General features: G+C 48.5%; 3 protein-coding genes across 4 annotated transcripts; 1 reads left to right on the top strand and 2 right to left on the bottom strand.

Moving 5' to 3' along the window:
* Positions 1-14,272: 14,272 nt before the first annotated feature.
* On the bottom strand, positions 14,273-16,909 carry LOC134949464 (heat shock 70 kDa protein). Its single transcript, XM_063938041.1, has one exon. It carries the CDS (start codon positions 16,488-16,490, stop codon positions 14,556-14,558), a length of 1,935 nt encoding a protein of 644 aa, XP_063794111.1. The 5' UTR covers positions 16,491-16,909; the 3' UTR covers positions 14,273-14,555.
* Positions 16,910-73,018: 56,109 nt separating this feature from the next.
* On the bottom strand, positions 73,019-75,773 carry LOC134949461 (heat shock 70 kDa protein-like). The gene has a single exon (XM_063938038.1). It carries the CDS (start codon positions 75,283-75,285, stop codon positions 73,351-73,353), a length of 1,935 nt encoding a protein of 644 aa, XP_063794108.1. The 5' UTR covers positions 75,286-75,773; the 3' UTR covers positions 73,019-73,350.
* A 12,161-nt stretch (positions 75,774-87,934) lies between these two features.
* LOC134949462 (neural proliferation differentiation and control protein 1-like) lies at positions 87,935-261,919 on the top strand. Of its 2 annotated transcripts, XM_063938039.1 has the most exons (11): positions 87,935-89,590; positions 90,455-90,529; positions 90,603-90,815; positions 210,510-210,641; positions 212,612-212,707; positions 213,321-213,506; positions 256,234-256,300; positions 260,792-260,870; positions 260,997-261,070; positions 261,615-261,702; positions 261,798-261,919. In XM_063938039.1, the coding sequence occupies exons 1-11, from the start codon at positions 89,038-89,040 to the stop codon at positions 261,852-261,854; spliced, it is 1,620 nt and encodes a 539-aa protein (XP_063794109.1). In that variant the 5' UTR covers positions 87,935-89,037; the 3' UTR covers positions 261,855-261,919. The 2 variants fall into 2 exon arrangements, with proteins under 2 accessions (XP_063794109.1, XP_063794110.1); XM_063938040.1 differs by lacking the exons at positions 87,935-89,590; positions 90,455-90,529; positions 90,603-90,815 and adding an exon at positions 157,166-157,973.
* The last annotated feature ends 26,439 nt before the right edge of the window (positions 261,920-288,358 follow it).

Here is a 288,358-nt window from a genome sequence, read left to right as displayed (position 1 = left end):
GTGGTGGCTACACAGTTCTCACCTATTAGAGGGACGCAGGTTCGGGATTCAGGACTGGGTCCTGGTAACCACGGAAGCAAGTCTCCGAGGCTGGGGAGAAGTCACACAGGGGGAAAGCTTCCAAGGAAATCGGTCAAGTCAGGAAACCAGCCTTCACATAAACATGCCATTTACAAAGGCCTTCTACAAGCGGTACATCTTCTTAAAGATTAACCCGTGCAGATCCAGTCGGACAATGTAACAGCAGTCGCGTCCATAAACCGTGAAGGCGGAACGAAAAGCAGAGCGGCAATGGCAGAGGTGTCAAAGATCCTCCTCTGGGCAGAAAGACATGTAAGAGCTCTGTCAGCAATTTTCATTCCGGGAGTGGACAACTGGGAAGCAGACTTCCACAGCAGACACGATCTCCATCCAGGAGAGAGGGGCCTCCACCAAGAAGTCTTCGCAGAGGTAACAAGTCTTTGGGGAGTTCCTCAAATAGACATGATGACATCTCGTCTTAACAAGAAGCTTCAGAGATATTGTCCCAGGTCGAGAGACCCTCAAGCAATGGCAGTGGATGCACTGGTGACCCAGTGGGTGTTTTGGTCAGTATATGTCTTCCCTCCACTTCCACTGATACCAAAAGTTCACAAAATCATACGGAGAACAAGGGTTCGAGCGATCCTCATTGCCCCAGACTGGCCAAGCAGGGCTTGGTATCCAGATCTTCAGGAGTTGCTTATAGAAGATCCTCGGCCTCTTCCTCATCGCGAGGACCTGCTACAGCAGGGGCCGTGCGTGTATCAAGACTTATCTTGGCTACATTTGACGGCATGGCTGTTGAGCGCCGGATACAACCCCGAAAGGGTATTCCCAAGGAAGTCATCCCCACTCTTATTCAAGCCAGGAAAGGAGTAACGTCTCAACATTACCACCGTATTTGGAGAAAATATGTGTCTTGGTGTGAATCCAAAAAGGCTCCTACGAAAGAGTTTGAGTAAGGACGTTTTCTCCATTTTCTGCAGGCTGGTGTGGATGCGGGCCTTAGACTCGGTTCAATCAATGTCCAGATTTCGGCCTTATCAGTTTTCTTTCAAAAACAATTGGCCTCCCTTCCAGAATTTCAGACATTCGTGAAAGGGGTTCTGCACATCCAGCCTCCATTTGTGCCTCCTGTGGCACCATGGGACCTTAATGTGGTGTTGCAGTTCCTTCAATCGAGTTGGTTTGATTTGAACCTCTACAGGAAATAGAGATGAAGTTTCTCACTTGGAAAGTGGTGATGCTTTTGGCCTTGGCATCCGCAAGGCGGGTGTCTGAGTTGGGTGCTTTGTCTCACAAGAGCCCGTACCTGATCTTCCATGAAGATAGGGCAGAGTTAAGAACTCGTCAACAATTTCTTCCAAAGGTGGTTTCGTCTTTCCACATAAACCAACCTATTGTGGTGCCAGTAGCTACTGACACTTTCACTGAGTCAAAGTCTCTTGATGTGGCTAGAGCTTTGAAGATTTATGTTGCAAGAACAGCTCGGATAAGGAAAACGGAAGCTCTGTTTGTCCTGTATGCTCCCAACAAGATTGGGTGTCCTGCTTTTAAGCAGACTATTGCATGCTGGATCAGTGGAATGATTCAGCACGCTCATTCCACGGCAGGATTGCCGGTACTGAAGTCGGTAAATGCCCATTCTACTAGAAAGGTGGGCTCATCCTGGGCGGCTGCCCGGGGCGTCTCGGCTTTACAACTTTGCCGAGCAGCTACTTGGTCAGGGTCAAACACGTTTGCTAAGTTTTACAAGTTTGACACCTTGGCCCCTGAGGACCTCAAATTTGGTCAGTCGGTGCTGCAGGGTCATCCGCACTCTCCCGCCCGTACTGGAGCTTTGGTATAACCCCATGGTACTGAAGTGGACCCTAGCATCCTCTAGGACATATGAGAAAATAGGATTTTAATACCTACCGGTAAATCCTTTTCTCCTAGTCCGTAGAGGATGCTGGGCACCCGACCCAGTGCGTACTTTACCTGCAGTTTTGTTCATTATAGTCACACAAGTTGTGTTACATTTGGTTTCAGCATGTTGCTGCAAATGATTCATGAATGTTGGCGTGTGTTATGTTGAATGCCATGTTGTTCGGCATGGTTGAGATGTGAGCTGGTATGAATCTCACCATTAGTAAATCCTTTCCTCGAAATGTCCGTCTCCCTGGGCACAGTTCCTATAACTGAGGTCTAGAGGAGGGGCATAGAGGGAGGAGCCAGTTCACACCCTTGAAAAGTCTTAAAGTGCCCATGGCTCCTGCGGAACCGTCTATACCCCATGATACTGAAGTGGACCCCAGTATCCTCTACGCACTAGGAGAAAAGGATTTACCGGTAGGTATTAAAATCCTATTTTTTCTGTATCCCTTCCCTTGACACTTGTCATAAAACATCAATAAAAATTCAATATTGAAAAAAAAAATGGTTTTGTCTATTACATTGATCGTAAATAATTTGAGTTGGTCCTGGGCCACCAACCCAGGATAACCCTGCAAGTGCCCTGAGACACCCTAGGGTGCCTAGGCACACAGTTTGAAAACTACTGTGATAGGGTGTAGCTGCATGTGTTAAAAAAAATTCCATGAAACTCCCCCCTAAATTCTTAGCTGAAGCACACAAGGCGATAAGTCATTTCATTTGGGGCGGACGGAAACCTAGGTTCAAGCATAGTCATTTGTCTAGACTGAAATCTCAAGGAGGACAACAACTGCCTATGGTTTCGGCATACTACCATGCCACAATACTGCATAGGATTGTAGATTGGTCCCGCCCCAGTTCGGATAGGAAACAGTGGGTTGATCTGGAGGCTTCTTCCACCAATCTTAACTTACAGGCAGTGCCCTGGTCCCCTAGATTCAGCCGCTCATTCCATCCCACTGTGGGGCCCACATTAGCTTTATGGCGGACGCTTCGCTACAAGATGGGAGTCTCGTCTAGACGAACATCCCTTATACCTATTTTCGATAACCCACTGTTCTCCCCGGGAAGGTCCAACAAGATTGCTTCTAGATGGGAGAAGGCGGGTGTGACTAGGGTGACTCACTTGCTTGCACATGGCAAACTCAAACCATTCTCTGAGATACAGGCAGCGGGCGATATACCTGCTAAAGACTACTGGTTCTATCTCCAGGTACGCCATTTCATTACCTCGCAGAAAGGAGCGATAGACCTTTATAAGGCTCTTACTCCCTTTGAATCCATGTGCAATCAGGAGATGGCCCCATCACATGTAGTGTCGGGTATTTACAAAATCCTTCTGCGGAGCTGCTTCCCTGCTGTCCCTTCTTTCTGTGATGCTTGGGATAAAGACTTACTACATCGGGGAATTAAGATCCACTGGGATACACATTGCAAGGTCATGGCACAATGCTCCACTAGCTTGGAAGTTGTGGAAACACAATACAAATTGCTGACGAGATGGTACAGGTGCCCGTCTCTTCTACATAAATTCTACCCCTCAGTTTCTCCCCTGTGCTGGCGGTGTGGTAAGGGTACTGGTAAGTTGATCCATATTTGGTGGGACTGTACGTCTATTGCCCCCTTCTGGAGCACAATTATTAAACTGTCAATAGAAATTCTGGGGGGCCCAGTGCCAACGGGTCCGGATTTTTGGCCTCTATCACACTCCAGTATTTCCCTATCTCACTACAAGAAGTCCCTCCTTAAACATTTAAATAACGCAGCAAGAGCTGTACTCCCAGTACACTGGCGGTCTGTTAACCCGCCAACAATATGGGAGTGGTTCCAACGCATTGATTTCTATATGCATATGGAAGATGTTTACTCTGCCGCCTTAGACAATATTCAGACTATATAGCTATTTGGCTTCGCTGGATAGAATTTAAGACCACCAAGACATACACCGACTACGCACCCCTGAGTACACACTGAGGATGGAACTTGCTGATACCTCCTCTCTGGTTTCTGAATTATTTATATATGTGACCTTTTCCACCCCCCCCCCCCCCTTTTTTTCCCCTTTTTCCCCCTTGTCCTCCCCCTTTTAATTTTTGATTGTTTCTAAATGTTTGCTACCTCAAATATTGTGTGATTACTATATTACTGAGTGGTATTGTTATGAGGTGCTCTTTATTCCAAGTATTCTGCTTTATGTTGAATGATATACAGCGTAGGATGACATATATATGTACCTGATAACCCCTTTTTCTTTGTTGCCATTTTTGTAACTACAGTCACTATGCTATGCGACTACTGTCTAAGTTCTATTTTTTGACATATATGCTGAAGTATGTGGAAATTGTTTCAATTTGTAAAATGAAAAATAAAGTATTAAAAAAAATTAAAAAATTCCATACATCTAATTTTGTCCTGTTTGTTGCAAATAACGTTACTTAAATTAGTCTAGTTGCGCCAATTGGTACAGTATCTCAAAGGATATCTTATGGTCTAAGTCGCAGCCAAGGAAAGAACCCTCAACTAAGTTATGGGATAGTTAGAAAACAGAGTTTGTTCTCCAGCGCTGATACAATGGACCTAATAACAGATACACCACTAAGTAGATGGTGACAGGTGGCAGCTGTGTCAACCATTGGAGTGTGGATGACCTAGAAACTGGCATGTCAGAGTATTGGCTTTGGTCTGGGTTGATGGCTGAGAGATGAGTTCAACGTACACTCACTATATGTGACATAAACCAATTATCAATCAAAATCATGTCTTACCCAAATGTATTTCATTATTTAATCAAATAGACCTGCTGGGTGTTCAACCTTTCACACCAGGGGCAGAATAGAAATAGACTGAGGGGCAACAAAAGGCAGGAGAGAAAGAAACCGAGGGGCAACAAGGGGCAGGAGATAAAAAGATTGAAGATAACAATAGGCAGGGGAGAAAAACTGAGGATAATAAGGGGCAGGGGAGAAAGAGACTGAGGATAACAAGGGGCGGGATAGACAGATACTGAGGGGCAACAAAGGGTAGGAGAGAAAGAAACTAAGGAGCAGCAAGGGGCAGGAGAGAAAGAGACTGAGGGGCAACAAGGGAAAGAGAGAAAGTGATGGATGGGCAACAAAGGGCAGAAGAGAAAGACTGAGGACAACAAATGGCAGAGAGAAAGATAATGAGGATAATAGGAGACAAGAGAGAAAGAGACTGAGGATAACAAAGGACATGAGAGAAAGAGACTGAGGATAACAAGAGGCAGGAGAGAAAGAGACTGAGAATAACAAGGGAGAGGAGAGGAAGAGACGGGGGTGGGTGGGAGTAACAGTGTGCAGGAGAAAAAGAGACTAAGGATATCAAGGAGCAGAATAGAAAGAGACTGAGGATAACTAGGTCATGGAGCCAGGAAGGATGCATGACAGCCATCTTGTGGCTGTGTTTCAGAGGCGGAGCACACGCAAATTGTGCCTCCAAATAGCAAGTGTCAAACTTAGGAGTGTGCCTGCTTGTCACCTAAGCAGGTAGAAGTAGGTGTGCAAAATGTAGATAGGGCATCAGGGGGGGACTGGCAAGCAGGCAGGTAGGCCGCTGATGCTTTTGGCTAAGATAAAGTGTAGTATCTGTTCTTATAAGTTTAAATAAGAATTTACTTACCGATAATTCTATTTCTCGGAGTCCGTAGTGGATGCTGGGGTTCCTGAAAGGACCATGGGGAATAGCGGCTCCGCAGGAGACAGGGCACAAAAAGTAAAGCTTTAGGATCAGGTGGTGTGCACTGGCTCCTCCCCCTATGACCCTCCTCCAAGCCTCAGTTAGGATACTGTGCCCGGACGAGCGTACACAATAAGGAAGGATTTATGAATCCCGGGTAAGACTCATACCAGCCACACCAATCACACTGTACAACCTGTGATCTGAACCCAGTTAACAGTATGATAACAGCGGAGCCTCTGAAAGATGGCTCACAACAATAATAACCCGATTTTTGTAACTATGTACAAGTATTGCAGATAATCCGCACTTGGGATGGGCGCCCAGCATCCACTACGGACTCCGAGAAATAGAATTATCGGTAAGTAAATTCTTATTTTCTCTATCGTCCTAGTGGATGCTGGGGTTCCTGAAAGGACCATGGGGATTATACCAAAGCTCCCAAACGGGCGGGAGAGTGCGGATGACTCTGCAGCACCGAATGAGAGAACTCCAGGTCCTCCTTAGCCAGGTTATCAAATTTGTAGGATTTTACAAACGTGTTTGCCCCTGACTAAATAGCCGCTCGGCAAAGTTGTAAAGCCGAGACCCCTCGGGCAGCCGCCCAAGATGAGCCCACCTTCCTTGTGGAATGGGCATTTACATATTTTGGCTGTGGCAGGCCTGCCACAGAATGTGCAAGCTGAATTGTATTACACATCCAACTAGCAAAAGTCTGCTTAGAAGCAAGAGCACCCAGTTTGTTGGGTGCATACAGGATAACAGCAAGTCAGTTTTCCTGACTCCAGCCGTCCTGGAACCTATATTTTCAGGGCCCTGACCACATCTAGCAACTTGGAGTCCTCCAAGTCCCTAGTAGGCGCAAGACACCACAATAAGCTGGTTCAGGTGAAACACTGACACCACCTTAGGGAGAGAACTGGGGACGAGTCCGCAGCTCTGCCCTGTCCGAATGGACAAACAGATATGGGCTTTTTTGAGAAAAAAACCACCAATTTGACACTCGCCTGGTCCAGGCCAGGTCCAAGAGCATGTTCACTTTTCATGTGAGATGCTTCAAATCCACAGATTTGACTGGTTTTAAACCAATGTGTTTTGAGGAATCCCAGAACTACGTTGAGATCCCACAGTGCCACTGGAGGCACAAAAGGGGGTTGTATATGCAATACTCCCTTGACAAACTTCTGGACTTCAGGAACTGAAGCCAATTCTTTCTGGAAGAGAAATCGACAGGGCCGAAATTTGAACCTTAATGGACCCCAATTTGAGGCCCATAGACACTCCTGTTTGCAGGAAATGCAGGAATCGACCGAGTTGAAATTTCTTCGTGGGGCCTTCCTGGCCTCACACCACGCAACATATTTTCGCCACATGTGGTGATAATGTTGTGCGGTCACCTCCTTTCTGGCTTTGACCAGGGTAGGAATGACCTCTTCCTGAATGCCTTTTCCCTTAGGATCCGGCGTTCCACCGCCATGCCGTCAAACGCAGCTGCGGTAAGTCTTGGAACAGACATGGTACTTGCTGAAACAAGTCCCTTCTTAGCGGCAGAGGCCATAAGTCCTCTGTGAGCATCTCTTGAAGTTCCGGGTACCAAGTCCTTCTTGGCCAATCCGGAGCCATGAGTATAGTTCTTACTCCTCTACGTCTTATAATTCTCAGTACCTTAGGTATGAAAAGCAGAGGATGGAACACATACACCGACTGGTACACCCACGGTGTTACCAGAACGTCCACAGCTATTGCCTGAGGGTCTCTTAACCTGACGCAATACCTGTCCCGTTTTTTGTTCAGACGGGACGCCATCATGTCCACCTTTGGTAATTCCCAACGGTTTACAATCATGTGGAAAACTTCCCCATGAAGTTCCCACTCTGCCGGGTGGAGGTCGTGCCTACTGAGGAAGTCTGCTTCCCAGTTTCCATTCCCGGAATGAAACACTGCTGACAGTGCTATCACATGATTTTCCGCCCAGCGAAAAGTCCTTGCAGTTTTTGCCACTGCCCTCCTGCTTCTTGTGCCGCCCTGTCTATTTACGTGGGCGACTGCCGTGATGTTTTATCCCACTGGATCAATACCGGCTGACCTTGAAGCAGAGGTCTTGCTAAGCTTAGAGCATTATAAATTTACCCTTAGCTATATTTATGTGGAGAAAAGTCTCCAGACTTGATCACACTCCCTGGAAATTTTTTCCTTGTGTGACTGCTCCCCAGCCTCTCGGGCTGGCCTCCGTGGTCACCAACATCCAAAACTGAATGTCGAATCTGCGGCCCTCTAGAAGATGAGCACTCTGTAACCACCACAGGAGAGACACCCTTGTCCTTGGATATAGGGTTATCCGCTGATGCATCTGAAGATGCGATCCGGACCATTTTTCCAGCAGATCCCACTGAAAAGTTCTTGCATGAAATCTGCCGACTGGAATTGCTTCGAAGGAAGTCACCATTTTTTTACCATGGCCCTTGTGCAATGATGCACTGATTTTAGGAGGTTCCTGACTAGCTCGGATAACTCCCTGGCTTTCTCTTCCGGGAGAAACACCTTTTTCTGGACTGTGTCCAGAATCATCCCTAAGCACAGGAGACTTGTTGTCGGGATCAGCTGCGATTTTGGAATATTTAGAATCCACCCCTGCTGTTGTAACAGTATCCGAGATAGTGCTACTCCGACCTCCAACTGTTCCCTGGACTTTGCCCTTATCAGGAGATCGTCCAAGTAAGGGATAATTAAGACGCCTTTTCTTCGAAGAAGAACCATCATTTCGGCCATTACCTTGGTAAAGACCCGGGGTGCCGTGGACAATCCAAACGGCAGCGTCTGAAACTGATAGTGACAGTTCTGTACCACGAACCTGAGGTACCCTTAGTGATAAGGGCAAATTTGGGACATGGAGGTAAGCATCCCTGATGTCTCGGGACACCATATAGTCCCCTTCTTCCCGGTTCGTTATCACTGTTCTGAGTGACTCCATCTTGATTTGAACCTTTGTAAGTGTTCAAATTTTTTTAGATTTAGAATAGGTCTCACCTAGCCTTCTGGCTTCAGTACCACAATATAGTGTGGAATAATACCCCTTTTCTTGTTGTAGGAGGGGTAATTTAATTATCACCTGCTGGGAATACAGCTCGTGAATTTTTTCCCATACTGCCTCCTTGTCGGAGGGAGACCTTGGTAAAGCAGACTTCAGGAGCCTGCGCAGGGGAAACGTCTCGACATTCCAATCTGTACCCCTGGGATACTACTTGTAGGATCCAGGGGTCCTGTACGGTCTCAGCGTCATGCTGAGAGCTTGTCAGAAGCGGTGGAACGCTTCTGTTCCTGGGAATGGGCTGCCTGCTGCAGTCTTCTTCCCTTTCCTCTATCCCTGGGGAGATATGACTCTTATAGGGACGAAAGGACTGAAGCTGAAAAGACGGTGTCTTTTTCTGCAGAGATGTGACTTAGGGTAAAAAACGGTGGATTTTCCAGCAGTTGCCGTGGCCACCAGGTCCGATGGACCGACCCCAAATAACTCCTCTTCCTTTATACGGCAATACACCTTTGTGCCGTTTGGAATCTGCATCACCTGACCACTGTCGTGTCCATAAACATCTTCTGGCAGATATGGACATCGCACTTACTCTTGATGCCAGAGTGCAAATATCTCTCTGTGCATCTCGCATATATAGAAATGCATCCTTTAAATGCTCTATAGTCAATAAAATACTGTCCCTGTCAAGGGTATCAATATTTTTAGTCAGGGAATCCGACCAAGCCACCCCAGCTCTGCACATCCAGGCTGAGGCGATCGCTGGTCGCAGTATAACACCAGTATGTGTGTATATACTTTTTATGATATTTTTCCAGCCTCCTGTCAGCTGGCTCCTTGAGGACGGCCCTATCTATAGACGGTACCGCCACTTGTTCTGATAAGCGTGTGAGCGCCTTATCCACCCTAAGGGGTGTTTCCCAACGCGCCCTAACTTCTGGCGGGAAAGGGTATACCGCCCATATTTTCTATCGGGGGGAACCCACGCATCATCACACACTTCATTTAATTTATCTGATTCAGGAAAAACTACGGTAGTTTTTTCACATCCCACATAATACCCTCTTTTGTGGTACTTGTAGTATCAGAAATATGTAACACCTCCTTCATTGCCCTTAACGTGTGGCCCTAATAAGGAATACGTTTGTTTATTCACCGTCGACACTGGATTCAGTGTCCCTGTCTGTGTCTGTGTCGACCGACTAAAGTAAACGGGCGTTTTAAAACCCCTGACGGTGTTTTTGAGACGTCTGGACCGGTACTAATTGTTTGTCGGCCGTCTCATGTCGTCAACCGACCTTGCCGCGTGTTGACATTATCACGTAATTCCCTAAATAAGCCATCCATTCCGGTGTCGACTCCCTAGAGAGTGACATCACCATTACAGGCAATTGCTCCGCCTCCTCACCAACATCGTCCTCATACATGTCGACACACACGTACCGACACACAGCACACACACAGGGAATGCTCTGATAGAGGACAGGACCTACTAGCCCTTTGGAGAGACAGAGGGAGAGTTTGCCAGCACACACCAAAAACGCTATAATTATATAGGGACAACCTTATATAAGTGTTTTCCCTTATAGCATCTTTTTTATATATTTCTAACGCCAAATTAGTGCCCCCCCTCTCTGTTTTAACCCTGTTTCTGTAGTGCAGTGCAGGGGAGAGCCTGGGAGCCTTCCCTCCAGCCTTTCTGTGAGGGAAAATGGCGCTGTGTGCTGAGGAGATAGGCCCCGCCCCTTTTTCGGCGGCCTCGTCTCCCGCTCTTAACGGATTCTGGCAGGGGTTAAATATCTCCATATAGCCCCCGGAGGCTATATGTGAGGTATTTTTAGCCAAATTAGGTTTTCATTTGCCTCCCAGGGCGCCCCCCTCCCAGCGCCCTGCACCCTCAGTGACTGCCGTGTGAAGTGTGCTGAGAGGAAAATGGCGCACAGCTGCAGTGCTGTGCGCTACCTTTAGAAGACTGAGGAGTCTTCTGCCGCCGATTCTGGACCTCTTCTCGTTTCAGCATCTGCAAGGGGGCCGGCGGCGAGGCTCCGGTGACCATCCAGGCTGTACCTGTGATCGTCCCTCTGGAGCTAATGTCCAGTAGCCAAGAAGCCAATCCATCCTGCACGCAGGTGAGTTCACTTCTTCTCCCCTAAGTCCCTCGTTGCAGTGATCCTGTTGCCAGCAGGACTCACTGTAAAATAAAAAACCTAAGCTAAACTTTTCTAAGCAGCTCTTTAGGAGAGCCACCTAGATTGCACCCTTCTCGGCCGGGCACAAAAATCTAACTGAGGCTTGGAGGAGGGTCATAGGGGGAGGAGCCAGTGCACACCACCTGATCCTAAAGCTTTACTTTTTGTGCCCTGTCTCCTGCGGAGCCGCTATTCCCCATGGTCCTTTCAGGAACCCCAGCATCCACTAGGACGATAGAGAAATATCCTTTGACCAAGTATTGCAGGACTTCCAGTACCGGTGCACCTTTCCTATTCTGTCATCCAAAAATAGACAATTGCTGCTTTTCATCTTTAAGTGTGTTTGCGTAGATTTGGGTGTGGTGTGTTCAAAGTGAAATCTAAATTGCAGTGTAAAAATAAAGCAGCCAGTATTTACCCTGCACAGAAACAATATAACCCACCCAAATCTAACTCTCTCTGCACATGTTATATCTCCCCCCCCCCCCCCCCCCCCTGCAGTGCACATGGTTTGCCCATTAGCTAACAAATTTGCTGTTGCAATCAGCTCTGAATTAGGCCCCCTATCGGCTGTTAAGACCTAAATGAGGACATGGGCAGTCCTGGGGGCCTGGTGATGGGATGTGATAGAGGGAGAGCAAGGGCTGCCTGTAACCATGTGGGAACTCTGCTTCCTCCTGATATCCTTCCTATGAGACCCTCCTGTCCCTACACCCTCTGCCCTGCACTAATCCGCTATCTGTGTGCTATGGATTATTTTACACCTAAATGCACTCCTGGGAAATGAGCCTCATTCTGAGTGACCTGGTACACGGTGCCATTTTTATGACAGTATCGTGTATTGCCAGACATTCCTAATCCCATGTAATAATGGGGGTAATTCAGACCTGATCGTAGCAGCAAATTTGTTAGCAGTTGGGCAAAACCATGTGCACTGCAGGGGGTGCAGATTTAACATGTGCAGAGGGAGTTAGATGTGGGTGGGTTATAGTGTTTCTGTGCGGGGTAAATACTGGCTGCTTTATTTTTACACTGCAATTTAGATTTCGGTTTGAACTCCCCCCACCCAAATCTAACTCTCTCTGCACATGTTACATCTGCCTCCCCTGCAGTGCACATGGGGGGTCATTCCAACCTGATCGCACGCCAGGATTTTTCGCTGCTCTGCGATCAGGTCACAACTGCGCATGCGCATCATACGGGTACAAAGCGGATCGTTGCTGAGCGATGGATTTAACAACGTATCCATTCGCACATCCGATCACAAGGAAATTAACGGGAAGAGGGCATTTGTGGATGGCAACTGACCGTTTTCTGGGAGTGTTTGGAAAAACGCAGGCGTGTCCAAGTGTTTGCAGGGCGGGTGTCTGACATCAATTCTGGACAAGAACAGGCTGAAGTGATCGCAGCGGCTGAGTAAGTTCTGAGCTACTCAGAAACTGCACAAAACTTTTTTGTATCGCTCGGCTGCACATGCGATCGCAGACTTGCAGAGCAAACATACATTCCCCTATAGGCGGCGACAATCTGTTCGAAGCGCTGCAAAAAATAGCTAGCGAGCGATCAACTCGGAATGACCCCCAAGGTTTTGCAACTGCTAACAAATTTGCTTCTAAGATCAGGTCTGAATTACCACCAGTGACTGCATTAATCCTATACTTCCCCCATGTACACTGCACAGACCCAGTTATTTCATACGTTGTCAAATAGAACCTGTATGCAGTAGTCTGTGACTTAATATGTTATCTATAGCACAGGTTCTCAAACTCGGTCCTCAGGACCCCACACGGTTCATGTTTTGCAGGTCACCTGTAGATTTTTAAAATGTGACCGTTGGTGATACACAGTGCAGCTGCTGGGTGACATGGAAAACGTTAACCGTGTGGGGTCCTGAGGACCGAGTTTAACTGATCTATAGCATAGCACGTGTGACTGCATGAAATATCTACTACCTGTATCATCACAGTATGGGTGTAGTGTTCATTCTAGCACCCTGCACCTTTCAAATCCTGTGCAGTTCCTCTTTCCTGCCTGGGGTGTCGCTCTCTGCTCTGGTGCTTCTCAGCACACACAGGTCTGTATCACAGCACTGAGTAACAGATCAGAGTGTGCTGAGAAGCACCACAGCAGAGAGCGACACCCCAGGCAGGAAAGAGGAACTGCACGGATTTTGAAAGGTGCAGGGTGCTAGAATGAACACTATGGGTGCATGGGACTGGATGTAGTTATGCGATACCAACCCCATGGGACAATATAACTAGTGAGAAGTCAGTTGTCCTGGTTCATAATAATGTTTTTTTGTTACCAAATAATACTCCTTTCAGACTGACAAGAGCCGGGTCGCACCCGAGAATGTGTACACGGGTGCTTCCCAGGTGCGACACGTCAGACTTGCGGCCCGACACGGCATATTGCCGGGTTAGTGACGTCACCGCTGACGCTACCGGAGGCTGTGCTTGGAGATAATCTCCAAGCACCACCTCCTCCTACGCAGAGAACGGGTGCCGGGTCGCCTTGACCCGGCATACCCGTTCACACTACACCGCATCCCGGGACAATCCCGGATTCAACCCTGGTCGAGACCTGGGATGAAATACCGGGACGCTCGTCCCGGGATATTGTTCCTGTACCCTTTCACACTGAGCAATTTCCAGGGTTGATGCGCGTTCGTGTGCAATAACCCGGGAAATTTTTGTCAGTCTGAAAGGGGTGTAAGTGTTTTGTCATAAATATAACAAGAACTAATTGTACAGGGAATGTATATTTTCTGAGCACTGTGGGGGAGATGAATCAAATCTTGGAGAGCGATAATGTGAAGATGTTGCCATAGCGACCAATCCACTCCATACTTGCCTACCTGACCCTCTCCATGAGGGAGAAAATTCTCTGTTCCTGGACTTTCCTGGTAATGTATGATTGCCATCACCTGTGGTGAAACACCTTTCTTATCAATTAACTAGCTCACCACAGGTGATGGCAATCATACATTACCAGGAAAGTCCAGGAACAGAGCATTTTCTCCCTCATGGAGAGGGTCAGGTAGGCAAGTATGATACACTCTGGTCATTTTAAAGGCTCTGCTAGAAAAATTACAGAAGCTCCAATATTTGAGAAATATCCCTTTAAGTCACGGTCGCTGTTTCACAAAGATTCTTAAAAAATACCTGATAACGCCATCTAGTGGTTAATTGATAAAAGTGTTTTCTTGATTTTATAATATTCTCAGTGTCCACATTGTTTATGACATTTGAACTTTATGATTACCGTACATTTCCTTGAATGAATTTAAAGTACATGAAATTCAGCTTATGGAGCCACTGTAAAGCAACTCCGAGAGTAAAGAAAACAATGCTTATAATAATACTAATTTCTAATAATCTACTATAGACCAATTAAAAAATAATTATTTTTATTAATGTCAAAATCATTGCAAAATACAGTATAAAACATTTCAGGATTCACTCATTTCAAAACATTTTTAGAATGTAACAGTTTAACCAACAATCACAATGAGGTAGGAAACTACAGAATAAATAACATTTCTAATGTTTCCTTGCAAACACTTCTAGTGATAAACCTAATTATCAAGCATTTAGCGTTGCAGTCCATGTGTGATGGAATCAGTCAGTAAATACCCAGCACAGGGAAACAGCTCTGCAGCAGATCCGTGTCCATCAGAGCTGCACCTTCACTGTAAATCAGAGGTATTAATCTACCTCCTCAATGGTGGGTCCTGAGCTGTTACCTTGTCTGGCCTGTGCCCCACAGCTGGAGCCGGGCATTCCACCACTGGGCATTCCTCCCTGGTACAGCTTGGTTATAATGGGCTGGCACACCTTCTCCAGCTCCTTCTGCTGATGGGCATACTCCTCTTTCTCAGCAAGTTGGTTGTTTTCCAGCCAGGAAATGGTCTCCTTACACTTCTCGGATATGATCCTCTTCTCCTCCTCACTGATCTTCCCTTTCATGGCTTCATCTTCCACCATGCTCTTTATGTTGAAGGCATAAGACTCCAATGAGTTTTTGGCAGCAATTTTCTCTCTCTGTGCATCATCGTCAGCTTTGTATCTCTCTGCCTCCTGCACCATCTTCTCAATGTCCTCTTTGCTCAGCCGACCTTTGTCATTAGTAATTGTAATCTTATTCTGTTTGCCAGAGCTCTTGTCCACAGCTGACACATTGAGTATGCCATTAGCATCTATGTCAAAGGTCACCTCTATCTGGGGCACACCTCTGGGAGCAGGGGGGATTCCGCTCAGCTCAAATTTACCCAGTAAGTTGTTGTCTTTGGTCATGGCTCTCTCCCCCTCATACACCTGAATGAGGACACCCGGCTGGTTGTCAGAGTAGGTGGTGAAAATCTGAGTCTGCTTGGTAGGGATGGTTGTGTTACGTTTGATGAGGACAGTCATGACCCCTCCAGCTGTCTCCAAGCCCAGGGAGAGAGGAGCCACATCTAAAAGGAGCAGGTCCTGCACATTCTCTGATTTGTCTCCCATTAGGATAGCAGCCTGGACAGCGGCACCATAGGCCACAGCTTCATCTGGATTGATGCTCTTGTTCAGCTCTCGACCATTAAAGAAGTCCTGTAGCAGCTTTTGCACTTTGGGGATACGGGTGGAACCTCCCACTAGGACAATTTCGTGTATTTGTGATTTGTCTAGCTTGGCGTCTCTCAGAGCCTTCTCAACAGGCTCCAGTGTACCACGGAAGAGGTCAGAGCACAGTTCCTCAAAGCGGGCTCTGGTGATGGAGGTGTAGAAGTCAATGCCCTCATAAAGGGAGTCAATCTCAATGCTTGCCTGGGTGCTAGAGGACAGGGTACGCTTAGCTCTCTCACAGGCTGTCCTCAACCTCCTCAGGGCCCTTTTATTTTGGATGATGTCCTTCTTATGCTTGCGTTTGAATTCCTCCATAAAATGGCTGACCATACGGTTATCAAAGTCCTCACCGCCCAGATGAGTGTCACCTGCAGTAGCTTTTACTTCAAAAATACCATCATCGATAGTGAGGATGGAGACATCGAAAGTACCTCCTCCCAGGTCAAAGATGAGGATGTTACGTTCCCCACGAGATCCCTTGTCCAGGCCATAAGCAATGGCTGCTGCTGTGGGCTCATTGATGATTCTCAGTACATTGAGTCCAGCAATTACACCAGCATCCTTGGTGGCCTGTCGCTGAGAGTCATTGAAGTAGGCTGGCACGGTGATGACGGCATTGGTAACTGGATAGCCCAGGTATGCCTCAGCAGTCTCCTTCATCTTCACCAACACCATAGAGGAGATCTCCTCGGGGAAGAAAGTCTTCTCCTCTCCTTTATATTCCACTTTCACCTTGGGCTTCCCCCCATCACTCACCACCTGGAAGGGCCAGTGTTTCATGTCAGACTGCACTACAGCATCACTGAACTTCCTTCCAATCAGCCGCTTGGCATCAAACACTGTGTTCTGGGGGTTGAGCGCCACCTGGTTCTTGGCGGCATCCCCGATCAGTCTCTCGGTGTCAGTGAAGGCCACGTAGCTGGGGGTGGTGCGGTTTCCCTGGTCATTTGCAATGATCTCCACCTTGCCATGCTGGAAAATACCCACACAGGAGTAGGTGGTGCCCAGGTCAATGCCAATAGCTGCCCCTTTAGGTGCCATTATATGATGTCCAGGAAGTGTGTGCTTGTCAGGGGAGTCTTGTGGTGCAGTAGCCTGGCTGGATTTTCCCTCTGCTGGCTCAGGCAGGTGCTGTTGCCGGTGATCTGCTGCTCAGTGGTGAGGAGCTGGGCTGTAGGTCAGGCAGGTGCTGTAGCCGGTGATCCGCTGCTCAGTGGTGAGGAGCTGGGCTGTAGGTCAGGCAGGTGCTGTAGCCGGTGATCTGCTGCTCAGTGGTGAGGAGCTGGGCTGTAGTGGCTGTAGGTCACGCAGGTGCTGGATGCCTGGTATGTAGCCGCTATGCTGCGCTGAGTATGTGAGATCTCAGCTGTAACTGCCTAACCGGAGCTCACAGCCAACATATATACATGACAGGCGCTGTCACACGTCACTCACAGCCAATCACAACGCGGTCCTCACTATGCTCGCTGCGTCGCTTAGCAACTTTCTCGAACTTTCCCGAGTGTTCCCAGCTAATTAGCCAATCACCGAGCAGCATTAGTGATGAACATTCGCGAGGATTCCAGCGTGTTAGAACTTTAGTCCAATCAGCGGTGGCCGATGTCAGTGATGTCAGAGCTCTTGGGGAAGTTTCCCGATGCTTCTCCACGGACACACCTATCAGTCAGAATCATCTAACCAATCATCGCGGGTGGTGGGCGTGGTGTGCAAAATCACTAGAACGTTGTAGAATAAGAAAGCGCTTTTGAGAGGCAAGAGCCACGCCCCACCCGCTCTTTGACTGATTGTCGGTCGGATTACAGCTCTGCGTGGAGAAACATCGCGAACATTCCGTCAGAGCCGGCGGGCAATCGGGGCGGCCTGTACAGAACATTCACGGGCTTTGCTGCATGTTAGATGGGGTCAGTGATGGCTAATCGTCTGCCCCGCATAGTCTGTTGCTGCACGATATGGATGCTGCACGAGGATATTGAGATGCCTGTATGTTAGTAGTATTGGTGCATTATGATGTCGATGGTGTCTTATTCTATGTCTGGATCTCATGTTGACCATCGACTGGTCCACCATCGATTGCTGATGCAATCAAAACATGTGTCACAAACAATCGGTGGGAGTAATCGATTGCTTGTTTTTTCACATGCACAGGCGATTGTGCAAAACGCAGCTGTGATCTTCATCGAGGTCAGTCATCGATATTCTATCATCCGTGGCTTGTCAACAATGCTGAAATACCATTGACAGACCATTACCGGTTGCTAGATTGATATTCGATGGACAACACTATTTTCTCTTATGTCCTAGAGGATGCTGGGGTCCACATTAGTACCATGGGGTATAGACGGGTCAATGGCGTGCGGTGAGGTCAGTGGCTGGTGAGGCACTACCATAATGTCCGCCTAATCCTGGCGATGACCCCTACCGCTGCCGAGCCAATGCCCGCTACTGCCTCTGAGCCGCTGCCCACTGCCACCGCCAATAGCTTACAAACTCGGCCACCATCAACTGACCCAGCCCTCCACCACTAATTTGCATCTCAGTCCGATGCCGCCAATGCCCGCTGCCTGCCTGCTCATCATAAAAATTAGTGTTTGGGACTGGGAAGGGAGTGGGAGGAGGACATGAATGCAATTTTGTTGTCCAGGGCTTCCAGTAACTTGATGTAAAAAAAAAAATGTGTGAGGTCCCCCCTCCTAAGTATAACCAGCCTCGGGCTCTTTTAGCCAGTCCTGGTTGTTTAAATACTGGGGGAAAAATTGGACAGGGGTTCCCCGTATTTAGACAACCAGCACCGGGCTCTTAGTCCGGTCCTGGTTCCAAAAATATGGGGGACAAAAGATGTAGGGGTCCACTGTATTTTTAAAACCAGCACCGGGCTCCACTAGCCAGGGACATAATGCCACAGCCGGGGGACACATTTATGTAGGTCCCTGCGGCCGTGGCATTACCCCCCCAACTAGTCACTCCTAGCCGGGGTTCCCTGGAGGAGTGGGGACCCCTTAAATCAAGGGGTCCCCCCCATCCAGACACCCAAGGGCCAGGGGTGAAGCCCGAGGCTGTCCCCAGCACCCCTGGGCGGTGGGTGCCGGGTTGATAGCCATGTGTGTAAAAAAAAGAATATTGTTTTTTGTTGTGGAACTACAAGGGCCAGCAAGCCTCCCCGCTTGCTGGTACTTGGAGAACCTCGAGTACCAGCATGCGGGGAAATAATGGGTCCGCTGGTACCTGTAGTTCTACAACAACAAAAATACCCAAATAAAAACACAACACATACACCGTGAAAGTAAAATTTTATTATAACACACTTACTCACACATACTTACCTAAATCCCACGCCGGTCACGTCCACTTGTCCAGTAGAATCCAATACCTGGAAAATAAGTAAGTTACACATAAATGCTTCAATCCACAGGAGGGGGGGAAAGGGGAGAGAGAGGGAGGGAGAGAGAGAGGGGGGGAGAGAGGGAGAGAGAGAGAGAGGGGGGGGGGAGAGAGAAAGAGGGGGAGAGAGAGACCGACCCAAAAAAAAAAAAAACCCTGCCTGCTGTTGTGTGCGGACGGAGCAGCCAGAGAGAGCCGCACAGAGGACAAGTGGCTGTCAGCGGGAGGGGAGGACGGAGCCGCCGGACACTGGCAGGTGTCAGCTGCCCACAGGAGAGACGTCTGGTGCCTGTGTGCGGGAGGAGGGGACGCAGCTGCCGGAGAAGGACTTGGAGAGCCGCACAGCCACAGAGGACAAGTGGCAGTCAGCGGGAGGGGAGGACGGAGCCGCCGGACTCTGGCAGGTGTCAGCCGCCCACAGGAGAGACGTCTGGTGCTTGTGTGCAGGAGGAGGGGACGGAGCCGGCGGAGCATGACAGGGAGAGCAGCAGTCACTGCAGACCCACCGCTGCTGCTGCTCCCGTCCCAACTTCTGCCTCCCGCCGCGTCTTGGTGATTGGACAGCGGATCCAGTGCTGGATCCGCAGTCCAATCACAGCTGCCTCGCTGACATGGGGGTGGTGTCCCTGTCAACGAGGCACTTTTTTCAGTGCCGCTTTGCCACTGTTTTTCAATGGGCTTTTACAGCCCAGTGCTAGGCTCCGCCCCCCGCTCTCTCCCCGTTCCTATTCTGTATGGCAGGCACTGCTAACAGTGCCTCCCAAAGTAATTTCACACAAAAAAAAAAAATATGGCATTACATAAGGAAGATACTTATGACATAGAATGTGTCATAAGTATCTTCTATGTATTCTTTTACTAATTAATCACAGGGGAGGCACTGCCTCCCCTGACTGCACGTCCCTGAGACGGGTCTACCAGGAGCCATTGGCACTTTATGAGTCTGAGAGTGTGGGCTGGCTCCTCCCTCTATGCCCCTCCCACTAGACTCAGTCTAGAACATGTGCCCGGAAGAGCCGGTCACAGCTAGGGGAGCTCTACAGCTTCTTTAGAAAAAGTTTAATTTAGAGTTTATTATTTTACAGGGAGGCTGCTGGCAACAGCCTCCCGGCATCGTGGGATTAAGGGGGGGGGGGAGTAGTGTCCGCCCTGCGGGGTCTGAGCCACTATCTCCGCTGACAGGACACTGAGCTCCTGAGGGGATTGATCGTTCCCCGCCACAGGGGATCGCCCACCCCGGCAGCATGCCGCCACCCCCTTACAGAGCCAGAAGATTGGTGACGAGTAAGTCACCGACCCCCTAGCAAGCGGGGTGGGGGGGGGGGTGGCGGTGTGAAGATGGCGGCAACAGGGTATGGAGCGCAGCACTAACTGCATTCCGGGGCTCAGCGGTACATAGTGCGGCGCTGTGAGGGGCGCCCTGAGCCAGTGCCTACACCCTACACTGGTCACACAGCCTGTCGGGGGGCCCGGGATCTCAGCTAGCATAATTCCTCAGTCCAGTATAATCCTATGAAGAAAACAAATAAATGAAAGCGCTATACTTATGTGTGTGTCGGATATTCCTGCTTCCAAAATTATTATAGAATATCCTTAATTGTGGACTGCTGCCTTCAAATTATTGGGTTGTTGACTCCCAATATAATTAGAAAACCAGAAACAAAAGATTGAAAGCGCTGTCCACAATAAAGAGTATTTATTTATTAAAAATTAAAAGAATATGATCATCAGATTGTATAAAAAAAATGCATAAAATATCATCTATTAATATCAAATCTTACAACTTCTCTATTATAAGAGATTCTACTGCTCAGTAAATGCTATCTATAACAAAAGGACATTAAGGCATTCCTCAATTGTAACACACCATGGCTACACTTTCGAATGAATAGACACATATTATTCTATTTGAAACATTGTATAAATTTCTCCACCAAAAGCATTCCTAAGGCCCTCACTGCCTCTCACTGATAGAAACAGCCTTCTAGGATGTGCACAATCACTTATATTCACAGCCCAAATATTACTAATGGAAATGAAAGTTCCACATTTGATAATGGCCCTCATTCCGAATTGATCGCTCGCTAGCTGCTTTTAGCAGCCGTGCAAACGCTAAGCCGCCGCCCTCTGGGAGTGTATCTTAGCTTAGCAGAAGTGCGACCGAAAGGTTAGCAGAATAGTGTTGACATTTTTTCAAGCAGTTTCAGAGCAGCTGCAGACCTACTCCTTCCTTGCGAGCACTTCAGTCTGTTTGGTTCCTGCTTTGACGTCACAAACACGCCCTGCGTTCGGCCAACCACTCCCCCGTTTGCCCAGGCACGCCTGCGTTTTTACCTGACACGCCTGTGTTTTTTTAGCACACTCCCGTAAAACGGGCAGTTACCACCCAGAGGCATCCACTTCCTGTCAATCATTCAACGATCATCAGTGCGACTGAAAAACGTCGCTAGACCTTGTGTGAAACTGCGTAGTTTTGTGTGAAAGTACATTGCGCGTGTGCACTGCGGCCCATACGCATGCGCAGAAATGCCGATTTTTAGCCTGATTGATGCGCTGCGAACAACGGCAGCTAGCAATCAACTCGGAATGACCCCCAATGTCCGAAGGTGACTATATCCTCCAACTGGGACAGTGATATATTGGTATCAAAGTCACTGATATAAACCGTGCTGTTTTAGATTAGGAGCATTGCATTATCTGTCTTTCTTAATCTCCTGTCCACAGACCGGCCCTGATGGAAAGAGTTCTAACGGGCGTACCCGTTTAGTATGCAATTTAGCTCCTTAGTGCATATTTCTCTTACGTCCTAGAGGATGCTGGGGACTCCGTAAGGACCAATGGGGTATAGATGGGCTCCGCAGGAGACATGGGCACTATAAAGAACTTTAGATGGGTGTGCACTGGCTCCTCCCTCTATGCCCCTCCTCCAGACCTCAGTTAGATCCTGTGCCCAGAGGAGACTGGGTGCACTACAGGGGAGCTCTCCTGAGTTTCTCTGAAAAAGAATTTTGTTAGGTTTTTTATTTTCAGGGAGCACTGCTGGCAACAGGCTCCCTGCATCGTGGGACTGAGGAGAGAGAAGCAGACCTACTTAAATGATAGGCTCTGCTTCTTAGGCTACTGGACACCATTAGCTCCAGAGGGTCGGAACGCAGGTCACACCCTCGCCGTTCGTCCCGGAGCCGCGCCGCCGTCCTCCTCACAGAGCCGGAAGATAGAAGCCGGGTGAATATAAGAAGAAAGAAGACTTCAAAGGAGGCTGAAGACTTCAGATCTTCTCTGAGGTAACCGCTGCGCGCCATTGCTCCCACACACAGCGGGCACTGAAGGGTGCAGGGCGCACGGGGGGGGGGGGGGGAGGGGGGGGGGTGCCCTGGGCAGCAGTTATAAACCTCTTGGGACTGGCTAATAATATATATAGAGGCTGTGGAGGCACTATATTATAGAATCCCCCGCCAGTATAGAAAATTTGAGCAGGACCGAAGCCCGCCGCTGAGGAGGCGGAGCTTGATCCTCCAGCACTAACCAGCCCATTTTCTCCACAGCACACTGCAGAGAAGCTGGCTCCCCGTACTCTCCCCTGCTGAACACGGTGACAGAGGGCAAAAAAGAGGGTGGGGGGCACTTTTTATTGGCGCAGTGAGTGTATGTCTATATATTTATATAAAAGCGCTGTTTGTCTGCGAATTTGGTTCCCAGTGTCAGTTGGCGCTGGGTGTGTTCTGGCATACTCTCTCTTTGTCTCTCCAAAGGGCCTTATTGGGGAACTGTCTCCATATAGATATATCCCTGAGCAGAGGCGTAACTAGGGTTTTTGGAGCCCAGGGCAAGATCAATAATGGCGCCCCCCCCCCCCGAATTTTTTTTTAAATAAAAATAATAAATAAATAAAATGATAATAATAAAAAAAAAATACAAAAGGAAAGTATGTGCAGACGCCACCGGTGTCACTGCATATAAAGATGTCAGGGTGTGTATGTACAGATGTAGGTGCAGTGGTCGAAGTTGAATATTTGAAGGCGGAATGAAAGAGTGCAGATAGAAAAGGGGCGAGGTCACTCAAAAGGGGCGTATCCTTCTGTGTAGTAGGACCCCTTATACTATCTAGTACTGGTGCCCCTTTCACATTATAGCACACGGTATGAGCCGAAATTCACATTATAGCACACAGTATGAGCCGAAATTCACATTACCCCACACGGCATGAGCCGAAATTCACATTATAGCACACAGTATGAGCCGAAATTCACATTACCCCACATGGTATGAGCCGAAATTCACATTATAGCACACGGTATGAGCCAAAATTCACATTATAGCACACGGTATGAGCCGAAATTCACATTATAGCACACGGTATGAGCCAAAATTCACATTATAGCACACGGTTTAAGCCAAAATTCACATTACTCCGCATGGTATGAGCCAAAATTCACATTACCCCACATGGTATGAGCCGAAATTCACATTACAGCACACGGTATGAGCCGAAATTCACATTACCCCACATGGTATGAGCCAAAATTCACATTACAGCACACGGTATGAGCCGAAATTCACATTACAGCACACGGAATGAGCCAACATTCACATTACCCCACATAGTATGAGCCGAAATTCACATTATAGCACACGGTATGAGCCAAAATTCACGTTACAGCACATGATATGAGCCTAAATTCCCATTATAGAGTTAGGGGATCCTACCCCCAGAATTAACATGGCCTGTGGGGCACTATGATGAGGGGAGCCCACCCCCTTAATAGACTAATTGCAGTTTAGCAGCGGAAGGGCTGCAGCGGTTTCTCACCCCAAGCTGCGGCGCTTCTGTCACCTCCGACACTCCACATCTTTGGCACCACCCGGGATGCAGAGCACCGCACCGGGTATGCACCCTTTTCAGTGTGGTCTGCTGCGCTCCGAAGGGATTTTTGTTTCATGCTGCAGGATCCCGATGTACGCCTTCCTCCCCGCTGTTACTGTCACGGTAAGCATTAGTATCGTTTACCACAGAGGCCATTTTCTGAGGCATATGTGTTAAACCTCAGGAACTGAGATGCCCTTCTCACCATACAGCTGTGTGGCCGAGCCGGGCGGGGGGACAGCCAGCAGGAGCATGCCGGATATCAGCAGCAGAGGGTGTGGGCTGTACATACTTGAGGCAGCTGGATATTCAACAGTGCTGAAAGCCTCCGGAGCCCGCACCCCCGGAGCTGCAGTACACCGGCAGAGGACACCCATCCCCCGAACCCTGCGTAGCCCAAAGCCGGAGATCAGCAGCATGTTGAACGCGGAAGCAGAAGCTGCTTATTGCCGGTCAACATGCTGCTGATCTCCGGCTTTGGGCTCCGCACGTGCCTTACAGCCCCCACCCTCGGCTGCTGATATCCAGCATGCTGCCCCTGCTGCTGGCTTTCCACCCGCCCGGCTCGGCCACCCAGCTGGATGGTGAGTGAGAAGGGCATCTCAGTGCCCGTGGTTTAATACATATCTCTCTTCGGTAAATGGCCATTAGTACATCCCACACACACTGATTACACACACACAGACTGGCCACCCCCAAATCCTACACACACCCACTCAGACTACACACACATTCTCATACTTTCCTCTCCCCCACACACACACTGGACTGCAAAAATTTACACACACTGACACTGTTCCACACACACACAATTAACACACACTCACACTGTCCCACACACACACAATTAACACACACGCACACTGTCTCACACACCAGTGGCGTGCGGTGAGGTCAGTGGCGTGCGGTGAGGCACTACAGCCATAATGTCTGCCGAATCCTGACGATGACCCCTACCGCCACCGAGCCAATGCCCGCCACTGCCTCTGAGCAGATGCCCGCTGCCACCACCAATGGCTTACAAACTCGCCCACCATCAACTGACCCAGCCCTCCGCCACTAATTTGCAACTCAGTCCAAAGCCGCCAATGCCCGCTGCATGCCTGCTCATCATACTTGTGATATATTGTACATTTTTATAGAAAAAAATAATAATTTGTGTTTGGGACTGGGAAGGGAGTGGGAGGAGGACATGAATGCAATTTTGTTGTCCAGGGCTTCCATTAACTTAATGGAGAAGGGTCTGAATGGGTTAAAAATGTAAAAAAAAACTGTGTGAGGTCCCCCCTCCTAAGTATAACCAGCCTCGGGCTCTTTGAGCCGGTCCTGGTTGTTTAAATACTGGGAAAAAATTGGACAGGGGTTCCCCGTATTTAGACAACCAGCATCGGGCTCTTAGTCCGGTCCTGGTTCCAAAAATACGGGGGATAAAAGATGTAGGGGTCCCCCCGTATTTTTAAAACCAGCACCGGGCTCCACTAGCCAGGGACATAATGCAACAGCCGGGGGACACATTTATGTAGGTCCCTGCGGCCGTGGCATTACCCCCCCCCCCCAACTAGTCACCACTGGCCGGGGTTCCCTGGAGGAGTGGGGACCCCTTAAATCAAGGGGTCACCCCCCCTCCAGGCACCCAAGGACAGGGGTGAAGCCCGAGGCTGTCCCCCCCATCGTGGGCTGTGGATGGGAGGCTGATAGCCATGTAAGTAAAAAAAGAATATTGTTTTTTGTTGTGGAACTACAAGGCCCAGAAAGCCTCCCCCGCTTGCTGGTACTTGGAGAACCTCAAGTACCAACACGCAGGGAAATAACGGGCCCGCCGGTACCTGTAGTTCTACAACAGAAAAAATACCCAAATAAAAACACAGCTCACACACCGTGACAGTAAAAATTTATTAAAACACACTGACACACTCACACATACTTACCTATATCCCACGCCCAGTGGCAAACGCAGGATTTGCATGGGGGGGTTTCCAGAACTGGGCGGAGCCAATCACGGGGGTGGGGACTGAGGTGACCCAGTATATGCTGGGTCCGTAAAACTAGTGTGTCTGTGTGTGTGTGTTTGTATATATATATATATATCTACACATATATATATATATACATATATCTATATATATATGTATATATATATATATCTACACATATATATATATATACATACACACACACATACATATACACGGGTGGTCTTCAGTATGCCGGCGGTCGGGCTCCCGGCGACCAGCATACCGGTGTCGGGAGCCTGACCGCCGGCATACCGACACTTATTCTCCCTCGTGGGGGTCCACGACCCCCCTGGAGGGAGAATATAATAGTGTGGCGCGCGTAGCGTGGCGAGCGCAGCGAGCCCGCAAGGGGCTCATTTGCGCTTGCCACACTGTTGGTAAGCTGGCGGCCGGCCTCCCGGCGCCGGTATGCTGGTCGCCGGGAGGCCGGCCGCCGGGAGATCGTAGTGAACCCATATACACATATACATAGCATATTAAACATGCATACATATATATATATATATATATACACACATACAGTACACATATATACACACATGTATATATATATATCATATGTGTGTGTGTGTGTGTGTGTGTGTGTGTGTGTGTGTGTGTTTATATGTAAGTATGTATGTATATACATGTGTATATATGTAGGCACATGGATATATATGTACTATAATTAAAATAAAGTAAACTTTTATTGCACTTGCAAGTGCCACCAGGAAGACAGCAGGCTGCAGAGGACGCTAGACAGTCATTAATAATACTCATGCAGCTAAAAAAAAAAAAAAAATTTTTTTTTTTTTTTTTTTTTTTAGTGGAGGGGGGTTTCTGGGTACTCGGAAACCCCCCCTGGGTGCGCCACTGACGCCGGTCACGTCCACTTGTCCAGTAGAATCCAAAAGGGGTAGCTGTAAAAATGAGAGACACATTACTTACCTACATCCCACGCCGGTCACGTCCACTTGTCCAGTAGAATCCAATAGGGGAATCTGTAAAAATGAGAGACAGATTACTTACCTACATCCCACGCCGGTCACGTCCACTTGTCCAGTAGAATCCAATAGGGGTACCTGTAAAAATGAGAGACAGATTACTTACCTACATCCCACGCCGATCACGTCCACTTGTCCAGTAGAATTCAATAGGGGTACCTGTAAAAATGAGAGACAGATTACTTACCTACATCCCACGCCGATCACGTCCACTTGTCCAGTAGAATCCAGTAGGGGAATTTGTAAAAATGAGAGACAGATTACTTACCTACATCCCACGCCGGTCACGTCCACTTGTCCAGTAGAATGTAATAGGGGTACCTGTAAAAATGAGAGACAGATTACTTACCTACATCCCACGCCGGTCACGTCCACTTGTCCAGTAGAATCCAATAGGGGTACCTGTAAAAATGAGAGACAGATTACTTACCTACATCCCACGCCGGTCACGTCCACTTGTCCAGTAAAATCCAATAGGGGTACCTGTAAAAATGAGAGACAGATTACTTACCTACATCCCACGCCGGTCACGTCCACTTGTCCAGTAGAATCCAATAGGGGTACCTGTAAAAATAAAAATGATACTTACAAACTTCAATCCACAGGAGGAGAGAGAGAGAGAGAGAGGGAGAGAGAGGGGGGGGGGGGAGGAGGGGGGGGGGAGAGAGAGACTAACCTGCTGCTGCTGGGGAGACCGGCACAAACTGCAGGGCCACGACGGGAGGACGGAGCCGGCAGGGGAGGGGGAGAGCCGCACACCGCCGCTCCTGTCAGCGGCAGCGGAGGAGGACGGGGCGCACACTACAGACGCCAATAACCGCCGGCACAATTAACACACACACAATTAACACACACGCACACTGTCCCACACAATTAACACACAAGCACACTGTCCCGCACACACACACACAATTAACACACGCACACTGTCCCACACACACAAATAACACACACGCACACTGTCCCACACACACACAATTAACACACACTCACGCTGTCCCACACACACACACAATTAACACACCCACACAATTAACACTGTCACACACACAATTAACACACCTAAACAATTAACACACATTCACACTGTCCCACACACACACAATTAACACACATTCACACTGTCCCACACACACACAATTAACACACTCACACTGTCACACACTCACACAATTAACACACACTCACACACAATTAACACACACACACTGTCCCGCTCCCCCCTCTCCCGACAGAAAAAAATATAAACATAATTTGAAAGCCCGCTCACCTGTTAAGGCCCGCGCACCTCTGAGGTCGCGGTCGCGCGCACCTCCGAGGTCGCGGTCGTGCGCACCTCCGAGGTCACGGTCGCGCGGTGCCCCCTCTCTGTTGGGGCTTCCACGGCGCCCAGGGCACGTGCCCTGCTCGCCCCGTGCTAGATACGCCTCTGTCCCTGAGTGTGTGGGGGTGTCGGTACGCGTGTGTCGGCATGTCTGAAGCGGAAGGCTCATCTAAGGAGGAGGTGGAGCAGATGATTGTGGTGTCTCCGTCGGCAATGTCGACACATGATTGGATGGATATGCTGAATGTTTTAAATGCAAATGTGTCTTTATTACATCAGAGGTTGGACAAAGCAGAGTCCAGGGATAGAACAGGGAGTCAATCCATGGCTTTGGCTGTCACAGGGCCCTTCAGGGTCTCAGAAACGTCCCCTGTCCCAAGTAGCAGACACTGATACCGACACGGATTCTGATTCCAGTGTCGACTACGATGATGTGAGGTTACACCCAAGGGTGGCCAAAAGTATTCATTATATGATTATTGCAATAAAGGATGTTTTACATATCACTGATGACCCCTCTGTCCCTGACAAGAGGGTACACATGTTTAAGGAAAAGAAACCTAAGGTAACCTTTCCCCCATCTCATGAGCTGAACAAGTTATTTGAAAAGGCTTGGGAAACTCCAGACAAGAAACTGTAGATTCCCAAAAGAATTCTTATGGCGTATCCTTTCCCTGCGCAGGACAGGTTACGGTGGGAATCCTCACCCAGGGTGGACAAGGCGTTAACGCGCTTGTCCAAAAAGGTGGCGCTGCCATCTCCAGACACGGCCGCCCTCAAGGATCCTGCTGATCGCAGGCAGGAAACTTCCTTAAAATTTATATATACACATACGGGGGCCTTGCTCAGACCGGCAATAGCGTCGGCTTGGGTTTGTAGCGCTGTTGCGGCTTGGACGGATACCTTGTCAGGTGACATTGATACCCTGGATAGGGATACCATTTTATTGACCTTAGGTCACATTAAAGACGCAGTCTTATATATGAGAGACGCTCAGAGAGACGTTGGTCTGCTAGGTTCGAGAGCCAACGCCATGGCGATTTCTGCTAGGCGAGCCCTGTGGACCCGCCAATGGTCGGGTGATGCCGACTCAAAGAAGCATATGGAAGTTTTGCCTTACAAAGGTGAGGATTTATTTGGGGAAGGTCTCGCGGACCTGGTTTCCACAGCTACCGGGGGCAAATCAACTTTCTCTAACGTCCTAGTGGATGCTGGGGACTCCGTAAGGACCATGGGGAATAGACAGGCTCCACAGGAGACATGGGCACTTTAAGAAAGAATTTAGATTCTGGTGTGCTCTGTCTCCTCCCTCTATGTCCCTCCTCCAGACCTCAGTTTGAATCTGTGCCCGGACGAGCTGGGTGCTGTTTAGTGAGCTCTCGTGAGCTTGCTATAAGAAAGTATTTTGTTAGGTTTTTTTATTTTCAGGGAGCTCTGCTGGCAACAGACTCCCTGCATCGTGGGACTGAGGGGTTGAGAAGCAGCCCTACTCTCTGCAGATAGGTCCTGCTTCTTAGGCTACTGGACACCATTAGCTCCAGAGGGATCGTACACAGGATCTCACCCTCGTCGTCCGATCCCGGAGCCGCGCCGCCATCCCCCTCGCAGAGCCGGAAGACAGAAGCCGGGTGAAAGAAGCAAGAAGACTTCGAAATCGGCAGCAGAAGACTCCAGTCTTCACTGAGGTAGCGCACAGCACTGCAGCTGTGCGCCATTGCTCCCACACTACACCCACATACTCCGGTCACTGTAAGGGTGCAGGGCGCAGGGGGGGGGGGGGGCGCCCTGGGCAGCAATTAGAGACCTCTTTGGCAAAAGTTTGCATATATACAGTTGGGCACTGTATATATGTATGAGCCCCTGCCAAAAATTGTACATGAAAGCGGGACAGAAGCCCGCCATCGAGGGGGCGGGGCTTCTTCCTCAGCACTCACCAGCGCCATTTTTTTTCTCCACAGCACCGCTGAGAGGAAGCTCCCCAGTCTCTCCCCTGCAGTTACACGGTAGAAGATGGTAAAAAGAGAAGGGGGGCACATAATTAGGCGCAAAAATCAATATAAACAGCAGCTACTGGGTTAACATTAAGTTACTGTGTTATTCCTGGGTTAATAGCGCTGGGGTGTGTGCTGGCATACTCTCTCTCTGTCTCTCCAAAGGGCCTTATGGGGGAATTGTCTTCAGATGAGCATTCCCTGAGTGTGTGGTGTGTCGGTACGTGTGTGTCGACATGTCTGAGGTAAAAGGCTCCCCTAAGGAGGAGATGGAGCAAATATGTGTGTGAGAGGGTGTCTCCGTCGACAACGCCAACACCTGTTTGGATATGTGTAATTAAGTGCTAAGGTGAATTTATTGCACAAAAGATTAGAGAACAGACAGGGAATCTACCCATGTCTGTCCCTATGTCGCAGAGACCTTCAGAGTCTCTCAATGATCACTATCCAAAATAATAGACACTGATATCGAAATGGAGTCTGACTCCAGTGTCGACTACGATAATGCAAAGTTACAGCCAAAATGGCAGAAAAGTATTCAATATATGATTATTGTAATAAAATATGATTTGCATATCACTGATGACTCATCTGTCCCTGACACAAGGGTACACATGTTTAAGGGGAAGAAAGCTGAGGTAAATTTCCCTCCTCTCATGATGAAAAAGAGCGGGAATCTCCAGACAAGAGACTGCAGTTTCCCACAAAGAATTCTCAGGGAGTATCCTTTCCCTACTAGGGCCAGGATACGATGGGAATCTTCCCCTAGGGTGTCACGTTTTCCCAAAAGGTAGCCCTGACGTAACAGCTATCCTCAGGGATCCTGCAGATAGCGTGCACATTCTGGTACACTACTCAGACCGGCGATTGTGTCGGCATGGGTTTATAGCGCTGTGGCAGCGTGGACAGGTACGTTATCAGCAGAGATTGAGACCCTAGTATGTATATATATATATATATATATATGTATATATAGAGATATATATATTAAAGATGCTGTCTTAAGAGATATATATATATAAAAAACATGCCCAAAGAGACATGAGTCTACTGGGTCCTAGAGTCAAAGCTATGTCGATTTCTGCTTGACGTGTCTTGTAGAATATGCAATGGACAGATGATGCCGACTTAAGAGGCATATGGAAGGCTGAGGATTGTGTGGAGAAGGATTCTCGGAACTGGTCTCCACAGCTATAGCTGGTAATTCTGATATTTTGCCTTATATTCCTGCACAGCCTAGGAAAGCACGACATTATCAAATGCAGCCTTTCGAACAAAGAAACAAGAAAGTCCGAGGTGCGTCCTTTCTTGCCAGAGGCAGGGGCAGAGGAAAGAAGCTGCACAACACAGCTAGTTCCCAGGAACAGAAGTCCTTCCCGGCCTCTACAAAATCCACCGCATGTCGCTGGGGCTCCACAGGCGGAGCTAGGCCCGGTGGGGGCACGCCTTCGTAAGTTCAGCCACAAGTGGGTTCACTCCCTGTTAGATCCCTGGGCAATAGATATTGTGTCTCAGGAATACAAGCTGGGCTTTGAGGAGATGCCCCCTCACCGACGGCCCTGACGGCTTCCCCCCACGAGAGGGAAACAGTGTTAACTGCAATTCACAAATTGTATCTTCAACAGGTGGTGGTCAAGGTTCCCCTCCTTCAACAAGGAGGGGGTTATTATTCGACCATGTTGTAGTCCCGAAACCGGACGGTTCGGTCAGACCCATATTGAATTTAAAATCCCTGAACATATACCTGAAAAGGTTCAAGTTCAAGATGGAATCGCTAAGAGCGGTCATTGCAAGCCTGAAAGGGGGAGATTTTATGGTGACTCTGGACATAAAGGATGCATACCTTCATGTCCCCATTTATCCACCTCATCAGGCGTACCTCAGAATTGCGGTACGGGATTGTCATTACCAATTTCAGAAGTTGCCGTTTGGTCTCTCCACGGCCCCGAGAATATTCACCAAGGTTATGGCGGAAATGATGGTGCTCCTGCGGAAGCAAGGTGTCACTATTATCCCGTACTTGGACGATCTCCTCATAAAAGCGAGATCAAGAGAGCAGTTGCTGAACAGCGTATCACTTTCTCTGGAAGTATAACGGCAACACGGCTGGATTCTATATATTCCAAAGTCGCAGTTGGTTCCTACAGCTCATCTGCCTCTCCTAGGCATGATCCTAGACACAGACCAGAAAAGGGTTTATCTCCCGATAGAGAGAGCTCAGGAGCTCGTGACACTGGTCAGGAATCTATTAAAACCAAAACAGGTGTCCGTGCATCACTGCACTCGAGTCCTGGGAAGGATGGTGGCATCATACAAAGCCATTCCCTTCGGCAGGTTCCATGCGAGGACCTTCCAATGGGACTTACTGGACAAGTGGTCCGGATCACATCTTCAGATGCATCGGTTAATCACCCTATCCCCCAGGGCCAGGATGTCTCTCCTGTGGTGGCTGCAGAGTGCTCACCTTCTCGAAGGTCGCAGATTCGGCATTCAGGGCTGGGTCCTGGTGCCCACTAATGCAAGCCTCCAAGGGTGGGGGGCAGTCACACAGGGAAGAAATTTCCAAGGGCTGTGGTCAAGTCAGGAGACTTGCCTTCACATCAACATCCTGGAACTAAGGGCCATATACAACGCCCTACGTCAAGCGGAGTCCCTGCTTCGCGACCAACCGGTTCTGATTCAGTCAGACAACATCACCGCAGTGGCTCATGTAAACCGCCAAGGCGGCACAAGGAGCAGGGTGGCGATGGTAGAAGCCACCAGAATTCTTCGCTGGGCGGAGAATCACGTAAGCGCACTGTCAGCAGTGTTCATTCCGGGAGTGGACAACTGGGAAGCAGACTTCCTCAGCAGGCACGACCTCCACCCGGGAGAGTGGGGACTTCATCAAGAAGTCTTCACGCAGATTGCAAGTCGGTGGGAACTGCCACAGGTGGACATGATGGCATCCCGCCTCAACAAAAAGCTGCAGAGATATTGCGCCAGGTCAAGAGACCCTCAGGCGATAGCTGTGGATGCACTGGTGACACCGTGGGTGTTCCAGTCGGTCTATGTATTTCCTCCTCTTCCTCTCATACCCAAGGTGCTGAGAATTATAAGAAAAAGAGGAGTGAGAACAATACTCATTGTTCCGGATTGGCCAAGAAGGACTTGGTATCCAGATCTGCAAGAAATGCTCACAGAGGACCCGTGGCCTCTGCCTCTAAGACAGGACTTGTGCAACAGGGGCCCTGTCTGTTCCAAGACTTACCGCGGCTGCGTTTGACGGCATGGCGGTTGAACGACGGATCCTAGCAGAAAAAGGCATTCCGGATGAGGTCATTCCTACGCTGATAGAGGCTAGGAAGGATGTGACGGCTCAACATTATCACCGTATATGGCGAAAATATGTGGCTTGGTGTGAGGCCAGGAATGCCCCTACGGAGGAATTCCAGCTGGGCTGTTTCCTTCACTTCCTACAGTCGGGAGTGACTTTGGGCCTTCAATTGGGTTCCATTAAGGTTCAGATTTCGGCCTTATCCATTTTCTTTCAAAAAGAACTGGCTTCTCTGCCTGAAGTTCAGACGTTTGTAAAGGGAGTGCTGCATATTCAGCCCCCTTTTGTGCCTCCAGTGGCACCTTGGGATCTTAACGTGGTGTTGAGTTTCCTGAAATCACACTGGTTTGAACCACTCAGAACGGTGGAAGTAAAATATCTCACGTGGAAGGTGGTCATGCTATTAGCCTTGGCTTTGGCTAGGCGTGTGTCAGAATTGGCGGCTTTGTCACATAAAAGCCCTTATCTGGTTTTCCATGCCGATAGAGCAGAATTGCGGACCCGCCCACAATTTCTGCCAAAAGTGGTTTCATCCTTTCATATAAACCAACCTATTGTGGTGCCTGTGGCTACTACTGACTTGGAGGATTCCGAGTCACTGGCTGTGGTCAGGGCTTTGAAGGTTTATGTAGCCAGAACGGCTAAGGTCAGGAAAACAGAATCTTTGTTTCTCTAACGTCCTAAGTGGATGCTGGGGACTCCGTAAGGACCATGGGGAATAGCGGCTCCGCAGGAGACTGGGCACATCTAAAGAAAGCTTTAGGACTATCTGGTGTGCACTGGCTCCTCCCCCTATGACCCTCCTCCAAGCCTCAGTTAGATCTTTGTGCCCGAACGAGAAGGGTGCACACTAGGGGCTCTCCTGAGCTTCTTGGTGAAAGTTTTAGTTTAGGTTTTTTATTTTCAGTGAGACCTGCTGGCAACAGGCTCACTGCATCGAGGGACTAAGGGGAGAAGAAGCGAACTCACCTGCGTGCAGAGTGGATTGGGCTTCTTAGGCTACTGGACATTAGCTCCAGAGGGACGATCACAGGCCCAGCCATGGATGGGTCCCAGAGCCGCGCCGCCGGCCCCCTTACAGAGCCAGAAGGCAGAAGAGGTCCGAAAAATCGGCGGCAGAAGACGTCCTGTCTTCAACAAGGTAGCGCACAGCACTGCAGCTGTGCGCCATTGCTCCTCAGCACACTTCACACTTCGGTCACTGAGGGTGCAGGGCGCTAGGGGGGGGCGCCCTGAGCAGCAATAAAAACACCTTGGCTGGCGAAAATACATCACATATAGCCCCCAGGGCTATATGGATGAATTTTAACCCCTGCCAGAATCCATAAAAAAGCAGGAGAAAAGTCCGCGAAAAAGGGGCGGAGCCTATCTCCTCAGCACACTGGCGCCATTTTCCCTCACAGCTCCGTTGGAGGGAAGCTCCCCTGGCTCTCCCCTGCAGTTACTACACTACAGAAAGGGTTAAAAAAGAGAGGGGGGGCACTAATTACGCGCAGTATTAAAGATACAGCAGCTATAAGGGGAAAAACACTTATATAAGGTTATCCCTGTATATATATAGCGCTCTGGTGTGTGCTGGCAAACTCTCCCTCTGTCTCCCCAAAGGGCTAGTGGGGTCCTGTCCTCTATCAGAGCATTCCCTGTGTGTGTTCTGTATGTCGGTACGTTTGTGTCGACATGTATGAGGAGAAAAATGATGTGGAGACGGAGCAGATTGCCTGTAATAGTGATGTCACCCCCTAGGGGGTCGACACCTGAGTGGATGAACTGTTGGAAGGAATTACGTGACAGTGTCAGCTCTGTATAAAAGACAGTGGTTGACATGAGACAGCCGGCTACTCAGCTTGTGCCTGTCCAGACGTCTCATAGGCCGTCAGGGGCTCTAAAGCGCCCGTTACCTCAGATGGCAGATATAGACGCCGACACGGATACTGACTCCAGTGTCGACGGTGAAGAGACAAATGTGACTTCCAGTAGGGCCACACGTTACATGATTGAGGCAATGAAAAATGTTTTACACATTTCTGATAATCCGAGTACCACCAAAAAGGGGTATTATGTTCGGTGAGGAAAAACTACCTGTAGTTTTCCTGAATCTGAGAAATTAAATGAGGTGTGTGATGATGCGTGGTTTTCCCCCGATAACAACTGATAATTTCTAAAATGTTATTGGCATTATATCCTTTCCCGCCAGAGGTTAGGGTGCGTTGGGAAACACCCCCTAGGGTGGATAAAACGCTCACACGCTTGTAAGGGCTCTACCCTCTCCTGAGATGGCCGCCCTTAAGGATCCTGCTGATAGAAAGCAGGAGGGTATCCTAAAATGTATTTACACACATACTGGTGTTATACTGCGACCAGCAATCGCCTCAGCCTGGATGTGCAGTGCTGGGTTGGCGTGGTCGGATTCCCTGACTGAAAATATTGATACCCTAGATAGGGACAGTATATTTTTGCCTATAGAGCATTTAAAAGATGCATTTCTATATATGCGTGATGCACAGCGGAATATTTGCCGACTGGCATCAAGTCTAAGTGCGTTGTCCATTTCTACCAGTAGAGGGTTATGGACACATCAGTGGTCAGGTGATGCGTATTCCAAACGGCATTTGGAAGTATTGCCTTAGTAAGGGGAGGAGTTATTTGGGGTCGGTCTTTCAGACCTGGTGGCCACGGCAACAGCTGGGAAATCCACGTTTGTACCCCAGGTCGCCTCTTAACATGAGAAGACGCCGTATTATCAGGCGCAGTCTTTTCGTGGACAAGCGGGCAAAAGGTTCCTCATTTCTGCCCCGTGACAGAGGGAGAGGAAAAAGGCTGCAGAAATCAGCCAGTTCCCAGGAACAGAAACCCTCTCCCGCCTCTGCCAAGCCCTCAGTATGACGCTGGGGCTTTACAAGCAGAATCAGGCACGGTGGGGGGCCCGTCTCAATGAATTTCAGCGCGCAGTGGGCTCACTCGCAAGTAGACCCCTGGATCCTTCAGGTGATATCTCAGGGGTACAAATTAGAATTCGAGACGTCTCCCCCTCGCCGTTTCCTAAAGTCGGCTTTACCGATGTCTCCTTCTGACAGGGAGACAGTTTTGGAAGCCATTCACAAGCTGTATTACCAGCAGGTGATAATCAAGGTACCCCTCCTGCAACAGGGAACGGGGTATTATTCCACACTGTTGTGGTACCGAAGCCGGACAGCTCGGTGAGACCGATTCTAAATCTAAAATCTTTGAACACTTACATACAGAGGTTCAAATTCAAGATTGAGTCACTCAGAGCAGTGATTGCGAACCTGGAAGAAGGGGACTACATGATGTCTCAGGACATCAAGGATGCTTACCTTCATGTCAAAATTTACCCTTCTCACCAAGGGTACCTCAGGTTTATGGTACAGAACTGTCACTATCAGTTCAGACGCTGCCGTATGGATGGTCCACGGCACCCCGGGTCTTTACCAAGGTAATGGCCGAAATGATGATATTCCTTCGAAGGAAGGGAATTTTAGTTATCCCTTACTTGGACGATTCCCTGTTAAGGGTAAGATCCAGGGAACAGTTGGAGGTCGGTGTAGCACTATCTCAGGTAGTGTTGCGGCAGCACGATTGGATTCTCAATATTCCAAAATCGCAGCTGGTTCCGACGACTTGTCTTCTGTTCTAGGGATGATCCTGGACACAGTCCAGAAAAGGTGTTTCTCCCGGAGGAGAAAGCCAGGGAGTTATCCGAGCTAGTCAGGAACCTCCTAAAACCGAGCCAAGTCTCAGTGCATCAATGCACAAGGGTTCTGGGTAAAATGGTGGCTTCCTACGAAGCAATCCCATTCGGCAGATTCCACGCAAGAACTTTCCAGTGGGACCTGCTGGACAAATGGTCCGGGTCGCATCTTCAGATGCATCAGCGGATAACCCTGTCACCAAGAACAAGGGTGTCCCTCCTGTGTTGGTTGCAGAGTGCTCATCTTCTAGAGGGCCGCAGATTCGGCATTCAGGACTGGGTCCTGGTGACCACGAATGCCAGCCTGCGAGGCTGGGGAGCAGTCACACAGGGAAGAAATATCCAGGGCTTATGGTCAAGCCTGGAGACATCACTTCACATAAATATCCTGAAGCTAAGGGCCATTTACAATGCTCTAAGCTTAGCAAGACCTCTGCTTCAAGGTCAGCCGGTGTTGATCCAGTCGGACAACATCACGGCAGTCACCCACGTAAACAGACAGGGTGGCACAAGAAGCAGGAGGGCAATGGCAGAAGCTGCAAGGATTCTTCGCTGGGCGGAAAATCATGTGATAGCACTGTCAGCAGTATTCATTCCGGGAGTGGACAACTGGGAAGCAGACTTCCTCAGCACGACCTCCACCCGGGAGAGTGGGGACTTCACCCAGAAGTCTTCCACATGATTATAAACCGTTGGGAAAAACTCGACAGGTATTGCGCCAGGTCAAGGGACCCTCAGGCAATAGCTGTAGACGCTCTGGTAACACCGTGGGTGTACCAGTCAGTGTATGTGTTCCCTCCTCTGCCTCTCATACCCAAGGTACTGAGATTGATAAGATGGAGAGGAGTAAGCACTATATTCGTGGCTCAGGATTGGCCAAGAAGGACTTGGTAACCGGAACTTCAAGAGATGCTCACGGAGGATCCGTGGCCTCTACCTCTAAGAAGGGACCTGCTCCAACAAGGACCCTGTCTGTTCCAAGACTAACCGCGGCTGCGTTTGACGGCATGGCGGTTGAACGCGCGATCCTGAAGGAAAAAAGGCATTCCGGATGAAGTCATCCCTATCCTGATCAAAGCCAGGAAGGATGTAACCGCAAAACATTATCACCGCATTTGGCGAAAATATGTTGCGTGGTGCGAGGCCAGTAAGGCCCGACGGAGGAAATTCAACTGGGTCGATTCCTACATTTCCTGCAAACAGGAGTGTCTATGGGTCTGAAATTGGGGTCCATTAAGGTTCAAATTTCGGCCCTGTCAATTTTCTTCCAAAAAGAACTAGCTTCAGTCCCTGAAGTTCAGACGTTTGTAAAAGGGGTACTGCATATACAGCCTCCTTTTGTGCCTCCAGTGGCACTTTGGGATCTCAATGTAGTTTTTGGGTTCCAAAAGTCACATTGGTTTGAACCACTTAAATCTGTGGAGTTAAAATATCTTACATGGAAAGTGGTCATGCTGTTGGCCGTGGCCTGGGTCAGGCGCGTGTCAGAATTGGCGGCTTTATCCTGTAAAAGCCCTTATCTGATTTTCCATTCGGACAGGGCGGAATTGAGGACCTCGTCCTCAGTTTCTCCCTAAGGTGGTTTCAGCGTTTCACCTGAACCAACCTATTGTGGTGCCTGCGGCTACTAGGGACTTGGAGGACTCCAAGTTGCTAGACGTTGTCAGGGCCCTGAAAATATATGTTTCCAGGACGGCTGGAGTCAGGAAATCTGACTCGCTGTTTATCCTGTATGCACCCAACAAGCTGGGTGCTCCTGCTTCTAAGCAGACTATTGCTCGTTGGATTTGTAGTACAATTCAGCTTGCACATTCTGTGGCAGGCCTGCCACAGCCAAAAATCTGTAAATGCCCACTCCACAAGGAAGGTGGGCTCATCTTGGGCGGCTGCCCGAGGGGTCTCGGCTTTACAACTTTGCCGAGCAGCTACTTGGTCAGGAGCAAATACGTTTGTAAAATTCTACAAAATTGATACCCTGGCTGAGAGGACCTGGAGTTCTCTCATTTGGTGCTGCAGAGTCATCCGCACTCTCCCGCCCGTTTGGGAGCTTTGGTATAATCCCCATGGTCCTTACGGAGTCCCCAGCATCCACTTAGGACGTTAGAGAAATAAGAATTTACTTACCGATAATTCTATTTCTCGTAGTCCGTAGTGGATGCTGGGCGCCCATCCCAAGTGCGGATTGTCTGCAATACTGGTACATAGTTATTGTTACCAAAAAAAAAAAAAAATCGGGTTATTGCTGTAGTGAGCCATCTTTTCTAGAGGCTCCTCTGTTATCATGCTGTTAACTGGGTTCAGATCACAAGTTGTACGGTGTGATTGGTGTGGCTGGTATGAGTCTTACCCGGGATTCAAAATCCTTCCTTATTGTGTACGCTCGTCCGGGCACAGTATCCTAACTGAGGCTTGGAGTAGGGTCATAGGGGGAGGAGCCAGTGCACACCAGATAGTCCTAAAGCTTTCTTTAGATGTGCCCAGTCTCCTGCGGAGCCGCTATTCCCCATGGTCCTTACGGAGTCCCCAGCATCCACTACGGACTACGAGAAATAGAATTATCGGTAAGTAAATTCTTATTTATCCTGTATGCTTCCAACAAGCTTGGGGCGCCTGCTTCAAAGCAAACTATTGCTCGCTGGATCTGTAACACGATTCAGCAGGCTCATTCTGCGGCTGGGTTGCCGCTGCCTAAATCAGTTAAGGCCCATTCCACAAGGAAGGTGGGCTCTTCTTGGGCGGCTGCCCGAGGGGTCTCGGCATTACAGCTTTGCCGAGCGGCTACTTGGTCAGGTTCAAACACCTTTGCAAAGTTCTACAAGTTTATTACCCTGGCTGAGGAGGACCTTGTGTTTGCTCATTCGGTGCTGCAGAGTCATCCGCACTCTCCCGCCCGTTTGGGAGCTTTGGTATAATCCCCATGGTCCTTACGGAGTCCCCAGCATCCACTAGGACGTTAGAGAAAATATGATTTTACTTACCGGTAAATCTATTTCTCGTAGTCCGTAGTGGATGCTGGGCGCCCGTCCCAAGTGCGGACTTCTTCTGCAATGCTTGTATATAGTTATTGCTTAAATAAGGGCTATGTTATAGTTGCATCAGGGTTTATCTGATGCTCTGTGATTGTTCATACTGTTAACTTGGTAAAGTTATCACAAGTTATACGGTGTGATTTGTGTGACTGGTATGAGTCTTACCCTGGATTCCCAAAATCCTTTCCTTGTACTGTCAGCTCTTCCGGGCACAGTTTCTCTAACTGAGGTCTGGAGGAGGGACATAGAGGAGGAGCCAGAGCACACCAGAATCTAAATTCTATCTTAAAGTGCCCATGTCTCCTGCGGAGCCCGTCTATTCCCCATGGTCCTTACGGAGTCCCCAGCATCCACTATGGACTACGAGAAATAGATTTACCGGTAAGTAAAATCTTATTTCTCTGACGTCCTAAGTGGATGCTGGGGACTCCGTCAGGACCATGGGGTATAGCGGCTCCGCAGGAGACAGGGCACAAAAATAAAGCTTTAGGATCAGGTGGTGTGCACTGGCTCCTCCCCCTATGACCCTCCTCCAAGCCTCAGTTAGGTTTTGTGCCCGTCCGAGCAGGGGTGCAATCTAGGTGGCTCTCTTAAGGAGCTGCTTAGAAAAAGTTTTTAGGTTTTTTATGTTCAGTGAGTCCTGCTGGCAACAGGCTCACTGCATCGAGGGACTTAGGGGAGAGAAGTTCAACTCACCTGCGTGCAGGATGGATTGGCTTCTTAGGCTACTGGACACCATTAGCTCCAGAGGGAGTCGGAACACAGGTCTCACCCTGGGGTTCGTCCCGGAGCCGCGCGCGCCGACCCCCCTTGCAGATGCTGAAGATTGAAGGTCCAGAAACCGGCGGCAGAAGCTTTTCAGTCTTCATGAAGGTAGCGCACAGCACTGCAGCTGTGCGCCATTGTTGTCACACACTTCACACCATAGGTCACGGAGGGTGCAGGGCGCTGCTGGGGGCGCCCTGGGCAGCAATGTATAATGCCTTTTATGGCTAAAAAATACATCACATATAGCCCTTGAGGCTATATGGATGTATTAAACCCATGCCAGATATCTCAAACTCCGGGAGAAAAGCCCGCCGGAATAGGGGGCGGGGCTTATTCTCCTCAGCACACAGCGCCATTTTCCTGCTCAGCTCCGCTGTGAGGAAGGCTCCCAGGACTCTCCCCTGCACTGCACTACAGAAACAGGGTAAAACAGAGAGGGGGGTCACTTTTTTTGGCGATATTTTATATATTTAAGCTGCTATAAGGATACAACACTTATATAAGGTTGTTCCCATATATATTATAGCGCTTGGGTGTGTGCTGGCAAACTCTCCCTCTGTCTCCCCAAAGGGCTAGTGGGGTCCTGTCTTCGATAAGAGCATTCCCTGTGTGTCTGCTGTGTGTCGGTACGTGTGTGTCGACATGTATGAGGACGATGTTGGTGTGGAGGCAGAGCAATTGCCGATAATGGTGATGTCACCCCCCAGGGAGTCGACACCGGAATGGATGGCTTTGTTTATGGAATTACGTGATAATGTCAGCACATTACAAAAATCAGTTGACGACATGAGACGGCCGGAAAACCAGTTGGTACCTGCCCAGGCGTCTCAGACACCGTCAGGGGCTGTAAAACGCCCTTTACCTCAGTCGGTCGACACAGACCCAGACACGGACACTGAATCTAGTGTCGACGGTGAAGAAACAAACGTATTTTCAAGTAGGGCCACACGTTATATGATCACGGCAATGAAGGAGGCTTTGCATATCTCTGATACTGCAAGTAGTTTTTCCTGAATCAGAGGAATTGAATGATGTATGTGATGAAGCGTGGGTTAACCCAGATAGAAAAGTGCTAATTTCAAAAAAGTTATTGGCATTATACCCTTTCCCGCCAGAGGTTAGGGCGCGCTGGGAAACACCCCCTAGGGTGGATAAGGCGCTCACACGCTTATCAAAACAAGTGGCGTTACCGTCTCCTGATACGGCCGCCCTCAAGGATCCAGCTGATAGGAGGCTGGAAACTACCCTAAAAAGTATATACACACATACTGGTGTTATACTGCGACCAGCCATCGCCTCAGCCTGGATGTGCAGTGCTGGGGTGGTCTGGTCGGATTCCCTGACTGAAAATATTGATACCCTGGATAGGGACAGTATTTTATTGACTATAGAGCAATTAAAGGATGCTTTTCTTTATATGCGAGATGCTCAGAGGGATATTTGCACTCTGGCATCGAGAGTAAATGCGATGTCCATATCTGCCAGAAGAAGTTTATGGACGCGACAGTGGTCAGGTGATGCGGATTCTAAACGACATATGGAAGTATTGCCGTATAAAGGGGAGGAATTATTTGGCGTCGGTCTATCGGATCTGGTGGCCACGGCAACTGCCGGAAAATCCACCTTTTTACCTCAGACCCCCTCCCAACAGAAAAAGACACCGTCTTTTCAGCCGCAGTCCTTTCGGTCCTATAAGAACAAGCGGGCAAAAGGACAGTCATATCTGCCCCGGGGCAGAGGAAGGGGTAAGAGAGGACAGCAAGCTGCCCCTGCCCAGGAACAGAAGCCCTCCCAGGGTTCTGCAAAGCCCTCAGCATGACGCTGGGGCTTTACAAGCGGACTCAGGAGCGGTGGGGGGTCGACTCAAGAATTTCAGCGCACAGTGGGCTTGCTCACAGGTGGACCCCTGGATCCTGCAGGTAGTATCTCAGGGTTACAGGTTGGAATTCGAGAAGTCTCCCCCTCGCCGGTTCCTAAAGTCTGCTTTGCCAACGTCTCCCTCAGACAGGGCGACGGTATTGGAAGCCATTCACAAGCTGTTTTCTCAGCAGGTGATAGTCAAGGTACCCCTCCTACAACAAGGAAAAGGGTATTACTCCACGCTATTTGTGGTACCGAAGCCGGACGGCTCGGTAAGACCTATTCTAAATCTGAAATCTTTGAACCTGTACATACAGAAATTCAAATTCAAGATGGAGTCACTCAGAGCAGTGATAGCGAATCTGGAAGAAGGGGACTTTATGGTGTCCCTGGACATAAAGGATGCTTACCTGCATGTCCCAATTTGCCCTTCACATCAAGGGTACCTCAGGTTCGTGGTGCAAAACTGTCATTATCAGTTTCAGACGCTGCCGTTTGGATTGTCCACGGCACCTCGGGTCTTTACCAAGGTAATGGCCGAAATGATGATTCTTCTTCGAAGAAGAGGCGTATTAATTATCCCTTACTTGGACGATCTCCTGATAAGGGCAAGGTCCAGAGAACAGCTGGAGGACGGAGTAGCACTAACCCAATTAGTGCTGCAACAACACGGGTGGATTCTGAATTTTCCAAAATCTCAGTTGACACCGACAACACGTCTGCTGTTCCTGGGAATGATTCTGGACACGGTTCAGAAAAAGGTGTTTCTTCCGGAGGAGAAAGCCAAGGAGTTATCCAAACTTGTGAGGAACCTCCTAAAACCAGGAAAAGTGTCTGTGCATCAATGCACAAGAGTCCTGGGAAAGATGGTGGCTTCTTACGAAGCGATTCCATTCGGCAGATTCCACGCACGAACTTTTCAGTGGGATCTGTTGGACAAATGGTCCGGATCGCATCTGCAGATGCACCAGCGGATAACCTTATCACCACGGACAAGGGTGTCTCTTCTGTGGTGGTTGCAGAGTGCTCATCTGTTAGAGGGCCGCAGATTCGGCATACAGGACTGGGTCCTGGTGACCACGGATGCCAGTCTGAGAGGCTGGGGAGCGGTCACACAGGGAAGAAACTTCCAGGGAGTATGGTCAAGCCTGGAGATGTCTTTTCACATAAATATACTGAAGCTAAGAGCGATTTACAATGCTCTAAGTCTGGCAAAACCCCTGCTTCAGGGTCAGCCGGTGTTGATCCAGTCGGACAACATCACGGCAGTCGCCCACGTAAACAGACAGGGCGGCACAAGAAGCAGGACAGCAATGGCAGAAGCTGCAAGGATTCTTCGCTGGGCGGAAGATCATGTGATAGCACTGTCAGCAGTGTTCATTCCGGGAGTGGACAACTGGGAAGCAGACTTCCTCAGCAGACACGATCTACACCCGGGAGAGTGGGGACTTCATCCAGAAGTCTTCCACATGATTGTGAAACGTTGGGAAAAACCAAAGGTGGATATGATGGCGTCCCGCCTCAACAAAAAACTGGACAGGTATTGCGCCAGGTCAAGAGACCCTCAGGCAATAGCTGTGGACGCTCTGGTAACACCGTGGGTGTTCCAGTCAGTGTATGTGTTCCCTCCTCTGCCTCTCATACCAAAAGTACTGAGAATTATACGGCAAAGGGGAGTAAGAACGATACTCGTGGCTCCGGATTGGCCAAGAAGAACTTGGTACCCGGAACTTCAAGAGATGCTCACGGAGGATCCGTGGCCTCTACCTCTAAGACGGGACCTGCTTCAGCAGGGACCGTGTCTATTCCAAGACTTACCGCGGCTGCGTTTGACGGCGTGGCGGTTGAACGCCGAATTCTAAGGGAAAAAGGCATTCCGGAAGAGGTCATTCCTACACTGGTAAAAGCCAGGAAGGAGGTGACTGCACAACATTATCACCGCATTTGGAGAAAATATGTTGCGTGGTGTGAGGCCAGGAAGGCCCCCACGGAGGAATTTCAATTGGGTCGATTCCTACATTTCCTGCAAACAGGATTGTCTATGGGCCTCAAATTGGGGTCCATTAAGGTTCAAATTTCGGCCCTGTCGATTTTCTTCCAGAAAGAATTGGCTTCAGTTCCTGAAGTCCAGACTTTTGTAAAAGGAGTACTACATATACAGCCCCCGGTTGTGCCCCCAGTGGCTCCGTGGGACCTTAATGTAGTTTTGGATTTTCTCAAATCCCATTGGTTTGAGCCACTCAAATCGGCGGATTTGAAATATCTTACATGGAAAGTAACCATGCTACTGGCCCTGGCTTCAGCCAGGAGAGTGTCAGAATTGGCGGCTTTATCCTATAAAAGCCCATATCTGATTTTCCATTCGGACAGGGCAGAACTGCGGACGCGTCCTCATTTTCTGCCTAAGGTGGTGTCAGCGTTTCACCTGAACCAGCCTATTGTGGTGCCTGCGGCTACTAACGATTTGGAGGATTCCAAGTTGTTGGACGTGGTCCGGGCATTGAAAATATATATTTCAAGAACGGCTGGAGTCAGAAAGTCTGACTCGCTGTTTATATTGTATGCACCCAACAAGCTGGGTGCTCCTGCTTCTAAGCAGACGATTGCTCGTTGGATTTGTAGCACAATTCAACTTGCACATTCTGTGGCAGGCTTGCCACAACCAAAATCTGTCAAGGCCCATTCCACAAGGAAAGTGGGCTCATCCTGGGCGGCTGCCCGGGGGGTCTCGGCATTACAACTCTGCCGAGCAGCTACGTGGTCGGGGGAGAACACGTTTGTAAAATTCTACAAATTTGATACCCTGGCTAAAGAGGACCTGGAGTTCTCTCATTCGGTGCTGCAGAGTCATCCGCACTCTCCCGCCCGTTTGGGAGCTTTGGTATAATCCCCATGGTCCTGACGGAGTCCCCAGCATCCACTTAGGACGTCAGAGAAAATAAGAATTTACTTACCGATAATTCTATTTCTCGTAGTCCGTAGTGGATGCTGGGCGCCCATCCCAAGTGCGGATTGTCTGCAATACTTGTACATAGTTATTGTTACAAAAAAATCGGGTTGTTATTGTTGTGAGCCGTCTGTTCAGAGGCTCCTACGTTTGTCATACTGTTAACTGGGTTCAGATCACAAGTTGTACGGTGTGATTGGTGTGGCTGGTATGAGTCTTACCCGGGATTCATTATCCTTCCTTATTGTGTACGCTCGTCCGGGCACAGTATCCTAACTGAGGCTTGGAGGAGGGTCATAGGGGGAGGAGCCAGTGCACACCACCTGATCCTAAAGCTTTATTTTTGTGCCCTGTCTCCTGCGGTGCCGCTATACCCCATGGTCCTGACGGAGTCCCCAGCATCCACTACGGACTACGAGAAATAGAATTATCGGTAAGTAAATTCTTATTTTTTTTACCTTATGTTTCCCCACAGCAAAAGAAAACGCCGCAACATCAGATGCAGTCCTTTCTGTCGCATAAGTCCAGAAGAGGTCGGGGCTCTTCTTTCCTCGCCAGAGGTAAGGGGAGAGGGAAAAAGCAGCATGCTATGGCTAGTTCCCAGGAGCAGAAGTCCTCCCCGGCTTCTACTAAATCCACCGCATGACGCTGGGGCTCCACTGAGGGAGCCTGTGCCGGTGGGGGCACGTCTTCGACTCTTCAGCCACGTCTGGGTTCAGTCAGACGTGGATCCTTGGTCAATGGAACCTAAACCTGTACTTGAAAAAGTTCAAATTCAAGATGGAATCGCTCCGGGCAGTGATCTCCAGCCTAGAGTGGGGGGAATTTATGGTGTCACTGGACATAAAGGACGCATACCTTCATGTCCCCATTTATCCTGCTCATCAGGCGTACCTGAGATTCGCTGTACAGGACTGTCATTACCAGTTTCAGACGTTGCCATTTGGGCTTTCCACGGCCCCGAGGATTTTCACCAAGGTAATGGCGGAAATGATGGTGCTCCTGCGCAGGCAAGGAGTCACAATTATCCCGTACTTGGACGATCTCCTGATAAAGGCGAGATCGAGAGATCAGTTGCTGAAAAGCGTGGCGCTCTCCCTGAGAGTGCTGCAGCAACATGGTTGTATTCTGAATCTACCAAAGTCACAGTTGGTTCCAACAACTCGGCTATCGTTCTTAGGCATGATTCTGGACACGGAACAAAAGAGGGTTTTTCTCCCAATGGAAAAAGCCCAGGAACTCCAGAACATGGTCAGAGACCTGTTAAAACCGAAAAGGGTGTCAGTCCATCAATGCACTCGAGTACTGGGAAAAATGGTGGCGACCTACGAGGCCATCCCCTTCGGCAGGTTTCATGCAAGGACATTTCAGTGGGACCTTCTGGACAAGTGGTCCGGGTCCCATCTTCAAATTCATCAGAAAATAAGCCTGTCCCCCAGGGCCAGGGTGTCTCTCCTATGGTGGCTGCAGAGTGCTCACCTTCTAGAGGGTTGCAGGTTTGGCATTCAAGACTGGGTTCTGGTAACCACGGACGCAAGCCTCAGAGGATGGGGAGCAGTCACACAAGGAAGAAATTTTCAGGGGATATGGTCAAGCCAGGAGGCTTGTCTACACATGAATGTACTGGAATTGAGGGCCATATACAACGGCCTACGTCAAGCGGAGAATCTTCTTCGCAACCTACCGGTTCTGATTCAGTCAGACAACGTCACAGCTGTGGCTCATGTAAACCGCCAAGGGGGAACAAGGAGCAGAGTGGCAATGGCGGAAGCCACCAGGATTCTGCGCTGGGCGGAAAATCACATAAGCGCTTTGGCAGCAGTCTTCATTCCGGGAGTGGACAACTGGGAAGCAGACTTCCTCAGCAGACACGATCTCCATCCAGGAGAGTGGGGACTTCATCAAGAAGTTTTTGCAGAGATAATAAGTCAGTGGGGACGTTCTCAAATAGACATGATGGTGTCACGCCTCAACAAGAAGCTTCGGAGGTATTGTGCCAGGTCCAGGGACCCTCAGGCAGTAGCTGTGGACGCCCTGGTGACACCGTGGGTGTTTCAGTCGGTCTATGTGTTCCCTCCTCTTCCACTCATCTTAAAGATATTGAAAATCATAAGACGGAAAAGAGTGCAGACAATACTCATTGTTCCAGATTGGCCTAGAAGGGCCTGGTATTCCGATCTTCAGGAAATGCTCACAGAAGATCCGTGGCCTCTTCCTCTCAGGGAAGACCTATTACAGCAGGAGCCCTGCGTGTTCCAAGACTTACCGCGGTTACGTTTGACGGCATGGCGGTTGAACACCAAATCCTAGCGGAGAAAGGTATTCCGGAGGAAGTCATCCCTACTCTGATTAAGGCTAGGAAGGAGGTGACAGCGAAACATTATCACCGCATCTGGAGGAAGTATGTATCTTGCTGTGAAGCCAAGAATGCTCCTACTGAAGATTTCCATCTGGGCCGTTTTCTCCACTTTCTACAGACAGGAGTGGATATGGGCCTAAAGTTAGGTTCCATTAAGGTACAGATTTCGGCCTTATCAATTTTCTTTCAGAAGGAATTGGCTTCTGTCCCAGAAGTCCAGACTTTTGTGAAGGGAGTGCTGCATATCCACCCTCCTTTTGTGCCTCCTGTGGCACCATGGGACCTTAACGTGATGTTACAGTTCCTAAAATCTCACTGGTTTGAGCCTCTTCAAACGTGGATTTAAAATTTCTCACATGGAAGGTGGTCATGTTGTTGGCCTTGGCATCTGCACGGCGGGTGTCCGAATTGCCGGCTTTGTCTCACAAGAGCCCCTATCTGATTTTCCATGTGGATAGAGCAGAATTAAGGACTCGTCCTCAATTTTTGCCTAAGGTGGTTTCATCGTTTCATATGAACCAACCTATTGTGGTACCTGTGGCTACGAAGGACTTGGAGGATTCCAAGTCCCTTGATGTAGTCAGGTCCTTAAAAATATATGTAGCCAGGACAGCTCGGGTTAGGAAAACAGAGGCACTGTTTGTCCTGTATGCAGCCAACAAGGTTGTCGCTCCTGCTTCTAAGCAGACTATTGCTCGCTGGATCTGTAACACGATTCAGCAGGCTCATTCTAGGGCTGGATTGCCGTTACCAAATTCGGGTTAAGGCCCATTCCACTAGGAAGGTGGGCTCTTCTTGGGCGGCTGCCTGAGGCGTCTCGGCATTACAGCTTTGCCGAGTGGCGACTTGGTCGGGTTCAAACACTTTTGCTAAATTCTACAAGTTTGATACCTTGGTTGAGGAGGACATTATGTTTGCTCAATCGGTGCTGCAGAGTCATCCGCACTCTCCCGCCCGGTCTGGAGCTTTGGTATAATCCCCATGGTCCTTACGGAGTCCCCAGCATCCTCTAGGACGTAAGAGAAAATAAGATTTTAAACCTACCGGTAAATCTTTTTCTCCTAGTCCGTAGAGGATGCTGGGCGCCCGTCCCAGTGCAGACATATTTCTGCAAGGCTTGTATATAGTTTTTGCTTACGTAAGGGTTATGTTACAGTTAAGATCAGTCGTGGACTGATACTGTTTTGTTCATACTGTTAACTGGTTGCGTATATTCCATGTTATACGGTGTAGATGGTGTGGGCTGGTATGAATCTTGCCCTTAGATTAACATAAATCCTTTCCTCGTATTGTCCGTCTCCTCTGGGCACAGTTTCTCTAACTGAGGTCTGGAGGAGGGGCATAGAGGGAGGAGGCAGTGCACACCCATCTAAAGTTCTTTATAGTGCCCATGTCTCCTGCGGAGCCCATCTATACCCCATGGTCCTTATGGAGTCCCCAGCATCCTTTATGGACTAGGAGAAAAAGATTTACCGGTAGGTTTAAAATCTTATTATTAGTGTGCCTCACACAAGCTGTCATGGAGAAACAATGGTGGTCATTCCGAGTTGTTCGCTCGCAAGCTGCTTTTAGCAGCTTTGCACACGCTAAGCCGCCGCCTACTGGGAGTGAATCTTAGCTTATCAAAATTGCGAACGAAAGATTCGCAATATTGCGAAAAGACTTCTCTGTGCAGTTTCTGAGTAGCTCGAGACTTACTCTTCCAGTGCGATCAGTTCAGTGCTTGTCGTTCCTGGTTTGACGTCACAAACACACCCAGCGTTCGCCCAGACACTCCTCCGTTTCTCCAGCCACTCCCGCGTTTTTCCCAGAAACGGTAGCGTTTTTTCAAACACTCCCATAAAACGGCCAGTTTCCGCCCAGAAACACCCACTTCCTGTCAATCACACTCCGATCACCAGAACGAAGAAAAAACCTCGTAATGCCGTGAGTAAAATACCAATCTTCATAGCAAATTTACTTGGCGCAGTCGCAGTGCGAACATTGCGCATGCGCAATTAGCGGAAAATCGCTGCGATGCGAAGAAAATTACAGAGCGAACAACTCGGAATGACCACCAATATACAGCTTGTCTCACCAGTGCCGTCCGCGGTTGCGCCTCCCGCCCGGCGTCCGTCCTCATCCCGGATACCCTCAGCTGCTCAGTTGTCTTGTCTAGAAAATGTGCCCGGAGGAGCCGGTCACAGCTAGGGGAGCTCTACAGTTTCTTTAGAAAAAGTTTAATTTAGAGTTTATTATTTTACAGGGAGGCTGCTGGCAACAGCCTCCCTGCATCGCGGGATTATGGGGGGGAGTAGTGTCCGCCCTGTGGGGTCTGAGCCACTATCTCCGCAGATAGGACACTGAGCTCCTGAGGGGATCGATCTTTCCCTGCCACAGGGGATCGCTCACCCCGGCAGCATGTCGACACCCCATTACAGAGACAGAAGATTGGTTGCGAGTGAGTCACCGACCCCACTAATAAGCGGGGGGCCGGTATGAAAATGGCAGCAACAGGGTGTGGAGCACAGTACTAACTGCGCTACGGGGCTCAGCGGTACATAGTGCGGCGCTGTGAGGGGTGCCCTGAGCCAGCGCCTACACCCTACACTGGTCACATAGCCTGTTGGGGGGCCTGGGATCTCAGCCAGCATAATTCCTCAGGCCAGTATAATCCTATGAAGAACGGGAAGACAGCGCCATTTGGGGCCATTTTGGGGGTGGAGCTTCTCCTCAGAGCGGACCCAGCAGCGTTCAGCGTCATTTTCCTGCCTGCACAACGCTGTCAGTGAAGAGCAAGTCCCTCCAGAACAACTCCAGCTATCTCACACGGTACCAGCGAGTTGTAGAAGGTGTGTGTGTTTGGGGGGGGGGGGGGGGGGCTGTATACAGGCTGTATAATCTTTTAAGGTGCACAGTCAGCACTGGTTGGGGTCTCCCTTTACCTAAAAAGCTCTGTGTGTGGGTTGGCTCCAATCTCTGTGTCTCTCTTGCCATTCTTGGGGGTGAAACTGTCTGCCCTCCCCTGTGTGTGTGTGTGTGGAGTGTCTGTGGTCTCCATTAAGCTATGTCCAGGGACTCTGTGTCATATGCTGCAGAGGATATGTCCTCAGGATGATCTCATTCCATGTAATCAGGATTGCACTGTTTTAGCACAGATACCAGCAAGGGAGCCTGAGTGGTTATCCTCTATCAAATCTATGATTTCTCAGATTCCCATTAGGGTTGCACAGAATGAGTCTGTAACTCAGGCTTTACAGAGCTCTATGGCAGTCAGGCCCAGTTCTGTTACCTCAGGGCCCCCCGCTGTATATTCCCAAAGACGTGCTCTTGCACAAATTATGCAAGATGAAACGGATACCGATTCTGACACTGAGTACGGTGATGGGGATGTATTGAGGGGAGTTGCATCTCTTGCAAAAGGGGTGCAGTTGATTATAGAGGCCATTAGGGATGTGTTGAATATTACTGATACAACACCTATGCAGGGTGAGGAGGCTTACTTCACTGAAAATAAGAAAGCCTCGCTAACCTTCCCTGCGTCAAAATAATTAAATGCTATTTCTGCTGCGGGGTACACTGGGCTCCACAAGGATTCACATCGGGGTGTAGAGTAGGATCTTGATCCGAGGCATCAACAGGCACAAAGCTTTTGACTGTTCCAAGATGCACAGCGCCGCCTCCTCTATAACCCCGTCTCCATGCACAGGAGCTCAGTTTGTAAGTTGGTGCCATGCAGTAGGCAGGCACTTAATAGGATGGCTGCATTAGGCAGCCAATTCAGAGTTTTAATTGAAAGAAAGAACTGAAGATTCTTATGACAGACTACAAGGGTGGCAGCAGGCAAAGTCTCATAGACTTTCCTGTCTGCAGCTCTGTCACCCCAGTGGCACTGTATACTCCCGCGCCCTGGTTGCCGGGTCACTGCAGCGGAGGCGCCAGTTCCTTCAAATTGTGAGTCACTCACATGCCGTCATCCGCCCAGATCGTGGGACCGCAGTTACGGGGGAGGTAAGGGGTCTCTGTGCCTGCACTTTACCGCGATCCAGCATGGCCGTAGGAGGCGGGCCGCGCGTGCGCTGGCGTGTACACTGATTACTGGGCAGCCGCTCCACTAGCCACCAGGGACAGTTAATGGGCATAGGTCTGGGGTCTTTTACTGTACATAAACCCCACTTTTCACTGACCGCAGCGCCCAGTGGGGATGCCAGCAGGGGGAGCAGGTCGGACCTATGGCCCCTCCCCTCAGCCCCAGGGCGCTATTTCTACAAATGTTCCCGCCCTGGAGCTGCTTTCCTCTCCTTCACTCCCGGTCAGCGGCCATCACAGATAGAGCTGAGCTGTTCCTGGGACTGCTGGGGCAAATCCTTCTCTGTAGAGCCGCCAGATTGCCAGTTCTGTGCTTCCTACAGGACACTTAAGTATTCTACCTGTCACTGGGACAGTGTTAGCTAAGAAAGAGTGCATACATTCAGGGTTGTGTGGTACAAACACCCTGTGATATACATCCAGTATTTACTGTGATTTGTTATATCGATTGTTAACACATATAGCCATACTGAGTATTACTTTGTATTGCTAGTCCAGTGCAGTTTTATGGTGCATCATTTCTGCATGGTACGCTTGTGACTTTATTTGTGTGTGTGCATGTAGCTGCTGCGTGGTTGCCTTATTAAAGGGTATTTCACTCAGTGGGCTACTCCTATATTGCTATACCTGAGGGGGCTAAGTGTATCAGGTTTCTTTTTGTATAATATAGGATCACAAGATATACTTGCTGTGTATTTTTACTTGTGATTAATAGTCACTCTATATCATGCTTGCTTACCTGACCCTACCAGGAAAGTCCAGGAACAGAGAATTTTCTCCCTCATGGAGAGGGTCAGGTAGGCAAGTATGCTCTATATATCTCTTGAACTCCCATGTTGTGCTGTCATAGTCACACTTCGCCGAGTGCTCTTGCTAGGTATATTGCTGCTACACCTTGTACCAGGTTGCCCTATATTGTGCACATTCTTATGTCTGCTACACGTGGCAACAACGCTGGGGCTTCTCCCACATTGCATGGTAGTGAGGCCACAGACGTGATGGAGGAAAATATGGCAGCTGAGAGTTCAGGTTCAGGGGGTTCCTTACCCCCCAGTGGGTTGGTAGCAATTGGGGAATCACAGCACAGGACCCACCTTGGGCTACGTTTTCCACACGCTTGTAACTAAATTGGCGCCCCCTGTGGGACCACCTGTGCCGCTGCAGCAGTTTATGGTACCTATTATTAATCCGACATGGGCAGATCAAATCTCCACTCAGGTACAGCATTTGAACCGGTCACTGACTAAATCTAAGTGTCACTCTCGCCCGCCTAAGATGAAGTTGTCTTCTAAACGGGCCATTACCTCCTCCCAATCCACTGCTATCCCAGATATGTCTTCTGAGGAGGATGGTGCATATATTGATCCCACAGACACTGACTCAGATGTTTCTGATGGGGAAGGGAAATCGATGGTGGATGTCCCAGATTTGATTGAGGCTATTAGGCTCATTCTTCAGGTGTCTGATGATCCTGAGCCTGAGGCTGTCTCTAAGAAACCTGATAGGTTTAAACGTAAGAAGGTGGTTAAACAAGTTTTACCTCACTCTGACCACCTGGTTGACATACGTCAGGAATCCTGGGAAAATCCGGGGACAAAATTCACACCGAATAAGAGACTGTTGGCTCGCTATCCTCTCCCTGCGGAGGTATGTGAAAAATTGGGAAACTCCTCCACCCGTTGATTCTCATGTGGCACGCATGGCAGTTTCCTCTGCTCTGCCAGTAACTACCGTCACCTCTCTGAAGGAACCGATGGATAGAGGTGTGGAGGGTTGTTTAAAAGCGATTAACACCCTAACGGGGGCTGTGCATAGGCTAACCATTGCAGCGACATGGGCTGCTGAAGCTGTTGAGGCGTGGGCTCAGGAGCTTGAGTTGGAACTGCCTTCCAATGCGTCTGAGCATGCTCGACAATGTCTCTCCTATATTACCACGGCTTCTCTGTACCGTAAGGAGGCGGCCTCTGATGCCAGGGTGCTGGTGGCCAAGGCTGCTACTACGTCCGTCTTGGCCAGACGTATCCTTTGGTTGAGATCCTGGTCGGTGGATATGGATTCCAAGAAAACCCTGGAGGTGCTTCCTTTCAAGGGAGACATTCTCTTTGGAGAAGACCTCAATAAGATTGTGGCTGATCTGGCTACTGCTAAAACAGCTTGCCTACTTAGTACGGCTCCTTCCGCACAGAAGGCTAAAAGTACTTTCCCTCTGCCCTTTCGTCCTCCAGGTAAAGCAAAAGGTCAGGCGTACCCAAAGCAAACTCGTGCTTCCAGACCTGCCAAGCCCAGACCTAAGTGAGCCTGGACTGCCCGTCAGCCTGCTTCCAAAACTGACAAGCCTGCCACATGACGGGGCAGGCCTCCCTCTGGGGGATCCCAGGTTGGGGGGCCGACTTCTAGGGTTTGCCCAGGAATGGTTGAAGACCACTTCGGATACCTGGGTAAGGGAAGTCATCACTCAAGGTTACGCCGTACCCTTCAAGAAATGTCCCCCTCATCGATTTTGCCTGACAGATGTTCCTCTGGACCCGGCAAAAGCAAACACTCTGCATTCTGTGGTACATTCCCTTCTGACCACAGGAGTGGTAGTACAGGTGCCTCTGGCTCAGAGAGGCAAGGGATACTATTCACCGCTGTTTCTAGTCCCAAAGCCGAACGGGTCCTCGCAGCCCATTCTCAATCTGAAGTCCTTGAACAAGTATGTGCGGGTCTCCAAGTTTCGTATGGAAACTCTGCCCTCTATTGTTCTGGCCTTGGAGCCTGGGGACTATATGGTCTCCCTGGACATACAGGATGCCTACCTGCATATTCCCATTGTAGGGTCTCATCAGCAGTACCTAAGGTTCGCGGTGGACAACCTTCAATACCAATTTTGGGGGTTACCCTTTGGTTTGGCAATGGCTCCCCGAGTTTTCACCAAAGTAATGGCGGTCATGACGGATTCACTTTGCCGTCAAGGGGTCAGGATACTGCCGTACCTAGACGATTTGTTGATCCTGGCAAATTCCCCAGAACTTCTCCTGTGTCATCTCGATCTGACGGTCCAGTGCATGAAAGCCCACGGGTGGCTGATCAACTGGGAGAAATCCTCCCTAGTTCCTGCTCGGAGCATGGTACACCTGGAAGCATATTGGACATTCGGCAATGCAAGTGCTAGGTCTCATGGTGTTGGCTTTCGACATGGTGGAGTATGCTCAGTTTCATTCTCGCCCTCTGCAGAAGTTGATTCTGTCCAAGTGGGACTGCCTGACTCACTGGATCTGATCTCACATGATCTCCTTGTCTCCGGAGATCCGCCTGTCACTGAGCTGGTGGCTTCAGGACCAATGATTGAGCAGGGGCTGTCCCTTCTGGATATCCAACTGGGTCCTGCTAACGACGTATGCCAGTCTGAGAGGTTGGGGCACGGTGTTGGAACAGCACTCTCTACAGGGTCGGTGGACCGAGGAGGAGTCTCTACTCCCGATAAACATTCTGGAACTGCGGGAAGTGTTCAATGCATTGACATCGGCCCAGCATCTCATACAGAACAGGCCTGTTCAAGTACAATCGGACAACGTCACCACAGAGGCGTACATCAATCATCAAGGCGGCACTCAAAGCCGCATGGCAATGAGGGAAGTATCAAGGATTCTTCAGTGGGCAGAACACAATCTGCCGGCCATATTAGCAGTGTTCATTCCGGGCGCTCTGAACTTGGAAGCGGACTATCTCAGTCGTCAGGACGTGCACGCCGGAGAATGGAACCTACATTCAGAGGTGTTTCAACTTCTCGTGGACAGGTGGGGCCTCCCAGATGTGGACCTGATGGCTTCTCGACACAATCACAAGGTTCTGGTCTTCGGAGCAAGGACAAGGGATTCTCAAGCAGCGTTCGTGGATGCTCTGTCAATCCAGTGGAACTTTTGGCTGCCGTATGTGTTCCCTCCGGTGTCACTCCTGCCCAGAGTTATACGGAAGTTCAAGCAAGAAGGAGGAAACCTACTTCTGGTCGCTGCAGCTCGGCCCAGGCGGCACTGGTTCTCCGATCTACAGGGACTCTTGTTGGATCGTCCCCTTCTACTTCCACAATGACCAGACCTCCTCGTTCAGGGCCTTTGTGTTTACCAGGATTTGGCCCGTCTAGCTTTGACGGCATGACTCTTGAAGCTTCCGTCCTGAGGGCCAAGGGTTTTTCCGAGGCAGTCGTTCAAACTATGTTGAAGGCCTGTAAGCCAGCTTCTGCTCGGATATACCATAGGGTCTGGAATGCTTACTTTACTTGGTGTGCGTCTCGCAATCATGATGTTTTCAAGTTTAGTACGGCCAAACTATTGGCCTTTCTACAGCAGGGCCTGGACTTAGGCCTGCGTCTGGCCTCCCTCAAGGTTTATATCTCTGCCTTATCGTTTTGGTTTCAGAGAAAGATTGCTACCCTACCTGATGTCCATACCTTCACTCAGGGTGTGTTGCGGATTCAGCCTCCTTATTTTGCCACCTGTGGCCCCTTGGGATCTGTCGGTGGTTTTGGAGGCCTTTCAAGAGTCTCCGTGTGAGCCTCTTACCTCTGCTGACCTTAAGTGGCTTTCCCTTAAGGTGTTATTCTTGCTGGCTATTCCTTCAGCTAGATGGGTGTCGGACTTGGGTGCCTTATCCTGTAAGTCTCCCTATTTGATTTTTCACCGTGACCGGGCGGTTCTTAGAACGCAGCCAGGTTATTTTCCCAAGGTGGTGTCTTCCTTCCACCTTAACCAGGAGATTGTAGTTCCGGCCTTTAATTCTCCTGAGTTGTCTGCAAAAGAGCGGTCTTTGGATGTAGTACGGGCTCTCCGTTTCTATGTGAAGAGAACTTCCTCCATTAGGAAATCCGATTCTCTTTTCGTGCTTTTTGGTTTTCACAAACGTGACTGGCCTGCTTCCAGGCAGACTCTGGACAGAGAGATTAGAATGGTGATTGCACATGCTTATGTACAGGCTGGTCAATCGGTTCCTGCTACCATCAAAGCCCATTCTACTCAGTCGGTTGGACCTTCTTGGGCGACCCAACGTGGTGCGACCCTTGAACAATTGTGCAAGGCGGCTACGTAGTCCTCAGGAAACACGTTCATTAGGTTCTATGCCTTCGATACTTCCGCCTCCCAGGATGCTTTCTTTGGACACCAGGTTCTTGTGCCCGCTACAGTGCATCCCCTCCCATAAGGAACTGCCTTAGGACATCCCTGTTGTGAATCCTTGTGGAGCCCAGTGTACCCCGCAGCAGAAAACGAGATTTATGGTAAGAACTTACCGTTGTTAAATCTCTTTCTGCGAGGTACACTGGGCTTCACAAGGCGCCCAACCTGACGCACTTAGATTCTTTGGGTTGGTATGGCATAGCTGCTGATACCCTCTCCTGTGGTGAGTGTGTAGTGTAAGTGGCTACGAGCGATTGTCGTCTCTGGTACCTGCTACTGCATTGGGCTGGTTAACGAAACTGAGCTCCTGTGCATGGAGGCGGGGTTATAGAGGAGGCGGCGCTGTGCATCTTGGGAACAGTCAAAAGCTTTGAGCCTGTTGGTGCCTCGGATCAAGATCCTACTGTACACCCCGATGTGAATCCTTGTGGAGCCCAGTGTACCTCGCAGAAAGAGATTTAACAACGGTAAGTTCTTACCATAAATCATGTTTTTTGAAAAAGCATGGGAAAACCATGAGAAAAAATTCCAGATCTCTAAAAGGGTCCTGGTGGAGTTTCCTTTCCCTGAGGAGGATAGAAAGAAAGGGGAAAACCCGCCCATTGTTAACGCGTCTGTATCCAGACTCTCAAAAAAAGGTAGTTTTACCTATTCCAGGATCCACCGCCTTGAAAGAGCCGACTGATCGTAAAATTGATAATATGCTCAAATCCATGTACACGGCTTCAGGGGCTATATTACATCCCACTATTGCCAGTGCTTGGATTGCCCAAGCTATAGTAAAGTGGTCAGGCACATAACTTGAAGATTTGGATACTATGGATAAATCTGATGTTGAATTATTTTTGCGTAACATTCAGGATTCAGCAGGATTTCTCGTAGAATCCATGAAAGACCTGGGTTCCATGGCTGCAGGAATTTCTTCCATGTCTGTCTCAGCTCGTAGGGGACTTTTGCTGCGCCAGTGGTCTGCCGACGCGGAATCCAGGAGAGGTATGGAGACCCTACCCTACACAGGTCAGGCTCTTTTTGGGGAAGCATTAGATGCGTGGATCTCCACGGCTACAGCGGGTAAGTCACCTTTTCTTCCCTCAGCTGCACCTGCTACGAAGAAACCCTTTTCTTCAGCTGCATCACAGTCCTTTCGGGTTGCTAAAACAAGAAAGGCCAAACCGTCTAATACCTTCTTTAGAGGAGGTCGACCAAAATCCAAGAAACCTGCTACTGCGTGTTCCCAGGAACAGAAGCCTGCTTCAGGTACGCCAAAGTCCTCAGCATGACGGTGGACCGCGCGGCCTGGAGATAGGGCCAGTGGGGGCGAGACTCAGACATTTCAGTCACGTCTGGATGTCGTCCGGCCTGGATCCCTGGGTACAAGATATTGTGTCCCAGGGGTACCGGCTGGAATTTCAAGATCTCCCTCCTCACCGGTTCTTCAAATCGGGTTTGCCAGCTTTGCTGGCAGACAGGGCTGTCCTGCAGTCAGCCGTCCAGAAGTTGATGGAGGCACAAGTTATTTTCGTGGTACCGAAACCGGATGGTTCGGTTAGGCCCATTCTGAACCTAAAATCAAGTTCAAAATGGAGTTTCTAAGGGCGTTGATATCAAGTCTGGAAGAGGGGGAATTCCTGGATATCAAGGATGCGTACCTCCACATTCCAATTTGGTCGCCGCATCAGGCTTATCTCCAATTCGCACTGTTGGACTGTCACTATCAGTTCCATGCTCTGCCATTTGGCCTCTCCACAGCACCGAGGGTTTTCACCAAGGTGATGACGGAAATGATGGTTCTCCGCAGACAGGGGGTGAACATAATTCCATATCTGGACGATCTGCTGATAAAGGCACCGTCCAAGGAGAAGCTGTTACAGTCCATCCTTCTCACGACCCACCTGCTCAGGGAACACGGTTGGATCCTGAATCTTCCAAAATCAAATTTGGAACCAACCAGGAGGTTGTCCTTTCTGGTAATGGTCCTCGACACGGAAGTACAGAGGGTGTTTTTTCCAGAGGAAAAGCGTTGGTGATACAAACAATGGTCTGGGATGTCCTGAAGCCAGACCGTGTGTCGGTTCATCAGTGCATTTGCCTTCTGGGAAAGATGGTGACCTCTTACGAGGCTCTACAGTATGGGGGGTTTCATGCTCGGTCCTTCCAACTGGATCTCCTGGAAAAGTGGTCGGGATCCCATCTACATATGCACCAGAGGATACGTCTGTCACCAAAGGCCAGGATTTCACTCCTCTGGTGGTTGCAACTACCTCACCTTCTGGAGGGCCGCAGGTTCAGGATTCAGGACTGGATCCTTCTAACCACGGATGCAAGTCTCTGAGGCTGGGGCGCAGTCACTCAAGGGAAGACCCTCTAAGGAAGGTGCTCAAGTCTGGAAGCTGGCCTGCCGATAAACATTCTAGAACTAAGAGCCATCTACAACGGTCTTCTCCAAGCAGCCCATCTTCTGAGAAATTGGGCCATTCAAGTGCAGTCGGACAATGTAACGACAGTGGCTTACATCAACCGACAGGGCGGAACAAAGAGCAAAGCTGCAATGTCAGAGGTAACAAGAATCATCCTCTGGGCAGAAAAACACGCATTGGCGCTGTCAGCAATCTTCATTCCGTGAGTAGACAACTGGGAAGCGGACTTCCTCAGCAGAAACGATCTCCATCCAGGAGAGTGGGGTCTCCATCCGGAAGTGTTCACGGAGGTGACAAATCTTTGGGTTATACCTCAAATAGACATGATGGCCTCTCGTCTCAACAAGAAGCTTCGGCGGTATTGTTCCAGGTCGAGGGACCTGCAAGCGGTGGACGCCCTAGTGACTCCGTGGGTGTTCCAGTTGGTGTACGTGTTTCCTCCACTTCCACTCATTCCAAGAGTGCTAAAGCTCATAAGGAGAACAAGGGTTCATGCGATCCTCATTGCTCCAGACTGGTCAAGAAGGTCTTGGTACGCTGATCTTCTGAATCTACTGCTAGAACAGCTGTAGCCTCTTCCTCTTTGGGAGGACCTGCTGCAGCAGGGGCCGTTTGCCTATCAAGACCCAACGCGGCTGCGTTTGACGGCATGGAGGTTGAACGCCTGATACTAGCGCGGAAGGGCATTCCGAACAAGGTTATTCCTGCCCTGATACAGGCTAGGAAAGGGGTAACGTCTAAACATTACCATTGTATTTGGAAGAAATATGTTTCTTGGTGTGAGTCCAAGAAGTTTCCTGCGGTGGAGTTTCAACTGGGACGTTTTCTCCTCTTCCTGCAAGCAGGTGTGGATATGGGCCTGAGATTGGGATCTGTGAAGGTCCAGATTTCGGCCCTATCCATTTTCTTCCAGAAACAATTGGCTACCCTACCTGAGGTTCAGACCTTTTTGAAAGGGAGTTCTGCACATTCAACCTCCCTTTGTGCCGCCTACGGCGCCTTGGGACCTTAACGTGGTGTTGCAGTTCTTCCAGTTGGACTGGTTTGAGCCTCTACAGGAGGTTGAGGTCAACTTTCTTATATGGAAGGCTGTCACGTTGTTGACCTTAGCTTCTGCTAGACGTGTGTCAGAATTGGGGGCTTTGTCTTGTAAAAGCCCTTACTTGATCTTCCACGAAGATAGAGCTGAGCTCCGGACATGTCATCAGTTTCTTCCAAAGGTTGTCTCGGCATTTCATATCAACCAACCTATTGTGGTGCCAGTGGCTACTGACTCCTCAATTTCATCAAAGTCCTTGGATGTTGTGAGGGCTTTGAGAATCTATGTGAAGAGGACTGCTCGTCACAGGAAATCTGACTTTTTGTTTGTCCTGTATGATCCCAAGAAAATTGTGTGTCCTGCTTCTAAGCAGACTATATCTCGTTGGATTAGATTCACTATCCAGCATGCTTATTCTACGGCAGGATTGCTGTGTCCAAAATCTGTTAAGGCCCACTCTACTCGTAAGGTGGGGACTTCCTGGGCGGCTGTCCGCGGTGTCTCTGCGTTAAAACTTTGCCGAGCGGCAACTTGGTCTGGGTCAAACATGTTTGCTAAGTTCTACCAGTTCGATACTTTGGCCTCTGATGATCTGAAGTTCAGTCAATCAGCTCTGCAGGAACCTCCACGCTCTCCCTCCTGTTCTGGGAGCTTTGGTACATCCCCATGGTACTAATGTGGATCCCAGCATCCTCTAGGATGCAAGAGAAAATAGGATTTTGGTTACCTACCGGTAAATCCTTTTCTCGTATCCGTAGAGGATGCTGGGCGCCCGCCCAGCGCTTCGTTTTCCTGCAACCGTTATCTGGTTCAGTACAACTTTGTTTAGTTATGTACTGCATTGTTGCTTGGTAAGTAATGTTTCAGCAGTTGCTGAGTATTTCAAGCTAGTTAGCTTGATGTGCCTTGTATGTGTGAGCTGGTATGAATCTCGCCACTATCTGTGTCAAATCCTTCTCTCGAAGATGTCCGTCTCCTCGGGCACAGTTTCTAGACTAAGTCTGGTAGGAGGGGCATAGAGGGAGGAGCCAGCCCACACTCTCAAACTCTTAAAGTGCCAATGGCTCCTGGTGGACCCGTCTATACCCCATGGTACTAATGTGGACCCCAGCATCCTCTACGGACTACGAAAGGTAACCAAAATCCTATTTTTAACATTTTCTTTACAGGCGGACTACGGGTGCCAGCGGGCCCTTAATGTCCGGGAATGGTGGCACTTGTTGTTCTCCAAGTGCCGGCGTGCTTGGGCAGGCTTGCTGGGACCTGTAGGCCGGCTGTAAAGAACAATATTAGTATGCCATGAATCAGGGGTTCGGGGCATAGCACTGGGGCTGGTTGTTGCTCAGTAGGGAGGACCCCATTTACATTTTCGGGGTCCGCACTTCCTGAGGAATTCCAACCCTGGGCTGACTGGTTTGGGGGGTATTTAATGCTATGGCAGGGGGGCCCCACACTGAGTGTCTCCCCTGCTATAGAATTACTCCCCCTGGCTGGCTCAGCCTAGTGCTGGTCTTTGTAAAAGAAGGGGAACCCTATGCAGGATATGTTAGGCCAAGTAGCTCTGTCAGGTGCGATCCAAGAGAGAATCCTATCAGCCAGAAATGGTGTGGGGGGCAGGGCCATAACTAGGGGGGGCTAAGGGGGCATGCGCCCCGGGTGCAGGAATTGAGGGGGTGCCGAGGAGTTACAGAGGAACAGGGTTTGTTTGTTTTTTACTAGCAGTGCTGTGCTTGCCAGGGCAATGTCTCTGACCCACCTGCCTGCCCATAGTTGGCTCCAACGCTGTGTGGATGAGCTCCACTACCTAGGATCTCTCCTATGCCGGCTACTGTCTTAAACTCTCTTCTTTGCCATGCAGTGAACTGTGCAAGCCATAGAGGTGAGCTATTGGTGCTGTGTTTTTAAGCAGGCTATGATCTCTGCTGCCTGGCCAGCACCGACCGATAACAAGCTGCTGCCTACACACCATTGAGAAGACACGCTGTAGTGTAGTGATGTAGTTCAGCATGTAGGGGATGTTGTACGAGTGATGTAATGCAGTGGATATGGGAATGTAGTGCAGTGATATAGGGCAATGTATGGAGACACACAGGGGGGCATGTAGTGGAAAACGCTGCTGGGGGTGCATGTGACGCTTAGGGCATTTGGGACACATAGGAGAATATTGTCCAATGGTATCCCCTTTTTTTTTCATATTTTTTGATAATATGATTATTTTAGTCTGACAGTGTTTGTTTGTTGTTTGCATGTTTTTTTTTTTTTTTTTGAAGGGGGGCGGCAAATTACCGCCTTGCCCCGGGTGACGAAAACCCTAGTTTCGGCCCTGGTGGGGGGAGGAGGGTATCCGGTGTCTAGGTCGACCACTATTGGTCAACAGGGTTTATAGGTCGACAGGGTCTCTAGGTCGACATGTTCTAGGTCAAAAGGTCGACATGAGTTTTTTTAAAAAAGTTTATTTTATTGAACTTTTTCATACTTAACGATCCTCGCGGACTACGATTGGGAATAGTAACCTGTGCCGAGCGCAGCAGGAGCGGAGCGAAGCACCTTCGAGGGGACACGGTGCACTAATTGGGGTTCCCGGTCACTGTACGGAGAAAACGACACTAAAAAACACATTAAAAAACTCATGTCGACCTTTTGATCTGTCGACCTAGAGACCCTGTCGACCTAGAAACCCTGTCGTCTTACTTACTGTCGACCAATAGTGGTCGACCTAGTTACTGTCCACACCCAGGGAGGAGGGGGGATTGCAATTTCTCTAGAAAATAACTTTTTTCTATGTTTTATCATACTAAAAAAAGTTATATTTTCATGTACAGTACTGACAGAGTACAGGGGGGGTGCACACAGTGCGATGTGTGCTGAGCGAGGGGGGATGTTAGCCAAATCTAGAGCCGGCGATAGCGACGCGCGGGACTGCGCATCGCTGTCGCCGGCACCCTACACACGGAGCGATGTGTGCTTGATTTCTAAGCAATCTGGTAAAATTGCTTAGAAATTAAGTAAAAATTGCTCCGTGTGTACCCCCCTTATGTCTCATCACAGAATACTTTCTTGGTTCCAATGTATACAGTATATGTTCTATTCTGGTGAGCACCACCCGCAATAAATGAGACGCAGTGTATCCGAGTGGGTTTGAATGGGAAGCAGTGTTCTAATAGACATATTGGATAATGCACCCTGTGCAGATTATCCAGCCTTCTATGTGTTGTTTTACTGCCTGGGAAAGGGATAGTCAGTGATGTGAGACCCGGGCGATGCCAAGGAGGATGCAGGTAAGGAACTTGGGGCCAGACGTGCTGGTGCTCCCCAATATGGTTATAGATTAGAGGGACCCCCCAACTCAGTAGTGTTTTGGAGGGGGCACCTGCTGCTTAGCCACGTAAGGAGAAAGCAGTATTCCAGGTATGGAGGATAATGGCTTGTGCTGTGTCACCCTGTACTGGGCTGCTGGATAGGTGAGTGCAGGAGGCGTGACTAAAGCGTGGTACACACTAGACAATATAGTGAACAATTTCCGACGGATCGGAACGACAAATCGTCCAGTGTGTACACATTAGTGCGCACTCCCGAGCATGCAGGTCAGTCTGAAGATATTGTTTGCGGTACCATGCAGTGTAATGAAGGACGGAACGAGGAATCGTTCCGGTGTTTATTACATTGGCTAGTGAGTACCGGCTATGTTGCCTGGTCCGGGTCAAGGGTAAAATCACCCCGACCCATCAGCAAGATTGCCGGGTGTCTAGTGTGTACCCAGCTTTTTCAGTGCTGCCCACATCGTTTTATATTGTTATTGTATGGCACATGGAGTGTAGCCTACAGAACCCAATGTGACATTGCAGCTGTGTGCAGCGTGTTTCTAACACAATTTACATCATTCAAACATATAGAAAACTTTGTGCATTTCTCTGACGTCCTAGTGGATGCTGGGGACTCCGTAAGGACCATGGGGAATAGCGGCTCCGCAGGAGACTGGGCACAACTAAGAAAGATTTAGGACTACCTGGTGTGCACTGGCTCCTCCCTCTATGACCCTCCTCCAGACCTCAGTTAGAATTTTGTGCCCGGCCGAGCTGGTTGCACACTAGGGGCTCTCCTGAGCTCTTAGAAAAGAAAGTATATTTAGGTTTTTTATTTTCAGTGAGATCTGCTGGCAACAGACTCACTGCTACGAGGGACTGAGGGGAGAAGAAGCGAACCTACCTGCTTGCAGCTAGCGTGGGCTTCTTAGGCTACTGGACACCATTAGCTCCAGAGGGATCGAACATAGGCCCAGCCTTGGTTGTCCGGTCCCGGAGCCGCGCCGCCGTCCCCCTTGCAGAGCCAGAAGCAAGAAGAACGTCCAGGAAATCGGCGGCTGAAGACTCCGGTCTTCATTAAGGTAGCGCACAGCACTGCAGCTGTGCGCCATTGCTCCCCATGCACACCACACACTCCGGTCACTGATGGGTGCAGGGCGCTGGGGGCGCCCTGGCTGCAATAAGAGTACCTTAGCTTGGCAAAAAAACACATAATATAGTCAGTAAGACTATATATGTGTAAAATCCCCTGCCAAAAATATCCTGAAAAAAGCGGGAGAAGTCCGCCGAGAAGGGGGCGGGGCTATCTCCCTCAGCACACTGGCGCCATTTCCTCTCACAGCTCCGCTGGAAGGACGCTCCCAAGGCTCTCCCCTGCAGTTTCCAGGCTCAATAGGGTAAAAAAGAGAGGGGGGGCACTAAATTTAGGCGCAAACTGTGTATTATAGCAGCTATAGGGGAAAAATCACTGTGTGTGTAGTGTGTATCCCTGCATTATATAGCGCTCTGGTGTGTGCTGGCATACTCTCTCTCTGTCTCCCCAAAGGACTTTGTGGGGTCCTGTCCTCAGTCAGAGCATTCCCTGTGTGTGTGCGGTGTGTCGGTACGGCTGTGTCGACATGTTTGATGAGAAGGCTTATGTGGAGGCGGAGCAGGTGCCGATAAATGTGATGTCACCCCCTGCGGGGTCGACACCTGAATGGATGGACATGTGGAAGGAATTACGCGACAGTGTCAACTCCTTACATAAAAGGTTTGACGACATAATAGATGTGGGACAGCCGGCTTCTCTGCCCATGCCTGCCCAGGTGTCTCAAAAGCCATCAGGGGCTCTAAAACGCCAACTACCTCAGATGGCAGACACAGATGTCGACACGGATACTGACTCCAGTGTCGACGACGATGAGACTAGTGTACATTCCACTCGTTATATGATTACGGCAATGAAAAATGTGTTGCACATTTCTGATATTACCCCGGGTACCACAAAAAAGGGTATTATGTTTGGGGAGAAAAAGCTACCAGTGGTTTTTCCCCCATCTGATGAATTAAATGAAAAGGAGCCTGCGGATAGAAAGCAGGAGGCTATCCTGAAGTCTGTATATACACACTCAGGAATTATACTGAGACCGGCTATTGCTTCAGCATGGATGTGCAGTGCTGCAGCTGCGTGGTCAGATTCCCTGTCGGAAAACATTGATACCCTAGACAGGGACACTATATTGCTAACCGTAGAGCATATTAAAGACGCTGTCTTATACATGAGAGATGCACAGAGGGATATTTGCCGGCTGGCATCTAAAATAAACGCAATGTCCATTTCTGCCAGGAGAGGATTGTGGACTCGGCAGTGGACAGGAGATGCAGATTCTTAAAGGCACATGGAAGTTTTGCCTTACAAGGGTGAGGAGTTGTTTGGGGATGGTCTCTCGGACCTCGTTTCCACAGCGACAGCTGGGAAGTCAGCATTTTTACCCCATGTTCCCTCACAGCCAAAGAAAGCACCGTATTATCAGGTACAGTCCTTTCGGCCCCAGAAAGGCAAGCGGGTTAGAGGCGCGTCCTTTCTGCCCAGAGGCAGAGGTAGAGGGAAAAAGCTGCAACATACAGCCAGTTCCCAGGAACAAAAGTCCTCCCCCGCTTCCTCTAAGTCCACCGCATGACGCTGGGGCTCCACAGGCGGAGCCAGGTACGGTGGGGGCCCGTCTCAAGAACTTCAGCGACCAGTGGGCTCGCTCACGGGTGGATCCCTGGATTCTACAAGTAGTATCTCAGGGGTACAAGCTGGAATTCGAGACGTCTCCCCCTCGCCGTTTCCTCAAATCTGCCTTGCCGACAGCTCCCCCGGACAGGGAGGCAGTGCTGGAGGCGATTCACAAGCTGTATTCTCAGCAGGTGATAATCAAGGTACCCCTCCTTCAACAAGGACGGGGTTACTATTCCACAATGTTTGTGGTACCGAAACCGGACGGTTCGGTGAGACCCATTTTAAATTTAAAATCCTTGAACACTTATATAAGAAGGTTCAAGTTCAAGATGGAATCGCTCAGGGCGGTGATTGCAAGCCTGGACGAGGGGGATTACATGGTATCACTGGACATCAAGGATGCTTACCTGCATGTCCCCATTTACCCTCCTCACCTGGAGTACCTCAGATTTGTGGTACAGGACTGTCATTACCAATTCCAGACATTGCCGTTTGGTCTGTCCACGGCACCGAGGGTATTTACCAAGGTAATGGCCGAAATGATGATACTCCTTCGGAAAAAGGGAGTTTTAATTATCCCGTACTTGGACGATCTCCTTATAAAGGCGAGGTCCAGGGAACAGTTGTTGATCGGAGTAGCACTAGCTCAGGAAGTGCTACAACAGCACGGCTGGATCCTGAATATTCCAAAGTCGCAGCTGGTTCCTACAACGCGTCTGCTGTTCCTGGGGATGGTTCTGGACACAGAACAGAAAAAGGTATTTCTCCCGGAGGAGAAGGCCAAGGAGTTGTCATCTCTAGTCAGAGACCTCCTAAAACCAAATCAGGTGTCGGTGCACCACTGCTCGCGAGTCCTGGGAAAGATGGTGACTTCTTACGAAGCAATTCCATTCGGAAGGTTCCATGCAAGGATCTTTCAGTGGGATCTGTTGGACAAGTGGTCCAGATCGCATCTTCAGATGCATCGGCTGATAACCCTGTCTCCAAGGGCCAGGGTGTCGCTGCTGTGGTGGCTGCAGAGTGCTCATCTTCTAGAGGGCCGCAGATTCGGCATACAGGACTGGATCCTGGTGACCACGGATGCCAGCCTTCGAGGTTGGGGGGCAGTCACACAGGGAAGAAACTTCCAGGGACAATGGTCGAGTCAGGAGACTTCCCTACACATAAATATTCTGGAACTAAGGGCCATTTACAAATGCCCTAAGTCAGGCAAGACCCCTGCTTCAACACCAGCCGGTGCTGATCCAGTCAGACAACATCACGGCAGTCGCCCATGTAAACCGACAGGGCGGCACAAGAAGCAGGATGGCGATGGCAGAAGCCACAAGGATTCTCCGATGGGCGGAAAATCATGTGTTAGCACTGTCAGCAGTGTTCATTCCCGGAGTGGACAACTGGGAAGCAGACTTTCTCAGCAGACACGACCTCCACCCGGGAGAGTGGGGACTTCATCCAGAAGTCTTCCAAATGGTTGTACACCGGTGGGAAAGGCCACAGGTGGACATGATGGCGTCCCGCCTCAACAAAAAGCTAAAAAGATATTGCGCCAGGTCAAGGGACCCTCAGGCGATAGCTGTGGACGCTCTAGTGACACTGTGGGTGTACCAGTCGGTTTATGTGTTCCCTCCTCTGCCTCTCATACCCAAGGTACTGAGAATAATAAGAAGGAGAGGAGTAAGAACTATACTTGTGGTTCCGGATTGGCCAAGAAGAGCTTGGTACCCAGAACTTCAAGAAATGATCTCAGAGGACCCATGGCCTCTGCCGCTCAGACAGGACCTGCTGCAGCAGGGGCCCTGTCTGTTTCAAGACTTACCGCGGCTGCGTTTGACGGCATGGCGGTTGAACACCGGATCCTAAAAGAAAAGGGCATTCCGGAGGAAGTCATCCCTACGCTGATTAAAGATAGGAAGGAGGTGACCGCAAACCATTATTACCGCATATGGCGAAAATATGTTGCGTGGTGTGAGGCCAGAAGGGCCCCAACTGAGGAATTTCAGCTGGGTCGATTTCTGCACTTCCTACAGTCAGGGGTGACTATGGGCCTCAAATTAGGTTCCATTAAGGTCCAGATTTCGGCTGTCGATTTTCTTCCAAAAAGAACTGGCTTCACTGCCTGAAGTTCAGACGTTTGTTAAAGGAGTGCTGCATATTCAGCCCCCTTTTGTGCCTCCAGTGGCACCTTGGGATCTCAACGTGGTGTTGGATTTCCTTAAGTCACATTGGTTTGAGCCACTTAAAACCGTGGAACTAAAATATCTCACGTGGAAAGTGGTCATGCTGTTGGCCTTGGCTTCGACCAGGCGTGTGTCAGAATTGGCGGCTTTGTCATGTAAAAGCCCTTATCTGATTTTCCACATGGATAGGGCGGAATTGAGGACTCGTCCCCAATTTCTTCCTAAGGTGGTATCAGCTTTTCATTTGAACCAACCTATTGTGGTGCCTGCGGCTACTAAGGACTTGGATGATTTCAAGTTGCTGGATGTAGTCAGGGCCCTGAAAATCTATGTTTCCAGGACGGCTGGAGTCAGGAAAACTGACTCGCTATTTATCCTGTATGCGCCCAACAAGCTGGGTGCTCCTGCTTCAAAGCAGTCTATTGCTCGCTGGATCTGTAGTACGATTCAACTTGCACATTCTGCGGCTGGACTGCCGCATCCTAAATCTGTAAAAGCCCATTCCACGAGGAAAGTGGGCTCTTCTTGGGCGGCTGCCCGAGGGGTCTCGGCTTTACAACTTTGCCGAGCTGCTACTTGGTCGGGTTCAAACACATTTGCTAAATTCTACAAGTTTGATACCCTGGCTGAGGAGGACCTTGAGTTTGCTCATTCGGTGCTGCAGAGTCATCCGCACTCTCCCGCCCGTTTGGGAGCTTTGGTATAATCCCCATGGTCCTTACGGAGTCCCCAGCATCCACTAGGACGTCAGAGAAAATAAGATTTTACTCACCGGTAATTCTATTTCTCGTAGTCCGTAGTGGATGCTGGGCGCCCATCCCAAGTGCGGATTGTCTGCAATACTTGTATATAGTTATTGCCTAACTAAAGGGTTATTGTTTGGAGCCATCTGTTTGAGAGGCTCAGTTGTTATTCATACTGTTCACTGGGTATAGTATCACGAGTTGTACGGTGTGATTGGTGTGGCTGGTATGAGTCTTACCCGGGATTCCAAATCCTTTCCTTATTGTGTCAGCTCTTCCGGGCACAGTTTCCTAACTGAGGTCTGGAGGAGGGTCATAGAGGGAGGAGCCAGTGCACACCAGGTAGTCCTAAATCTTTCTTAGTTGTGCCCAGTCTCCTGCGGAGCCGCTATTCCCCATGGTCCTTACGGAGTCCCCAGCATCCACTACGGACTACGAGAAATATAATTACCGGTGAGTAAATTCTTATTTTTCACCATACCAAAGTCTCTCCCTGTGTATTTGTTTTAGTAACCTGGGGGCAAATCCTAAATTTTGTTTACTATTTCAGTCAATATTGGGGGGATTCTCTGGGGTGCGGGGTTCCCTGGACCTGCCGTGGCTGGACACCCCCGGGGCACCGCAATCTAACATTTATTTCAATACACTATGGCACTTATAGTTTGTTTTATATATGTGTAACACTTTCACACCAATTTCTTTCACTCTTCACATTACTCACACAGGCAGCATTACCTGCTCCTACCTATTTAACTCTTTATTTGGGTTCACTAGGATCTGCCGGCGGTCGGGCTCCCGGCGACCAGCATACCGGCGCCGGGAGCCCGACCGCCGGCATACCGACAGTGTGGCGAGCGCAAATGAGCCCCTTGCGGGCTCGCTGCGCTCACCACGCTACGGGCACCACGCTATTTTATTCTCCCTCCAGGAGGGTCGTGGACCCCCACGAGGGAGAATAAGTGTCGGTATGCCGGCTGTCGGGATCCCGGCGCCGGTATACTGTGCGCCGGGATCCCATCAGTCAGCATACTGAATACCACCCCTTTATTTGTATCACTCTTGCGGTGCCCTGGGGCTGTCTGGCTGGGTGGCTTTGGGGTGTCCTGCCCCGCAGACCTGAACCCCTTTAGTTAGTGTTAGGGACTTACCCAATGAGAGGCTACCTTGGTGCGGTGGCTAAGCTCATAGCCCTGGCCAGGAATATGCTAAATGCCTCTGGGTATTACAGGTTGAGCTACTTAATACATCTGCCCCCTGGTTGGGTGATGCACAGCGGGAGGACAGACGGCATCACTCTCTGCTAATAAAGGAAACTGAAGGCTGTGAGGACCTGAAGGAGGATACAGGCTGAGCCTGGGACCCTGGTGATGGAAGGTGAGATGTGAAGGGGGGGCTGACTGTATCCATGAATGCCGGAGGGGTGGGGGGGTTGTTTGCGAGCATAACAAAGCCCCTTGCCACAGGTTCTAATCCCACTCTATGGGTGTCATGGACACCCACGAGTGGGAATAGTCCCTGTGTGTCGGAATTCTGTCTGCCAGCGTTTTGATCGAGATCCCAGCATCGGCATGGTGACCACCGGGATCCTGACCACATCTCCCCAGGTGGAACCAGGCATCTGATGTGTTATAATGGATATTTTAGGACTCATCCACCTGACTGTATACTGCGAGTATGACAATGTCAGCAGAAAGCGGATTGTCTGCCGTGGTTTTCAATGTAAATATTACACCCAGACACACTGCTAGTAAATAAGCGCAGCTTCGGAGGGACATAGGGGGTCATTCCGAGTTGTTCGCTCGTTGCCGATTTTCGCTATGCTGCGATTTGTTGCTAATTGCGCATGCGCAAGGCACGCAGGGCGCATGCGCTTAGTTATTTAACTAAAAACTTAGCAGTTTTGCTGTGGATCCTGCGGCGCTTTTCAGTCGCTCTGCTGATCGTGAGTGATTGACAGGAAAGGGGCGTTTCTGGGTGGTAACTGAGCGTTTTCCGGGAGTGTGCTAAAAAACGCAGGCATGTCAGGGAAAAACGCGGGAGTGTCTGGAGAAACGGGGGAGTGGCTGGCCGAACGCAGGGCGTGTTTGTGACGTCAAACCAGGAACTAAACGGACTGAGGTGATCGCAATCTGTGAGTAGGTCCGGAGCTACTCAGAAACTGCAAAGAATTATTTATTAGCAATTCTGCTAATCTTTCGTTCGCTATTCTGCTAAGATAAGATACACTCCCAGAGGGCGGCGGCCTAGCGTGTGCAATGCTGCTAAAAGCAGCTAGCGAGCTAACAACTCGGAATGAGGGCCGTGGTGTAAAGTGCACTCACTGGGACAGTAACATGGATTGCCAGCCATTCCTAATCCCATGTAATGCAGCGACTGCATATATCATACACTGCCCCGGGGCACAGCATGTACACAGCACAGACCCAGTTATTTCATATTTATAGGACCTGTATGTAATAGTCTGTGACCTAATATGTTATATATAGCATAGTACATAGGATTGTATGAAATATGTGTACTTGTACCTGCATCACCTCATTGTGTAGGTGCACATTACAGTATAACCAATGAGAAGATATTTGTACTTGTATTTTATCACTATTTTGCCATAGACACATTACAGATTGTAAGCTCACAAGAGCCGGGACTTCTTTCCTCATGTGCCTTTCCTTCTCTTACTTACACTGTCTTATACTCCATACTCCCTTTGATGGCACCTAACCCCGGGTTTTCTATACCTGTCCTATATTGTCTTGAACTGTAAGTGTTGTTTTCTTGTTTGCTCTTTTGATTATGTACTGTGCAATCGGCGCTGCGGATCTCTTGTGGCGCCATATAAATTAAAGAGTAGTAATAATAATAATACTATTTTACACAAAATATCTTGAGATTTGTTATTTGGAGACGCCATCTAGTGGCTGTTTGATAGAAGAGTTATTGCACACTATCACTGGGGAAGACCTGGGTTAATTAGTGAGCCAATAAGTATATTAATATTTACCATGAATGACATAGACGCCTAATTTATACTACTCTCAGTGTCCACATGGTTTATGGCATATGAATACTTTAGGACTCTAAACTGCACTTAACGTGTATAAGAATGTTAATCATAATTTCTAATAATCAACAATACACCAGTTTAAAGAAACAATATTTTTATTAAAGTAGAAAAAAAACAGTTTAAAACATTTCAGGATTTACTCTTTTCAAAACATTTGTAGACTGTAACAATCACAATGAGGTAGGAAACTACAGAATAAATATCATTTCTAATGTTTCCTTGCAAACACTTCTAGTGATAAACCTAATTATCAAGCATTAGCTTTGCAGTCTATGGGGGTAATTCCAAGTTGATCGCAGCAGGAAATGTTTTAGCAGTTGGGCAAAACCATGTGCATTGCAGGGGGGGGGGGGGGGGGGGGCAGATATAACATTTGCAGAGAGAGTTAGATTTGGGTGGGTTATTTTGTTTCTGTGCAGGGTAAATACTGGCTGCTTTATTTTTACACTGCATTTTAGATATCAGTTTGAACACATCCCACCCAAATCTATCTCTCTCTGCACATGTTATATCTGCCACCCCTGCAGTGCACATGGTTTTGCCCAACTGCTAAAAAAAACTCCTGCTGCGATCAACTTGGAATTACCCCCAATGTGTGATGGAATCAGTCAGAAAATATCCAGCACAGGCAAACAGCTTTGCAGCAAGTCCGTGTCCATCAGAGCTGAACCTTCACTGTAAATCAGAGGTATTAATCTACCTCCTCAATGGTGGGTCCTGAGCTGTTACCTTGTCTGGCCTGTGCCCCACAGCTGGAGCCGGGCATTTCACCACTGGGCATTCCTCCCTGGTACAGCTTGGTTATAATGGGCTGGCACACCTTCTCCAGCTCCTTCTGCTGATGGGCATACTCCTCTTTCTCAGCAAGTTGGTTGTTTTCCAGCCAGGACATGGTCTCCTTACACTTCTCGGATATGATCCTCTTCTCCTCCTCACTGATCTTCCCTTTCATGGCTTCATCTTCCACCATGCTCTTTATGTTGAAGGCATAAGACTCCAGTGAGTTTTTGGCAGCAATCTTCTCTCTCTGTACATCATCGTCAGCTTTGTATCTCTCTGCCTCCTGTAGCATCTTCTCAATGTCCTCTTTGCTCAGCCGACCTTTGTCATTAGTAATTGTAATCTTATTCTGTTTGCCAGAGCTCTTGTCCACAGCTGACACATTGAGTATGCCATTAGCATCTATGTCAAAGGTCACCTCTATCTGGGGCACACCTCTGGGAGCAGGGGGGATTCCGCTCAGCTCAAATTTACCCAGTAAGTTGTTGTCTTTGGTCATGGCTCTCTCCCCCTCATACACCTGAATGAGGACACCCGGCTGGTTGTCAGAGTAGGTGGTGAAAATCTGAGTCTGCTTGGTAGGGATGGTTGTGTTACGTTTGATGAGGACAGTCATGACCCCTCCAGCTGTCTCCAAGCCCAGGGAGAGAGGAGCCACATCTAACAGGAGCAGGTCCTGCACATTCTCTGACTTGTCTCCCATTAGGATAGCAGCCTGGACAGCGGCACCATAGGCCACAGCTTCATCTGGATTGATGCTCTTGTTCAGCTCTCGACCATTAAAGAAGTCCTGTAGCAGCTTTTGCACTTTGGGGATACGCGTGGAACCACCCACTAGGACAATCTCGTGTATTTGCGATTTGTCTAGCTTGGCGTCTCTCATCGCCTTCTCAACAGGCTCCAGTGTACCACGGAAGAGGTCAGAGCAAAGTTCCTCAAAGCGGGCTCTGGTGATGGAAGTGTAGAAGTCAATGCCCTCATAAAGGGAGTCAATCTCAATGCTTGCCTGGGTGCTAGAGGACAGGGTACGTTTAGCTCTCTCACAAGCTGTCCTCAACCTCCTCAGGGCCCTTTTATTTTGGCTGATGTCCTTTTTATGCTTGCGTTTGAATTCCTCCATAAAATGGTTGACCATACGGTTATCAAAGTCCTCACCGCCCAGATGAGTGTCACCTGCAGTAGCTTTTACTTCAAAAATTCCATCATCGATGGTGAGGATGGAGACATCGAAGGTGCCCCCTCCCAGGTCAAAGATGAGGATGTTACTTTCCCCACGGGCTCCCTTGTCCAGGCCATATGCAATGGCTGCTGCCGTGGGCTCATTGATGATTCTCAGTACATTGAGTCCAGCAATTACACCAGCATCCTTGGTGGCCTGTCGCTGAGAGTCATTGAAGTAGGCTGGCACGGTGATGACGGCACTGGTAACTGGATGGCCCAGGTACGCCTCAGCGGTCTCCTTCATCTTCACCAACACCATAGAGGAGATCTCCTCGGGGAAGAAAGTCTTCTCCTCTCCTTTATATTCCACTTTCAACTTGGGCTTCCCCCCATCACTCACCACCTGGAAGGGCCAGTGCTTCATGTCAGACTGCACTACAGCATCACTGAACTTCCTTCCAATCAGCCGCTTGGCATCAAACACTGTGTTCTGGGGGTTGAGCGCCACCTGGTTCTTGGCGGCATCCCCGATCAGTCTCTCGGTGTCAGTGAAGGCCACGTAGCTGGGGGTGGTGCGGTTTCCCTGGTCATTAGCAATGATCTCCACCTTGCCATGCTGGAAAATGCCCACACAGGAGTAGGTTGTGCCCAGGTCAATACCAATAGCTGCCCCTTTAGGTGCCATTATATGAGTCCAGGAAGTGTGTGCTTGTCAGGGGAGTCTTGTGGTGCAGTAGCCTGGCTGGATTTTTCCTCTGCTGGCTCAGGCAGGTGCTGTTGCCGGTGATCTGCTGCTCAGTGGTGAGGAGCTGGGCTGTAGGTCAGGCAGGTGTTGTAGCCGGTGATCTGCTGCTCAGTGGTGAGGAGCTGGGCTGTAGTAGCTGTAGGTCAGGCAGGTGCTGGATGCCTGGTATGTAGCCGCTGTGCTGCGCTCAGTATGTGAGATCTCAGCTGTAACTGCCTTACCGGAGCTCACAGCCAACATATATACATGACAGGCGCTGGCACGTCACGTCACTCACAGCCAATCACAGCGCGGTCCTCACTATGCTCCCGGCGTCGCTCAGCAACTGTCCCGAACTTTCCCGAGTGTTCCCAGCTAAACAGCCAATCACCGAGCAGCATTAGTGCTGAACATTCGCGAGGATTCCAGCGTGTTAGAACTTTAGTCCAATCAGCGGAGGCCGCTGTCAGTGATGTCAGAGCTCTTGGGGAAGTTTCCCGATGCTTCTCCACGGGCACACCTATCAGTCAGAATCATCTAACCAATCATCGCGGGCGGTGGGCGTGGTGTGCAACATTTCTGGAACGTTGTAGACTAGGAAAGCGAGTCACGAGCCACGCCCCCACCCGCTCTTTGACTGATTGTCGGTCGGATGACAGCTCTCTGTGGAGAAACATCGCGAACATTCCGTCAGACGGTCAGAGCCGGCGGCCTGTACAGAACATTCACGGGCTTTGCTGCATGTTAGATGGGGTCATTGATGGCTAATCGTCTGCCCCGCATAGTCTGTTGCTGCACGATATCGATGCTGCACGAGGATCTTGAGATGCCTGTATGCTAGTAGTATTGGTGCATTATGATGTCGATGGTGTGTTATTCTAGGTCTTGATCTCATGTTGACCATCGACTGCTCCACCATCGATTGCTGATGCATTCAAAACATGGGTCACAAACAATCGGCAGGAGTAATCGATTGCTTGTTTTTTCACATGCACAGGCGACTGTGCAAAACACAGCCGTGATCTTCGTTGAGCCCAGTCATCGATATTCTATCATCGGTGGCTTGTAAACAATGCTGAAATACCATTGACAGCCCATTACCGGTTGCTAGATTGATATTCGATGGACAACACAATTTTTTCTTGCATCCTAGAGGATGCTGGGGTCCACATTAGTACCATGGGGTATCGAAGGGTCCACCAGGAGCCATTGGCACTTTAAGAGTTTGAGAGTGTGGGCTGACTCCTCCCTCTATGCCCCTCCCACCAGACTCAGTCTAGAACATGTGCCCGGAGGCAGGGCCGGACTGGCCATCTGGCACTTCTGGCAAATGCCAGAAGGGCCGATGGCCACGTGGGCCGGTCCAGCGCTCACTGAGACACGCTGCCGCTCAGTCCGGCGGCAGCGAGTCTCAGCTGTCAGGGGAGAAGAGCGCGCCAGCGCCGCTATGTGTGGCGGCGTATAGTAGACTTCGAACCGGCGTCTGGTTTGAAGTCCGCTACACGCCGCCAGACAGGGGCGGATCCAGAAGAAAATGATAGGGGGGGCACCATGGAAGGGGCAAGTACATTTGCGTGCGGCTTCAGTGCATGTGAGGTGGCGCTTCTTATACAATGCCCACAGTTGTAGCGCTCATTATGCAATGTCCACTGTACTGGTTGTGCCCCTTATATAGACCCCATAGTAGTGGTGCCCCTTATGCAATGCTCGTATTGCCCCCAGTAGTAATGTTGCCTGTAGTAATGCCCCCAGTCATTTGGCGCTCTAGTAGCTATGCCCCCAGTGGTAATGCCCCTGCAGTTATGACCCCAGTAGTTTACCCCCCCCCCCTTTAGTTTAGCCTCCCAGTGGTAATGCCCCCAGTAGTTTGCCTGCTTGTAGTTTAGCCACTAGTAGTAATGCCCCCCTGTAGTTTGCCCCATTGTAGTTTAGCCCCTGTAGTTATGCCCCCCTTGTAGTTTAGCCCCCAGTAGTACTGCCCCCAGTAGTTTGGCCCCTGTAGTTATCCCCCAGTAGTTTGGCCCCTGTAGTTATGCCCCCCTGTAGTTTAGCCCCCAAGTAGTAATGCCCCTGTAGTTAAGCCGCCAGTAGTAATGCCCCTGTAGTTAAGCCGCCAGTAGTAATGCCCTCCTGTAGTATGCCCCCAGTAGTTAGCCCCTTTGTAGTTGGCCCCCAGTAGTTGGCCCCCAATAGATGCCCCCAGTAATAATGTCCCCCAGTAGTTTGCCCCCAGTAATAATGTCCTCCAGTAGTTTGCTCCCAGTAGTAATGCCCCCTAGGAGGTTGCCCCCAATAGATGACTCCCCAGTAGTAATGCCCCCAGTAGATGCTACCCCAGTAGTAATGCCCCCACCCCCACAGTAGTAATGTCCCTTGTTGATGCCCCCAGTAGTAATGCCCCTTGTTGATGCCCCCCAGTAGTAATGCCCCCAGTAGATGCTCCCCCAGTAATAATGCCCCCCCACCCAGTAGTAATGTCCCTTGTTGATGCCCCCAGTAGTAATGCCCCCAGTAGATGCTCCCCCAGTAATAATGACCCCAGTAGTAATGCCCCCCCCACCCAGTAGTAATGTCCCTTGTTGATGCCCCCACTAGTAATGCCCCCAGTAGATGCTCCCCCAGTAATAATGACCCCAGTAGTAATGCCCCCCCCCCCAGTAGTAATGCCCCTTGTTGATGCCCCCAGTAGGAATGTCCCCCCTGTAGTTTGCCCCAGTAGATGCCCCCGCTGCACTGAAGAAGACAAAACACAACATACTTACCAAGCCCCGTTCCCGCTTCCAGATCTCTACAGTCCTCCTCCTCTCTTGGCGTCCTCTCCTCAGCACTATGAGAGAGACGTCATGACTGACGTCTCTCCCATAGCGCACGCCGCACAGTGACAGCGTCGGAAGCCGGAGCTCAGTACTGAGCTCCGGCCTCCGGCTACCGCCGTGCAGGGAGACGGGCGCCCGCTGGTAACACAATCTCAGCGGGCGCCTGTCATTTCCCTGTGCGGCGCCGGGGGAACGACGACGGAGGGACGGGAGGCGGACGGGAGACGGAGGCCACAAACGACAGGGGGGGCACGGGCCCGAGTGCCCCCCCCTCCCTGGATCCGCCACTGCCGCCAGACATAGCCGCGCTGGCGCGCTCTCAGCTCATGACACTGCAGCCCTCAGTCACACTCACATCCCAGCCGGAGGAGCAGCAGCAGCGGTAAGCAGCTGCAGCACTGCTGTGGGGGCAATTGTTTACCTGGCACTGTGGGGGCATTTGTATAACTGGCACTGTGGGGGCAATTGGCTGGCACTGTGGGGGCATTTGTATACCTGGCACTGTGGGGGCAATTGGCTGGCACTGTGGGGGCATTTGTATACCTGGCACTGTGGGGGCAATTGGCTGGCACTGTGGGGGCATTTGTATACCTGGCACTGTGGGGGCAATTGTTTACCTGGCACTGTGGGGGCATTTGTGGATCTGGCTCTGGGGGCATTTGTGGATCTGGCACTGTGGGGGCATTTGTATACCTGGCACTGTGGGGCATTTGTATACCTGGCACTGTGGGGGCAATTGTGGATCTGGCACTGCACTATTGGGGGTATATGTTTGTGTATCACGTCCCATTTTAATTGGCCACACCAATTTCTCTTACGTCCTAGAGGATGCTGGGGACTCTGTAAGGACCATGGGGTATAGACGGGCTCCGCAGGAGATAGGGAACCTAAAAAGAACTTTGACTATGGGTGTGCACTGGCTACTCCCTCTATGCCCCTCCTCCAGACCTCAGTTAGATCTTGTGCCCAGAGGAGAATGGGTGCACTGCAGAGAGCTCTCCAGAGTTTTCTGTGGGAAAATAATTTTGTTAGGTTTTTTATTTTCAGGGAGTACTGTTGGCAACAGGCTCCCTGCATCGTGGGACCGAGGAGAGAGAAGCAGAGCTGGCTTGTCAAGTTGGGCTCTGTTTCTAAGGCTACTGGACACCATTAGCTCCAGAGGGAGTCGGAACACAGGTCTCACCTGGGGTTCGTCCCGGAACCGCGCCACCGTCCTCACAGATGCCGAAGATAGAAGCCGGGTGAGTATGAGAAGGCAGTAGACATCATAGGCGGCAGAAGACATCAGATCTTCATGAGGCATTGCTCCCGTTCACACACACAGAGCAGCACTGAAGGGTGCAGGGCGCAGGGGGGGGGGGCGCCCTGGGCAGCAATAATCCTCACATTTGGGCATTGACAAGGTAGATTAGGCTGCTGGGCAGTAATTCTACGATCCCCCGCCATTTTCTATAAAAAAATCACCGGGACCGAAGCCCGCCGTCGGGTGGGCGGGGCTTGATCCTCAGCACTAACCAGCACCATTTTCTCCACAGAAGCTGCATGAGGAAAACGCTGGCTTCCTGGTCTCTCCCCTGCTGAACTTCACAGGCTGGAAAAAAGAGGAGGGGGGCATTTTGAACGCAGTGAGTGGGAATCTGGTCATTTTATATATATATATTTCTCTATCGTCCTAAGTGGATGCTGGGGTTCCTGAAAGGACCATGGGGAATAGCGGCTCCGCAGGAGACAGGGCACAAAAAAGTAAAGCTTTACTAGGTCAGGTGGTGTGCACTGGCTCCTCCCCCCATGACCCTCCTCCAGACTCCAGTTAGATTTTGTGCCCGAACGAGAAGGGTGCAATCTAGGTGGCTCTCCTAAAGAGCTGCTTAGAGAAAGTTTAGTTTAGGTTTTTTTCTTTACAGTGAGTCCTGCTGGCAACAGGATCACTGCAACGTGGGACTTAGGGGGAAAGTAGTAAACTCACCTGCATGCAGAGTGGATTTGCTGCTTGGCTACTGGACACCATTAGCTCCAGAGGGATCGAACACAGGCCCAGCCGTGGAGTCCGGTCCCGGAGCCGCGCCGCCGACCCCCTTGCAGATGCTGAAGCGTGAAGAGGTCCGGAAACCGGCGGCTGAAGACTCCTCAGTCTTCATAAGGTAGCGCACAGCACTGCAGCTGTGCGCCATTTTCCTCTCAGCACACTTCACTGGGCAGTCACTGAGGGTGCAGAGCGCTGGGGGGGGGCGCTCTGAGAGGCAAATATAAACCTTATACAAGGCTAAAAATACCTCACATATAGCCCATAGGGGCTATATGGAGATATTTAACCCCTGCCTGACTGGAAAAATAGCGGGAGAAGAACCCGCCGAAAAAGGGGCGGGGCCTATCTCCTCAGCACACGGCGCCATTTTCTGTCACAGCTCCGCTGGTCAGAACGGCTCCCAGGTCTCTCCCCTGCACTGCACTACAGAAACAGGGTAAAACAGAGAGGGGGGGCACATTAATGGCTATATATATATATATTAAAGCAGCTATAAGGGAGCACTTAATATAAGGATATCCCTTGTATATATAGCGCTTTGTGGTGTGTGCTGGCAGACTCTCCCTCTGTCTCCCCAAAAGGGCTAGTGGGTCCTGTCTTCATTAGAGCATTCCCTGTGAGTTTGCGGTGTGTGTCGGTACGTGGTGTCGACATGTATGAGGACGATATTGGTGTGGAGGCGGAGCAATTGCCAAATATGCAGATGTCACCCCCCAGGGGGTCGACACCAGAATGGATGCCTTTATTTGTGGAATTACGTGATGGTTTATCTTCCCTTAAACAGTCAGTTGAGGACATGAGGCGGCCGGACAATCAATTAATGCCTGTCCAGGCGCCTCAAACACCGTCAGGGGCTGTAAAACGCCCTTTGCCTCAGTCGGTCGACACAGACCCAGACACGGGCACTGATTCCAGTGACGACGGTAGAAATTCAAACGTATTTTCCAGTAGGGCCACACGTTATATGATTTTGGCAATGAAGGAGACGTTACATTTAGCTGATACTACAGATACCGTAAAACAGGGTATTATGTATGGTGTGAAAAAACTACAAACAGTTTTTCCTGAATCAGAAGAATTAAATGACGTGTGTGATGAAGCGTGGGTTGCTCCTGATAAAAAGTTGATAATTTCAAAAAAGTTATTGGCATTATACCCTTTCCCGCCAGAGGTTAGGGCGCGCTGGGAAACACCCCCTAAGGTGGACAAGGCGCTCACACGCTTATCCAAACAAGTGGCGTTACCCTCTCCTGAGACGGCCGCACTTAAGGATCCATCAGATAGAAAGATGGAAGTTATTCAAAAGAATATATACACACATGCAGGTGTTATACTACGACCAGCTATAGCAACTGCCTGGATGTGCAGTGCTGGAGTAGTTTGGTCAGAATCCCTGATTGAAAATATTGATACCCTAGATAGGGACAATGTTTTACTGTCGTTAGAACAAATAAAGGATGCATTTATCTATATGCGTGATGCACAGAGGGATATTTGCACACTGGCATCTCGGGTGAGTGCTATGTCCATTTCAGCCAGAAGAGCCTTATGGACACGACAGTGGACAGGCGATGCGGATTCAAAACGTCACATGGAGGTTTTGCCGTATAAAGGGGAGGAGTTATTTGGAGTTGGTCTATCAGACTTGGTGGCCACGGCTACTGCCGGGAAATCCACTTTTTTACCTCAAGTCACTCCCCAACAGAGAAAGGCACCGACCTTTCAACCGCAGCCTTTTCGCTCCTACAAAAATAAGAGAGCAAAGGGCTTGTCGTACCTGCCACGAGGCAGAGGAAGAGGGAAGAGACACCAACAGGCAGCTCCTTCCCAGGAACAGAAGCCCTCCCCGGCTCCTGCAAAAACCTCAGCATGACGCTGGGGCCTCTCAAGCGGACTCGGGGACAGTGGGGGGCCGTCTCAAAAATTACAGCGCGCAGTGGGCTCACTCGCAGGTAGACCCCTGGATCCTGCAGATAATATCTCAGGGGTACAGGTTGGAATTAGAGACGGATCCTCCTCATCGTTTCCTGAAGTCTGCCTTACCAACCGTCTCTTCCGAAAGGGAGAGGGTGTTGGAAGCCATTCACAAGCTGTACGCTCAGCAGGTGATAGTCAAAGTACCCCTATTACAACAAGGAAAGGGGTATTATTCCACTCTATTTGTGGTACCGAAGCCGGATGGCTCGGTAAGGCCTATTCTAAATCTGAAGTCCTTGAACCTCTACATAAAAAAGTTCAAGTTCAAGATGGAGTCACTCAGAGCAGTGATAGCGAACCTGGAAGAAGGGGACTTTATGGTATCCTTGGACATCAAGGATGCGTATCTACACGTTCCGATTTACCCCGCACACCAGGGGTACCTCAGGTTCATTGTTCAAAACTGTCACTATCAGTTTCAGACGCTGCCGTTCGGATTGTCCACGGCGCCTCGGGTCTTTACCAAGGTAATGGCCGAGATGATGATTCTTCTTCGAAGAAAAGGCGTATTAGTTATCCCATACTTGGACGATCTCCTAATAAGGGCAAGGTCCAGAGAACAGCTGGAGACAGCTTTAGCACTATCTCAAGAGGTGCTAAGACAACACGGGTGGATTCTGAATATTCCAAAATCCCATTTAATCCCGACAACTCGTCTGCTGTTCCTAGGAATGATTCTGGACACGGTTCAGAAAAAGGTTTTCCTTCCAGAGGAAAAAGCCAAGGAGTTATCCGATCTGGTCAGGAACCTCCTAAAACCAGGAAAAGTGTCAGTACATCAATGCACAAGAGTCCTGGGAAAAATGGTGGCTTCTTACGAAGCAATTCCATTCGGCAGATTCCATGCAAGAATATTCCAAAGGGATCTGTTGGACAAATGGTCAGGGTCGCATCTGCAGATGCACCTGCGAATAACCCTGTCACCAAAGACAAGGGTGTCACTTCTGTGGTGGTTGCAGAAGGCTCACCTATTAGAAGGCCGCAGATTCGGCATTCAGGATTGGATCCTGGTGACCACGGACGCCAGCCTGAGAGGCTGGGGAGCAGTCACACAAGGAAGAAACTTCCAGGGAGTATGGACGAGTCTGGAAAAGTCTCTTCACATAAACATTCTGGAACTAAGAGCAATCTACAATGCTCTAAGCCAGGCGGAACTTCTCCTGCAAGGAAAGCCGGTGTTGATTCAGTCGGACAACATCACGGCGGTCGCCCATGTAAACAGGCAGGGCGGCACAAGAAGCAGGAGTGCAATGGCAGAAGCTGCCAAGATTCTTCGCTGGGCGGAGAATCACGTGATAGCACTGTCAGCAGTGTTCATCCCGGGCGTGGACAACTGGGAAGCAGACTTCCTCAGCAGACACGATCTTCATCCGGGAGAGTGGGGTCTACATCCAGAAGTCTTCAACATGTTAATAGACCGTTGGGAAAGACCAATTGTAGACATGATGGCGTCTCGCCTCAACAAGAAACTGGACAAATATTGCGCCAGGTCAAGAGATCCACAGGCAATAGCTGTGGACGCACTGGTAACTCCTTGGGTGTACCAGTCAGTGTATGTGTTTCCTCCTCTGCCGCTCATACCAAAGGTATTGAAGATCATACGGCAAAGAAGAGTAAGAACAATACTAGTGGTTCCGGATTGGCCGAGAAGGACTTGGTATCCGGAACTTCAAGAGATGCTCACGGACGAACCGTGGCCTCTACCTCTGAGAAGGGACCTGCTACAGCAGGGTCCCTGTCTTTTTCAAGACTTACCGCGGCTGCGTTTGACGGCATGGCGGTTGAACGCCAGATCCTAAAAGGGAAAGGCATTCCAGAAGAAGTCATTCCTACCTTGATTAAGGCACGGAAGGAAGTCACCGTGAAACATTATCACCGCATTTGGCGAAAATATGTAGCGTGGTGCGAGGATCGGAGGGTTCCGACGGAGGAATTCCAACTGGGTCGTTTCCTACATTTCCTGCAATCAGGATTATCTATGGGTCTCAAATTGGGATCCATTAAGGTTCAAATTTCGGCCCTGTCAATATTCTTCCAAAAAGAATTGGCCTCTGTCCCTGAGGTCCAGACTTTTGTCAAGGGAGTACTGCATATACAGCCTCCTGTGGTGCCTCCGGTGGCACCGTGGGATCTAAATGTAGTTTTAGATTTCCTCAAATCCCATTGGTTTGAACCATTGAAAAAGGTGGATTTGAAATATCTCACATTGAAAGTGACTATGTTACTAGCCCTGGCCTCTGCCAGGAGAGTATCTGAATTGGCGGCTTTATCTTATAAAAGTCCTTATCTAATCTTCCATTCGGATAGGGCAGAACTGCGGACTCGTCCGCATTTTCTCCCTAAAGTGGTATCAGCATTTCATCTGAACCAACCTATTGTGGTGCCTGCGGCCACTAGCGACTTGGAGGACTCCAAGTTGTTGGACGTTGTCAGAGCCTTAAAAATATACATTGCAAGGACGGCTGGAGTCAGAAAATCTGACTCGCTGTTTATATTGTATGCACCCAACAAGTTGGGCGCACCTGCTTCTAAGCAGTCGATTGCTCGTTGGATTTGTAACACAATTCAACTTGCACATTCTGTGGCAGGCCTGCCACAGCCTAAAACTGTAAAAGCCCACTCCACAAGGAAGGTGGGCTCATCTTGGGCGGCTGCCCGAGGGGTCTCGGCATTACAACTCTGCCGAGCAGCTACGTGGTCGGGGGAGAACACGTTTGTAAAATTTTACAAATTTGATACCCTGGCAAAGGAGGACCTGGAGTTCTCTCATTCGGTGCTGCAGAGTCATCCGCACTCTCCCGCCCGTTTGGGAGCTTTGGTATAATCCCCATGGTCCTTTCAGGAACCCCAGCATCCACTTAGGACGATAGAGAAAATAAGAATTTACTTACCGATAATTCTATTTCTCGGAGTCCGTAGTGGATGCTGGGCGCCCATCCCAAGTGCGGATTATCTGCAATACTTGTACATAGTTATTGTTAACTAATTCGGGTTATTGTTAAGGAGCCATCTTTAAGAGGCCCTTTCTGTTGTCATACTGTTAACTGGGTTTAGATCACAAGTTGTACGGTGTGATTGGTGTGGCTGGTATGAGTCTTACCCGGGATTCAAAATGCCTCCCTTATTGTGTATGCTCGTCCGGGCACAGTACCTAACTGGAGTCTGGAGGAGGGTCATGGGGGGAGGAGCCAGTGCACACCACCTGACCTAGTAAAGCTTTACTTTTTTGTGCCCTGTCTCCTGCGGAGCCGCTATTCCCCATGGTCCTTTCAGGAACCCCAGCATCCACTACGGACTCCGAGAAATAGAATTATCGGTAAGTAAATTCTTATTAAAAGCGCTATCTGGTCATATTTTTCCAGTGTTATTAAGCGCTGGGTGTGTGCTGGCATACTCTCTCTCTCTCCTAAGGGCCTGGTTGGGGTTTTGTCCCCTTATAGGTTAATCCCTGTGTGTGTGGGGTGTCGGTACGTGGTGTCGACATGTCTGAAGCGGAAGGCTTTTCCAAGGAGGAGGTGGAGCAAATGAGTGGTGTGTCCCCGTCGGTTGTGCCGACTCCAGATTGGATGGACATGTGGCATATGTTGAATGCAAGTGTGGCATCTTTACATAAAAAGCTTGATAAGGCTGATTTAGGGGGGACATCAGGGGGTCAATCCTCAGATTGGACCGACTCACAGGGCCCGTCGGGGTCTCAAAAGCGTCCCTTAACACAAGACACTACTACCGACACGGATTCTGATTCCAGCGTCGACTATGACGAAATAAAAATGGCACCCTAGGGTGACTAAAACCATTCAGTGTATGATTGTGGCAATAAGGGATGTGTTGCATATTGTGGATGAACCCTCTGTCCCCGACACAAAGGTACACATGTTTAAGGAAAAGAAACAGATTATTAACTTTCCCACATCTCATGATTAAATGAATTCTTTGGAAAAGCTTGGGAGACTCCGGATAAGAGACCGCAGATCCCCAAAAGAATTTATACGGCATACCCTTTCCCTAAGCAGGACAGGGAGATTTGGGAATCACCCCCCACTGTGGACAAAGCCCTGACGTGCTTGTCCAAGAAGGTGGCGCTACCGTCTCCTGACACAGCAGCCCTTAAGGACCCTGCAGATCGCAGGCAAGAAACTACCTTAAAGTGTATTTATTCTCATACGGGTGCTGTGCTAAGACCGACAATTGCGTCGGCATGGGTGTGTAGCGCAATTGCAGCTTGGACAGATGAGCTGACAGATCAATTTGATAATATGGATAAGGATACTATATTCCTAACTCTAGCCCATATTAAAGACACAGTCTTATTTATGAGGGATGCTCAAAGGGACATTGGATTGCTAGCTTCTAGGGCAAATGCCATGTCTGTCTCAGCGAGAAGATCCTTATGGACTCGCCAATGGACGGATGATGCGGATTCCAAGAAACATATGGAAGTACTACCCTACAAGGGTGATGTATTATTTGGGGATGGGCTGACGGACCTGGTTTCCACAGCCACAGCAGGTAAATCAAATTTGTTACCATATATTCCCCAACAGCAAAAGAAAGTAACACCCTATCAGATGCAGTCCTTTCGGTCGCACAAGTCCAAAAGAGGTCGGGGATCCTCTTTCCTCGCCAGAGGTAAGGGCAGAGGCAAGAGAGCACCTGCTTCGGCAGGTGCCCAGGAACCAAAGTCCTCCCCGGCTGCTCCAAAACCCACAGCATGGCGCTGGGGCTCCCCTGAGGGAGTCCGCACCGGTGGGGGCACGTCTTCGACTTTTCAGTCAGGCCTGGGTCAGTTCGGACCTGAATCCCTGGGTGTTGGAAATAGTTTCCCAGGGTTACAAATTGGAATTCGAGGAGGTGCCCCCGCTCCGATTTTTCAAATCGGCCCTACCAGCTTCCACATCGGAAAGGGATGTAGTGTTAGCTGCAATTCAAACGCTGTGTATACAGCAAGTGATAATCAAGGTTCCCCTGCACCAGCAGGGAAGAGGTTACTATTCAACCCTATTTGTGGTCCTGAAACCGGACGGTTCGGTCAGACCTATTTTGAATCTGAAATCCCTAAACCTGTACATAAGAAGATTCAAATTCAAAATGGAATCTCTCAGAGCGATAATAGCCAACATGGAGGAGGGGGAGATTATGGTGTCTCTGGACATAAAGGATGCGTACCTTCATGTCCCCATATATGCCCCCATCAGGAATACCTGAGATTCGCTGTACAGGTTAGTCGTTACCAATTTCAGACGTTGCCGTTTGGACTCTCCACGGCCCCGAGGATTTTCACCAAGATAATGGCGGAAATGATGGTGGTCCTGCGCAAGCATGGAGTCACAATTATCCCATACTTGGACGATCTCCTGGTAAAAGCGAGATCAAGGGAGAAATTGCTGAACAGTGTGGCGCTCTCGTTGAGAGTGCTCCAGCAACACGGTTGGATTCTAAATATACCGAGGTCACAGTTGATTCCAACAACTCGACTACCGTTCCTAGTTATGATACTGGATACGGAACAAATGAAGGTCTTCCTCCCAATTGAGAAAGCCCAAGACATACAGAACATGGTCAGAGACCTGCTAAAACCGAAAAGGGTGTCAGTTCACCAATGCACTCGAGTTCTGGGGAAAATGGTGGCGGCCTACGAGGCCATTCCCTTCGGCAGGTTCCATGCAAGGACTTTTCAATGGGACCTTCTGGACAAGTGGTCCGGGTCCCATCTGCACTTACATCGGAAAATAACTCTGTCCCCAGGGACCAGAGTGTCCCTCCTGTGGTGGTTGCAAAGTGCTCACCTCCTGGAGGGTCGCAGGTTCGGAATTCAGGATTGGATCCTGGTTACCACGGACGCGAGCCTCCGAGGATGGGGAGCGGTCACACAGGGAAAACATTTTCAGGGTCTTTGGTCAGACCAGGAGTCCTGTCTACACATCAATGTGTTGGAACTCAGGGCCTTCGACAAGCGGAGAGTTTTCTTCGAAACCTACCGGTTCTGATTCAATCAGACAATGTCACAGCAGTGGCTCATGTGAACCGCCAAAGGCGGGACAAAAAGCAGAGTCGCAATGGCGGAAGCCACAAGGATCCTTCGCTGGTTGGAAAATCATGTAAGCGCTCTGTCAGCTGTCTTCATTCCGGGAGTGGACAACTGGGAAGCAGACTTCCTCAGCAGACACGATCTCCATCCAGGGGCAATATTTACTAATATTCGTGTTTGAGTCGGTTTGTGTAGTGTTTAAACTCGTTTTGTATCGGGTGCATTTTCATGCAACTTTTTGAATCCATATACGCAAAGTTACGAAGCAGTCGACTTTATGGTTTTCGTGTTTTCCGATGTCGATGCCAGTCGGGTTTTTTTGGCACATTTACGGCCGTCATTGTCGTTTGCGTACGTGTTTTTGTGTTTTTGTTGGATTTGCTGTTTTTTTCCCTAAGTTAAACACGGCAGGGTTTATTTTTCCCGCTGCCGCATTTTCACTTTCAGTTTCGATTTTCACCCCCGTTCGTGATTGGTTGTGTTTCAGATGGTAGGAGTGTCTGCGCGCAACCATATAAATACGCCCCAAACCGTCCGCACCTAGTGGGTTTAGTTAGTGGTGAGGAGGAGGGAGGTTGTGCTGTGGAGGTAGGTGAATTTGTGGTTTGGTGAGGAGAGTTGGTAGCGATTTCTGAGTGTGGTATTGTGTTTGAAAGTCGTCTTGTCATTCTTGTTGTCTTGTATTTTGTGGTTTTGTCTCATTTTTAGTCCAAGTTATTTTTCTTTATAGTCCCTTGTCAGTGTGTGTGTGTGTGTGTGTGTGTGTGTGTGTGTGTGTGTGTGTGTGTGTGAGTTGTGTAGTGGTAGTGGAGGAGTGTGTTGTTTGTCTTTTTTTTATCCTGTGTTAACTGTTTAGACACACAATTATGTGTGACTCAGAGGTGGAGGGTGTGAGTGAGGGGGAGGAGGTCGGTCAAGTGGATGAGGTGAGTGTTAGTGAGGTTAGTGAGGTGGAGGAGGTGGGTGAGGTTGCTGCAGCAGCCTCAAGTGACCGTGACAGTCAGAGTGCTCCGCAGCCACGCACCACTACTAAGACTGGGCGGAATGTTAAGTTTAGTTTTGCTGAAAATGTGGCATTGGTGCGTGAGCTGATGAAGTATCAGAGGCAGCTATTTGGCCCTGAGTCCGCCAAGGTGCCAACACGGAGGAAGACGGTGCTGTGGTCGAAAGTAGTTGCTGCTGTCAATAGTGAGGGGGTGGTCAAGCGGACGGAGGACACATGCCGCAAACGGTACTATGACATAAAGCGACGTGTCAAGTCCAAAATGGCCAAGGAGGCCAAGTCGGCTCGGCAAACCGGTGGTGGCCAGCCCTATATTGCAAGTTATCTGGAGTATGAGGAGCCCATGCGGAGTGTAATACCTCCTGAAGTTGTCTCTGCAACCCATGTCCGGGATTCAGATAGGCCAAGGAAGAATGGTGAGCATGTGTTTTGTTTTGTTTTTTGTGTTAAAATGTTTTATTTTGTAATCTGTGTCATGTGATGTTGCATATTACTCCCATCTTCAAGTGTGTGTCTGCAAATTCATTGTTTTGGGTCATGTGTTAGCTAAAAGCCAATGTAACATCTTACTTTATTGTATGTCATGTGTTTTTTAGACAGATATTTTGCATGTGTAGTTTGGACTTGGTGTGTCTCTGATTTGTCCTGCAATAATGTTTTCCTTTTGGGCGTTTTTTTTTTTTTAGATTATGACTATGTTTTATATATGTGTTCCATGTTTTTTTTTTTGTAACAAAATTCGTTGTCATGTTAGAGGCTGGAGTACTGGAAAGTGGTTTTTAAACCACTTACATGTGTAATGTCATCTTTAGAGAATGTTATTGGTTTTTTTTTTTTTTTTGTAATGTTTGTTTTTTTGGCTTGTAGTTGTACCGTGACACCATACTGCATTTTTTAACTCCCAAAAATTAGTTTTTGTTTTTTTTTGGTCATATACTGGTAATGTGTCTTTGGAGTGGCACATCACAGACCAAATTAGATATTGCATCTGTAATATTTTTTGAAACAATACAAAATGAAGTTGTGTGTTTTTTAAAACATATAAAAACCTTTCCTTGAACTTGTGGCCTATGTCAGTGTCCTGTACATGTTTGGCTGTCTTGATGTTGCCATAGTGCATATGTGTTTTGGTTGTTTTTTGTGATACATTTTTAAATTTCTGGTCCTTATGTTTGTTTGAATTAAAAACCAAGCATTTCTAAATGTAAAACTGTTTATAAGCATAATGGGTGGATGTATACACAATAGCATGATTTATGAATATATCTCATTTTATACAGTGTCTGAAAAAAGCAGTACTACTCGTCGGCCAGTAAATCCTAACACATCTGATTATGATGACGCTGCTGAAGCAGGTAAAGTGTCCATTGTAGTATAGGGTATGCTTGTAAAGGAATGGCCATAACAAAATTGCACTTTCATTAAAAGGTCCATCAAAAGAAGTATGGCGCAGCAGAAGTGGCTCTTCTGTAAGACATCACCACAAGAAACCTGTGGCCGAAAAGAAAGCAAGGTCGTCTGTCCCGGCACAAACACAGCAGGTTACCCCGCCACGAAGATTATCGTCCGTATGTTCTGTCCCCCCACTCCAAATTTTGGACACACCTCCAAGACGTCATCCACACTCCCCTCATCTTGATTGTGAGTATCAAACTGAAAAAAAAGTGAAAAATGTCAGAACATAATCATAATCAGTCATAACCGCATTAAGTCAAAACACTTCCAAAACAAAAATACTTAACGCAGTAAGTAAAAGCTGAAATGGAATCCAAACTAAATGGCATTGTCCACATCCAGTAAAGATATGTATGTCCACTTGAGTCATACAGTATGACATTGGGTATAAGATGCTGCAACAAAAAAGCATGTTGGTTTGTTTGTAAAAAGTTTGTTTTATTTTCTGAAAATCTCATGTGTGCTTGAGGTAACATTGCAAAATACATACAAAAACATTACTATGTTTGTTGGAACAAAGCTATAAGGTAACACATTATGTATTACAAAGTTTTTTTTATGGTGGAGTATGTGTGAGTGTTATGCACACCAGTGCCTGCAGGAAAGTACTAGTGTCAGAACTGTTATGCACTCCAGTGTCTGCAGGAATGTACTGGTGTTTGAACTGTTATGCAAAACAAATGGACTCACAGACAAACTGGGGAATATGACATAACGTACACAGAAGGCGATAGGGTAACAAAATACACACACAGTGAACAGAGAAGCCCAGAGGCTAAGGAACTGGGTATCTCCCTTGTATTAGAACTGCTCAGATGTAAAAAGCAAGATGTTGTGTTTTAATACGTAGAGAACCCGAAATGCTGTTGCTAAGGGCAACAGCAAAACCCTAAAGGGTTACCAACGGGTGTGGCAGTAAACTCCTTGGTCAGAGATGGAATGATAGACACAAGGAGAGCCTCCACAATCCTGATTCTCACTTGCAGTGCACAGGTTTAAGCTTACTGCCACTAAACTGACCCCTGACACCTAGCACAGTGAGACAGGATTAGACAGGCAAGTGTTAGAATACAGCCGCAAACTTGCTAAGTTCACAGAGTAATAACAGAACCCCAGCAAGCTAAACGACTGACTCCAGTCTTACTGCTAGGTCTGGATTGGCAGAGTGTAATACCAAATCCCCAGGCCTATTTGCAGTAAGCAACAAACAAATACAAAGCTACACAGTACTGGCTAACTTTCATGAACTGACTAACCAACAGAGATTCAGCAGCATCTGCTTACCCTGAAAAGAGGCCTTATAAAGCAGGTGCTGTCCACGCCCCACTCAGACCTCACAGACTGTGAGCACAAAAACCAGCACCGGATCCCCTGCCGTGCACAGAGCCTATAACCACTGCACAGCAAAAGACCCGAACCGGAGTATCAGCTGCGCTCAGGTTACTCCACTAGCACTTGTCTCCCGGTTGCCATGACGACGTGGCAGCACAGGGCAGGAGACCCTAACAGTACCCCCCCTCTGACGAGGGGTCAAAGAACCCCTACCACCGGGTTTATCGGGGAACTGCGAGAAGAAAGAGCATATCAGTCTGGGGGCATGAAGATCACAACTGCGCACCCACGACCGCTCCTCCGGGCCATACCCCTTCCAGTGCACCAAAAATGACAGCCGACCCCGAACCACCTTGGAGTCAAGAATCCTTTCAACAACAAACTCCCTCTGGCCACGTATCAGAAGAGGGGAAGGTCTTCCACTGGAAGAAGGATTACTAATCGCCCGTTTTAAAAGGGAACAATGAAATGTTTTATTGATACCCAAAGAACGGGGCAGATCTAACTGAAATGCCACCGGATTGATAACCCTGGTGATCTTATAAGGGCCGATGAACCGGGGCCCTAACTTATGAGATGGCTGTCTCAACTTCAAATTCTTGGTAGACAACCAGACGAAGTCTCCTAATTTGAAGCTGCAGGGTCTTTTCCGCTTATCAAAAACCCTTTTGGTCACTAATGACACAGACACAAGGGCTTTCTTCACTTTCCGCCAAATACCTCTAAGGACCGAAACCACAGAGGAACCACCAGGCGTGGAGTCCAGGGGGTCAAAAGAATTGGCCTTAGGATGATGCCCATACACACAAAGGAAGGGAGAGATCCCTGTAGCAGAATGAGCCGCGTTGTTATAGGCAAACTCCGCCATGGACAGATGAGCAACCCAGTCAGTCTGACACTTGGAGACATAACACCTGAGGAACTGCTCCAAGGACTGGTTCACCCTTTCAGTCTGCCCATTAGACTGCGGATGGTAGCCTGACGACAAGCTGACAGAAATCTGGAGATCGGAACAAAATGCCCTCCAGAATTTGGCCACAAACTGGGATCCGCGGTCAGAGACCACATCAAGTGGCAACCCGTGGAGACGCACAACATGCAGCATAAATAATTCAGACAGGCGTCTGGCTGATGGCAGCCCAACCAGTGGAACGAAGTGCGCCATCTTCGAAAACCTGTCAACGACAACCCAGATGGCTGTCATCCCCGAGGATTTGGGCAAGTCCACCACAAAATCCATTGAAATGTGGGTCCATGGCTTAGATGGGATAGAGAGTGGATGTAATGGGCCAACAGGAACCCCTCTAGGAGTCTTATTTCGGGCACAGATGTCACATGCCCGAACCCACTGATCCACATCCTTAGCCACCGAGGGCCACCACACCGCCCTAGATAGCAACTCCCGAGTTCTGGCAATACCCGGGTGACCTGCCGACTTCTTGGCATGGAATTCCAGGAACACTCGCTGTCTTAACCTAGGAGGCACAAACAAAAGACCTACCGGAAGGTCTGGAGGAGCCTGCTCCTGTGCTCTAAGGACTAATGATAAGAGGTCCTGGGTAATGCCCACTTTAATACATGATGGGGAAACAATGGGCAACGGCTCCTCGGTGGTCTCCTGGATTGGAGCAAAACTCCGCGAGAGCGCATCAGCCTTGATGTTTTTTGACCCAGGGCGATATGTTATCAAAAAATTAAAGCGAGCAAAAAACAAAGCCCATCGTGCCTGCCTGGCATTGAGACGCTTCGCTGACTCTAAATATGCCAGATTCTTATGGTCAGTGAGAATTGAGACCACAAACTTAGCCCCCTCAAGCCAGTGTCTCCACTCCTCGAGTGCATCCTTAATAGCCAACAATTCCCGGTTACCCACGTCATAATTCATCTCGGCAGGCGAAAATTTACGGGAAAAGTAAGCACAGGGATGAAGGCGATAATCAGACACTCCCATCTGAGAAAGCACTGCCCCAATACCCATCTCAGAGGCATCCACCTCCACCACAAAAGGACGCTCTGGATCTGGGTGTCGCAGCACCTTGGCCGAAACAAATGCCCTTTTGAGACGGGCAAAAGCCGCTTTAGCCTCACAAGACCAGTGAGCAACATCCGCCCCTTTCTTAGTGAGTGCCACCAAGGGCGCCACTATAGACGAAAATCCAGCGATAAATCGTCTATAAAAATTCGCAAAGCCCAGGAAACGCTGAAGCGCCTTCAAACTAGTGGGCTGCACCCAATCCAGGACTGCCTGTACCTTGGAACCCTCCATTTGGAAACCTTCTGGGGAGATAATATATCCTAGAAATGCGATTTGCTGAACTTCAAATTCGCACTTCTCCAGCTTCGCCCCAAGCCGGTGGTCTCTGAGTTTCTGGAGGACTAAGCGTACATGCTTCCGATGTTCCTCCAGGGAATGGGAGAAGATTAGGATGTCATCTAAGTATACAACTAAGAATCTATCCAAATATTCCCTGAGCACATCATTCATGAAATCCTGGAAGACTGCCGGGGCATTACAGAGCCCAAAAGGCATCACCAAATATTCATAATGCCCTGAGTGGGTATTAAAGGCAGTCTTCCATTCATCCCCCTCTCTTATTCGGATTAGATTGTACGCACCGCGTAGGTCAATCTTAGAAAAAATGGTGGCAGTACGAAGCTGGTCAAACAAGACCGAAATGAGAGGCAGTGGGTATGAGTTTTTAATCGTGATACGGTTCAATTCCCTGAAGTCGATGCAGGGTCGCAACGAACCGTCCTTTTTACCCACGAAGAAGAACCCCGACCCAACTGGAGACTGTGAAGGTCTGATAAATCCCTTAGCCAAGTTCTCCTGAATGTACTCTGCCATAGCCTGAGTCTCAGGACGTGACAGGGAGTACAACCTGCTCTTGGGAAGCTTAGCATTTGGCAACAAATCAATGGCACAGTCATAGGGGCGATGGGGAGGTAGTACCTCTGCAACTTTTTTGGAGAACACGTCCGCAAAATCTGCATAACACCCTGGCAATCCTGGCAAACTTAGCTGCGAGAGCCTGACTGGAAGGCTCAAGCAACTCCTGAAACAATCAGTACCCCAACTAAGAATCTCCCCAGAGACCCAGTCAAATTGAGGATTGTGGGCCCTTAACCAGGGTAACCCCAACACCAATGGGGCAAAAGTACAGACAGTCACATAAAAGGACAATTTTTCAGAGTGTGTGGCTCCAATAAACAAAGAAATCTGGCTAGTGCAAGAGGTAATTTTACCTTGGGATAATGGTTCCCCGTTTAACCCACAAATCTCAATTTCCGATGCCAAGGGTACTAAGGGAACAGAGTGTTTTAGGGCGAATTGGCGGTCCATAAAAACCCCGTCGGCCCCACTGTCCACAAAGGCCTCAGTCTTGACAGTTTGACCGAGGATCTTCAAGGTCACCGGAATGATAAAAGTCTTCTTGGGAAATTCTGACTTCTGGCCTGACAGGATATTTCCCATCACCCTCAGGCCCTGAAGTTTTCCGGCTTTTCTGGGCATGATACTACCACATGACCTTTATTCCCACAGTACAAACACAACCCCTGCTGTCTCCTCCGCGTCTTCTCACGCGAGGAGAGGCGGGTAGCCCCAATCTGCATAGGCTCCTCAGAAAATTCCTCAGAGTCTGAGGTTCCCTTGGGAAGGAAGGAAATCTCAGTCTCCCTTTCAAGCCTACGCTCTCTCAGCCGTCTATCCACCCGGATGGATAACTGCATGAGCTGATCCAAGCTATCAGGCAAGGGATATTGTACCAGTTGGTCCTTTATCTGGTTAGAAAGACCTCTTCGGTACTGGTGTCTCAGGGCTGGGTCATTCCACTGGGTATCATGGGCCAACCTCCGAAACTCCGTACAGTAAACCTCAACTGGCCTTCGCCCTTGCTTAAGGATCGAAATCTGAGCCTCGGCTGAGGCCGTCTTGTCAGGGTCATCATACAACATGCCCAGTGCCGTAAAAAAAGCATCAACACTTTTAAGCGACGGACAGTCAGGCTGCAACCCATATGCCCAGACCTGTGGGTCTCCTTGTAGCAAGGAAATCACTATGCCCACCCGCTGAATCTCCGACCCAGAAGACTGAGGCCTAAGCCGGAAGTATAGCTTGCAGCTCTCCTTGAAACAAAAGAACTGCGAGCGATCTCCAGAAAAACGATCCGGGAGATTTACTTTCGGCTCCTTAACCCCTGCAGGTGCTGCTGCTGCGGGAGCTCCGCCAGCAGCCTGGGAGGTGTGCATTTTAATGGACAAATCATTAAATTGTCGAGTCAGGACCTGCACCTGATCGACCACCTGTTGCAACGTATTTTGAGGGGTATGCTCCATATTCCCACAAAATTTCAACAGGAGTATTAGGCTGCTGAATATGTTATGCACACCAGTGCCTGCAGGAAAGTACTAGTGTCAGAACTGTTATGCACTCCAGTGTCTGCAGGAATGTACTGGTGTTTGAACTGTTATGCAAAACAAATGGACTCACAGACAAACTGGGGAATATGACATAACGTACACAGAAGGCGATAGGGTAACAAAATACACACACAGTGAACAGAGAAGCCCAGAGGCTAAGGAACTGGGTATCTCCCTTGTATTAGAACTGCTCAGATGTAAAAAGCAAGATGTTGTGTTTTAATACGTAGAGAACCCGAAATGCTGTTGCTAAGGGCAACAGCAAAACCCTAAAGGGTTACCAACGGGTGTGGCAGTAAACTCCTTGGTCAGAGATGGAATGATAGACACAAGGAGAGCCTCCACAATCCTGATTCTCACTTGCAGTGCACAGGTTTAAGCTTACTGCCACTAAACTGACCCCTGACACCTAGCACAGTGAGACAGGATTAGACAGGCAAGTGTTAGAATACAGCCGCAAACTTGCTAAGTTCACAGAGTAATAACAGAACCCCAGCAAGCTAAACGACTGACTCCAGTCTTACTGCTAGGTCTGGATTGGCAGAGTGTAATACCAAATCCCCAGGCCTATTTGCAGTAAGCAACAAACAAATACAAAGCTACACAGTACTGGCTAACTTTCATGAACTGACTAACCAACAGAGATTCAGCAGCATCTGCTTACCCTGAAAAGAGGCCTTATAAAGCAGGTGCTGTCCACGCCCCACTCAGACCTCACAGACTGTGAGCACAAAAACCAGCACCGGATCCCCTGCCGTGCACAGAGCCTATAACCACTGCACAGCAAAAGACCCGAACCGGAGTATCAGCTGCGCTCAGGTTACTCCACTAGCACTTGTCTCCCGGTTGCCATGACGACGTGGCAGCACAGGGCAGGAGACCCTAACAGTACCCCCCCTCTGACGAGGGGTCAAAGAACCCCTACCACCGGGTTTATCGGGGAACTGCGAGAAGAAAGAGCGTATCAGTCTGGGGGCATGAAGATCACAACTGCGCACCCACGACCGCTCCTCCGGGCCATACCCCTTCCAGTGCACCAAAAATGACAGCCGACCCCGAACCACCTTGGAGTCAAGAATCCTTTCAACAACAAACTCCCTCTGGCCACGTATCAGAAGAGGGGAAGGTCTTCCACTGGAAGAAGGATTACTAATCGCCCGTTTTAAAAGGGAACAATGAAATGTTTTATTGATACCCAAAGAACGGGGCAGATCTAACTGAAATGCCACCGGATTGATAACCCTGGTGATCTTATAAGGGCCGATGAACCGGGGCCCTAACTTATGAGATGGCTGTCTCAACTTCAAATTCTTGGTAGACAACCAGACGAAGTCTCCTAATTTGAAGCTGCAGGGTCTTTTCCGCTTATCAAAAACCCTTTTGGTCACTAATGACACAGACACAAGGGCTTTCTTCACTTTCCGCCAAATACCTCTAAGGACCGAAACCACAGAGGAACCACCAGGCGTGGAGTCCAGGGGGTCAAAAGAATTGGCCTTAGGATGATGCCCATACACACAAAGGAAGGGAGAGATCCCTGTAGCAGAATGAGCCGCGTTGTTATAGGCAAACTCCGCCATGGACAGATGAGCAACCCAGTCAGTCTGACACTTGGAGACATAACACCTGAGGAACTGCTCCAAGGACTGGTTCACCCTTTCAGTCTGCCCATTAGACTGCGGATGGTAGCCTGACGACAAGCTGACAGAAATCTGGAGATCGGAACAAAATGCCCTCCAGAATTTGGCCACAAACTGGGATCCGCGGTCAGAGACCACATCAAGTGGCAACCCGTGGAGACGCACAACATGCAGCATAAATAATTCAGACAGGCGTCTGGCTGATGGCAGCCCAACCAGTGGAACGAAGTGCGCCATCTTCGAAAACCTGTCAACGACAACCCAGATGGCTGTCATCCCCGAGGATTTGGGCAAGTCCACCACAAAATCCATTGAAATGTGGGTCCATGGCTTAGATGGGATAGAGAGTGGATGTAATGGGCCAACAGGAACCCCTCTAGGAGTCTTATTTCGGGCACAGATGTCACATGCCCGAACCCACTGATCCACATCCTTAGCCACCGAGGGCCACCACACCGCCCTAGATAGCAACTCCCGAGTTCTGGCAATACCCGGGTGACCTGCCGACTTCTTGGCATGGAATTCCAGGAACACTCGCTGTCTTAACCTAGGAGGCACAAACAAAAGACCTACCGGAAGGTCTGGAGGAGCCTGCTCCTGTGCTCTAAGGACTAATGATAAGAGGTCCTGGGTAATGCCCACTTTAATACATGATGGGGAAACAATGGGCAACGGCTCCTCGGTGGTCTCCTGGATTGGAGCAAAACTCCGCGAGAGCGCATCAGCCTTGATGTTTTTTGACCCAGGGCGATATGTTATCAAAAAATTAAAGCGAGCAAAAAACAAAGCCCATCGTGCCTGCCTGGCATTGAGACGCTTCGCTGACTCTAAATATGCCAGATTCTTATGGTCAGTGAGAATTGAGACCACAAACTTAGCCCCCTCAAGCCAGTGTCTCCACTCCTCGAGTGCATCCTTAATAGCCAACAATTCCCGGTTACCCACGTCATAATTCATCTCGGCAGGCGAAAATTTACGGGAAAAGTAAGCACAGGGATGAAGGCGATAATCAGACACTCCCATCTGAGAAAGCACTGCCCCAATACCCATCTCAGAGGCATCCACCTCCACCACAAAAGGACGCTCTGGATCTGGGTGTCGCAGCACCTTGGCCGAAACAAATGCCCTTTTGAGACGGGCAAAAGCCGCTTTAGCCTCACAAGACCAGTGAGCAACATCCGCCCCTTTCTTAGTGAGTGCCACCAAGGGCGCCACTATAGACGAAAATCCAGCGATAAATCGTCTATAAAAATTCGCAAAGCCCAGGAAACGCTGAAGCGCCTTCAAACTAGTGGGCTGCACCCAATCCAGGACTGCCTGTACCTTGGAACCCTCCATTTGGAAACCTTCTGGGGAGATAATATATCCTAGAAATGCGATTTGCTGAACTTCAAATTCGCACTTCTCCAGCTTCGCCCCAAGCCGGTGGTCTCTGAGTTTCTGGAGGACTAAGCGTACATGCTTCCGATGTTCCTCCAGGGAATGGGAGAAGATTAGGATGTCATCTAAGTATACAACTAAGAATCTATCCAAATATTCCCTGAGCACATCATTCATGAAATCCTGGAAGACTGCCGGGGCATTACAGAGCCCAAAAGGCATCACCAAATATTCATAATGCCCTGAGTGGGTATTAAAGGCAGTCTTCCATTCATCCCCCTCTCTTATTCGGATTAGATTGTACGCACCGCGTAGGTCAATCTTAGAAAAAATGGTGGCAGTACGAAGCTGGTCAAACAAGACCGAAATGAGAGGCAGTGGGTATGAGTTTTTAATCGTGATACGGTTCAATTCCCTGAAGTCGATGCAGGGTCGCAACGAACCGTCCTTTTTACCCACGAAGAAGAACCCCGACCCAACTGGAGACTGTGAAGGTCTGATAAATCCCTTAGCCAAGTTCTCCTGAATGTACTCTGCCATAGCCTGAGTCTCAGGACGTGACAGGGAGTACAACCTGCTCTTGGGAAGCTTAGCATTTGGCAACAAATCAATGGCACAGTCATAGGGGCGATGGGGAGGTAGTACCTCTGCAACTTTTTTGGAGAACACGTCCGCAAAATCTGCATAACACCCTGGCAATCCTGGCAAACTTAGCTGCGAGAGCCTGACTGGAAGGCTCAAGCAACTCCTGAAACAATCAGTACCCCAACTAAGAATCTCCCCAGAGACCCAGTCAAATTGAGGATTGTGGGCCCTTAACCAGGGTAACCCCAACACCAATGGGGCAAAAGTACAGACAGTCACATAAAAGGACAATTTTTCAGAGTGTGTGGCTCCAATAAACAAAGAAATCTGGCTAGTGCAAGAGGTAATTTTACCTTGGGATAATGGTTCCCCGTTTAACCCACAAATCTCAATTTCCGATGCCAAGGGTACTAAGGGAACAGAGTGTTTTAGGGCGAATTGGCGGTCCATAAAAACCCCGTCGGCCCCACTGTCCACAAAGGCCTCAGTCTTGACAGTTTGACCGAGGATCTTCAAGGTCACCGGAATGATAAAAGTCTTCTTGGGAAATTCTGACTTCTGGCCTGACAGGATATTTCCCATCACCCTCAGGCCCTGAAGTTTTCCGGCTTTTCTGGGCATGATACTACCACATGACCTTTATTCCCACAGTACAAACACAACCCCTGCTGTCTCCTCCGCGTCTTCTCACGCGAGGAGAGGCGGGTAGCCCCAATCTGCATAGGCTCCTCAGAAAATTCCTCAGAGTCTGAGGTTCCCTTGGGAAGGAAGGAAATCTCAGTCTCCCTTTCAAGCCTACGCTCTCTCAGCCGTCTATCCACCCGGATGGATAACTGCATGAGCTGATCCAAGCTATCAGGCAAGGGATATTGTACCAGTTGGTCCTTTATCTGGTTAGAAAGACCTCTTCGGTACTGGTGTCTCAGGGCTGGGTCATTCCACTGGGTATCATGGGCCAACCTCCGAAACTCCGTACAGTAAACCTCAACTGGCCTTCGCCCTTGCTTAAGGATCGAAATCTGAGCCTCGGCTGAGGCCGTCTTGTCAGGGTCATCATACAACATGCCCAGTGCCGTAAAAAAAGCATCAACACTTTTAAGCGACGGACAGTCAGGCTGCAACCCATATGCCCAGACCTGTGGGTCTCCTTGTAGCAAGGAAATCACTATGCCCACCCGCTGAATCTCCGACCCAGAAGACTGAGGCCTAAGCCGGAAGTATAGCTTGCAGCTCTCCTTGAAACAAAAGAACTGCGAGCGATCTCCAGAAAAACGATCCGGGAGATTTACTTTCGGCTCCTTAACCCCTGCAGGTGCTGCTGCTGCGGGAGCTCCGCCAGCAGCCTGGGAGGTGTGCATTTTAATGGACAAATCATTAAATTGTCGAGTCAGGACCTGCACCTGATCGACCACCTGTTGCAACGTATTTTGAGGGGTATGCTCCATATTCCCACAAAATTTCAACAGGAGTATTAGGCTGCTGAATATGTTATGCACACCAGTGCCTGCAGGAAAGTACTAGTGTCAGAACTGTTATGCACTCCAGTGTCTGCAGGAATGTACTGGTGTTTGAACTGTTATGCAAAACAAATGGACTCACAGACAAACTGGGGAATATGACATAACGTACACAGAAGGTGATAGGGTAACAAAATACACACACAGTGAACAGAGAAGCCCAGAGGCTAAGGAACTGGGTATCTCCCTTGTATTAGAACTGCTCAGATGTAAAAAGCAAGATGTTGTGTTTTAATACGTAGAGAACCCGAAATGCTGTTGCTAAGGGCAACAGCAAAACCCTAAAGGGTTACCAACGGGTGTGGCAGTAAACTCCTTGGTCAGAGATGGAATGATAGACACAAGGAGAGCCTCCACAATCCTGATTCTCACTTGCAGTGCACAGGTTTAAGCTTACTGCCACTAAACTGACCCCTGACACCTAGCACAGTGAGACAGGATTAGACAGGCAAGTGTTAGAATACAGCCGCAAACTTGCTAAGTTCACAGAGTAATAACAGAACCCCAGCAAGCTAAACGACTGACTCCAGTCTTACTGCTAGGTCTGGATTGGCAGAGTGTAATACCAAATCCCCAGGCCTATTTGCAGTAAGCAACAAACAAATACAAAGCTACACAGTACTGGCTAACTTTCATGAACTGACTAACCAACAGAGATTCAGCAGCATCTGCTTACCCTGAAAAGAGGCCTTATAAAGCAGGTGCTGTCCACGCCCCACTCAGACCTCACAGACTGTGAGCACAAAAACCAGCACCGGATCCCCTGCCGTGCACAGAGCCTATAACCACTGCACAGCAAAAGACCCGAACCGGAGTATCAGCTGCGCTCAGGTTACTCCACTAGCACTTGTCTCCCGGTTGCCATGACGACGTGGCAGCACAGGGCAGGAGACCCTAACAGTGAGCTACAATAAAACTAAAGTGTTTGCTTTCACAATTAAGTAACCAGACACATTTGCCACAAACAGGCATATGTATGCATTTAAGCTATGAGTGATGATGTTGCTAGGCAGAATAGTTGAAAGCAACAGTGAATGACATGTGTTCCATGTGTAGTGATTTTTTATCATTTCACAAACATATGGATAGCTAACGTAGATATGTTTAACATTTCAGCTTCGAGTCCTGGGAACAGCATCCCTCCGCAACAACACCAACACAGTGACATGGAGGAGACAAACATCTTAGAAATGCAGCCATTAATGCAAGGAATGAGCCCCCCAGCACCTGTGAGTACACCACCACAGCAAAGCACACCACCACCACAACACAGCCCAACAACACCAGGAACACAAGGCCCTGATCAGGTGTTTTGGACTATTTGGGCTAGACAGCAGGCCACTAATGAAGATTGCCTGCGTAAGCAGACACAAATGTCACCTCAGAAGAATCTCAAGAAATCTGAGTCGACAAAATGAGCAAACAACCAGAATAGGATGCTGCTACATGTGAACTCAATGCCACCCTCACTAACCTGAATGAAACTCTCAGATGCATGCACCAACAGCAGACAACCAGCAGTTCTGGTACGACTACTCCAAATATCACGCCAGTCTCATCACCACCAAGACGGTCCACCAGAGCACGCCAACATGACAGTGCTAAAGGCAAAGGCCAGGACAAGCAGCCACCCAAAAAAACGTAAAAAAACAAGTTAGACATTTGTGATAATTAACTCAAAATAGTTAGCAAGTGTTTTTGATGGTTTACAAAATATCACACTTAGCTCCTTGACCCTTTTTTAACATCATTAATTATAAGTGGCCCAAAATAATAGAAATAAATAGTATGCACATTTATTCCTTTTCATTTTTTTTGGGGTATTGGAGGAGGAAAATGTTTATGTAGCCACACATACATGTTAGCAGGAAGTAAACTGACCACTTGATTTTTTTCTAATCCTTACTCTTTCTAGATTCCAATCATTCTCTTTGCCTGCAGATACAATAATTGCCAGCCAGGGAGAATGTCTTTAGCAGGAAGTAAACTGACCACTTGATTTTTTTCTAATCATTACTCCTTCTAGATTCCAATCATTCTCTTTGCCTGCAGAAAATGTTTATGTAGCCACACATACATGTTAGCAGGAAGTAAACTGACCACTTGATTTTTTTCTAATCCTTACTCTTTCTAGATTCCAATCATTCTCTTTGCCTGCAGATACAATAATTGCCAGCCAGGGAGAATGTCTTTAGCAGGAAGTAAACTGACCACTTGATTTTTTTCTAATCATTACTCCTTCTAGATTCCAATCATTCTCTTTGCCTGCAGATACAATAATTGCCAGCCAGGCAGAATGTCTTTAGCAGGAAGTAAACTGACCACTTGATTTTTTTTCTAATCATTACTCTTTCTAGATTCCAATCATTCTCTTTGCCTGCAGATACAATAATTGCCAGCCAGGCAGAATGTCTTTAGCAGGAAGTAAACTGACCACTTGATTTTTTTCTAATCATTACTCTTTCTAGATTCCAATCATTCTCTTTGCCTGCAGATACAATAATTGCCAGCCAGGGAGAATGTCTTTAGCAGGAAGTAAACTGACCACTTGATTTTTTTCTAATCCTTACTCTTTCTAGATTCCAATCATTCTCTTTGCCTGCAGATACAATAATTGCCAGCCAGGGAGAATGTCTTTAGCAGGAAGTAAACTGAGCACTTGATTTTTTTCTAATCATTACTCTTTCTAGATTCCAATCATTCTCTTTGCCTGCAGATACAATAATTGCCAGCCAGGCAGAATGTCTTTAGCAGGAAGTAAACTGACCACTTGATTTTTTTCTAATCTTTACTCTTTCTAGATTCCAATCATTCTCTTTGCCTGCAGATACAATAATTGCCAGCCAGGGAGAATGTCTTTAGCAGGAAGTAAACTGACCACTTGATTTTTTTCTAATCATTACTCTTTCTAGATTCCAATCATTCTCTTTGCCTGCAGATACAATAATTGCCAGCCAGGCAGAATGTCTTTAGCAGGAAGTAAACTGACCACTTGATTTTTTTCTAATCATTACTCTTTCTAGATTCCAATCATTCTCTTTACCTGCAGACAATCCAAATTACAATGTTAGTGATACATATCTTAGCTATCTTATCTATACAACATTACAAGATGAACTCAATTGAGTGGCGTAAAAAGCTTGTAATATGTTGCCTTTGTTTTGTTTGTAAAACATTGTCCAAATGAATGTCAGTATTGTTGGGACATGTTTGTGTGTGTTAAAAATTAGTAAGCATGTTTTTACACATGATGCAGAAACAAACAAATATGTACTTTTACGGAAAAAAAAATGTGTACAATAATGTATATGTGTGGCAAACTGTGTATTTACTTACACATCATCAAGTTTACAGCATCAAACATTAGGAAATAAATTATTCCTGATTACAGTAAGTTTGTGAGTCTTAAATATGATGGTGCATCACACATAGGGACACATGTATTCCTCAAGGCTAACATATTATATGTTGAGGAGTGTTTTTTGGGAACACAGGTTCTCAAACTCGGACATCAGGAACCCACACAGTGCATGTTTTGCAGGTCTACTCACAGAATCACAAGTGACATAATTAGCTCCACTTGTGAACCTTTTAACATATGTCTGTGAGTAATTCATACACCTGTGCTTCTACTGTGTTACTTGAAAAACATGCACTGTGTGTGGTCCTGAGGGCCGAGTTTGTAAACCTGTGCATTAGGACATTACACACAATGATAAAGTGTAATACTAAATGGATGATGTGGGCTTGTAAGAAATTAGCACTGCAAGATTTCGAACACTAATCCAGACTTAATGCATGCCACTCATAATCTGTTGTTTTGATATTAAAAAGACACACAATACATGGTGTAAAGGAAACAGTGTGATTCCTGATTAGTAAAAAAAATATTGATATATATATATATATATATATATATATATCAAACACTGAGTAACATCCCCAAACAGGTAATTTCAACTTTAAACTTGTCATTTATTTTTTACAGTCTGAGCATGGCTACTAATAACAAATGCACAGACAAAATTCTTAAAGCTATGTGTGCAAATGCTAGGAGCTTAGGAGACAAGATTCTAGAGCTAATTGCGATAATGACAAGGGATAACCTGGATTTTGTGGCAATTACAGAGTCATGGTGCAATTAAAATCATGACTGGGACATAGCTATACCAGGATACAATTTATTTAGGAAGGATAGAATAGGAAGAATAGGAGGAGGGGTAGCAATGTATGTAAAAAAAAGCATAAATGCTACTTTAATACAAAATATTGAATACAAAACTGAGGCCCTTTGGGTCACCATAGAAACCGGGGAGAAGGATGTTATTCGCATTGGGGTGATCTATAGACCACCAGGCCAGGGGCAGGATTTGGACAGAAACCTATTGTTGGACATCACTAAAATGGCTTTAAAGGGAGAAGTCATAATCATGGGAGACTTTAATTTACCTGATGTAAATTGGGAGGGGTCTTTTGCAAATTCAGCTACAAGTGGCAAATTTCTACATTCCTTACAGGGAGCATCTCTAAAGCAATTGGTGATGGAGCCCACTCGCAAAGATTCAATATTAGATTTAATTACTTACAAATGGTGATAGGATATCCGACGTATATGTGGGTGAGCACCTGGGATCCAGTGATCATCAAGCAGTATGGTTTAGTATAAAGACAGGATCCAACTCCTGTCACCAATAAACAAAGGTGTTGGATTTTAGAAATGCTGATTTTGCAAAAATGGGGAGATGTTTAAGTGATTCATTGGCGGACTGGTGGAACTTGGAAGGAGTGCAGGAGAGGTGGGAAAAACTGAAAAGTGCAATACTAAGTGCAACTGATCTTTGTATCAAAAGGGTTAGGAAAAGCACCAGGAAAAGGAAGCCAGTGTGGTTCACAAAAGAAGTATCAACTAGTGTGAAAACAAAAAAGATGGCTTTTAGGAAATACATACAGACTCAAAATAATAATGACAAAGAGGTGTATCTTGACAGACGGAAGGATGCTAAGAAAGTGATCAGACGTGCAAAGGCAGAAGCTGAGGAAAAAATGGCCCAGTCAGTAGATAAAGGGGGCAAAACTTTTTTTAAGTATATAAGTGAAAGGAGAAAATCAAATGGAGGAATAATAAGACTTAAGACAGAGAGTGAGAATTTGGTGGAGGGAGACAAGGCAATAGCAGATCACCTAAATAATTATTTTTGCTCAGTATTTACTACAGAAGAAGGGATGGGGCCACAGTTAAGTTGCAAGGACATTCATAAAAATAAGGTAGATGAAAGTACATTTACAGAGGAGAAGGTCCTAACAGAACTTTCACAACTAAATGTGGATAAATCAATGGGACCAGATGGGATACACCCAAGGATACTCAAAGAGCTAAAAGATGTGCTGGTTACACCGTTAACAGAATTATTTAACCAGTCACTAAATACAGGTGCCATTCCAGAGGACTGGAAAAGAGCAAATGTAGTTCCACTGCACAAAAGTGGAAGCAAGGAAGAAGCAAGTAACTACAGACCAGTAAGCCTTACATCAGTAGTGGGGAAAGTAATGGAAAAACTATTAAAAGAAAGAGTTGTGGAATATCTTAAATCAAACCACTTACAGGATCCAAAACAGCATGGATTTACTGGTGGTAGATCATGCCAAACAAATCTTATTGACTTTTTTGACTCTGTGATGAAAATAATAGATCAAGGGGGAGCTGTAGATGTAGCATACCTAGACTTTAGTAAGGCATTTGACACTGTCCCACATCGCAGACTGCTAAATAAACTTGAAAGCGTGGGGGTGGATAATAAAACAGTTAAATGGATAAGAACCTGGTTGCAGGATAGGAAACAGACAGTTGTAGTTAATGGAGTGCAATCTATGGAGGGAAATGTTACCAGTAGAGTACCCCAGGGATCTGTACTTGGTCCAGTTCTCTTTAATATCTTTGTTGGTGACATTGCAGATGGTATTGAAGGGAAGGTATGCCTTTTTGCAGATGATACAAAGATATGCAACAGGGTAGACACACCGGGAGGGGTAAAACAAATGATTGATGACCTAGCTAGGCTTGAGAAATGGTCAAGAACGTGGCAACTACAGTTTAATGCTAAAAAATGCAAAATCATGCACTTGGGTCTCAAAAACCCAAAGGCTAAATATAGTATCAATGGTACTATAATGGAAACTACTGAGGAGGAAAGGGATTTAGGAGTCACTATTTCAAGTGACTTGAAGGCAGGAAAGCAATGCAACAAAGCAATGAGAAAGGCAAGTCAGATGCTTGGTTGCATAGGGAGAGTAATCAGTAGCAGGAAAAAAGAAGTGATAATGCCACTGTATAGGTCATTGGTGCGGCCCCATCTGGAATACTGTGTCCAGTTCTGGAGACCATATCTCCAGAAGGATATAAATACATTAGATGGTGTACAAAGAAAGGCAACTAAAATGGTGCATGGCCTACATCACAAAACGTACCCGGAAAGGCTAAAAGATCTTAACATGTATAGTTTGGAGGAGAGAAGGGAAAGGGGAGACATGATAGAAACTTTCAAATATATCAAGGGTCTTAACAAAGTTCAGGAGGGAAACGTTCTTCAAAGGAAGAGAAGTATTAGAACTCGAGGACATACACTGTGACTGGAGGGGGGGAGGTTCAGGGGAAATTTAAGGAAAAATTACTTCACAGAAAGGGTAGTGGATAAGTGGAATAGTCTCCCATCAGAGGTGGTAGAGGCTAAGACTGTAGAGCAATTTAAACATGCTTGGGATAGGCATATGAATATCCTTACAAAGAATTAAGGTTCAAAAAGGGTTGAGATTACCTAAAGGATAAAAAAAAAGGGGCAGACTAGATGGGCCAAGTGGTTCTTATCTGCCGTCAAATTCTATGTTTCTATGTTACACATGCAACATTTTTTTTTCTTATAGCGAGGGTATGTTTGTATGTGTCAAGGAGACAGACACATTCAGAGTAATGGATTTTGTCAAAAAACACAAAACATCTATTTATGAAGACACAACAAATGAAATAAGCAAACCAAGCTTACCTTAGAAATAGCGATTTATGATCTGTTGCCTAACCTGCCTCCCTACATCAGTACTCCAAGTATCACCAGATGTCTCTAATTCCTCGGCTTGCTGGCTGCTTTCTTCCTCCTCCTCCTCAACATGTGCCAGATGTTGTTGCAAACACATGTTATGAAGAAAGCAGCAGCAGAACACAATTTGAGTCACCTTGGAGGGACTATACAACAAAAGGCCACCAGACTTATCCAGACACCGAAACCTAGATTTCAGCACACCAAAACATCTTTCTATCACATTCCGCGTGGACTTATGTGCATTATTGTAATTGTGTTCAGCAGGGGTATCAGGTCGGGACAATGGAGTTAGAAGCCAAGAGTAACAGCCATATCCTCCATCACCTAAAAGACAGATATAGTAACGTGATTCATGTTAAGATACAGCAACACATAAGTAACACACTGTGGGGCAGATGTATTAACCTGTAGAAGGCATAGGGAAGTGAAAAACCAGTGATATGTGCATGGTAAAAAAGGCAGCAGACAATCTGTTCCTAAATGTTAATTTACATATTGGAGCAGATTGGCAGGTGCCTTTATCACCTTGCACAGATCACTGGTTTCTCACTTCCTTATGCCTTCTACAGGTTAATACATCTGCCCCTGTATTTGGACAAAGTATACGCAGGCCTACACATATCAAATTACATACCTAGCAGCCATCCATCTGGCATTTGTCCGTCCTCAAACTTATCAAAGAGGGATGACTGACTGAGGATGAAGGAGTCATGATAGCCCCCAGGGTAACCAGCAACAACACTCATTATTTTGAGATTTGCATCACAAACCACCTGCACATTTGTGGAGTGTTGAAAATGGCGGTTAGTATATATGTGCTGCCTGCCCCTATGTGGTCTCAGCTGAATGTGTGTGCAATCTATGGCTCCAAGCACATTGGGCATGCCAGCCAGCTCATAGAAATCTACCCTGATGGCATGCCACTGAGACTCCTGGGTAGGGAAGCAGATTGAGGCCTCGATGTGGGGCTGCAAAACAGCCAAAACCTGTGTGAACATTTTAAAGAACAATAAACTTGAGATTTTAGGACAGAACTGGCTACCGAGAAATTAACACAAACACAAAACAGAAGAGGTTGTTAGGTATACATCACCTGTGTTAAGATTCTTGAAAATGAGGGCTGTGAGATTCCTATGACATCCCCAGACACAGCCTGAAAGCTACCAGTAGCCATAAGGTGTAACACAGCCAGGAGTTTGTGCAGGCCTGAAACAGGGCGAGAGCGTGCTGTCTCAGGGTCTAGGCCCAGTTTGACAAGGTCATACAGACGGAAAATGTTGTTACGATTTAGACGGAACATCTGTATGACCTTATCATCGGACAATGCGTTCAAGTTTAAACGCCCCCTAACAAAACGAGGCCTGCGCAGCCTCCGCGGAACCTGTACAACCTGCTGACCATGTTCAGTTTCTTGGCCCTGGGTACTTACAGGCTGATGTCTGAGTCTGAGGAATCCCACAGCACACAAAAGATCACTGGCCCACAGTCCTGCTGCCATTTCTGAGTGTAGGTGTATTTAAATGGGCCTAACATCCTTTTATAGGCATCCTAATTCAGGTGTGAGTGATTTTTTTACTGGCAACACATGTAAACACGACTGAAAAAAGCAGGTCTATTTTTTTGCCGCTTTTTTTAACGAATCGCAAAAAAATATGACCGCATTTGAGCCCTCAGAGACTAACACCCAAATACGAATCAATAGTGAATTCCCGTATTCTATGAAATATCAGCCGCGTTTGACCGATGGTCTATTCATTCGTATTTCGGGACGTTGTCATTCAAACCATTACGAATAGACCAGACACTGCCGAGATTGGTGCTTAGTGAATTCCCGGATTGGGACTTAGAAAAAAAAACACAAATCGACCAAACTCGGATTTTTAGTAAATACTGGCCCAGGAGAGTGGGGACTTCATCAAGAAGTCTTTGCAGACGTAACACGTCTTTGGGGAACTCCTCAAATAGACATGATGGCGTCACGCCTCAACAAAAAACTTCAGAGGTACTGCGCCAGGTCTCTGGACCCTCAGGCAATAGCAGTGGACCCTCTGGTAACACCGTGGGTGGTCAAATCGGTCTACGTGTTTCCTCCTCTTCCTCTCATCACAAAAGTGTTGAGGATCATAAGACGAAGAAGAGTACGAACGATACTCGTCCCAGACTGGCCTCCAAGGGCCTGGTACTCGGATCTACAAGAGATGCTCACAGGAGATCCCTGGCCTCTTCCTCTGAGGGAAGACCTGTTGCAGCAGGGGCCCTGTGCATTTCAAGACTTACCGCGGTTACGTTTGACGGCATGACGGTTGAACGCCGAATCCTAGCGAAAAAGGGGATTCCGGAAGAGGTCATCCCTACGTTAATAAAGGCTAGGAAGGAGGTGACGATAAAACATTATCACCGTATCTGGCGAAAGTATGTATCTTGGTGTGAGACCAAGAATGCACCTACGGAAGATTTTCATCTGGGTGGTCTTCTCCACTTCCTACAGACAGGAGTGGATATGGGCCTGAAATTAGGCTCTGTTAAGGTACAGATTTCGGCCCTCTCGATTTTCTTTCAGAAGGAATTAGCTTCTCTTCCAGAAGTCCAGACGTTTGTAAAGGGAGTGCTGCACATCCAGCCCCCTTTTGTGCCTCCAGTGGCACCATGGGACCTGAACGTGGTGTTGCAGTTCCTAAAATCACACTGGTTTGAACCGCTTAACAAGGTTGAGTTGAAATTTCTTACCTGGAAGGTGGTCATGTTGTTGGCCTTAGCATCAGCAAGGCGAGTGTCAGAATTGGCGGCTTTGTCACACAAGAGCCCCTACTTGATTTTTCATGTGGATCGAGCTGAATTGAGGACACGTCCGCAATTTTTGCCTAAAGTGGTTTCTTCGTTCCATATGAATCAACCTATTGTGGTGCCTGTGGCTACAAGTGACCTGGAGGATTCCAGATCCCTGGACGTAGTCAGGGCCTTAAAAATTTATGTAGCCAGGACGGCTAGAATTAGGAAAACAGAGGCTCTGTTTATCCTGTATGCGGCCAATAAGATTGGCGCTCCTGCTTCGAAGCAGACTATTGCTCGCTGGATCTGTAATACGATTCAGCAGGCTCACTCTACGGCTGGATTGCCGGTACCAAATTCGATTAAGGCCCATTCCACTAGGAAGGTGGGCTCTTCTTGGGCGGCTGCCCGAGGCGTCTCGGCTTTACAACTTTGCCGAGCGGCGACTTGGTCGGGGTCAAACACTTTTGCTAAATTCTACAAGTTTGATACCCTGGCTGATGAGGACCTAGCGTTTGCTCAGTCGGTGCTGCAGAGTCATACGCACTCTCCTGCCCGATTGGATGCTTTGGTATAAACCCCATGGTCCTTACGGAGTCCCCAGCATCCTCTAGGACGTAAGAGAAAATAAGATTTTAAACCTACCGGTAAATCTATTTCTCCTAGTCCGTAGAGGATGCTGGGCGCCAGTCCCAGTGCGGAAACTCTGCAAGACTTGTATATAGTTGTTGCTTACATAAGGGTTATGTTACAGTTGACATCGGTCTTGGACCGTTACTGTAGTTTGTTCATATTGTTAACTGGTTATGTATGTTCCAGGTTACATGGTATGATTGGTGTGGGATGGTATGAATCTTGCCCTTGGATTGCTAAATCCTGCCTTGTATTGTCCATCTCCTCTGGGCACAGTTCTCTAACTGAGGTCTGGAGGAGGGGCATAGAGGGAGGAGCCAGTGCACACCCATAGTCAAAGTTCTTTTTAGGTGCCCTATCTCCTGCGGAGCCCGTCTATACCCCATGGTCCTTACGGAGTCCCCAGCATCCTCTACGGACTAGGAGTAATAGATTTACCGGTAGGTTTAAAATATTATTAATTTTGGCGCACATAGTACCTCTATGGGACACTCTGTCTGATTGGTCGCCGCTTAGCCCCACCGGGAGTGCACACAGACGCTCTCATTCTAGTGAATGGGGCGCGTGCGTGTCCATGCCCCTTTTCTGGAGCGCGCACGCTTAGTTACAACCTTTATTTCTCTAACGTCCTAGTGGATGCTGGGGACTCCGTAAGGACCATGGGGAATAGACGGGCCAGCAGGAGACAGGGCACTTTAAGAAAGAATTTGGATTCTGGTGTGTTCTGGCTCCTCCCTCTATGTCCCTCCTCCAGACCTCAGTTTGAATCTGTGCCCGGACGAGCTGGGTGCTACTTAGTGAGCTCTCCTGAGCTTGCTATAAGAAAGTATTTTGTTAGTTTTTTTATTTTTAGAGAGATCTGCTGGCAACAGACTCTCTGCTACGTGGGACTGAGGGGAGAGAAGCAGCCCTACTCACTGAAGATAGGTCCTGCTTCTTAGGCTACTGGACACCATTAGCTCTAGAGGGATCGTACACAGGATCGCACCCTTGGTCGTCCGATCCCGGAGCCGCGCCGCCGCCCCCCTCGCAGAGCCGGAAGACAGAAGCCGGTGACAGAAACAAGAAGACTTCGAAATCGGCGGCAGAAGACTCCAGTCTTCATATGAGGTAGCGCACAGCACTGCAGCTGTGCGCCATTGCTCCCACACTAAACCCACATACTCCGGTCACTGTAGGGTGCAGGGCGCAGGGGGGGGGGGAGGGGGGCGCCCTGGGCAGCAATTAGAGACCTCTTTGGCAAAAGTTTGCATAATATACAGTTGGGCACTGTATATATGTATGAGCCCCCGCCAAAATTGTACATGAAAGCGGGACAGAAGCCCGCCGTCGAGGGGGCGGGGCTTCTTCCTCAGCCCTCACCAGCGCCATGTTTTTTCTCCACAGCACCGCTGAGAGGAAGCTCCCCAGTTTCTCCCCTGCAGTTACACGGTAGAAGAGGGTAAAAAGAGATGGGGGGCACATAATTAGGCGCAAAAATCAATATAAACAGCAGCTACTGGGTTAACATTAAGTTACTGTGTTATTCCTGGGTTAATAGCGCTGGGGTGTGTGCTGGCATACTCTCTCTCTGTCTCTCCAAAGGGCCTTATGGAGGAATTGTCTTCAGATGAGCATTCCCTGAGTGTGTGGTGTGTCGACATGTCTGAGGTAAAAGGCTCCCCTAAGGAGGAGATGGAGCAAATATGTGTGTGAGAGGGTGTCTCCGTCGACAACGCCGACACCTGTTTGGATATGTGTAATTAAGTGCTAAGGTGAATTTATTGCACAAAAGATTAGAGAACAGACAGGAAATCTACCCATGTCTGTCCCTATGTCGCAGAGACCAGGGCTGTTTCTAGCCAATTTGGCTCCCAGTGCGAGATTTAAAAATGCGCTCCCCCATGACATAAAAAAATGTGCCCCCCCCCCCCCCCACACACACACACACACAGATAAAAAAAACTTGTGCGCGCACCCGACAAGGGGGCGTGGCCTCATCTAAATGGGTGTGGCCTCATTTAAATGGGCATGGCCTCGTCTGAAAAGACTACCTCACAATCCAGTTTTTGACCCTGCTCCAACAGATCACGACCACCACAGGAAAAAAAAAGTCTACCATATTAAGCCCTACACAGTAATGCCCCCTGCACCATATTATGCCACACACCGCAATGCCCTTGATAAAATTAAATCCCCACACTACGGCAGGCAAGAGTCCCCATTTCACACATTACGGCAGGTGTCCCCATTTTACACATTGAGAGAGAGAGAGATAGAGAATACTTACAGAGGCGATTACCGCTCTTCGGCCCGCCTCACCAGTCGCTCCTCGCGCCGGCCTTTCCCTCTTCCTAACTTGGATCCCCCTCTGTGCTCCGCTCGGGGAAGGGGGGGGGGGGAGGAGTTTCGCGGAGTGACGGGGCTGCGTTGTGACGTAACGATGCAACTGCGTCATTCCGTGTAACTCCGCCCCCCGAGCGGGTTACTCTGGGAGAAATAGGAGGGGGAAGCAGGAGCCACAGTTAGTGAGCGGCGGGCGCCCACTGCTCGCCTGCCCCAAGAAACGGCCCTGGCAGAGACCTTTAGAGTCAATGCTCACTATCCAAAATAATAGACACTGATATCGACACGGAGTCTGACTCCAGTGTCGACTACGATAATGCAAAGTTACAGCCAAAATGGCAGAAAAGTATTCAATATATGATTATTGTAATAAAAGATGATTTGCATATCACTGATGACTCATCTGTCCCTGACACAAGGATACACATGTTTAAGGGGAAGAAAGCTGAGGTAAATTTCCCTCCTCTCATGATGAAAAAGAGTGGGAATCTCCAGACAAGAGACTGCAGTTTCCCACAAAGAATTCTCAGGAGGTATCCTTTCCACACTAGGGCCAGGATATGATGGAAATCTTCCCCTAGGGTGTCACGTTTGCCCAAAAGGTAGCCCTGACGTAACAGCTATTCTCAGGGATCCTGCAGATAGCGTGCACATTTCTGGTACACTACTCAGACTGGCGATTGTGTCGGCATGGGTTTATAGCGCTGTGGCAGCGTGGACAGGTACCTTATCAGCAGAGATTGAGACCCTAGTATGCATATAGATATATATATGTATATATAGAGATATATATATATTAAAGATGCTGTCTTAAGAGATATGTATATATAAAACATGCCCATATATATATAAAACGTTAGAGTCAAAGCTATGTCGATTTCTGCTTGACGTGTCCGGTAGAATATGCAGTGGACAGATGATGCCGACTTAAGAGGCATATGGAAGGCTGAGGAATGTGTGGAGAAGGGTTCTCGGACCTGGTCTCCACAGCTATAGCTGGTAATTCTGATATTTTGCCTTATATTCCTGCACAGCCTAGGAAAGCACAACATTATTAAATGCAGCCTTTCGAATAAAGAGACAAGAAAGTCCGAGGTGCGTCCTTTCTTGCCAGAGGCGGGGGTAGAGGAAAGAAGCTGCACAACACAGCTAGTTCCCAGGAACAGAAGTCCACCCCGGCCTCTACAAAAATCCACCGCATGTCGCTGGGGCTCCACAGGCGGAGCTAGGCCCGGTGGGGGCACGCCTTCGTAAGTTCAGCCACAAGTGGGTTCACTCCCTGTTAGATCCCTGGGCAATAGATATGGTGTCTCAGGGATACAAGCTGGACTTTGAGAAGATGCCCCCTCACCGACGGCCCTGCCGGCTTCCCCCCACGAGAGGGAAACAGTGTTAACTGCAATTCACAAATTATATCTTCAACAGGTGGTGGTCAAGGTTCCCCTCCTTCAACAAGGAGGGGGGTATTATTCGACCATGTTGTAGTCCCGAAACCAGACGGTTCGGTCAGACCCATATTGAATTTAGAATCCCTGAACATATACCTGAAAAGGTTCAAGTTCAAGATGGAATCGCTAAGAGCGGTCATGGCAAGCCTGAAAGGGGGAGATTTTATGGTGACTCGGGACATAAAGGATGCATACCTTCATGTCCCCATTTATCCACCTCATCAGGCGTACCTCAGAATTGCGGTACGGGATTGTCATTACCAATTTCAGACGTTGCCGTTTGGTCTCTCCACGGCCTTGAGAATATTTACCAAGGTAATGGCGGAAATGATGGTGCTCCTGCGGAAGCAAGGTGTCACTATTATCACGTACTTGGGCGATCTCCTCATAAAAGCGAGATCAAGAGAGCAGTTGCTGAACAGCGTATCACTTTCTCTGGAAGTGTAACGGCAACACGGCTGGATTCTATATATTCCAAAGTCGCAGTTGGTTCTTACAGCTCATCTGCCTCTCCTAGGCATGATCCTAGACACAGACCAGAAAAGGGTTTATCTCCTGATAGAGAGAGCTCAGGAGCTCGTGACACTGGTCAGGAATCTATTAAAACCAAAACAGGTGTCAGTGCATCACTGCACTCGAGTCCTGGGAAGGAGGGTGGCATCATACGAGGCCATTCCCTTCGGCAGGTTCCATGCGAGGACCTTCCAATGGGACTTACTGGACAAGTGGTCCGGATCACATCTTCAGATGCATCGGTTACTCACCCTATCCCCCAGGGCCAGGGTGTCTCTCCTGTGGTGGCTGCAGAGTGCTCACCTTCTCAAAGGTCGCAGATTCGGCATTCAGGACTGGGTCCTGGTGACCACGGATGCAAGCCTCCGAGGGTGGGGGGCAGTCACACAGGGAAGAAATTTCCAAGGGCTGTGGTCAAGGCAGGAGACTTGCCTTCACATCAATATCCTGGAACTAAGGGCCATATACAACGCCCTAAGTCAAGCGGAGACCCTGCTTCGCGACCAACCGGTTCTGATTCAGTCAGACAATATCACCGCAGTGGCTCATGTAACCGCCAAGGCGGCACAAGGAGCAGGGTGGCGATGGTAGAAGCCACCAGAATTCTTCGCTGGGCGGAGAATCACGTAAGCGCACTGTCAGCAGTGTTCATTCCGGGAGTGGACAACTGGGAAGCAGACTTCCTCAGCAGGCACGACCTCCACCCGGGAGAGTGGGGACTTCATCAAGAAGTCTTCATGCAGATTGCAAGTCGGTGGGAACTGCCACAGGTGGACATGATGGCATCTCGCCTCAACAAAAAGCTGCAGAGATATTGCGCCAGGTCAAGAGACCCTCAGGCGATAGCTGTGGACGCACTGGTGACACCGTGGGTGTTCCCGTCGGTCTATGTATTTCCTCCTCTTCCTCTCATACCCAAGGTGCTGAGAATCATAAGAAAAGAGGAGTGAGAACAATACTCTTTGTTCCGGATTGGCCAAGAAGGACTTGGTTTCCAGATCTGCAAGAAATGCTCACAGAGGACCCGTGGCCTCTGCCTCTAAGACAGGACTTGTGCAACAGGGGCCCTGTCTGTTCCAAGACTTACCGCAGCTGCGTTTGACGGCATGGCGGTTGAACGCCGGATCCTAGCAGAAAAAGGCATTCCGGATGAGGTCATTCCTACGCTGATAGAGGCTAGGAAGGATGGCTCAACATTATCACCGTATATGGCGAAAATATGTTGCTTGGTGTGAGGCCAGGAATGCCCCTACGGAGGAATTCCAGCTGGGCCGTTTCATTCACTTCCTACAGTCGGGAGTGACTTTGGGCCTGAAATTGGGTTCCATTAAGGTCCAGATTTCGGCTCTATCCATTTTCTTTCAAAAAGAACTGGCTTCTCTTCCTGAAGTCCAGACGTTTGTAAAGGGAGTGCTGCATATTCAGCCCCCTTTTGTGCCTCCAGTGGCACCTTGGGATCTTAACGTGGTGTTGAGTTTCCTGAAGTCACACTGGTTTGAGCCACTCAAAACCGTGGAGTTAAAATTTCTCACGTGGAAGGTGGTCATGCTATTAGCCTTGGCGTCAGCTAGGCGTGTGTCACAATTAGCGGCTTTGTCACATAAAAGCCCTATCTGGTTTTCCATATGGACAGGGCAGAATTGCGGACTCGTCCACAATTTCTGCCAAAGGTGGTGTCATCCTTTCATATGAACCAACCTATTGTGGTGCCTGTGGCTACTCGTGATTTGGAGGATTCCGAGTTACTAGATGTGGTCAGGGCTTTGAAGGTTTATGTAGCCAGAACGGCTAGAGTCAGGAAAACTGAGTCGCTGTTTATCCTGTATGCATCCAACAAGCTGGGTGCTCCTGCTTCAAAGCAAACTATTGCTCGCTGGATCTGTAACACGATTTAGCAGGCTCATTCTGCGGCTGGATTGCCGCTTCCAAAATCAGTAAAAGCCCACTCCACAAGGAAGGTGGGCTCTTCTTGGGCGGCTGCCCGAGGGGTCTCGGCATTACAGCTTTGCCGAGCAGCTACTTGGTCAGGTTCGAACACTTTTGCAAAGTTTTACAAGTTTGATACCCTGGCTGAGGAGGACCTTGTGTTTGCTCATTCGGTGCAGCAGAGTCATCTGCACTTTCCCGCCCGTTTGGGAGCTTTCGTATAATCCCCGTGGTCCTTACGGAGTCCCCAGCATCCACTAGGACGTTAGAGAAAATAAGATTTTACTTACCGGTAAATCTATTTCTCGTAGTCCGTAGTGGATGCTGGGCGCCCGTCCCAAGTGCGGACTTCTTCTGCAATACTTGTATATAGTTATTGCTTAAATAAGGGTTATGTTATGGTTGCATCAGGGTTGATCTGATGCTCCGTTGTTGTTCATACTGTTAACTGGGTATGTTTATCACAAGTTATACGGTGTGATTGGTGTGACTGGTATGAGTCTTGCCCTGGATTCCAAAATCCTTTCCTTGTACTGTCAGCTCTTCCGGGCACAGTTTCTCTAACGGAGGTCTGGAGGAGGGACATAGAGGGAGGAGCCAGAACACACCAGAATCCAAATTCTTTCTTAAAGTGCCCTGTCTCCTGCGGAGCCCGTCTATTCCCCATGGTCCTTACGGAGTCCCCAGCATCCACTACGGACTACGAGAAATAGATTTACCGGTAAGTAAAATCTTATTTTTTCCATACCACCCACTTCAACATTTCCACTTCAACCAATGGTTGTGTGTATTTTAATACATAATGATGTACACTTGTATGTTGTTATAATATTAATTTATATTTGTAAGAGCATAGACTAAGAAGTAGGAGGAGTCGGGAATAGTAAGGGGAGGAGTCAGATGCTGACACCGAAGTGGGCCTGTGTGCTTCAAAAATGCCAGGGCCTATTTTTGGTCCCAGTCCGGCCCTGCCCGGAGGAGCCGGTCACAGCTAGGGGAGCTCTACAGCTTCTTTAGAAAAAGTTTAATTTAGAGTTTATTATTTTACAGGGAGGCTGCTGGCAACAGCCTCCCTGCATCGTGGGACTAAGGGGGGGAGTAGTGTCCGCCATGCGGGGTCTGAGCCACTATCTACGCTGACAACACTGAGCTCCTGAGGGGATCGTTCGTTCTCCGCCACAAGGGATCGCTCACCCCGGCACCATGCCGCTACCCCCTTACAGAGCCAGAAGATTGGTAGCGAGTGAGTCACCGACCCCCCTAGCAAGTGGGGGGCCGGTGTGAAGATGGCGGCAACAGGGTATGGAGCGCAGCACTAACTGCGCTCCAGGGCTCAGCGGTACATAGTACGGCACTGTGAGCGGCGCCCTGAGCCAGCGCCCACACCCTACACTGGTCACACAGCCTGTCGGGGGGCCCGGGATCTCAGCCAGCATAATTCCTCAGGCCAGTATAATCCTATGTAGAGCGGAAAGACAGCACCATTTTGGGGGTGGGGCTTCTCCTCAGAGCAGACCCAGCAGCGTTCAGCGCCATTTTCCTGCCTGCACAACGCTGTCAGTGAAGAGCAAGTCCCTCCAGAACAACTCCAGCTATCTCTAACGGTACCAGCGAGTTGTAGAAGGTGGGGGGGGGGGGGGGGGGCTGTATACAGGCTGTGTAATCTATTAAGGTGCACAGTCAGCGCTGGTTGGGGTCTCCCTTTACCTAAAAAGCGCTGTGTGTGGGTTGGCTCCAATCTCTGTGTCTCTCTTGCCATTCTTGGGGGTGAAACTCTGTCTGCCCTCCCCTGTGTGTATGTGGAGTGTCTGTGGTCTCCATTAAGCTATGTCCAGGGACTCTGTGTCATATGCTGCAGAGGATATGTCCTCTCAGGATGATCCCATTCCATGTAATCAGGATTGTACTGTTCTAGCACAGATACCAGCAAGGGAGCCTGAGTGGTTATTCTATTTCTCTTACGTCCTAGAGGATGCTGGGGACTCCAAAAGGACCATGGGGTATAGATGGGATCCGCAGGAGACATGGGCACACTAAAAGACTTTGACTGGGTGTGAACTGGCTCCTCCCTCTTTGCCCCTCCTCCAGACCTTAGTTAGATTCTGTGCCCAGGAGAGACTGGACACACACTAGGAGAGCTCTACTGAGTTTCTCTGGAAAAGACTTTATGTTAGGTTTTTTATTTTCAGAGAGACCTGCTGGCTACAGGCTCTCTGCTTCGTGGGACAGAGGGGAGAGAAGTCAGACCTACTTCTGCTGAGTTAAAGGCTCTGCTTCTTAGGCTACTGGACACCATTAGCTCCAGAGAGTTCGATCACTTGGTGCGCCTAGCTGCTTGCTCCCGGAGCCGCGCCGTCAACCCCCTCACAGAAGACAGAAGCCGAGTGAGTATGCAGAAGGCAGAAGACTTCAGTGACGGCAGAAGACTTCAGTAACGGAGGTACTGCGCTCCATGCTCCCACACACCAACGGCACTCACAGGGTGCAGGGCGCTGGGGGGGGGGGAGCACCGTGGGAAGCAAGTTACTGAGGTGGTTAAAACTGGCAAAATCGGCATATTTGGGTGCCGGGACACTAAGTATGAATCCCCCGCCAGTATAAAGATTTAAATTTAAGCGGGACTACAGCGCGCCGGGAACGGGCAGTGTGGCCGGAGAGACTAACCTGCCACACGTGTAATGGCGGCTGCGGCACTGAAGGGGTTAACCTTCATGCCCGGCGCCATATTAAGGGACAATGGGCACTTGGCGTCACTGTTAAACGTGCTTATGGCGCTGGGCGTGGACTGTTTAAAAGTATGTTTAATGAGGTGTCTTAACATGTCATATGTAGTGCTCTGTGCACAATTGCAGGAATGCATGTTTAAATGTATTTATATTTAAGATGTGGTCACCTGTATATTTAAAGGAAAAATGCACTTACTATAGATGTCTGAATAATCATCTCCTGTCAGTAGGAAGTGGCATGCTAATGGCCCTGTCCTAGCAGAGAGGTGTGAATGACAATACCTTTTGATGTGTAAGTTCCTTAGAGAAAGATGTTACTCACGGGGATCTCCTTATCCCATATGTAAAGTAGTTCTGGGCTTGGAACCTGTTTCATGTAATGATTTAATTGATATACAAACCCTGGATGGCAGATGCAGGAAGGAAGACTGATTGTTGTGTTGCAGCCTTTCCTGTTGTAATCCCAAACACTGGGATTGCATGGAGATGTGAATGAGACAGAAACATTTGTATTTTGAAGCTATGTGATAAATTTATCAATAGTGAATGTTAATCTGATACCAAACGGAGTCTGTGTCACAGGAAGGAGGATATTGTTTTATTGCACTTATCTCCTTTTGAAATGTAATTTATTTATTGGTATTTTGTAAGATATCCTGATTGACTAGAAAGGGCTCAGGGAGGACATGACCCCCTGTTGTACTGTGTGGAAAATGTACATAAAAAGGAGGCCTGCGTGCCTCCAGAGTGTAATTGTACCATCTTCATTCTGCTGGAACATCTTGCTGTGTGCTGTTGCCCTTAGCAATAGGGAAGAGTCTTTTTTAAGACTATTATTGAGCAAATAAACATTATCTGCCTCAAGAAGATTGCTTCATCTTATGACCTACAGGGTTATGCCAAACATAGCCCCGTCCTCCGGATGTCCAGGGAAGCACCTAACGTCTCCAAGTTCCGCCTTCCGCCAGCTACCGGTAGCGGCCTAGTCAGGTGACTAGTGGGGATTCGTCAATACCACACAGGTGTGGTAAGGCAGTGTGTCGGCACATACAGAGCAGAACCGTGGTTCCAAACGCCACGGCAAGTTAGGAGTTTGGTGGTGGCAGCATAAACCCGCCCACAGCGCAGTGGGTGGAGTCAGTAACAGGCGGTTACTGACGGTAAGCGGGAATCCCCTATGTGGCCAGGTCCCGTGTGACCTAACCTTCCATTCTGTGCACTGGGGACGGGAAGCGAAAGCGTTGAGTGCTTTCGTACGAAAGGCGTCCGGTCACAGCTTACCAGCGCCATTTTATCTCTTCACAGTGCATGCAGAGACACTGGCCTGGACCTCCACTCTCCTTTCAAGTACTGGGAGCAAAACGGGGGGAGGGGGGGGCACAGTCGAATCGGTGCTATATGATACAGCGCAATTTAGCATATATTATTGTTTTAGTAGTATATGGGCGCTGGGGTGTGAGCTGGCATACTCCCTCTGTGTTCTCTCTACAGGCTTCCCTGTGGGTCTGTCCCCTTTGGCCAGTGTGAGAGTGTGTGTGTGTGTGTCGGTACCGTGTGTCGACATGTCTGAGGCTGAGTGCTCCTCCCTGGAGAAAGTTACTGGGGGTGCAGAGAAGGAGTTGGGAGTGGTTCTGTTGGCACAGCAGACTGCTGATTGGGTGAATATGTTGAGTACACTGAATGCAAATGTGGCGTTATTATCTAAGAGGCTAGATAAATCTGATTCTCAGACACAAACGTGGAGAAAATCCATGGAGGATGCCTTGTCTCAGGTACAGGCCCTCTCAGGGGACAGAAACGGTCCTTTACCCAGATGGCAGATACGGATACTGACACGGACTCTGATTCCAGTGTCGACTTTAGTGAAGCCACTTTACATCCAAAATTGGGAAAGAGTATTCAGTACATGATTGTGGCTATTAAAGATGTTTTACATATTTCTGAGGAACCTCCTGTTCCAGATACAAGGGTTTGTTTATTTAAAGGGAAAAAGCCTGAGGTGAAGTTTCCCCCCTCTCATGAACTGAACGCTCTTTGTGAAAAGGCTTGGGAGTCGCCTGACAAAAGGTGGCAGATTCCCAAGAGAATTTTTATGGCATATCCTTTCCCCTCTGACGACAGGAAGAAATGGGAGTCGTCTCCCAATGTGGACAAGGCTCTGTTCCGACTGTCCAAAAAGGTGGCGCTTCCGTCTCCTGACACGCTGCCCTCAAGGATCCTGCGGATCGCAAGCAGGAAACGACATTAAAAGCCATTTATGTCACTACGGGTGCACTCCTCAGACCTGCTGTGGTGTCGGGGTGGGTGAGTAGTGCTATTGCTAAGTGGGCTGATAATTTGGCATCTGACATGGATACTGTTAGGCGCCGAGGGTCCGCTCGTCAGTGCGGCCGGCGCCTAGCAACGGGGACGCCACTGTCGGATCGTGTTCCCCGTTGCTGGGTCTAAGTTTATATCATCACTGGTTTCCTGGCTGTGTAGCATGCAGCTGCACGGCATGTTGTAATTATCACTCATCTGTTTCCCTGGCCATGCAGCTTGTCAGCTGCATGGCATTTAATCCAATCAGCCTCCAAACAGCTGATTGGAAGACTCTCTGTTAAAAGCACTCCCAGGACTCCTCACAGACGCCGGTGATAGCTTCCTGTTTGCCTGATTCTGCTGCAGAGAGAGTTCCCAGTCCCGGTCTGTTCGTTTGTTCCTGTTCTCAGTGATCCAGTACTCGGAAGTTACCATCTGTTCCTGGAGTCTGACCGAGCACCTTTAACATCTGGTGGTGTTCGTGAGTCGCGGCGCAGCCGTGTGTTGCGGCTTGTCCGCTACTATTTATTATTGTGTTTATTTTGAGTTCTGGAGCTTTGCGGAGGATTCCGCTTCCACAAGATCCACTCTGGTGTCCAGCGGTGCCGGATAGGAGTGTCGGATCCGTGGATCCTTGGTTGTCCTTTTCCCTGGCGGCTAGTCCGCACATACCTTTTGATTTAGTTAAGTTAGCTTGTAACCCCTGGCTTGGTTGCTTAGTCAGAGGGCCCCTTGTTATCTCCCTGTCTCGGACTTCCCCTTGTCTCCCATTAAGACCTGCGGGGGCATCGGGGTTGGGCAGACATAATCCGCCCTTCGAACGCGGCTGCCATGGGCTCAAGCAACCATAGTCTCGCAGGGGATTTCTGATAACACGGGCGAGACAACGGAGTTAGGGCGCCAGGGGTTACTAGGCTCTCCAGCTCCCACAACCTGTATTTCATTCCTGTACTCAGATCTCTGCCATAAGATCTTCTCCAGTCTGGAGTACAGGAATCGTAACATTATCACCGGCCAGACAAAAGAAAAAATTTCAACAGGAGTTAATTTTTTCACTTATCCAGTAGGGAGAATTTTGTCGGCCTCATGAATCCCACCGGTGTTGGGCCAAATCCTGGCCAGTTTTTGGTTAGTCAGATTCAGGAACTTACCCAGATGGTTCAGGATCTGTCCCTCCGGGTGAGCTCACAGGAAGATCTGTTACGGACTTCCCCGAGGGTCATCCCTGAACCAAAAATGCATCTGCCTGACCGTTTTTCTGGGGATAGAAAACAGTTTTTTAATTTTAAAGAGTCTTGTAAACTGTATTTTCGTTTAAGACCAGTTTCCTCAGGTACGGAGGCTCAGCGGGTTGGAATTATAATTTCTCTGCTTCAGGGGGATCCTCAGACCTGGGCTTTTGGTTTAAAGACAGACGATCCGGCCTTATCGTCTGTAGACGCTTTTTTGAAATCTTTAGGGCTATTGTATGACGACCCTGATAGAGAGGCATCCGCAGAAAGTCAGTTGCGTGCTCTAAGACAGGGTAGGAATCCTGCAGAGAATTATTGTACGGAGTTTCGCCGTTGGTCGAACGACTGTGGCTGGAATGATCCTGCCCTGCGCAGTCAGTTTCGCCTCGGCTTATCTGAATCTATAAAAGACAGCCTCCTTCAGTATCCCGCTCCTGAGAACCTTGATAAACTCATGGAGCTCTCTATTAAAATAGATCGTCGGCTCAGAGAGCGGAGGACTGAGAAAGGGGCATCTGTAGTTTCTTTTCCCTGTGTTTCTTCCGTTCCGATAGACATGGAGGAGCCTATGCAGATTGGTCTCTCCAAATTGTCTCCGGAAGAAAGAACCAGGAGGCAAAATTCTGGTCTGTGTTTGTACTGCGGAGGTAAGGGACATTTTGCCCGTAGTTGCCCAAACAAGTCGGGAAACTTCCTGACCAAGTGAATAGTGAGGGGGTTCACTTTGGTCTACAGCTCATCTCCTCAAATAATTCACTATTGGTTCCTGCTAAAGTTTCTTATGACAGCCTCTGTTCCTCGGTCTCTGCTTTTGTGGACAGTGGAGCTGCAGGAAACTTTATGGACTTAACATGGGCCAAGGCCTTAGGTATTCCTCAGTTAACCTTAAGTAGGTGTATCACCATGCATGGTTTAGATGGGAGTCCCTTATCCAATGGGGTTATTTCTCTATGTACACCTCCTGTTTTGCTCTCGGTGGGAGCTCTACATTCTGAAAAGATTGAGTTTTTTCTTACCCATTGTCCAGCAGTTCCTGTGGTTCTGGGTCACCCTTGGCTGGCCTTTCATAATCCCATCATAGATTGGCAGTCTGGGGAGATTCTACAATGGAGTACCATCTGTGATAAAGAATGTATTACACTTCCTATCCGAGTAGCTGCTGCCAGGTCCGCACATATTCCTGGAGAGTACCAAGATTTTTTGGATGTGTTTTCCAAGGGCAATGCGGATATTTTGCCTCCCCATAGGCCTTATGATTGTACCATTGAGTTAATTCCTGGTGCCACGTTGCCTAAAGGAAGGTTATATGCATTGTCTGGTCCTGAAACTGTGGCCATGAATGAGTATGTGAAAGAAAGTCTTGAGAAAGGGTTTATCAGGCCATCTAAATCCCCTTTAAGTGCAGGTTTTTTCTTCGTAGAGAAGAAGGATGGTTCCCTCAGACCCTGCATTGACTTTCGAGCCCTGAATAAAATCTCAGTAAAGAATACTTACCCTCTGCCTCTGATCTCTGTCCTCTTTGATCAGCTACGTTCGGCTGTTATTTTTTCCAAGATTGACCTGAGAGGAGCATATAATCTCATTAGAATCAGATCGGGGGATGAGTGGAAAACGGCATTCAGTACTCAATCAGGTCACTATGAGTATCTGGTCATGCCTTTTGGCCTATCTAACGCTCCGGCAGTCTTTCAGGATCTCATAAATGATGTGCTCCGTGAGTTTCTGGGAAGATTCGTTGTGGTCTATTTAGACGACATTTTGGTTTATTCTGACTCTATGGAACAACATGTTGCCCAGGTGCGTCAGGTACTTAAGAAATTACGTGAAAATCACTTGTATGCCAAACCGGAGAAGTGTGAATTTCACGTCACGGAGGTATCCTTTTTAGGGTACATTATTTCCCCTCGGGGATTCCGAATGGAACCTAAGAAGATCCAAGCCATCCTGAGTTGGGCGCAACCCACCAACTTAAAAGCAATTCAGCGCTTTTTAGGGTTTGCGAACTACTACAGAAGGTTTATTCACTCTTTCTCTGACATAGTTGCTCCCATTGTGGCACTCACTAAGAAGGGAGCAGATCCTACCAATTGGTCATGTGAAGCTAAAGTATCTTTTCAGGCCTTGAAACAAGCCTTTGTCTCAGCCCCTGTCCTTAGACATCCCAACCCAGAATTGCCTTTCATCGTTGAGGTAGATGCCTCGGAGGTTGGTGTAGGGGCTATACTTTCTCAGAAGGATCCAGATTCCCTTGAGTTACATCCTTGTGCCTTTATGTCCAGGAAATTCTCATCTGCTGAATCCAACTACGATGTTGGTAATCGGGAGTTGCTGGCTATTAAATGGGCTTTTGAGGAGTGGAGACATTGGCTTGAAGGAGCGACCCATACCATTTCTGTTTTGACAGATCACAAAAATCTTCAATACATTGAATCAGCTAAGCGACTGAATGCCCGACAGGCTCGTTGGGCTTTATTTTTCACTCGTTTCAAATTCATTATCACCTTCAGACCTGGTTCCAAGAATACCAAGGCAGATGCCCTCTCACGCAGTTTTCTTCCCGCTCAAGACAACAGTCCTGTTACTCTCATACTTCCGCCTTCAGTCATTCAGGCAGGTCTCACACAGGATGTTTTTTCTCAATTGAAGCTGCTTCAACATCAAGCTCCGGGAAATACTCCTGCTGGTCGTCTTTTTGTTCCTGAGTTTTTGAGAGCAACTGTTTTGGAGGAATTTCATGATAGCAAAGTTGCAGGGCATCTGGGAGTCGCTAAAACTTTTGAATTGGTATCCCGCTCAGTGTGGTGGCCTGGTCTTTCTAAAGACATTAAAGAGTTTGTTTTTTCGTGTCAGGTCTGTGCACAGCATAAAGTTCCCCGTTCTTTGCCTATTGGTCAACTTATGCCATTGAATGTTCCTCTTAGACCATGGTCGCATATCTCCATGGATTTTGTGGTGGATCTCCCTCTGTCAGCTGGATGCACAGTCATATGGGTGGTAGTGGACCGTTTTAGTAAGATGGCTCATTTTATTGGTCTTCCCCGATTGCCATCTGCCCAGGGATTGGCAGTCTTGTTCCTCCGTCATGTTTTCAGACTCCATGGGTTACCCACTGATATTGTTTCTGACAGGGGTCCACAATTCATTGCACAGTTTTGGAAGTCTTTTTGTGCTTCGTTAAAAATGAAATTATCATTAACCTCCGGTTATCATCCACAATCAAATGGACAGACTGAGCGAGTGAACCAATCCTTAAAACAATATTTGCGTTTGTACTCGGCCAAACTCCAAAATGACTGGTCTGAGTTTCTTCCATTGGCAGAGTTTGCTTATAATAATGCCTGTCATTCCTCCACCAATGTGTCTCCATTTTTTGCAGTTTTTGGTTTCCACCCCAGAGCTAATTCATTTTTCCAACATTCCTCTGTCTCCTCTCTGGCCCTGACCTCTCATCTTAAACTTATTTGGAAAAAAGTGCACATAGCTCTCAGAAAAGCAGCTTTCAAGGAAAAAGATTTTTCGGACAGGTTCCGGCGGCCGTGCACTTTTAGAGTAGGAGACAGGGTGTGGCTGTCGACTCGCAATATCAAACTTCGACAAACCTCAGCCAGATTGGGTCCTAGATTTATTGGACCATTTCTCATTATCAAAAAAGTCAATCCAGTTGCTTTCCGGTTACAGCTACCAAAAACGTTACGAATCGGAAATACCTTCCATTGCTCTTTGCTCAAACCATATGTTTCATCTAGCAGATTTCCTCGTAAAAAACCTCAGGGGAGATCACCAGTTAATGTACAGGGTCAGCAGGAGTTCGTGGTTGAGAAGGTTCTCGATTCCAAGCTGTCCCGGGGTCGGCTTTATTTTTTGGTGCATTGGAAAGGTTATGGTCCTGAGGAAAGGTCGTGGGTCCTAGATGAGGACCTTCATGCCCCAAGGCTCAAAAGGGCATTTTTTCAAGAATTTCCTCAGAAACCCGGATTTAGGGGTTCCTTGACCCCTCCTCAAGGGGGGGGTACTGTTAGGCGCCGAGGGTCCGCTCGTCAGTGCGGCCGGCGCCTAGCAACGGGGACGCCACTGTCGGATCGTGTTCCCCGTTGCTGGGTCTAAGTTTATATCATCACTGGTTTCCTGGCTGTGTAGCATGCAGCTGCACAGCATGTTGTAATTATCACTCATCTGTTTCCCTGGCCATGCAGCTTGTCAGCTGCATGGCATTTAATCCAATCAGCCTCCAAACAGCTGATTGGAAGACTCTCTGTTAAAAGCACTCCCAGGACTCCTCACAGACGCCGGTGATAGCTTCCTGTTTGCCTGATTCTGCTGCAGAGAGAGTTCCCAGTCCCGGTCTGTTCGTTTGTTCCTGTTCTCAGTGATCCAGTACTCGGAAGTTACCATCTGTTCCTGGAGTCTGACCGAGCACCTTTAACATCTGGTGGTGTTCGTGAGTCGCGGCGCAGCCGTGTGTTGCGGCTTGTCCGCTACTATTTATTATTGTGTTTATTTTGAGTTCTGGAGCTTTGCGGAGGATTCCGCTTCCACAAGATCCACTCTGGTGTCCAGCGGTGCCGGATAGGAGTGTCGGATCCGTGGATCCTTGGTTGTCCTTTTCCCTGGCGGCTAGTCCGCACATACCTTTTGATTTAGTTAAGTTAGCTTGTAACCCCTGGCTTGGTTGCTTAGTCAGAGGGCCCCTTGTTATCTCCCTGTCTCGGACTTCCCCTTGTCTCCCATTAAGACCTGCGGGGGCATCGGGGTTGGGCAGACATAATCCGCCCTTCGAACGCGGCTGCCATGGGCTCAAGCAACCATAGTCTCGCAGGGGATTTCTGATAACACGGGCGAGACAACGGAGTTAGGGCGCCAGGGGTTACTAGGCTCTCCAGCTCCCACAACCTGTATTTCATTCCTGTACTCAGATCTCTGCCATAAGATCTTCTCCAGTCTGGAGTACAGGAATCGTAACAGATACCCTTGATAAGGATAATATTCTTTTGACTCTTGGTTATATCAGGGACGCTGCAGCTTACCTAGAGGATGCGGCGAGGGATATTGGCCTCTTGGGATCAAGGGCCAATGCCATGCAGGTCTCGGCCAGGAGAGCGCTGTGGATTCATCAATGGAATGCTGACTCCAAGAAAGCTATGGAAGCTCTCCCTTTTAAAGGTAGTGTCTTGTTTGGTGACGGCCTTGCTGACCTGGTGTCTCCGCTACTGCGGTTAAGTCTTCTTTTCTTCCTTATGTTCCCGCACAACAGAAAAAGGCACCCCATTATCAGATGCAGTCCTTTCGGCCTAATTAATACAAAAAAGGAAGGGGCTCGTCCTTCCTCGCTTCAAAAGGTAGAGGAAGGGGAAAAAGGTCGCCTGCTGTGTCTGGCGCCCAGGACCAAAAGTCCTCCCCCGCCTCTGCCAAGTCCACCGCATGACGCTGGGGCTCCACTGCGGGAGTCCGTGCCGGTGGGGGGCCGTCTCCAAATCTTCAGTCAGGTCTGGTTTCAATCGGCCCTGGATCCTTCAGTCAGGTCTGGTTTCAATCGGCCCTTCAATCGCCCCCCCCCCCCCCCCGTCGCTTTTTTGAATCGGCCTTGCCAGTTTCTCTTCCAGAAAGAGAAGTGGTAAATGCTGCGATACAAAAGCTGTGTCAACAGAGGGTCATTGTCCCGGTTCCCCCGTCCCAACGGGGGGAAGGGTTCTGTTCGAGCCTCTTTGTCGTGCCGAAGCCGGACGGCTCGGTCAGACCGATTCTGAACCTAAAATCCCTCAATCCATACTTGAAAAATTTCAAGTTCAAGATGGAATCTCTTCGAGCTGTGATCTCCAGCCTAGAAGGGGGGGATTTTATGGTGTCAGTCGACATAAAGGATGCCTACTTACACGTCCCGATATATCCTCCTCATCAGGCCTTCCTAAGATTTGCGGTGCAGGATTGTCGTTACCAATTTCAGACGTTGCCGTTTGGGCATTCCACGGCCCCGAGGGTCTTCACCAAGGTGATGGCGGAAATGATGGTACTCCTACGCAAGCAGGGTGTCACAATTATCCCGTACTTGGACGATCTCCTGATAAAGGCGAGATCAAAAGAGCAGTTGCTAAGAAATGTGGAACTCTCCCTGATAGTTCTGCAACATCATGGTTGGATTCTAAATTTGCCAAAGTCTCACTTGATTCCGACAAATCGGCTGCCCTTCTTGGGCATGATCCTAGACACGGAACTAAGGAGAGTGTTTCTTCCGGCGGAAAAAGCTCTGGAAATCCAGACCATGGTCAAGGAGATTCTGAAACCGGCAAGAGTGTCGATTCATCAATGCACTCGAGTGCTAGGGAAGATGGTTGCGGCTTACGAAGCCATTCCGTTTGGCAGGTTTCATGCCCGGGTGTTTCAGTGGGATCTGCTGAACAAATGGTCTGGGTCTCACCTGCACATGCACCGGAAAATTAGTCTATCTTCCAGGACCAGAATTTCTCTCCTGTGGTGGCTGCAAAGTTCTCACCTTCTAGAGGGATGCCGATTCGGAATCCAGGATTGGTCCTGCTGACCACAGATGCAAGTCTCCGAGGCTGGGGTGCAGTCACACAAGGAAGAAGTTTCCAGGGAAAATGGTCAAGCCAGGAATCTTGTCTCCACATAAATGTTCTGGAGTTAAGAGCCATTTACAACGGCCTTCTGCAAGCGAAGAACCTTCTTCAAGGTCTACCTGTCCTGATCCAGTCGGACAGCATAACAGCGGTGGCATACGTAAACCACCAGGGCGGAACAAAGAGCAGGGCGGCAATGGCGGAGGCCACAAGAGTTCTCCGCTGGGCGGAACAGCACGTGTGCACTCTGTCAGCAGTTTTCCTCCCGGGCGTGGACAACTGGGAAGCAGACTTTCTCAGCAGACACGATCTCCATCCAGGAGAGTGGGCCCTTCATCCAGAGGTGTTTACAGAAGTGACAAGGCGTTGGGGAATTCCTCAAATAGACATGATGGCATCTCGCCTCAACAAGAAGCTTCCGAGGTATTGTTCCAGGTCAAGGGACCCTCAAGCCAGTGCAGTGGACGCCCTGGTAACTCTGTGGGTGTTTCAGGCGGTGTATGTGTTCCCCCCGTTTCCTCTCATTCCAAGGGTGCTGAGGATCATAAGACGAACAAGGGTTCAGGCAATACTCGTCGTTCCAGATTGGCCACGGAGGGCCTGGTATCCGGATCTTCAGGAATTACTCTTAGAAGATCTTGGCCGCTTCCTCTAAGAGAGGACCTGTTACTGCAGGGGCCATGCGTGTTTCCGGACTTACCGCGGCTGCGTTTGACGGCGTGGAGGTTGAACGCCAGATTCTAGCTCGTAAAGGTATTCCCGGGGAAGTCATCCCCACTCTCTTTAAGGCTAGAAAGGAGGTCACAGCAAAACATTATCACCGTATTTGGAGAAAATATGTGTCGTGGTGTGAAACCAAAACAGCTCCTGCAGAGGAATTTCACTTGGGTCGTTTCCTCCATTTTTTGCAGGCAGGCGTGGATGCAGGCCTGAAATTGGGTTCCATCAAAGTATAGATTTCGGCTTTATCTGTTTTCTTTCAAAAAGAATTGGCAGCCCTTCCTGAGGTTCAGACTTTCGTGAAGGGAGTGCTGCATATCCATCCTCCATTTGTGCCACCCGTGGCACCGTGGGATCTTGAAGTGGTGTTACAGTTTCTTATGTCTCACTGGTTTAAACCTTTGCGAAAGGTTGAGTTAAAGTTTCTCACTTGGAAAGTGGTCATGCTTTTGGCCTTGGCGTCTGCCAGACGAGTGTCAGAATTGGTGGCTTTGTCTCACAAGAGCCCATATTTGATTTTTCATGTGGATAGAGCGGAATTGAGGACTCATCAACAATTTCTGCCGAAGGTGGTTTCTTCGTTTCACATAAATCAACCTATTGTGGTACCTGTGGCTACGGATGCTGTGGCAGTCCCAAAATCTCTTGATGTCGTAAGAGCTTTGAAAATTTATGTCGCCAGAACGGCTCTTGTTAGGAAAACGGAAGCTCTGTTTGTCCTGTATGCTTCCAACAAGTTTGGAAATCCTGCTTCCATGCAAACTATTGCACGCTGGATTTGTAATACGATTCAGCACGCTAATTTTTCAGCTGGGTTGCCGTTGCCGAAGTTAGTAAAGGCCCATTCTACTAGGAAGGTGGGCTCATCTTGGGCGGCTGCCCGAGGGGTCTCGGCACTTCAACTTTGCCCAGCAGCTACGTGGTCGGGTTCAAACACTTTTGCTAAGTTCTATAAGTTTGATACCCTGGCTGAGGAGGACCTCATGTTTGCTCAATCGGTGATGCAGAGTCGTCCGCACTCTCCCGCCCGGTCTGGAGCTTTGGTATAGACCCCATGGTCCTTTTGGAGTCCCCAGCATCCTCTAGGACGTAAGAAAAAATAGGATTTTAATACCTACCGGTAAATCCTTTTCTCCTAGTCCGTAGAGGATGCTGGGCGCCCATCCCAGTGCGTACTGTTACTTGCAGTTGTATTGTTGGTTGTTGTTTTCGGTTACACGATGGTTGTGTATCGGTTATGTTCAGCTTGTTGCTGTTTTTTCGTTCATACTGTTATCTGGTATTCCTGCTAATCCAGTTGTACGGTGTGTTTGTGGTGTGAGCTGGTATGTATCTCACCCTTAGTTTAACAAAAATCCTTTTCCTCAAAATGTCCATCTCCCCTGGGCACAGTTCCTATAACTGAGGTCTGGAGGAGGGGCATAGAGGGATGAGCCAGTTCACACCCAAAGTCTTTTAGTGTACCCATGTCTCCTGCGGATCCCGTCTATACCCCATGGTCCTTTTGGAGTCCCCAGCATCCTCTACGGACTAGGAGAAAAGGATTTACCGGTAGGTATTAAAATCCTATTATCAAATCTAGGATTTCTCGGATTTCTACTAGGGTTGCACAGAATGAGTTTGCAACTAAGGCTTTACAGAGCTCTATGGCAGTCTGGCCCAGTTCTGTTACCTCAGGGCCCCCCGCTGTATGTTCCCAAAAAAACGTGCACTTGCACAAATTATGCGAGATGACACAGATACCGATTCTGACACTAAGGACGGTGATGGGGATGTATTGAGCGGGGCTGCATCTCTTGCAAAAGGGGAGCAGTTGATAATGGCCATAAGGGATGTGTTGAATATTACTGATACAACACCTGTGCAAGTTGAGGAGGCTTACTTCACTGATAATAAGAAAGCCTCACTAACCTTCCCAGCGTCAAAAGAATTAAATTCTATTTTTGAAAAAGCATGGGAAAACCCTGAGAAAAAAATTCCAGATCCCTAAAAGGCTCCTGGTGGAGTTTCCTTTCCCTGAGGAGGATAGAGAGGGGAAAACCCGCCCATTATTAACGCGTCTGTATCCAGACTCTCAAAAGAGGTGGTTTTACCTGTTCCAGGATCCACCGCCTTGAAAGAGCCGGCTGATCGTAAAATTGATAATACGCTCAAATCCATGTACACGGCTTCAGGGGCTATATTACGTCCCACTATTGGCAGTGCTTGGATTGCCAAAGCTATAGTAAAGTGGTCAGGCACATGACTTGAAGATTTGGATACTATGGATAAATCTGATGTTGAATTGTTTTTGCGTAACATTCAGGATTCGGCAGGATTTCTCGTAGAATCCATGAAAGACCTGGGTTCCATGGCTGCAGGAATTTCTTCCATGTCTATCTCAGCTCGTAGGGGACTTTGGCTGCGCCAGTGGTCTGCCGACGCGGAATCCAGGAGAGGTGTGGAGACCCTACCTACACAGGTCAGTCTCTCTTTGGGGAAGTTTTATATGAGTGGTTCTCCACGGCTACAACGGGTAAGTCACCTTTTCTTCCCTCAGCTGCACCTGCTACGAAGAAACCGTTTTCTTCAGCTGCATCACAGTCCTTTCGGGTTGCTAAAACAAGAAAGGCCAAACTGTCTAACACCTTCTTTAGAAGAGGTTGGCCAAAATCCAAGAAACCTGCTGCTGCGGGTACCCAGGAACAGAAGCCTGCTTCAGGTACGCCAAAGTCCACAGCATGACGATGGACCGCGCGGCCTGGAAGTAGGGCCGGTGGGGGCGAGACTCAGACATTTCAGTCACGTCTGGGTGTCATCCGGCCTGGATCCCTGGGTACAAGATATTGTGTTCCCGGGGTTACTGGTTGGAATTTCAAGATCTCCCTCCTCACCGGTTCTTCAAATCAGGTTTGCCAGCTTTGCTGGCAGACAGGGCTGTCCTGCAGGCAGCCATCCAGAAGTTGGTGGAGGCACAAGTTATTGTACCGGTCCCTCCTCATCTGCAAAACAAAGGTTACTATTCAAACCTTTTCATGGTACCGAAACCGGATGGTTCGGTCAGGCCCATTCTGAACTAAAATCAAGTTCAAAATGGATATCAAGAATGTGTACCTCCACATTCCGATTTGGCTGCCGCATCAGGCTTATCTCCGATTTGCACTTGTTGGACTGTAACTATCAGTTCCAGGCTCTGCCATTTGGCCTCTCCACAGCACCGAGGGTTTTCACCAAGGTGATGGCGGAAATGATGGTTCTCCTCCGCAGACAGGGGTGAACAAAATTCCTTATCTGGACGATCTGCTGATAAAGGCACCATCCAAGGAGAAGCTGTTACAGTCCATCCTTCTCACGACCCACCTGCTCAGGGAACACGGTTGGATCCTGAATCTTCCAAAATCAAATTTGGATCCAACCAGGAGGTTGTCCTCTCTGGGAATGGTCCTCGACACGGAAGTGCAGAGGGTGTTGCTTCCAGAGGAAAAAGCCTTGGTGATACAAACAATGGTCCGGGATGTCCCGAAGCCAGCCCGGGTGTCGGTTCATCAGTGCATTCGCCTTCTGGGAAAGATGGTGGCCTCTTACTAGGCTCTACAGTATGGGAGGTTTCATGCTCGGTCCTTCCAACTGGATCTCCTGGACAAGTGGTCGGTATCCCATCTACATATGCACCAGAGGATACGTCTGTCACCAAAGGCCAGGATTTCACTCCTCTGTTGGTTGCAACTATCTCACCTTCTGGAGGGCCACAGGTTCGGGATTCAGGACTGGATCCTTCTAGCCACGGATGCAAGTCTCCGAGGCTGGGGCGCAGTCACTCAAGGGGAGACCTTCCAAGGAAGGTGGTCAAGTCTGGAAGCTGGCCTACCAATAAACATTCTAGAACTAAGAGCCGTCTACAACGGTCTTCTCCAAGCAGCCATCTTCTGAGAAATTGAGCCATTCAAGTGCAGTCGGACAATGTAACGACAGTGGCTTACATCAACCGACAGGGCGGAATGAAGAGCAGAGCTGCAATGTCAGAGGTAACAAGAATCATCCTCTGGGCAGAAAAACACGCATTGGCGCTGTCAGCAATCTTAATTCCGGGAGTAGACAACTGGGAAGCTGACTTCCTCAGCAGAAACGATCTCCATCCAGGAGAGTGGGGACTCCATCCGGAAGTGTTCACAGAGGTGACAAATCTTTGGGGTATACCTCAAATAGACATGATGGCCTCTCGTCTCAACAAGAAGCTTCGGCTGTGTTGTTCCAGGTCGAAAGATCCACAAGCCATGGCGGAGGACGCCCTAATGACTCTGTGGGTGTTCCAGTCGGTGTACGTGTTTCCTCCACTTCCACTCATTCCAAGAGTGCTAAAGCTCATAAGGAGAACAAGGGTTCATGCGATCCTCATTGCTCCAGACTGGCCAATAAGGTCTTGGTACGCTGATCTTCTGGATCTACTGCTAGAAGAGCCGAGGCCTCTTCCTCTTTGGGAGGACCTGCTGCAGCAGGGGCCGTTCGCCTATCAAGACCTACCGCGGCTGCGTTTGACGGCATGGAGGTTGAACGCCTGATACTAGCTCGGAACGGCATTCCGAACAAGGTTATTCCTGCCCTGATACAGGCTAGGAAAGGAGTTGCATCTTAATATTACCATTGTATTTGGAAAAAATATGTATCTTGGTGTGAGTCCAAGAAGTTTCCTATGGTGGAGTTTCAACTGGGACGTTTTCTCCTCTTCCTGCAAGCAGGTGTGGATATGGGCCTGAGGTTGGGTTCCGTAAAGGTCCAAATTTCGTCCCTATCCATTTTCTTCCAGAAACAGTTGGCTGCCCTCCCTGAGGTTCAGACTTTTTTTAAAGGAAGTTCTGCACATCCAACCTCCCTTTGTGCCGCCTACGGCGCCCTGGGATCTTAACGTGGTGTTGCAGTTCCTACAGTCGGACTGGTTTGAGCCTCTACAGGAGGTTGAGGTCAAGTATCTCACGTGGAAGGCTGTCACTTTGTTGGCCTTAGCTTCTGCTAGACGTGTGTCGGAGTTGGGTACTTTGTCCTGTGGAAGCCCATACTTGATCTTCCATGAAGATAGGGCTGAGCTTCGAACACGTCGGCAGTTTCTTCCGAAGGTTGTGTCGGCATTTCATATCAACCAACCTATTGTGGTGCCAGTTACTACTGACTCCTCAATTTCATCAAAGTCCTTGGATGTTGTAAGGGCTCTGAAAATCTATGTGAACAGTACTGCTCGTCACAGAAAATCAGACTCTCTGTTTGTCCTGTATGATCCCAAGAAACGTAGATATCCTGCTTCTAAGCAGACAATCTCTTGCTGGATCAGGTTCATTATCCAGCATGCGTATTCTACGGCAGGATTGCCGTGTCCTATGTCTATTAAGGCCAACTCTACTCGTAAGGTGGGTTCTTCCTGGGTGGCTGCCCGGGGTGTCTCGGCTTTACAGCTTTGCCGAGCGGCTACTTGGTCTGGGTCGAACACGTTTGCAAAGTTCTACAAGTTCGATACTTTGACCAAACTTCAGGTCCTCAGCGGCCAATCAGTTCTGCAGGAGCCTCCGCGCTCTCCCTGCCGTTCTGGGAGCTTTGGTACATCCCCATTGTACTAATGTGGACCCCAGCATCCTCTAGGACATAAGAGAAAATTGGATTTTGGTTACCTACCGGTAAATCCTTTTCTTGTAGTCCGTAGAGGATGCTGAGCGCCCGCCCAGCGTTCGTTTTCCTGCTATCATTTGGTTCAGTACAACTTCGTTTTATTAGAGTACTGCATTGTTACTTGGTAAGTAATGTTTCAGCAGTTGCTGAGTCGTTCAAGCTAGTTAGCTTGGTTTGCCTTGTATGTGTGAGCTGGTGTGAATCTCTCCACTATCTGTGTAAAATCCTTCTCTCGAATATGTCCGTCTCCTCAGGCACAGTTTCTAGACTGAGTCTGGTGGGAGGGGCATAGAGGGAGGAGCCAGCCCACACTCTCAAACTCTTAAAGTGCCAATGGCTCCTGGTGGACCCGTCTATACCCCATGGTACTAATGTGGACGCCAGCATCCTCTACGGACTACGAGAAAAGGATTTACCGGTAAGTAACCAACATCCTATTTAAGGCTGAGGGCCTGGTTCAGAGGTGGACACAATGCAATGTTTTATCACTTTTTACGGCTTAGTACATCTGGCCCTAAAGGTGCCTATACACTAGAACACCTGTTAAATATGCATTCCCCGGCAGTCCTGGGCATACGATATAGGGGATAAATCAGACCTGATCGCTAGGGTGCATTTTTTGCATCCCTGCGATCAGGTAGTCGCATTTGTAGCAGAACTGATCCCTGCTGCTGCGGTCCATCACGTCTGCGCATTGTGCATGCGCAGTTTAGATCTGATCGCAGGCTGTGAGAAAACAGCCTAGCGATCAGGTCTGAATTACCCACATAGTACATTACACAAAAGATATATCTTAAGATCTGGGAGTGGCTACATCCAGGAGATCTTCCCTGCAGCAGGGAAGATCAGCAGCTCTGACCAAAGACCAGCGGGACCGTGCATCGTCCCTTAACGATCTGCACTATTATGGTTGATTTGTAGTTCCGATCCGTCGGAAATGGCCAAATCGCTCATATCGTCTAGTGCATAGGTTTTCGAAAACGGTCCTCAGGACCCCACACGGTGCATGTTTTGCAGGTCTCCTCACAGAATCATAAGTGAAATAATTAGCTCCACCTGTGGACCTTTTACAATGTGTCAGTGAGTAATTAATACACCTGTACACTTGCTGGGTTACCTATAAAACATGCACTGTATGGGGTCCTGAGGACCGAGTTTGAGAACCTGTGGTCTAGTGTATGGGCACTTTAAGACTTTTCTTAGGCTGCAAAAGTTCTCTGGAAACTCGTCTCTTCAGGCAAACTTATTAAATACCTGAATTTTCCTAGATTATTCCACCCAATTACTGTTACACACAGAACTCAGAGTCCTGATGTGGTCTGTCTGGTGAAGGTTTAGGGCTTCCTCCCAGTGGCTGCTGCTCTTTTTACAGGCTGTGTTTAAAAAATGACAGAGCTGATTGGTTAGTACTTTCTCTCTTCAAGCTTTGATAAATCTAACCCATAGTCTTGTAATCACTACTACTGATGTCACATTGTCATCAGGCATTAACCTTTGCAGGCCCTCCCTATCTAAGCAGTGTCTGGTTTTTGCTATGCTGCCAAACTGACTCCTGTCTACCAAACCTCGCTAACCTCAAGTGATCACATTCTATGCCTAAGTTCTGGTCTACTTTGCTACCAAACTTACACTTGTGTATCAAACTGCCCTAACAGGAATGTGGGCAGAACTTTGTGGGCACCATAGCAACAATGCTTCTAGAGAGACGTCTGTCTCCACAGTGGTTGATCATTTTATCCCACAATTTCTTAGCAGACAAATTCGGGAACCTTATTCAGACAACTATAAGAGCTGTGTCTGTCCACCCTAAACTTTGGGTCCAATAACAATGACACTTTTTGCACCCACTATAGCTACGTCCATGCTTGCTAACCTTACGTGACCATGGGCCTAATTCAGCATGGACCGCAAAAGCAAAATCTTTCTCTAATGTGCAAAACCAGGGGCCTAATTCAGACCTGATCGCTGCTGCAAATTTGTTAGCAGTTGGGCAAAACCATGTGCACTGCAGTGGAGTCAGATACAACATGTGCAGAGAGAGTTAGATTTGGGTGGGGTGTGTTCAATCTGCAATCTAAATTGCAGTGTAAAAATAAAGCAGCCAGTATTTACCCTGCAGAGAAACAATATAACCCACCCAAATCTAACTCTCTCTGCACATGTTATATATGCTCCTCCTGCAGTGTACATGGGCCCTCATTCCGAGTTGTTCGCTCGTTAGTGGTTTTCGCAACGGAGCGATTTGTCGCAAACTGCGCATGCGCAATGTTCGCAGTGCGTCTGCGCCAAGTAAATTTGCCAAAAAGTTAGGTATTTTACTCACGGCTTAACAAAGAAATTTCTTCGTTCTGGTGATCGGAGTGTGATTGACAGGAAGTGGGTGTTTATGGGCGGAAACTTGCCGTTTTATGGGTGTGTGTGGAAAAACGCTGCCGTTTCTGGGAAAAACGCGGGAGTGGCTGGAGAAACGGGAGAGTGTCTGGGCGAACGCTGGGCGTGTGTGTGACGTCAAACCAGGAACGAAACTGACTGAACTGATCGCAGATGCCGAGTAAGTGTGGAGCTACTCAGAAACTGCAAAGAAATTTGTATTCGCAATTATGCAAATCTTTCGTTCGCAATTCTGCACAGCTAAGATTCACTCCCAGTAGGCGGCGGCTTAGCGTCTGCAAAGCTGCTAAAAGCAGCTAGCGAGCGAACAACTCGGAATGAGGGCCATGGGGCCTAATTCTGAGTTGATCACAGCAGCAAATTTGTTAGCAGTTGGGCAAAACCATGTGCACTGCAAGGGGGACAGATATAACATGTGCAGAGAGAGTTAGATTTGGGTGTGGTGTGTTCAAACTGAAATCTAAATTGCAGTGTAAAAATAAAGCAGCCAGTATTTACCCTGCACAGAAACGAAATACCCCACCCAAATCTCTCTCTGCAAATGTTATATCTGCCCCCCCTGCAGTGCACATGGGGGGTCATTCCGAGTTGTTCGCTCGTTATATTTTTTTCGCAACGGAGCGATTAGTCGCTAATGCGCATGCGCAATATCCGCAGTGCGACTGCGCCAAGTAAATTTGCTATGCAGTTAGGTATTTTACTCACGGCATTACGAGGTTTTTTCTTCGTTCTGGTGATCGTAGTGTGATTGACAGGAAGTGGGTGTTTCTGGGCGGAAACTGGCCGTTTTATGGGAGTGTGTGAAAAAACGCTACCGTTTCTGGGAAAAACGCGGGAGTGGCTGGAGAAACGGTGGAGTGTCTGGGCGAACGCTGGGTGTGTTTGTGACGTCAAACCAGGAACGAAACTGACTGAACTGATCGCAGTTGCCGAGTAAGTGTGGAGCTACTCAGAAACTGCTAAGAAATTTCTATTCGCAATTCTGCAAATCTTTCGTTCACAATTTTGATAAGCTAAGATTCACTCCCAGTAGGCAGCGGCTTAGCGTGTGCAAAGCTGCTAAAAGCAGCTAGCGAGCGAACAACTCGGAATGACCCCCATGGTTTTGCCCAATTGCTAACAAAATTGCTGCTGCAATCAACTCAGAATTAGGCCCATGGTTCCAACTGATAACAAATTTGCTGCTACGATCAGATCTGAATTATCCTCCATGGGGGTCATTCCGAGTTGTTCGCTCGTTGCCGATTTTCGCAACGGAGCGATTAAGGCACAAATGCGCATGGTACGCAGTGCGCATGCGCTAAGTATTTTAGCACAAAACTTAGTAGATTTACTCACGTGCGAACGAAGAATTTTCATCGTTGAAGTGATCGGAGTGTGATTGACAGGAAGTGGGTGTTTATGGGCGGAAACTTGCCGTTTTATGGGTGTGTGTGGAAAAACGCTGCCGTTTCTGGGAAAAACGCGGGAGTGGCTGGAGAAACGGGGGAGTGTCTGGGCGAACGCTGGGCGTGTGTGTGACGTCAAACCAGGAACGAAACTGACTGAACTGATCGCAGATGCCGAGTAAGTGTGGAGCTACTCAGAAACTGCAAAGAAATTTGTATTCGCAATTATGCAAATCTTTCGTTCGCAATTCTGCACAGCTAAGATTCACTCCCAGTAGGCGGCGGCTTAGCGTCTGCAAAGCTGCTAAAAGCAGCTAGCGAGCGAACAACTCGGAATGAGGGCCATGGGGCCTAATTCTGAGTTGATCACAGCAGCAAATTTGTTAGCAGTTGGGCAAAACCATGTGCACTGCAAGGGGGACAGATATAACATGTGCAGAGAGAGTTAGATTTGGGTGTGGTGTGTTCAAACTGAAATCTAAATTGCAGTGTAAAAATAAAGCAGCCAGTATTTACCCTGCACAGAAACGAAATACCCCACCCAAATCTCTCTCTGCAAATGTTATATCTGCCCCCCCTGCAGTGCACATGGGGGGTCATTCCGAGTTGTTCGCTCGTTATATTTTTTTCGCAACGGAGCGATTAGTCGCTAATGCGCATGCGCAATATCCGCAGTGCGACTGCGCCAAGTAAATTTGCTATGCAGTTAGGTATTTTACTCACGGCATTACGAGGTTTTTTCTTCGTTCTGGTGATCGTAGTGTGATTGACAGGAAGTGGGTGTTTCTGGGCGGAAACTGACCGTTCTGGGAGTGTGCGAAAAAACGCAGGCGTGCCAGAATAAAACGTGGGAGTGTCTGGAGAAACGGGGAAGTGGCTGGCCGAACGCAGGGCGTGTTTGTGACGTCAAACCAGGAACGAAACGGGCTGAGCTGATCGCAGTGTAGGAGTAAGTATCGAGCTACTCAGAAACTGCTAAGAATTTTCTATTCGCAATTCTGCTAATCTTTTGTTCGCAATTCTGCTATGCTAAGATACACTCCCAGAGGGCGGCGGCCTAGCGTGTGCAATGCTGCTAAAAGCAGCTAGCGAGCGAACAACTCGGAATGAGGGCCCATGTGCACTGCAGGTGGGGCAAATGTACGATGTGCGGAGAGAGATTTGGGTGGGTTATATTGTTTCTGTGCAGGGTAAATACTGGCTGCTTTATTTTTACACTGCAATTTACATTTCAGTTTAAACAGACCCCACCCAAATATCTCTCTGCACATGTTACATCTGCCCCACCAGCACTGCACATGGGACCTTATTCCGAGTTGATCGCTCGCTAGCTACTTTTAGCAGCCATACAAAAGCATAGTCGCCGCCCATGGGCGAGTGTATTTTCGCTTTGCAAGTGTCCGAACAGATTTGCAGCCGAGCTCTGCAAAAACATTTTGTGCAGTTTCTGAGTAGGTCTGGACTTACTCAGCCCTTGCGATCACTTCAGCCTGTTCGTGTCTGGAATTGACGTCAGACATCCGCCCTGCAAACGCTTGGACACGCCTGGATTTTTCCAACCACTCCCAGAAAACGGTCAGTTGACACCCATAAACACCTTCTTCCTGTCAATCTGTGACATACTGGAATGTTAACAGATATTGGAAAGTTCCAAAAGCCATTTAATTCTTATCAGTGAGTGGGGGAGTTTATGGCCCCAAAACCAGTTCACAAATCTCCTTGCGATCGCCTGTGCGAATGGACTCTTCGTTAAATCCATCGCTCAGCAACGAACCGTTTTGTACCCGTACGACGCGCGTGCGCATTTGCGGTGCATGAGCAGTTTTGCCATTTTTTACCTGATCACTGGGCTGCAAAAATCGGCAGCTAGCGATCAACTCGGAATGACCCCCATGGTTTTGCCCATTAGAGAAAGATTTTGCTTTTGCGATCCATGCTGAATTAGGCCCCATATTCTCTAAGTACTGTTTTATAGTGCTACTAAACTGACACCTGGGTAACAAACCTCGCTAACCTAAGTGACCACGTTCTATGCCCGAGTCTTTGTCTACAGTGCTGTAAAACTGATTCCCGCATACAGAACTGTGCAAACTAGCAGCGCCAATGTTTTCTGTTCAAGCCATTGGCACAGTGGAGGGGGACGGGTGCAGCAGTATGGGCTGGTGGTGCAGGGCATGATTGTTTCATTATAACCCCACTCCCTGGCTATACAATGCCAAGATTACTGGCATTATACATTGGTGGGTGAGGCTACACTGTCGTGATTCAGTGCAAAAAAAATCATTGGCCACATGGAGAACGCCCACTTCACATCGGAAGTGGGCATACATTGGCAGCACCAGGAGACTTTAATACGCTTCCGGGAGGCTGGGATGACCACCCGATATTCTGGAGCCTCCCGGACGTTCTGAGAGAGTGGGTAACTCAGCTGTACTTTGTAAACGTCGGTTTACTTACAGGACTAAAAGCACTACTTTAAAAAGACATTTAATACACTCTAAATGGAGCAGCTGCGGCCGCTGTACTCAATCCTTAGCCTACTTACTTTTTACACCATTAGCGTACAAGCCCTGTACTGTGTACGTACTTTGCGTACAAACGCCGTGCTGGCCGTACAAAGTACACTCAGTGCGTACACACCCAAAGATACACCGTGAGCACTTAGCAGCTGCACGTGTGACTGAAATACACTTATAACCTTAGCAAGGAAAGGAGACGCGACACCAGATTGTATTTAAAATGCCGGGTTCTGACACACCAACATCTAATTACTGAAAGGGGGTTACAATAACAATACAGTACAATACAATAGAATAATGGCTACAGTCAATGGTACATACGTGTTTGGTTTCGCCTGCGCTTCCCAGTCTGTTCCTCAGTCATCAAGGTAGATGACCTTCAGAGTCTGTGTGTGAACGGGCATGCAACTGGCTCTTTTATACAATAGTCCAAAACCTAACACAATGGATACTGTAATCTCTTTGTCCATTGGACACAGGGATGGTCATTTACAGTACAGGAGAGGTCATAGGTCGGTTTGAGTAGGTGGGCGATGTCTGTTCCAGGTGCACTTGCAGGTGGTCTCCTCTGGGTTCCCGCCGCATAACAAATGTACAGTAAATACAGTTAATATTTATATTCTGCTCCTGCGCATAACTATTCGCAGGAGCGTGCGCTCTTCAGCAAACCAACACCGGAATATTTCCCTTAAAATACCCTACAGCTAGATACCAAACACCACCTTATAACCTTGTTCTGTCCCCTCCTATCCTGTAAAGGTGAATCGCTTTGTTCTGATACCATTTAAACTATTGTAACTTGCTGGTGTGATGCAGGGAGACTATGTGTAGATTGTGCACTATTTGGATTACATATGTAATGTGTTTTTATGGCTTTCCCATGCGATCACAAACTCTACCGTAATTACCCATACCACGCGCTAATACGCAGGACCGCGGGAGCGACCATACGCAAATTGTGAATATGTGCACGCACGGCAGAATAAGTATGCGCACGGAGGCCATCTGTGTGTAGTTTGTACGTGATGTGTGTACTGCAATATTTTTCGACTTCGACAGTCCACCCTTTGGCAGTCACCAATAACTGCCACGAACTAATCAATAAACAGAAAAATATCTATACAATATATACAGATGCTTGGATGATCGGAGGAGAGTTGTAGGTGGGAAATGTATGACCTAGTGGGATAGTAAAAAAAAGCATGTATGTATGAATCCATGTCTGAGGGGCATGTATCATCGTGCCATATATGTTCTAAATAAGCTTCGAGGTATTGCGAAGTATACATTAAATCCTTCTTATTCCGTATTAAGGGTCTGTAAATGGGCCAACAAACACTACCGAGCTCTTTTCGGCTTCTTGTTCCAACAAATGGGGTGCACATTTAGTTGATGATACATGGAGGGGGAACATATGTGAGTGCTAGTATATGTGGGTATCACCTGTCGACTATGTGTGCCATTAACTGGAGGTTGCAGAGTTGAAAATAAGACACATATATAAAAATTCATTCACATAAACATTTTGGGTAGGGCTGACGTCTTTTCCGGTTGGATGTATCTGGGTAGAGGGGGAGACAAAGAAAAACGGGTGAAAGAAACAGGCCATGAAATTCATTTGCAATCCTTATCATAACGCTGTCTCTATGGATGGATCATAAATGAAATCTGCTGCTGTAACAGCGCCCTCGCTCCTTAGACTCATCAAATTTGTGCCGTGCTTGCGCTGCGTTAGAATTTGAACACACCTAAATATCAAACCAATAATTATGATGACTCCCAGGATACAAAGGAGAAACTTCCCCACACTCATAATGACATTTTGAGCCCACTCTCCTGAACCTGAGAACCATTTGCGTGGGTTCAACCATGAGACCCAGCCGGTCAGTTCATTACCCACAGATGCTAAGGTAAGGTCGTGCTTCCTCCTGAACTCCCACTTCAACTGCAAGATCTCGTCCATCTTCTGATCGATGATCTCCGTGGGGTCGTCAGTGCTGTTCGTAATATATGTACAGCACTTCACACCATATTGAGTTGCCAGAGTAACACAGTACCCACCTGTCACGGCTGTGACGTAATTAAGGACCATCCTGTGCTGGATCAGTTCCTTCTTGTAGGCTTGTAACTCCCTTCCCGTATACCTGAAGTTGTCATACATCTCAGTGATATTATCTATCAAGTTCGCTAGCGCATAGATATACCTATAATTTATAGGTCCTCTGGCAGTACGGGTGATGTCTAATGCGAGAATTAACTGAATCCCGGTGGATTCGGGGATCAGATCAGAGGCTGCGTGCTCTGCCCTATCTATTAGGTGTCTCTTGATGATGTGTTCATAGTGAGTATGAGTATAAGGAGTCTGAGCACTACGGTGAACGTCTTTCATTTTATCATGGGTTATGGTCATGACCTCCGGTAGTACTCTCCCAATATAACACAATCCCTCTGAGCTCGGGGCAAGCCACTTGTACGCTTTCCTCCCACATATGAAATAGGCATCATCTGGGAGAACATAGGGAGAAACCAATCCTTAGTTCTCCCATTTGCTCAGTACAAGTATCGGGCTGGATGATATGGGCACAATACCCTGACGATACTTTTCCAACCCGCATGGTCTTGCTTCCACGGGTATACTTATACTGAAAATACCTCCCACTGTTGGCTATTTGGCGTACAAGTTTAGAGTCTATGGGTATCCTATCAGCTCTGTGTGAAAAGGTCATTGGTTATTCCACATCACTTCCCAATATCCTGGTTTTCGGTAATTGGAAATATTAAAACTCAATAAGGACCTGTCTACATGATACTGGGGGAGCTTCAAGCTAGGGGGCCTAGAGATATTGAATTTCTTGTCCACCGGTCTCCCACCCCATAATTCGAGTACCTCATCTATTGCTAAAGGTTATGGTACTAATCCTGACTTACTCTGACCTTGAGGTACTTGTGAGCACACCCAGCATTCTGTCTGGTTTAAGACCTTACCCACTAGTGAGTGGTAATCACTCAACGGATGGCGGCCCATGTCGATATTAAGGTTGGACTGACATCTCTGGATGCACCCATCCTCGACTATATTCTCACAATTCCTACAAATACAATATTCACCAGACAATAACCCTTCACAGTGCCTCCGAGCTCCATGACTACCAGAGCGCTTACTGATACCAGCCTTTACTAGAGTGATGTGCTGCTTCTGAGATCCTACAAATTCGTACTCGCCATCAGAACCCATTCCAGATCCCTGCTCGACCTCTCTGGGATCCTCACCAAAGCAAATTGTCCTGATCAAAAACAGAATTACTAGAAGAACCCGAAACGCAGTCTCTTGTGATAGATCCATTTCGTTAGGGAAAAGAAGGAAAATAAGAAGGAGGAAAGAAAGGAAAATGCAGGGGGAGGTGAAAAAAGAAAATGGTGCGACAACCGTTCTAGATCTTGTTGCTCTCTGTGCTCAGGTGCCTTTCAACAGTCCTGCCTCTCAACTTTCCCGGAACAAACACTCTAGTGATACGAGGTTCTCTACACACGAGTTCTCTCCAGGTCAGCGACCTTCTTGCAGTGGGACGAGTGGACCCAAGTCTCTCTTTCGGCGACCTTCAATGCTGTCGTGCTGGTTAACAAGACTTGGTATGGTCCTTCCCACCTGTCTATGAAGCAACCTGAGCGTAAGAAATTTCGAATCATCACATAATCCCCAGGTTCAATGTCATGACAATTACTGTTCGGCAGGTCAGGAATCACCAGCTTTAAATTTCTTTGTTGATTTCTCAGCTGCTGGCTTATCCCAACCAGTCACTTAATTATTACATTTCAAATCATCCTGGGGGTCTATCATTACATGAGGTTGTCAACCAAAAAGAATTTCAAAGGGTGATAAGTTAAGTGGAGACCTGGGAGTGGTTCTGATGCTGTACAACACTGGTGGCAAAGCTCTGGCCACAACAATCCAGTTTCAGCCATTATTTTGCTAAGCTTGTTCTTAATAGTGCTGTTCACTCTCTCTACCTTTGCACTCGCCTGTGGTCGGTACGGAGTATGCAGCTTGCTATTAATTCCCATCAGTTTACAAATTACCTGAAAGACTTCACCTGTAAAATGGGTACCCCTATCACTTTCAATTATTCTAGGGATACCATATCTACACACAAATTCCTGCACAATTTTCTTTTCAGTGAACGTAGCAGTATTTGTGTCAGCAGGGAACGCTTCTACCCAGTTGGAAAATACATCAATACAAACTAACACATATTTCAAATTCCTACAGGGTGGTAACTGTATGAAATCGATTTGTATTACCTGAAAAGGTCCGTCTGTAGGAGGGATATGGGATGGCTCTGTTGGTATTGTCTTTCCAATATTCTTCCTCAAGCAAGTAAAACATGTCATTGCTCTCTTACCTGCATGAGAAGAGAATCCTAGCGCACACCAGTAGGCTCTTACCAACTTGCACATACCCTCTTTGCCCAGATGAATCAGACCGTGTGCCACCTCAGCCAGGCTTGGAAGATATGCTCTGGGGGCCACCGGCTTACCGTGTCCACCTGTCCAAAGTCCTGAGGACTGCTGACCATACCCCTTCGACTTCCAGACTGCCTTTTCCTGTAGGGAACACAAATTTTGCATTTCAATTAGCTGTTGTGTGTTGACCGTGTTAAATGTCATCAGTGGTGTGATGTTCGTTTGTATGGGGGTGCTTGCTGCTGATTTAGCAGCTTCGTCTGCCGGCTGTTACCAAGTGAAATTGGGTCTTGGTTGTAAGTGTGTGCTTTGCACTTGATAACAGCCACTCTGTCTGGTTCCTGTATTGCTGTCAAAAGCATTTTGATGTGGGACGCATTCGCTACAGGTGTGCCAGCTGCCGGCATGAAATTTCTGAGGCGCCATAGGGCCCCAATATCATGCACCACTCCAAAGGCGTACCTAGAATCTGTGTATATATTAGCTGATTTACCCTTGGCCAATTCACACGCTCTGGTTAGGGCGACCAACTCAGCAACTTGTGCTGAGTGCGGTGGGCCAAGGGGTTCAGCTTCTATGATACCTTCGTCATCTACAACTGCATATCCAGTGCACAAATCTCCCGATTCTGTCTGTCTGTGGCAACTACCGTCAGTGTAGAAGGTAAAGTCTACTCCTTCCAGTGGGTTGTCACTGATGTCAGGTCTCGCAGTGAAAGTCTGATTCAGGTATTCCAAACAATCATGCGTATCAGTGTCTGCACTAATTCCTCCTTCACCGTCATTCTCATCCTCCACCCTTTGTGCCTGTCCAGGCACACTTGGCAAGTAGGTTGCAGGATTTAGTGAGCTGCATCTCTTAATGGTGATGTTTACCGGGGCCACCAGTGATAATTCCCACTTTGTAAACCGAACAGATGAGACATGTCTGGTTTGGGCGGAGTTCAGTAAGGCTGATACTGCATGAGGTGTATGGATGATCAGGTCATGTCCTAACACTACGTCCTCGCTTTTACTTACCAGCAAAGCTATCGCTGCAACACTTTGCAAGCAAGTGGGGAGAGTCCGCGCTACAGTGTCCAACTGTGCACTGTAATAAGCTACCGGTCTGCTGGCATCACCGTGTCTCTGTGTTAAGACACCTGCCGCGCACCCAGCACTTTCAGTACCGTACAATTCAAAGGGCTTCTCATAATCTGGCATACCTAATGCAGGTGCCTGTGATAGACACTGTTTGAGTCTCTCAAAACGCCGATTCGGACTCATCTGTGTGAGAGATCCGTTCTGCTTTGCTTGAAGAGACCATTTCTTGTAATAGTAAAGCCAGTATAGAGTACCCTGGAATCCAGTTTCGACGGTACCCACACATTCCAAGGAAAGTGCGGATCTGTTGCTGAGTTTGTGGCAGAGTCATGTCGCGAATCGCCTGTATTCTATCAGCGGTGAGGTGTCTAAGTCTTTGAGTCAAGCAGTGTCCCAAATATTTGACACTGGTCCGGCACAACTGCAACTTATCCTTTGAAACCTTGTGTCCTGTATGGGAAAGATGAAACAGAAGCTGTTTCGTGTCTTTCAAGGACAATTTGAGTGAGTCAGAACACAGCAATAAGTCATCGACATACTGTATTACTACTGATCCACTCTCAGGTTGAAAGGATTGTAAACAGTCATGCAAGGCCTGGGAGAAAATACTCGGGCTGTCAATGAAACCTTGGGGGAGACGAGTCCAGGTGTACTGTACTCCCCTGTATGTAAAGGCAAAAAGGTATTGGCTGTCAGGGTGAAGAGGGACAGAAAAGAAAGCAGAACAGAGGTCAATGACAGTGAAGAATTTTGCAGTAGAGGGAATTTGCATGAGGATGACAGCTGGATTGGGCATTACGGGGAATTGGCTCTCAACTATCTTGTTTATCCCCCTTAGATCCTGCACTAGCCTGTAACCCCTCCCCCCACTCTTTTTCACAGGGAAGATGGGACTATTGGCGGTGCTGGACATCCTAACTAGGATGCCCTGCTGTAACAGCCGCTCTATGACAGGTACACTCCTAACTCTACCTCTGGCTTCAGAGGATACTGAGGGATTTTTGGAGCTATCCTACCATCTTTTACTTGTACTACTACTGGAGCTACATTCGCCATCCAGTGTCCTGTCCATCTTTGGTCCAAAGGGAACCCGGTATTTGCTCTACCTTTGATGGACACTTGTCTATAACAGTAGAATGCGACATTAGCCGGGTGTCTAGTATATCTTGTACTTCTTGAGCATGGTTCTCAGGTATATCTAAAAAGACACCCTCAGGAGTACAGTATATGACACACCGCATTTTACACAATAAGTCTCTGCCGAGTAGATTAGTCAGAGCCGATGCAGCCAGCAGAAAATAATGTTTGGTTTGCAAGGGCCCTATCGTAATCTCTGCAGGTCTACTCAAAGAGTATTGTTGCACCGTTCCTGTTACTCCCATTGCCGAAATCATTTTTCCCGTGGTCTTTACACCTGATGTGGAATTCAACACTGACCTGGCCGCCCCTGTATCTACAAGAAAAGGTAATGGTACACCAGCTACATCCCCCGTGACCTCAAGTTCACTACCAAGGCTAGCAATCAACTTCACTGGCTGCAGACTACAGGTGTGGCCCAACCCCTATTGTGTAGTGGGACCATCCCGCAGCACATTTGCAGCTATGATATGTTCGGGGGGTAGCTGAGAATTTTCGGAGGTCTGCCAGTCTCTCCTTGGTGGGTACCTCCTTGTTTCCCCTGTATGTGGCTCGTAATTTCTCCTATGTGGTCCCTGATCCCAATTATGTGAATTGTAGTGTGGTTCGTATCCTGGTCTAGGGGGTCAGTATACATTATGTGTACCTTTATTCATTCATTCCCTTGCGTTATGTCCTTCCTTTCGACAAATATAGCATATTACTACACGTGACTTACCATCAGGGGTCTGGGGTCTTGGCTGATGTGGTTTTGTTGTAAGAGTATGTATACTTACTGTCATCAGCTTATCCCCCTGAGACTCCCTGTGCTTACTGATGTTCCGATCGTGCTCGATAGCGGACTCTCTCAGCCACGGAGATACCTCTCCAGTTAGGTAGAGAGGTCTGTACTCTTGTTCTCAGTACCTCCTTTAACCCGTCCATTAATACGGAAACAGCTACCTCCCTATGGTGTGCATTATCTTTAATGTCCTCTATCCCAGTGTATCTAGCTATTTCCTGCAGTGCCCGATGGAAATATTCGGATGCCATTTCACCTTCCTGTTGTTTTATGGGGATGATTTTATTCCATTTGACAGCAGTAGGGAAATACACTCCTAATTGCAGATTGATTTGCCGTACATTCTCCTGATTGTATTCATCAGTGAGAGGTACCTCTGCGTCTAACTTACAATCTGTTATGAATTTCGTGGTGTCAATATTTGAGGGTAAACACACCCGTAGCACTGTTCACCAATCCTTATTTGTGGGCTCATGGGTGTTACCTAACTCTTTAACAAATTTCTGGCATCCGACTAGATCTTTTCTGGGATCAGGAAATTCAGACATAATTGACCTTAATTCTGCTCGGGACCAAGGACAATGCATGGCAATGTTCCTGATGGGAGTTACTCCCTGAGCGTCAGTCTTCCCATTGGAGACTGCAATCACCCTGACAGGATTTAATTCAATTACATCATTCTGGTTTGACTCTATAATGTGAGGAGCTATTGTTTCTGCATAGTGTATGGTACCGTACTTACCTGTGGACACGACCTCACTTATCCCTCCGCTAGGGGGCCTTGCTACAACTCTTGGTGGTTGGGCCGTGCCCACCTGGGTGTCCTGTATGGTGGCTGCTAGAGAGAGTGCCGATATCGTGCTGGGCTCATCTTCCTGCTCACAATCCTGGGGAAGATTTAAAATGGGATACAGCTGGCAAGGGTTAGCGTTAGTACATTTATCAATCACATTCCTATCCTGTACCAATGCACCGTTACTTGTAGCCACTTTCTCCCCATCAATATATGGTGGTGGTGGTGCGGTCGCCATTGTTTTCCAGCTAGGTTTGGATCTTGCTGTGCGAGCTAATTCCCTTTGCACATCCCCCTCTTGCTGCCATAGATTTAAGCAATCTGTATGTCTGATCCTTTGTTTTCTGGATTTTATCAGACATATCCTTATACTTAAGTTCTGTAATACCTCTGGTTCAAAGCTGCCCACCCTAGGGAATGATACCCTATCGTTGTCAGTCATACGTACCCATTCGTCACAATAAACTTCAGCGTGTGGACCATATTTCTCACACATTATAAACCTTGCGGACCCCTTGGGCCGCAACTCTTCTGCCTGAACCCTGGCTACTATACGTCCCTTAGTTGAGCAACTGGCTCCCATAATTGTGGTCCTTTTCCCACAAACACCAAAATACTCAATACAAGCCAACGGTGAAAGTTCTCCGAGCGCTTTCACCCACTATCGCCCACGTTGGCCGGTACTACCATACACTGTCGATAGCGAAGGCGATGTACCCAACTTAGGGCCCCTAATTGACCTATATTTACTGGAAGTTTTTTAGGAGTAACTTACCTTTTCCAGTAAATATCTGCCGTTGGAGTTTTTCCTGAGAGAGACCAGCGAAAACTCCCTTTATGCACTTGTACACAAATCACGCTTGCGTATGCTCTATACAGCGATAATGATACCGTGACTTTACGCAAAAGCTCGTAAAAGGGGTATCAAGTTGCGCTATGTATCGCACCCACAAACATGCGGTCCAATCGCACAGCGTATAGGTACTTGTTATCTATCCACCCTACGACCACTGGAATCTAATCACAAGCTGCAAAACCTCTGCCATATAATATCAACAAAACTATATGGGTCACCAAGTTCACAATTCACAATTTCCTACCATGCTCCTGTGTAAGTCTCCTCATTACTTACGTATTCCAAATCTAAACTAACGTGAGTCAGCCGCCTCACGCCGCCAAGCCTCCACTCACTTGGTGTACCAACGACGGGATCCCGAATTCCCGGGGTTCAATACGTTCACTCCTACTTTCACTCACTCAAATATGCTTTGTTTTTCTGTACAGAAATTTTTTCACTCGTTCTGATCGGCAGCTTTACCCCCAGGGGCAATACAATTTAAACAAAAGTCTTATACTAATCTGCTTTTGAAACCGGATAGTTATGTGCTATTGTAGCATGGCTACTGTCCCACCTTTTAACTGAACGAAACTATTGTGTAATTTGTACTTAGCGTCCGCACTCTTACACACTTTGCGTAAACACGCAACTGTGCGTGTCTTTTACGCCGCGTGCGCGGTCCTGTACTTTGTCCGAGACACGTGTACAAAACCGTGCGTCCGTAATAGAACAAATCCCACAACCTCTATAAATGTGAGCAATGCTAACTATAATCGCTCACAAGCACAACCGCTTGTTCTGTGTAACCCTTTACGACAGGGCCAGACCTGCGTGTTGTGCTTTATATTTACTTCCTTAAACACTGTTATTTCAAATTTAACTATATAGCAACAAATCTATCCGATTTCACACAGATCTAAGCAAATCTAGCAATCTAAATCTTGCCGCAACAATGTGAGAGAGTATGCAAAGTATCGATGCCCTTTGTGTACACTTTTGGCGCCCCAAAAAAATTCACAGATTTTTAAAATGCTTTTTTCCTGTTTTATGGGTTCTATCAGCACCTCTGCAGACCAGACAGAGCAGACGCAATCTAACAGCACACAAATAGGGTTTTCAGAACATCCACCGACCAGGAAAAGGTTACGTAGGATAACTTTCCACCCTTTGCTGCTAGATTAAGTCTGCTATGACCTGTTAGGCTGTGAGCATGTGAAAACCGGATCGAGGCCCCAATTGTAAACGTCGATTTACTTACAGGACTAAAAGCACTACTTTAAAAAGACATTTAATACACTTTAAATGGAGCCGCTGCTGCCGTTGTACTCAATCCTTAGCCTACGTACTTTTTACACCATTAGCGTACAAGCCCCGTACTGTGTACGTACTTTGCGTACAAACGCCGCGTTGGCCGTACAAAGTACACTCAGTGCGTACACACCCAAAGATACACCGTGAGCACTTAGCAGCTGCACGTGTGACTGAAATACACTTATAACCTTAGCAAGGAAAGGAGACACGACACCAGATTGTACTTAAAATGCCGGGTTCCGACACACCAACATATAGGGGGTAATTCCAAGTTGATCGCAGCAGGAAATTTTTTAGCAGTTGGGCAAAACCATGTGCAGTGCAGGGGGGCAGATATAACATGTGCAGAAAGAGTTAGATTTGGTTGGGTTATATTGTTTCTGTGCAGGGTAAATACTGGCTGCTTTATATTTACACTGCAATTTAGATTGCAGATTGAACTCACCACACCCAAATCTATTTCTCTCTGCACATGTAATATCTGCCTCCCCTGCAGTGCACATGGTTTTGCCCAATGCTAAAATAATTCCTGCTGCGATCAACTTGGAATTACCCCCATAATTACTGAAAGGGGGTTACAATAACAATACAATACAATAGAATAATGGCTACAATCAATGGTACATACGTGTTTGGTTTCGCCTGCGCTTCCCAGTCTGGTCCTCAGTCATCAAGGTAGATGACCTTCGGAGTCTGTGTGTGACCGGGCATGCAGCTGGCTCTTTTATACAATAGTCCAAAACCTAATACAATGGATATTGTAATCTCTTTGTCCATTGGACACAGGGATGGTCATTTACAGTACAGGAGAGGTCATAGGTCGTTTGAATAGGTGGGCAATGTCTGTTCCAGGTGCACTTGCAGGAGGTCTCCTCTGGGTTCCCGCCGTATAACAAATGTACAGTAAATACAGTTAATAGTAATATTCTGCTCCTGCGCATAACTATGCGCAGGAGCATGCGATCTTCAGCAAACCAACACCGGAATATTTCCCTTAAAATACCCTACAGCTAGATACCAAACACCACCTTATAACCTTGTTCTGTCCCCTCCTATCCTGTAAAGGTGAATCCCTTTGTTCTGTTACCATTTAAACTATTGCAACTTGCTGGTGTGGTGCAGGGAGACTATGTGTACATTGTGCACTATTTGGATTAAATATGTAATGTGTTTTTATGGCTTTCCCATGCGATCACAAACTCTACCGTAATTACCCATACCACGCGCTAATACGCAGGACCGCGGGAGCGACCATACGCAAATTGTGAATATGTGCACGCACGGCAGAATAAGTACGCGCACGGAGGCCATCTGTGTGTAGTTTGTACGTGATGTGTGTACTGCAATATTTTTCGACTTCGACAACTTGCATACTAAGGAGCCCATTTATCAAGGATCGCATATTGCATGCTATCTGGGCGGGATCTTACTGTCCAGGATCGCATTGCAATATGTGATCGTATCAGTGGTATGTATCACCCTGCACATGCACTGGCAAAGGTCCCTGCGATGTGCTGACGGGGTGATCTCTGCGCATGTACGGTCATTGGGCCTAATTCAGACCTGATCACTAGCAGCGATTTTTGCACTGCTGCGATCAGATAGTCGCCGCCTACAGGGGGAGGGTATTTTAGATGTGCAAGTGTGCGAGCGCATGTGTAGTAGAGCTGTACAAACAGATCTTGTGCAGTCTCTGCGCAGCCCAGGACTTACTCAGCCGCTGCGATCACATCAGCCTGTCTGGGACCGGAAATTACATCAGACACCCGCCCTGCAAACGTATGGACACGCCTGCATTTTTCCAGACACTCCCAGAAAATGGTCAGTTGACACCCACAAACGCCTTTTTCCTGTCAATCTCCTTCCTTGCGATCGCCCGTGTGAACGGATCCATCGCACAAACCCATCGCTGAGCGGCAATCTTTGTACCCGTGCGACGCACCTGCGCATTGCGGTGCAAACGCATGCGCAGTTTGGAACTGATCGCCCGCTGTGCGAAAACGCACAGCAGCGATCAGCTCTGAATTACCCCCATAGTGAGAACCATGCACCTGTGGAACCCTGCCGGAACTACATCCTGCTTTACATTCCCGATATTGATACTTTGGGGAGATTGGAGGGCAGGCTGCGGGCAGAAATGGAGGGATAGCGGCAGGTATCATTTCTCATCAGGGGTGTGGCTGATACAATACCTGCTGCTATCCCTCTTTCATACATTCAGGGGATTCCTAGTATTTGCGGCTAGCCCCTGAAAACACATAACCACAAATCTGATAATTGGGCACCAAACTCCTGTATACCTAATCCTGCTAACCTGTCCAGACTGCGCCTGCTAAATCCTTATATGTTGTGCCACAGTGTGCCACACTATTCTCCTGTGTACTGTACTGGGCATGATGATGTGATTCTCACTACTGCAGCCACACCCCTGATGAGAAATGATACAAGTCACACTCTCTGTTGTGTAGGGCAGGGCTATGATAACACAATTCACTTCATCCGGTCCTGCCCACCGATGCCACAAATAACCTACTACTTACACCGCACGGAAACTCTTCCAATCACTGATATCCAAGAAAAGGACAAATATAAAACCCTTTTGTAGATCTGTAGATGATAGGCGATTAGATAGATAGATAGATTAGATCAGGGGTTCTCAAACTCGGTCCTCAGGATCCCACACAGTGCATGTTTTGCAGGTAACCCAGCAGGTGCACAGGTGTATTAATTACTCACTGACACATTATAAAAGGTCCACAGGTGGAGCTAATTATTACACTTGCGATTCTGTGAGGAGACCTTGAAAACATGCACTGTGTGGGGTCCTGAGGACCGAGTTTGAGAACCTGTGGATTAGATAGATAGATAGATAGATAGATAGATAGATAGATAGATAGATAGATAGATAGATAAATAGATAGATAATATTGTGCCCTGAACAGAAGCATTTCTAGCTAGAGGTCTGTATATACGTTCATTGATATCACTGCCTTACTGTCCTGTTTTCTGGTAGACACAGCCCACAGCCTGTAGGCTGCACACAGACACACAGCCCCCTCCCACGCACTTCTCCATTCATAAAGAAATAGCATTGCGCAGTCTGTGATACACACACACACACACACATACAGCTCACCAGGACTCCAGAGAGAGAGCAACATCAACACACACAGAGGGGGAACATAGGATGGAACAGAGGAGAGATCAACAGGATTAGACAGATCAGTGTATATTCAGGAAAGATAAGTGACACAAAGACAACAGAATAGGGAAAAGAGACAACAGTCACTTAGTGAAAGTGTTATGTTTGTGCAATGATTGTTTGCGCTCAGTTGTTTGGTTTTGTGCTTGCTAGTGAGCCTCAGTGTATATAATCTGTGCATACATCACCTCAGCCTGTACTTATTGTACAAACATCTGTATTACAGCCAACAGATATATCTGCCTGAGTTTGTGCAATTAACTTTACAGAAATGCAGCTTTAGTGCGTGCAAACACAGAACTATACCCAGTGCAGCTGCATCGTATGCAAGTGGATTTGTTTGCCATTTGCTTGCGGGTGAACGGGAATATCTGTTGCATGTTACTAAAAATATAGATCATATAATTATGGAAATTTTTATGGACATACAGATTTAAAAAAAAAAAAACTGAAGTAGGAGTTTTGTTGCCTAGTTATGATATATTAATATCAACGTGAGTGTCTTGGTGTGTCACTAAGTGTGCACATAGCTGTATCGGTGACGGTGGAAAGGACTGGACCAGTACAGTACAGTGACTGCTGGACTGTGTCACAGTGTTATAATCCAGAGGTCATCTTAATGTGTCAGGATGATGGTCACTGGACTTCACATAATTCTACTTGTGGTCCTAACAGGTAAGCCTATGTTCTCTATTGTGTTGGGTGGGGATATTTTCAGTACCTGGTTGTTGTTTGTCTCCTTCAAACCCACCAACTCCCCCCCCCCCCCCCAATCCTCTGACCTCACTTTCAATTTCCTGTATGCAGACTTTGATGCTGTTGTCATGGAGACACGAAGATCTAATTTTCAGTCCATTTCTGTCTTGCACATGCATGATTATATTATTTTCAGGAATGATGTTGTATTAACATGGTATGGGGCTGTGGCTGTATAGTGGTGAGCGAACCAGGAATGTTTCACACTCTGCCAGTTGTCTCTAAACTACATCTCCCAAGATGCCGGATAGGGGAGGACGGCGGCAGATTGATAAAAGATTGGAAGAGTATCTTGCTCTACTTTAACCACTCCTGGCCTGACTTTATGCAATAGTGCATATCTTATAGCCAAGCACAAAGTTTGTATCAATTGTGGGTGTCTGTGTGGGGTTGTCAGCCAACCAGGGAATGAGTAATCTGGCATAGTAATTGGTCTTGTGTGAAGCCTGAAGCACACGCTGCAGTATCCGACTCAAGACTATTGATAGCACCTGGAACTGGACAGATAACATTGTCAATAGTCAATCACATAAATGTATTAGAGTACAGAAGAGGGGATTTGAATAGCAAATAAAACCACGATCTGGAATCATATACCGTATTTAAAAAAATTGTATCTTAGCGAGTTGAGTAATATACACTGCTGCTGTGTGTACTGTACCTGTGCTGTGTGTACATGTCATGGTGTAGTAGTGTGTGAGAGGAGACTGGTACTGCTGCTGTCTGTACTGTACCTGTGCTGTGTGTACATGTCATGGTGTAGTAGTGTGTGAGGAGAGACTGGCACTGCTGCTGTCTGTACTGTACCTGTGCTGTGTATACATGTCATGGTGTAGTAGTGTGTGAGGGGAGACTGGCACTGCTGCTGTCTGTACTGTACCTGTGCTGTGTATACATGTCATGGTATAGTAGTGTGTGAGGGGAGACTGGCACTGCTGCTGTCTGTACTGTACCTGTGCTGTGTATACATGTCATGGTGTAGTAGTGTGTGAGGGGAGACTGGCACTGCTGCTGTCTGTACTGTACCTGTGCTGTGTATACATGTCATGCTGTAGTAGTGTGTGAGGGGGAGACTGGCACTGCTGCTGTCTGTACTGTACCTGTGCTGTGTGTACATGTCATGCTGTAGTAGTGTGTGAGGGGAGACTGGCACTGCTGCTGTCTGTACTGTACCTGTGCTGTGTGTACATGTCATGGTGTAGTAGTGTGTGAGAGGAGTCTGGCACTACTGATGTCTGTACTGTACCTGTGCTGTGTGTACATGACATGGTGCAGTAGTGTGTGAGGGGAGACTGGCACTGCTGCTGTCTGTACTGTACCTGTGCTGTGTGTACATGTCATGGTGTAGTAGTGTGTGAGAGGAGTCTGGCACTACTGATGTCTGTACTGTACCTGTGCTGTGTGTACATGACATGGTGCAGTAGTGTGTGAGGGGAGACTGGCACTGCTGCTGTCTGTACTGTACCTGTGCTGTGTGTACATGTCATGGTGTAGTAGTGTGTGAGAGGAGTCTGGCACTACTGATGTCTGTACTGTACCTGTGCTGTGTGTACATGACATGGTGCAGTAGTGTGTGAGAGGAGACTGGCACTGCTGCTGTGTGTACTGTACCTGTGCTGTGTATACATGTCATGGTGTAGTAGTGTGTGAGAGGAGACTGGCACTGCTGCTGTGTGTACTGTACCTGTGCTGTGTATACATGTCATGGTGTAGTAGTGTGTGAGGAGGAGACTGGTACTGCTGCTGTGTGTACTGTACCTGTGCTGTGTGTACATGTCATGGTGTAGTAGTGTGTGAGGAGGAGGAGACTGGCACTGCTGCTGTGTGTACTGTACCTGTGCTGTGTGTACATGTCATGGTGTAGTAGTGTGTGAGGGGAGACTGGCACTGCTGCTGTCTGTACTGTACCTGTGCTGTGTGTACATGTCATGGTGTAGTAGTGTGTGAGAGGAGACTGGCACTGCTGCTGTCTGTACTGTACCTGTGCTGTGTATACGTGTCATGGTATAGTAGTGTGTGAGGAGACTGGCACTGCTGCTGTCTGTACTGTACCTGTGCTGTGTATACGTGTCATGGTATAGTAGTGTGTGAGGAGACTGGCACTGCTGCTGTCTGTACTGTACCTGTGCTGTGTATACATGTCATGGTGTAGCAGTGTGTGAGGAGGAGACTGGCACTGCTGCTGTCTGTACTGTACCTGTGCTGTGTATACATGTCATGGTGTAGTAGTGTGTGAGGGGAGACTGGCACTGCTGCTGTCTGTACTGTACCTGTGCTGTGTATACATGTCATAATGTAGTAGTGTGTGAGGAGGAGACTGGCACTGCTGCTGTGTGTACTGTACCTGTGCTGTGTGTACATGTCATGGTGTAGTAGTGTGTGAGAGGAGACTGGCGCTGCTGCTGTCTGTACTGTACCTGTGCTGTGTATACATGTCATGGTGTAGTAGTGTGTGAGAGGAGACTGGCACTGCTGCTGTCTGTACTGTACCTGTGCTGTGTATACATGTCATGGTGTAGTAGTGTGTGAGAGGAGACTGGCACTGCTGCTGTCTGTACTGTACCTGTGCTGTGTATACATGTCATGGTGTAGTAGTGTGTGAGGAGGAGACTGGCACTGCTGCTGTCTGTACTGTACCTGTGCTGTGTATACATGTCATGGTGTAGTGGTGTGTGAGGAGGAGACTGGCACTGCTGCTGTCTGTACTGTACCTGTGCTGTGTGTACATGTCATGGTGTAGTAGTGTGTGAGAGGAGACTGGCGCTGCTGCTGTCTGTACTGTACCTGTGCTGTGTATACATGTCATGGTGTAGTACTGTGTGAGAGGAGACTAGCACTGCTGCTGTCTGTACTGTACCTGTGCTGTGTATACATGTCATGGTGTAGTAGTGTGTGAGAGGAGACTGGCACTGCTGCTGTCTGTACTGTACCTGTGCTGTGTATACATGACATGGTGTAGTAGTGTGTGAGAGGAGACTGGCACTGCTGCTGTGTGTACTGTACCTGTGCTGTGTGTACATGTCATGGTGTAGTAGTGTGTGAGAGGAGACTGGTACTGCTGCTGTCTGTACTGTACCTGTGCTGTGTATACATGACATGGTGTAGTAGTGTGTGAGAGGAGACTGGCACTGCTGCTGTCTGTACTGTACCTGTGCTGTGTATACATGACATGGTGTAGTAGTGTGTGAGAGGAGACTGGCACTGCTGCTGTCTGTACTGTACCTGTGCTGTGTATACATGTCATGGTGTAGTAGTGTGTGAGGGGAGACTGGCACTGCTGCTGTCTGTACTGTACCTGTGCTGTGTGTACATGTCATGGTGTAGTAGTGTGTGAGGAGGAGACTGGCACTGCTGCTGTGTGTACTGTACCTGTGCTGTGTATACATGTCATGGTGTAGTAGTGTGTGAGGAGGAGACTGGCACTGCTGCTGTGTGTACTGTACCTGTGCTGTGTATACATGTCATGGTGTTGTAGTGTGTGAGGGGAGACTGGCAGTGCTGCTGTCTGTACTGTACCTGTGCTGTGTATACATGTCATGGTGTAGTAGTGTGTGAGGGGAGACTGGCACTGCTGCTGTCTGTACTGTACCTATGCTGTGTATACATGTCATGGTGTAGTAGTGTGTGAGGAGGAGACTGGCACTGCTGCTGTCTGTACTGTACCTGTGCTGTGTGTACATGTCATGGTGTAGTAGTGTGTGAGGGGGAGACTGGTACTGCTGCTGTCTGTACTGTACCTGTGCTGTGTATACATGTCATGGTGTAGTAGTGTGTGAGAGGAGACTGGCACTGCTGCTGTCTGTACTGTACCTGTGCTGTGTGTACATGTCATGGTGTAGTAGTGTGTGAGAGGAGACTGGTACTGCTGCTGTCTGTACTGTACCTGTGCTGTGTATACATATCATGGTGTAGTAGTGTGTGAGAGGAGACTGGTACTGCTGCTGTCTGTACTGTACCTGTGCTGTGTATACATGTCATGGTGTAGTAGTGTGTGAGAGGAGACTGGCACTGCTGCTGTCTGTACTGTACCTGTGCTGTGTGTACATGTCAGGGTGTAGTAGTGTGTGAGGGGAGACTGGCACTGCTGATGTCTGTACTGTACCTGTGCTGTGTATACATGTCATGGTGTAGTAGTGTGTGAGAGGAGACTGGCACTGCTGCTGTCTGTACTGTACCTGTGCTGTGTATACATGTCATGGTGTAGTAGTGTGTGAGGAGGAGACTGGCACTGCTGCTGTCTGTACTGTACCTGTGCTGTGTACATGTCATGGTGTAGTAGTGTGTGAGAGGAGACTGGCACTGCTGCTGTCTGTACTGTACCTGTGCTGTGTGTACATGTCATGGTGTAGTAGTGTGTGAGGGGGAGACTGGCACTGCTGCTGTCTGTACTGTACCTGTGCTGTGTATACATGTCATGGTGTAGTAGTGTGTGAGAGGAGACTGGCACTGCTGCTGTCTGTACTGTACCTGTGCTGTGTGTACATGTCAGGGTGTAGTAGTGTGTGAGGGGAGACTGGCACTGCTGCTGTCTGTACTGTACCTGTGCTGTGTATACATGTCATGGTGTAGTAGTGTGTGAGAGGAGACTGGCACTGCTGCTGTCTGTACTGTACCTGTGCTGTGTATACATGTCATGGTGTAGTAGTGTGTGAGAGGAGACTGGCACTGCTGCTGTCTGTACTGTACCTGTGCTATGTATACATGTCATGGTGTAGTAGTGTGTGAGGGGAGACTGGCACTGCTGCTGTCTGTACTGTACCTATGCTGTGTATACATGTCATGGTGTAGTAGTGTGTGAGGAGGAGACTGGCACTGCTGCTGTCTGTACTGTACCTGTGCTGTGTGTACATGTCATGGTGTAGTAGTGTGTGAGAGGAGACTGGCACTGCTGCTGTCTGTACTGTACCTGTGCTGTGTGTACATGTCAGGGTGTAGTAGTGTGTGAGGGGAGACTGGCACTGCTGCTGTCTGTACTGTACCTGTGCTGTGTATACATGTCATGGTGTAGTAGTGTGTGAGAGGAGACTGGCACTGCTGCTGTCTGTACTGTACCTGTGCTGTGTATACATGTCATGGTGTAGTAGTGTGTGAGAGGAGACTGGCACTGCTGCTGTCTGTACTGTACCTGTGCTGTGTATACATGTCATGGTGTAGTAGTGTGTGAGGAGACTGGCACTGCTGCTGTCTGTACTGTACCTGTGCTGTGTATACATGTCATGGTGTAGTAGTGTGTGAGGGGAGACTGGCACTGCTGCTGTGTGTACTGTACCTGTGCTGTGTATACATGTCATGGTGTAGTAGTGTGTGAGGAGGAGACTGGCACTGCTGCTGTCTGTACTGTACCTGTGCTGTGTATACATGTCATGGTGTAGTAGTGTGTGTGAGGGGAGACTGGCACTGCTGCTGTCTGTACTGTACCTGTGCTGTGTGTACATGTCATGGTGTAGTAGTGTGTGAGAGGAGACTGGCACTGCTGCTGTGTGTACTGTACGTGTGCTGTGTATACATGTCATGGTGTAGTAGTGTGTGAGAGGAGACTGGCACTGCTGCTGCTGTCTGTACTGTACCTGTGCTGTGTGTACATGTCATGGTGTAGTAGTGTGTGTGAGGGGAGACTGGCACTGCTGCTGTCTGTACTGTACCTGTGCTGTGTGTACATGTCATGGTGTAGTAGTGTGTGAGAGGAGACTGGCACTGCTGCTGTGTGTACTGTACGTGTGCTGTGTATACATGTCATGGTGAAGTAGTGTGTGAGAGGAGACTGGCACTGCTGCTGTCTGTACTGTACCTGTGCTGTGTGTACATGTCATGGTGTAGTAGTGTGTGAGGAGGAGACTGGCACTGCTGCTGTCTGTACTGTACCTGTGCTGTGTATACATGTCATGGTGTAGTAGTGTGTGAGGGGAGACTGGCACTGCTGCTGTCTGTACTGTACCTGTGCTGTGTGTACATGTCATGGTGTAGTAGTGTGTGTGAGGGGAGACTGGCACTGCTGCTGTCTGTACTGTACCTGTGCTGTGTGTACATGTCATGGTGTAGTAGTGTGTGAGAGGAGACTGGCACTGCTGCTGTCTGTACTGTACCTGTGCTGTGTATACATGTCATGGTGTAGTAGTGTGTGAGGAGGAGACTGGCACTGCTGCTGTCTGTACTGTACCTGTGCTGTGTATACATGTCATGGTGTAGTAGTGTGTGTGAGGAGACTGGCACTGCTGCTGTGTGTACTGTACCTGTGCTGTGTGTACATGTCATGGTGTAGTAGTGTGTGAGGGGAGACTGGCACTGCTGCTGTCTGTACTGTACCTGTGCTGTGTGTACATGTCATGGTGTAGTAGTGTGTGAGGAGGAAACTGGCACTGCTGCTGTGTGTACTGTACCTGTGCTGTGTATACATGTCATGGTGTAGTAGTGTGTGAGAGGAGAGTGGCACTGCTGCTGTCTGTACTGTACCTGTGCTGTGTGTACATGTCATGGTGTAGTAGTGTGTGAGAGGAGACTGGCACTGCTGCTGTCTGTACTGTACCTGTGCTGTGTGTACATGTCATGGTGTAGTAGTGTGTGAGGGGAGAATGGCACTGATGCTGTCTGTACTGTACCTGTGCTGTGTATACATGTCATGGTGTAGTAGTGTGTGAGAGGAGACTGGCACTGCTGCTGTCTGTACTGTACCTGTGCTGTGTATACATGTCATGGTGTAGTAGTGTGTGAGAGGAGACTGACACTGCTGCTGTCTGTACTGTACCTGTGCTGTGTATGCATGTCATGGTGTAGTAGTGTGTGAGAGGAGAGTGGCACTGCTGCTGTCTGTACTGTACCTGTGCTGTGTGTACATGTCATGGTGTAGTAGTGTGTGAGAGGAGACTGGCACTGCTGCTGTCTGTACTGTACCTGTGCTGTGTGTACATGTCATGGTGTAGTAGTGTGTGAGGGGAGAATGGCACTGATGCTGTCTGTACTGTACCTGTGCTGTGTATACATGTCATGGTGTAGTAGTGTGTGAGAGGAGACTGGCACTGCTGCTGTCTGTACTGTACCTGTGCTGTGTATACATGTCATGGTGTAGTAGTGTGTGAGGGGAGACTGGCACTGCTGCTGTCTGTACTGTACCTGTGCTGTGTATACATGTCATGGTGTAGTAGTGTGTGAGGAGGAGACTGGCACTGCTGCTGTCTGTACTGTACCTGTGCTGTGTGTACATGTCATGGTGTAGTAGTGTGAGGAGGAGACTGGCACTGCTGCTGTCTGTACTGTACCTGTGCTGTGTATACATGTCATGGTGTAGTAGTGTGTGAGGGGAGACTGGCACTGCTGCTGTGTGTACTGTACCTGTGCTGTGTATACATGTCATGGTGTAGTAGTGTGTGAGAGGAGACTGGCACTGCTGCTGTGTGTACTGTACCTGTGCTGTGTATACATGTCATGGTGTAGTAGTGTGTGAGGGGAGAATGGCACTGATGCTGTCTGTACTGTACCTGTGCTGTGTATACATGTCATGGTGTAGTAGTGTGTGAGAGGAGACTGGCACTGCTGCTGTCTGTACTGTACCTGTGCTGTGTATACATGTCATGGTGTAGTAGTGTGTGAGGGGAGACTGGCACTGCTGCTGTCTGTACTGTACCTGTGCTGTGTATACATGTCATGGTGTAGTAGTGTGTGAGGAGGAGACTGGCACTGCTGCTGTCTGTACTGTACCTGTGCTGTGTGTACATGTCATGGTGTAGTAGTGTGAGGAGGAGACTGGCACTGCTGCTGTCTGTACTGTACCTGTGCTGTGTATACATGTCATGGTGTAGTAGTGTGTGAGGGGAGACTGGCACTGCTGCTGTGTGTACTGTACCTGTGCTGTGTATACATGTCATGGTGTAGTAGTGTGTGAGAGGAGACTGGCACTGCTGCTGTCTGTACTGTACCTGTGCTGTGTATACATGTCATGGTGTAGTAGTGTGTGAGGGGGAGACTGGCACTGCTGCTGTCTGTACTGTACCTGTGCTGTGTATACATGTCATGGTGTAGTAGTGTGTGAGAGGAGACTGGCACTGCTGCTGTGTGTACTGTACCTGTGCTGTGTGTACATGTCATGGTGTAGTACTGTGTGAAGAGGAGACTGGCACTGCTGCTGTCTGTACTGTACCTGTGCTGTCTATACATGTCATGGTGTAGTAGTGTGTGAGGGGAGACTGGCACTGCTGCTGTGTGTACTGTACCTGTGCTGTGTATACATGTCATGGTGTAGTAGTGTGTGAGAGGAGACTGGCACTGCTGCTGTCTGTACTGTACCTGTGCTGTGTATACAGGTCATGGTGTAGTAGTGTGTGAGGGGAGACTGGCACTGCTGCTGTGTGTACTGTACCTGTGCTGTGTATACATGTCATGGTGTAGCAGTGTGTGAGAGGAGACTGGCACTGCTGCTGTCTGTACTGTACCTGTGCTGTGTGTACATGTCATGGTGTAGTAGTGTGTGAGAGGAGACTGGCACTGCTGCTGTCTGTACTGTACCTGTGCTGTGTGTACATGTCATGGTATAGTAGTGTGTGAGAGGAGACTGGCACTGCTGCTGTCTGTACTGTACCTGTGCTGTGTATACAGGTCATGGTGTATTAGTGTGTGAGGGGAGACTGACACTGCTGCTGTCTGTACTGTACCTGTGCTGTGTGTACATGTCATGGTGTAGTAGTGTGTGAGGGGAGACTGACACTGCTGCTGTCTGTACTGTACCTGTGCTGTGTATACATGTCATGGTGTAGTAGTGTGTGAGGAGGAGACTGGCACTGCTGCTGTCTGTACTGTACCTGTGCTGTGTGTACATGTCATGGTGTAGTAGTGTGTGAGAGGAGACTGGCACTGCTGCTGTCTGTACTGTACCTGTGCTGTGTGTACATGTCATGGTGTAGTAGTGTGTGAGGAGGAGACTGGCGCTGCTGTCTGTACTGTACCTGTGCTGTGTGTACATGTCATGGTGTAGTAGTGTGTGAGGAGACTGGCACTGCTGCTGTCTGTACTGTACCTGTGCTGTGTATACATGTCATGGTGTAGTAGTGTGTGAGGAGGAGACTGGCACTGCTGCTGTCTGTACTGTACCTGTGCTGTGTGTACATGTCATGGTGTAGTAGTGTGTGAGGAGGAGACTGGCACTGCTGCTGTCTGTACTGTACCTGTGCTGTGTGTACATGTCATGGTGTAGTAGTGTGTGAGGGGAGACTGACACTGCTGCTGTCTGTACTGTACCTGTGCTATGTATACATGTCATGGTGTAGTAGTGTGTGAGGAGGAGACTGGCACTGCTGCTGTCTGTACTGTACCTGTGCTGTGTGTACATGTCATGGTGTAGTAGTGTGTGAGGAGGAGACTGGCACTGCTGCTGTCTGTACTGTACCTGTGCTGTGTGTACATGTCATGGTGTAGTAGTGTGTGAGGAGGAGACTGGCACTGCTGCTGTCTGTACTGTACCTGTGCTGTGTATACATGTCATGGTGTAGTAGTGTGTGAGGAGGAGACTGGCACTGGTGCTGTCTGTACTGTACCTGTGCTGTGTGTACATGTCATGGTGTAGTAGTGTGTGAGGAGGAGACTGGCACTGCTGCTGTCTGTACTGTACCTGTGCTGTGTATACATGTCATGGTGTAGTAGTGTGTGAGGGGAGACTGGCACTGCTGCTGCTGCTGTCTGTACTGTACCTGTGCTGTGTATACATGTCATGGTGTAGTAGTGTGTGAGGGGAGACTGGCACTGCTGCTGTCTGTACTGTACCTGTGCTGTGTGTACATGTCATGGTGTAGTAGTGTGTGAGGAGGAGACTGGCGCTGCTGCTGTCTGTACTGTACCTGTGCTGTGTATACATGTCATGGTGTAGTAGTGTGTGAGAGGAGACTGGCACTGCTGCTGTCTGTACTGTACCTGTGCTGTGTATACATGTCATGGTGTAGTAGTGTGTGAGGGGATACTGGCAGTGCTGCTGTCTGTACTGTACCTGTGCTGTGTATACATGTCATGGTGTAGTAGTGTGTGAGGGGAGACTGGCACTGCTGCTGCTGTCTGTACTGTACCTGTGCTGTGTATACATGTCATGGTGTAGTAGTGTGTGAGGTGGAGACTGGCACTGCTGCTGTCTGTACTGTACCTGTGCTGTGTATACATGTCATGGTGTAGTAGTGTGTGAGGGGGAGACTGGCACTGCTGCTGTCTGTACTGTACCTGTGCTGTGTATACATGTCATGGTGTAGTAGTGTGTGAGGGGAGACTGGCACTGCTGCTTCTGTCTGTACTGTACCTGTGCTGTGTATACATGTCATGGTGTAGTAGTGTGTGAGGGGAGACTGGCACTGCTGCTGCTGTCTGTACTGTACCTGTGCTGTGTGTACATGTCATGGTGTAGTAGTGTGTGAGGAGGAGACTGGCACTGCTGCTGTCTGTACTGTACCTGTGCTGTGTATACATGTCATGGTGTAGTAGTGTGTGAGGAGGAGACTGGCACTGCTGCTGTCTGTACTGTACCTGTGCTGTGTATACATGTCATGGTGTAGTAGTGTGTGAGAGGAGACTGGCACTGCTGCTGTCTGTACTGTACCTGTGCTGTGTATACAGGTCATGGTGTAGTAGTGTGTGAGGGGAGACTGACACTGCTGCTGTCTGTACTGTACCTGTGCTGTGTGTACATGTCATGGTGTAGTAGTGTGTGAGGGGAGAATGACACTGATGCTGTCTGTACTGTACCTGTGCTGTGTATACATGTCATGGTGTAGTAGTGTGTGAGAGGAGACTGGCACTGCTGCTGTCTGTACTGTACCTGTGCTGTGTATACATGTCATGGTGTAGTAGTGTGTGAGGGGAGACTGGCACTGCTGCTGTGTGTACTGTACCTGTGCTGTGTGTACATGTCATGGTATAGTAGTGTGTGAGAGGAGACTGGCACTGCTGCTGTCTGTACTGTACCTGTGCTGTGTATACAGGTCATGGTGTAGTAGTGTGTGAGGGGAGACTGACACTGCTGCTGTCTGTACTGTACCTGTGCTGTGTGTACATGTCATGGTGTAGTAGTGTGTGAGGGGAGACTGACACTGCTGCTGTCTGTACTGTACCTGTGCTGTGTATACATGTCATGGTGTAGTAGTGTGTGAGGAGGAGACTGGCACTGCTGCTGTCTGTACTGTACCTGTGCTGTGTGTACATGTCATGGTGTAGTAGTGTGTGAGAGGAGACTGGCACTGCTGCTGTCTGTACTGTACCTGTGCTGTGTGTACATGTCATGGTGTAGTAGTGTGTGAGGAGGAGACTGGCGCTGCTGTCTGTACTGTACCTGTGCTGTGTGTACATGTCATGGTGTAGTAGTGTGTGAGGAGACTGGCACTGCTGCTGTCTGTACTGTACCTGTGCTGTGTATACATGTCATGGTGTAGTAGTGTGTGAGGAGGAGACTGGCACTGCTGCTGTCTGTACTGTACCTGTGCTGTGTGTACATGTCATGGTGTAGTAGTGTGTGAGGAGGAGACTGGCACTGCTGCTGTCTGTACTGTACCTGTGCTGTGTGTACATGTCATGGTGTAGTAGTGTGTGAGGGGAGACTGACACTGCTGCTGTCTGTACTGTACCTGTGCTATGTATACATGTCATGGTGTAGTAGTGTGTGAGGAGGAGACTGGCACTGCTGCTGTCTGTACTGTACCTGTGCTGTGTGTACATGTCATGGTGTAGTAGTGTGTGAGGAGGAGACTGGCACTGCTGCTGTCTGTACTGTACCTGTGCTGTGTGTACATGTCATGGTGTAGTAGTGTGTGAGGAGGAGACTGGCACTGCTGCTGTCTGTACTGTACCTGTGCTGTGTATACATGTCATGGTGTAGTAGTGTGTGAGGAGGAGACTGGCACTGGTGCTGTCTGTACTGTACCTGTGCTGTGTGTACATGTCATGGTGTAGTAGTGTGTGAGGAGGAGACTGGCACTGCTGCTGTCTGTACTGTACCTGTGCTGTGTATACATGTCATGGTGTAGTAGTGTGTGAGGGGAGACTGGCACTGCTGCTGCTGTCTGTACTGTACCTGTGCTGTGTATACATGTCATGGTGTAGTAGTGTGTGAGGGGAGACTGGCACTGCTGCTGTCTGTACTGTACCTGTGCTGTGTGTACATGTCATGGTGTAGTAGTGTGTGAGGAGGAGACTGGCGCTGCTGCTGTCTGTACTGTACCTGTACTGTGTATACATGTCATAGTGTAGTAGTGTGTGAGGGGAGACTGGCACTGCTGCTGTCTGTACTGTACCTGTGCTGTGTATACATGTCATGGTGTAGTAGTGTGTGAGGGGAGACTGGCACTGCTGCTGTCTGTACTGTACCTGTGCTGTGTATACATGTCATGGTGTAGTAGTGTGTGAGAGGAGACTGGCACTGCTGCTGTCTGTACTGTACCTGTGCTGTGTATACATGTCATGGTGTAGTAGTGTGTGAGGGGATACTGGCAGTGCTGCTGTCTGTACTGTACCTGTGCTGTGTATACATGTCATGGTGTAGTAGTGTGTGAGGGGAGACTGGCACTGCTGCTGCTGTCTGTACTGTACCTGTGCTGTGTATACATGTCATGGTGTAGTAGTGTGTGAGGTGGAGACTGGCACTGCTGCTGTCTGTACTGTACCTGTGCTGTGTATACATGTCATGGTGTAGTAGTGTGTGAGGGGGAGACTGGCACTGCTGCTGTCTGTACTGTACCTGTGCTGTGTATACATGTCATGGTGTAGTAGTGTGTGAGGGGAGACTGGCACTGCTGCTTCTGTCTGTACTGTACCTGTGCTGTGTATACATGTCATGGTGTAGTAGTGTGTGAGGGGAGACTGGCACTGCTGCTGCTGTCTGTACTGTACCTGTGCTGTGTGTACATGTCATGGTGTAGTAGTGTGTGAGGAGGAGACTGGCACTGCTGCTGTCTGTACTGTACCTGTGCTGTGTATACATGTCATGGTGTAGTAGTGTGTGAGGAGGAGACTGGCACTGCTGCTGTCTGTACTGTACCTGTGCTGTGTATACATGTCATGGTGTAGTAGTGTGTGAGAGGAGACTGGCACTGCTGCTGTCTGTACTGTACCTGTGCTGTGTATACATGTCATGGTGTATTAGTGTGTGTGGGGAGACTGGCACTGCTGCTGTCTGTATTGTACCTGTGCTGTGTTTACATGTCATGGTGTAGTAGTGTGTGAGGTGAGACTGGCACTGCTGCTGTCTGTACTGTACCTGTGCTGTGTATACATGTCATGTTGTAGTAGTGTGTGAGAGAAGACTGGCACTGCTGCTGTCTGTACTGTACCTGTGCTGTGTGTACATGTCATGGTGTAGTAGTGTGTGAGGGGAGACTGGCACTGCTGCTGTCTGTACTGTACCTGTGCTGTGTATACATGTCATGGTGTAGTAGTGTGTGAGGGGAGATTGGCACTGCTGCTGTCTGTACTGTACCTGTGCTGTGTATACATGTCATGGTGTAGTAGTGTGTGAGGGGAGACTGGCACTGCTGCTGTCTGTACTGTACCTGTGCTGTGTACATGTCATGGTGTAGTAGTGTGTGAGGAGGAGACTGGCACTGCTGCTGTCTGTACTGTACCTGTGCTGTGTGTACATGTCATGGTGTAGTAGTGTGTGAGGGGAGACTGGCACTGCTGCTGTCTGTACTGTACCTGTGCTGTGTATACATGTCATGGTGTAGTAGTGTGTGAGGGGAGACTGGCACTGCTGCTATCTGTACTGTACCTGTGCTGTGTATACATGTCATGGTGTAGTAGTGTGTGAGGGGAGACTGGCACTGCTGCTGCTGCTGTCTGTACTGTACCTGTGCTGTGTATACATGTCATGGTGTAGTAGTGTGTGAGGGGAGACTGGCACTGCTGCTGCTGCTGTCTGTACTGTACCTGTGCTGTGTATACATGTCATGGTGTAGTAGTGTGTGAGGGGAGACTGGCACTGCTGCTGTCTGTACTGTACCTGTGCTGTGTATACATGTCATGGTGTAGTAGTGTGTGAGGAGACTGGCACTGCTGCTGTCTGTACTGTACATGTGCTGTGTATACATGTCATGGTGTAGTAGTGTGTGAGGGGAGACTGGCACTGCTGCTGTCTGTACTGTACCTGTGCTGTGTGTACATGTCATGGTGTAGTAGTGTGTGAGGAGGAGACTGGCACTGCTGCTGTCTGTACTGTACCTGTGCTGTGTATACATGTCATGTTGTAGTAGTGTGTGAGAGGAGACTGGCACTGCTGCTGTCTGTACTGTACCTGTGCTGTGTGTACATGTCATGGTGTAGTAGTGTGTGAGGGGAGACTGGCACTGCTGCTGTCTGTACTGTACCTGTGCTGTGTACATGTCATGGTGTAGTAGTGTGTGAGGAGGAGACTGGCACTGCTGCTGTCTGTACTGTACCTGTGCTGTGTGTACATGTCATGTTGTAGTAGTGTGTGAGGGGAGAATGGCACTGCTGCTGTCTGTACTGTACCTGTGCTGTGTATACATGTCATGGTGTAGTAGTGTGTGAGGAGGAGACTGGCACTGCTGCTGTCTGTACTGTACCTGTGCTGTGTGTACATGTCATGGTGTAGTAGTGTGTGAGGAGGAGACTGGCACTGCTGCTGTCTGTACTGTACCTGTGCTGTGTATACATGTCATGGTGTAGTAGTGTGTGAGGGGAGACTGGCACCGCTGCTGTCTATACTGTACCTGTGCTGTGTGTACATGTCATGGTGTAGTAGTGTGTGAGGAGGAGACTGGCACTGCTGCTGTCTGTACTGTACCTGTGCTGTGTATACATGTCATGGTGTAGTAGTGTGTGAGTGGAGACTGGCACTGCTGCTGCCTGTACTGTACCTGTGCTGTGTATACATGTCATGGTGTAGTAGTGTGTTAGAGGAGACTGGCACTGCTGCTGTCTGTACTGTACCTGTGCTGTGTGTACATGTCATGGTGTAGTAGTGTGTGAGAGGAGACTGGCACTGCTGCTGTCTGTACTGTACCTGTGCTGTGTATACATGTCATGGTGTAGTAGTGTGTGAGGAGACTGGCACTGCTGCTGTCTGTACTGTACCTGTGCTGTGTACACATGTCATGGTGTAGTAGTGTGTGAGGAGGAGACTGGCACTGCTGCTGTATGTACTGTACCTGTGCTGTGTATACATGTCATGGAGTAGTAGTGTGTGAGAGGAGACTGGCACTGCTGCTGTCTGTACTGTGCCTGTGCTGTGTATACATGTCATGGTGTAGTAGTGTGTGAGGGGAGACTGGCACTGCTGCTGTCTGTACTGTACCTGTGCTGTGTATACATGTCATGGTGTAATAATGTGTGAGGAGGAGACTGGTACTGCTGCTGTCTGTACTGTACTGTACTTGTGCTGTGTATACATGTCATGGTGTAGTAGTGTGTGGAGGAGACTGGCACTGCTGCTGTCTGTACTGTACCTGTGCTGTGTATACATGTCATTATGTAGTAATGTGTGAGAGGAGACTGGCACTGCTGCTGTGTGTACTGTACCTGTGCTGTGTGTACATGTCATGGTGTAGTAGTGTGTGAGGAGACTTGTACTGCTGCTGTGTGTACTGTACCTGTGCTGTGTGTACATGTCATGGTGTAGTAGTGTGTGAGAGGAGACTGGCACTGCTGCTGTCTGTACTGTACCTGTGCTGTGTATACATGTCAAAGTGTAGTAGTGTGTGAGGGGAGACTGGCACTGCTGCTGTCTATACTGTACCTGTGCTGTGTGTACATGTCATGGTGTAGTAGTGTGTGAGGAGGAGACTGGCACTGCTGCTGTCTGTACTGTACCTGTGCTGTGTATACATGTCATGGTGTAGTAGTGTGTGAGTGGAGACTGGCACTGCTGCTGTCTGTACTGTACCTGTGCTTTGTATACATGTCATGGTGTAGTAGTGTGTGAGGGGAGACTGGCACTGCTGCTGTCTATACTGTACCTGTGCTGTGTGTACATGTCATGGTGTAGTAGTGTTTGAGGAGGAGACTGGCACTGCTGCTGACTGTACTGTACCTGTGCTGTGTATACATGTCATGGTGTAGTAGTGTGTGAGGGGAGACTGGCACTGCTGCTGTCTGTACTGTACCTGTGCTGTGTATACATGTCATGGTGTAGTAGTGTGTGAGAGGAGACTGGCACTGCTGCTGTCTGTACTGTACCTGTGCTGTGTGTACATGTCATGGTGTAGTAGTGTGTGAGAGGAGACTGGCACTGCTGCTGTCTGTACTGTACCTGTGCTGTGTATACATGTCATGGTGTAGTAGTGTGTGAGGAGACTGGCACTGCTGCTGTCTGTACTGTACCTGTGCTGTGTAAACATGTCATGGTGTAGTAGTGTGTGAGGAGGAGACTGGCACTGCTGCTGTCTGTACTGTACCTGTGCTGTGTATACATGTCATGGTGTAGTAGTGTGTGAGGGGAGACTGGCACTGCTGCTGTCTATACTGTACCTGTGCTGTGTGTACATGTCATGGTGTAGTAGTGTGTGAGGAGGAGACTGGCACTGCTGCTGTCTGTACTGTACCTGTGCTGTGTATACATGTCATGGTGTAGTAGTGTGTGAGTGGAGACTGGCACTGCTGCTGTCTGTACTGTACCTGTGCTGTGTATACATGTCATGGTGTAGTAGTGTGTGAGAGGAGACTGGCACTGCTGCTGTCTGTACTGTACCTGTGCTGTGTGTACATGTCATGGTGTAGTAGTGTGTGAGGGAAGACTGGCACTGCTGCTATCTGTACTGTACCTGTGCTGTGTATACATGTCATGGTGTAGTAGTGTGTGAGGAGGAGACTGGCACTGCTGCTGTCTGTACTGTACCTGTGCTGTGTATACATGTCATGGTGTAGTAGTGTGTGAGGAGACTGGCACTGCTGCTGTCTGTACTGTACCTGTGCTGTGTACACATGTCATGGTGTAGTAGTGTGAGAGGGGAGACTGGCACTGCTGCTGTCTGTACTGTACCTGTGCTGTGTATACATGTCATGGTGTAGTAGTGTGTGAGGAGGAGACTGGCACTGCTGCTGTCTGTACTGTACCTGTGCTGTGTTTACATGTCATGGTGTAGTAGTGTGTGAGAGGAGACTGGCACTGCTGCTGTCTGTACTGTACCTGTGCTGTGTATACATGTCATTATGTAGTAATGTGTGAGAGGAGACTGGCACTGCTGCTGTGTGTACATGTCATGGTGTAGTAGTGTGTGAGGAGACTTGCACTGCTGCTGTGTGTACTGTACCTGTGCTGTGTGTACATGTCATGGTGTAGTAGTGTGTGAGAGGAGACTGGCACTGCTGCTGTCTGTACTGTACCTGTGCTGTGTATACATGTCATGGTGTAATAGTGTGTGAGGGGAGACTGGCACTGCTGCTGTCTATACTGTACCTGTGCTGTGTGTACATGTCATGGTGTAGTAGTGTGTGAGGAGGAGACTGGCACTGCTGCTGTCTGTACTGTACCTGTGCTGTGTATACATGTCATGGTGTAGTAGTGTGTGAGTGGAGACTGGCACTGCTGCTGTCTGTACTGTACCTGTGCTGTGTGTACATGTCATGGTGTAGTAGTGTGTGAGGGGAGACTGGCACTGCTGCTGTGTGTACTGTACCTGTGCTGTGTATACATGTCATGGTGTAGTAGTGTGTGAGGAGGAGACTGACACTGCTGCTGTCTAAACTGTACCTGTGCTGTGTATACATGTCATGGTGTAGTAGTGTGTGAGAGGAGACTGGCACTGCTGCTGTCTATTCTGTACCTGTGCTGTGTGTACATGTCATGTTGTAGTAGAGTGTGAGGGGAGACTGGCACTGCTGCTGTCTGTACTGTACCTGAGCTGTGTATACATGTCATGGTGTAGTAGTGTGTGAGGGGAGACTGGCACTGCTGCTGTCTGTACTGTACCTGTGCTGTGTATACATGTCATGGTGTAGTAGTGTGTAAGGAGGAGACTGGCAGTGCTGCTGTCTGTACTGTACCTGTGCTGTGTGTACATGTCATGGTGTAGTAGTGTGTGAGGAGAAGACTGGCACTGCTGCTGTCTGTACTGTACCTGTGCTGTGTGTACATGTCATGGTGTAGTAGTGTGTGAGGGGAGACTGGCACTGCTGCTGTCTGTACTGTACCTGTGCTGTGTATACATGTCATGGTGTAGTAGTGTGTGAGGAGAAGACTGGCACTGCTGCTGTCTGTACTGTACCTGTGCTGTGTGTACATGTCATGGTGTAGTAGTGTGTGAGGGGAGAGTGGCACTGCTGCTGTCTGTACTATACCTGTGCTGTGTATACATGTCATGGTGTAGTGGTGTGTGAGGAGGAGACTGGCACTGCTGCTGTCTGTACTGTACCTGTGCCATGTATACATGTCATGGTGTAGTAGTGTGTGAGGAGACTGGCACTGCTGCTGTCTGTACTGTACCTATGCTGTGTGTACATGTCATGGTGTAGTAGTGTGTGAGGAGACGGGCACTGCTGCTGTCTGTACTGAACCTGTGCTGTGTATACATGTCATGGTGCTGTGTATACATGTCATGGTGTAGTAGTGTGTGAGGGGAGACTGGCACTGCTGCTGTCTGTACTGTACCTGTGCTGTGTATACATGTCATGGTGTAGTAGTGTGTGAGGGGAGACTGGCACTGCTGCTGTCTGTACTGTACCTGTGCTGTGTATAGATGTCATGGTGTAGTAGTGTGTGAGGAGGAGGAGACTGGCACTGCTGCTGTCTGTACTGTACCTGTGCTGTGTATACATGTCATGATGTAGTAGTGTGTGAGGGGAGACTGGCACTGCTGCTGTCTGTACTGTACCTATGCTGTGTATACATGTCATGGTGTAGTAGTGTGTGAGGAGGAGACTGGCACTGCTGCTGTCTGTACTGTACCTGTGCTGTGTGTACATGACATGGTGTAGTAGTGTGTGAGGAGACTGGCACTGCTGCTGTGTGTACTGTACCTGTGCTGTGTATACATGTCATAATGTAGTAGTGTGTGAGGGGAGACTGGCACTGCTGCTGTCTGTACTGTACCTGTGCTGTGTATACATGTCATGGTGTAGTAGTGTGTGAGGGGAGACTGACACTGCTGCTGTCTATACTGTACCTGTGCTGTGTATACATGTCATGGTGTAGTAGTGTGTGAGGGGAGACTGGCACTGCTGCTGTCTATTCTGTACCTGTGCTGTGTGTACATGTCATGGTGTAGTAGTGTGTGAGGGGAGACTGGCACTGCTGCTGTCTGTACTGTACCTGTGCTGTGTATACATGTCATGGTGTAGTAGTGTGTGAGGAGGAGACTGGCGCTGCTGCTGCTGTCTGTACTGTACCTGTGCTGTGTATACATGTCATGGTGTAGTAGTGTGTGAGGGGAGACTGGCACTGCTGCTGTCTATTCTGTACCTGTGCTGTGTGTACATGTCATGGTGTAGTAGTGTGTGAGGAGGAGGAGACTGGCACTGCTGCTGTCTGTACTGTACCTGTGCTGTGTATACATGTCATGATGTAGTAGTGTGTGAGGGGAGACTGGCACTGCTGCTGTCTGTACTGTACCTATGCTGTGTATACATGTCATGGTGTAGTAGTGTGTGAGGGGAGACTGGCACTGCTGCTGTCTGTACTGTACCTGTGCTGTGTATACATGTCATGGTGTAGTAGTGTGTGAGGGGAGATTGGCACTGCTGCTGTCTGTACTGTACCTGTGCTGTGTATACATGTCATGGTGTAGTAGTGTGTGAGGGGAGACTGGCACTGCTGCTGTCTGTACTGTACCTGTGCTGTGTACATGTCATGGTGTAGTAGTGTGTGAGGAGGAGACTGGCACTGCTGCTGTCTGTACTGTACCTGTGCTGTGTGTACATGTCATGGTGTAGTAGTGTGTGAGGGGAGACTGGCACTGCTGCTGTCTGTACTGTACCTGTGCTGTGTATACATGTCATGGTGTAGTAGTGTGTGAGGGGAGACTGGCACTGCTGCTATCTGTACTGTACCTGTGCTGTGTATACATGTCATGGTGTAGTAGTGTGTGAGGGGAGACTGGCACTGTTGCTGCTGTCTGTACTGTACCTGTGCTGTGTATACATGTCATGGTGTAGTAGTGTGTGAGGGGAGACTGGCACTGCTGCTGCTGTCTGTACTGTACCTGTGCTGTGTATACATGTCATGGTGTAGTAGTGTGTGAGGGGAGACTGGCACTGCTGCTGTCTGTACTGTACCTGTGCTGTGTATACATGTCATGGTGTAGTAGTGTGTGAGGAGACTGGCACTGCTGCTGTCTGTTCTGTACATGTGCTGTGTATACATGTCATGGTGTAGTAGTGTGTGAGGGGAGACTGGCACTGCTGCTGTCTGTACTGTACCTGTGCTGTGTGTACATGTCATGGTGTAGTAGTGTGTGAGGAGGAGACTGGCACTGCTGCTGTCTGTACTGTACCTGTGCTGTGTATACATGTCATGTTGTAGTAGTGTGTGAGAGGAGACTGGCACTGCTGCTGTCTGTACTGTACCTGTGCTGTGTGTACATGTCATGGTGTAGTAGTGTGTGAGGGGAGACTGGCACTGCTGCTGTCTGTACTGTACCTGTGCTGTGTACATGTCATGGTGTAGTAGTGTGTGAGGAGGAGACTGGCACTGCTGCTGTCTGTACTGTACCTGTGCTGTGTGTACATGTCATGTTGTAGTAGTGTGTGAGGGGAGAATGGCACTGCTGCTGTCTGTACTGTACCTGTGCTGTGTATACATGTCATGGTGTAGTAGTGTGTGAGGAGGAGACTGGCACTGCTGCTGTCTGTACTGTACCTGTGCTGTGTGTACATGTCATGGTGTAGTAGTGTGTGAGGAGGAGACTGGCACTGCTGCTGTCTGTACTGTACCTGTGCTGTGTATACATGTCATGGTGTAGTAGTGTGTGAGGGGAGACTGGCACCGCTGCTGTCTATACTGTACCTGTGCTGTGTGTACATGTCATGGTGTAGTAGTGTGTGAGGAGGAGACTGGCACTGCTGCTGTCTGTACTGTACCTGTGCTGTGTATACATGTCATGGTGTAGTAGTGTGTGAGTGGAGACTGGCACTGCTGCTGCCTGTACTGTACCTGTGCTGTGTATACATGTCATGGTGTAGTAGTGTGTTAGAGGAGACTGGCGCTGCTGTCTGTACTGTACCTGTGCTGTGTGTACATGTCATGGTGTAGTAGTGTGTGAGAGGAGACTGGCACTGCTGCTGTCTGTACTGTACCTGTGCTGTGTATACATGTCATGGTGTAGTAGTGTGTGAGGAGACTGGCACTGCTGCTGTCTGTACTGTACCTGTGCTGTGTACACATGTCATGGTGTAGTAGTGTGTGAGGAGGAGACTGGCACTGCTGCTATATGTACTGTACCTGTGCTGTGTATACATGTCATGGAGTAGTAGTGTGTGAGAGGAGACTGGCACTGCTGCTGTCTGTACTGTGCCTGTGCTGTGTATACATGTCATGGTGTAGTAGTGTGTGAGGGGAGACTGGCACTGCTGCTGTCTGTACTGTACCTGTGCTGTGTATACATGTCATGGTGTAATAATGTGTGAGGAGGAGACTGGTACTGCTGCTGTCTGTACTGTACTGTACTTGTGCTGTGTATACATGTCATGGTGTAGTAGTGTGTGGAGGAGACTGGCACTGCTGCTGTCTGTACTGTACCTGTGCTGTGTATACATGTCATTATGTAGTAATGTGTGAGAGGAGACTGGCACTGCTGCTGTGTGTACTGTACCTGTGCTGTGTGTACATGTCATGGTGTAGTAGTGTGTGAGGAGACTTGTACTGCTGCTGTGTGTACTGTACCTGTGCTGTGTGTACATGTCATGGTGTAGTAGTGTGTGAGAGGAGACTGGCACTGCTGCTGTCTGTACTGTACCTGTGCTGTGTATACATGTCAAAGTGTAGTAGTGTGTGAGGGGAGACTGGCACTGCTGCTGTCTATACTGTACCTGTGCTGTGTGTACATGTCATGGTGTAGTAGTGTGTGAGGAGGAGACTGGCACTGCTGCTGTCTGTACTGTACCTGTGCTGTGTATACATGTCATGGTGTAGTAGTGTGTGAGTGGAGACTGGCACTGCTGCTGTCTGTACTGTACCTGTGCTTTGTATACATGTCATGGTGTAGTAGTGTGTGAGAGGAGACTGGCACTGCTGCTGTCTGTACTGTACCTGTGCTGTGTGTACATGTCATGGTGTAGTAGTGTGTGAGAGGAGACTGGCACTGCTGCTGTCTGTACTGTACCTGTGCTGTGTATACATGTCATGGTGTAGTAGTGTGTGAGGAGACTGGCACTGCTGCTGTCTGTACTGTACCTGTGCTGTGTATACATGTCATGGTGTAGTAGTGTGTGAGGGGAGATTGGCACTGCTGCTGTCTGTACTGTACCTGTGCTGTGTATACATGTCATGGTGTAGTAGTGTGTGAGGAGACTGGCACTGCTGCTGTCTGTACTGTACATGTGCTGTGTATACATGTCATGGTGTAGTAGTGTGTGAGGGGAGACTGGCACTGCTGCTGTCTGTACTGTACCTGTGCTGTGTGTACATGTCATGGTGTAGTAGTGTGTGAGGAGGAGACTGGCACTGCTGCTGTCTGTACTGTACCTGTGCTGTGTATACATGTCATGTTGTAGTAGTGTGTGAGAGGAGACTGGCACTGCTGCTGTCTGTACTGTACCTGTGCTGTGTGTACATGTCATGGTGTAGTAGTGTGTGAGGGGAGACTGGCACTGCTGCTGTCTGTACTGTACCTGTGCTGTGTACATGTCATGGTGTAGTAGTGTGTGAGGAGGAGACTGGCACTGCTGCTGTCTGTACTGTACCTGTGCTGTGTGTACATGTCATGTTGTAGTAGTGTGTGAGGGGAGAATGGTACTGCTGCTGTCTGTACTGTACCTGTGCTGTGTATACATGTCATGGTGTAGTAGTGTGTGAGGAGGAGACTGGCACTGCTGCTGTCTGTACTGTACCTGTGCTGTGTGTACATGTCATGGTGTAGTAGTGTGTGAGGAGGAGACTGGCACTGCTGCTGTCTGTACTGTACCTGTGCTGTGTATACATGTCATGGTGTAGTAGTGTGTGAGGGGAGACTGGCACCGCTGCTGTCTATACTGTACCTGTGCTGTGTGTACATGTCATGGTGTAGTAGTGTGTGAGGAGGAGACTGGCACTGCTGCTGTCTGTACTGTACCTGTGCTGTGTATACATGTCATGGTGTAGTAGTGTGTGAGTGGAGACTGGCACTGCTGCTGCCTGTACTGTACCTGTGCTGTGTATACATGTCATGGTGTAGTAGTGTGTTAGAGGAGACTGGCACTGCTGCTGTCTGTACTGTACCTGTGCTGTGTGTACATGTCATGGTGTAGTAGTGTGTGAGAGGAGACTGGCACTGCTGCTGTCTGTACTGTACCTGTGCTGTGTATACATGTCATGGTGTAGTAGTGTGTGAGGAGACTGGCACTGCTGCTGTCTGTACTGTACCTGTGCTGTGTACACATGTCATGGTGTAGTAGTGTGTGAGGAGGAGACTGGCACTGCTGCTGTATGTACTGTACCTGTGCTGTGTATACATGTCATGGAGTAGTAGTGTGTGAGAGGAGACTGGCACTGCTGCTGTCTGTACTGTGCCTGTGCTGTGTATACATGTCATGGTGTAGTAGTGTGTGAGGGGAGACTGGCACTGCTGCTGTCTGTACTGTACCTGTGCTGTGTATACATGTCATGGTGTAATAATGTGTGAGGAGGAGACTGGTACTGCTGCTGTCTGTACTGTACTGTACTTGTGCTGTGTATACATGTCATGGTGTAGTAGTGTGTGGAGGAGACTGGCACTGCTGCTGTCTGTACTGTACCTGTGCTGTGTATACATGTCATTATGTAGTAATGTGTGAGAGGAGACTGGCACTGCTGCTGTGTGTACTGTACCTGTGCTGTGTGTACGTGTCATGGTGTAGTAGTGTGTGAGGAGACTTGTACTGCTGCTGTGTGTACTGTACCTGTGCTGTGTGTACATGTCATGGTGTAGTAGTGTGTGAGAGGAGACTGGCACTGCTGCTGTCTGTACTGTACCTGTGCTGTGTATACATGTCAAAGTGTAGTAGTGTGTGAGGGGAGACTGGCACTGCTGCTGTCTATACTGTACCTGTGCTGTGTGTACATGTCATGGTGTAGTAGTGTGTGAGGAGGAGACTGGCACTGCTGCTGTCTGTACTGTACCTGTGCTGTGTATACATGTCATGGTGTAGTAGTGTGTGAGTGGAGACTGGCACTGCTGCTGTCTGTACTGTACCTGTGCTTTGTATACATGTCATGGTGTAGTAGTGTGTGAGGGGAGACTGGCACTGCTGCTGTCTATACTGTACCTGTGCTGTGTGTACATGTCATGGTGTAGTAGTGTTTGAGGAGGAGACTGGCACTGCTGCTGACTGTACTGTACCTGTGCTGTGTATACATGTCATGGTGTAGTAGTGTGTGAGGGGAGACTGGCACTGCTGCTGTCTGTACTGTACCTGTGCTGTGTATACATGTCATGGTGTAGTAGTGTGTGAGAGGAGACTGGCACTGCTGCTGTCTGTACTGTACCTGTGCTGTGTGTACATGTCATGGTGTAGTAGTGTGTGACAGGAGACTGGCACTGCTGCTGTCTGTACTGTACCTGTGCTGTGTATACATGTCATGGTGTAGTAGTGTGTGAGGAGACTGGCACTGCTGCTGTCTGTACTGTACCTGTGCTGTGTAAACATGTCATGGTGTAGTAGTGTGTGAGGAGGAGACTGGCACTGCTGCTGTCTGTACTGTACCTGTGCTGTGTATACATGTCATGGTGTAGTAGTGTGTGAGGGGAGACTGGCACTGCTGCTGTCTATACTGTACCTGTGCTGTGTTTACATGTCATGGTGTAGTAGTGTGTGAGGAGGAGACTGGCACTGCTGCTGTCTGTACTGTACCTGTGCTGTGTATACATGTCATGGTGTAGTAGTGTGTGAGTGGAGACTGGCACTGCTGCTGTCTGTACTGTACCTGTGCTGTGTATACATGTCATGGTGTAGTAGTGTGTGAGAGGAGACTGGCACTGCTGCTGTCTGTACTGTACCTGTGCTGTGTGTACATGTCATGGTGTAGTAGTGTGTGAGGGAAGACTGGCACTGCTGCTATCTGTACTGTACCTGTGCTGTGTATACATGTCATGGTGTAGTAGTGTGTGAGGAGGAGACTGGCACTGCTGCTGTCTGTACTGTACCTGTGCTGTGTATACATGTCATGGTGTAGTAGTGTGTGAGGAGACTGGCACTGCTGCTGTCTGTACTGTACCTGTGCTGTGTACACATGTCATGGTGTAGTAGTGTGAGAGGGGAGACTGGCACTGCTGCTGTCTGTACTGTACCTGTGCTGTGTATACATGTCATGGTGTAGTAGTGTGTGAGGAGGAGACTGGCACTGCTGCTGTCTGTACTGTACCTGTGCTGTGTTTACATGTCATGGTGTAGTAGTGTGTGAGAGGAGACTGGCACTGCTGCTGTCTGTACTGTACCTGTGCTGTGTATACATGTCATTATGTAGTAATGTGTGAGAGGAGACTGGCACTGCTGCTGTGTGTACATGTCATGGTGTAGTAGTGTGTGAGGAGACTTGCACTGCTGCTGTGTGTACTGTACCTGTGCTGTGTGTACATGTCATGGTGTAGTAGTGTGTGAGAGGAGACTGGCACTGCTGCTGTCTGTACTGTACCTGTGCTGTGTATACATGTCATGGTGTAATAGTGTGTGAGGGGAGACTGGCACTGCTGCTGTCTATACTGTACCTGTGCTGTGTGTACATGTCATGGTGTAGTAGTGTGTGAGGAGGAGACTGGCACTGCTGCTGTCTGTACTGTACCTGTGCTGTGTATACATGTCATGGTGTAGTAGTGTGTGAGTGGAGACTGGCACTGCTGCTGTCTGTACTGTACCTGTGCTGTGTGTACATGTCATGGTGTAGTAGTGTGTGAGGGGAGACTGGCACTGCTGCTGTGTGTACTGTACCTGTGCTGTGTATACATGTCATGGTGTAGTAGTGTGTGAGGAGGAGACTGACACTGCTGCTGTCTAAACTGTACCTGTGCTGTGTATACATGTCATGGTGTAGTAGTGTGTGAGAGGAGACTGGCACTGCTGCTGTCTATTCTGTACCTGTGCTGTGTGTACATGTCATGTTGTAGTAGAGTGTGAGGGGAGACTGGCACTGCTGCTGTCTGTACTGTACCTGAGCTGTGTATACATGTCATGGTGTAGTAGTGTGTGAGGGGAGACTGGCACTGCTGCTGTCTGTACTGTACCTGTGCTGTGTATACATGTCATGGTGTAGTAGTGTGTAAGGAGGAGACTGGCAGTGCTGCTGTCTGTACTGTACCTGTGCTGTGTGTACATGTCATGGTGTAGTAGTGTGTGAGGAGAAGACTGGCACTGCTGCTGTCTGTACTGTACCTGTGCTGTGTGTACATGTCATGGTGTAGTAGTGTGTGAGGGGAGACTGGCACTGCTGCTGTCTGTACTGTACCTGTGCTGTGTATACATGTCATGGTGTAGTAGTGTGTGAGGAGAAGACTGGCACTGCTGCTGTCTGTACTGTACCTGTGCTGTGTGTACATGTCATGGTGTAGTAGTGTGTGAGGGGAGAGTGGCACTGCTGCTGTCTGTACTATACCTGTGCTGTGTATACATGTCATGGTGTAGTGGTGTGTGAGGAGGAGACTGGCACTGCTGCTGTCTGTACTGTACCTGTGCCATGTATACATGTCATGGTGTAGTAGTGTGTGAGGAGACTGGCACTGCTGCTGTCTGTACTGTACCTATGCTGTGTGTACATGTCATGGTGTAGTAGTGTGTGAGGAGACGGGCACTGCTGCTGTCTGTACTGAACCTGTGCTGTGTATACATGTCATGGTGCTGTGTATACATGTCATGGTGTAGTAGTGTGTGAGGGGAGACTGGCACTGCTGCTGTCTGTACTGTACCTGTGCTGTGTATACATGTCATGGTGTAGTAGTGTGTGAGGGGAGACTGGCACTGCTGCTGTCTGTACTGTACCTGTGCTGTGTATAGATGTCATGGTGTAGTAGTGTGTGAGGAGGAGGAGACTGGCACTGCTGCTGTCTGTACTGTACCTGTGCTGTGTATACATGTCATGATGTAGTAGTGTGTGAGGGGAGACTGGCACTGCTGCTGTCTGTACTGTACCTATGCTGTGTATACATGTCATGGTGTAGTAGTGTGTGAGGAGGAGACTGGCACTGCTGCTGTCTGTACTGTACCTGTGCTGTGTATACATGTCATAATGTAGTAGTGTGTGAGGGGAGACTGGCACTGCTGCTGTCTGTACTGTACCTGTGCTGTGTATACATGTCATGGTGTAGTAGTGTGTGAGGGGAGACTGACACTGCTGCTGTCTATACTGTACCTGTGCTGTGTATACATGTCATAATGTAGTAGTGTGTGAGGGGAGACTGGCACTGCTGCTGTCTGTACTGTACCTGTGCTGTGTATACATGTCATGGTGTAGTAGTGTGTGAGGGGAGACTGACACTGCTGCTGTCTATACTGTACCTATGCTGTGTATACATGTCATGGTGTAGTAGTGTGTGAGGAGGAGACTGGCACTGCTGCTGTCTGTACTGTACCTGTGCTGTGTATACATGTCATGGTGTAGTAGTGTGTGAGGGGAGACTGGCGCTGCTGCTGCTGCTGTCTGTACTGTACCTGTGCTGTGTATACATGTCATGGTGTAGTAGTGTGTGAGAGGAGACTGGCACTGCTGCTGTCTATTCTGTACCTGTGCTGTGTGTACATGTCATGGTGTAGTAGTGTGTGAGGAGGAGGAGACTGGCACTGCTGCTGTCTGTACTGTACCTGTGCTGTGTATACATGTCATGATGTAGTAGTGTGTGAGGGGAGACTGGCACTGCTGCTGTCTGTACTGTACCTATGCTGTGTATACATGTCATGGTGTAGTAGTGTGTGAGGGGAGACTGGCACTGCTGCTGTCTGTACTGTACCTGTGCTGTGTATACATGTCATGGTGTAGTAGTGTGTGAGGAGGAGACTGGCACTGCTGCTGTCTGTACTGTACCTGTGCTGTGTATACATGTCATGGTGTAGTAGTGTGTGAGGAGGAGACTGGCACTGCTGCTGTCTGTACTGTACCTGTGCTGTGTATACATGTCATGGTGTAGTAGTGTGTGAGGGGAGATTGGCACTGCTGCTGTCTGTACTGTACCTGTGCTGTGTATACATGTCATGGTGTAGTAGTGTGTGAGGGGAGACTGGCACTGCTGCTGTCTGTACTGTACCTGTGCTGTGTACATGTCATGGTGTAGTAGTGTGTGAGGAGGAGACTGGCACTGCTGCTGTCTGTACTGTACCTGTGCTGTGTGTACATGTCATGGTGTAGTAGTGTGTGAGGGGAGACTGGCACTGCTGCTGTCTGTACTGTACCTGTGCTGTGTATACATGTCATGGTGTAGTAGTGTGTGAGGGGAGACTGGCACTGCTGCTATCTGTACTGTACCTGTGCTGTGTATACATGTCATGGTGTAGTAGTGTGTGAGGGGAGACTGGCACTGCTGCTGCTGTCTGTACTGTACCTGTGCTGTGTATACATGTCATGGTGTAGTAGTGTGTGAGGGGAGACTGGCACTGCTGCTGCTGTCTGTACTGTACCTGTGCTGTGTATACATGTCATGGTGTAGTAGTGTGTGAGGGGAGACTGGCACTGCTGCTGTCTGTACTGTACCTGTGCTGTGTATACATGTCATGGTGTAGTAGTGTGTGAGGAGACTGGCACTGCTGCTGTCTGTACTGTACATGTGCTGTGTATACATGTCATGGTGTAGTAGTGTGTGAGGGGAGACTGGCACTGCTGCTGTCTGTACTGTACCTGTGCTGTGTGTACATGTCATGGTGTAGTAGTGTGTGAGGAGGAGACTGGCACTGCTGCTGTCTGTACTGTACCTGTGCTGTGTATACATGTCATGTTGTAGTAGTGTGTGAGAGGAGACTGGCACTGCTGCTGTCTGTACTGTACCTGTGCTGTGTGTACATGTCATGGTGTAGTAGTGTGTGAGGGGAGACTGGCACTGCTGCTGTCTGTACTGTACCTGTGCTGTGTACATGTCATGGTGTAGTAGTGTGTGAGGAGGAGACTGGCACTGCTGCTGTCTGTACTGTACCTGTGCTGTGTGTACATGTCATGTTGTAGTAGTGTGTGAGGGGAGAATGGCACTGCTGCTGTCTGTACTGTACCTGTGCTGTGTATACATGTCATGGTGTAGTAGTGTGTGAGGAGGAGACTGGCACTGCTGCTGTCTGTACTGTACCTGTGCTGTGTGTACATGTCATGGTGTAGTAGTGTGTGAGGAGGAGACTGGCACTGCTGCTGTCTGTAGTGTACCTGTGCTGTGTATACATGTCATGGTGTAGTAGTGTGTGAGGGGAGACTGGCACCGCTGCTGTCTATACTGTACCTGTGCTGTGTGTACATGTCATGGTGTAGTAGTGTGTGAGGAGGAGACTGGCACTGCTGCTGTCTGTACTGTACCTGTGCTGTGTATACATGTCATGGTGTAGTAGTGTGTGAGTGGAGACTGGCACTGCTGCTGCCTGTACTGTACCTGTGCTGTGTATACATGTCATGGTGTAGTAGTGTGTTAGAGGAGACTGGCGCTGCTGTCTGTACTGTACCTGTGCTGTGTGTACATGTCATGGTGTAGTAGTGTGTGAGAGGAGACTGGCACTGCTGCTGTCTGTACTGTACCTGTGCTGTGTATACATGTCATGGTGTAGTAGTGTGTGAGGAGACTGGCACTGCTGCTGTCTGTACTGTACCTGTGCTGTGTACACATGTCATGGTGTAGTAGTGTGTGAGGAGGAGACTGGCACTGCTGCTATATGTACTGTACCTGTGCTGTGTATACATGTCATGGAGTAGTAGTGTGTGAGAGGAGACTGGCACTGCTGCTGTCTGTACTGTGCCTGTGCTGTGTATACATGTCATGGTGTAGTAGTGTGTGAGGGGAGACTGGCACTGCTGCTGTCTGTACTGTACCTGTGCTGTGTATACATGTCATGGTGTAATAATGTGTGAGGAGGAGACTGGTACTGCTGCTGTCTGTACTGTACTGTACTTGTGCTGTGTATACATGTCATGGTGTAGTAGTGTGTGGAGGAGACTGGCACTGCTGCTGTCTGTACTGTACCTGTGCTGTGTATACATGTCATTATGTAGTAATGTGTGAGAGGAGACTGGCACTGCTGCTGTGTGTACTGTACCTGTGCTGTGTGTACATGTCATGGTGTAGTAGTGTGTGAGGAGACTTGTACTGCTGCTGTGTGTACTGTACCTGTGCTGTGTGTACATGTCATGGTGTAGTAGTGTGTGAGAGGAGACTGGCACTGCTGCTGTCTGTACTGTACCTGTGCTGTGTATACATGTCAAAGTGTAGTAGTGTGTGAGGGGAGACTGGCACTGCTGCTGTCTATACTGTACCTGTGCTGTGTGTACATGTCATGGTGTAGTAGTGTGTGAGGAGGAGACTGGCACTGCTGCTGTCTGTACTGTACCTGTGCTGTGTATACATGTCATGGTGTAGTAGTGTGTGAGTGGAGACTGGCACTGCTGCTGTCTGTACTGTACCTGTGCTTTGTATACATGTCATGGTGTAGTAGTGTGTGAGAGGAGACTGGCACTGCTGCTGTCTGTACTGTACCTGTGCTGTGTGTACATGTCATGGTGTAGTAGTGTGTGAGAGGAGACTGGCACTGCTGCTGTCTGTACTGTACCTGTGCTGTGTATACATGTCATGGTGTAGTAGTGTGTGAGGAGACTGGAACTGCTGCTGTCTGTACTGTACCTGTGCTGTGTAAACATGTTATGGTGTAGTAGTGTGTGAGGAGGAGACTGGCACTGCTGCTGTCTGTACTGTACCTGTGCTGTGTATACATGTCATGGTGTAGTAGTGTGTGAGGGGAGACTGGCACTGCTGCTGTCTATACTGTACCTGTGCTGTGTGTACATGTCATGGTGTAGTAGTGTGTGAGGAGGAGACTGGCACTGCTGCTGTCTGTACTGTACCTGTGCTGTGTATACATGTCATGGTGTAGTAGTGTGTGAGTGGAGACTGGCACTGCTGCTGTCTGTACTGTACCTGTGCTGTGTATACATGTCATGGTGTAGTAGTGTGTGAGAGGAGACTGGCACTGCTGCTGTCTGTACTGTACCTGTGCTGTGTGTACATGTCATGGTGTAGTAGTGTGTGAGGGAAGACTGGCACTGCTGCTATCTGTACTGTACCTGTGCTGTGTATACATGTCATGGTGTAGTAGTGTGTGAGGAGGAGACTGGCACTGCTGCTGTCTGTACTGTACCTGTGCTGTGTATACATGTCATGGTGTAGTAGTGTGTGAGGAGACTGGCACTGCTGCTGTCTGTACTGTACCTGTGCTGTGTACACATGTCATGGTGTAGTAGTGTGAGAGGGGAGACTGGCACTGCTGCTGTCTGTACTGTACCTGTGCTGTGTATACATGTCATGGTGTAGTAGTGTGTGAGGAGGAGACTGGCACTGCTGCTGTCTGTACTGTACCTGTGCTGTGTTTACATGTCATGGTGTAGTAGTGTGTGAGAGGAGACTGGCACTGCTGCTGTCTGTACTGTACCTGTGCTGTGTATACATGTCATTATGTAGTAATGTGTGAGAGGAGACTGGCACTGCTGCTGTGTGTACATGTCATGGTGTAGTAGTGTGTGAGGAGACTTGCACTGCTGCTGTGTGTACTGTACCTGTGCTGTGTGTACATGTCATGGTGTAGTAGTGTGTGAGAGGAGACTGGCACTGCTGCTGTCTGTACTGTACCTGTGCTGTGTATACATGTCATGGTGTAATAGTGTGTGAGGGGAGACTGGCACTGCTGCTGTCTATACTGTACCTGTGCTGTGTGTACATGTCATGGTGTAGTAGTGTGTGAGGAGGAGACTGGCACTGCTGCTGTCTGTACTGTACCTGTGCTGTGTATACATGTCATGGTGTAGTAGTGTGTGAGTGGAGACTGGCACTGCTGCTGTCTGTACTGTACCTGTGCTGTGTGTACATGTCATGGTGTAGTCGTGTGTGAGGGGAGACTGGCACTGCTGCTGTGTGTACTGTACCTGTGCTGTGTATACATGTCATGGTGTAGTAGTGTGTGAGGAGGAGACTGACACTGCTGCTGTCTAAACTGTACCTGTGCTGTGTATACATGTCATGGTGTAGTAGTGTGTGAGAGGAGACTGGCACTGCTGCTGTCTATTCTGTACCTGTGCTGTGTGTACATGTCATGTTGTAGTAGAGTGTGAGGGGAGACTGGCACTGCTGCTGTCTGTACTGTACCTGAGCTGTGTATACATGTCATGGTGTAGTAGTGTGTGAGGGGAGACTGGCACTGCTGCTGTCTGTACTGTACCTGTGCTGTGTATACATGTCATGGTGTAGTAGTGTGTAAGGAGGAGACTGGCAGTGCTGCTGTCTGTACTGTACCTGTGCTGTGTGTACATGTCATGGTGTAGTAGTGTGTGAGGAGAAGACTGGCACTGCTGCTGTCTGTACTGTACCTGTGCTGTGTGTACATGTCATCGTGTAGTAGTGTGTGAGGGGAGACTGGCACTGCTGCTGTCTGTACTGTACCTGTGCTGTGTATACATGTCATGGTGTAGTAGTGTGTGAGGAGAAGACTGGCACTGCTGCTGTCTGTACTGTACCTGTGCTGTGTGTACATGTCATGGTGTAGTAGTGTGTGAGGGGAGAGTGGCACTGCTGCTGTCTGTACTATACCTGTGCTGTGTATACATGTCATGGTGTAGTGGTGTGTGAGGAGGAGACTGGCACTGCTGCTGTCTGTACTGTACCTGTGCCATGTATACATGTCATGGTGTAGTAGTGTGTGAGGAGGAGACTGGCACTGCTGCTGTCTGTACTGTACCTGTGCTGTGTGTACATGTCATGGTGTAGTAGTGTGTGAGGAGGAGACTGGCACTGCTGCTGTCTGTACTGTACCTGTGCTGTGTATACATGTCATGGTGTAGTAGTGTGTGAGGGGAGACTGGCACCGCTGCTGTCTATACTGTACCTGTGCTGTGTGTACATGTCATGGTGTAGTAGTGTGTGAGGAGGAGACTGGCACTGCTGCTGTCTGTACTGTACCTGTGCTGTGTATACATGTCATGGTGTAGTAGTGTGTGAGTGGAGACTGGCACTGCTGCTGCCTGTACTGTACCTGTGCTGTGTATACATGTCATGGTGTAGTAGTGTGTTAGAGGAGACTGGCACTGCTGCTGTCTGTACTGTACCTGTGCTGTGTGTACATGTCATGGTGTAGTAGTGTGTGAGAGGAGACTGGCACTGCTGCTGTCTGTACTGTACCTGTGCTGTGTATACATGTCATGGTGTAGTAGTGTGTGAGGAGACTGGCACTGCTGCTGTCTGTACTGTACCTGTGCTGTGTACACATGTCATGGTGTAGTAGTGTGTGAGGAGGAGACTGGCACTGCTGCTGTATGTACTGTACCTGTGCTGTGTATACATGTCATGGAGTAGTAGTGTGTGAGAGGAGACTGGCACTGCTGCTGTCTGTACTGTGCCTGTGCTGTGTATACATGTCATGGTGTAGTAGTGTGTGAGGGGAGACTGGCACTGCTGCTGTCTGTACTGTACCTGTGCTGTGTATACATGTCATGGTGTAATAATGTGTGAGGAGGAGACTGGTACTGCTGCTGTCTGTACTGTACTGTACTTGTGCTGTGTATACATGTCATGGTGTAGTAGTGTGTGGAGGAGACTGGCACTGCTGCTGTCTGTACTGTACCTGTGCTGTGTATACATGTCATTATGTAGTAATGTGTGAGAGGAGACTGGCACTGCTGCTGTGTGTACTGTACCTGTGCTGTGTGTACGTGTCATGGTGTAGTAGTGTGTGAGGAGACTTGTACTGCTGCTGTGTGTACTGTACCTGTGCTGTGTGTACATGTCATGGTGTAGTAGTGTGTGAGAGGAGACTGGCACTGCTGCTGTCTGTACTGTACCTGTGCTGTGTATACATGTCAAAGTGTAGTAGTGTGTGAGGGGAGACTGGCACTGCTGCTGTCTATACTGTACCTGTGCTGTGTGTACATGTCATGGTGTAGTAGTGTGTGAGGAGGAGACTGGCACTGCTGCTGTCTGTACTGTACCTGTGCTGTGTATACATGTCATGGTGTAGTAGTGTGTGAGTGGAGACTGGCACTGCTGCTGTCTGTACTGTACCTGTGCTTTGTATACATGTCATGGTGTAGTAGTGTGTGAGGGGAGACTGGCACTGCTGCTGTCTATACTGTACCTGTGCTGTGTGTACATGTCATGGTGTAGTAGTGTTTGAGGAGGAGACTGGCACTGCTGCTGACTGTACTGTACCTGTGCTGTGTATACATGTCATGGTGTAGTAGTGTGTGAGGGGAGACTGGCACTGCTGCTGTCTGTACTGTACCTGTGCTGTGTATACATGTCATGGTGTAGTAGTGTGTGAGAGGAGACTGGCACTGCTGCTGTCTGTACTGTACCTGTGCTGTGTGTACATGTCATGGTGTAGTAGTGTGTGAGAGGAGACTGGCACTGCTGCTGTCTGTACTGTACCTGTGCTGTGTATACATGTCATGGTGTAGTAGTGTGTGAGGAGACTGGCACTGCTGCTGTCTGTACTGTACCTGTGCTGTGTAAACATGTCATGGTGTAGTAGTGTGTGAGGAGGAGACTGGCACTGCTGCTGTCTGTACTGTACCTGTGCTGTGTATACATGTCATGGTGTAGTAGTGTGTGAGGGGAGACTGGCACTGCTGCTGTCTATACTGTACCTGTGCTGTGTTTACATGTCATGGTGTAGTAGTGTGTGAGGAGGAGACTGGCACTGCTGCTGTCTGTACTGTACCTGTGCTGTGTATACATGTCATGGTGTAGTAGTGTGTGAGTGGAGACTGGCACTGCTGCTGTCTGTACTGTACCTGTGCTGTGTATACATGTCATGGTGTAGTAGTGTGTGAGAGGAGACTGGCACTGCTGCTGTCTGTACTGTACCTGTGCTGTGTGTACATGTCATGGTGTAGTAGTGTGTGAGGGAAGACTGGCACTGCTGCTATCTGTACTGTACCTGTGCTGTGTATACATGTCATGGTGTAGTAGTGTGTGAGGAGGAGACTGGCACTGCTGCTGTCTGTACTGTACCTGTGCTGTGTATACATGTCATGGTGTAGTAGTGTGTGAGGAGACTGGCACTGCTGCTGTCTGTACTGTACCTGTGCTGTGTACACATGTCATGGTGTAGTAGTGTGAGAGGGGAGACTGGCACTGCTGCTGTCTGTACTGTACCTGTGCTGTGTATACATGTCATGGTGTAGTAGTGTGTGAGGAGGAGACTGGCACTGCTGCTGTCTGTACTGTACCTGTGCTGTGTTTACATGTCATGGTGTAGTAGTGTGTGAGAGGAGACTGGCACTGCTGCTGTCTGTACTGTACCTGTGCTGTGTATACATGTCATTATGTAGTAATGTGTGAGAGGAGACTGGCACTGCTGCTGTGTGTACATGTCATGGTGTAGTAGTGTGTGAGGAGACTTGCACTGCTGCTGTGTGTACTGTACCTGTGCTGTGTGTACATGTCATGGTGTAGTAGTGTGTGAGAGGAGACTGGCACTGCTGCTGTCTGTACTGTACCTGTGCTGTGTATACATGTCATGGTGTAATAGTGTGTGAGGGGAGACTGGCACTGCTGCTGTCTATACTGTACCTGTGCTGTGTGTACATGTCATGGTGTAGTAGTGTGTGAGGAGGAGACTGGCACTGCTGCTGTCTGTACTGTACCTGTGCTGTGTATACATGTCATGGTGTAGTAGTGTGTGAGTGGAGACTGGCACTGCTGCTGTCTGTACTGTACCTGTGCTGTGTGTACATGTCATGGTGTAGTAGTGTGTGAGGGGAGACTGGCACTGCTGCTGTGTGTACTGTACCTGTGCTGTGTATACATGTCATGGTGTAGTAGTGTGTGAGGAGGAGACTGACACTGCTGCTGTCTAAACTGTACCTGTGCTGTGTATACATGTCATGGTGTAGTAGTGTGTGAGAGGAGACTGGCACTGCTGCTGTCTATTCTGTACCTGTGCTGTGTGTACATGTCATGTTGTAGTAGAGTGTGAGGGGAGACTGGCACTGCTGCTGTCTGTACTGTACCTGAGCTGTGTATACATGTCATGGTGTAGTAGTGTGTGAGGGGAGACTGGCACTGCTGCTGTCTGTACTGTACCTGTGCTGTGTATACATGTCATGGTGTAGTAGTGTGTAAGGAGGAGACTGGCAGTGCTGCTGTCTGTACTGTACCTGTGCTGTGTGTACATGTCATGGTGTAGTAGTGTGTGAGGAGAAGACTGGCACTGCTGCTGTCTGTACTGTACCTGTGCTGTGTGTACATGTCATGGTGTAGTAGTGTGTGAGGGGAGACTGGCACTGCTGCTGTCTGTACTGTACCTGTGCTGTGTATACATGTCATGGTGTAGTAGTGTGTGAGGAGAAGACTGGCACTGCTGCTGTCTGTACTGTACCTGTGCTGTGTGTACATGTCATGGTGTAGTAGTGTGTGAGGGGAGAGTGGCACTGCTGCTGTCTGTACTATACCTGTGCTGTGTATACATGTCATGGTGTAGTGGTGTGTGAGGAGGAGACTGGCACTGCTGCTGTCTGTACTGTACCTGTGCCATGTATACATGTCATGGTGTAGTAGTGTGTGAGGAGACTGGCACTGCTGCTGTCTGTACTGTACCTATGCTGTGTGTACATGTCATGGTGTAGTAGTGTGTGAGGAGACGGGCACTGCTGCTGTCTGTACTGAACCTGTGCTGTGTATACATGTCATGGTGCTGTGTATACATGTCATGGTGTAGTAGTGTGTGAGGGGAGACTGGCACTGCTGCTGTCTGTACTGTACCTGTGCTGTGTATACATGTCATGGTGTAGTAGTGTGTGAGGGGAGACTGGCACTGCTGCTGTCTGTACTGTACCTGTGCTGTGTATAGATGTCATGGTGTAGTAGTGTGTGAGGAGGAGGAGACTGGCACTGCTGCTGTCTGTACTGTACCTGTGCTGTGTATACATGTCATGATGTAGTAGTGTGTGAGGGGAGACTGGCACTGCTGCTGTCTGTACTGTACCTATGCTGTGTATACATGTCATGGTGTAGTAGTGTGTGAGGAGGAGACTGGCACTGCTGCTGTCTGTACTGTACCTGTGCTGTGTATACATGTCATAATGTAGTAGTGTGTGAGGGGAGACTGGCACTGCTGCTGTCTGTACTGTACCTGTGCTGTGTATACATGTCATGGTGTAGTAGTGTGTGAGGGGAGACTGACACTGCTGCTGTCTATACTGTACCTGTGCTGTGTATACATGTCATGGTGTAGTAGTGTGTGAGGGGAGACTGGCGCTGCTGCTGCTGCTGTCTGTACTGTACCTGTGCTGTGTATACATGTCATGGTGTAGTAGTGTGTGAGAGGAGACTGGCACTGCTGCTGTCTATTCTGTACCTGTGCTGTGTGTACATGTCATGGTGTAGTAGTGTGTGAGGAGGAGGAGACTGGCACTGCTGCTGTCTGTACTGTACCTGTGCTGTGTATACATGTCATGATGTAGTAGTGTGTGAGGGGAGACTGGCACTGCTGCTGTCTGTACTGTACCTATGCTGTGTATACATGTCATGGTGTAGTAGTGTGTGAGGGGAGACTGGCACTGCTGCTGTCTGTACTGTACCTGTGCTGTGTATACATGTCATGGTGTAGTAGTGTGTGAGGGGAGATTGGCACTGCTGCTGTCTGTACTGTACCTGTGCTGTGTATACATGTCATGGTGTAGTAGTGTGTGAGGGGAGACTGGCACTGCTGCTGTCTGTACTGTACCTGTGCTGTGTACATGTCATGGTGTAGTAGTGTGTGAGGAGGAGACTGGCACTGCTGCTGTCTGTACTGTACCTGTGCTGTGTGTACATGTCATGGTGTAGTAGTGTGTGAGGGGAGACTGGCACTGCTGCTGTCTGTACTGTACCTGTGCTGTGTATACATGTCATGGTGTAGTAGTGTGTGAGGGGAGACTGGCACTGCTGCTATCTGTACTGTACCTGTGCTGTGTATACATGTCATGGTGTAGTAGTGTGTGAGGGGAGACTGGCACTGCTGCTGCTGTCTGTACTGTACCTGTGCTGTGTATACATGTCATGGTGTAGTAGTGTGTGAGGGGAGACTGGCACTGCTGCTGCTGTCTGTACTGTACCTGTGCTGTGTATACATGTCATGGTGTAGTAGTGTGTGAGGGGAGACTGGCACTGCTGCTGTCTGTACTGTACCTGTGCTGTGTATACATGTCATGGTGTAGTAGTGTGTGAGGAGACTGGCACTGCTGCTGTCTGTACTGTACATGTGCTGTGTATACATGTCATGGTGTAGTAGTGTGTGAGGGGAGACTGGCACTGCTGCTGTCTGTACTGTACCTGTGCTGTGTGTACATGTCATGGTGTAGTAGTGTGTGAGGAGGAGACTGGCACTGCTGCTGTCTGTACTGTACCTGTGCTGTGTATACATGTCATGTTGTAGTAGTGTGTGAGAGGAGACTGGCACTGCTGCTGTCTGTACTGTACCTGTGCTGTGTGTACATGTCATGGTGTAGTAGTGTGTGAGGGGAGACTGGCACTGCTGCTGTCTGTACTGTACCTGTGCTGTGTACATGTCATGGTGTAGTAGTGTGTGAGGAGGAGACTGGCACTGCTGCTGTCTGTACTGTACCTGTGCTGTGTGTACATGTCATGTTGTAGTAGTGTGTGAGGGGAGAATGGCACTGCTGCTGTCTGTACTGTACCTGTGCTGTGTATACATGTCATGGTGTAGTAGTGTGTGAGGAGGAGACTGGCACTGCTGCTGTCTGTACTGTACCTGTGCTGTGTGTACATGTCATGGTGTAGTAGTGTGTGAGGAGGAGACTGGCACTGCTGCTGTCTGTAGTGTACCTGTGCTGTGTATACATGTCATGGTGTAGTAGTGTGTGAGGGGAGACTGGCACCGCTGCTGTCTATACTGTACCTGTGCTGTGTGTACATGTCATGGTGTAGTAGTGTGTGAGGAGGAGACTGGCACTGCTGCTGTCTGTACTGTACCTGTGCTGTGTATACATGTCATGGTGTAGTAGTGTGTGAGTGGAGACTGGCACTGCTGCTGCCTGTACTGTACCTGTGCTGTGTATACATGTCATGGTGTAGTAGTGTGTTAGAGGAGACTGGCGCTGCTGTCTGTACTGTACCTGTGCTGTGTGTACATGTCATGGTGTAGTAGTGTGTGAGAGGAGACTGGCACTGCTGCTGTCTGTACTGTACCTGTGCTGTGTATACATGTCATGGTGTAGTAGTGTGTGAGGAGACTGGCACTGCTGCTGTCTGTACTGTACCTGTGCTGTGTACACATGTCATGGTGTAGTAGTGTGTGAGGAGGAGACTGGCACTGCTGCTATATGTACTGTACCTGTGCTGTGTATACATGTCATGGAGTAGTAGTGTGTGAGAGGAGACTGGCACTGCTGCTGTCTGTACTGTGCCTGTGCTGTGTATACATGTCATGGTGTAGTAGTGTGTGAGGGGAGACTGGCACTGCTGCTGTCTGTACTGTACCTGTGCTGTGTATACATGTCATGGTGTAATAATGTGTGAGGAGGAGACTGGTACTGCTGCTGTCTGTACTGTACTGTACTTGTGCTGTGTATACATGTCATGGTGTAGTAGTGTGTGGAGGAGACTGGCACTGCTGCTGTCTGTACTGTACCTGTGCTGTGTATACATGTCATTATGTAGTAATGTGTGAGAGGAGACTGGCACTGCTGCTGTGTGTACTGTACCTGTGCTGTGTGTACATGTCATGGTGTAGTAGTGTGTGAGGAGACTTGTACTGCTGCTGTGTGTACTGTACCTGTGCTGTGTGTACATGTCATGGTGTAGTAGTGTGTGAGAGAGGAGACTGGCACTGCTGCTGTCTGTACTGTACCTGTGCTGTGTATACATGTCAAAGTGTAGTAGTGTGTGAGGGGAGACTGGCACTGCTGCTGTCTATACTGTACCTGTGCTGTGTGTACATGTCATGGTGTAGTAGTGTGTGAGGAGGAGACTGGCACTGCTGCTGTCTGTACTGTACCTGTGCTGTGTATACATGTCATGGTGTAGTAGTGTGTGAGTGGAGACTGGCACTGCTGCTGTCTGTACTGTACCTGTGCTTTGTATACATGTCATGGTGTAGTAGTGTGTGAGAGGAGACTGGCACTGCTGCTGTCTGTACTGTACCTGTGCTGTGTGTACATGTCATGGTGTAGTAGTGTGTGAGAGGAGACTGGCACTGCTGCTGTCTGTACTGTACCTGTGCTGTGTATACATGTCATGGTGTAGTAGTGTGTGAGGAGACTGGAACTGCTGCTGTCTGTACTGTACCTGTGCTGTGTAAACATGTTATGGTGTAGTAGTGTGTGAGGAGGAGACTGGCACTGCTGCTGTCTGTACTGTACCTGTGCTGTGTATACATGTCATGGTGTAGTAGTGTGTGAGGGGAGACTGGCACTGCTGCTGTCTATACTGTACCTGTGCTGTGTGTACATGTCATGGTGTAGTAGTGTGTGAGGAGGAGACTGGCACTGCTGCTGTCTGTACTGTACCTGTGCTGTGTATACATGTCATGGTGTAGTAGTGTGTGAGTGGAGACTGGCACTGCTGCTGTCTGTACTGTACCTGTGCTGTGTATACATGTCATGGTGTAGTAGTGTGTGAGAGGAGACTGGCACTGCTGCTGTCTGTACTGTACCTGTGCTGTGTGTACATGTCATGGTGTAGTAGTGTGTGAGGGAAGACTGGCACTGCTGCTATCTGTACTGTACCTGTGCTGTGTATACATGTCATGGTGTAGTAGTGTGTGAGGAGGAGACTGGCACTGCTGCTGTCTGTACTGTACCTGTGCTGTGTATACATGTCATGGTGTAGTAGTGTGTGAGGAGACTGGCACTGCTGCTGTCTGTACTGTACCTGTGCTGTGTACACATGTCATGGTGTAGTAGTGTGAGAGGGGAGACTGGCACTGCTGCTGTCTGTACTGTACCTGTGCTGTGTATACATGTCATGGTGTAGTAGTGTGTGAGGAGGAGACTGGCACTGCTGCTGTCTGTACTGTACCTGTGCTGTGTTTACATGTCATGGTGTAGTAGTGTGTGAGAGGAGACTGGCACTGCTGCTGTCTGTACTGTACCTGTGCTGTGTATACATGTCATTATGTAGTAATGTGTGAGAGGAGACTGGCACTGCTGCTGTGTGTACATGTCATGGTGTAGTAGTGTGTGAGGAGACTTGCACTGCTGCTGTGTGTACTGTACCTGTGCTGTGTGTACATGTCATGGTGTAGTAGTGTGTGAGAGGAGACTGGCACTGCTGCTGTCTGTACTGTACCTGTGCTGTGTATACATGTCATGGTGTAATAGTGTGTGAGGGGAGACTGGCACTGCTGCTGTCTATACTGTACCTGTGCTGTGTGTACATGTCATGGTGTAGTAGTGTGTGAGGAGGAGACTGGCACTGCTGCTGTCTGTACTGTACCTGTGCTGTGTATACATGTCATGGTGTAGTAGTGTGTGAGTGGAGACTGGCACTGCTGCTGTCTGTACTGTACCTGTGCTGTGTGTACATGTCATGGTGTAGTCGTGTGTGAGGGGAGACTGGCACTGCTGCTGTGTGTACTGTACCTGTGCTGTGTATACATGTCATGGTGTAGTAGTGTGTGAGGAGGAGACTGACACTGCTGCTGTCTAAACTGTACCTGTGCTGTGTATACATGTCATGGTGTAGTAGTGTGTGAGAGGAGACTGGCACTGCTGCTGTCTATTCTGTACCTGTGCTGTGTGTACATGTCATGTTGTAGTAGAGTGTGAGGGGAGACTGGCACTGCTGCTGTCTGTACTGTACCTGAGCTGTGTATACATGTCATGGTGTAGTAGTGTGTGAGGGGAGACTGGCACTGCTGCTGTCTGTACTGTACCTGTGCTGTGTATACATGTCATGGTGTAGTAGTGTGTAAGGAGGAGACTGGCAGTGCTGCTGTCTGTACTGTACCTGTGCTGTGTGTACATGTCATGGTGTAGTAGTGTGTGAGGAGAAGACTGGCACTGCTGCTGTCTGTACTGTACCTGTGCTGTGTGTACATGTCATCGTGTAGTAGTGTGTGAGGGGAGACTGGCACTGCTGCTGTCTGTACTGTACCTGTGCTGTGTATACATGTCATGGTGTAGTAGTGTGTGAGGAGAAGACTGGCACTGCTGCTGTCTGTACTGTACCTGTGCTGTGTGTACATGTCATGGTGTAGTAGTGTGTGAGGGGAGAGTGGCACTGCTGCTGTCTGTACTATACCTGTGCTGTGTATACATGTCATGGTGTAGTGGTGTGTGAGGAGGAGACTGGCACTGCTGCTGTCTGTACTGTACCTGTGCCATGTATACATGTCATGGTGTAGTAGTGTGTGAGGAGACTGGCACTGCTGCTGTCTGTACTGTACCTGTGCTGTGTATACATGTCCTGGTGTAGTAGTGTGTGAGGGGAGACTGGCACTGCTGCTGTCTGTACTGAACCTGTGCTGTGTATACATGTCATGGTGTAGTAGTGTGTGAGGGGAGACTGACACTGCTGCTGTCTATACTGTACCTGTGCTGTGTATACATGTCATGGTGTAGTAGTGTGTGAGGGGAGACTGGCGCTGCTGCTGCTGTCTGTACTGTACCTGTGCTGTGTATACATGTCATGGTGTAGTAGTGTGTGAGAGGAGACTGGCACTGCTGCTGTGTGTACTGTACCTGTGCTGTGTATACATGTCATGGTGTAGTAGTGTGTGAGGAGGAGACTGGCACTGCTGCTGTCTATTCTGTACCTGTGCTGTGTGTACATGTCATGGTGTAGTAGTGTGTGAGGAGGAGGAGACTGGCACTGCTGCTGTCTGTACTGTACCTGTGCTGTGTATACATGTCATGATGTAGTAGTGTGTGAGGGGAGACTGGCACTGCTGCTGTCTGTACTGTACCTATGCTGTGTATACATGTCATGGTGTAGTGTGTGAGGAGGAGACTGGCACTGCTGCTGTCTGTACTGTACCTGTGCTGTGTATACATGTCATGATGTAGTAGTGTGTGAGGGGAGACTGGCACTGCTGCTGTCTGTACTGTACCTGTGCTGTGTATACATGTCATGGTGTAGTAGTGTGTGAGGGGAGACTGGCACTGCTGCTGTCTGTACTGTACCTGTGTTGTGTATACATGTCATGGTGTAGTAGTGTGTGAGGGGAGACTGGCACTGCTGCTGTCTGTACTGTACCTGTGCTGTGTATACATGTCATGGTGTAGTAGTGTGTGAGGGGAGACTGGCACTGCTGCTGTCTGTACTGTACCTGTTCTGTGTATACATGTCATGGTGTAGTAGTGTGTGAGAGGAGACTGGCACTGCTGCTGTCTGTACTGTACCTGTGCTGTGTATACATGTCATGGTGTAGTAGTGTGTGAGGAGGAGACTGGCAGTGCTGCTGTCTATTCTGTACCTGTGCTGTGTGTACATGTCATGGTGTAGTAGTGTGTGAGAGGAGACTGGCACTGCTGCTGTCTGTACTGTACCTGTGCTGTGTATACATGTCATGGTGTAGTAGTGTGTGAGGAGTAGACTGGCACTGCTGCTGTCTGTACTGTACCTGTGCTGTGTAAACATTAGAGATGAGCGCCGGAAATTTTTCGGGTTTTGTGTTTTGGTTTTGGGTTCGGTTCCGCGGCCGTGTTTTGGGTTCGACCGCGTTTTGGCAAAACCTCACCGAATTTTTTTTGTCGGATTCGGGTGTGTTTTGGATTCGGGTGTTTTTTTTTCAAAAAACACTAAAAAACAGCTTAAATCATAGAATTTGGGGGTCATTTTGATACCAAAGTATTATTAACCTCAAAAACCATAATTTACACTCGTGTTCAGTCTATTCTGAATACCTCACACCTCACAATATTATTTTTAGTCCTAAAATTTGCACCTAGGTCGCTGGATGACTAAGCTAAGCGACCCTAGTGGCCGACACAAACACCGGGCACATCTAGGAGTGTCACTGCAGTGTCACGCAGGATGTCCCTTCCAAAAAACCCTCCCCAAACAGCACATGACGCAAAGAAAAAAAGAGGCGCAATGAGGTAGCTGTGTGAGTAAGATAAGCGACCCTAGTGGCCGACACAAACACCGGGCCCATCTAGGAGTGTCACTGCAGTGTCACGCAGGATGTCCCTTCCAAAAAACCCTCCCCAAACAGCACATGACGCAAAGAAAAAAAGAGGCGCAATGAGGTAGCTGTGTGAGTAAGATAAGCGACCCTAGTGGCCGACACAAACACTGGGCCCATCTAGGAGTGTCACTGCAGTGTCACGCAGGATGTCCCTTCCAAAAAACCCTCCCCAAACAGCACATGACGCAAAGTAAAAAAGAGGCGCAATGAGGTAGCTGTGTGAGTAAGATAAGCGACCCTAGTGGCCGACACAAACACCGGGCCCATCTAGGAGTGTCACTGCAGTGTCACGCAGGATGTCCCTTCCAAAAAACCCTCCCCAAACAGCACATGACGCAAAGAAAAAAAGAGGCGCAATGAGGTAGCTGTGTGAGTAAGCTAAGCGACCCTAGTGGCCGACACAAACACCGGGCCCATCTAGGAGTGTCACTGCAGTGTCACGCAGGATGTCCCTTCCAAAAAACCCTCCCCAAACAGCACATGACGCAAAGAAAAATTAAAGAAAAAAGAGGTGCAAGATGGAATTGTCCTTGGGCCCTCCCACCCACCCTTATGTTGTATAAACAGGACATGCACACTTTAACCAACCCATCATTTCAGTGACAGGGTCTGCCACACGACTGTGACTGAAATGACGGGTTGGTTTGGACCCCCACCAAAAAAGTAGCAATTAATCTCTCCTTGCACAAACTGGCTCTACAGAGGCAAGATGTCCACCTCATCATCATCCTCCGATATATCACCGTGTACATCCCCCTCCTCACAGATTATCAATTCGTCCCCACTGGAATCCACCATCTCAGCTCCCTGTGTACTTTGTGGAGGCAATTGCTGCTGGTCAATGTCTCCACGGAGGAATTGATTATAATTCATTTTAATGAACATCATCTTCTCCACATTTTCTGGATGTAACCTCGTACGCCGATTGCTGACAAGGTGAGCGGCGGCACTAAACACTCTTTCGGAGTACACACTTGTGGGAGGGCAACTTAGGTAGAATAAAGCCAGTTTGTACAAGGGCCTCCAAATTGCCTCTTTTTCCTGCCAGTATAAGTACGGACTGTGTGACGTGCCTACTTGGATGCGGTCACTCATATAATCCTCCACCATTCTTTCAATGTTGAGAGAATCATATGCAGTGACAGTAGACGACATGTCCGTAATCGTTGTCAGGTCCTTCAGTCCGGACCAGATGTCAGCATCAGCAGTCGCTCCAGACTGCCCTGCATCACCGCCAGCGGGTGGGCTCGGAATTCTGAGCCTTTTCCTCGCACCCCCAGTTGCGGGAGAATATGAAGGAGGAGATGTTGACAGGTCGCGTTCCGCTTGACTTGACAATTTTCTCACCAGCAGGTCTTTCAACCCCAGCAGACTTGTGTCTGCCGGAAAGAGAGATCCAAGGTAGGCTTTAAATCTAGGATCGAGCACGGTGGCCAAAATGTAGTGCTCTGATTTCAACAGATTGACCACCCGTGAATCCTTGTTAAGCGAATTAAGGGCTCCATCCACAAGTCCCACATGCCTAGCGGAATCGCTCCGTGTTAGCTCCTCCTTCAATGTCTCCAGCTTCTTCTGCAAAAGCCTGATGAGGGGAATGACCTGACTCAGGCTGGCAGTGTCTGAACTGACTTCACGTGTGGCAAGTTCAAAGGGCATCAGAACCTTGCACAACGTTGAAATCATTCTCCACTGCGCTTGAGACAGGTGCATTCCACCTCCTATATCGTGCTCAATTGTATAGGCTTGAATGGCCTTTTGCTGCTCCTCCAACCTCTGAAGCATATAGAGGGTTGAATTCCACCTCGTTACCACTTCTTGCTTCAGATGATGGCAGGGCAGGTTCAGTAGTTTTTGGTGGTGCTCCAGTCTTCTGTACGTGGTGCCTGTATGCCGAAAGTGTCCCGCAATTCTTCTGGCCACCGACAGCATCTCTTGCACGCCCCTGTCGTTTTTTAAATAATTCTGCACCACCAAATTCAAGGTATGTGCAAAACATGGGACGTGCTGGAATGTGCCCATATTTAATGCACACACAATATTGCTGGCGTTGTCCGATGCCACAAATCCACAGGAGAGTCCAATTGGGGTAAGCCATTCCGCGATGATCTTCCTCAGTTGCCGTAAGAGGTTTTCAGCTGTGTGCGTATTCTGGAAACCGGTGATACAAAGCGTAGCCTGCCTAGGAAAGAGTTGGCGTTTGCGAGATGCTGCTACTGGTGCCGCCGCTGCTGTTCTTGCGGCGGGAGTCCATACATCTACCCAGTGGGCTGTCACAGTCATATAGTCCTGACCCTGCCCTGCTCCACTTGTCCACATGTCCGTGGTTAAGTGGACATTGGGTACAGCTGCATTTTTTAGGACACTGGTGACTATTTTTCTGAGGTCTGTGTACATTTTCGGTATCGCCTGCCTAGAGAAATGGAACCTAGATGGTATTTGGTACCGGGGACACAGTACCTCCAACAAGTCTCTAGTTGGCTCTGCAGTAATGATGGATACCGGAACCACGTTTCTCACCACCCAGGATGCCAAGGCCTCAGTTATCCGCTTTGCAGTAGGATGACTGCTGTGATATTTCATCTTCCTCGCAAAGGACTGTTGGACAGTCAATTGCTTGGTGGAAGTAGTAAAAGTGGTCTTACGACTTCCCCTCTGGGATGACCATCGACTCCCAGCAGCAACAACAGCAGCGCCAGCAGCAGTAGGCGTTACACGCAAGGATGCATCGGAGGAATCCCAGGCAGGAGAGGAATCGTCAGAATTGCCAGTGACATGGCCTGCAGGACTATTGGCATTCCTGGGGAAGGAGGAAATTGACACTGAGGGAGTTGGTGGGGTGGTTTGCGTGAGCTTGGTTACAAGAGGAAGGGATTTACTGGTCAGTGGACTGCTTCCGCTGTCACCCAAAGTTTTTGAACTTGTCACTGACTTATTATGAATGCGCTGCAGGTGACGTATAAGGGAGGATGTTCCGAGGTGGTTAACGTCCTTACCCCTACTTATTACAGCTTGACAAAGGCAACACACGGCTTGACACCTGTTGTCCGCATTTCTGTTGAAATACTTCCACACCGAAGAGCTGATTTTTTTGGTATTTTCACCAGGCATGTCAGTGGCCATATTCCTCCCACGGACAACAGGTGTCTCCCCGGGTGCCTGACTTAAACAAACCACCTCACCATCAGAATCCTCCTGGTCAATTTCCTCCCCAGCGCCAGCAACACCCATATCCTCCTCATCCTGGTGTACTTCAACACTGACATCTTCAATCTGACTATCAGGAACTGGACTGCGGGTGCTCCTTCCAGCACTTGCAGGGGGCGTGCAAATGGTGGAAGGCGCATGCTCTTCACGTCCAGTGTTGGGAAGGTCAGGCATCGCAACCGACACAATTGGACTCTCCTTGTGGATTTGGGATTTCGAAGAACGCACAGTTCTTTGCGGTGCTTTTGCCAGCTTGAGTCTTTTCAGTTTTCTAGCGAGAGGCTGAGTGCTTCCATCCTCATGTGAAGCTGAACCACTAGCCATGAACATAGGCCAGGGCCTCAGCCGTTCCTTGCCACTCCGTGTGGTAAATGGCATATTGGCAAGTTTACGCTTCTCCTCCGACAATTTTATTTTAGGTTTTGGAGTCCTTTTTTTACTGATATTTGGTGTTTTGGATTTGACATGCTCTGTACTATGACATTGGGCATCGGCCTTGGCAGACGACGTTGCTGGCATTTCATCGTCTCGGCCATGACTAGTGGCAGCAGCTTCAGCACGAGGTGGAAGTGGATCTTGATCTTTCCCTAATTTTGGAACCTCAACATTTTTGTTCTCCATATTTTAATAGGCACAACTAAAAGGCACCTCAGGTAAACAATGGAGATGGATGGATACTAGTATACTTATGGATGGACTGCCGAGTGCCGACACAGAGGTAGCTACAGCCGTGGACTAACGTACTGTGTCTGCTGCTAATATAGACTGGATGATTGATAATGAGATGAAATCAATATATATATGTATGTATATATAATATCACTAGTACTGCAGCCGGACAGGTAGATAATATATTTATTAGGTAATGATGACTGGTGACGGACCTGCTGGACACTGTCAGCTCAGCAGCACCGCAGACTGCTACAGTAAGCTACTATACTCTATAGTAGTATGTACAAAGAAGAAAGAAAAAAACAAACCACGGGTAGGTGGTATACAATTATGGATGGACTGCTGAGTGCCGACACAGAGGTAGCTACAGCCGTGGACTAACGTACTGTGTCTGCTGCTAATATAGACTGGATGATTGATAATGAGATGAAATCAATATATATATGTATGTATATATAATATCACTAGTACTGCAGCCGGACAGGTAGATAATATATTTATTAGGTAATGATGACTGATGACGGACCTGCTGGACACTGTCAGCTCAGCAGCACCGCAGACTGCTACAGTAAGCTACTATACTCTATAGTAGTATGTACAAAGAAGAAAGAAAAAAAAAAACCACGGGTAGGTGGTATACAATTATGGATGGACTGCCGAGTGCCGACACAGAGGTAGCTACAGCTGTGGACTAACGTACTGTGTCTGCTGCTAATATAGACTGGATGATTGATAATGAGATGAAATCAATATATATATGTATGTATATATAATATCACTAGTACTGCAGCCGGACAGGTAGATAATATATTTATTAGGTAATGATGACTGATGACGGACCTGCTGGACACTGTCAGCTCAGCAGCACCGCAGACTGCTACAGTAAGCTACTATACTATAGTAGTATGTACAAAGAAGAACGAAAAAAAAAAAACCACGGGTAGGTGGTATACAATTATGGATGGACTGCTGAGTGCCGACACAGAGGTAGCTACAGCCGTGGACTAACGTACTGTGTCTGCTGCTCATATAGACTGGATGATTGATAATGAGATGAAATCAATATATATATGTATGTATATATAATATCACTAGTACTGCAGCCGGACAGGTAGATAATATATTTATTAGGTAATGATGACTGACGACGGACCTGCTGGACACTGTCAGCTCAGCAGCACCGCAGACTGCTACAGTAAGCTACTATACTATAGTAGTATGTACAAAGAAGAACGAAAAAAAAAAACCACGGGTAGGTGGTATACAATTATGGATGGACTGCTGAGTGCCGACACAGAGGTAGCTACAGCCGTGGACTAACGTACTGTGTCTGCTGCTAATATAGACTGGATGATTGATAATGAGATGAAATCAATATATATATGTATGTATATATAATATCACTAGTACTGCAGCCGGACAGGTAGATAATATATTTATTAGGTAATGATGACTGATGACGGACCTGCTGGACACTGTCAGCTCAGCAGCACCGCAGACTGCTACAGTAAGCTACTATACTCTATAGTAGTATGTACAAAGAAGAAAGAAAAAAAAAAAAACCACGGGTAGGTGGTATACAATTATGGATGGACTGCCGAGTGCCGACACAGAGGTAGCTACAGCCGTGGACTAACGTACTGTGTCTGCTGCTAATATAGAGTCTAGACTGGATGATAAATTATTGATAATGAGATGAAATCAATATAATATCACTAGTACTGCAGCCGGACAGGTACTATATATATTTATTATGTAATGACTGATGACGGACCTGCTGGACACTGTCAGGTCAGCACAGCACCGCAGACTGCTACAGTAAGCTACTATAGTAGTATGTATAAAGAAGAATGAAAAAAAAAAAAACCACGGGTAGGTGGTATACAATATTATATATATATATATATATATTATATACAATTATATATATATATATATATATATATATATATATATATTAAACTGGTGGTGATTGATTATTAAACTGGTGGTCACTTCAGGACAGGTCACGTTGCAACTTGCAACTAGTACTCCGAGGCCTAAGCAGACAATCACAAAATATATTATTATACTGGTGGTCAGTGTGGTCACAACAATGGCAGTGTGGCACTGACTCTGGCAGCAAAAGTGTGCACTGTACGTTATATGTACTCCTGAGTCCTGCTCTCAGACTCTAACTGCTCCCCACTGTCAGTGTCTCCCCCACAAGTCAGATAATACACTTACAGTCACACTATCTAATCTATAAATATCACTTCAGCAAGTAGTATAGTAGTATACAGTAGTACTCCTCCTAATAATGCTCCCCGAAAATACTGTGTCTCTCTCTTCTCTAAACGGAGAGGACGCCAGCCACGTCCTCTCCCTATGACTCTCAATGCACGTGTGAAAATGGCGGCGACGCGCGGCTCCTTATATAGAATCCGAGTCTCGCGATAGAATCCGAGCCTCGCGAGAATCCGACAGCGTGATGATGACGTTCGGGCGCGCTCGGGTTAGCCGAGCAAGGCGGGAAGATCCGAGCCTGCTCGGACCCGTGTAAAAAAACTGAAGTTCGGGCGAGTTCGGATTCAGAGGAACCGAACCCGCTCATCTCTAGTAAACATGTCATGGTGTAGTAGTGTGTGAGGAGGAGACTGGCACTGCTGCTGTCTGTACTGTACCTGTGCTGTGTATACATGTCATGGTGTAGTAGTGTGTGAGGGGAGACTGGCACTGCTGATGTCTGTACTGTACCTGTGCTGTGTGTACATGTCATGATGTAGTAGTGTGTGAGGGGAGACTGGCACTGCTGCTGTCTGTACTGTACCTGTGCTGTGTATACATGTCATGGTGTAGTAGTGTGTGAGAGGAGACTGGCACTGCTGCTGTCTATATTGTACCTGTGCTGTGTATACATGTCATGGTGTAGTAGTATGTGAGGGGAGACTGGTGCTGCTGCTGTCTGTACTGTACCTGTGCTGTGTATACATGTCATGGTGCAGTAGTGTGTGAGAAGGAGACTGGCACTGCTGCTGTCTGTACTGTACCTGTGCTGTGTGTACATGTCATGGTGTAGTAGTGTGTGAGGAGACTGGCACTGCTGCTGTCTGTACTGTACCTGTGCTGTGTATACATATCATGGTGTAGTAGTGTGTGAGGAGACTGGTGCTGCTGCTGTCTGTACTGTACCTGTGCTGTGTGTACATGTCATGGTGTAGTAGTGTGTGAGGAGACTGGCACTGCTGCTGTCTGTACTGTACCTGTGCTGTGTATACATATCATGGTGTAGTAGTGTGTGAGGGGAGACTGGCACTGCTGCTGTCTATATTGTACCTGTGCTGTGTATACATGTCATGGTGTAGTAGTGTGTGAGGGGAGACTGGCACTGCTGCTGTCTGTACTGTACCTGTGCTGTGTATACATGTCATGGTGTAGTAGTGTGTGAGAGGAGACTGGCACTGCTGCTGTCTGTACTGTACTTGTGCTGTGTATACATGACATGGTGTAGTAGTGTGTGAGGAGACTGGCACTGCTGCTGTGTGTGCTGTACCTGTGCTGTGTATACATGTCATGGTGTAGTAGTGTGTGAGGGGAGACTGGCAGTGCTGCTGCCTGTACTGTACCTGTGCTGTGTGTACATGTCATGGTGTAGTAGTGTGTGAGGGGAGACTGGCACTGATGCTGCGTGTACTGTACCTGTGCTGTGTATACATGTCATGGTGTAGTAGTGTGTGAGGGGAGACTGGCACTGCTGCTGTCTGTACTGTACCTGTGCTGTGTATACATGTCATGGTGTAGTAGTGTGTGAGTGGAGACTGGCACTGCTGCTGTCTGTACTGTACCTGTGCTGTGTATACATGTCATGGTGTAGTAGTGTGTGAGTGGAGACTGGCACTGCTGCTGTCTGTACTGTACCTGTGCTGTGTATACATGTCATGGTGTAGTAGTGTGTGAGAGGAGACTGGCACTGCTGCTGTCTGTACTGTACCTGTGCTGTGTATACATGTCATGGTGTAGCAGTGTGTGAGAGGAGACTGGCACTGCTGCTGTCTGTACTGTACCTGTGCTATGTATACATGTCATGGTGTAGTAGTGTGTGAGGAGGAGACTGGCACTGCTGCTGCCTGTACTGTACCCGTGCTGTGTGTACATGTCATGGTGTAGTAGTGTGTGAGAAGTGTAACTGCTATCTGCACTGTACCAATACTGTACATTATCATTTCTGTCTCCTTGCAGTGGACAGTCGTTGTCCATCTTTGCTGGATTGTGTCATGGAGAGGAGAGAAAAGTGTGTTCTAGACAGTGACAAATGTGGTCCCTGCAGACCCCAATTTGAAGAAACAAAGTCTGGCAAATGCATATTTAAAGGTATTGTCAGGCGAGTGTGGGAATGTAATCATGTTTGTGAGGAGTGTGGGAGTCCCATAGACAACTGCTGAATACTACTGGAGTATCAGTTTGTGGACAGTTATCTTACTATAGATTAGACTCAGAGCTTTATTATGGACCCGATTATGAGTTGCACGCAGCAGCATCTATTGGCAGGCACACGTCTTTGAGTTTATAAAAATGGCACTACAGCTTCCCATGTGTATAATCATGCAGCCAAATGTGCAAGGACCGAGACACCCGCTTTTAGCATTCATTGTAATACCGTACTGTAGTTTTCAGAAATATGCAGTGTCAAATAATCAACTACATGAACATCGGCATAGCGCCCAATGACATTATAAAATCCCTTACAGATATGACAACATCTCTCTCAGTGCCTCTGATACGCATTTATTTTATGGAAATGGTTCCATATTGATACCATCTTTGTCGTTCCACCAATATGGTTTTTCAGCTGCTACACTGCTCCAATATCAAACGCCAAACTGGAGTTCCACAATCCTCAAAGTTTGAATCAGTTGCTGCTTTAGAAAGACATCACAAATGGTTCCCTTTGATTTAAACAAGAGTAACTACATCACGCTCCTCCCATTCTCAGGAGCGAGTGACAGTTGGAGGACAATTGGTGAGGTTTATTTTCCAAACACCCTATTCCCGTAGTGTTATTCTATATTATTTTGTTTTAAACTTAAAGGGCGAGAGGCAATTGGCTGCCAATAGCAATACTTTCCACACTGCTGCATTGTCTACAGCAGTAATCAAAATAATCACCATAACTTAATTATTTATCACGAGGCTCAGCTGCCAAAGCAAAATGTTTCCAGAGCAGTAAAGTATATTTATTTCTCTGGTATCGTCAAGATAGGGATGGCCATTTTTGTCCTATAAGTTTTGGCAGAGATGCAGATTTTATTTATTAACCTGGCATAGGGTACAAAGCGGTTTACCCCACCCCCTTCTCTGATTGGCCCTCTACAATCACCTGTCCCATGGTAGACATGTGCATCAATTGTTCAAACCATCATTGGTTTTCCATAAACGGTTTCCTGTCATCAATGGCCCTCATTCCGAGTTGATCGGTCGCAAGGCGAATTTAGCAGAGTTACACACGCTAAGCCGCCGCCTACTGGGATTGAATCTTAGCTTCTTAAAATTGCGACCGATGTATTCGCAATAATGCGATTACTAACTACTTAGCAGTTTCAGAGTAGCTCCAGACTTACTCTGCCTGTGCGATCATTTCAGTGCTTGTCGTTCCTGGTTGACGTCACAAACACACCCAGCGTTCGCCCAGGGACTCCCACCGTTTCTCCGGCCACTCCTGCGTTTTTTCCGGAAACGGTAGCGTTTTCAGCCACACGCCCCTGAAACGCCGTGTTTCCGCCCAGTAACACCCATTTCCTGTCAATCACATTACGATCGCCGGAGCGAAGAAAAAGCCGTGAGTAAAAATACTTTCTTCATAGTAAAGTTACTTGGCGCAGTCGCAGTGCGAACATTGCGCATGCGTACTAAGCGGATTTTCACTGCGATGCGATGAAAAATACCGAGCGAACAACTCGGAATGAGGGCCAATATACGGTATCAATGGCACTATCAATGGCCATCCATACTTTAAGAAACATCTTTTACACAAAGAAGAGACCGGATCCAGGAAGGTGCCCTACTTTCCCGAAAGTCCAGGAGCCCCTGAAATGTGAAAGTCTTTCAGACGTACCAGAATGGTATAGTAGTAAACAGACAAGTGCAAAAAGGTCTTATGTATGATGTTTGAGAGACACATGTCCAAACAGTAAATGGAAACCAAAATACAAATTTGTTGCTTTTCAATAGTAAAATCAACGGGGAAATTGGATTACAGGTTTTGATGATAAGAGTAGAGGAAAAGTGTAAATTGTAACAGTGAAATTTGTTGTGTTCTTCTTCTTCTTCTTCTCTTGATCCAGAGAGACCTTCAAAGTTCATGGGACCAGATTCAATAATTGACTTAATCCAAGAACACCGGATGAACAAAGGTCACAGGATAAACTCCACACCTGCAGGTATGTCAGTGCGTATTCTCTTCATTCTGTCTTTGTTTTCATGAAGAGATGTCAGTAGTTTCCTGCATCCCAATCTGGTAAGGGGATGTAGTTAGTATCCCTGGTTCACCAAGGCAGCAGTCAGAAGTCCGGTACCAGGATCCCAACAGCCAGAATCCAAGTATGCTGGGGATGGTTATGCTGCGGGGAGGGAGGTTGGGGGTTAGGCTGCGGCTATGTTGGGTTAGGGATAAATGCAGGAGGAGAGTGTTAGGGAGCGGGTAAGGGGTAGGGTTAGCTTACCTTTCAAAAAGTGTCTATATTCTTTACCCAACCCGAGGTCTCTCCAAGCATCAATCTCCCCTCCAATCACCTGTCAAATCCCAACATGCGGGCCAGGTTTTAAGTATATCCATGGCTCAGCACCGATGGCTAAACCAAATTGGCTGAGGTGCTAATTAAGTCACCTGTGGCCAAGCATGGACAAACTAAAAACCTGAACAATTGGAGTGCCCTGAGGACTGCAGTTGAGAACCTCTGCCGCAGGCCCTTAACCGGTGTTCTGGGATACATAGCTGCCTTGTTTTCCACAAAATAGAATCTGCCCGCTAATCTCATAACATTTTCCTTGCAGCTTCTACCACGACCAGTACTGCCGGCTCCCCAGTTGGCACATCAGTTGGATTTAGACCTCAGCTTCAACACAATACCACTGTGGCAGGAACGCCGCCACCGCTAGTGCCAACCTCTGCATCCCAGATGAAAGAGACTAAAATGGGCAGGAGAAGGAAATCGGAGATCAACCAGACAATGTCGCTAAGTAATAATACTTACATTTAATTTACTTATACAATCTAGGCCCCATCTCCAGAAGGGTATAAATACAGGGTCTGGGACTCCGGGTCGACAACAAAAAGGTCGACACACCTTAGGTCGATGCCAATTGGTCAACACACCTTAGGTCGACATGGACAAAAGGTCGACAGGAACAAGGTCGACATGGAAAAAAGTCGACATGAGTTTTTAAATTTTTTTGGTGTCGTTTTCTTCGTAGAGTGACCGGGAACCCCAATTAGTGCACCGCGTCCCCTCGCATGGCTCGCTTTGCTCGCCATGCTTCGGGCATGGTGCCTTCGCTCCGCTACCGCTTTGCTCGGCACAGATTACCGTTCCAATCGTAGTCCACGTGGATCGTTAAGTATGAAAAGGTTCTAAAAAAGAAAAAAATTGTGAAAAACTCATGTCGACCTTTTTCCATGTCGACCTTGTTCCTGTCGACCTTTTGTACACGTCGACATAAGGCGTGTCGACCAATTGGCATCGGCCTAAGGTGTGTCGACCTTTCTGTTGTCGACCTGGAGTCCGGATACCCTATATACATTAGAGACTGTACAAAGGGCTACTAAAATGATTCATGGCCTAAAGCATAAAATTTACCAGAAAAGACTAAAAAAAAAAAAAAAAATCTTAACATGTATAGTTTGGAGCAGAGAAAGGAAAGGGGAGACATCATAGAAACTTTCAAATGTACCAAGAGTTTAGCAAGTTACAGGAGGAAAACATTCTTCCAAGGAAGAGAAGTATTAGAACACAAGGACATGCACGGAGGCAGCTTCAGGGGAAATGTAAGGAAAAGTTACTTCACAGAAAAGAGTAGTGGATAACAGTGGCGTGCGGTGAGATCAGTGGCTGGTGAGGCATGCCCACTACCACAACCGCTATGACTGCCACCAGTGCCCACTACTGTACTGACACCCACGCCAGCTGCCAATGCCTGCTAAAGTCGCCGCCAGCTACCGCCCCCCACAGCTAATTCCCAATCCAATGCCGCCACCCATGCCCGCAGAGTCTTGGGAGCAGCAGCAGCCAGGGCCTGGGCAGCAGAATCGCCCGGGGTTAAGGATAGCAGTGGAGGGTCTGCATGGAAGCGGGATTATACCCCGGCAGACATACAGTAATCACCCCCACTCCCGTTATACCCCAGAACACATATGCAGTAATCACCCCACCCTCCCTTTATACCCTAGCCCATATGCAGTAATCACCACCCCCCTCCCCTTTTCCCTCGGAACACATGGCGTAATTGCCCCCTCCCCTTTTCCCACAGCACACAAGGAGTAATTGTGCCCCCTCCCCTTATACCCCAGCACATTATGCACATCTCCGTGCTGAGCGCTGCTGTGTACTAACCATGGGCTGCCCTGCTCTTTGAAACACAGAGCGCAGGGCAGCCCATGGTCAGTAGACAGCAGCGCTCAGCACTGACACCGGCTGGCTATACACACTGGCCGGCTCTCTGGCTGCGCTGCTGACTACGGCAGTGGGGACACTGACCAGTGGTGGGGCCGGGGGGGAGCGCGTAGTTCATGAGCCGAAGATGGTGGAGGCTCAAGTATGTCAGGCTGCTGCGCCCCCGTGTAACGCCGGCTCTTACCTGGAGTAACGGTAGGGCCAATCCTGGCGGGACTGAGAGCGGCTACCCATGGCTTTTAGCGGCGATCAGTGAGCGGTGAGTAGTGCAGGGGGACAGAGGACACTGGTGCAGGAGCCTCTTTCTGGGTGGACACTGGACAACAAGGAGTCAGTCCCTTTGAAGGTGGGTTGTACCCCAGGGAGAGCGTCCAATCATATCTGCCTCAGAGACAGGGGCGTGCTTCCATATGGGCTGAAAGCACGCCCCTGTTACTGAGGCACTCACACTAGTGCCGCTTACAGCGCTTTTTTAAATGGTCTTTTTACAGCTCATTTCTTGGCCCCGCCCCCCGCTTCCGATCCTGTATTATTTGCTGCGGGAGGCACCGCTCTCGGTGCCTCCGAAACTAATTTAAACCAATTTTTACATTGTAAAAATGAATACAATAATATAAAGCATATACTTATGACACAAAATGTGTCATAAGTATCTGTGTGTTATTGTAATCATTAATGACAGGGGAGGCACTGCCTCTCCTGCCTCCCCTGACTGCACGTCCCTGGTGGATAAGTGGAATAGCCTCTGGTCAGAGGTGGTAGAGGCTAAAACAGTACGGCAATATAAACATGCTTTGTATAAAAATATCCTTACAAAGACCTAATGGGCCCTACACACTGGCAGATTTCACTGAACGTTCTCGTTCATTAATGAACGAGAACTCGTTCATATCGTTCAGTGTGTAGGCACCAGTGATGAACGATGCGGGGCCCCGCGCTCGTTCATCGCTGGTGCCCCGTCGCTTATGCATGCAGGCCAGTATGGACAATCTCGTCCATATGAGCATGCACTGCTATGGAGCCGGGTGACGGTCACTCCCCCTCCGCCGCTAGATCGGCTATCGGGCACCTCGCCCTATGTGTAGGGCCCTTAAGAAATAAATAGGGTTGAAGTTGCCAAAAATATAAAAGAAAAACCAGTGCAGGCTAGAAAGGCCAAGAGGTTCTTAGCTTCAGTTAAGCCCGGACAGAGGGGTTCCAGAACTTTCTCTGCACTACAAGGATTACGTTAATTTAATTGTAACTGGCCACCAGTCTCCTCTGATTTGCTGATGAACCCTGGTCTTCTTATATGCCACTTTATATGAAAAACCCCTTAGTATTAAGGAGAGTATGTCATTTATTTATGTTATATTTATATATACTTACCATATACAAATCACTACTCATTGAAAACTATATGTCAACGATGTAGGCAGAGTGCAAACAGTACTTAATTTACAATCCTAATGGCACAATCATCCATCTGCACCACCTCCTTTTATCGGAACCTGTAGACTTACAATACGCACCAGTAGCACTAAGAGGGGAGGTTACAGGAAGGGGAGAGGGCAGGTGTCGGCTCACACTATTAGGTTAGTACTGTTCCACATGGTCACAGCCGCAAGGCTATATGTACATACTGGAGAGGGTCAAGGCACTACTGCATCCATGCTTCTCAAACTGAAGCAGCCATTTTGGACACCAAGCAAAAATTCATGAGACTGTAGCCTATACTTTTAGTTAATGCTAAAGTAGAAATACGTATGTATTGACGGCTCTTTCTGAAATATTGGTGCAACCAAGTCAGAAGAATGGCGGACATTTGTCTTTAGAAGTATGGGGATGCAGACTGGTTTCAGTTTTATCCCTAAGAAGTGGAGAACTGGAAAGAATTAGGCCCACATTTATCAAGCCTTGGAGAGTGATAAATTACACGGTGATAAAGTACCAGCCAACCAGCTTCCTCCCTGTCATGTTACAGGCTGGGTTTGAAAAATTAATTCGAAGCCGTTTGGTTGGTACTTTATCACCGTGCAGTTTATCACTCTCCAAGGCTTGAAAAATCGGGGCCTAAATGCTGAAATCTTCCTCCCTATAAACACTTTGTTCCTTTCACTAATACACCTGTACCCAGTATGCGAGGTAGGGTTCCGGTATGAATGGTCGACCATGTTATGGTCGACAGTCATTAGGTCGACCACTATTGGTCGACATTGACATGGTCGACATGGACGACACATGGAAATGGTCGACACAAGAAAGGTCGACACATGAAAAGGTCGACATGAGTTTATTTACTTTTTTTGGTGTCGTTTTTTGCGTAAAGTGACTGGGAACCCCAATTAGTGCACCGCGTCCCCTCGCATGGCTCGCCATGCTTCGGGCATGGTGCCTTCGCTCCGCTACTGCTTCGCTCGGCACAGATTACCGTTCCAATCGTAGTCCACTTGGATCGTAAAGTATGGAAAAGTTCCCCAAAAGAAAAAAAAGTTAAAAAACTCATGTCGACCTTTTCATGTGTCGACCTTTCATGTGTCGACCATTTTCATGTGTCGACCATGTGTCAATGTCGACCAATAGTGGTCGACCTAATGACTGTCAACCATAACATGGTCGACCATGTGAACGGATACCGCGAGGTAGACACAGAGGTCTGTTTACTCTTTAAAATTCTAAAATGGACACCCCTGAGGAACAGCCTCCACTGTACTCCAGTGTGGGGCAGGGGGATGTTCTTCACTCCTCCATGCTACCTCTTAAACATCAGGCGCACCTCAACTCCTGGGGTTACGCCATGAGGCATGTGGTCCACCTACGATGAGGAGTTTGCACATGATGACCTGTGTCCTGGGTGGTGGGGGGGCTGAATACAGACCAACTGTGGCAGGGTTCCATATTGCTGGACAGCAAAACTCATCATGACAGCATTTGTTTGGAAAGAGGCAGCGTGGAGACTCAGCTGCTGTCCAATCTGTGAGCAATTTTCTCTGCTGAAGGAGGAGATAGCAAAACTGCATGCTGAGATTTGTAGGATGTCTGTGTCTTTGAAGCCTCCACTGCCTCAGACTCAGAGAGCCACCAGAAGACATTCTGCCTGGACTACTGTGGGCTCTCAAGGGCAGAGATTTCCAGAGGGACACAGACACCTCCCGCAAGCGGTGACACTGCAAAACTCGTATGCTACTCTCGCAGGGCTGGAAGATACAACTAATAGAGGCACTACAGAACAGGAGGATATGGGGACATCTACCAACTATAGGAACAGGAAATGGAACAGGAAAATTGAATCTCCAAAAAGGACTGCACTTCTCTTGGGAGATTCCATTATTAGAGGAATACATCTGGGAAATGCAAATGAAGTAGAGAAACAAGTAAGGTGCTTACCTGGAGCCACAGCTCCAAGGGATAAAGAGCGCATGCTAAGAATTGTGAAGGCAGCAAGAAAAGATGGGGAGGTGGATGTCATTGTCCACCTAGGGACAAATGACCTGGCAAATGCTGAACTCATGGCTGAAAAAGATGAATTTAGGAAGTTAGGGACTGCTCTGAAGCAGGTGGCAACCACTGTATCTTTTTCAGAAGTATTGCCAGTACACAGAGGGGAAGACAGAACTCATTGCATCAGAAACTTCAATGTTTGGCTAAGGACATGGTGCAATGAGGAGAGATTTGTATTTATAGGCCATAGTCACACCATCTGGCAAGATAGGAGCTTATACAAAAGTGACGGCCTGCACCCATCTTCAAGGGGAACGAGAATACTAACTGAACAGTTTGGATGCTTCATCAAGAACTATTTAAACTAACAAAGGGGGGCAGTGAACCAAATAGGAATAAAGAAATCTGCTCCCCCAACACAGAGGTATTGTTTCTGCAGGCAAAAGGAATAGGAAGCATATCCACAGCAACAGAAGATAATTGAGATCAAAACCAAATAAAAATAGGCAGAGAGAAGAACATAGCTAGGAACAGAAAAAGCACAAACAAAACTCTAAAAGCTATGTGTGCAAATGCTAGGAGCTTAGGAAATAAAATCCCAGAACTAACTGCAATAATGACAAGGGATGATTTAGACATTGTGGCAATTACAGAGTCATGGTACAATGAAAATCATGACTGGGACATAGCTATACCGGGATATACTTTATTTAGGAAGGACAGAATTGGAAAAATCGGAGGAGGGGTAGCAATGTATGTAAAAAATGCCATAAATACTACATTAATACAAAGTATTGAAGAAAAAACTGAGGCCCTTTGGGTGACCATAGAAACAGGGGAAAAGTTGATTATTCGTATTGGCGTGATATACAGGCCACCAGGTCAGGAAGAGGAACTTGACAAGAACCTATTGCAGGACATAACTAAAATGGCATTAAAAGGAGAGGTAATAATCATGGGAGACTTTAATCTTCCTGATGTAAACTGGGAGGTGTCTGTTGCTAGTTCCACTAGAAGTAGGAACATTTTAAATTCCCTTCAGGGAGCATCCCTCCACCAATTGGTGAGGGAGCCCACTCGGAAAGACGCAATATTAGACTTAATACTTACAAATGGAGATAGATTATCGGACGTAAAAGTGGGTGAAAACCTGGGATCCAGTGATCATCAAGCAGTATGGTTCAGCATTAAAACAGAGACTGACTCGTCCCATACAAAAACAAAGGTGTTGGATTTTAGGAAGGCTGATTTTGTAGGGATGGGAAAATGTGTAAGCGATTCTTTGGCAGAGTGGAGGAACTTGGAAACAGTGCAGGAGAGGTGGGAAACATTCAAATGTGCAATATTGAAGGCAACAGACCTTTGTATCAAAACTGTTAGGAAAAACACAAGGAAAAGGAAGCCAGTGTGGTTTGCAAAAGAAGTAGCATATATTGTGAGAGCAAAAAAGATGGCTTTTAGGAAATATAAGCAGACACAAAATAATGAAGACAAAAAGATATATCTTGTTAGACAGAAGGAGACAAAGAAGGTAATCAGATGTGCAAAGGCACAAGCTGAGGAGAAAATGGCCCAGTCAGTGGGTAAAGGAGGCAAAACTTTTTTTTAGGTATATAAGCGAAAAGAGAAAAACAAAAGGCGGAATTATAAAACTAAAGACGGACACTGGGAGTCTTGTTGAAGGAGACAATTTAATAGCAGATCATCTTAATGATTATTTTTGCTCAGTATTTACTACTGAAAGAGAGGGGAAGGGGCCACAGTTAAGTTGCAGGGATATTCAGGAAAATGAAACAAGTACATTTACAGAGGAGAAGGTCCTAACAGAACTCTCAAAGCTGAAAGTGGACAAATCTATGGGGCCAGATGGGATACATCCAAGGATATTAAAAGAACTTAAAGAGGTGCTGGTAGCACCATTGACAGAATTATTCAACCAGTCATTAGCTACAGGAGAAATTCCAGGGGACTGGAAAAGAGCAAACGTAGTCCCACTGCACAAAAGTGGAAGCAAGGAAGAGGCAAACAACTACAGACCAGTGAGTCTTACATCAGTAGTAGGGGAATCGATGGAAACACTCTTCAAAGAAAGAGTTGTAGATTATCTCAAATCCGGCAATTTACTGGATCCCAAACAGCATGGATTCACTGGGGGGAGATCATGTCAAACAAATCTTATTGACTTTTTTGATTGTGTGACTAAAGTGATGGATAAAGGTGGAGCCATGGATATAGCTTATCTAGACTTTAGTAAGGCTTTTGACACAGTTCCACATCGCAGATTGCTAAATAAACTTGAAAGTTTGGGATTGGATATTAGGATTATTGAATGGATAAGATCTTGGTTGAAGGATAGAAAACAGAGAGTTGTGGTAAATGGAGTGCATTCACAGGAGGGAAATGTTACCAGTGGAGTACCCCAGGGATCTGTACTTGGACCAGTGCTTTTTAATATCTTTATTGGTGACATTGCAAATGGCATTAAAGGGAAAGTATGCCTTTTTGCAGATGACACAAAGGTATGCAACAGGGTAGACACACCAGGTGGGGTAAAACAAATGATTGAGGATCTAGGTAGACTAGAGGAATGGTAAAGAGTCTGGCAATTACAGTTGAATGCCAAAAAATGCAAAATCATGCACTTGGGTCTCAAAAATCCTAAAGCTAAATACAGTATTAATGGCACTATACTGGAAACTACTGAGGAGGAAAGGGATCTAGGAGTCACTATTTCAGATGACTTAAAAGCAGGTAAGCAATGTAACAAGGCAATGAGGAAGGCTAGTCAGATGCTTGGCTGCATTGGGAGGGGAATCAGCAGCAGAAAGAAAGAAGTAATAATGCCACTGTATAGGTCATTGGTACGGCCTCATCTAGAATACTGTATTCAGTTCTGGAGGCCATATCTTCAAAAGGATATTAATACATTAGAAACTGTACAAAGGAGGGCAACTAAAATGGTGCATGGCCTACATCACAAAACATACCCAGAAAGACTAAGAAATCTCAATATGTATAGTTTGGAGCAGAGAAGGGAAAGGGGGGACATGATAGAAACTTTCAAATATATGAAGGGTTTTAACAAAGTCCAGGAGGGAAACATTCTCCAAATGAAGAGAAGCAATAGGACACGAGGACATGCACTGAGACTGGAGGGGGGGAGGTTCAGGGGAAATTTGTGGAAAAATTATTTCACAGAAAGGGTAGTGGACAAGTGGAATAGCCTCCCATCAGAGGTGGTAGAGGCTAAGACAGTAGAGCAATTTAAACATGCATGGGATAGACATAAGGATATCCTTACAAAGAAATAAGGATCAAATAAGGTTAGTGTTAAAAAATAATATAAAAAAAAAATAAGAAAAAATAAGGGGCAGACTAGATGGGCCAAGTGGTTCTTATCTGCCGACAAATTCTATATTTCTATGATATCCACCACTCATTGGCCCCAGCCATTCAAATAGACACAATGGTACCTAGTCAATGAGGACATGGTTTTGCTCCTCCAAGACTGTACACCCTTATGCCCTGCTCTCTGATAGGCTGTAACAGACTAAGGCCTTAGTCGATTGTTGTAGGTCTTGCCTACAAAACTTCTGGGAGCTCCACCAGTCATTGACTGTCCAATTGATACTACATGAGACTAGTCGTAAGATTGGTCTTTACACTCATACGTTATTACCAGATGCTAGTGCAGACACTATTTCTTTTTCGGCCTGGCAAGCTACAAGTGAGGTTCTTACTCACTTTGGAGAGCTGATTATTAAAAAGGTATTTTCCTCCCAAGGGGGGAGGGGGGCTGTTTGCAGCCAACACAGAGAAAGTCCAAAGTATGAGATATCCCTCCAGACCCATCTTACATTTGCATGCAACTGTAAATAAGATCCAAAGTGAGCAACGCTGCCTCTGTCTGTGGAAGATCCATCATGCGGCTGTTTAGTGTTCATTTCTCTCCTTCCATTGGTGGCTTTAGCACGTCGCCATCTGTGTCCCCCGCATCTGCTGTAGTGAGGATGCCAACTAACACGTCTTCCCCACTTGGCTCATCCCTACCAGCATAAGAGAAAAATCAACTTTCAAAATTACATTTGTTGCCTTTAGCTGTATCAGATTAGCTGTGACTATGACATTGTAACCAACACAACGGAACTTTTAAATACAGGAAAATGTTTTTTTTAAATAAATCCATGTGCTCTACATTTATATTTAGAATGGAGAATACTTGTGATACACAGTACTGTAGCAGGTGGAAAATGTATGTGTTTTCAAATAAAATTTCGATTTGAATGCGTACAATTAGACAAATTCTGTCTTTTAGCAAATGGTATTCAAAACATTTCTAATTAAACAATATTACTTTACTGCTAGTAGTGGTTTCATAGAGCACTTACACTCTGTGTGGCCTATGTATCAAGCTTTTTACCATAAAATGATGTAGAAACTGAAGTTTCCACATAATTTTATGGCTTGTGGCTATATACTAATAGCATAATGCAGGAAATTTCACAAAATATCTTGCTGACTGCTAATTAGCACTACAGATCGCAGTCCCCATTATTATCAGCAAAGTTTTTCAGAATTTGTTCACGTTCGTTAGTTTACGGCATCTTCTGATGGTTTAAACTCATTTTAGCCTAAAGAGGCATAGTAGCCGGTGAGAGATCTTTCAATCCCCCTACTGCAGCCTCTGTCCAGCAGGAACGTGCGTTGAGGCAACTGGCTGAGGACGCACTGGCTCCTACCAGAGCCAGATTTACACACAATATATGAGCCAAAGGGTTCACGTGGGCATTTTACACAGGTGCATCAGTATATACATGTGGGCATTATACACAGGTGATACTGCTGGAAATTTGGTGAGCTTTGATCAGAGATGTGCGGAAAGGGTAGGCAGGGGTAGGGATGGACATCGCATCACAATGGTTTGCAACCATCGATGTTTTGTTGCGATGGTAGTGGTTTTTCCCTCCGATGTTTGCCGCCATCTAATGGTAAACATTTGATGGTATAGCGATAGGCTCGCCCCAAGCCCGATCCCCGGCCACCATACTGCAGAGGGTTGTTCATGCGCAAACAGGACTTTTTTTGCGCATGCGGTAATCATATGATTTTCTCTAACGTCCTAGTGGATGCTGGGGACTCCGTCAGGACCATGGGGAATAGCGGCTCCGCAGGAGACAGGGCACAAAAGTAAAAGCTTTAGGATCAGGTGGTGTGCACTGGCTCCTCCCCCTATGACCCTCCTCCAAGCCTCAGTTAGATTTTTGTGCCCGGCCGAGAAGGGTGCAATCTAGGTGGCTCTCCTAAAGAGCTGCTTAGAGTAAAAGTTTGTTAGGTTTTTTATTTTCAGTGAGTCCTGCTGGCAACAGGCTCACTGCTACGAGGGACTTAGGGGAGAGAAGTGAACTCACCTGCGTGCAGGATGGATTGGCTTCTTAGGCTACTGGACACCATTAGCTCCAGAGGGAGTCGGAACACAGGTCTCACCCTGGGGTTCGTCCCGGAGCCGCGCCGCCGACCCCCCTTGCAGATGCCGAAAAGTGAAGGTCCAGAAACGGCGGCAGAAGACTCTTCAGTCTTCATAAGGTAGCGCACAGCACTGCAGCTGTGCGCCATTGTTGTCAGCACACTTCATAGCAGCGGTCACTAAGGGGGCAGGGCGCTGGGGGGGGCGCCCTGGGCAGCAATGATAGTACCTTATTCTGGCTAAAAATACATCACATATAGCCCCTGGGGGCTATATGGATGTATTTAACCCCTGCCAGGTCTCAGAAAAACGGGAGAAGAAGCCCGCCCCCTGGCGGGGCCTATTCTCCTCAGCACACAGCGCCATTTTCCCTCACAGAAATGCTGGTGGGAAGGCTCCCAGGCTCTCCCCTGCACTGCACTACAGAAACAGGGTTAAAACAGAGAGGGGGGGCACTTATTTGGCGATATGTATATATATATTAAAATGCTATAAGGGAAAAACACTTATATAAAGGTTGTCCCTGTATAATTATAGCGTTTTTGGTGTGTGCTGGCAAACTCTCCCTCTGTCTCCCCAAAGGGCTAGTGGGGTCCTGTCCTCTATCAGAGCATTCCCTGTGTGTCTGCTGTGTGTCGGTACGTGTGTGTCGACATGTATGAGGACGATGTTGGTGAGGAGGCGGAGCAATTGCCTGAAATGGTGATGTCACTCTCTAGGGAGTCGACACCGGAATGGATGGCTTATTTAAGGAATTACGTGATAATGTCAACACGCTGCAAGATCGGTTGACGACATGAGACGGCCGGAAAACAAATTAGTACCTGTCCAGGCGTCTCAAACACCGTCAGGGGCTGTAAAACGCTCATTTACCTCAGTCGGTCGACACAGACACAGACACGGACACTGACTCCAGTGTCGACGGTGAAGAAACAAACGTATTTTCCTTTAGGGCCACACGTTACATGTTAAGGGCAATGAAGGAGGTGTTACATATTTCTGATACTACAAGTACCACAAGAAGGGTATTATGTGGGGTGTGAAAAAACTACCTGTAGTTTTTCCTGAATCAGATAAATTAAAGTGTGTGATGATGCATGGGTTTCCCCCGATAGAAAATTATTGGCGGTATACCCTTTCCCGCCAGAAGTTAGGGCGCGTTGGGAAACACCCCTTAGGGTGGATAAGGCGCTCACACGCTTATCAAAACAAGTGGCGGTACCGTCTCCAGATAGGGCCGCCCTCAAGGAGCCAGCTGATAGGAGGCTGGAAAATATCCTAAAAAGTATATACACACATACTGGTGTTATACTGCGACCAGCGATCGCCTCAGCCTGGATGTGCAGCGCTGGGGTGGCTTGGTCGGATTCCCTGACTGAAAATATTGATACCCTTGACAGGGACAGTATTTTATTGACTATAGAGCATTTAAAGGATGCATTTCTATATATGCGAGATGCACAGAGGGATATTTGCACTCTGGCATCAAGAGTAAGTGCGATGTCCATATCTGCCAGAAGATGTTTATGGACACGACAGTGGTCAGGTGATGCAGATTCCAAACGGCACATGGAAGTATTGCCGTATAAAGGGGAGGAGTTATTTGGGGTCGGTCCATCGGACCTGGTGGCCACGGCAACACCTGGAAAATCCACCTTTTTACCCCAAGTCACATCTCAGCAGAAAAAGACACCGTCTTTTCAGCCTCAGTCCTTTCGTCCCCATAAGGGCAAGCAGGCAAAAGGCCAGTCATATCTGCCCAGGGATAGAGGAAAGGGAAGAAGACTGCAGCAGGCAGCCCATTCCCAGGAACAGAAGCCACTCCACCGCTTTTGCCAAGTCCTCAGCATGACGCTGGGGCCGTACAAACAGCTGCAGTGGGGGGTCGTCTCAAAAGTTTCAGTGCGCAGTGGGCTCACTCGCAAGTGGACCCCTGGATCCTACATGTAGTATCCCAGGGGTACAGATTGGAAGTTCGAGGCGTCTCCCCCTCGCAGGTTCCTGAAGTCTGCTTTACCAACGTCTCCCTCTGACAGGGAGGCAGTATTGGAAACAATTCACAAGCTGTATTCCCAGCAGGTGATAATCAAAGTACCCCTCCTACAACAAGGAAAGGGGTACTATTCCACACTATGTTGTGGTACTGAAGCCAGACGGCTCGGTGAGACCTATTCTAAATCTGAAATATTTGAACGCTTACATACAAAGGTTCAAATCAAGATGGAGTCACTCAGAGCAGTGATAGCGAACCAGGAAGGGGACTATATGGTGTCCCTGGACATCAAGGATGCTTACCTCCATGTCCCAATTTGCCCTTCTCACCAAGGGTACCTCAGGTTCGTGGTACAAAACTGTCACTATCAGTTTCAGACGCTGCCGTTTGGATTGTCCACGGCACCCCGGGTCTTTACCTAGGTAATGGCCGAAATGATGATTCTTCTTCAAAGAAAAGGCGTCTTAATTATCCCTTACTTGGACGATCTCCTGATAAGGGCAAGGTCCAGAGAACAGTTGGAGGTCGGAGTAGCACTATCTCAAGTAGTTCTACGACAGCACGGGTGGATTCTAAATATTCCAAAATCGCAGCTGTCTCCGACGACAAGTCTGCTGTTCCTAGGGATGATTCTGGACACAGTCCAGAAAAAGGTGTTTCTCCCGGAGGAGAAAGCCAGGGAGTTATCCGAGCTAGTCAGGAACCTCCTAAAACCAGGAAAAGTGTCAGTGCATCAGTGCACAAGGGTCCTGGGAAAAATGGTGGCTTCTTACGAAGCGATTCCATTCGGCAGATTTCACGCAAGAACTGTTCAGTGGGATCTGCTGGAAAAATGGTCCGGATCGCATCTTCAGATGCATCAGCGGATAACCCTGTCTCCAAGGACAAGGGTGTCTCTTCTGTGGTGGCTGCAGAGTGCTCATCTACTAAAGGGCCACAGATTCGGCATTCAGGACTGGGTCCTGGTGACCACGGATGCCAGCCTGAACGGCTGGGGAGCAGTCACACAAGGAAAAAATTTCCAGGGAGTGTGATCAAGTCTGGAGACTTCTCTCCACATAAATATACTGGAGCTAAGAGCAATTTACAATGCTCTAAGCTTAGCAAGACCTCTGCTTCAAGGTCAGCCGGTATTGATCCAGTGGGACAACATCACGGCAGTCGCCCACGTAAACAGACTGGGCGGCACAAGAAGCAGGAGGGCAATGGCAGAAACTGCAAGGATTCTTCGCTGGGCGGAAAATCATGTGTTAGCACTGTCAGCAGTGTTCATTCCGGGAGTGGACAACTGGGAAGCAGACTTCCTCAGCACGACCTCCACCCGGGAGAGTGGGGACTTCATCGGGAAGTCTTCCACATGATTGTGAAATGGCGTCCCGCCTGAACAAAAAACTGGACAGGTATTGCGCCAGGTCAAGAGACCCTCAGGCAATAGCTGTGGACGTTCTGGTAACACCGTGGGTGTACCAGTCGGTGTATGTGTTCCCTCCTCTGCTTCTCATTCCTAAGGTACTGAGAATTATAAGACGTAGAGGAGTAAGAACTATACTCGTGGCTCCGGATTGGCCAAGAAGGACTTGGTACCCGGAACTTCAAGAGATGCTCACAGAGGACTCATGGCCTCTGCCGCTAAGAAGGGACTTGCTTCAGCAAGTACCATGTCTGTTCCAAGACTTACCGCGGCTGCGTTTGACGGCATGGCGGTTGAACGCCGGATCCTAAGGGAAAAAGGCATTCCGGAAGAGGTCATTCCTACCCTGGTCAAAGCCAGGAAGGAGGTGACCGCACAACATTATCACCACATGTGGCAAAAATATGTTGCGTGGTGTGAGGCCAGGAAGGCCCCACGAAGAAATTTCAACTCGGTCGATTCCTGCATTCCCTGCAAACAGGAGTGTCTATGGGCCTCAAATTGGGGTCCATTAAGGTTCAAATTTCGGCCCTGTCAATTTTCTTCCAGAAAGAATTGGCTTCAGTTCCTGAAGTCCAGAAGTTTGTCAAGGGAGTATTGCATATACAACCCCCTTTTTTGTGCCTCCAGTGGCACTGTGGGATCTCAACGTAGTTCTGGGATTCCTCAAATCACATTTTAAACCGCTCAAATCTGTGGATTTGAAACATCTCACATGAAAAGTGACCATGCTGTTGGCCCTGGCCTTGGCCAGGCGAGTGTCAGAATTGGCGGTTTTGTCTCACAAAAGCCATATCTGATTGTCCATTCGGACAGGGCAGAGCTGCGGACTCGTCCCCAGTTTCTTCCTAAGGTGGTGTCAGCGTTTCACCTGAACCAGCTTATTGTGGTACCTGCGGCTACTGGGGACTTGGAGGACTCCAAGTTGCTAGATGTTGTCAGGGCCCTGAAAATATAGGTTTCCAGGACGGCTGGAGTCAGGAAAACTGACTCGCTGTTATCCTGTATGCACCCAACAAACTGGGTGCTCTTGCTTCTAAGCAGACGATTGCTCGTTGGATTTGTAGCACATTTCAACTTGCACATTCTGTGGCAGGCCTGCCACAGCCTAAATCTGTCAAGGCCCATTCCACAAGGAAGGTGGGCTCATCCTGGGCGGCTGCCCGAGGGGTCTCGGCATTGCAACTCTGCCGAGCAGCTACGTGGTCGGGGGAGAACACGTTTGTAAAATTCTACAAATTTGATACCCTGGCTAAAGAGGACCTGGAGTTCTCTCATTCGGTGCTGCAGAGTCATCCGCACTCTCCCGCCCGTTTGGGAGCTTTGGTATAATCCCCATGGTCCTGACGGAGTCCCCAGCATCCACTAGGACGTTAGAGAAAATAAGATTTTACTTACCGATAAATCTATTTCTCGTAGTCCGTAGTGGATGCTGGGCGCCCATCCCAAGTGCGGATTGTCTGCAATACTTGTACATAATTATTGTTACAAAAATCGGGTTATTATTGTTGTGAGCCATCTTTTCAGAGGCTCCGCTGTTATCATGCTGTTAACTGGGTTCAGATCACAGGTTGTACAGTGTGATTGGTGTGGCTGGTATGAGTCTTACCCGGGATTCAAAATCCTTCCTTATTGTGTACGCTCGTCCGGGCACAGTATCCTAACTGAGGCTTGGAGGAGGGTCATAGGGGGAGGAGCCAGTGCACACCACCTGATCCTAAAGCTTTTACTTTTGTGCCCTGTCTCCTGCGGAGCCGCTATTCCCCATGGTCCTGACGGAGTCCCCAGCATCCACTACGGACTACGAGAAATAGATTTATCGGTAAGTAAAATCTTATTTTTTTTCTTCGCATCAAAAGATAATTTGATGGTGGGATTGCGATGTCCATGCATAGGCACCTGCCATAGACTTTTTAAAGATTTTTTTAAAGATTTGACTATAGGGCGTGGCTTTGGTGGACATGGAGTAGCACACAGGCTGTGTGTCTCTCCAGCTTTAACATCCTGCTACCTCATCCTGTGTCCCCCCCCCCATGGCCCGAAAACTACCCCACTGCCCGCCTAAACAAGTGAGGGAGCTCCTGTGTCGTTTTGGGACCCGCTCGTCCCACTCCTGCTGCTGCCAGGCCGTTTCTGTGTGCCGAGCTTCTGGGTCTACTGGATCACGTGGGAAGCCGCTCCGGTCTCCCCACGCTGTCCGCTCCCTGCCCTACACGTCGCCTGTCTCCGTACCTCCTGCAGCCCTGCGAGTGGATCTGCGGCTGGGACAGCGCAGGTGTGAGCTCCGCCTGCCTCTGTTTCTGCCCTGGTGGGTGTCTGCCGGGTCTCCCGCTGTGACGCTGCCGCAAGTCCCGCTGCTGCTCTCCTTCTTCTTGCGGCTGTGGCCTCTGCCCTCCAGCTCAACTTCCGGTCCGCGCTGCGGGGGAGACAGTGCGCGGCCTGGGAGGTTTATGTGTGCCCTAAGTGCAGTTCTGCCCCACAATATACAAAGGCATTTATTTCTGCTGCATTAACTCCTGGAGGGCCTACTTGTCTGCTGCCCTATTACCCTGTGATCCCTTGGGACTCGGAAGGGCGGCCTGCTGCGGGGCTTATCTGGCCACAAGTTTGTGCTGCATATTTGATGTACTGTGCCTCGTTGCTGCTGGCGACTAGACGATTCTGATATACTACTTCTGCCCAAGCGCAGTCACTGGTCAGTTTTGATATACTACGCACTTTCCTGGTCGGCAACTGAACGGTTTTGATATACTATACTTCCAGCGGGCAGCGACTGGACAGTCCTGATATACTATATTCCCTGTCCTCCCTCAGGCAGCTAAATATGATGGTCCGCCAGCACCAAAATAACGCGGCCGCGGCAAAATTAGAAAAAATTGCTAGAAACCCTCCGGTCCAGCCCCAGCGTAGGGAGGATGCGCAGTCGGCCTCCTCACCGTCACCACCGTCGCCTTCCAATAGCTCCTCGTCTGTGGAAGCTTCGGATGCTGTGCTGCAGAAGGTCCTAGAGGTGGTCACCGCCAGCGAGGCCCGCCTGGTTGACAGGATCGGTCAGGTCCAGGCGGACCTATCCATTATACACCAAGACCTGCAGCGAGTGCGGGAAAGGGTCGGTGAAGTTGAAACGCGCATTTCCACGCTGGAAGATACAGTTTCGCCACTCGGTAGACGCACCTCCGCTCTGGAGTCTCAGATGACGGAGGTGCACAGTAAGATGACGGATATGGAGGGGAGACTGCGACGGAACAATGTCCGTTTTGTCGGCCTGCCTGAGAAAGAGGAGGGTGCCTCCCCCGAGAAATTTCTTGAACGCTGGCTGTTGGATGCGTTTGGAGCGGAGGAGTTTACCTCACACTTTGCAGTGGAGCACGCTCACAGAGTCCCGATGCGGCCATTACCTCCAGGGGCACCTCCCAGTACGTTCATAGCCAAGCTCCTTCATTAGCGTGACAGGGATGTGATTTTGAAACTGGCCCGCACCAAGGGTCCTCTCGAATGGAACGGATCTCCGATTTCAGTTTTTTCAGACTTTACTATTGACGTTCAAAAGGATAGAGCTCAGTTTGTCCCGGTGAAACGCAGGCTGCGAGAACTGAATATTCCTTATGCCATGCTCTTCCCATCCAAGCAGCGGGTGGTTTCAGAAGTAGAAACTAAATTCTTCATTACTCCCCGTGAGGGGTGGTCTTCTGTATGCCGGCGGTCGGGCTCCCGGCGCTCAGTATATCGGCGCCGGGAGCCCGACAGCCGGCATACCGACACTTATTTTCCCTCGTGGGGGTCCACGACCCCCATAGAGGGAGAATAAAATAGTGTGGCGCACGTAGCGCGCCACCGTGCCCGTAGCGTGGCGAGCGCAGCGAGCCCGCAAGGGGCTCATTTGCGCTCGCCACGCTGTCGGTAAGCCGGCGGTCGGGCTCCCGGCGCCGGGATGCTGGTCGCCGGGAGCCCGACCGCCGGCCAGCCGTAGTGAACCCCCCATGAGGCGTCAGTTTGGCTGGACAGACGCTTTCCGGCTCGGAGGCCGTTAGCCGCTGATTGAACTCCTGTATTTACGTTTCTCTACTAGCCAATGTTTTGACCCCTGAATATCTGTTGTGTTATTTCTGGAGTGTGGTTTCGGGTGGGGGTCTCTCATGTTGACAGGCCGTTGCTGGGATTGGGTGGTTCTGGGGAGATTGGGAAAGTGCTAGTTGATATTCTTACACTGTGGGTTGTTGTTTTTTTTGCTCTATACTGTAGGTGTTTGTCCCGATATACAGTTTTCAAGGGTTTCAATGCTATTTAGTTGGGGTGGTTGTAGCGGTCTAGGGGGGGATTCGAGTTTAGCTGGGAGATTATTCTGTCCTCAGGTCATTATATTCTTGGCCTCCTTTTGGTTATAGGAATTGGCCTTGTTTGTTACCGTTAGTATTTAAGGAATTTTGTTTGTTCGGGAACCAGGTATGCTGCAAGTTTTAGGTGGTATACGGGGTGGGGGTTATTTTAGGCTGTTAGTATTGGTTTACTTTTATTTTTTGCTGTGCACTGTGCTTGTTTCCGCTATGTCTATGTCGCTGTTGGCTGCGGGCGTACTCTTATTTTTGTTTTTGATTGGTGCTGGAGGTGGCTGGCCACGGGTAGTCTGCAACATTACAACGATGCATTGCTATGGCTTTGGTTAGGTTTCTGTCGTGGAATGTGCGGGGGATCAATGACAAAATTAAGCGTTCCCTGGTGCTTCGACAGATCAAGCATTATGCCTCGGATATAACTTGCCTGATGGAAACCCACTTAATGGGTACTAAGATTATGTCTCTTAAAAAACCGTGGGTGGGCTGGGCCTTTCATTCCATGCATACCGCAGCGTCCTGGGGAGTGTCGATTTTGATTAGGAAATCTGTTCCCTTTGCGCTAGATTCTGTACAAACGGATCAATGGGGTAGATATGTGTTTCTCCAGTGTAAAATTAACTCCGTCCCCCTATTATTGTTGGCTATATATGTGCCCCCTCCGTACTCTAATGACGTGCTTAAAAAGGCGTCTGCCTTTATGGTGGCATCCCCTGGGATAGCTGTTGTGTGCATGGGTGACTTCAATAACGTCTTAAACCAGAGCTGGATAGGTTGTCTGCGGCATCCTCCAACCCACAGCCTAAGCGATCCCAGTTTGCGGACACTGTCTCCGAGTTGGGTTTGATTGATCCCTGGAGATTGAAGTATCCAGACTTGAAGCAATACTCATGTTTTTTTTCACACTCTCACTCTTCCTTCTCTAGGATAGATTTGGCTCTTCTGTCTCGAGAGCTATTGCCCAAAGTCCAAAATGTCAGATATGAGACTAGGGGTATCTCGGATCACTCCCCTATATCGCTGTATATTGACTTAAACTGTCAGCGAGGCCAAGCAGTGTGGAAATTTAATCCTTTCTGGCTGACGCATATGGGTGAGGGATCCGAATTGGAAGCTAGCTGGTTGGAATTCTTTGCTATGCATGGAGACGCCACTGAGGTGTCTCTGCTTTGGGACACTTTTAAGGCTTATATGAGAGGAACATTGATTAAACGGGTAGGGAGCCTTAAATCCTCCTTTAGTAAACGTGAGGCTGACCTGGAGGCCCGGGTTGTTGCTTCAGAAATGACCTATGTGCAAGACAGCTTGGATGCCTCTAAATTGGATTGGCTCCATGCTCAGGGTTAATGGAAGGAATACCTGTGGGGGAAAACCCAGCACAGACTTCTCTTCTCCTCGCATGTCCAATATGCTACTGGGGATAGACCAGGCTCTTATCTGGCAAATCTTGCGAGAGGGGACCGCTCTTCTCATACTGTAGTGGAGGTTCTGAATTCGGCCGGGTCGGTACTGGACCGCACCCCCCAGATTGTGGCAGAGTTTGTCTCATACTATCAAGCACTATATAGTTCCAAATTGACCTGTTCCCCGCTAGAACTAATTATTTAGATGGAATTCAATTGCCCTGTATCTACAGTGAAGCCAGGGCTCTTCTTGATGCTCCTTTGTCATTGAAGGAGATTGAGATGACGATCTCTGCCTCCCCCGATGGTAAGGGCTCTGGCCTTGATGGCATTCCATCAGAATTATACAAGAAACATACAAAATTTTGTGCCCCTCAATTGCTTGACTTATTCAATAAAATTTTTGCCCAGAACATGCTTGCTCCGTCTATGGCGGAAGCTTTGATTATAGTAATTCCCAAGCCAGCTAAAGACCCCAGGAGGGTTAACTTATACCGTCCTATTTCCCTGCTGCCCATGGATGTTAAAATCTTAGCCAAGGTTCTGGCTTCCAGACTTAATAGGGTTATCACCCAAATTATTCACCCTGACCAAACGGGCTTCATGCCTGGTAAGTCCACTGCTGTTAACTTGAGGCACCTGTTCACTCATTTTCAGGTTTCTCGGGGGGAGGCCCGCTCTGCCGTTATAGCCTCTTTAGATGCCGCAAAGGCCTTTGACTCGGTGGAGTGGGCCTTCCTATGGGAGGCTATGGGTAGGTTTGGCATGGGTCCCAACTTTATTAGCTATGTTAAATTATTATTTCTCTGACGTCCTAGTGGATGCTGGGAACTCCGTAAGGACCATGGGGAATAGCGGCTCCGCAGGAGACTGGGCACATCTAAAGAAAGCTTTAGGACTATCTGGTGTGCACTGGCTCCTCCCCCTATGACCCTCCTCCAAGCCTCAGTTAGATTTTTGTGCCCGACCGAGCAGGGTGCAATCTAGGGGGCTCTCCTGAGCTTCTTAGATAAAAGTTAGTTTTAGGTTTTTTATTTTCAGTGAGACCTGCTGGCAACAGGCTCACTGCATCGAGGGACTAAGGGGAGAACAAGCGAACCTGCCTGCTTGCAGCCAGCTTGGGCTTCTTAGGCTACTGGACACCATTAGCTCCAGAGGGATCGAACACAGGCCCAGCCTCGGAGTCCGGTCCCAGAGCCGCGCCGCCGGCCCCCTTACAGAGCCAGAAGCAAGAAGAGGTCCGGAAAATCGGCGGCAGAAGACATCAGTCTTCATCAAGGTAGCGCACAGCACTGCAGCTGTGCGCCATTGCTCCTCATGCACACCTCACACTGCGGTCACTGATGGGTGCAGAGCGCTGGGGGGGGGGGGCGCCCAGAGCAGCAATATTAACACCTTGGCTGGCAAAAATACATCACATATAACTCCCAGGGCTATATGGATGTACATTAACCCCTGCCAGAATCCATAAAAATGCGGGAGAAAAGTCCGCAAAAAAGGGGCGGAGCTATCTCCTTCAGCACACTGGCGCCATTTTTCCCTCACAGCTCCGTTGGAGGGAAGCTCCCTGGCTCTCCCCTGCAGTTAATACACTACAGAAAGGGTTAAAAAGAGAGGGGGGGGGAACAATTTAGGCGCAGTATACAATATATATGCAGCTATAAGGGAAAACACTTTTTTATAGGTGCTATCCCTGTGATATATAGCGCCCTGGTGTGTGCTGGCATACTCTCCCTCTGTCTCCCCAAAGGGCTTTGTGGGGTCCTGTCCTCTATCAGAGCATTCCCTGTGTATGTGCTGTGTGTCGGTACGGCTGTGTCGACAGGTATGTGGAGGATAATGAGGTGGAGCGAATGCCTGTAAATATGTTGTCACCCCCTGCGGGGTCGACACCGGTGTGGTTGAACTTATGGAAGGATTACGTGAAAGTGTCAACTCCTTACATAAAAGGTCGACGACACGGAACAGCCGGCTACTCAGCTTGTGCCTGTTACAGCGTCTCAAATGTCATGGGGGGCTCTAAAATCGCCCGCTACCTCAGATAACAGACACAGATGTCGACACGGATACTGACTCCAGTGTCGACATCGATGAGACTGGTGTACCCTCCAAATAGGTCCACCCGTTACAGGATTGAGGCAATGAAAAATGTATTACACATTTATGATTATACCCCAGGTACCACATAAAAGGGTATTGTGTTTGGTGAGAGAAAACTATTAGTAGTTTTTCCTGCATCTGAGAAATTAAATGAGGTGTGTGAGGAAGAGTGGTCTTCCCCCGGTAAGAAATTGATAATTTCTACAACGGTTATTGGCAGCGTACCCTTTCCCGCCAGAGGATAGGTCACGCGGGGAAACACCCCATAGGGTAGATACAGCGCTTACACGCTTATCAGAAAAGGTGGCACTACCGTCTCCGGGTACGGCCGCCCTGAAGGAACCTGCTGATAGAAAGCAGGAGGTTACCCTATAAGATATGGTCACACACTAGGGCATTATATTGCGACCAGCCGTTGCTTCGGCATGGATGTGCAGTGCTCCCGCTGCGTGGTCAGATTCCCTGTCGGAAAATAACTATGGATAGGGACAATATTTTGCTGAAAATAGAGCATATAAAAGACGTGGTCTTATACATGCGTGATGCACAGAGGGATATTTGCCGGCTGGCATCAAAAATAAGCGCTAGGTCCATTGCCGCCAGACGGGGGTTATGGACTTGGCAATGGTCAGGCGATGCCGACTCGAATCGGCACATGGAAGTTGCCCTATAAGGGGGTAAAACTGTTTGGGGATAGTTTTTCAGACCTCGTTTCCACAGCTACTGCTGGGAAATTGATTTTTTTTGCCACAGGCTACCCCACAACAAAAGAAAGCACCGTATCATCAAGTACAGTCCTTTCGGCCCCAGAAAAGCAAGAGGGCTAGAGGCTCATCCTTTCTGCCGAGAGGCAAAGGTAGAGGAAAAAGCTGCAACACACAGCTAGTTCCCAAGAGCAGAAGTCCTCCCTGCGTCCGGTAGGTCCACAGCATGGTGCTGGGGCTGCTCAGGCGGACCCGGGTACGGTGGGGGCCCGTCTCAGATATTTCAGCGGACAGTGGGCTCTCTCACATGGATCCCTGGGTCCTTCAAGTAGTATCTCAGGGGTACAGGCTGGAGTTCTTCCCCCCCGCCGTTTCCTAAAATCTGCCTTACCGGCACCTCCCTCTGCCAGGGAGACGGTGTTGGTGGATATTCAACACTATAATCACAACAAGTGATTGTCAAGGTGCTCCTCCTTCAGCAAGGAAGGGGTTACTATTCCACAGTGGTTGTGATACCGCAACGGTTCGGTGAGACCCATCTTGAAATTAAAATACTTGAACTTTTATATCAGAAGATTCAAGTTCAAGATGGAATCGCTCAGGGCGGTTATTACGAGCCTGGATGAGGGGGATTACAGGGTCTCCCAGGACATCAAGGATGCGTACCTGCATGTCCCCATTTACCCCCCTCACCAGGAGTACCTCAGATATGTGGTACAGGACTGTCACTATCAGTTCCAGACGCGGCCGTTGGAGTTGTCCACGGCACCGAAGGTCTTTACCTAGGTAATGGCCGAAGTGATGATACTCCTTCGCAAGAAGGAAGTTTTTATTATCCCGTACTTGGACGATCTCCTCATAAAGACGAGGTCCAAAGAACAGTTGGTAGTGGGGGTAGCACTCTCTCGGGAAGTACTACAACAGCACGACTGGATTCTCAATATTCCAAAGTCACAGCTGGTCCCGACGACACGTCTTCTGTTCCTGGGAATTTTTCTGAACGCAGACCAGAAAAGAGTGTTTCTTCCAGTGGAAAAAGCCGAGGAGTTGTCATCTCTAGTCAGAGACATCCTAAAACCAGGACAGGTGTCGGTACATCAATGCACACGAGTCCTGGGAAAAATGGTAGCTTCGTACGAAGCATAATTCCATTCGGAAGACTCCACGCAAGGACGTTCCAGTGGGACCTGTGGGACTAATGGTCCGGGTCCCATCTACAGATACAACAGCGGATAACCCTGTCAGCAAGAAACAGGGTGTCGCTGCTGTGGTGGCTGCAGAGGGCTCATCTACTAGAGGGCCGCAGATTCGGAATACAGGACTGGGTCCTGGTGACCACGGATGCCAGCCTTCGGGGCTGGGGTGCAGTCACACAGGGAAGAAATTTCCAAGGAGATTTCGCTTCACATAAATATTCTGCAGCTAAGGGCCATTTACAATGCCCTAAGCCAAGCAAGGCCCCTGCTTCAGAACCAGCCGGTACTGATCCAATCAGACGACATCACGGCGGTCGCCCATGTAAATAGACAGGGCGGCACAAGAAGCAGGATGGCGATGGCAGAAGCCACAAGGATTCTCCGATGGGCGACCTACACCCAGGAGAATGGGGACTTCATCCAGAAGTTTTCCAAATGCGGGTAAACCGTTGGGAATGACCACGGGTGGACATGATGGCGTCCCGCCTCAACAAAAAGTTGAAAAGATATTGCGCCAGGTCAAGGGACCCTCAGGCGATCGCTGGGGACGCTCTAGTGACACAGTGGGTGTACCAGTCGGTTTATGTGTCTCCTCCTCTACCTCTCATACCCAAGGTACTGAGAATAATAAGAAGGCGAGGAGTGAAAACCATACTCGGGGTTCCGGATTGGCCATGAAGAGCTTGGTACCCGGAACTTCAAGAGATGCTGGCAGAGGACCCTTGGCCTCTGCCGCTCAGACAAGACCTGCTGCAGCAGGGACCCTGTCTGTTCCAAGACTTACCGCGGCTGCGTTTGACGGCATGGCGGTAGAACACCGGATCCTAAAGGAAAAGGGTATTCCGAAGGAAGTCATCCCTACCCTGATCATAGCCAGGAAGGATGTCACCGCAAGACATTATCGCCGCGTTTGGCGAAAATTTGTTGCTTGGCGGGAGGCCATGAAGGCCCCGACGGAGGAATTTCAACTATGTCGATTCCTGCACTTCCTGCAAGCAGGGGTGACGTTTGGGCCTCAAATTGGGGTCCATCAAGGTCCAGATTTCGGCTCTGTCGATTTTCTTCCAGAAAGAACTGGCTTCACTGCCTGAAGTTCAGACTTTGGTTAAAGGAGTACTACATATTCAGCCTCCTTTTGTGCCTCCTGTGGCACTTTTTGGATCTCAACGTGGTGTTGGATTTCCTAAAGTCGCATTGGTTGAGCCACTTAAAACCATGGAGCTAAAGTATCTCGCGTGGAAAGTGGTCATGCTGTTGGCCTTGGCCAGGCGTGTGTCAGAATTGGCGGCTTTGTCATGTAAAAGGCCTTATCTGATTTTCTATATGGATAGGGCAGAGTTGAGGACTCGTCCTCAGTTTCTCCCGAAGGTGGTCTCAGGTTTTCACTTGAACCAACCTATTGTGGTGCCTGCGGCTACTGGGGACTTGGAGGATTCCAAGTTGCTGGACGTAGTCAGGGCCCTGAAAATTTTATTTTTCCAGGACGGCTGGAGTCAGGAAAACTGACTCGCTGTTTATCCTGATGGCACCCAACAAGCTGGGTGCTCCTGCTTCTAAGCAGTCTATTGCGCGCTGGATTTGTAGCACTATTCAGCTGGCGCATTCTGCGGTAGGATTACCGCAGCCTAAATCAATAAAAGCCCATTCCACAAGGACGGTGGGCTCATCTTGGGCGGCTGCCCAAGGGGTCTCGGCTTTACAACTTTGCCGAGCAGCTACTTGGTCAGGGGCAAACACGAATTTGATACCCTGGCTGAGGAGGACCTGGAGTTCTCTCATTCGGTGCTGCAGAGTCATCCGCACTCTCCTGCCCGTTTGGGAGCTTTGGTATAATCCCCATGGTCCTTACGGAGTTCCCAGCATCCACTAGGACGTCAGAGAAAATAAGAATTTACTTACCGATAATTCTATTTCTCGTAGTCCGTAGTGGATGCTGGGCACCCATCCCAAGTGCGGATTGTCTGCAATACTTGTACATAGTTATTGTTAACTAATCGGGTTCTTGTTGTGAGCCATCTATTCAGAGGCTCCTCTGTTATCATGCTGTTAACTGGGTTTCATATCACAAGTTGTACGGTGTGATTGGTGTGGCTGGTATGAGTCTTACCCGGGATTCAAAATCCTTCCTTATTGTGTACGCTCGTCCGGGCACAGTATCCTAACTGAGGCTTGGAGGAGGGTCATAGGGGGAGGAGCCAGTGCACACCAGATAGTCCTAAAGCTTTCTTTAGATGTGCCCAGTCTCCTGCGGAGCCGCTATTCCCCATGGTCCTTACGGAGTTCCCAGCATCCACTACGGACTACGAGAAATAGAATTATCGGTAAGTAAATTCTTATTATTTCCTGCCCGTGGCCAGAGTCTCGGTGAACGGGTTTGTATTGCACTCCTTCCCCTTGTCCAGTGGAACGAGACAAGGCTGCCCTCTCTCCCCGACTCTGTTTGCCATTGAACCTTTGGCGTGTTTAATTAGAGCTACTCATGATATTGTGGGTATTAGGGTGGGCGCTAGAGAGGATAAGATAGCGTTATACGCTGATGACCTCTTGCTCTTCGTGGATGATTGTTTCCTCCTTGCCAAAACTCCTTGATTTGATAACCAACTACGGACGCTTCTCCGGGCTCCAAATTAACTGGGATAAATCCACCATTACTCCACTTAGAGGCACGGTCCCGGTGGCCCCATTGATCCAAACCTCGCTTAAATGGGTAGATTCTTTCAACTACCTGGGTATATGGGTATCAAATGACCCTTGTACCTACGTTTCCCTTAATATTGTGCCACAGATGGTGTATCTCCGCTCGAAGGTCAAGGTTTGGGGAACTCTGCCCCTGACTGTTACTGGTAGGGTCAATTTGGTGAAAATGGTGTATTTGCCTAAACTCCTTTACGTCCTCCAGCAGTCCCCTATATACATTGCCTTAAAAATATTCAGACAGATTGATAGTCTGCTGTCTTCCTTGATCTGGGCCAGCAGGAAAGCGCGGTTGAGACTTGACATCTTGTCCAGACCGAGAGTGTTGGGAGGCTTGGCTCTTCCTATCTTTCGATTTTACTACTATGCTGCGCAGTTGGCGCATATATGGGAGTGGGTGACTGCTTCTGATGCTCTCACTATACACTCACAAATGCTTTTGCGGGTGTATCCTGACAGCTCTCCATTGCAGATGCTTCTCTGTGGGAACCCAAAAGTGTCCAAGGTCCCTATAATAAAACAGGCCATTCTTGTATGGAAACAGGTACATGTTATCCTATTGGGCCAAGGTATTGACCCAGATACTCCTCTGGACAATTCTTTCGGCTTTCCAGAATTGGCCTCGCTGCAGACTGGGGAGGTGTGGGGGAGTGAGATCCCTGGGACACTTGTATAACGATGGTATACTGAAATCCTTCCTGCAACTCCAACAGGATTACAGTGTACCCTCCTCTCATTTCCACCGCTACCTGCAATTGAGACATGCGATTAACGCACAATTTCCCGTTACTCCGATGATTACTGACTCCACCGGTCAAATCTCTCCTGCAATCCCTGGGGAACGGACATCTGGGGGGTAAATTTACTAAGATGGGAGTTCTATTAAAGATGGGATGTTGCCCATAGCAACCAATCAGATTCCAGGTATTATCTTCTAGAAGGTGCTAGATAAATGAGAAGTAGAGTCTGATTGGTTGCTATGGGCAACATCCCATCTTAAATAGAACTCCCATTTTAGTAAATTTACCCCCTGGTGTCCAACATTTATACAGGCATGCTTCGTTCTCACTACTCTAACCCGTTATCCCTTCTTAGGAATAAATGGGAATCTGACCTGGGTGCCATTTCTGATGAGGTATGGGAGGGTGCTTTATGTTCTCCACGATTCTCTACCACCACTAGATACCAACAAATCCAACTGTTTATATTACACAGAGTATATATGACACCAGTGCGATTGAGCCATATAGGGGGTACTCATTCCACCAGATGTCCTAAATGTGGTAGTCTGGACGCAGATCTCTGGCACATTATCTGGCTTTGCCCCAATATTGCTGTATTCTGGTCAGGGGTTATTAACGCCCTGGTGTCGACTGGAATTCCCTCGTCAATATGCTCCCCGTTGACATGTGTGTTATTAGCTGTGGAGGAAGATGCCCTGGACCCCCCTGCCAGAAGATATGTAATTAATCTATGTGGCCTGGCCAAGGTGTGTATAGCCAGGCTTTGGCTAGCCAAAGATACGCCCACATTGAGGTCCTGGGTCTCACTTGTAAATGATACGGCCTCACACAAGAAATATGTATACTTAGCTAGAAAAGCAAGGAAAAAGTATCAAGACCTGTGGGGTAGATGGCTTGAATCTCCATACTCCCTGAACCGGAGTGTCTGAGCGCTCACCATTGCGAGCTCCGTATCTAGATATCTGGGGGACTGGATATGTAATTGAAGGCTAGAGTGGGTCTGTGAACATGGATGTGCATCGTGTGAGTTGCCTATCCTTTCTGTGTGTTGCTCCTTGGGGCCTGCGGCCGGCAGCTCCTTTGCCCGTGATGTTGCTCTGTGATTGTTATATGATTTTGATTTGTTGTCACAAACGAATATGTATATGGTATAATATATTTGTGTGCTCCATGCTAACCCGCAAACTCAGTCCTAATTCGTAATTTGTGTTTCGGAATTTAAGCCTGTACCTCTTTCTGATAGAAATGTATGTTACAAATGATGGGAATCTGCGCATTCCCTAGGATAGGATTTGTTCTGGTTTAGTTTATGTTTTTGTTTTCTTGGAATACAGAAAATCAATAAAAAGTATTGAATTTTAAAAAAAAAGATTTGACTCTAAAAAATGATTAGATACAAAGAAGATATTTAACATATATTCTTTGTATTTTCCATATACGTTAGTATGACAGGAAAGGCTCTGACTCACCTGACCGCACGTCACTGCCATACCCCACAACTACGCTTTCCCAATCACTGTGCCCTCCGTCATTTTTTTTCTGGATCCGCCCCTGCCAACCAATCAGCACTGAAGTAACATTTATAATGTGCATATTATAAAATTATACAGAGCAGCTGAGTGGTTGCCATGGGCAACTTCTCCACTGCTCCATGAATAGACCCCTTCATACGGTCAGCATCTTGGTAGAAGTGTATCTCTGGCTTCCCACAGCGGGACTCGTGCGGTGGCCATCTTTGACAAATGCAGAGGTGAGCAGCTGCAGCTCTCTTTACCTCCGGTACTAGCTTCTGGTGCCCTTTGTAATGAAAAGTGCCCCTGCTGCTCTGACCTTACCTGGCCCAATTTAAAGTGCAGTATATAGGTGCCCAGTGCAGGGTGTGTGTTTGATGGGGATAGCTGCACCTCGGTGTCTCCCCTCTCCATTCACAGTGCTCTTGTGTGGCAGAGGGCTGCATGCGCCACTTTTTTTTTTATTTTTTTACTGTATGCTACCAATGCCCTGTCCTGGCTCTGCATTGATAGCTTCCATGCAATACCAGTTGGTCTAGTATAACTGGCTGTTGTATGGGCAGCTGCATCTACCTTTTAGTTGCATCGTATCGGGGAGCCCCTTTGTGTGCTTACGTACAGAGAGTTAGAGCACTACAACTCTGCCAGATGTAGTCTTCTACCCTCATGGACTTTCTGGATGCCTTCCTATACTCACCCTTGTTCTGAAATGATTTGATCCGGACACCTATAGAGTAAGCCTCAGCGTTGCGATCCATTTAGCTTTCTTGAATACTTCTATTGTTTCCTCTCATCATGCCGCCTAAGAAACACAAAGTCTCCAAGTCCGTGTCGCAAGTGGCTTTCTTTAAACCTTCACCTCAGCGCACTCAAGTGGCTTCTAAACCGGCTGTCGGTGCAAAACCTCACCCTCCTACTGCAACATCTTTGTCTCCAATCCACAGTGATGTTGCTTCACCCGCGTTGGGAGATAATGATGCCTTAACAGTTGGCACTATGAAGCTCCTTTTGACCCAATTCAAAGAAGACGTTGCGGCAGACTTTCATTCTACGCTACAAGCTTGCCAACAATCCATTGACGACCTTGGAGAACGTACAGATCACTTGGAATTGAAAATGGGAGAACTGGTGAGATTTCACAATGATCTAATCGTTTCACATGATACCCTTGAGGGCGAGGTGGCACTTCTACGTGATAAACTTGCTGACTTGGTGGACGGGTCTTAAATTATGGGGTGTCCCTGAAACAGTTTCTAACAGTAGTCTTCACAATGTCGCTTTTGGACTGTTCAAGAAACTGCTACCATCAGCTTCTACCTCGTATCTGCTTACAGACTGTATTCATAAAGTGCCGAAAGCTAAGTATGCTCCGGATGGAGTTCTCCGTGTGTCTTAATGAGGATTCATTTTTTCCATATTAAGGAAGCTCTGCTTAAAGCGGCCAGACCTTCGTCTGACTCTGCGGAGATCTTAGGTTCTTTACAACTTTTTGGAGACTTCTCTCGGGCTACGATGGCTTAAAGACGCTCATTCCAGCCTATTACATCTGTCCTTCAGAAGGAAAATATAGTCTACAGATGGGGCTTTCCGACCAGGCTGATTTCTCGCGAGGGATCTACTGTATCAGTTGCCTCAGTGGAAGATGGCATGAGGCTCCTCGCTAGATGGAATTTGTCTGGAAGTTTGGGTACCTCTTCCCCTGCTCAGCCAGACTGGGTGACAGTGGGGCAGCGATAGTGATTATTAGCATTTACACTGATCTGTGAGAGTTCTATTGCCGTTGAAGTTATGTTGACTTTTTTTGCTTGATAACTTTCTCGGTCACTATGACTGTCACATACGCATTTGCCTTGCATTACCTTTCGTACAGGTTAGTGTGTTTGTTATACTTTCTCTCTTTCGGACATTAACTAGAGGGCCCGATCCTCCTGACATAGTTGTCTGTGACCTCTAAGGGTTCTGGTGTGCGTTCAGTCTTCCCTAATGTTAGGTGAGTGTGAAGTCGGCAGCCACTACCCACCTTGTATTCTCTGGCGCCTTACTATGACTCCCCTTGGAGACTATTTTTGTTCTTTTTCCATGTCTCCCCTCATGTGTCTTGTGCGTTTCCTTTTCCCAATGTACATCGACCAACGTTTGCAACTGTTTACATTTCATTTGTTGTATGTTATGGCTTTCTTCCTGAACGTTTCTTATGGTTAACATTTTCTCACTGAATGCCAAAGGCTTAAACTCTCCGCAGAAGCAGAAATTAGCTTTATCAACCTTTCACAAGATGAAGGCACATATAGTGGAGGTTCAAGAAACCCACTTTAAGAATTCTGATCCTCCCCGTTTACTTGATGCTCGATACCCTCATTGCTACATGGCCAATGGTCCTAGTAAACAGGCAGGAGTAGCCATTCTGATATCTTTACATTGTCCCTTTACTCTAGTCTCCCAATATGCAGATCCAGGGGGGAGGTACCTAATTCTATTTGGCCGTTTAGACGATACTGGTGTCACTCTGGTCTCATATTATGCTCCCAACTCCAGGCAATTACCCTTTTGTAGGAAATTTTGCTCAGTCTTCCAGAACAATGTTAAAGTAGCTCTTATGATTATTGGAGACTTTAATATGGTCCTTGACCCAAATGTAGATAGATCTTGATCAACAGCTTTGAGATCTGTTGCACCCCTAGAATCCTCAAATAGTTTTCGTAATCTGCTAAGGGAATATGATTTGTATGACGCATGGCGCTCTAAACACCCCACTGTTCGAGATTACTCGTATTACTCCCATGTGCTCCGATCCTATTTCAGGATTGATCTAGTACTGACGGATAGATGGACTCTGTCGTCCATTCGACGGATTGATATATTGCCCATTACGTGGTCTGATCATTCTCCTCTTTTTGTTTCTTGGGATTTAGGTGAGCGTAGGGTCGCTCCTGGCCCGTGGAGGCTTGGTAATTTTATCCTGACTCAGCTGGAGGCTCAACAGGCTATTCAAAAGTCCATTTCCCTTTACCTAAATACCAACCACGCCGAAGACACCAACATTTTTAATCATTGGTGTTCTCTTAAGGCAGCGATACGTGGCTCGGCTATCCAAACCGCAGTCAGGATTAAGAAATTTATAACCGTAATTTTGAATTAGCTGAAAGAGAGGCTGCTACTTTGGAGGCTGCTCCGACTGACAAGTCTCTTTTTCGAAAACTTCTTTTAGCACGAGAGGCAGTTAACACCTTTTCTTTGCAAGAAGTTAGCCGGAATTTATCTCGCCTTAATCAACGTTTTTATGTGTTTGGCAATAAAGCCGGACGTTTGATAGCTCGGAAGCTGAGAGGTCACCGTGCACAGACACGGATCCATTTTGTATATAATCCTAATGGCTCTAAAGTCTCAGATCCATTTGATATAGCAAATACCTTTGCAGAGTACTACTCTGTTATATAACTTGCGGACTGACCCAGATACCCCCCGGCCGTTAGACTCTGATATAAATAACTTTGAGTGGTCTGGATCTGCCTGTTCTTGACTCTGCTGCCTCTCAATCTCTTTGCGCTCCCTGGTCCCTTTCTGAGGTGGAAACAGCTATTTATACGTTGCCGGCTGATAATGCCCCAGGTCCAGATGGATATCCGATTAATTTTTAAAAGTGTTATAAAACTAGTTTAGCACCGTTGCTATTAGCGGTTTTTAATGAAGCCTCTCGCACCAAGTGCTTTCCTAGAGAAATGCTTGAGGCCCAAATAGTGGCTATTCTGAAACCTGGTAAGACTACTACCTCAGTACACAATTACCGACCCATTGCACTCTTAAACACGGACGTTAAACTATTCGCCAAATTGATCGCTATGCGCCTTGGTCCACTTCTCCCCTCATTGATTGCACCTGACCAGGTTGGGTTTGTTGCGGGTAGGCAAGCTCCGGATAACACTCGCAGAGTGTTCAATATCATAGAATATTGCGACTTTACAAATGAGCCTTTATTGATTCTGTCCCTCGACGCTGAAAAGGCGTTCAACAGCTTGCATTGGGGTTACTTACATTCTGTATTGTCGCAATTTGGCTTCCAGGGTAGCTTTCTGAATTCCATGTTGGCATTATATTCGACTCCCTCCACGAAGGTTATTTGTGAATGGATGTCTCTCCTCGGGTTTCGACCTTACTAATGGCACCAGACAAGGATGTCCGTTGTCCCCTCTTATTTTTGCTCTGGCAATTGAGCCTCTAGCTGAGAGGACTAGATCCACTGAGGGTATTAGAGGACCTCTGATAGGTGGATCTTCCCACACAATTAGCCTTTTTGCTGATATATTATTATGCTTACTGGACCCGGCTTCATCTCTCCCACAGCTTCATATAGTTCTTGACATGTATACTAATATTTCTTTCTATAAACTGAATACATCTAAGACTGAGGCTCTTCCTTTTAATGTCCCAGATTCAACTCTTACATTGCTCAAGGATAGATATAGATATGCATGGCAAACTAGATCCATTAAATACTTGGGAGTTCACTTGGCTAGGGATAGTGATCTGTTTGACTGTAATTATAACTTTATTGCTGAACGCCTTTGAGAAATTGGGCAAAGACTGGTTGGTTCATGAGATATCGTGGTTGGGGCGAGTTGCAGCTGCTAAGATGATTCTGCTCCCTAAACTTATGTACCTTTTTTGTGCAATACCTAGACCCTTTCCTAAGTCTCTCAGCAATAAATTTAATAAGATCCTGTCCCAATATATTTGGAAAGGAGCTAGGCCCTGGATAGCACGACAAACGCTTGTCCTTCCAAAAACAGTAGGTGGTGTAGCCTATCCTGACCTTGACAGATACCATTCAGCATGTTTCATTAGCCAAGTTAGAGATTGGTTCGCAGACCAATCACCAAAACCTTGGGCGCTGATTGAGCATTCTTTTGCGAGTCCTTTAGTGCTCTCAGATCTGATATGGCTCCCGCCACAAGCTGTGCCTACATGGTGTGGTCCAGGTGATGTGATTAGGAACACTCTTGCTGTGTGGCATAGGATAGTTTCTACGGATACTGACATTCAGCTTCCTGCTCCTGACCTCTCTTTGTTAACTGTAGCATGGCTTATTCCTGACCCGAAGCTTGACTCATGGACTGTGTTGGGCCTTTCGAAGCTCACAAATGTTTTTATTGAGGGTAACTTTGCTTCTTTCTCCCAATTACAGACACATTTTAACGTCCCTACACAAGACTTTTACAAGTATCTGCAGCTACGTCATTGGTTGAACTCTTACCTTGGTAGGGCACCTGTTCCACCCCACTTCCCTAAATTGTTACATTCTAGATTGACTTCTCTTCATCACAGAGGCGGAATATCGAAATGGTATCTATACATTGTGTTGAACCTTAAATGTGGGAAACTACCTGCTCACGTTAAGTGGGAGAGGGATATAGCTAGGTTACTTCGAGAGGATGATTGGGACTCTATCTCACACTCTTGTTTTAAAATGTCCAAATACTTAAGCCATTCTGAGATGTATTATAAGCTATGTCAGAGGGCGGCAACATATATGGCCCACCTCCTCTCGCCACTGCTGGAGGTCCTGTGGCTCCATAGGGACCATCTATCATATATTCTGGGAATGCCCAGTTCTGAGGCCGCTCTGGACTGAAGTATTTTCTTATAAACGCTGTACTGAATGTAGCTGTACCCGCTGACCCTTTGGTTGCTTTATTTCACCCTTCTACCCAACCACTGCTTTGTGGAGATGCTTATACACTGCTCAAAAAAAATAAAGGGAACACTAAAATAACACATCCTAGATCTGAATGAATGAAATATTCTTATTAAATACTTTGTTCTTTACATAGTTGAATGTGCTAACAACAAAATCACACAAATTATCAATGGACATCAAATTTATTAACCCATGGAGGTCTGGATTTGGAGTCACACTCAAAATTAAAGTGGAAAAACACACTACAGGCTGATCCAACTTTGATGTAATGTCCTTAAAACAAGTCAAATTGAGGCTCAGTAGTGTCTGTGGCCTCCTCGTGCCTGTATGACCTCCCTACAACGCCTGGGCATGCTCCTGATGAGGTGGTAGATGGTCTCCTGAGGGATCTCCTCCCAGACCTGGACTAAAGCATCCACCAACTCCTGGACAGTCTGTGGTGCAACGTGGCATTGGTGGATGGAGCGAGACATGATGTCCCAGATGTGCTCAGTTGGATTCAGGTCTGGGGAACGGGCAGGCCAATCCATAGCATCAATGCCTTCGACTTGCAGGAACTGCTGCCACACTCCAACCACGAGGTCTAGCATGGTCTTGCATTAGGAGGAACCCAGGGCCAACCGCACCAGCATATGGTCTCACAAGGGGTGTGAGGATTTCATCTCGGTACCTAATGGCAGTCAGGCTACCTCTGGCGAGCACATGGAGGGCTGTGCGGCCCCCCCAAAGAAATGCCACCCCACACCATTACTGACCCACTGCCAAACCGGTCATGCTGGAGGATGTTGCAGGCAGAACGTTCTCCTTGGCGTCTCCAGACTCTGTCACATGTGCTCAGTTTGAACCTGCTTTCATCTGTGAAGAGCACAGGGCGCCAGTGGCGAATTTGCCAATCTTGATGTTCTTTTGCAAATGCCAAACATCCTGCACGGTGTTGGGCTGTAAGAACCCCCACCTGTGGGCGTCAGGCCCTCATACCACCCTCATGGTGTCTGTTTCTGATCGTTTGAGTAGACACATGCACATTTGTGGCTTGCTGGAGGTCATTTTGCAGGGCTCTGGCAGTGCTCCTCCTTGCACAAAGGCGGAGGTAGCGGTCCTGCTGCTGGGTTGTTGCCCTCCTACGGCCTCCTCCACGTCTCCTGATGTACTGGCCTGTCTCCCGGTAGCGCCTCCATGCTCTGGACACTACGCTGACAGACACAGCAAACCTTCTTGCCACAGCTCACATTGATGTGCCATCCTGGATGAGCTGCACTACCTGAGCCACTTGTGTGGGTTGTAGGGAGGTCATACAGGCATGTGGAGGCCACAAACACTACTGAGACTCATTTTGACTTGTTTTAAGGACATTACATTAAAGTTGGATCAGCCTGTAGTGTGTTTTTCCACTTTAATTTTGAGGGTGACTCCAAATCCAGACCTCCATGGGTTAATAAATTTGATTTCCATTGATCATTTTTGTGATTTTGTTGTCAGCACATTCAACTATGTAAAGAACAAAGTATTTAATAAGAATATTTCATTCATTCAGATCTAGGATGTGTTATTTCTCTGACGTCCTAGTGGATGCTGGGAACTCCGTAAGGACCATGGGGAATAGCGGCTCCGCAGGAGACTGAAAGCTTTAGGACTACCTGGTGTGCACTGGCTCCTCCCCCTATGACCCTCCTCCAAGCCTCAGTTAGATTTTTGTGCCCGGCCGAGAAGGGTGCACACTAGGGGCTCTCCTGAGCTTCTTAGTGAAAGTTTAGTTTTAGGTTTTTTATTTTCAGTGAGACCTGCTGGCAACAGGCTCACTGCATCGCGGGACTAAGGGGAGAAGAAGCGAACCTGCCTGCTTGCAGCCAGCTTGGGCTTCTTAGGCTACTGGACACCATTAGCTCCAGAGGGACCGAACACAGGCCCAGCCTCGGAGCTCGGTCCCAGAGCCGCGCCGCCGGCCCCCTTACAGAGCCAGAAGCAAGAAGAGGTCCGGAAAAATCGGCGGCAGAAGACATCCGTCTTCAACAAGGTAGCGCACAGCACTGCAGCTGTGCGCCATTGTTACTCAGGCACACTTCGGTCACTGAGGGTGCAGGGCGCTAGTGGGGGGCGCCCTGAGCAGCAATGTAAACACCTTGGCTGGCAAAAATACACCACATATAACCCCCAGGGCTATATGGATGTATTTTAACCCCTGCCAGAACTCACCAAAAAGCGGGAGAAAAGGCCGCCGAGAAGGGGGCGGAGCCTATCTCCTCAGCACACGGGCGCCATTTTCCATCACAGCTCCGCTGGAAGGACGTCTCCCTGACTCTCCCCTGCAGTCCTGCACTACAGAAAAGGGTAAAAAAGAGAGGGGGGCACTAATTTGGCGCAGTTTCTAATAATAACAGCAGCTATAAGGGAAAAGCACATTTTATAGTGGTATTCCTGTATATATATATATATATATATATATATATATATATATATATATATATATAGCGCTCTGGTGTGTGCTGGCATACTCTCCCTCTGTCTCCCCAAAGGGCTAGTGGGGTCCTGTCCTCTATCAGAGCATTCCCTGTGTGTGTGCTGTGTGTCGGTACGTTTGTGTCGACATGTATGAGGAGGCGGAGCAATTGCCTGTAATGGTGATGTCACCCCCTAGGGGGTCGACACCTGAGTGGATGAGCTTATGGAAGGAATTAGACAGTGTCAGCTCTTTACAAAAGACAGTTGATGACATGAGACAGCCGGCTACTCAGCTTGGGCCTGTCGGGGCGTCTCAAAGGCCATCAGGGGCTCTAAAGCGCCCGTTACCTCAGATGGCAGATACAGATGCCGACACGGATACTGACTCCAGTGTCCGCGGTGAAGAGACGAATGTGACTTCCAGTAGGGCCACACGTTACATGATTAAGGCAATGAAAGATGTTTTACACATTTCTGATATTACAAGTACCACTAAAAAGGGTATTATGTTTGGTGAGAAAAAACTACCCGTAGTTTTTCCTGAATCTGATGAATTAAATGAAGTGTGTGATGAAGCGTGGGTTTCCCCCGATAAAAAACTGATAATTCCTGAAAAGTTATTGGCATCATACCCTTTCCCGCCAGAGGTTAGGGCACGTTGGGAAACACCCCCTAGGGTGGATAAAGCGCTCACACGCTTGTCAAAACAGGTGGCACTACCGTCTCCTGATACGGCCGCCCTTAAGGAACCTGCTGACAGAAAGCAGGAGAATATCCTAAAATGTATATACACATATACTGGTGTTATACTGTGACCAGCAATCGCCTCAGCCTGGATGTGCAGTGCTGGGGTGGCTTGGTCGGATTCCCTGACTGAAAATATTGATACCCTGGATAGGGACAGTATATTACTGACTATATTGCATTTAAAAGATGCATTTTTATATATGCGTGATGCACAGAGGGATATTTGCCGACTGGCATCAAGAGTAAGTGCGCTGTCCATTTCTGCCAGAAGAGGGTTATGGACGAGGCAGTGGTCAGGTGATGCGGATTCCAGAAGGCATATGGAAGTATTGCCTTATAAAGGGGAGGAGTTATTTGGGGTAGGTCTATCAGACCTGGTGGCAACGGCTGGGAAATCCACATTTTTACCCCAGGTAGCCTCTCAACATAAGAAGACGCCGTATTATCAGGCGCAGTCCTTTCGGCCCCATAAGGGCAAGCGGGCAAAAGGTTCCTCATTTCTGCCCCGTGGCAGAGGAAGAGGAAAAAGGCTGCAGCAGACAGCCAGTTCCCAGGAACAGAAGCCCTCTCCCGCCAAGTCCTCAGCATGACGCTGGGGCTTTACAAGCGGACTCAGGCACGGTGGGGGCCCGTCTCAAGAATTTCAGAGCGCAGTGGGCTCACTCACAAGTGACCCCGGGATCCTTCAGGTGGTATCTCAGGGGTACAAATTAGAATTCGAGACGTCTCCCCCTCGCCGTTTTCCTAAAGTCTGCTTTACCGACGTCTCCCTCCGACAGGGAGGCGGTATATAAGCCATTCACAAGCTGTATTCTCAGCAGGTGATAATCAAGGTACCCCTCCTGCAACAGGGAAAGGGGTATTATTCCACGCTGTTGGCGATACCGAAGCCGGACGGCTCGGTGAGACCTATTGTAAATCCAAAATCTTTGAACACTTACATACAGAGGTTCAAATTCAAGATGGAGTCACTCAGAGCAGTGATTGCGAACCTGGAAGAAGGGGATTATATGGTGTCTCTGGACATCAAGGATGCTTACCTCCATGTCCCAATTTACCCTTCTCATCAAGGGTACCTCAGGTTTGTGGTACAGAACTGCCACTATCAGTTTCAGACGCTGCCGTTTGGATTGTCCACGGCACCCCGGGTCTTTACTAATGTAATGGCCGAAATGTTGATACTCCTCCGAAGGAAAGGAGTTTTTAATTATCCCTTACTTGGACGATCTCCTGGTAAGGGCGAGATCCAGGGAACAGTTGGTAGTCGGCTTAGCACTATCGCAAGTAGTGCTGCGGCAGCACGGTTGGATTCTCAATATCCCAAAATCGCAGCTGATCCCGACGACACGTCTTCTATTCCTAGGGATGATCCTGGACACAGTCCAGAAAAAGGTGTTTCTCCCGGAGGAGAAAGCCGGGGAGTTATCCGAGCTAGTCAGAAACCTCCTAACACCAGGCCAAGTCTCAGTGCATCAATGCACAAGGGTCCTGGGAAAAATGGTGGCTTCCTACGAAGCAATCCCATTTGGCAGATTCCACGCAAGAACATTCCAGTGGGATCTGCGGGACAAATGGTCCGGATCGCATCTTCAGATGCATCAGCAGATAACCCTGTCCCCAAGGACAAGGGTGTCTCTCCTGTGGTGATTGCAGAGTGCTCATCTTCTAGAGGGCCGCAGATTCGGCATTCAGGACTGGGTCCTGGTGACCACAGATGCCAGCCTGCGAGGCTGGGGAGCAGTCACACAGGGAAGAAAATTCCAGGGCTTGAGGTCAAGCCTGGAGACATCACTTCACATAAATATTCTGGAGTTAAGGGCCATTTACAATGCTCTAAGCCAAGCAAGACCTCTGCTTCAAGGTCAGCCGGTGCTGTTCCAGTCGGACAACATCACAGCAGTCGCCCACGTAAACAGACAGGGCGGCACAAGAAGCAGGAGGGCAATGGCAGAAGCTGCAAGGATTCTTCGCTGGGCGGAAAATCATGTAATAGCACTGTCAACAGTGTTCATTCCGGGAGTGGACACGACCTCCACCCGGGAGAGTGGGGACTTCATCCAGAAGTCTTCCACATGATTGTGAACCGTTGGGAAAAACCAATGGTGGACATGATGGCGTCCCGCCTCAACAAAAAACTGGACAGGTATTGCGCCAGGTCAAGGGACCCTCAGGCAATAGCTGTGGACGCTCTGGTAACACCGTGGGTGTACCAGTCGGTGTATGTGTTCCCTCCTCTGCCTCTCATACCCAAGGTACTGAGAATTATAAGACGGAGAGGAGTAAGAACTATACTCGTGGCTCCGGGTTGGGCCAAGAAGGACTTGGTACCCGGAACTTCAAGAGATGCTCACAGAGGACCCGTGGCCTCTGCCTCTAAGAAGGGACCTGCTCCAGCAAGGCCCCTGTCTGTTTCAAGACTTACCGCGGCTGCGTTTGACGGCATGGCGGTTGAACGCCGGATCCTAAAGAAAAAAGACATTCCGGAGGAAGTCATCCCTACCCTGATCAAAGCCAGGAGGGATGTGACCGCAAAACATTATCACCGCATTTGGCGAAAATATGTTGCGTGGTGCGAGGCCAGGAAGGCCCCAACGGAGGAATTTCAACTGGGTCGATTCCTGCATTTCCTGCAAACAGGAGTGTCTATGGGCCTCAAATTGGGGTCCATTAAGGTTCAAATTTCGGCCCTGTCGATTTTCTTCCAGAAAGATCTGGCTTCAGTTACTGAAGTCCAGACATTTGTCAAGGGAGTGCTGCATATACAGCCTCCTTTTGTGCCTCCAGTGGCACCTTGGGATCTCAATGTAGTTTTGGGGTTCCTCAAATCACATTGGTTTGAACCACTTAAATCTGTGGATTTAAAACATCTCACATGGAAAGTGGTCATGCTGTTGGCCCTGGCTTCGGCCAGGCGCGTGTCAGAATTGACGGCTTTATCCTGTAAAAGCCCTTATCTGATTTTCCATTCGGACAGGGCGGAATTGAGGACTCGTCCTCAGTTTCTCCCAAAGGTGGTGTCAGCGTTTCACCTGAACCAGCCTATTGTGGTGCCTGCGGCTACTAGGGACTTGGAGGACTCCAAGTTGCTGGACGTTGTCAGGGCCCGGAAAATATGTTTCCAGGACGGCTGGAGTCAGAAAATCTGACTCGCTGTTTATCCTGTATGCACCCAACAAGCTGGGTGCTCCTGCTTCTAAGCAGACTATTGCTCGTTGGATTTGTAGTACAATTCAGCTTGCACATTCTGTGGCAGGCCTGCCACAGCCAAAATCTGTAAAAGCCCATTCCACAAGGAAGGTGGGCTCATCTTGGGCGGCTGCCCGAGGGGTCTCGGCTTTACAACTTTGCCGAGCAGCTACTTGGTCAGGAGCAAACACGTTTGCTAAATTCTACAAATTTGATACCCTGGCTGAGGAGGACCTGGAGTTCTCTCATTCGGTGCTGCAGAGTCATCCGCACTCTCCCGCCCGTTTGGGAGCTTTGGTATAATCCCCATGGTCCTTACGGAGTTCCCAGCATCCACTAGGACGTCAGAGAAAATAAGAATTTACTTACCGATAATTCTATTTCTCGTAGTCCGTAGTGGATGCTGGGCGCCCATCCTAAGTGCGGATTGTCTGCAATACTTGTACATAGTTATTGTTACAAAAATCGGGTTATTATTGTTGTGAGCCATCTTTTCAGAGGCTCCTCTGTTATCATGCTGTTAACTGGGTTCAGATCACAGGTTGTACGGTGTGATTGGTGTGGCTGGTATGAGTCTTACCCGGGATTCAAAATCCTTCCTTATTGTGTACGCTCGTCCGGGCACAGTATCCTAACTGAGGCTTGGAGGAGGATCATAGGGGGAGGAGCCAGTGCACACCAGGTAGTCCTAAAGCTTTCAGTCTCCTGCAGAGCCGCTATTCCCCATGGTCCTTATGGAGTTCCCAGCATCCACTACGGACTACGAGAAATAGAATTATCGGTAAGTAAATTCTTATTTTTAGTGTTCCCTTTATTTTTTTTGAGCAGTGTATTATGGGTCATATTTTGATATCCACCAAAGCTGCTATAGCACAATTATGGAAGTCAGCCTCTGTGCCTAATGTACATCTCATTGTAAATAAGACCTATAAACATTTTCTGTTTGAAACTGCTAATAGTTCTTACTCTTCATCAGCCTCTTCAATACACATGAAGTGGTTTAAGTGGAGTGAATATAGGGAAAGTCAGGGTCACCTTACAATATATAATGAGCCTTTGGATTTAACTGTTTTGCATTCATCTGAAGAAGAATCGGACACTTGAATTGTCGAGATTTGGATGTTTTTGGATATTTCAGTTGGTATTTTTGATGTACCCCCATTCTCTTGCCCTCTTGTGTCATCCCTCTCTATAATTGTTTCTATATATGCTCAGTTTCACATTGTGTATTTTGTCTATGATGTTTTATCTTGTCATTGTTAAACCAATAAAAATCTATTATGCCAAAAAAAAGTATCTCTTGCCCGGTCCCTCCATAGAACACTTCCTTCCAGAACTGTACTTCACTCATCTCTGTGACAGCCAATTGGAACATGGTGTATTTATGACCAGAATGAAAGGTTTGCTAGAACTGTAAAAGGCTACACGAGTGCGCTTTTTGCACTGGTGAGGCTGTTGCAGAAGTTGCCATAGTATTATATCAGTCAGGCTCTGGAGATTAAATCATAATGTCATTCCATGGTGGAATTCATCTCCAAACAGAGCAATTAATGCTAGTCAGAAGGAAATCATGCAAGATGCAGATTCTCGTCAGTAATGAGTGCAAGCCCATCACTTATCACAGCTCAACCTCACACTGCTAAAGGCATATGTGAAATGGACAGCTGACTGTACATAGTGCTATAACTGTAAACTGTATAACAGTATTGCCAGCAAGAACACTAGTCTAATTTTGCTCAATATTCAAACTGTTCTTTGGAAAACTTCAGCATCAAAAATTCAACTTTAGTGTTTTTTTTTTTTGTTTTTTTTCCTAATCCATATTTAGAGCCGAGTTTGTTATCTATGCATACTCCAGTCCTACAGCGAACACACACAGCATAGACAGATTGGACTGGTGCCAGACGTAGAACAGGAGCTAGTGTTATCACAGCCAGAGTTTAGAATAGGAACCATTTTTTGCCATAAAAATCAGGCGGACGAACAAGTTACGCAGTGCTTGACTAGCCGATAAGACAAGCTGGATTCGCACTCTATCAAACATAAGTTGTGTGATTGACACTTACTGTAGTGATAATTGGTTCCTCCAGGAGCAGCTGTTAGATTGGTGTTATATACATTATAGGGGTACATGTACAAATTTACAGCGTTTACACCAGAAACAGCCACAGATTAAAAAATACATTGAAAAACAGGCTGCAGTTAAATGTATTCCTTGCATACAGCAATTGATATATTCTGATGCTGTGTTCTTTTTAAGCCCTGATCATCATCTGCAGCCTGACTGCCTTGTCCGGAATCCTTGTAGCGGCTCTGTGCTGGTACAGGTAAGTGACCAAGAGACACAAAACATTGTACCAAAGTCGTACTGGAAAGGTCACACAGCAGGAACTATTGTGTGAGCTGATCAGACTATACCTTAGTGCAGGGGTGGGGAACCTTCGGCCCTCCAGCTGTTGTTGAAATACACATACCAGCATGCCTTGCTACAGTTTTGCTATTTGGCCATGCTAAAACTGTTGCAGGGCATGCTGGGATGTGTAGTTCAACAGGGCCGAAGATTTCCAATCCCTGCCTTAGTGCATGGATAAATGACTTACTGTAATGTGTGACACGTAGCACATCTGGGAATAGGAAAATCTCCTCACCAGTCATACAAAGATTCATGCAGGAATAATGTAGATCCTCTCCTACACGTTACCAACAATTTACAGCGCTGTGAGACAATCTTGGGATCCCAATATGGAATCTCTTCACCTTTATCAAAACCTACATACTGCACACAATACAACAAAAAAACAAATACTAAAAAAATATGTATCACTGCTCACAAAGATATTAAATGTAACAAAAAAGAACTTCTGTATATGATAAACTATTATACTGCAGCTAGTGCTCATACAAAGGCACACCTCGAATCTGTTTAATAACCGTTCTGTGGAGGTTACTGACAGTGTACTGTCTGGGACATGCTCTCTCTATACAAGACGTCACTGTATGACATTACCTCCCTATTCAGTAGTCCATGTGGACAGGTATAAACCAGTTACATTGAATTGTGAAATTATATACGTACAAACTGCATTAAAGCATTGCACCCCCTCACCATTTATAAGCAGTATATTAGACCTAGAACATAGAATAAGCACCTGGCCCATCTAGTCTCCTATTAACATATACAGATTACGGTTATTATTTTTTTGTTGAAGCCAATTAACCTACCATCACATTATTAGATTGTTGGGTTATTCTGGTTTACCCCCCCCCCCCCCAAACAAACACGGGGAGAATATACAAACTCCACACAGCTAGGGCCACACAGAGTCGAATCCATGATGCCTCCGTGCTGTGAGGCAGTAATGCTAACCAGTACACCATCTGTACTGCCCTAAGGTCACGCTCCATTAGGTTTATGATCAGAGACGGGGCCTGTATCTCACTGCTTAGATAGTAGCTATAGGGGAATTATGTGCGTTTGTCATGAGGGATGACAAAAAGGGTTTCGGTCCACTAAAGCATGACCTGTACATAAAACAGCTCAGTACTTGATCTACATATGGGACAGTAATAGTGGGGAAATGGAATTGGCTCCAGTTCATCCATTGCCAAACTTTGTGATTTTTGATGTAAGTTTTAAAGGGACATTTTTATGGAAAGAAACGAGCCCGGTAGGCACCAAATCAACAGCACACACTCGTGTAGCACCAGGGGACAAGATTATACTCGTTTTAAACAGCATGTTGGCGATTTAGTATAATGAGACATTAAAACGTAACACTGGAGGGCCCTACACCTCACCGCGAACCAATATTATTGAAGATCTATATTTGTAGTGTTCCCATATAGTCCGAATTAACACTAGTAAATGAGGATGTGTTCGGCTTACCGGCACTGAGGAAGCCAGCAGTTGGTTAGGCTGCAGGTAGGAAGGGGTATGGGGAAGATGGATAGAATGCTTACCAAACAGGTGTCAGTCTTCTGACAGTCGGCATCCCATACCCAACCACTTAACGGAAATTCATTTTCAAAAAAATGCTCAGAAATTGTCTGGGTTTTATTTATGAGTGAATTAAGTGAAGAACATATATTTAAACCTTATCCAAATTGTAAAAAAAATAATAAAAATAAATAAATCTATAAATCTTTTTTTTATTTGAAAAAAATAAATAAAAAAAAATAAAGAAAGTGATTGTTTTATCAAACAGCAGAATCTTTGTAGTCACCATAGGAACATTGCGACTATCGAAAACATCACGCTCATCATTTTAAAAGCCAAGACAGCCACCAGGTCCACGGGGGGCTTGGGAGGGGGGGGTACCTCCGAGCTGCAGCAAGTTTCCCTTCCCTGCAGTTGCACACGCTGTTTATCTGTGTGACCACATCAGATAACCACTTGCCTGGCATGGTCACCAGCAAGTGCTTTAAGAGGACCACTGAGGAAGCATGTAGCCAAAACAATTAATATTTTACACTAGTGACCAAACCTATAACATTAGGTGACCACTCAATGCCTGGACCTCCGCCACAATGGACCCTGCGGCCAGTGAGGGGATGCCAGTACTGGGATCAGCAAATGCTGGGTAATTAATACACTGCTCAAAAAAATGAAGGGAACTCTTAAACAACACAATGTAACTCCAAGTCAATCACACTTCTGTGAAATCAAACTGTCCTCTTAGGAAGCAACACTGATTGACAATCCATTTCACATGCTGTTGTGCAAATGGAATAGACAACTGGTGGAAATTATAGGCAATTAGCAAGACACCCCCAATAAAGGAGTTGTTCTGCAGGTGGTGACCACAGACCACTTCTCAGCTCCTATGCTTTCTGGTTGATGTTTTGGTCACTTTTGAAAGCTGGCGGTGCGTTCACTCTAGTGGTAACATGAGAGGGGGTCTACAACCCACACAAGTGGCTCAGGTAGTGCAGCTCATCCAGGATGGCACATCAATGCGAGCTGTGGCAAGAAGGTTTGCTGTGTCTGTCAGCGTAGTGTCCAGAGCATGGAGGCGCTACCAGGAGACAGGCCAGTACATCAGGAGACGTGGAGGAGGCCGTAGGAGGGCAACAACCCAGCAGCAGGACCGCTACCTCCGCCTTTGTGCAAGGAGGAACAGGAGGAGCACTGCCAGAGCCCTGCAAAATGACCTCCAGCAAGCCACAAATGTGCATGTGTCTACTCAAACGTTCAGAAACAGACTCCATGAAGGTGGTATGAGGGCCAGACGTCCACAGGTGGGGGTTGTGCTTACAGCCCAACACCGTGCAGGATGTTTGGCATTTGCCAGAGAACACAAAGATTGGCAAATTCGCCACTGGCGCCCTGTGCTCTTCACAGATGAAAGCAGGTTCTCACTGAGCATATGTGACAGAGACGTGACAGTCTGGAAACGCCAAAGAGAACGTTCTGCCTGCAACATCCTCCAGCATGACCGGTTTGGCAGTGGGTCAGTAATGGTGTGGGGTGGCATTTCTTTGGGGTGCTGCACAGCGCTCCATGTGCTCACCAGAAGTAGCCTGACTGCTATTAGGTACAGAGATGAGATCCTCAGACCCCTTGAGACACCATATGCTGGCGCAGTTGGCCCTGGGTTCCTCCTAATGCAAGACAATGCTAGACCTCATGTGGCTGGAGTGTGTCAGCGGTTCCTGCAAGATGAAGGCATTGATGCTATGGACTGGCCCACCCGTTCCCCAGACCTGAATCCAATTGAGCACATCTGGGACATCATGTCTCGCTCCATCCACCAATGCCACGTTGCACCACAGACTGTCCAGGAGTTGGTGGATGCTTTAGTCCAGGTCTGGGAGGAGATTCCTCAGGAGACCATCCGCCACCTCATCAGGAGCATGCCCAGGCGTTGTAGGGAGGTCATACAGGCACGTGGAGGCCACACACACTACCGAGCCTCATTTTGACTTGTTTTAAGGACATTACATCAAAGTTGGATCAGCCTGTAGTGTGTTTTTCCATTTTCATTGTGAGTGTGACTCCAAATCCAGACCTCCATGGGTTAATAAATTTGATTTCCATTGATAATTTGTGTGATTTTGTTGTTAGCACATTCAACTATGTAAAGAACAAAGTATTTAATAAGAATATTTCATTCATTCAGATCTAGGATGTGTTATTTTAGTGTTCCCTTTATTTTTTTGAGCAATGTATATTCAGCCCCCGGTACAGAGGCTATTTCTATCCTGCTGGGATGGACAGAGCCTCTTCCCTACTAAGGTTTGTCTACACGCCGAGCAAATGGCGCATACAACGAATAAGACCATTACACAGTTCTGGAACAGTATGCTGCATTGCTTTTCAAGGGCTGCTGAATGTACCAAAACCAGATATAGAGGAGACTCATGGAGAGATAAAGTGCCAACCAATCAGCTTCTACCAGTTTGCCAGCACAACCTGTAAAATTACAGAAGTTGATTGGTTGGTACATCTCCCCCATAATCAGAAATGTTAAAATTTAAAAAAGGACATACAAAATATTACATTTTTAAAAAAAAATATTTTATGTTATACACTTTAGGTTTATGCACTTGAGCCATTGCATTACTTTATTCAACATCGAAACCTCAGATATTAAGCTCTTGTTGTAACTGTGCACACGAGGACTATACCAGCGACGCTGCCAGGCAGATGCAAGCAGTGCATGGTGGGACTTGTAGCACCACAGCAGGAGATACCTACGTAACCCAGCATGCCTCAAAACAACTAATGACTACACAGTTGATTAAGTCAGGCGGTAAAGCAACGTTTATGTCAGAGCCAGATGCCATTCGTCCATATCTCTGTTTCCTTGCTTGTCTAGGTTGCAGAAAGAGGTGCGACTGGCACAAGAGATGGCATATAAAGCCTACAAGGGCAGCCGGCAGCACCCCTGCCAGAGGGTAAGGCACAATCCGTACCGAGGTGCATGCTGGGTATTGAACACAGACCGTGGAAGGGTAAGGATGTAGTGTGGCCTACACACAGATCGTTCTAACAGCTGGTTCTGCCACTTCTGTTCTCCCCAGCCATCTGCAGATCAGATGTCTCAGTACATACAGCACTACAGCAGCCAGAAGAAGCACTTCCAGGTCCAGGAGAGGTGAGGGAAAGTGTGTGAGCATGGTGGTATTTCTGCCCCATTTATCAAGCCTTGGAGAGTGATAAATAGCTCTGTGATAAACTACCAACCAATCCACTACTAACTTCCATATTACAGGCTGTTTGAAACATGACAGTTAGGAGCTGATTGGCTTGTACTTTTTCACCGTGCTATTTATCATTCTCCAAGGCTTGGAAAATCTGGGCTTAAGAGGGACCTGTACTAAGCAGTGATAAAAGTGGAGAAGTGAGCCAGTGGATAAATTGCCCATGGCAACCAATCAGCTGCTCTGTATACTTTTATAGTAAGCAAATTACAAATGTTAAGTCACTGCTGATTGGTTGCCATGGGCAATTTATCCACTGGCTCACTTCTCCACTTTTATCACTGCTTAGTACATATTCCTCTAAGTCCCTTGTTACATTAATCTTTTTCCATTGGTGCTAGTGGGCAGTCTATACGTATATATATATTTGCATGCTTAGTCTCTCAGAAGGCTTGTCTTACATTTGTCATTCTCATTTTCCCCCTAACCTCCGGCTAGCTGCAGGAAGCCTTGCCCGCAGCTCTCCACCGACTCAGAGGCCGACGCAGAGGAGTTTGACATCTACGAGTGCCCCGGACTAGCACCGGTGCGTTTACAGAGCAAACCACACATTTAACGAGAGCTGAGATGGAACGGGCTGGTCTCTGCAAAACTATGTCTAACTGACTCTTTTCTCCACAGACCGGCGAAATGGAGATCCACAACCCTTTGTTTGACCCATCAAGGACTGATCAGTAACGTGGTGTGCAACCTGAAAAGTGTATATTATAAGCTTAACTTTATAAAGTGTATATCTGCAAGTATTCCATAGGACTGGCGTCCATTCAAGTTTTAGTATGGTGATTAGTTATTTCTATACCCAAGAACATCAATTAGGATATCCATATGAAGACTATGCATCCGGACTAGTGTGAACACCCAATAGTTGGAGTACCCATTTCCCTACAGAAGCCCGGCAGGCAGTACCGCTGTGCTTTTTAGAAATAGAAACACTCCCGCACCAGGAAAAGTTTATTAGGAATGTATACCACGTGATATTGTAAACCTAAAAATAGGATTTTACTTACCGGTAAATCTATTTCTCGTAGTCCGTAGAGGATGCTGGGACTCTGTAAGGACCATGGGGAATAGACGGGCTCCGCAGGAGATCGGGCACTTTAAGAAAGCTTTGGATTCTGGGTGTGCACTAGCTCCTCCCTCTATGCCCCTCCTCCAGACCTCAGTTAGGGAAACTGTGCCCAGGGGAGATGGACAGTACGAGGAAGGATTTTTGTAAATCTATGGGCGAGATTCATACCAGCCACACCAATCACACCGTATAACTTGTGATAAACTACCCAGTTAACAGTATGAAAAACAACATAGCCTCGGTCCAACCGATAAAACTACAACGTAACCCTCATGTAAGCAATAACTATATACAAGTCATGCAGAAGAAGTCCGTACTTGGGACGGGCGCCCAGCATCCTCTACGGACTACGAGAAATAGATTTACCGATAAGTAAAATCCTATTTTCTCTAACGTCCTAGAGGATGCTGGGACTCCGTAAGGACCATGGGGATTATACCAAAGCTCCCAAACGGGCGGGAGAGTGCGGATGACTCTGCAGCACCGATTAAGCAAACAGGAGGTCCTCCTCAGCCAGGGTATCAAACTTATAGAACTTCGCAAAGGTGTTTGAACCCGACCAAGTAGCTGCTCGGCACAACTGTAATGCAGAGACCCCTCAGGCAGCCGCCCAAGAAGAGCCCACCTTCCTAGTGGAATGGGCCTTAACAGATTTAGGCAACGGCAATCCTGCCGTAGAATGCGCCTGCTGAATCGTGTTACAGATCCAGCGAGCAATAGTCTGCTTTGAAGCAGGAACGCCAACCTTGTTGGCCGCATACAGAACAAACAGAGCTTCAGTCTTCCTGATCCTAGCTGTTCTGGTCACATAAATCTTCAAAGCCCTGACCGCATCCAGGGACTCGGAATCCTCCAAGTCCCGTGAAGTCACAGGCACGACAATAGGTTGGTTCATATGAAAAGAGGAGACCACTTTTGGCAGAAATTGAGGACGAGTCCTCAACTCCGCCCTATCCACATGAAAAACCAGGTATGGGCTTTTATGTGATAAAGCCGCCAATTCTGAAACACGCCCTGCCCCGCCAATTCTGAAACACGCCTTGCCGAAGCTAATGCCAACAACATGACCACTTTCCAAGTGAGGTATTTCAACTCCACTGTTTTGAGTGGTTCAAACCAAGGGGACTTGAGGAAACGTAATACCACGTTAAGAATCCAAGGCGCCACCGGAGGTACAAAAGGAGGCTGAATATGCAGCATCCCCTTAACAAAAGTCTGTACTTCAGGCAGAGAGGCCAATTCTCTTTGAAAGAAAATGGATAAGGCCGAAATTTGGACTTTTATGGACCCTAGTTTAAGGCCCAAATTCACTTCTGTTTGAAGGAAGTGAAGTAGACGGCCCAAATGGAACTCCTCCGTAGGAGCAGCTCTGGCCTCGCACCAAGAAACTTATTTTCGGCATATACGGTGATAATGTTTCGATGTCACGTCCTTCCTAGCCTTGATCAGGGTAGGAATTACCTCTACCGGAATCCCTTTTTCCGCTAGGATCCGGCGTTCAACCGCCATGCCGTCAAACGCAGCCGCGGTAAGTCTTGGAACAGACAGGTCCTGCCTTAGAGGAAGAGGCCACGGATCTCCTGTGAGCAACTCTTGCAGCTCCGGATACCAAGTCCTCCGTGGCCAATCTGGAACAATGAGGATTGTTCTGACCCTGCTTATTCTTATCATTCTCAACACCTTGGGTATGAGAGGTAGAGGAGGAAACACATAGACCGATCTGAACACCCAAGGTGTCACCAGAGCATCTACCGCTACCGTCTGAGGGTCTCTTGACCTGGCGCAATAACGCTTTAGCTTTTTGTTGAGACGGGATGCAATCATGTCTATCTGAGGCAGTCCCCACCGACCCGTGATCTGTGCGAAGACTTCTTGATGAAGTCCCCACTCTCCCGGATGCAGGTCGTGCCTGCTGAGGAAGTCCGCCTCCCAGTTGTCCACCCCCGGGATGAACACTGCTGATAGTGCGCTTACATGGCCTTCCGCCCAGCGTAGAATCCTGGTCGCTTCTGCCATGGCCACTCTGCTCCTTGTTCCGCCTTGGCGGTTTACATGAGCCACTGCCGTGACATTTTCCGACTGAATCAGAACCGGTTTGTCCCGAAGCAATTCATCCGCCTGACGTAGGGCGTTGTACATGGCCCTCAACTCCAGGACGTTGATGTGGAGACAAGTCTCTAGATTTGACCAGAGACCTTGGAAATTTCTTCCTAGCGTGACCGCTCCCCAGCCTCGGAGGCTTGCGTCCGTGGTCACCAGGACCCAGTCCTGAATGCCGAGCCTGCGACCCTCTAGTACAGAGGTTCTCAAACTCGGTCCTCGGGGGCCCACACAGTGCATGTTTTGCAGGTAACCCAGCAGGTGCACAGGTGTATTAATTACTCACTGACACATTTTAAAAGGTCCACAGGTGGAGCTAATTATTTCACTTGCAATTCTGTGAGGAGACCTGCAAAACATGCACTGTGTGGGCCCCCGAGGACAGAGTTTGAGAACCTCTGCTCTAGTAGGTGAGCACTGTGCAGCCACCACAGGAGAGATACCCTGGTCCTGGGAGACAGGGTTATCCTTTGATGCATTTGTAAATGGGACCCGGACCATTTGTCCAATAGGTCCCATTGAAAAGTCCTCGCATGGAACCTGCCGAAGGGGATGGCCTCGTATGAAGCCACCATCTTTCCCCAGAACCCGTGTGCAATGATGCACTGAAACCTTTTTTGGCTTCAATAGGTTCCTGACCAGGGCTATGAGCTCCTGAACCTTTTCCATCGGAAGAAAAACCCTCTTCTGGTCTGTGTCTAGAATCAGGCCCAAAAAGGTCAGACGCGTTGCAGGGACTAGCTGGTACTTCGGTATATTGAGAATCCAGCCGTGCATTTGCAACGTCTTCATGGACAGAGACACGCTGTCCAGCAACTTCTCCCGAGAACTCACCTTTATGAGGAGATCTTCCAAGTATGGGAAAATTGTGACACCCTGCTTGCGCAGGAGCACCATCATTTCCGCTATTACCTTGGTGAAAATTCTCGGGGCCGTGGAAAGCCCAAACGGCAACGTCTGAAAATAAGAATTTACTTACCGATAATTCTATTTCTCATAGTCCGTAGTGGATGCTGGGGACTCCGTAAGGACCATGGGGGATAGCGGCTCCGCAGGAGACTGGGCACAAAAGTAAAAGCTTTAGGACTACCTGGTGTGCACTGGCTCCTCCCCCTATGACCCTCCTCCAAGCCTCAGTTAGGATACTGTGCCCGGACGAGCGTACACAATAAGGAAGGATATTGAATCCCGGGTAAGACTCATACCAGCCACACCAATCACACCGTACAACCTGTGATCTGAACCCAGTTAACAGCATGATAACAGGAGAGCCTCTGAAAAGATGGCTCACAACAATAATAACCCGATTTTTGTAACAATAACTATGTACAAGTATTGCAGACAATCCGCACTTGGGATGGGCGCCCAGCATCCACTACGGACTATGAGAAATAGAATTATCGGTAAGTAAATTCTTATTTTCTCTAACGTCCTAAGTGGATGCTGGGGACTCCGTAAGGACCATGGGGATTATACCAAAGCTCCCAAACGGGCGAGAGAGTGCGGATGACTCTGCAGCACCGAATGAGAGAACTCCAGGTCCTCCTCAGCCAGGGTATCAAATTTGTAGAATTTAGCAAACGTGTTTGCCCCTGACCAAGTAGCTGCTCGGCAAAGTTGTAAAGCCGAGACCCCTCGGGCAGCCGCCCAAGATGAGCCCACCTTCCTTGTGGAATGGGCATTTACAGATTTTGGCTGTGGCAGGCCTGCCACAGAATGTGCAAGCTGAATTGTACTACAAATCCAGTGAGCAATAGTCTGCTTAGAAGCAGGAGCACCCAGCTTGTTGGGTGCATACAGGATAAATAGCGAGTCAGATTTTCTGACTCCAGCCGTCCTGGAAACATATTTTCAGGGCCCTGACTACGTCCAGCAACTTTGAGTCCTCCAAGTCCCTAGTAGCCGCAGGCACCACAATAGGCTGGTTCAAGTGAAATGCTGAAACCACCTTAGGGAGAAATTGAGGACGAGTCCTCAATTCTGCCCTGTCCGTATGAAAAATTAGGTAAGGGCTTTTATAGGATAAAGCCGCCAATTCTGAGACACGCCTGGCTGAAGCCAGGGCTAACCGCATTACCACCTTCCATGTGAGATATTTTAAGTCCACAGTGGAAAGTGGTTCAAACCAATGTGATTTTAGGAATCCCAAAACTACATTGAGATCCCAAGGTGCCACTGGAGGCACAAAAGGAGGTTGTATATGCAGTACCCCCTTGACAAACGTCTGTACTTCAGGAACTGAAGCCAGTTCTTTTTGGAAGAAAATCGACAGGGCCGAAATCTGAACCTTAATGGACCCTAATTTTAGGCCCATAGACAGTCCTGTTTGTAGGAAATGCAGGAAACGACCCAGTTGAAATTCCTCTGTAGGGGCCTTCCTGGCCTCGCACTACGCAACATATTTACGCCAAATACGGTGATAATGTTGTACGGTTACATCCTTCCTGGCTTTGATCAGGGTAGGGATGACTTCATCCGGAATGCCTTTTTCCTTCAGGATCCGGCGTTCAACCGCCATGCCGTCAAACGCAGCCGCGGTAAGTCTTGGAAGAGACAGGGTCCCTGCTGGAGCAGGTCCTTTCTTAGAGGTAGAGGCCACGGGTCCTCTGTGAGCATCTCTTGAAGTTCCGGGTACCAAGTCCTTCTGGGCCAATCCGGAGCCACGAGTATAGTCTTTACACCTCTCCTTCTTATGATCCTCAGTACCTTGGGTATGAGAGGCAGAGGAGGGAACACATACACTGACTGGTACACCCATGGTGTTACCAGAGCGTCCACAGCTATTGCCTGAGGGTCCCTTGACCTGGCGCAATATCTGTCTAGTTTTTTGTTGAGGCGGGACGCCATCATGTCCACCTTTGGTTTTTCCCAACGGTTCACAATCATGTGGAAGACTTCTGGGTGAAGTCCCCACTCCCCCGGGTGGAGGTCGTGTCTGCTGAGGAAGTCTGCCTCCCAGTTGTCCACACCCGGAATGAACACTGCTGACAGTGCTATCACATGATTTTCTGCCCAGCGAAGAATCCTTGCAACTTCTGTCATTGCCCTCCTGCTTCTTGTGCCGCCCTGTCTGTTTACGTGGGCGACTGCCGTGATGTTGTCCGACTGGATCAGCACCGGCTGACCTTGAAGCAGAGGTCTTGCTAGGCTCAGAGCATTGTAGATGGCTCTTAGCTCCAGGATATTTATGTGAAGTGATGTCTCCAGGCTTGACCACAAGCCCTGGAAATTTCTTCCCTGTGTGACTGCTCCCCAGCCTCTCAGGCTGGCATCCGTGGTCAACAGGACCCAGTCCTGAATGCCGAATCTGCGGCCCTTTAGAAGATGAGCACTCTGCAACCACCACAGGAGAGACACCCTTGTCCTTGGAGACAGGGTTATCCGCTGATGCATCTGAAGATGCGATCCGGACCATTTGTCCAGCAGATCCCACTGAAAAGTTCTTGCGTGGAATCTGCCGAGTGGAATCGCTTCGTAAGAAGCCACCATTTTTCCCAGGACCCTTGTGCATTGATGCACTGACACTTGGCCTGGTTTTAGGAGGTTCCTGACTAGCTCGGATACCTCCCTGGCTTTCTCCTCCGGGAGAAACACCTTTTTCTGGACTGTGTCCAGAATCATCCCTAGGAACAGCAGACGCGTCGTCTGAATCAGCTGCGATTTTGGAATATTTAGAATCCACCCGTGCTGTCGTAGCACTACTTGAGATAGTGCTACTCCGACCTCTAACTGTTCCCTGGACCTTGCCCTTATCAGGAGATCGTCCAAGTAAGGGATAATTAAGACGCCTTTTCTTCGAAGAAGAATCATTTCGGCCATTACCTTGGTAAAGACCCGGGGTGCCGTGGACAATCCAAACGGCAGCGTCTGAAACTGATAGTGACAGTTCTGTACCACAAACCTGAGGTACCCTTGGTGAGAAGGGCAAATTGGGACATGGAGGTAAGCATCCTTGATGTCCAGAGACACCATATAGTCCCCTTCTTCCAGGTTCGCTATCACTGCTCTGAGTGACTCCATCTTGAATTTGAACCTTTGTATGTAAGTGTTCAAGGATTTCAGATTTAAAATAGGTCTCACCGAGCCGTCCGGCTTCGGTACCACAAACAGCGTGGAATAATACCCCTTTCCCTGTTGTAGGAGGGGTACCTTGATTATCACCTGCTGGGAATACAGCTTGTGAATGGCTTCCAATACCGCCTCCCTGTCGGAGGGAGACGTTGGTAAAGCAGACTTCAGGAACCGGCGAGGGGGAGACGTCTCGAATTCCAATTTGTACCCCTGAGATACTACCTGCAGGATCCAGGGGTCCACTTGCGAGTGAGCCCACTGCGCGCTGAAATTCTTGAGACGACCCCCCACCGTACCTGAGTCCGCTTGTAAGGCCCCAGCGTCATGCTGAGGACTTGGCAGAAGCGGGGGAGGGCTTCTGTTCCTGGGAAGAGGCTGCCTGCTGCAGTCTTTTTCCCCTTCCTCTGCCCCGGGGCAGATATGAGTGGCCTTTTGCCCGCTTGTCCTTATGGGGACGAAAGGATTGAGCCTGAAAAGACGGTGTCTTTTTCTGCTGAGAGGTGACCTGGGGTAAAAAGGTGGATTTCCCAGCCGTTGCCGTGGCCACCAGGTCCGATAGACCGACCCCAAATAACTCCTCCCCTTTATACGGCAATACTTCCATATGCCGTTTGGAATCCGCATCACCTGACTACTGTCGCGTCCATAACCCTCTTCTGGCAGAAATGGACAGCGCACTTACTCTTGATGCCAGAGTGCAAATATCCCTCTGTGCATCTCGCATATATAGAAATGCATCCTTTAAATGCTCTACAGTCAATAATATACTGTCCCTGTCCAGGGTATCAATATTTTCAGTCAGGGAATCCGACCAAGCCACCCCAGCACTGCACATCCAGGCTGAGGCGATTGCTGGTCGCAGTATAACACCAGTATGTGTGTATATACCTTTTAGGATATTTTCCAGCCTTCTATCAGCTGGTTCCTTAAGGGCGGCCGTATCGGGAGACGGTAACGCCACTTGTTTTGATAAGCGTGTGAGCGCCTTATCTACCCTAGGGGGTGTTTCCCAACGCGCCCTAACCTCTGGCGGGAAAGGGTATAGTGCCAATAATTTATTAGAAATCAGCAGTTTTTTATCGGGGGAAAACCACGCTTTAACACACACCTCATTTAATTCATCTGATTCAGGAAAAACTACTGGTAGTTTTTTCACACCCCACATAATACCCTTTTTTGTGGTACTTGTAGTGTCAGAAATATTCAATGCCTCCTTCATTGCCGTGATCATGTAACGTGTGGCCCTACTGGACATTACGTTTGTCTCCTCACCGTCGACACTGGATTCAGTATCCGTGTCTGGGTCTGTGTCGACCATCTGAGGTAACGGGCGTTTTAGCGCCCCCGACGGTGTCTGAGACGCCTGAACAGGCACTAATTGATTTGCCGGCTGTCTCATGTCGTCAACCGTTTTTTGCAAAGTGCTGACACTGTCACGTAATTCTTTAAATACGACCATCCAGTCAGGTGTCGACTCCCTAGGGGGTGACATCACTAACACAGGCAATTGCTCTGCTTCCACATCATTTTCCTCCTCATACATGTCGACACAATCGTACCGACACCCAGCACACACACAGGGAATGCTCTGATAGAGGACAGGACCCCACTAGCCCTTTGGGGAGACAGAGGGAGAGTTTGCCAGCACACACCAGAGCGCTATATATATATATATATATATATATATATATATATATATATATATATATATATATATATATATATATATATATATATATATATATATATATATATATATATATATAAAAAACAAAAACAATTGTGACCGGCACTCCTACAGCAAGGATTGAATACCTGGGTGCCTTCCCGTGGCACTGCAAGGCCCAGCAGACAAGGTAAGGTGATGGGCGGCACTCCAAAGGATTTTCTATGAATAAAACAGCTCACCAGGCCGATTAGCGTGTCAACGTTTCAGGTGTCTTTATTCACACCTTTCGTCAGGATATCCTGACGAAAGGTGTGAATAAAGACACCTGAAACGTTGACACGCTAATCGGCCTGGTGAGCTGTTTTATTCATAGAAAATCCTTTGGAGTGCCGCCCATCACCTTATATATATATATATATATATATATATATATATATATATATATATATATATATATATATATATATATATATATATATATATATATATATATATATATATATATATATATATATACACACACACATACACACAGGGATAACCTTATATAAGTGTTTTTCCCTTATATAGCTGCTGTATTATTAATCTGCCAAATTTAGTGCCCCCCCTCTCTTGTTTTACCCTGTTTCTGTAGTGCAGGACTGCAGGGGAGAGTCAGGGAGCTTCCCTCCAACGGAGCTGTGAGGGAAAATGGCGCTTGTGTGCTGAGGAGATAGGCTCCGCCCCCTTCTCGGCGGCCTTTCTCCCGCTTTTTTACGGAAAAACTGGCAGGGGTTAAATGCATCCATATAGCCCAGGAGCTATATGTGATGTATTTTTATCCATCTAAGGTGTTTTTATTGCGTCTCAGGGCGCCCCCCCCCCCCCCCCCCCAGCGCCCTGCACCCTCAGTGACCGGAGTGTGAAGTGTGCTGAGAGCAATGGCGCACAGCTGCGGTGCTGTGCGCTACCTTATTGAAGACAGGACGTCTTCTGCCGCCGATTTCCCGGACCTCTTCAGTCTTCTGGCTCTGTAAGGGGGCCGGCGGCGCGGCTCTGGGACCCATCCATGGCTGGGCCTGTGATCGTCCCTCTGGAGCTAATGTCCAGTAGCCTAAGAAGCCCAATCCACTCTGCATGCAGGTGAGTTCGCTTCTTCTCCCCTTAGTCCCTCGGTGCAGTGAGCCTGTTGCCAGCAGGTCCAGTGTTCGCAAAAACGCGCTATAGCGCGTATTTTACCCTGTTTTGATGATCAGGGACTCACATTTTAAAAGTGGGCGGGTCCCTGAGGACGCGCTCTGCTACAGCCAATCGGATGCTCTCTGGTTATGTCCTGGCGTGGCAGCAGGGGTGAGTGTGTGCGCCGACTGTTAATGGAGCGCCGGCAGAACTGTGTGTGGCGGTGGTGGGGACCAAGTCCTCCCGCAGCAGGGAGCTTACTCAGCGGCAGGAGTCTATGTGTGGTCCGTGTTACTGTGACTGGGAGGAGTCCAGATCTCAGTGGTCCGGGGGGTGGGGGTCTGTGTAAATAGTTTTCCTGCGGGTGGAAGGGGGTAATCCGTATGGTCGGCGTCCCTGTGGCTTGAAGGGAGGGGAGGAGGGGGAGTGTCTGCATCCAGAGGGTCAGTACCCCGGGCCCCCCTGTGTTAATGGGCACCCCGGCCAGAGCTCTCCAACACCTTACAGGCTGCTGGGGCAGGAGGGATCCGCGTTGCCGGGGTAGGAGTTCGGCTGTGCATGCGGCTTCCTCCCCCCTCCTTTCGGGCAGCACGGTCAAGCAATCTCCAGCCTTCGCTGCTGCCAGGAGAGATGCTGCTGGCGGCAGACGCTGGAGATTGCTTGACTCTGTCTCCGGCCGTGCTGCCCGAGAGGAGGGGGAGGAAGCCGCATGCACAGCCGAACTCCTACCCCGGCAGCGCGGATCCCTCCTGCCTCGGCAGCCTGGTGTCTAATCTTCTCCCCCTTCTGCAGCACGGCTCCCATTGCCTGTGATTGCGGGAGATGAGCAGCGCATGCAGCGGGGGGACGGACTGATAGTCGGCGGCGGCGGGGGGGGCTCTCCTGCCCGAGGGCTTGATCCGTCCCTGTCTGGATGCTCAGCGCTATGTCAGGGGGTGGGGAGTGTGTGTGCATAGTTTCCCTGTGGGTGAGGTGTCTGGATGCGTCAGATCCAATATCACCCCCAAAGCTCATACTTTAATTGCCATCTGGCATCCAGAAACATTACAGTCATAGGCGTGCACAGACGCCGACATACAAGTGCAGCTCCGGACTTCTCCCCCTCCGCGGCATTATAGTTTACTCTCACCTCCCCTGTCCTGGATATAGACTGCTTACCTGGGCGGCCCAGGTGAGCAGTCTTATGTCCCAGTGGAAGGGGTGGAGGACGTAGTCAGTTACCGGGCGGAGGGGGGGAGGGGGGAGTTTGGAGTGGCACCCGTATGTCAGCATCTGCGCACGCCTACGATTACAGTAGTGCAGCCACTATGTAGTACACCCCTAGTGAGATGTACAATGTAAAGATACCAACTCCAACCACAGTGATCTCTGTTCTATCACTGCTCTGTGGTTTTCTAGATATTCTAGAATTACACGCCTCAGGGTGTCAGGGTGTTGTGTGACATGTAGTTCCACAACAGAGCCACAGAAGTCTGTTCAAGAGGGACAATTTTCAGCTCCATGCAGTGTAACACATGGCACCCCCTCTACTGACACCTGCGATGACTGTGGGCACCCCCTTCCCCGCTGACACCCGCGATCACTGTGTCTGGGGGGATCTGAGGTGGTGGCTGCAATGTGTATAATGCGCTCTACCTGGCGCAATGTGTATAACGCACTCTACCTGGAGCAATGTGTATAACATGCTCTGCCTGGCGCAATGTGTATACCGCGCTCTGCCTGGCGCAATGTGTATAACGCGCTCTGCCTGGCGCAATGTGTATAACGCGCTCTGCCTGGCGCAATGTGTATAACGCGCTCTGCCTGGCGCAATGTGTATAACGCGCTCTGCCTGGCGCAATGTGTATAACGCGCTCTGCCTGGCGCACTGTGTATAACGCGCTCTACCGAGCACATTGTGTATAACGTCCTCTACCTGGAGCAATGTGTATAACATGCTCTGCCTGGCGCAATGTGTATACCACACTCTGCCTGGCGCAATGTGTATAACGTGCTCTGCCGGGCGCACTGTGTATAACGCGCTCTGCCGAGCACATTGTGTATAACGTCCTCTACCTGGCGCATTGTGTATAACGTGCTCTACCTGATGCAATGTGTATAATGCGCTCTACCTGGCGCATTGTGTATAACATGCTCTACCTGGTGCAATGTGTATAATGCGCTGTACCTGGTGCAATGTGTATAATGTGCTCTACCTGGCACAGTGTGTATAGGAGGTTCTACCTGGTGCAATGTGTATAAGCGACACTACTGTGTGGTGTAATATGAATTGCCACTATTATGTGGCCACGCCCCTTCCCCATGAAGCCACGCCCCTAATTTTTTGCAGCGCGCCTTCGGCGCGCACCGCCTGTAGTTTAGAATCTGGGAGGTGGAGCTCCAATTCACTTTCTGTCAAAGGGCACCAAAATGTCTAGTTACACAGCTCTGGTGCAGAGTGTCTTGCATGTCACACAGCCCAACACTTTTGTAGTGTCCAAACAAGATTAAGATGAATAAAAACCTTCATTCCGATGGGACCCAGAAAAGGACCGGTAGGACCCCAATTTTTAAAAGTGAGGGGTTCCTGGGACCCACTTTTTTGGGGGCTCAGCGCGATCACTGAGGTCTCACTGAAAATAAAAAACCTAAAACTAAACTTTTCACTAAGCAGCTCAGGAGAGCCACCTAGTGTGCACCCTTCTCGTTCGGGCACAAAAATCTAACTGAGGCTTGGAGGAGGGTCATAGGGGGAGGAGCCAGTGCACACCAGGTAGTCCTAAAGCTTTTACTTTTGTGCCCAGTCTCCTGCGGAGCCGCTATCCCCCATGGTCCTTACAGAGTCCCCAGCATCCACTTAGGACGTTAGAGAAATTGGTAGTGACAGTCCTGTACTGCAAATCTCAGGAACGCCTGGTGAGGGGGGAAAATCGGAACATGAAGGTATGCATCCTTTATGTCCAGGGACACCATCCAATCCCCCCCGTCCAGGCTGGCGATGACCGCCCTGAGTGATTCCATTTTGAACTTGAATCTCTTCAAGTACAGGTTCAGGGATTTTAAATTTAAAATGGGTCTGACCGAACCATCCGGTTTCGGGACCACAAACAGGGTTGAGTAATATCCCTCTCCTTGTTGGAGATGAGGAACTTTGACTATCACCTGTTGAATATACAAATTTTGGATTGCAGCTAACACTAGCTCCCTCTCTGACGGGGAAGTCGGCAGAGCCGATTTGAAAAACCGGCGAGGAGGCATGTCTTCGAATTCCAGCCTGTATCCCTGAGAAACAATCCCTAATGCACAGGGATTCACCTGCGAGTGAACCCAGACGTGGCTGAAAAATCGAAGACGTGCCCCCACTTGATCTGCCTTCCCCCGGGAAGCCACAGCGTCATGCGGTGGACTGTGCAGATGCAGGGGAGGACTTCTGCTCCTGGGGACTAGCTGCATGCAGCTTTTTTCCCTTGCCTTTACCTCTGGCAAAAAAGGACGATCCCCGTACCTTCTTGCTCTTATTGGAACGAAAGGACTGCATCTGATAATGGGGTACCTTCTTAGCATGCTGCGGGGGAACATAAGGTAAAAAATTTGATTTACCGGCCGGGCAGTAGAGACAAGGTCCAAGAGGCAGTCTCCAAACAACTCCTCCCCCTTTTAAGGCAATGACTCCATATGCCGCTTTGAGTCGGCGTCTCCCGTCCACTGTCGGGTCCACAAGAGTCGACTAGCAGAAATAGACACAGCGTTTATTCTGGAGCTTAGTAAACAAATGTCTCCCTGAGTATCTCTCATAAACAAGGCAGCATCTCTGATATGCTCTATGGTCATTAAAATGGCATCCCTATCTAAGGTGTCAAGCTCCGTAGATAAGGAATCTGCCCATGCCACGACAGCAATACAAACCCAGGCCGACGCCATAGCCGGTCTAACAATAGTACCTGAATGAGTGTAAAAGTGCTTCATGGTAATTTCCTGCCTGCGATCAGCAGGATCCTTGTGGGAAGCTGTATCCTGAGAAGGTAGTGCCACCTTCTTGGATAAGCGTGTCAGCGCCTTGTCTACTTTAGGCGAAGATTCCCATTGTATCCTATCCTTTTGTGGAAAGGGATACGCCATAAGAATCCTTTTGGGAACATGTAGTCTCCCATCTGGAGATTCCCAAGCCTTTTCGCACAATTCGCTTAGCTCAAATGAGGACGGAAAAGTGACCTCAGGCTTTTTCCCTTTATACATGTGTACCCTCGTGTCAGGGACAGGGGGTTCCTCAGTGAAATGCAAAACCTCTTTAATGGCAATAATCATGTAACGAATACCCTTTGCCACCTTCGGCTGTAATTTAGCATCTTCATAGTCAACACTAGAGTCAATATCTGTGTCGGTATCCGTGTCGTCGACCTGGGATATGGTGCGCTTTTGAGACCACGAAGGTCCTGGCGCCACAGGGACAGGCATGGACTGGCTACCTGACTGATCCCTAGCTTCAGCCTTGTCTAACCTTTTATGCAGTAAATTTACATTTGCATTTAAGACATTCAGCATATCCAGCCGACGGCGACCTGACATTCAAGCACTCCCCCTCCACATTAAGCGAGCCTTCCTCGTCAAACATGTCGACACACGCGTACCGACACTTCACCCACACAGGGAAAATCTTTTTCTGTAGACAGTATCCCCTTTAAGGCCCTTTGGAGAGACAGAGAGAGTATGCCAGCACACACCCCAGTGCTAAACCCCTGGAAAGAAACACAGAATGCTTTTCCCCAGTAGCGCTGTGTAGTAATAAAACGCCAATTATGTGCTCCCCCCCTCTCCTTCAAAACCCCCTTTCACCGTGTGTAAAGCAGGGGAGAGTCCGGGGAGCTTCCTCTCAGAGGTGCTGTGGAGAGAAAATGGCGCTGGTGAGTGCTGAGGGAGAAGCCCCGCCCCCTCGGCGGCAGGCTTTTGTCACGCTCAAAGTTATTTTAAAAAAATGGCGGGGACTCTTATATACATGTACAGTGCCCACCTGTACATGTATATAGTCTTTTGCCATCAGAGAGGTGTTTATATTGCTGCCCAGGGCGCCCCCCCTGCGCCCTGCACCCTTACAGTGACCGGAGTGTGTGAGGTGTATGGAGCAATGACGCACAGCTGTAATGCTGTGCGTTACCTCAGTGAAGCTCTGAAGGCTTCTGCCGCCTGAGACGTCTTCTGACTTCTTTTCTTCTGGCTCCGAGAATGGCGGCGCGGCTCTGGGAGTGAACGCCCAGGACGAACCTGTGTTCACCCCCTCTGGAGCCAATGGTGTCCAGTAGCCGAGGAAGCAGAGCCTATCATTTAAGTAGGTCTGCCCCTCTCTCCTCAGTCCCTCGATGCAGGGAGCCTGTTGCCAGCAGTGCTCCCTGTAATAAGAATTTACTCACCGGTAAATCTATTTCTCGTAGTCCGCAGTGGATGCTGGGGACTCCGTAAGGACCATGGGGAATAGATGGGCTCCGCAGGAGACTGGGCACTCTAAAAGAAAGATTAGGTACTTTCTGGTGTGCACTGGCTCCTCCCTCTATGCCCCTCCTCCAGACCTCAGTTAAGGAAAATGTGCCCGGAAGAGCTGACACAACAAGGAAAGGATTTGGAATCCAGGGTAAGACTCATACCAGCCACACCAATCACACTGTACAACTTGTGATAACCATACCCAGTTAACAGTATGAACAACTGAGCCTCAGTAACAGATGGCTCATAACAATAACCCTTAAGTTAAGCAATAACTATATACATGTATTGCAGAGAGTCCGCACTTGGGACGGGCGCCCAGCATCCACTACGGACTACGAGAAATAGAATTACCGGTGAGTAAATTCTTATTTTCTCTGACGTCCTAGTGGATGCTGGGAACTCCGTAAGGACCATGGGGATTATACCAAAGCTCCCAAACGGGCGGGAGAGTGCGGATGACTCTGCAGCACCGAATGAGCAAAGGCAAGGTCCTCCTCAGCCAAGGTATCAAACTTGTAGAACTTAGCAAATGTGTTTGAACCCGACCAAGTAGCAGCTCGGCAAAGCTGTAAAGCCGAGACCCCTCGGGCAGCCGCCCAAGAAGAGCCCACCTTCCTTGTGAAATGGGCTTTTACCGATTTAGGATGCGGCAACCCTGCCACAGAATGAGCTTGCTGAATCGTGTTACAGATCCAGCGCGCAATAGTTTGCTTTGAAGCAGGAGCACCCAGCTTGTTGGGTGCATGCAGGATAAACAGCGAGTCAGTTTTCCTGACTCCAGCCGTCCTGGCTACATAGATTTTCAAAGCCCTGACTACATCCAGTAACTTGGAGTCCTCCAAGTCCCGAGTAGCCGCAGGCACCACAATAGGTTGGTTCAAATGAAACGCTGATACCACCTTAGGGAGAAATTGGGGACGAGTCCTCAATTCTGCCCTGTCCATATGGAAGATCAGATAAGGGCTTTTACATGACAAAGCCGCCAATTCTGACACACGCCTAGCCGAAGCTAAGGCCAATAGCATGACCACTTTCCACGTGAGATATTTTAGCTCCACGGTCTTAAGTGGCTCAAACCAGTGGGATTTCAGGAAATCCAACACAACGTTAAGATCCCAAGGTGCCACTGGAGGCACAAACGGGGCCTGAATATGCAGCACTCCCTTAACAAACGTCTGAACTTCAGGCAGTGAAGCCAGTTCTTTTTGAAAGAAAATAGATAGGGCCGAAATCTGGACCTTAATGGAACCCAATTTTAGGCCCAAAGTCACTCCCGGCTGTAGGAAGTGAAGAAAACGGCCCAGCTGGAATTCCTCCGTAGGAGCATTCCTGGCCTCACACCAAGAAACATTTTCGCCATATACGGTGATAATGTTTAGCAGTCACGTCCTTCCTAGCCTTTATCAGCGTAGGAATAACCTCATCCGGAATGCCTTTTTCTGCTAGGATCCGGCGTTTAACCGTCATGACGTCAAACGCAGCCGCGGTAAGTCTTGGAACAGACAGGGCCCCTGTTGCAACAAGTCCTGTCTTAGAGGCAGAGGCCATGGGTCCTCTGTGAGCATTTCTTGCAGCTCTGGATACCAAGTCCTTCTTGGCCAATCCGGAACAATGAGTATTGTTCTCACTCCTCTTCTTCTTATGATTCTCAGCACCTTGGGTAGGAGAGGAAGAGGAGGAAATACATAGACCGACTGGAACACCCACGGTGTCACTAGTGCGTCTACAGCTATCGCCTGAGGGTCTCTTGACCTGGCGCAATACCTCTGTAGCTTTTTGTTGAGGCGGGATGCCATCATGTCTACTTGTGGCAGTTTCCACCGACTTGCAATCTGCGTGAAGACTTCTTGATGAAGTCCCCACTCTCCCGGGTGGAGGTCGTGCCTGCTGAGGAAGTCTGCTTCCCAGTTGTCCGCTCCCGGAATGAACACTGCTAACAGTGCTCTTACGTGATTCTCCGCCCAGCAAAGAATTCTTATGGCTTCCGCCATTGCCACCCTGCTCCTTGTGCCGCCTTGGCGGTTTACATGAGCCACTGCGGTGATGTTGTCTGACTGAATCAGCACCGATCGGTCGCGAAGCAGGGTCTCTGCTTGACGTAGGGCGTTGTATATGGCCCTTAGTTCCAGGATGTTGATGTGAAGGCAAGTCTCCTGACTTGACCACAGACCTTGGCAATTTCTTCCCTGTGTGACTGCTCCCCACCCTCGGAGGCTTGCGTCTGAGGTCACCAGGACCCAGTCAAGAAAGCCGAATCTGCGGCCCTCGAGAAGGTGAGCACTCTGCAGCCACCACAGGATAGACACCCTGGTCCTGGGGGATAGGGTGATCAGCCGATGCATTTGTAGATGTGATACGGACCACTTGTCCAACAGATCCCATTGAAAGGTCCTCGCATGGAACCTGCCGAAGGGAATGGCCTCGTATGATGCCACCATCTTTCCCAGGACTCGCGTGCAGTGATGCACCGACACCTGTTTTGGTTTCAATAGGTCTCTGACCAGTCTCATGAGCTCCTGAGCCTTCTCTATCGGGAGATAAACCCTCTTCTGGCCTGTGTCCAGAATCATGCCCAGGAAGGGCAGACGAGTCGTAGGAATCAACTGCGACTTTGAAATATTTAGAATCCAGCCGTGCTGTTGTAACACTTCTCGAGAGCGTGCCACGTTGATCAGCAACTGCTCTCTGGACCTCGCCTTTATGAGGAGATCGTCCAAGTATGGGATAATTGTGACTCCTTGCCGTCGCAGGAGCACCATCATTTCCGCCATTACCTTGGTAAATATCTTCGGTGCCGTGGAGAGACCAAACGGCAACGTCTGGAATTGGTAATGACAATCCTGTACCACAAATCTGAGGTACTCCTGATGAGGTGGATAAATGGGGACATGAAGGTAAGCATCCTTTATGTCCAGAGACACCATAAAATCCCCCCCTTCCAGGCTTGCGATGACCGCTCTGAGCGATTCCATCTTGAACTTGAACCTTTTCAGGTATATGTTCAGGGATTTTAAATTCAATATGGGTCTGACCGAACCGTCCAGTTTCGGTACCACAAACATGGTCGAATAGTAACCCCTTCTTTGTTGAAGTAGAGGAAACTTGACCACCACCTGCTGAAGATACAATTTGTGAATTGCAGCTAACACTATGTCCCTCTCTAAGGGGGAAGCTGGCAGGGCCGATTTGAGGTAACGGTGAGGGGGCATCTCTTCGAATTCCAGCTTGTATCCCTGAGACACAATCTCTATAGCCCAGGAATCCACCTGGGAGTGAACCCACTTGTTAGTGGAAGCCGGGGAGTACTTCTGTTCCTGGGAACTAGCTGTATTGTGCAGCTTCTTTCCTCTACCCCTGCCAAGAAAGGACGCACCTCGGACTTTCTTGCCTTTTTGTGATCGAAAGGACTGCATTTGGTAATATGGTGCTTTCTTAGGTTGTGAGGGAACATATGGCAAATTTTTTTTACTTTCCAGCCGTAGATGTGGAGACCAGGTCCGAGAGACCCTCCCCAAACAACTCCTCACCCTTGTAAGGTAAAACCTCCATGTGCCTTTTTGAGTCGGCATCTCCTGTCCACTGCAGAGTCCACAGGACCCTTCTGGCAGAAGTCGACATTGCATTTATTCTAGAGCCCAGTAGGCTAATGTCTCTGAGCATCTCATATATATAGGACAGCGTCTTTTATATGCCCCAGGGTCAATATAGTATCCTTGTCCAAGGTATCAAGTTCCTCAGATAAGGTATCCGTCCATGCTGCTACAGCACTACACATCCAGGCCGACGCAATCGCCGGCCTTAGTAAGGTACCTGAATGTGTATAAATGGACTTCAGGGTACCCTCCTGCTTTCTATCCGCAGCCTCTTTTAGGGTGGCCGTATCCTGTGACGGCAGGGCTACCCTCTTGGATAAGCGTGTTAAAGCTTTGTCTACCCTAGGGGAGGATTCCCAGCGTAACCTGTCCGTTGGCGGGAAAGTATACGCCATAAGCATCCGTTTGGAAATCTGCAGTTTTCTATCTGGAGAATCCCAAGCCTTTTCACATAACTCATTTAACTCATGTGAAGGGGGAAAGGTCACCTCTAGCCTTTTTTCCCCATACATATAAACCCTCTTGTCAGGGACTGGGGATTCCTCTGTGATGTGCAACACATCCTTCATTGCTATAATCATGTAACGGATGGCTTTAGCCATTTTAGGCTGTAACTTTGCATCATCGCCATCGACACTGGAGTCAGAATCCGTGTCGATATATGTGTCAACAATTTGGGATAGTGGGCGCTTCTGAGACCCTGTCCCAAGGCTTCAGCTTTATCCAACCTTTTATGCAAGGAAGTAACATCATCATTTAAAACCTTCCAATCCAATCGGGTGTCGGCGGCGACCCCACATTTATTTGTTCCCGCTCTGTTTCCACATACCCTTCCTCGTCAAACATGCCGACACAGCGTACCGACACCACACACACACAGGGGATGCTCTATTTGAAGACAGTTCCCCCCACAAGGCCTTTTGGAGAGACAGAGTATGCCAGCACACACCCCAGCGCTATATGTCCCAGGAATCACACAGTAACTTAGTGTTAACCCAGTAGCTGCTGTATATACTGTTTTTGCGCCACATTTATGTGCCCCCCCCTCTCTTTTTACCCTCTTCTATGATTCTGCAGGGAAGAGCATGGGGAGCTTCCCCTCAGCGGAGCGAAAATGGCGCTGGTGAGTGCTGAGGAAGAAGCCCCGCCCCCTCTGCGGCGGGCTACTGTCCCGCGTTTGTGTAAAAATATGGCGGGGGCCCATGCATATATACAGTGCCCAACTGTATATATGCCCACTTTTGCCAAGAGGTCTCTAATTGCTGCCCAGGGCGCCCCCCCTCGGCGCCCTGCACCCTACAGTGACCGGAGTGTGCGGGTTTAGTGTGGGAGCAATGGCGCACAGCTGCAGTGCTGTGCGCTACCTCATATGAAGACTGGAGTCTTCTGCCGCCGATTTCGAAGTCTTCTTGCTTCTGTCACCGGCTTCTGTCTTCCGCCTCTGCGAGTGTGACGGCGGCGCGGCTCCGGGATCGGACGACAAAGGGTGCGATCCTGTGTACGATCCCTCTGGAGCTAATGGTGTCCAGTAGCCTAAGAAGCAGGACCTATCTTCAGTGAGTAGGGCTGCTTCTCTCCCCTCAGTCCCACGTAGCAGAGTCTGTTGCCAGCAGATCTCTCTGAAAATAAAAAAACCTAACAAAATACTTTCTTATAGCAAGCTCAGGAGAGCTCACCAAGTAGCACCCAGCTCGTCCGGGCACAGATTCAAACTGAGGTCTGGAGGAGGGACAGAGGGAGGAGCTAGAACACACCAGTATCCAAATTCTTTCTTAAAGTGCCCTGTCTCCTGCGGAGCCCGTCTATTCCCCATGGTCCTTACGGAGTCCCCAGCATCCACTAGGACGTTAGAGAAATTGGAGATACCTTTGTATTTGCAGGTATTCTCTGAAAATGGGATTTTGGGGGATATCGCACAAATATTACATTGATAAATAGGCCCCACTGTGAATATATGCACGCATAATAACATGGCACACATTAGAATGGTTACACTGTAATTTGTACCAGGAAAGTCACGACTATCTCCTCTTAATGCGAGTCTCGCATAGCCCACCATCTCCTAATAGTCTTATGCCTTGGCTTTAAGAAACATAGGGGGTGATTTATCAAATCTTGGTGAGAGATCAAGTACCAGCCAATCAGCTTCCATCAACTTCACAAGTTGTTTTTGAAAAATGATAGCTCGGAGCCGATTGGTTGTTCTCTACGCAGGTTCTGATAAATCCCCTCCATTGTTCTACTTCATCATTTCACTGACGTCCTAGTGGATGCTGGGAACTCCGTAAGGACCATGGGGAATAGCGGCTCCGCAGGAGACTGGGCACAAAAGTAAAAGCTTTAGGACTACCTGGTGTGCACTGGCTCCTCCCCCTATGACCCTCCTCCAAGCCTCAGTTAGATTTTTGTGCCCGGCCGAGAAGGGTGCACACTAGGGGCTCTCCTGAGTTTCTTAGTGAAAGTTTAAGTTTAGGTTTTTTATTTTCAGTGAGACCTGCTGGCAACAGGCTCACTGCATCGAGGGACTAAGGGGAGAAGAAGCGAACTCACCTGAAGTGCAGAGTGGATTGGGCTTCTTAGGCTACTGGACACCATTAGCTCCAGAGGGACCGAACACAGGCCCAGCCTCGGAGCTCGGTCCCAGAGCCGCGCCGCCGGCCCCCTTACAGAGCCAGAAGCAAGAAGAGGTCCGGAAAAATCGGCGGCAGAAGACATCAGTCTTCAACAAGGTAGCGCACAGCACTGCAGCTGTGCGCCATTGTTACTCAGGCACACTTCACACTCCGGTCACTTAGGGTGCAGGGCGCTAGGGGGGGCGCCCTGAGCAGCAATGTAAAACACCTTGGCTGGCATAAATACACCACATATAACCCCCAGGGCTATATGGATGTATTTTAACCCCTGCCAGAACTCACCTAAAAAGCGGGAGAAAAGGCAGCCGAGAAGGGGGCGGAGCCTATCTCCTCAGCACACGGGCGCCATTTTCCATCACAGCTCCGCTGGAAGGACGTCTCCCTGACTCTCCCCTGCAGTCCTGCACTACAGAAAAGGGTAAAAAAGAGAGGGGGGCACTAATTTGGCGCAGTTTTGATACTAACAGCAGCTATAAAGGGAAAAGCACATTTTATAGTGGTATTCCTGTCTATATATAGCGCTCTGGTGTGTGCTGCCATACTCTCCCTCTGTCTCCCCAACGGGCTAGTGGGGTCCTGTCCTCTATCAGAGCATTCCCTGTGTGTGTGCGGTGTGTCGGTACGATTGTGTCGACATGTTTGAGGAGGAAAATGAGATGGAGGCGGAGCAATTGCCTATTATACAGTTGTCACCCCCTAGGGAGTCGACACCTGAGTGGATGAGCTTATGGAAGGAATTGCGTGATAGTGTCAGCTCTTTACGACAGACAGTTGACGACATGAGACAGCCGGCTACTCAGCTTGTGCCTGTCCAGGGGTCTCAAACGCCATCAGGGGCTTTAAAACGCCCGTTACCTCAAATGGCAGACACAGACACGGATACTGACTCCAGTGTCGATGATGAGGAGACATACGTGACTTCCACTAGGGCCACACGTTACATGATTGAAGCAATGAAAAATGTATTGCATATTTCTGATAATACAAGTACCACTAAAAAGGGTATTCTGTTTGGTGAGAAAAAACTGCCTGTAGTTTTTCCTGTATCCGAGGAATTAAATGAAGTGTGTGATGAGGCGTGGGTTTCCCCCGATAAAAAACTGATAATTCCTAAAAGGTTATTGGCATCGTACCCTTTCCCGCCAGAGGATAGGACACGTTGGGAAACACCCCCTAGGGTGGATAAAGCGCTCACACGCTTGTCTAATCAGGTAGCACTACCCTCTCCTGATACGGCCGCCCTAAAGGAACCTGCCGATAGAAAGCTGGAGAATATCCTAAAATGTATATACTCTCACACGGGTGTTATACTGCGACCAGCAATCGCCTCAGCCTGGATGTGCAGTGCAGGCCTGGCGTGGTCGGATTCCCTGACTGAAAATATTGATACCCTAGATAGGGACAGTATATTACTGACTATAGAGCATTTGAAGGATGCATTTCTATATATGCGTGATGCACAGAGGGATATTTGCCGACTGGCATCAAGAGTTAGCGCGCTGTCCATTTCTGCAAGAAGAGGTTTATGGACGCGGCAGTGGTCAGGCGATGCGGATTCTAAAAGGCACATGGAAGTATTGCCTTATAAGGGGGAGGAGTTATTTGGGGTAGGTCTATCAGACCTGGTAGCCACGGCAACTGCTGGAAAATCCACATTTTTGCCCCAGGTAGCTTCTCAACCTAAGAAGACGCCGTATTATCAGGCGCAGTCCTTTCGGCCCCATAAGGGCAAGCGGGCAAAAGGCGCCTCATTTCTGCCCCGTGGCAGAGGGAGAGGGAAAAGGCTGCAACAAACAGCCGGTTCCCAGGAACAAAAGCCCTCTCCCGCCTCCGCAAAGTCCTCAGCATGACGCTGGGGCTTTACAAGCGGACTCAGGCACGGTGGGGGCCCGTCTCAAGAAGTTCAGTGCGCAGTGGGCCCACTCGCAAGTGGACCCCTGGATCCTTCAAGTGGTATCTCAGGGGTACAAATTGGAATTCGAGACTTCTCTCCCTCGCCGTTTTCTAAAGTCTGCTTTACCGATGTCTCCCTCAGACAGGGAGGCAGTATTGGAAGCCATTCACAAGCTGTATTCCCAGCAGGTGATAATCAAGGTACCCCTCCTACAACAGGGAAAGGGGTGCTATTCCACACTATTTGTGGTACCGAAGCCGGACGGCTCGGTGAGACCAATTTTAAACCTAAAATCCTTGAACACTTACATACAAAGGTTCAAATTCAAGATGGAGTCACTCAGAGCAGTGATTGCAAACCTGGAAGAAGGGGACTATATGGTGTCTCTGGACATCAAAGATGCTTACCTACATGTCCCAATTTACCCTTCTCACCAAGGGTACCTCAGGTTTGTGGTACAGAACGGTCACTATCAGTTTCAGACGCTGCCGTTTGGATTGTCCACGGCACCCCGGGTCTTTACCAAGGTAATGGCCGAAATGAGGATACTCCTTCGAAGGAAGGGAGTTTTAGTTATCCCTTACTTGGACGATCTCCTGATAAGGGCAAGATCCAGGGAACAGTTGGAAGTTGGGGTAGCACTATCTCAGATAGTGCTGCGCCAGCACGGTTGGATTCTCAATATTCCAAAATCACAGCTGATCCCGACGACACGACTTCTATTCCTAGGGATGATCCTGGACACAGTCCAGAAAAAGGTGTTTCTCCCGGAGGAGAAAGCCAGGGAGTTATCCGAACTAGTCAGAAATCTCCTAAAAACCAGGCCAAGTCTCAGTGCATCAATGCACAAGGGTCCTGGGAAAGATGGTGGCTTCTTACGAAGCAATCCCATTCGGCAGATTCCACGCAAGAACCTTCCAGTGGGATCTGCTAGACAAATGGTCCGGGTCGCATCTTCAGATGCATCAGCGGATAATCTTGTCACCAAGGACAAGGGTGTCTCTCCTGTGGTGGTTGCAGAGTGCTCATCTTCTAGAGGGCCGCAGATTCGGCATTCAGGACTGGGTCCTGGTGACCACGGATGCCAGCCTGAGAGGCTGGGGAGCAGTCACACAGGGAAGGAATTTCCAGGGCTTGTGGTCAAGCCTGGAGACATTACTTCACATAAATATCCTGGAGCTAAGGGCCATCTACAATGCTCTAAGCCTAGCAAGACCTCTGCTTCAAGGTCAGCCGGTGCTGATCCAGTCAGACAACATCACGGCAGTCGCCCACGTAAACAGACAGGGCGGCACGAGAAGCAGGAGGGCAATGACAGAAGTTGCAAGGATTCTCCGCTGGGCGGAAAATCATGTGATAGCACTGTCAGCAGTGGTCATTCCGGGAGTGGACAACTGGGAAGCAGACTTCCTCAGCAGACACGACCTCCACCCGGGGGAATGGGGACTTCACCCAGAAGTCTTCCACATGATTGTGAACCGTTGGGAAAAACCAAAAGGTGGACATGATGGCGTCCCGCCTCAACAAAAAACTAGACAGATATTGCGCCAGGTCAAGGGACCCTCAGGCAATAACTGTGGACGCTCTGGTAACACCGTGGGTGTACCAGTCAGTGTATGTGTTCCCTCCTCTGCCTCTCATACCCAAGGTACTGAGAATCATAAGAAGGAGAGGAGTAAGGACTATACTCGTGGCTCCGGATTGGCCAAGAAGGACTTGGTACCCGGAACTTCAAGAGATGCTCACAGAGGACCCGTGGCCTCTACCTCTAAGAAAGGACCTGCTCCAGCAGGGACCCTGTCTGTTCCAAGACTTACCGCGGCTGCGTTTGACGGCATGGCGGTTGAACGCCGGATCCTAAAGGAAAAAGGCATTCCGGATGAAGTCATCCCTACCCTGATTAAAGCCAGGAAGGATGTAACCGTACAGCAATCACCGTATTTGGCGTAAATATGTTGCGTGGTGCGAGGCCAGGAAGGCCCCTACAGAGGAATTTCAACTGGGTCGTTTCCTGCATTTCCTGCAAACAGGACTGTCTATGGGCCTAAAATTAGGGTCCATTAAGGTTCAAATTTCGGCACTGTCGATTTTCTTCCAGAAAGAACTGGCTTCAGTTCCTGAAGTTCAGACGTTTGTCAAGGGGGTACTGCATATACAGCCTCCTTTTGTGCCTCCAGTGGCACCTTGGGATCTCAATGTAGTTTTGGGGTTCCTAAAATCACATTGGTTTGAACCACTCTCCACTGTAGACTTAAAAACTCTCACTTGGAAAGTGGTAATGCTGTTAGCCCTGGCTTCAGCCAGGCGTGTCTCAGAATTGGCGGCTTTATCCTATAAAAGCCCTTACCTAATTTTTCATACGGACAGGGCAGAATTGAGGACTCGTCCTCAATTTCTCCCTAAGGTGGTTTCAGCGTTTCACTTGAACCAGCCTATTGTGGTACCTGCGGCTACTAGGGACTTGGAGGACTCCAAGTTGCTGGACGTAGTCAGGGCCCTGAAAATATATGTTTCCAGGACGGCTGAAGTCAGGAAATCTGACTCGCTGTTTATTCTGTATGCACCCAACAAGCTGGGTGCTCCTGCTTCTAAGCAAACTATTGCTCGTTGGATTTGTAGTACAATTCAGCTTGCACATTCTGTGGCAGGCCTGCCACAGCCAAAATCTGTAAAAGCCCATTCCACAAGGAAGGTGGGCTCATCTTGGGCGGCTGCCCGAGGGGTCTCGGCTTTACAACTTTGCCGAGCAGCTACTTGGTCAGGGGCAAACACGTTTGCTAAATTCTACAAATTTGATACCCTGGCTGAGGAGGACCTTGAGTTCTCTCATTCGGTGCTGCAGAGTCATCCGCACTCTCCCGCCCGTTTGGGAGCTTTGGTATAATCCCCATGGTCCTTACGGAGTTCCCAGCATCCACTAGGACGTCAGAGAAAATAAGAATTTACTTACCGATAATTCTATTTCTCGTAGTCCGTAGTGGATGCTGGGCGCCCATCCCAAGTGCGGATTGTCTGCAATACTTGTACATAGTTATTGTTACAAAAATCGGGTTATTATTGTTGTGAGCCATCTTTTCAGAGGCTCCTCTGTTATCATGCTGTTAACTGGGTTCAGATCACAGGTTGTACGGTGTGATTGGTGTGGCTGGTATGAGTCTTACCCGGGATTCAAAATCCTTCCTTATTGTGTACGCTCGTCCGGGCACAGTATCCTAACTGAGGCTTGGAGGAGGGTCATAGGGGGAGGAGCCAGTCCACACCAGGTAGTCCTAAAGCTTTTACTTGTGCCCAGTCTCCTGCGGAGCCGCTATTCCCCATGGTCCTTACGGAGTTCCCAGCATCCACTATGGACTACGAGAAATAGAATTATCGGTAAGTAAATTCTTATTTTATGTATTTATTACCATCTGCACTATGCGTTTGGCAAAAAGAAGGGGTTCGTCTGGGCACTCACTTGGCACAGAGCAGGTAGCAAGCTCACTCACAGACTTCCTTTCCCCACAGCTCTCCTCCTGTGAGGAGCACAGGAAGGAGCCTA

Source organism: Pseudophryne corroboree, chromosome 8 (genome assembly GCF_028390025.1).
Source record: "Pseudophryne corroboree isolate aPseCor3 chromosome 8, aPseCor3.hap2, whole genome shotgun sequence".
Taxonomy (NCBI): domain Eukaryota; kingdom Metazoa; phylum Chordata; class Amphibia; order Anura; family Myobatrachidae; genus Pseudophryne; species Pseudophryne corroboree.
The sequence above is the reverse complement of the archived record's forward strand: the minus strand, read 5'-3'. Positions and strand labels throughout refer to the sequence as shown.

Excerpts from the sequence above, each read along its gene's own strand:
- LOC134949464 (XM_063938041.1), bottom strand. The coding sequence starts at position 16,490 with ATGGCACCTAAAGGGGCAGCTATTGGCATTGACCTGGGCACCACCTAC.
- LOC134949461 (XM_063938038.1), bottom strand. The coding sequence starts at position 75,285 with ATGGCACCTAAAGGGGCAGCTATTGGTATTGACCTGGGCACAACCTAC.
- LOC134949462 (XM_063938039.1), top strand. The coding sequence starts at position 89,038 with ATGTGTGACTCAGAGGTGGAGGGTGTGAGTGAGGGGGAGGAGGTCGGT. Across the intron at positions 210,642-212,611 it reads TGGCAAATGCATATTTAAAG|AGAGACCTTCAAAGTTCATG; the intron begins GTATTGTCAGGC and ends CTCTTGATCCAG. Across the intron at positions 261,703-261,797 it reads AGTGCCCCGGACTAGCACCG|ACCGGCGAAATGGAGATCCA; the intron begins GTGCGTTTACAG and ends TTTTCTCCACAG.